Genomic DNA, 288358 nt, shown 5'->3' on the forward strand with positions numbered 1-288358 from the left:
GGGGAAAAGGTCAGGAAGAAAACCTTGCCAATGCTGTCGGACCCTGAGAAAAAAAGAGCAGAATGTCAGAGGACCAAGAGGGCAGCCATCTTGAAAACTGAAAGAGGAGACCACCTCGAGGAGGAGGGTTTGGAAGGGATGGAACCATATGGATTTGCTCTCAGGGGTTGAAGAGAGTACCTCCAAGCAGAGGGAATACACAAGCAAATGCCAGGGGACTCAGCTTAGACATGGTAGCCCTGGAAACCCTCCCTGACTTCCCTAAACTGCCTCAGTGGTTTTCTCTTGCAGTGTGCCCTTCCCCCTCTCCAATCCCTCCCCTTAGACTGGGGCTTCTTGGCACCTGGGACAATGTTTTGCTCACTGTGACCTCCCCAGTGCCCAGCCCAGTGCCTGATACTTGAAAGGCACACACAAATGATCAATGAATGAAGAGTTGGATGATTAGAAAGAGAAGGTATATCCAGAAACTAGTAAAGACTGAAGCTAAGGGCTCACATGGGGGGAAAAATAGAAAATAAAGAAGCAAAGATAGATGCAATTTGACGTAATTCAATGAATAACATACTCAGCCTCTCTGTGTGGTAGGAGTGGATATAAGATGTGAGATGACATAGGTCCTGTTTTCAAGGTTCACACAGCCCAGATGGCAGGAAGAGTGAGGAAGCTCTAGGAGAAACACACAAAGTGCTATGGATGTTGAAAGTAGGGAGAGATGGAAAAGCAACCTGGATGGTTTGGCATTTGAGATGGGCAGTTAAAAGCACAGATGAGGGGCGCCTGGGTGGCGCAGTCGGTTAAGCGTCCGACTTCAGCCAGGTCACGATCTCGCGGTCTGTGAGTTCGAGCCCCGCGTCAGGCTCTGGGCTGATGGCTCGGAGCCTGGAGCCTGTTTCCGATTCTGTGTCTCCCTCTCTCTCTGCCCCTCCCCCGTTCATGCTCTGTCTCTCTCTGTCCCAAAAATAAATAAAAAATGTTGAAAAAAAAAAAATTAAAAAAAAAAATTATTTAAAAAAAAAAAAAAAAAAAAGCACAGATGATTTTCCAGGTAGATGAAACAGAATGATGAAGGGGACCAGCCCAGGAAACTGCAGCCTCCCCGACATATAAGATGTTAACATCTAGAGTTAGAAGCAGGAATCGCTGGTATGTGAACAGTGGAGAGTGAATTCTTCTTCATAGGAATGATTCTGTGTGAACATGAAAATGTGAGCACATGGGAATGACTCAGACTGAAGGCAGAGTGTCTGCTGTTTGTGTGGTCACTGAGCTGCTGTCACAGAGGAACAAAAATGTTCAAAAGAACAAATGCAAACAGAAGGTGTCAAAATGCACCTTCCTTCCCCTTCACACCCACTTAAGAAGACCTATGCAAAGGAAGTAAAAAACCACTTTACCATTGACCTCAATGGAGCCCTACAAGAAAAACTTCTAGCTAATATTCTTTCAGAGAGTTTGGATGCAATTTTTAGACTTTATATTTTGAAATTAGTGGCTGTGATTTATTTGCCAGTCACCTGTCAGTTGGGGACACTGGGGAATGAACCAGTCACTTGGATTGGCCAGAGGACCTGTCCCTCTCACAAGAACCCCTAAAATTCTTCTAATCAAATTTTGCAGGAGGCTGGGACCCAAGATATGGGAGTCAGGCCTGCCAACTCTTGTGGCTACTTCATGTCAGGGCTGAACAGTTGTGATCACAGCCACGGAACAGGAACAGAGCTAGGAGTGGGACATTAGGGGGCCTCACCGGCAGGTGGGAGACACACCTGCATACAGGCTCTGGTTGTCCCCTAGTAGAGCACAGAACTGGTTCCCAGCTCCCTGTCACCTGGCAGTTCTGTCCCTCAGCATCCAAGAAGGAAAAGGGCCTTCTAGTTTTCAGCATTGCTTTACAAGGCAAACCTCCCCAGTTTCTCCTTATAAAACAGCCTTCTATAGCTGTGGGAAGTGGCAGGATCAAAAAGTATCTGTACCTTCTCCAAAAATAAATCAAAATCCCTCCTTGATCTAAATAAAGTGACTTAACAAGTTTTCACTTAATTTAGAGAGAGGATTTGCATCCAATTCAACAATCTACCTGCCAAAAAGGCGCTTTATGGAAACTAAAGCAGAGTTATGAACCTCTCAGCAAACTTGTTTATAATGGAAATTACATATCAGTGGCAATGATATAATTATGAAGGCTGTTTTACAAAAAAATAATTCTCCTAGCATGTTCACAGATACTTTATGTTCCATTGCATAAAAACCAATCCTGGGCCATTTGGAAACCATGACATGGTATGTGATAATGACTTGTCTTTTTCCTGGTGGGTCTAAGTATTCATGTGGGCCCTTATCTTGATCTTCTAGGGGAATCAGATTTACAAATCATTAAAATCTAATGCCTTGTACTCAACAGCAGGTCATGGCAGTCTTACCCTAGAGAGGGCACCACAGGGACGCAATGAATAGGAACAACGAAGGGCAGCAGAGTGCAAACTGGGGCACCAAAGCCTGGTGGTCTCTGCTGGTCATCCTGAGATGACCCCAAATAAGTTAAAATTAAACCAAATAAATTTATGTTTTCCATAGGACTGCATCTCAGCCCTTGGGAAGGCAAAGGACAGGGAGAAATCAAATTCCCACATGCCAAGTAAATGGACAGCATATTGGGTGGGAAGGGTGCCGAATGAGAAGTGGTATTTCCCAAAGCATGGTACCCAAGATCACTTTAGGAGATACACAAAGGAATCTTTTTGACGTTAATAAACATTAACATGTATATCTTAATGAATAAAGGCAAGTGATACTGGCTTTTCTACTTAGGATATTGATATAAAATTTCTGTTTTGACTCCATTTAAGTAAAATAGCAGTTCATTTAAATAAAACTTTTTCACAAATAATAGTACAGCTCAGCCAATGATAAGACAGTAATACCCCATTGTAAAGTCTGGGAAACACTGAGCAGAGATAAGTGTCCTGGGCTGACTGGGCACTTTTTTCTGTCCCAGGGTGTGAAGAGGTTCATTCATTGATTCCTTCATTTGACTATTAGCAAATATTTGTTGGGTCTCTCTAATGTGCCAGACACTGTCCAAGGCCCTGACATTGACATGGTTTGTGCTCTTGAAAAGCTACATGTTAGGAGGCAATACAAACAGAGACAGAGAACATAGGCCATGGTAAGTGGAAAAAAAAAAAAAGGATCAGGACATGAAGTAAAAAAAGTAATAGATACTTTGAGGGGTGCCTGGATGACTGAGTTGGTTAAGTGTCTGACTCTTGATTTCAGCTCAGGTCATGATCTCATGGTTCATGAGATCAAGCCCTATGTTGAGCTCTGCACTGACATCATGGAGCCTGCTTGGGATTCTCTCTCTCTCTTTGCCCCTTCTCTCCCATCAAAATAAATAAATAAACATTTTTTAAAAAAATAGATGCTTTGAAACATTGGATGGTAAATTATACAAATATTTAATCTTCTGAGAAAAGGAAACAAGGGGTGCCTGGCTGGCTCAGCGAAAGAGCATGCAACTCATTTTTCTTTAATGTTTACTTATTTATTTTGAGAGAGAGAGAGAGAGAGTGAGAGTGGGAGAGGGACAGAGAGAGAAGGAGACAGAGATTCCCAAGCAGGCTCCATGCTAAGAACAGAATTCCATGCAGGGTTTGATCTCATGACCTTGAGATCACAATCTGAGCCAATATCGAGAGTCAGACACTTAACCAACTGAGCCACCCAGGTACCCTGAGCATGCAACTCTTGATCTCAGGATTGTGAGTTTGAGTCCCATGTTGGGTATTGAGATTACTTAAAATCAATCAATCAATCAATAACTTTAAAAAAGGAAACAAAGTTGATAATATAGTCATAAGAGAAATGATGTATAATATTATTTTTTAAAAGATTTGATTTTTAAGTAATCTCTATACCCAGTGGGGGACTCAAACTCACAATCCTGAGATCAAGAGTTGCATGTTCCACCAAGTGAGTTAGCCAGGCACCTCAATATTATTTTATTAATGAATAATAGCTTTCAATGATTAGCATTTTCCATGTGCCAATCTTTGTATATATTATTTCATTTAAATCTTCACCATAACATTGCAAGTTAATTCTTATTCAATCTATTTTACAGGTGAGCAAAAAGAAAGTCTTGTCCAAATGCACACATTGGTGGTGGGTTTCAAACTCAGATCTTCTTGGGGCCAAAACTTGAGCATATTCACTAAGTAGCCACATTAGAGCAAATGTCAGAAGAGCAAGGGAGAGAATGGGGAAGTGGAAAGAAAGTGTAGAGCAAAGAGTGGAAAATAGGGAAAAGAGGAAAAGAAGTAAGGGGATGGATGAGGGAATAAGGAAGCAAGTGAGGAAGGAGAAGAAGGGAGATGCAAGAAGTCTATGTCTCTGAGATGGGGGAGGGAAGAAGAATAACCTGATTACATTTAGGCAGTGAGTGGCCTGGATACAGTGATCAGGCCAAATGCATTCTAGAAACACTTAAATTGAAAATATGGAACATTCACAACAGATAATTATATAAAGAAAGAGAATTGGGGTGCCTGGGTAGCTCAGTTGGTTAAGAGTTTGACTCATGATTTTTGACTCAGGTCATGATCTCACAGTTCATGGGTTCAAGCCCTGCATTGGGCTCTGTGCTGAGAGTGCAGAGCCTGCTTGGGAATTCTCTGCCCAATCTCTCAGCCTCTCCTCCACACACATGCTCTTTCTCTCTCAAAAATAAATTAAATAAACATTAAGAGAGAGAGAGAGAGAGAGAGAGAGAATAGATTTGTGGTTGCCCATGGCTGGGGTTTTGGAATAAATGGGAGGTGACTGCTAATGGATACAGGGCTTATTTTCCAGTGATAAAAATATTCTAAAATTAATTGTGATTGTTGCACAACTCAGTAAATACACTAAAACCATTGAATTGTATACTTTGAGTGGGTGAATTATATGGTATATAAATTATATCTGAATACATTTGTTATAAGAAATAATTTTTAAACTTGAAGATAAATCAATTGAGTTATCCGGTTTGAGAAACAGAAAGAAGAGATTGAAGAAAAAGAATAGAACCTCAGAGACCTGTGGAAAACTTTCAAGTATACCATCGTATGCATAATGAGAGTCCCAGAAGGAAAGGAGAGAGAAGGAGCCAGAAAGAATATCTGAAGAAATAATGGCCAAAAACTTACAAATTTTAAGGGAATAAAAAACAATCTACATATCTAAGAACCTCAACAAAATCAAGGTAGGATATATGCAAAGAGACCAAAAACTGGACACATCATAAACAAACTGTTGAAATATAAAGATAAAAAGAAAATCTGGGGGGCACCTGGGTGGCTCAGTTGGTTAAGCAACCGACTTCAGCTCAGGTCATGATCTCATGGTTTGTGAGTTCGAGCCCCACATCAGGCTCTGTGCTGACAGCTCAGAGCCTGGATCCTGCTTCGGATTCTGTGTCTCCCTCTCTCTCTGCCCTTCCCTCATTCACGCTCTGTCTTTCTGTGTCTCTCAAAATGAAAAAACATTAAAAAAAAAAAAAAAGAATCTGGAAAACAGCAAGACAGAAGCAACACATCACATACAAGAGACCCTCAATAAAATTAACAGCTGACTTTTTATCAAAAATCATGGAGGCCAAAAGGCAGGGGGATGACATATTCATAGTCCTGGGGTGGGGGTGGGGGGAGGGGGACATGTCAACTAAGAATTCTATATCCAGTAAAACTACTCTTCAAAAACGGAGAACTCAAAAGATATTTGTATGCCAATATTCATAGCAGCATTATTCACAATAGACAAAAGGTGGAAACAACTTAACTGTTCATTGACAGGTGAATGGATAAACAAAATGCGTTGTATACATGCAAAGGAACATTATTCAGCCTTGGAAAGGAATGCAATTCTGATACATGCTACATGGATGAAAAGTAAAGACGTTATGCTAAGTAAAATAAACTAGACACAAAAGAACAAATTGTATGATTTCACTTATATGAGGCACCTAAAATTGGGCAAATTCATAGAGACATAAGGTTGAATGGTAGTGCTTACCAGGTGCTCACTAGAAGGATATGGGGAGTTGGTATTTAATAGGTACAGAGTTTTAATTGGGGAAGATGAAAAAATTTTGGAGATGGATGGTGGTGATGGTTGCACAACAATTTGAATGTTCTTACTGCCATAAACTTGTACACGCAAAAGCAGTTAAAATGTACTTTTATGTTCTGTACATTTTACCACAATAAGAAAAAATACAATATTAGATAAGAATAGCAAAAGAAAAGGAGAAATTAAGAGATTCCCAGGTAAACAAAAACTGAGAGAATTTGTCAATAGCAAACCTATATACTACAAGAAGTTTAAAGGGAGTTCTTCAAGCTAAAATGAAAGAACATTAGGCAGTAACTCAAATCCACATGAAGAAATAAAGAACATTGGAAGAGCTAACTAAATAGGTAAATACAAACTATAGTACAAAAGAAAGGGTAAAGGAATTGAACTATTTTTGTCTATTTTTTGTGAACTAAGTTTTGTCTATTTTTTGAAATGTCTTTTATAATTTTTTTAATGTTTATTTATTTTTGAGGGAGAGAGACAGAGCATGAGCAGGAGAGAGGTGGAGAGAGACAAACACAGAATCTGAAGCAGGCTCCAGGCTCTAGGCTCCGAGCTATCAGCACAGAAACTGACCTGGGGCTCTATTTCACAAACCATGAGATCATGACCTGAGCCAAAGTCGGACACTTAACTGACTGAACCACCCAGGTGTCCCAAAAATTTTGTATATTTTTGAAATTAAGTTGACATCACTCCTAACTGGATTTTTTAAAGTTAATTAATTAATTAATTTGTTTGTTTGTTTGTTTTAAGTAATCTTGATACCCAGTGTGGGACTCAAACTCACCACCCTGAGATCAAGAGTCATATGCTATACTGACTGAGCTAGGAAGGCGCCCCACCAAACTGGATTGTTTTAAGATGTGAATTGCAATCCCCAGGGGACCACAATGACTTATACATAAGACAATGACTCAAAACACAGTAAAAGAAGAAATGACAATGAAATTAGAATGCTACACTAGAAAACATCTACTTAAAAGAAAGTGGCAATGGAGGAATACAGAAATAAAAAAGACTTAAGACACAGAGCAAACAAATAGCAAAATGACAGATGTAAATTCTATGTTATCAGTAATTAAATTAAATGTAAATAGATTGAACGCTTCAATCAATAGGCAAACATTTTGGAAAAGATAAAAAATAATCCAATTATATTTTGTCTACAAGAAACACTTTTTTTTAATTAAAAAAATATTTTTTTTTAACGTTTATTTATTTTTGAGACAGAGAGAGACAGAGCATGAATGGGGGAGGGTCAGACAGAGGGAGACACAGAATCCGAAACAGGCTCCAGGCTCTGAGCTGTCAGCACAGAGCCCGATGCGGGACTTGAACTCATGGACCGCGAGATCATGACCTGAGCCGAAGTTGGCCGCCCAACCGACTGAGCCACCCAGGCGCCCCTAAAGAAAATATTTTTTAATTTAAGTAATGTCTACATTCAACATGGGGCTCAAACTCGGCCCTGAGATTGAGTCACATGCTGTTAGGGGTGCCTGGGTGGCTCAGTCAGTAAAGCGTTCAACTCTTGGTTTCAGCTCAGGTCATGATCTCATGGTTCGTGAGTCCAAGCCCCTCATCAAGCTCTGTGCTGACAGCTTGAAGTCTGGAGCCTTGAAGCCTCTGTGTCTCCCTCTCTCTCTGTCCTTTCCCTGCTCATGCTGTCTCTCTCTCAAAAATAAACATTTAAAAAAAAAAAAAGAGTCACATGTTGTTCCAACTGAGCCAGCCAGTTGCCCTTATAACAGACATATTTGAGATTCAAAGACACAGATTGGCTTAAAGAAAAGATATGAAAAAATATATACCATGCAAACAGTAACTGAAAGAGAGCTGGAATGTCTATAGAAGTATCAGACAAAATGTACTTTGAAATAAAAATAGCTACTACAAAATGATGATATAATTATAGAATGGCCAATACATTAAGAAGACAAAACAATTATAAAAAGTATCTATGAAGAGATAGATATAGATGACATAGATAATAGGAATAGATATATAACAAAGCCTCAAAATATATGAAGCAAAGACAGTCAGAATTGAAGGGAGAAATAGACAATTCACTAACAATAGTTGAAGACTTAATATCCTATTTCAATAATGGGTGGCATAACAAGATGGAAGATCAACAAGGAAAAAGAAAAATTGAACAGCACTATAAACTAACAGACATCTATAGAATACACTAACAACAGCAGAATATACTTTTGTCTCAAGTGCACAGGGAATATTTTCCAGAGTAGACCATATGTCAGGCCATACAACTTTTTCAATAAATTTAAAAGGATTGAAGTCATACAAAAATGCCTCTGATCACAGTGAAAAGAAAGTACAAATCTATAACAGAAGGCAATTTGGGAAATTCACAAATATGTTGAAATTATACAATATACTCTTAAACAATGAGTGGGTCAAAGAAGTCACAGGGGAAATTACAAAATACTTTGAAATGAATGAAAATGAAAATCAACATACCAAATATTTTGGAATGCAATGAAAGCAATGCTTAGGAGGAAATATATGGCTTTAAGTATTTATATTAAAAAAAGAAAGATCTCAACTTAATAACTTAAACTTTCATCTTAAGAAATGAGAAAAAGAAGAACAAACTAAACTCTAAGCAAACAGAAGAAAAGAAATAATAAAATTCAGAGCAGAAGTAAGTGAAATAGGGAATAGAAAGACAAATAGAGAATATTAATCCAAAAGTTGGTTCTTTGAAAAGATCAACAAAAATTGACAAAATTATAATGAAATTAGCTAGACTGAGAGTGGGAAAAAAAACAATATTCAAATTATTAAAGTCAAGAATGAATTACTAGTTGTACCCCCCAAAAAAGTATTCTATGAACAGTTGTATGCTTACAAATCCGACAAACTAGGTGAAATCAACCAATTCCTAGGAAGAATAAACTACTGAAACTGATGTAAGAAGAAATAGAAAATCTGAATAAATCTATAATAAGTAAAGATACAAAATTAGTCATCAAAAAGTTTCCAACAAAGAAAAGCCCAGGACCAGATGGCTTCACTGGTAAATTCTACCATATCTTTAAGTAATTAACACCAATCCTTCACAAAGTCTTCCAAGAAATAGAAGAGGAGAGATTACTTCCTAACTCATTCTGTAAGACCACTATTACCCCCAGACCAAAACCAACATAAAGAAAACTATAGACCAAAATCCCATAAGAATATAGATACAAAATCCTCAACAACACACTGGAAAACTAAATTTAGTGACATATCAGAATTATCCTCCAAACCAAGTAGGAATTATCCCAGGAATCCAAGGTTGGTTTAACATACAAAACTCAAAGTAACTCACAATATTTATAGAATAAAAGACCAAAACAAATGATGGTCTCAGTAGATGCAGAAAAGTTTTGACAACATCCACCATTCTTTCATGATACAAACACTCACCAAACTGGGAACTTCTCACTCTGATGAAAGGCATCTATGAAAAACTCACAGCTAACATAATACTTAATGGTGACAGATTGAAAGCTTTCCCTCTTATACTAGGAACAAGACAAAGATGTCCATTCTTGCCACTTGTATTCAGCATTGTAATGGAGGTTTTAGCCAAGGCAATTAGGCAAGAAAGAAAATAAAAGGTATCCAGATTTGGAAAAAAAGAAATAAAACTATCTCTTTCATAGGTGATATAATCTTGTATATAGAAAATCCTATGGAATCCACAAAAAAAATTATTATTATTGATAAACAAGCTCAGAAAGATTGCAGGATACAAGATCAATATACCAGAATCGATTATGTTTCTATACACTGGCATTGACCAACCCAAAAATGAAATTAAGGAAACGGATTTGCAACTTAAAATCTTATTCAAAAAAACAAAATACTTAGGATTAAATTTAACAAAGAAGTACAGCATGGTACATTGAAACTATAAAATATTGTTAATTTAATAATAAAAAATAACGTAGTTAAAATGAGCAAAGGTCTGAATAGATATTTCTCCAAAAAAAGATACACAAATGGATGATTAAGCACATATAAAGATGCTTCACATCATTAGCTACCATGGAAATGTGAATCAAAACTACAATGAGATATCACTTCACAGCCAGTATAATGGCTATAATAAAACAAATGAACAAACAAACAAAAACAGATACTAACAAATGTTGGCGAGAATGTGGAGAAGTTAGAACTCTTGTACATTGTTGATGGGAAATGTAAATGATACAGCCACTTTACAAAACAGTCTGGCAGATCACCCAAAGGTTAATCATAGAGCTACCATAAGATACAGATATTCTTAGGAAGAAAGCAAGAAAAATGGGAATATATGTTCACACAAAAAAACTTGCACAGAAACTTTATAAAGTATTCTTCATCATACCTAAAAGCCAGTTTATGTATTTAGTGTAGAAAAATAGTGCTCTTTATGTGAATGTTTCATTAGCATTGCCTATAGCATGAGTCTGTAAGCCCCACAAATGCAAGTACCACGTCTGATTTTGTTCATCATTGTATGTCACCCATTTAGCAGAGGGCTCAATTCAAGAGAGGCAGTCTTACAAATAGTTGTTGAATTAGTGAATGAATAACTTGCACAGAGGGGTCCTGGCTGGCTCAGGGTATAGAGTGTAGTGATTCTTGACCTCAGGGGTCATGAGTTCAAGCCCCATGCTGTGTGTGGAACCTACTTAAAAAAAGTCAGTCAGAGAAAGACAAATACCATATGATTTCACTCATATGTGGAATTTATGAAACAAAGCAGATGAACATAGGGGAAGGGGAAAACAGAGAGAAGGAAGCAAACCATAAGACACTCTTAACTATAGAGAACAAACTGAGGGTTGGTGAAGGGGAGGTGGGCAGGGGATGGGCTAAATGGGTGATGTGTATTAAGGAGGGTCTCAACACAGGGCTTGATCTCATGAACCATGATATCATGTCCTGAGCTGAAATCAGGAGTCCAACACTTAACTGACCGAACTACCCAGGAGCCCCTGTATCTGGCTTTTTTGGGTCAACATTTACCTATGGTGCTGTATGTAGTTGTAATTAATCTTCATTGTTGTATAGTACTCCAGTAGGAATACACTGCAGTTTATGTATCTGTTCTCTTGATGGGCATTTGGGTTGTTTCCAGTTTGCAGCTATTATGAATAACGCTGCTATGAATATTGTTGTCTTTTGCGGTCTTGGATATGTATTTCTGTTCATTATATCCTTGAGAGTGAAATTGCTGCATCATAGGACATGATCTGTTCAGTTTTAATGACACTGACAGTTTTCCAGTGGGTATGCAAGTGCCAATCACTCCACGTTGCCAGCAGTCAGTAGCCTTTAATGGCTCAATATTTCATAGCTGATAGCTTCCTTTCAGAATAGGATGGTCTTAGCTAAAGGAGCTTCAATGATTTCCTGGTGGGACAGCTTCTCTCCAAGCTCTTGTCCTTGTATAGATTAGTTGAGCTAACTTAACTTTTTAAAAATTCATTTATTATTTTTTCCTCTAATGTTATGGAATATTTCAAGGCTATACAAAGAAGAGAAAACACTAGGAACTATTTCCTCAGCCTTGCCAAGTCTCAAGATTTTGTCATATTTGTTTCAGATCAATTTTTTAAGATAAAACATTACAAATCAATTGCAATCCATGCCCCTCACTCTCAAAATGAGAGATGATCACAATCCTAAATTTATCATTCCCTTAAGCTTTTATACTTTTACTATAGGTACACATATATATGAGTAGTATTGTTTTACATATCTTAAAACTTTATATAGTATGATATCATACCATAAATATCCTTTTGCATCATGATTTTATTGCTTAATATGATTTTGAGATTTAGCCATGTTCATTCATTCTTGGTGTTTGGGCTATAGCAGTAAACAAAGCTGACAAAGATCTCTGCCCTCATGCAACTTACATTCTACCAAGGGAAGACTTAAAGTAAATATTAAATATTATATGTGAATTATATTTTATATTTGAAAGGAGATCATGCTAGAGAGAAAGGAAAAGCTGAACAGAGCAGGTGGGCTTCAGCACCCAAGGGAGAGGCATTTTTTTACTGTAATTTGTAACTGTAGGTTGTTAAGTTGAGTGGTTGGGTTGTTCCTCACATTAAAGGTGACATCTGAGCCAAGACTTGACAGCAGGAAGGAGGGAGCTATGGAACACATTCCAGGTAACGCCAGAAAAATGGGATAGCATGGAGGATGCCAATCATGGAGAACCTTGTAGGCCATTGTGGGGATTTTCCTTTTCTTATGATGTGGGGAGGCACTGAAGTGTCTGGAGCAGAGGAGGGATGTGATCTGACTTACATTTTATTAATAATGTATTTTTTTTAACATTTATTCATTTTTGAGATACATAGCATGAGTGGGGGAGGGGCAGAGAGAGAGAAGGAGACACAGAATCTGAAGCAGGCTCTGGGCTCTGAGCTGTCAGCACAGAGCTCGAAATCAGGGACCGTGAGATCATGACCTGAGCCAAAGTCAGAAGCTTAACTGACTGAGCCACCCAGGTGCCCCATCTGACTTACATTTTAAAATGTTGACTCATAGGGGCACCTGGGTGGTTAAATTAGCTCAGGTTACGATCTCAAGGTTTGTGGGTTTGAGACCTGAATTGGCTCTCTGCTGTATGCATGGAGCCTGCTTTGGACCCTCTGTCACCTCCTCTCCCTGTGCCTCCACCCCGCCACGCGCATACGTTCACGCATGCTCACTCTCTCTCTCTCTCTCCCTCTCAAAAATAAATAAATAAAAATAAATAAAATGTTGACTAATATATTTGATATTTATTGTTACACCTGGTTCATCTTAATTTTTGCATGGTGTTCTACTGTAGGATATACTTATTTATTCACTCTCCTACTAGGTTAAATTGTCTCCATTTTTATTATACACAATGCTACAGTGGACATTTTTTTTTAATTTGTCCCTTGGAACACATGTGGGAGAATTTTTCTAGAAGAAATTAGTGGATTGTGGGGTATTTGCCTCTTAAATGTTATTAGCTCTTGCCAAATTGCTCTGCAAAGAGCATGTCCCACTTTACATGGCCATCAGTGTATGTGAAGTTTCATTTGCTGCCTAGCCTCCCCAGCCCTTAAAATATCTCTCTGTGGTTTTAATTTGCATTTCTCTATCCTCGGTAAAATTGAACACCTTTTCACACATTTATTTGTGGTTTGGGCTTTTCTTCTAATCACCTGATCATGTCCTTTGATCAATATTCTAAGAAGATATTTCTCCCTTTTTTAAAAAATTGATTTTTAAAAGATCAATATCTAGAATATATATACTAGTATTGATCTTTTGTCAATGATACACAATCTGTTGTTGATTATATGTAATGTAAATATCTTCTCCCCTCTCTGTCATCACTTTTTTTAAGACATCTTTTGTTGTACAGAAGTTTTTAATTTGTATACAGTTGAATATTTGAATCCTTTTCTTTTAAGGTTTGTACTTTTTGTGACTATGCCAAAGTCATAATATTTTCTCCTATCTGTCCATCCCTTATATTTGTTAACACAATCAATCTGATTAGTATTAAGAGGGGAGGGGAAGACTGATCTGTCCCTTTAGAGGTGACTCTGTATCTTGCCTGGATTCTTTAATGCTGATTTCATGGTTTAACTCTCAGTGGGCAATTCCCCTCATTTCTAGGCTCCAGGGAAAGCTTTACTGAAATATCCAAATCCTAGGTGGATTTTTATTTAGTGGGCCGAAGGTGGGGGTCCTGGGGTCTGTGTTTTGATATGCAACCCAGGTGATTCTGATGCAAGAGGTCTCCTGTTAAGCCATTAGATAGTGTTTAATCACCCTTCCAGGTGTCTGGCAACTGGGGAATAAACCCACTTTTTCCTAGCTGATGATTTAGATTCTCTCTGCCTCTGGTTCCTCTTTGGTGAAAGTCCCTCCCTTAAGAATTCTTCCACGAATGATGAGCCCCATGATGAATCCCATGTGTCAAGGCTTAGTCTAGGCCTGGCTTGTAGAAAGGCTCAGTAAAAGGCGGATATTCATTAACCCGAAGGTCTCAAGCTCTGGGGTGAGCTGGCCCTGCCTCCTTCCTAAACTTATCTCCTACCATGCTCCCCATCTTGAGCAAGTCACTTAACCCCACAGAGTCTAGATTTCATCATCTGTGCACTGGTATTAATCTCTGCTTTAGAAGGTTATGGTAAGGATTAGAAATGGAATGTAAAGTGCCCAGGACAATGCCCAGCACGTGCTGTTCTTACAGAGTCTGTGCAAGCTGAACATTCGTGCTTTTAGTTCAGGGGAAGCTGAACTTGAAGTTCAGAAGCTGTTCTCATTGGCGTGCCACAGACCCTGAGCGGTGCTGGGCCATCTCCTGTATCCCCTTCCAGTGCCTCTAACAATCCTGGACATACAGGCTTTCAGTAAAGCTTTGGTAAATGAATGTTTCTTTCCAGTGTAACACACAATTCTTACATTCTATCAATACCTCCAGAGAAGCCACAAAACTGGAAAAACATTTTTTTTTTTATTTTTTTAAAATTTTTTTTTTAATGTTTATTTATTTTTGAGACAGAGAGAGACAGAGCATGAACGGGGGAGGGTCACAGAGAGAAGGAGACACAGAATCTGAAACAGGCTCCAGGCTCTGAGCTGTCAGCACAGAGCCCGATGCGGGGCTCGAACCCACGAACCGTGAGATCATGACCTGAGCCGAAGTCGGACGCTTAACCGACTGAGCCACCCAGGCGCCCCTGGAAAAACATTTTTATTATTTTAACAGGTGCTTATACAGAATTTATGCTAGGTTAGGCCCTATTCTAAGTGCTTTATATGAATTAACTTAAACTTAAACTGATCTAAAGGGCAGTACTCTATGGAGTGCGTTGACTCCCCACCCCCGCAGTGTGCTGCATTCAGTGTGGTGGGGTCAGGCACCTGGAAAGAAGGTGACTCAATTGCTGGTCCTTTCCCCAAGCTTTCTGCCTCTGATTGAGGTGCTTTATTACAAGGGGAAAGAACCTTTTGAATTGAAAATCATATATCCTTGAGCAATATTAGTTGTAAATCAGATGTTATATTTTAAAATCTATCCTGCCACTTCACACCCTCTAGGATGGCTGCTATAAAAACAAACAAGCCAACAACATAGGAAGTGTGTCAGGCTTTGGAGAAATTAGAACCCTTGTGGTTCACTGTCAGTGAGAATGTAAAATAGTGCTGTTCCTATGGAAAACAGTACGGTGGTTCCAAAAAAAAAAAAAAAAAAAAAAAAGAATTCCCATATGATCCAGCAATTCCACCTCTGGGTATGTACCTGAAGACTTGAAAGCAGAGATTCAAAGAAATATTTGTACACCCATGTTCATAGAAGCATTATCACAACACCCAAAAGGTGGAAGCAAGCTAAGAAAACATGGTATATGCCTACAACAGAATGTTCATTCAGCCTGAAAAACGGAAAGAATTCTGACTCGTGCTAAAACATGGATGAATCTAAAGGACCATATGCTAAGTGAAGACACAAAGACAAATACCATATAACTTATCTGAGGTACCTATCTTATCAGAGACAGAAATAGAATAGAGACAGAAAGTAGACTGGTGGTTGCCGGGGGCAGGAAGGACTGGAATAGGAAGTTATTATTGAACAGGTACAGAGTTTTAGTCTTGTGAAGAATGAATGTAAGGAATACCTAATGTATACTTAAAAATGGTTAGGATGGTAAATTTTATATGCATTTTACCACAACAACAATAACTTTTTCTAAAGAGAAAAACAAAACTAATTATGTGATGGTGGGAAAATGGATGGTAGTCTCTAGAAGAGCAGTGACTTGTCTATTCTATTCATCATTGTGGGTACTCAAACAATGTCTGGGCTTCTTGTGGGCATTTAAAGACACTAGATGAACAGGGGAACTTGGGTGGCTCAGTCAGCTGAGCATCTGACTTTGGCTCAGGTCAGGATCTCACAGTTCATGAGTTTGAGCCCGGCATCGGGCTCTGTGCTGACAGTTCAGAGCCTGGAGCCTGCTTCGGATTCTGTGTCTCCCTCTCTCTCTGCCCCTCCCCTGCTCATGCTCTGCTTCTCTCTCTTTCCCTCTCAAAAATAAACATTAAAAAATTAAAGAAAAAAGACACTAGATGAATAAATGAATATTAAAACACAAGACAACACACACACACACACACACACACACACACACACACACATAACTCTCTGGCTAACTCCTATAGCCAAATAGGGAATCCTACAAAAAATGAAAAATGGTGCTGGGAGGAATATAGAAGAAAAAGTGGAATGAAGGTAGTGGTCAGTTGTTCAAACTCCACTTAATCCAGGTAAGAGCCAGCTGAAAGGTAGCTGGAGATGCTGGGACGTTTTCCTGGGTGGGTGATGAGGGGAAAGTGGATGGAACATGGCATTAAAAAAACTTATGTGTATCTGGGTCCGTTGATGGCCCCACCAGCCTCCCAGGTCCTTTGGAGTAGGACTGAGATGTTACTTGGGACTCCTCTCTCACCTCACTGTCCCCCAACAGTCACCATGACTTTTTTTTTAGTTGTTGTTTTTTTTTTTTTAACTAATTTCTGCACCCAACATGGGCCTTGAACTCACAACCCCAAGTCATGGTCACATGCTCTTCTGACTTAGCCAGCCAGGAGCCATGGCTTTTCCATGTGACTCCATCCTACCTCTGACTGACCCTTCCTTTCTAACCTTTTTGCCTATAGCAGACTGATTTATAGTCAGCCTCCTCACCCCTAATCCTTCTCTTCAACCTGAAGTAACTCTTAAAAGTAGACTTTCTAAAAATCAGTTTTCATACTTTTAAAAAGTCAGTAATAAACCTCATTCTCTACCTACTAAAATCTAAACTTAGATGTTTAAAGAACTCTGTAGAACTCTGCCCTTTTGCAGCTGACATATAGGCTGTGCTTGCTCTTCTCCCACCAGCCCCAGGTTTTATTGTGTGTGGGCTTTTATTTATTTATTTTTTTACTTTTTATTATGAAATATTCCAACATATATAAAATTAGAGAATACAAGGAATGTCTATGTACCTACCCCTCCCATAGCTTTAGTAGTTGTCAGCATATGCCAGTCTTGGTGCGTCTGGAACCTCACCAATTCCCTGACCCCATGCACTACCATTTTTTTTTACTCATGGGTTTTTTCTCCCCTGGTTTTCAAATAATATTTCTTTTCTTCCTTCCTTCCTTCCTTCCTTCCTTCCTTCCTTCCTTTTCCTTTCTTTCTTTCTTTCTTTCTTTCTTTCTTTCTTTCTTTCTTTCTTTCTTTCTTTTAATCTCTATCCCCATTGTGGGGCTTTAGCTCACGACCCCGAGATCAAGAGTTGCATGCTTTAGTGACTGAGCCAGATAGGCGCCCCTCAAATAATATTTCTTTTTTTTTCAAGTTTTTTTTAATGTTTATTTATTTTTGAGAGAGAGACACACACACAGTACAAGCTGGGGAGAGGCAGAGAGAGAGGGAGGCACAGAATCCAAAGCAGGCTCCAGGCTCAGCACAGAGCCTGACGTGGGGCTCAAACTCACTGAATACAAGATCATGATCTGAGCCAGAGTTGGACACCCAACTGACTGAGCCACCCAAGCACCCCTCAAATAATGTTTCTTATAAAAGTTTTAAACATCACAAATGTGCAGAACAAAGACTGTGAAAGCCTCCCATAATCCCACATTCCTGAGATAATCATTGTTTGTAATTTAATGTAGGTTTTCCAGATTTTTTTGCTATGCATATATTAAAATATAAACTAATGAATATTCTCACAATATTAATAACCATATCTAATCTGTTTTGCAAATTTTTTTTCCATTTAACAATATATATTGGACATGTTCCATACATATTAGATCATGCAGATCTACCTCATTCTTTCAAAGCCAATTGACAACCAATTGTATCATCCTATATGGTGTGCCATAGCCTGTTTAATCAGCCCTTATTGGTGAACAGTTGAGTGAGCAGTTTCCATCTTTTCATTATTACAAAAAAGTTTCAGAAAGCATGTTTTTTTCTGCACTCGTGCAAGTATTTTTTATAGGAAAGAGACCCAGTGTGGAATTGCTTGGTCCACAGGTAAAGACATCTTAAATCTATTTATTTATTTTTTTAATGTTTACTTACTTATTTTGAGAGAGAGAGAGTGAGAGAGAGAGAGAGGGCATGCAGAGAGAAAATCCCAAGCAGGCTCTGTGCTGTCAACACAGAGCCCAATGCAGAGCTCAATCTCATGACTGTGAGATCATGATCTGAGCCAAAATCAAGAGTCAGACACTTAACCCACTAAGCCATCCAGGTGCCCCAAAGACATCTTAAGTTTAAACAGATGCCATAAATGTGTATGAAAGTGTATAAAAGTATTTTTTGCCACATTCCTGGGATATAATTAATCTATCTAATCTTTGCAGGTCTGATCAATTTAAACTGATATTTCATTATAGTTTAAATTTGTTTAATTTTCTGTGAATTTGAGCCTCTTTTCATCTATGAATCAAACATCAGAACTTGAGGGAGGAGTGGAGAAAAGGAATAATGGAAACAGGCTGGGCTTGGAGAGGTAGACCAACTCTAGCAGGCTAAGTGCCTTGAGCTTTAGGCAGACGTGACTATGAACCATACTACAAGTTAGAAGGTTCAAACTAAGGAGTGACTGAGGTCACATTCTCTGCATTCAGATTTGGTGTCTTTCAGTAGAGCCTGAAAGCCTCCAGCCTGTCTCTGCCTGTATTTCTGGTTTCCTCAGAGAAACTCTGCTGCTGACCAGCCAACTCCCCACCCCCATCAGCAGCCTTCCCTTTTCAAATACACTAGTGCTTAAGTAGGGTTTCAGTCAAAGATGGTGGGCTTTGGGCTCATTGGAAGATTGAAATACTTAAATCGTTAGTAGAAGAAATTTTTGTAAAATTGTAATACATGAATTCCTATATTTCTCCATGTGTACAGTTAATAGACAAAACCATTTCCTGCTTGGGACCTGAATTCAGAAAATTCAGTGTTTAGCCTCAGAATTAATTCACTGAGTCAACCAGTGTTTCCAAAAGGCTTCCTGAGTGTTACCAGGTATTGTTGCTAGACACAGGGATGCAAAGGAGAACAAAAGAGACCTGGTCTGGGGAAAACAACTTTTTTATTTTAATATAAACTGTCAATATCCAAATATTATAAACAGATGCAAAAAATGACTGACAAAAAAAGAGTGAGCTAGCAAGAGAGACACCCTGACATGTGTTTAAATGAATAAACACAAGGATCACAAGGATCACCTGGCTGACTCAGTTGGTGGAACATGTGACTCTTGATCATGGGGTGGTGAGTTCAAGCCCCACGTTGAGCATAAAGGTTACTAAAAAAAAACAAATCCAAAACCAACAAGAAAGAATACACACTAAGTGAAAAAAATTTATTTTACCGTGTTTATTTTTTTTAATTTTTAAAAATGTTTATTTATTTTTGAGAGGAAGAGAGTGTGAGCAGAGAAGGGGCAGAGAGAGGAGACACAGAACCCGAAGCAGGATCCAGGCTCTGAACTGTCAGCACAGAGCCCAATGTGGGGCTCGAACTCACTGTGAGATCATGATCTGAGCAGAAGACAGATGCTTAACGAACTGAGCTACCCAGGAACCCCTATCATGTTTAAAATTTACCAAGTTTGGGGTGCCTGGGTGGCTCAGTCAGGTGAGCGGCCGACTCTTGGTTTCGACTCAGGTCATGATCTCACGGTTTGTGGGTTCGAGCCCTGCATTGGGCTCTGCATTGACAGTGTGGAGCCTGCTTGGAATTCTCTCTCTCCCATGCTCTCTGCCCCTCCCCCACTCTCTCTCTCTCTAAATAAATAAACTTAAAAAAATAAAATTTGCAAGATAGTACAAATATATAGAAAATAGTGTATTAGAAAGTTGCAAGTGAATATGAACTATAATGAAAAAATTCATTTCAAAATGTGACTCACTTGATTTTGGTTACAAATGCATGCTGGGTGCCTAGATGGCTCAGTAGATTAAGCATTCAACTCTTGATTTCAGCTCAGGTCATGATCTCACGGTCGTGAGATAGAGCCCTGAGTGGAGCCCTGCAATGACAGTGCAGAGCCTGCTTGGGATTCTTTCTCTCTCCCTCTCTCTCTGTTCCTCCCCTGCTCGCGCTCTTGCTCTCTAAGTAAATAAATAAACCTTTATAAAAACAAAAAGAAGAAGAAGCATGAGCAATCAAAGGTATGTTTATCAAAAATGCATAATCTGAATCTAATCATGGGAAAACATCAGAAAACCCAAACTAAAGGAAATTCTACATAACAACTGGCCAGTAACCTTTAAAAACATCAAGATCATAAAGACTAAATTGAGGAACTCTTCCAGTTTAAAGGAAATTAAGAAGACAAAACAACTAAATGCAGCCACGATTAGATCCTGGTCTGGGAACAAAAAAAACTATTAAGGGCTTTATTGGGACAATTAGTGAAATTTGAATACGAACTGTAATTTAACAATGTTAGATTTTCTGAATTTGATAATTGTACTATAATTATTTAAAAGGCTGTCCTTAATGTTAGCAGCAAAGATAGAACTATTTAGGGGTAAAAGTCCAAATTTGCTCTCATAGTTCATTAAAAGGATCAATAGTATATATTGCATATACAGAGACAAAGCAAATGTAGCAAATATAATGGGTGAATCTAGGTGAGGAGTGTATTTGTTGAATTGTTTTTGCAACTTTTCTGTAAATTTGACATACTTTTCAAAAGAAAAACCTTGAAATAAGGCTTTAATATGTGCAAAAATATAAAAATAATCTCTGATATCTCTGGTCTGGTTGGAGTCATAGTTTAGAGGGGTTCTTTCTGGGAAGAGGGGGCTAAACCACGTGAGTAGAGCAGATTGGACGCCTGAACACAGCCCTCCTTGTGTCACATGGGTGTCCCTTGCTCATGAAATGTGGGTCTTACAAAAACGGTACTGATGGCTAAGCTCCAAAATTCAGTCAGCTGCGAGGACAAGTTTTAATTTCGTACGTCTGCCCAATTTTGCTCCTGATCAGCAAGCAATATATGAGACCTTGGCAGCAATACCTAGCCTGGCTCACCTCTGCTAAAGCCTGAAAATTGTTCTGTACTCTCTTCCTCTTCCTTTTTTTAAGTTTGAATTTTCTTAGTTCTTCCTGGTGGGGCCAGGAATGCTCCAAAATCTCCATAGATTAGGGTTAATCATTTGCATGACACAATCTGAGCCACCCTGTTCTCAGTTGTTTTAGAAAGGGACTTTCCTTTTTCTCCCAGGCCTCTGAGAAGACAAGTTGAAGAAGGTCTTCTGAAGCTCACCCAGGCTCTGTGGGTGGGAGTGTGCCTGTCAGCCTGCTCAGTGGGGACCCAGAGCACAGTGAGTCTACAAGGGGCTGAGCTGGGGGTGAGGTGGGTGGGAGGCTGGGGGTGGATTTGTCAACTCGTGTGTCCTTGAATGTTGAGGCTGCTGACTCTCTGAGGCTGGGATAATACTGTGAAAATTCGCTACATTTTGGTCACAATTTTGTCACGTGATTATTTCATGGCAGTGGCAGAAGTTGATAAAAATCGAGAATGTTTTCTTTGTGTTCTATGTAAATTTACCTGCAAGACCACAAGTTCTTGGCACTTAACTCAAGGTGGGACTAGTGTCACTGAACAAGTATCTTGTGGGTGCCCACTGGGGCTTCACAGGGTGAACTAGATGGTAGTTATTGTCCCTGCCCTGAAGGAGCTCCGAGAGAAGTCAGTGGGTGCGGTCAGTCGAGAGTGTTACAGCACAGAAAAAGCAATTGTTTAGGACCTAGACAATGTGCATTTTTAAAAAACAAGGTGAATGGCAAAATCGCCAAAAAAAGTTTTAAAATAAGTGATTTTTAAACTGGAGGAAAATCACATTTGTTTAAGTGTCAGCCAAAGTGGTAAAACAATGCAAAATAAATAAATAAGACCCACTACCCGATAGAAACTGAGGCCAATGGTACTTGAGCCAACAATTCAGTGAAAAGGAAATACAAATGGCTCTTAAACATATGAAAAGGTGTTCAACTTCACTCATGATAAGAGAAATGCAAATTGAAATTTCAATAGGATGCCACTTTCACCTTGACCAAGAATCAAAGGTTGATAATATTGTTGTGGAGAGCTGGGGAAATACCGAGAGTGTGCATTGGAGCCCCCTCCCTGTGGGGCAAGTTGGCCATAGCTTTCGAAATTTAAAATGTACATCCTTTGACCCAACAATTCCAATGCTAGACACTTACCCTGCAGACACGCTTAAAACTTGCAAAATGTCATACTATTAAGTGAAAAAAAAAGCAAGATACAGAACAGTGCATATCATATGCTATCAACAGAGTTTATATATAAAACCATGTAGCTATACCATAATTTTCTTAACTTTTCCCCTAATGCTGGGTACATGGTTGGTTTCCATGATCTTATGATTATAAGCAATGCTAGATAGACATCTTTTGTGCATGAATCTTTCTTACATCTCATATTATTTCCTTGGGACAGTCCAGATTACTGGGCTAAAGAGAATTTATAACAACCATTGCAGCAACCATCACTATTTGTTAAGCAGCCTTTATTTTTTCTCTTCATCCTGACGACAGCCCTGTGAGGTAGGGAGGAGCAGCCCCACTTTCCTCATATTTGAGGAAAGGGATTTAAAAGAGGCAAAGTGACTTGTCCTAGAGCACACAGCAGTAAGGGTGGGTGGTGAGAACTCATATCTTGCTTGACTCCCAAGCCCCTGACTTAGAGCCCACTCCTCTGAGTGGAGTATTTTTAAGGCTCTCGATAAACATTGTCAAATTACTTTCCGGAAGTCTCACACCAGCTCCCAACTATCACTCCCAACTGAGTGCTAAATTTTGTCACACTTGGGCCAGTGTTAGGGATTCCATATTTTCATTTTGCTATTTTGGAAGGAAAAAAATATCGTCTCACAGGTCTTCGATAACTAGTGAATCTGAACATTTTTCATATATTTATTAGCTATTTGTGCTTTTTCTCTTTTGTTAAGTGTACACAGCTGACTATATATATTTTTAAATATATAAAACTTTATTACAAATGTAACATGTCAATGGGGCACCTGGGTGACTCAACTCTTGCTTTCAGCTGAGCTCATGGTTTCACGGTTTGTGAGTTTGAGCCCAGGGTCCAGCTCTGCGCTGACAGTGTAGGGCCTGCTTGGCATTTGGTCTCTCTCTGCTCCTCCCGTGCTAGTTCTCTCTGTCTCTCAAAATAAATAAATAAACTTAAAAAAATGTAACATGTCAATTCTTATCTAGTCTCAGTTAAGACACCTGCTCAAATGGGCAAAAGCAGCAGGGAAGGCAACCAGATGGGTTCTGGCTCTGGAGATTCAAGTCCAGGAGGCTTGCGGCCACTGTGGGAGAAATCGGGCACATTCAGATTGAGACAGGTGGCAGCAAGGACTTGGGTGTGGTGTTTAAATAAACCCAACACTAGGATGTACCATCTATGTATTGCTTTCTGCTAAAGCAACAGATGATGGTGGTCTGGGGCCATCATCCCTGGAACGGCCTTTCTTTCTGATTGTTGATGTCAGGCTGGTGATGGCCTCACGACCCGCTGGCTGGAGCGTCCGGAAACAGACGCACATTTTCAGCGCAGAGTAAGCTCTTCCAGGAGCCAAACTGTCAGTTTCCAGAACCTTCTGCCTGATTTCCCCAGCCACTAGGGTCATGACCGGCCAGGAGAAGGAAGGCTGCCTGAGGGCTCCAGGACTGTGGAGGGTGCAGAGGCCACGCCAGGCTCAGACTCAGGCTCTGGTTCACTCTTTGCGCCAGGAAGGGAGCAGGTGCTTTGCTCAGGGAGGCAGGGGAGACGGTGGCCTGGAGGTGCGGGGTTCCGGGAGGCAGGCCCGCGGGGAAGTGAGGCCAAGACACCAGAAGTGGGGAGGGCTAGCAGGAGGCTTCTGTCAAAGCCCGCTTCTCACTGTGAGTTTTGTGCGCCTGACAGCGGCCCTTCAGCAAGGTGAATTCTTTCGGAAAGGGTCTCATTCACACACTGCCAAGACAGCCGCGACCTATTCTTGAATTCACACAAAAATTAAAAGCAAGACAACAGCCCGGCTAATTTAGCAACTTGCGGGATGCAGCTGGTGCTCCTTTGCAAGCCGAAAAGGCTCGGCCTTCCGGCCCCCACCCCCGCCCCGGGGAGGTCTTGCTGGAGTTATTTCGTATCCTGCAGTTCCAGGCCGGATTGTGACAGCTGAGTGACTTAGCTGGCACCATGGGATGCGGAATGACAAAGGCTCAGAGCATCGCCCGGTGGCGGGGGCTGGTGAGGGCTGGCGGGGGAGGGCACGGCGGGCACCCGGCTCTCGATGCTGCCTGGGGGAAGCCTTGGTGTCTTCCCCCCTTCCATCTGTCTCTGTAAAATGATTCTTGTAGGAATTAAGTGAGAGACTTTTCCAAACCAAAACGTGGTTACTACGGTGTCCTTACAGCCTGGAAGTGGTTGGGCCTCAGGCTTCTTGAAGGCTTGGCCTTGGACGGTTCTTTTCTCTGCAGCTGCCAGCAGCGCCTCCCCTTTCTCTTTTCCATCCAGTGCCAGGGTTCCTTCCTTCTGCCCCAGAGACCATATTGCTCTCCCTGGCCTCCCTCCGTCATGCCTGGAGGTCTGGCCGGTCTGGCCAAGGGCCTCGGGCCTAGGTGACTGGGAGAGGGCGTGGGTTCTCAGGGTTGCTCCTGGTCCACAGGCGCCCCCTGGACAGTATGAGGAGGGCAGGTTGCTCAGTACTTCCCCGGATCCTGAACAGCCCCAAGCACCCTCATGGGGCAGTGGCCTCAGGGGGCCAGGCTGAGTGTAAGGTTGAGCCAGGTGGGAATTCTGATCTCTTGCCAACTGCTGACTCAACACCTGGGGAGCCACAGTTTCTTTGTTTGTAAAATAGAAGTTAATAGTATTTGAAAAGGAATTTTGTGATGATGAAATGAGCCAATTCAGGGAAATCAGTGCTCTAAGTACTGCCCAAGTGCTAGCTATTATTAATAATATAGTTACACTGAGCACCCTAAAACCATGTTCAGCAAACATGCTCTGTCAGTCCACTTGAACATCCTAAGTTCCCACACTGTTTATCCTTAGAGGTTTCGCGTGGAACCACAGAATTATACAACCCAACAACCAACATGAGCCCCCTTACTCCTTTAATTAACAGGAATAGCATGTGCTTCTAGCCACATTGCAAATCAGCTCCTAGGTCATTTGTCATTTTTTAGAGCTCCAAGACTAGGTTGAAGGGCTACAAAAAGGGTACTGAATGGATTGGGACAGAATTTCTTTCTCTTAATGTTTTATTTATTTTGGGGAGATAGAGAGACAGAGTGGGGGAGGGGCAGAGAGAGAGGGAGGCACAGAATCTGAAGCAGGCTCCAGATTCTGAGCTGTCAGCTCAGAGCCCAATGTGGGACTCGAACCCACAAAGCGCAGGATCATGACCTGGGCCGAAGTCAGACACTCAACCGATTGAGCCACCCAGGTCCCGCTTTTAATAACTTTTTTAATGTTTTATTCATTTTGGGGGGCAGAATTTCTTTCTCTTAAGAAGCAGCTGTATTCCCAAGGAATGTCCGTATTTCCAAAATCTCAACTTAAACCCTGGTAAGAAAGTTAATTATTTGGAAGCCAACAAAGTCACACTGAAGAGCTAAGGTTATTCTGACTTGCTTTTCTCCCCTGTTGGGGCAAAGCAGTAGATTCTAGCCTGAGAATGACATCATTGCTTCAGGCTTCTTCAGCTTTTATTCAGATGGAGAAACAAATCCACTTTTTAATTCTTTTGGTCTCAGCAATAGTTTTGCTAACTTACTATAGGGAGGTTCCAACATAACTTGATATATCTGGTGTTTCTGCCACAACCGTGGCTGGTGGGCAGTCAGCTGGGGTGTTTGGAGGAAAGGATAATTAGTGGGAAGGGAAGTGTTTTTACCTCGATGGCACAGTCACTGAGATGTATGTAAGAAAGGTATTTGTAAAGTATTGTGTTTTACGAATATATTAATTTAGGTTATGCAACCCTACTACCTGCTGTGGTAGACAAACTTCAACATCTCTTTGGCTTCACACAACAAAATTTGTTTCTCCTATTACATGTCAAAGCAAGTGGTGTGGGTAGGAAGAAGATTGGGGAGAATCTGCTCCATTCAGTCACTCAAGGGTCCAGGCTAATAGTGGCTCTGTCAGCTTGTAGCTCCTTATCTGGGACACATGACTTCTCGGATGCTTTGGAAGGGAAAGAGGGAGATGGAGAATTAACACCCTGATTCTTAACTTTCTTGACCCAGAAGAAATGCATACCACTTCTGCTCATTATCCATTGGCCGAAACTAGCCACATGGTTCTAACCTAATTGAAAGGAAGGCTGTGAAATGTAGGGGAGCACAGGGAATATCTGGTGAACATTAATCTCTCTGCCAGAGACTGGGATACTACAAACTACAAATCAACTGAACATGGAGTTACTTCAGGTCATTTGCTATGATTCAGGAAACAAAATCAGGAGCCGTTATAGACTGTTTACTAAAGGTTATCACTCAGTGTGTGGCATTACAATTGAAAGAAAACAAGAACTCAGTCCCAGCCAATAGATATGTGTCAAGTGACATCAGCCACTGAAGTGAGGCACATAAAGCGGATTAATAGGCCACAAACTCTAGAAGGGGGCAGTTAAAACTTTTGTGGGAATAGAGAGGAGTGCCTCAAAGTATGGAACTCTTGATCTTAGAAAATTAGAAGGAACTGGTTTCAATCTATGTATGTATGTATATATACAGTAGCAAAAAAAAATTAGCAAATGTAGTATATGATAAATAAAACACACCCATTGGTCAAATGCTAAAATGTTAAAATGTTCAAAGATATTCCTCAACAAACATACATAAACTTAGAAAAAGTGGTTTTAGATTTGGTAACAGAAAGTACTGTTTTACAGTGGTTAGGAAATTATCCAAACTTCATATATTTAATGAATGTGTAAAACACTGTATAAGAAATCTTTAAGCTTATGAAGTATATAGCCCAATTTATGAATTTTAGAAGACAGGCTTTAGATAAGCAGATAGATAACAGATTATTTTTTTAATGTTTATTTATTTAATTTTTTAAGGTTTATTCATTTTTCAGAGACAGAGACAGAGTGTGAGTGGGAAGGGGCAGAGAGAGAGGGAGACACAGAATCTGGAGTAGGCTCCAGGCTCTGAGCTGTCAGCCACAGAGCCCGATGTGGGACTCACAGACCTTGAGATCATGACCTGAGCTAAAGTTGGACACTTAACCAACTGAGCCACTCACGCATCCCAATGTTTATTTATTTTTGAGAGAGAGAGACAGGATGAGTGGGGAAGAGACAGAGAGAGAAGGGGACAGTTTCCAAAGTAGGCTCTGCTGCTGATAGCAGAGAGCCCAACGAGGGGCTGAAGTCTGATGCTTAACTGACTGAGCCACCCAGGAGCCCCAGATAACAGATTCTTAACCTCTATTTTACTCAGTATCATTTATTACCACCATGTTCAAGGCCAGTTGGGGAATATAAAGGTGAACCAAACCCAATCCCAACCTTTAAGGAGTTTATGGCTAAGTTTGTTATGATCAAGCTCAATCATGTTCTCCCACAAGCGGTTTGTTACTAATACCAGGAAGGGCATCAAGCTGGTAAAATGGCTCACCAGACTGATCTCCTTAGCCTTTTTTGGGGTGTTTTATGTTTGTTAACTGGAATGAGGGGAGGTTGACTGCTGGAAAGACTATGTTAGGCTCTTTGTAATTCCATTGAAAATTGGAATTTTTCTAGACATGGAATTATTATGATATATGCCTACCGTCTGATAGTCTCAACATTCTAGTATGTTCTAGTAAGTTACTTTTTACTACTCTAGTTTCCTTAGCGGAAAAAAAAATTTTTTAACGTTTATTTATTTATTTATTTATTTATTTATTTATTTAGAGAGGGTGGGGGAAGAGAGAAGGAAAGAGAACTGCAAGTAAGCAGGCTCTGCACTGTCAGTGAAGAACCTGATGCAGGGCTTAATCTCAAGAACCTGTTGAGATTCTTAATCTCAAGAACTAACAGAGTTGCCAGTTTCCCCCAAATTTCAAAATTGAAACAACTGGAGATCATTAAATTAACAGTTGGGTAGTTCAAATTTTCTTTGGGATAGCCTGATGCTAAAAACTGAATCCTTATTAAGACTCTCTTATGATTAGTGAAAAAAGGCCACCACACCTTTGAGTCTCAACAAAAAAAGATCCCTGAGAACTCTGTCCTCTCTAAAATTAGCAACATTTAGCTAATTTTGATATCTTTTACCACCCTCATTTCTTCAGAATTTCTCACTTGATGTTGAGGCATCCTGCTGGTTTGTATAAATCAATGGTTTTTTACTCTGATGGCACAGGGTACTTAAAAAAAACCTGAGGGGTGCTTGGCTGACTCAGTAGAGCAGGTGACTCTTAATCTCCAAGTCATGAGTTCAAGCCCCATGTTGGGTGTGGAGCCTGGAGTCATGAGTTCAAGCTCTATGTTGGGCGTGGAGCCTAATGCAACAAAAACAACACATATGAAAGAGACACCCCCCCACCCCCCCATGAATGGGCCACACCTCCAGGTATATTTATTTAAGCAGCCTCAGGTGGTTAAGGCTGCTTAAGGTGGTTAAGCGCTAGGCTGGTTGAAAAATTCCTCAGGTGATTCTAATGTACACCCAGTCCTGGGAACCACAGGTATGTATGGATGGTGTTTCTTTATTAAGTACCGTTTATTGTCAGGTACAGGGCAGTTACACAAATGATCAAGCTGGTCTATGAAGTAGAAAAGCTAATTGAGGAAAACAGGAAGGCAAAATGTGACAAGAGAGTGTGATAAGCACTTTTATTTATTCCGTAGTTCAACAAATAATAACAGTGTACTTAACAAATGCCAGGGCTGGAGTAAAGGGTATGCTCAAAGTCCTATGGGCTACCTGCAAAGACCAGGAAAACTTCATAGAAGAGGCAGTAGCCAAGGAGGGATTGGGAGTAATCCTTCTTCAAGGTTTCCATCAGGTAAAGTAGGGAGGGCGGGTATGGCTGTAGAGGGAACAGTGTGTGCTGTGTATGGAGGAGTGTGTTGGGCTGGGAGAAGCTAGAGATGAGTGATAGGTTGTGTGCAGATGTACAAGCCTTAGAGGCAGATTAAAGAGTTTAGACCCAATCCAGAATGCATTTTAAAGACATTAAAGGCTTTTAAAGGATGCACAAATGGGGTATAGATACAGAACATCAGTATTTAGGCTATTCATACACAAAACTGTAGATTGAATTTGTTAGCCTATTTAAAACGATGATGTGACCTATCATCCCCAACCCCCTCTGCCCTTGACTGATATAGACATTGTGACCTTGTGGGGACAGTTTCTGGTCAATGATGAGAGAGGATTCCATGTGGCAGTGGGAAGTGGGATGCAGACCAATGCTTTTTAAGTGACTTACTGAAGTAAGTAGAATTCGCCATGTACTGAAGTCTGGACAAATCAGTTCGGGTTCCCTGTTTGCTGCTTGCTTACCTAATTTCCTTCAGAAGGACTTGTTAGTACATCTGTAGATGTGATACCTCTTATCAGGCTGTTTGTCTGACTTGCCTCAGAGCTAGTAAACAAACCCAATAGATCAAACCCTCCAGGTTTCCTTCAGCTCCTGAAGCTCTTCTGCATTCTTTTTTTACCCTTACTTAGGACTCAAGGACAAATAGGCCAAACCATGGAATCATCCCAGTACTAGAGATATACTTAACCTGGTTAAGACATTCACGGAATAAACATTCCTTTTCAGCTGGGGAAGAAGAGGATTCAGCCTAGCCAGTGGTTCTCCAATTCAGTGATCATAAGCTTGAAGTCAAGTCATGGGCTAAAAATGTAGAGCTGGGAGCCCCACTTGACACCTACTGAATCAGAATCTCTGGGTAGGCCAAGGAAACTGTGTTTTAAGCACTCATTCCCAGATCATTTTGGTGCCAGTGATCTGTGAACCACACTGAGCAGTATAAATGTAGTTGTCAGTAATTCTGGCCTGAGGTGGCCACTGGCAGCTGTTTTGGGGGAGGGAATAGTGGTTAAATGAGCCCCTGGATTCATAATCGTCCAGCACAGTCAGCTTGCGAATTTTGCAGGATGCTTGGTTTTCAGTTCAAGTTATTTCTAGGTTAACTTCTTAATTGAGCTGTTTAGCTCAGCAGAGGACTTGAGATACCACAGATAAGAGACAGGTTTAGGAGTAAGCATTAAGTATCTCTGGCTGTGTTTCTGTTATCCTTTCCAGTCCCACTTAACTGAAGAGCCAGGATTTCTCAAAGGACAAGTAACTTTAGAGGGAAGTATCAAGGGGAAAGCAACACATTCCCTTTCCTTGCCATGCCCGTTAGAGAACTATGTTTGTTAAGAAAAGAATCTCAAAAAACACATCAAGATGTTGGCTAAAGATGTTTCTTCTGTGTTTGCCAGCTCCTGGGTTTACAGGAGTACAAGTTTAGGCAAATAAGGCCCATTTCTCTCTAAAGGTGTCTCTTCTTGATGCACTGGAAATCCATGTGGCTAACTCATTAGTGATAGCAAGTGTTAGATGCTCATAAATCTCCCACAATTCATTGGCTGAAGACATCTTAAATGTGGACTTTTTGGCTTTTAGTGTCTTTGGTTGCTTCTTTAGCGAACTTCAGTTTGAGTGTACAGATTTGGGGTCTTGAAACTTGTTTTCAATTAAGACATGGTTTATTTTTATTGCTTGAGATAAAATGCAGTCTGGGGGACTCAAATCTAAGTTACAAAATAATGTGCATCTGGGCAGACCATAGGGGGAAAAAAAAGAACATAAAGGCTAACTTGTCTGCCAGGATTCTTAAGTTTACTTAGTAACTTCATGGAGAATAAAAACCCCAGCACCTGCATTATAAAAAGAGCACACCTTATAAATGTCCTACTCTTTGAAATACCTAAATGAACTAGGCTGAATTATGAACTAATGGCTTGTAAAAAATTCACCTTGAGCCAGCTACTGAAGATACTAAATAAGAGATAAAGGCTGAGGAAACCCAACACGCTGTTTGTTTGTTTTATCAGTAATGTAGCTCAAAAGTAGCCAAGCCAGTGGTGGATGGGGAACTTTCCCTGTGTTTTGTTTCCCTGAGCTGAGCCTGCAAATGCCAAGATTTAATCTAAAGAGGTTTGTGTTTTAAAAACTAACAACCAAGTAATAAAACACCTATAAAAGGGGTTTATAATGGAACTGGTGACAGTTTTGAGTGTAGTATTACAACTCTTCTGCTCCCCTCTCCCTTTTTCTATTCTTTCATCCAACTCTGTGCCCTTTGTCTTAGCTCCTTTCTCACCTTGTTGTCAAGAAGCATGTAAGTAGGGGCAGCTCACACCCCAGAGGTGCAAGCATCTTTAAAAAGTGAAGTCTGTATTGTGCTCTGCATTTGATGACAGGGTTGTGCTGCTTGTTTTGTCTGAGATAAGTTGCTCTAACAAAGTACCTACCTAGTTTGCACAGTGGTTTTGAATGGGAAGTTGGAGATGCTGCTGCGGTGTCAGTGGCATGAGGATGTTGGGAGTCAACCAGGGCAGGAGGCCCGGGGCCTCTCCCTGGCACCCTGCCTCACCCTGCCAGAGCCCAAGATCTGCCTGACTCAAGGGACAGACTTCAGTCAACAGGTGGTTTTCCACCCAGGCCATCAAGCCTGAAACTTGGTTCTTTTACAAAGCCAAAGTTCTCCCCCTCCGGAAGAAATGGCGCCTCAGAAGGGAAACTTCATACTCAAACTCTGTAGGAGCCATTTCTCGAGGCTACTTTTCCTATTTTCCGAAGTCGCCCCTGCCAGCATCCCATCCATCCTCAGGAATAGCGAGGGACGGTCTTTTCAGTCTGGAGGGCGCTGGGAGGCACGAGGGCAGCGTGAGAGTGGCCTCGCCTGGGCGGCCAGAGGAGCCCCGGCCTCCCTCGTGTGGGCCTCAGGAACTCGGGGGGCCCAGGGGAAGCCTGGAAAACCGAACTTAGCCATCAGCCTTCGTTCGAACGCTGGCTAGAGGGGGAAGGGCCCCCCAGCGGTCTTTCCCCGACTCCCCCCCGCCCCCAGCACCTCTGCCATCCCTCTGCACCGCCTAAGAAAGCACTCAAAACGCAGCTGAGCTCCACAGCTCATCTCAGGCTGGGAGAGGGCATCTTGAGGGGGCAGTTTCCCCCTCCAGCCCACGTCTGACATCCCCACTCCCACCCAAGGATGCTGCCGCCGTGCCCTGTCCGCGGTCGCTGAATGTCACTGCTCCCTCTTCCTCCTGATCAGGGTAGACACAGCTCCCGAGGCATCTCCCACCCCAAAACTGCCGCGATCACCCGAGGGTGTAAGGCCCGGGCGGAGGACGAAGTTTGGGGCCCACAGCAGCGGGAGGGGGGACGCGTTGGCGAGGACCGCACCTCTTAGTCCCAGCCCTGGCGGGCACACTCCCCGCCCCAAACGGCCCAGGCTTCCCCATCCTCCCGCGGACACCGGCATCCCCGCCCTCCCCCGAGGGCGGCGAGCGGAGCCCCCCAGGGCGGAGGCAGGTACCCCCGGGGCGGGGACTGGGGCGGGCGGGGTCCAGGCTGCGCCCCCGGCCGGGCCGGGCGGGCTAGCTGGCGGCGCGGGGGGAGCGGGGCTGGGCGGCGCTGCCTCGGGCTCTGTGCGCTGCAGCCCGGAGCCGAGGAGGAGGAGGCGGAGGAGGAGAAGGAGGCGGCGGCGGTGGGTCCCGGGCGGGGGGAGCGCGGCGCTGCGGACCCGGGCGGCTGGCAAAGGACGAGGCGGAGGCTGAGGAAGGCAGCGGGGAGACCCGGGCTGCAGCAACAAAGGGCAGCAAGCGATTGGCCGGGCTGCAGGCGAGGTTAGCCGGGGACCGGGGTGGCTGGAGGCAGCGGCGAACGGTGCACGTGCTTGCAGACACGGGCTAGTGTGGAGCCGGGGGGTGCACGGCCGGCGGGTAGGGGCTTGCTCCCCCTCGGCATGGGATGGCGAGTAGGCTGCAGCGACATCGCTCTGCCTGCACCCGGCCTTGGGCTTGCAGGGTAGGGGTGTGTGGGGGGTAAGGATGCGAGCCAGGGGGCGGGCGAGTAGTCGCCCGGGACGGGACGGGAGAGGGTGGAGGAGGGGGCGGGATGGAACGCTCCGGGCGGCGCGCCCGTCCGCGCGCTCCACCGCGGGAGCTGGTGACTGAGAACCTCGAATTTTAACTTCGCGTGCCCGCCCGCGCGCGCCCGCCCGCTCCCACCCCTAAATCCTGCGGCCGCCGCCAGCGATCAGCTCTCACACAAACTTTAGCTGCGGGCTAGGGGATTTGGGGTTGAGTGGGGGAGGGGAGAGGGAAAAGGCCCTCTGATTGGCGTTGTATGCAGCCAATAAGGCCAAGCGCCTCTTCTGCCAGTAGACCCAATCCATTTCTAGAGGTTGAGGGGGTGGGTAGGTGGAAGTAGAGGTGGCGCGGTGTCTGGGAGAGAGAAAAAGGGCTAGACCAATAGGTGCCCAGAAGAGGCGGGCCCAGCAGTCTGTTGATTGGTACTGGCAGTGGACCCACCCCCGGGGTGGTTCCGGAGGGGGGGGAAATGATGGGTCGAGGGGTGTGTCTATGCGGAGGCGAGATGACCGGCAGGAACCTGCCCCAATGGGCTGCAGGGTGGTTAGTGTGTGGGTGACGGACAGACCCGCAGGCCAACGGGTGGCCATAAGTGTCTGTGGTCTCCTCCAATGGAGCAGCGCCGGGGCGGGGCCGCGGCTCGGGTTTAATGAGACTCCATTGGGCTGTAATCAGTGTCATGTCGGATTCATGTCAACGACAACAACAGGGGGACACAAAATGGCGGCGGCTTAGCTCCTACCCCTGGCGGCGGAGGCAACGGTGGCGGAGGCGACGGCACCTCCTCCAGGCGGCAGCCGCGGCTTCTTTCTCAGGCAGCGGCAGCGCCCCCGGCAGGCGCGGTGGCGGTGGCGCGCGGCCAGGTCTGTCACCCACCCCGCGCATTCCCAGGGGGAGGAGACTGGGCGGGAGGGGGGGCGGAAGGTGGGGGAGATCGGGAGCTTGTGACGCCCCTCCCACAGGCCTCTGCGCGAGGGTCACCGCGGGGCCGCTCGGGGTCAGGCTGCCCCTGAGCGTGACGGTAGGGGGCGGGGGGAAAAGGGAGGAGGGACAGGCCCCGCCCCTCAGCGGGGCCTCCAGGGCAATGGGCGGGGCTCGAGGGTGGAGGGGGCGGGGTCATATCTGGGTGGGGGCGGGGCTCGGGTGGTCGGAAGGCGGGGGTTTGGAGGGGTTTTCTGAGTGGGAGTGACCTGGTAGGAATGGGGGGTGGGGGGGGCAGTGAGTGTCTGGGCAGGACTGGTGAGGGGGTGGCGGGTGGGAGGAGAAACTGGAGGTGTGCAAGCAGGTGTAAAGTGAGAGTAGGGAGTGGTGCAACATTGGAGATGTGGAAGGGGGACCGAGGGCTATGTGAGGGCAGGTGAAATGATGCAAAAGGATGGGATTGCAGTTATCTGAGGACAGTAAGAATAGATTTGGGTGTGGTGGATGTGGAGTGGAGTTGAGAGAGCAGTAAAGAGTAGATATCGGATTGGGGGAAATATTGGGGAAAAGTGAGGAGCAAGTACAGTCGCTGTAGTGAAGCAGGTATCTGGGTATATTGGCATATTGGAATTGTAAAGGAGGTTTGGGGTCTATGAAGCATTAAAAAACATGGAAGAATGGTATGGATATGCTTGTGAGAGTCTTGAACGATAAGACAGCAGAGCAGAACTTGCATAATATATCTGTAGTAGATCTTAGGAAGATGGGGGGATTCAGGGGGTTGAGAAAACGCGGCAGGTGTGAAAAAAAATGGGTGGGGCTGGGCAGTGGATCTAGGTGAATGTGATTTGGTGGACTAAACCAGGATTGGAGATAGGGCAAAGAAAGGTGTTAGTTTGGGAGACCAGGTTGTTGACAGGCTGAATTTCTTGGGTGAAACTTGAGCTGGAGTCTTGAGGTAGGGCAGGGTGTCTATTTCAGGGGGACACCTTAGTACTACCTTGGGAAAGACATTGTGTCTTTTGAATGTACAAGTACTAAAGTACTTGGTATGGCAAGAGTATGGGCAGAGTGCAGGAAATTAGTTGTGGGAGACAAGGGGCAAAGGCAGAGGGACTAGATTGTAAGTGGTTTCCTATGCTCCATGAAGGTGTTTAAGCTCTGCAATCGGGAGAAGGTGTTAGGATGTGATAGAGTATTGCACAGAAGTTGTGAGAGAATAGTGATAAAGAATGAAAGATGTGGAAAATAGGTAACGAGAACCAGTGAACCAAGTATTAAGTATGTTTGGGGTGGAGGTACTAAGAAATTCAAAGTAAAGAGTATAGAAAGACTCTTCGGAATATGGACAGGAGGTGAAAGTAGCAAATGGGAATTAATTATGCTAGGATAATGTTAGTTTTGTGGTGCTCCAAAAAAGTTATCATTATTGTTTTGGTATAAATGTGAGTAAAGTACATTCTTCCTGTCTTACTTGTGTACCCTAGATTTTCTGGGATAGCCCTGAAATAACACACTCCCATTTTTACATAAATTCTTCACACATGTATCAAAATGAATTGGGGCAATCTTTTTATGTTTTTAAGAAGGATAGGAAAATATTGCATATTTCAGTAAGCGATAAGATTTTTACCTGAGAACTTCTACTTAGGGTTGAAGGTTGGGGAGCTGAAATGATGATTTAAAAAAAAGAAAAGGGAAGATAAAGGAAGGTTGTAACGTTAAAGGAGGAACTTAAGGGAATGACTGGTCAGTGCTGATGACATGGTCAGTTGAAGTTTTGCCTACGAGCTATACTCAGGCCTCTGAGTAAAGTGGGTGTTATGTCATTGCCGTTATGCCAGATGTTTATCTCATGTACTTTTTGTGAAGATAAGATGGAAACTGTCAGATGTAAGGCATAATGTGAATGAAAAGTAAAATAGGGTGAGTGTTGGAAGGTAGCTGAGGAATTTTAATAAGTAATTTTAATGGACTTCAAAAAACTTCATGGGTTTTTACATACCAGTTAGAAGAATCCTTAACCAACTGGTCTGGCTTTATTAAATGCCAGGATTCTTAACAGGTGACTTTTCAGTCTCTTAGATCGTTTTCCTCAAAATACCTTCAGTTTTCCACATGCGTATAATTGCTTGTATTTGTATAAAGTGAGCAGGAAGGAAATTGTTTTATGAAAGTGGGGATGTGTGAGCTATAGTGATCAGTCTTTGGTTGCAGAATGGTAATGATGCATGGATGGGAGAAGTGTGATGAAGGGATGTTTTTCTTCTCTTATAATGCTTGAATCTGCATTTCCAAAGCACCTTACAGCACCTTTTTGTAGGACTCACAATCTTGCACAATTTGTTTTTTTTTTTTTTAATCATCCATTCTACTGTTGCTGGATATTTGAGTTTTTTTTAAAAATGTAGTTTATTGTCAAATTGGTTTCATATGACACCCAGTGCTCATTCCAACAAGTGCCCTTCTCAATGCCCATCACCCACTTTCCCCTCTCCCCCGCCTCCCATCAACCCTCAGTTTGTTCTCAGTATTTAAGAGTCTCTTATGGTTTGCCTCCCTGCCTCTCTGTAACTTTTTCCCCCTTCCCCTCCCCCATGGTCTTATGTTAAGTTTCTCAAGATCCACATATGAGTGAAAACAATATGGTATCTGTCTTTCTCTGACTGACTTATTTCACTTAGCATAATACCCTCCAGTTCCATCCACATTGTTGCAAATGGCAAGATTTCATTCTTTCTCATTGTCAAGTAGTATTCCATTGTATATATAAACCACATTTTCTTTATCCGTTCATCAGTTGATGGACTTTAGGCTCTTTCCATAATTTGGCTATTGTTGAAAGTGCTGCTATAAACATTGGGGTACATGGGTCCCTATGCATTAGCACTCCTGTATCCCTTGGGTAAATTCCTAGCAATGCTATTGCTGGGTCATAGGGTAGTTCTATTTTTAATTTTTTGAGGAACCTCCATACTGTTTTCCAGAGCGGCTGCACCAGTTTGCATTCCCACCAACAGTGCAAGAGGGTTCCCGTTTTTCCACATCCTCATCAGCATCTATAGTCTCCTGACTTGTTCATGTTAGCCACTCTGACTGGCGTGAGGTGGACTGGCGTCAGAGTGGACTCACAATCTTGCACAATTTTTTTTTTTTTTAATCATCCATTCTGTTGCTGGGTATTTGAGTTTTTTCCACTTTGGGGAAATTGTGTACAAAGCTGCTATGAGTGTTCTTGTACTGTCACGTGGGTACACGTGTGCATATGTTTCTCTAAGGTGTACACCTGGGAATGGAATTGCTGGTACATAGACAGGGTGACCATTTATCCTAGCTTATGCCTGTTGTCACAGTGTATAACCCGTTTAATTCACAAAAGTGTCTGGATGATGAGTTGTATGATCACTCTAGTCATGAGGTATGCTTGTCTTCAACTTGACTAGGTACCAGACTGTTTTACAAAGTGGTGTACCAGACCACAGTCCTTCCTATGGTATGTGAGAATTCCCATTGCTTCTTGTCCTCTCCAGAACTCCAATTCATAGCTTTTCAAATTAGCCAATCTGAATTGCATTTGACTGGTTAGTAATCAGGTTGAGTGGCTTTTCATATATTTATTGGCTACTTGGATTTCCTTGTTTGTAAAATTCCTGTTCAGTTCTGCCCCGTATTTATTTATTTTTTAAACTGGACCTTGTGTCTTTTACTGGTATTTCAAAGTTCTTTATTTACTCTAGATACCGATCCTTTGCATATGTATGTTGCAAACGTCTACTTCCATATTGTGGTTTGCCTTTTCACTCTCTTTATGGTGTCTTTTAATGAACAGAAGTTCTTCATTTTAATGGAGTCAAATTTATTGGTGTTTTCTTTATGGTTAGTGCTTTTTGTGTCCTGTTTTAAGACTCTTTTCCCACACTTAGGTCAAGAAGATATTCTTGTATTATTTTCTAAGATCTTGATTGACCTTAAAAGATCTATGATTATGAGTAAAATACACTGTTCTTGACCCCATCCTTGCCATTACAAATCTATTCTTGGTTTGGCCACTTTCTTCTGCTCTGTCTTGAATTTTTACTTGTGCTGACTTCCCCTGTCTCTTAGGAGAAAATGGTCATATAGACAGAAATTCAGCTAGATTAGATTTCACAGGTCTCCAGCTGACTTGTATTGCCCTTTTTCCTTTTATGAGCTTGCATTTTATTGTGTTCCTACTATATGTCTGCCACCATCCTTGGTTCTTTCATATTTGTTATCTCAACTATTCCTCTTAACAGTTCTGCAAAACAGAGATGTATAATCTTTTTCATGGAGGAGAAAACGGAGACTTAGATTGATTGACATGTCCGATATCCCACAGTTTAGGTAGCTGGCAAAGTGGGGACTTGATCCCTGAACTCTCTAGGTATGTCTCATCCCAGCATACCTCCTTGTTGAATAAGATTTCAGATGCCTATTTGATAATATCCAAAATCAAGGAGAGTAACTTTCTTACCTATAATGTAACATGTCCCAATTAAAGCACATGTAGTTACTGTGAAACTCAATAAAATTATTGACAATAAAATTATTGACTCTCTGTGTATATTAAAGTAAGTAAAGTTAGGGGCACCTGGGTGGCTCAGTTGGTTGAATGTCCGACTTCAGCTCAGGTCATGATCTCCTGGTTTGTGGGTTTGAGCCCCATGTTGGGCTTTGCACTAACAGCGCAGAGCCTGTTTTCAATTCTCTCTCTCCCTCTCTCTCTGCCCCTCCCCTGCCCATGCTCGTGCACGCACGCGCTCTCTCTCTCTCTCAAAAATAAATAAATGTTAAAACAAATTTTTAGAAAGTAAGTAAAGCTAGAGTAGTCAGTGAACCTTAGGGGGTCCTGGGATAGGTGATAGAGGTCCTGTAAACCCTTGAAATTGTATGCAAATGTCTGTATGTATATGGGTTCATTTTTAAAAATAGATCTTTAATTTTCTTGAGGTTCTCAAGGGGGAACCCTAATTTGTTTTCAGGCTGTACAGGATATCCTGTTTGAAGACATTTGTAATAAAGTTAATGCAGTGTTCTCCAATGATCTGTATTTTCAAAATAATCTTTTAAAAATTCAGAGTTTTTTTCCCCCAATACATTATTCTTAGTCTTTGTCATTAAAACCTGGTTAAAGCTAATTTACAATTAGGAAGAAATCCAGGATTGAATAGGAATTTTTAAATGCCAAAAAAAGACCTTCTAAATTTAGTTGATTATTTCTTAAATGAGAGTGCTTAGTTATAATATCATCATTACTAATCAGTGTACCCTGGCTCCAAAGGCCTGATGACTTCAAATGACTTTTCATCTTGTCTCTAAAATCCTCTGTTTTACAAGGGATCAAATTTCCTGTGAGGTTCCTAACAGTGTGATTAAAGTTTAGAGACTGAAACTATTGAGCGCTTAAATGTAGGAATGACTATGCAAGCCTAATTCTTGGGCTTCACCAGGAGATTTGGGGCATGTCTCTACTAATTTGTGATGATGATGCTGAAACTAATCTTTGCTAGGGATTAAGGAAGCCATAATAGTTTATTGATGGTTCAGTTATTGTTTGTTGAAGCAGATATACACAATTATAGTTTAATGACATAACAAGGATATTGTCAACTAGGAGAGCATGACATGAAAAATTAAACTTCCAATTAATATAATATGTATTAGTTGAAATGATAATTTTCATGGTGATTTAGCCTCTTAGAAATCCTTGGAAAACATTATTAGCTTGTGAATTGGAAACTCTCTATGTTAATGAGTAGTGAGAAAGAATTTAGTATTATTCCAAAAAAAAGGGGGGAATTTAATATTCATTTCAATTAACAGTTATTGAGTGCCTACTCTGGGCTTGCTGCTGAGTTAGACTCTTAAGTTGAACAAGATTGTTGTTGGGAGAGATGAAATACTGGTTGCTTTTGTTTGTTTAGTCATCCTTCACTCCAGTCTATACTGGATGGATATTATTGCCAGAGTGATTCAAACATTCAACAAATTTGTGCATGTGTGGGTGCACTTCACTATGCTGTACTGTGTCACTACTCCTGCGTTAGCTTCCTATTACTTCATATGTCATGTTCACACACCTCAGCCTGGCTTTTGTTACATCCAGCTTTATTTCTTCTCTTCAACACATACTGGCTCTAGGCATGCATATGGGCTCAGCGTCCCTTTTATTAGGCAGTTCATTCTTAGCTCCTGTGCCTTCTGCTAGATTCCCTTCATTCATTCACTGATGCATTCCTTTAACAAATAGGCACTGAACCCCTCTTATGTTCAAGTTGTGGTCCTGGGAAATCTAGGGGCATACAAAGGTGAAATCAAACATGAATCCTATTTTTTTTTTTTTTTTGATGTTTATTTATTTGGGGGAGAGAGACAGAGACAGAGAGGGAGAGAGAGAGAGAGGCAGAGAGGGGAGGACAGAGAATCTGATGTGGAACTTGAACTCACAAACCTTGAGATCATGACCTGAGCCAAAGTCAGATGCTTAACTGACTGAGCCACCCAGACGCCCCAAACACGAATCCTGTTCTTAAGAATTTCCCAATTCTGGTAAGGGAGAGGAGGTAAGCACATAAATGAGCACAGTACAAAGTAGAAAATGAATGCTAAAATACTAAGATAGCTAAAAGCTTCCTGTTAGACAAAGACATGTAGGGCTTCTGAGAAGGTGTTCATTTTTACTGGACCATGAAGGATTTGAATTTTTACTTCATTTGGGTGAAGAAACTGGGCGGTTATCCAAGTTCCACCTGGTCTTTCAGGGTCCAGTTTATGTCCCATCCATCCAAGGGGTGTTTTACCCACTCAGCAAGGTAAAGTTACAGTTGTTTCCAGACTTTTTCCCTTTTGTAATCAGAGGAACCCTTTCTGTGAAGCAAATCTTATGGAGAGACCTATTATAAATGGGACAGTTAAAGTAGAGCTGCTTAGTTGGGTGCAAGGAGTTATGTGACCTTAGTGTTTAAGCCACAGGGGTACCTGCAGGTGATGTCCAAGACACTCACAAGAGATCCAAGGAGTCTAGTTTGAAAGCCAGTGGAGAGACAGGAAAGAGTTTAGGTTTTAGCATTTGGATTAAAATCCTTCATGATTTAGTGGTCTGAAGTCTTGACCAAGTCATGTCTCAGTTTTCCTTTTGCAAAATGGGGCAACAATGCTACCTTACAGGGTTGTTTTAATGTTTACTGATAATCTGTGTAAAGTGCCTGTTCCACAGTACTATAATGGTTAGCATTATAGTTTAGTGCTTTCTTTTTTTTAAGTGATATATTGAGGTGAAATTTACATAATATAAATGTAACCATTTAAAGTGAACAATTCATTGGCACCTGGGTGGCTTAGTTGGTTAAGCCTCCTACTCTTGATTTTGACTCAAGTCATGAGATCTAGTCCCATATCCAACTTGGGATTCTCTTTCTCCCGTACTTTCTCTCTCTTTTAAAAGAAAGAAATTGAACAATTCAGTGACAGTACATTCACAGTGTTGTGTGACCACCACCTTTGTCTCGTTCCAAAATATTTTTATCAATCTAAAATAAAATCCCTTACCCATTAAGCAATTTCTCCTCATTCCTTCACTCCCCGGGCCCTACCAATCTATGTTCTATGTATGGGTTTACCTATTCTGGATGTTCCATATAAATGGAATTATACTATATGACTTTTTGTGTCTGGCTTCTTTTCTAACAAATATCACCATATGGATGCTGTTCGATGTTGTCAGACAGCAGATATTTGTTAACTGAGGACACTATTTTGAGCAACTGTGCCAATAGTCTGTGCTGGATGGTTACAGAAGAAAAGAATTAAGGTCTCTTTAAGCAGTGTATGTTCTGTTTCAGAAGATACTGTTAAGATTTTTGGGTCCTCACTCAGTTACATAACAGCCTATGAAAAAATCCAGGAGCATATAAAAGTGAGAGAGCTAAAAATAACTTAGCAAGTAAGACCCAGGATGACAAAAGAGTAAACTCTATTGTTAATCTTTACTTTAAGCACTGTTTTTGGCTCATCTGTAATCTCATGACTCAAGTATTATGACATTGATTTTGAAACAACACACAGCTTTATTGAAAGCTGTGAGGAGGTTTCACATAATATTTATGATCCAGGGTATTTTGACTCTTCTTATGCTGACATGAATATTTCTGAATAGTGTTGATATTTATATGATACTAATGAAGCCAAAAGCTCGTGTTGGACTAAGCATTTCTCTAGATCTGTTTAGAATAGTTTGTAATGAATGATGTAAATACATCCATACAACCATATAATTTACTGATATTATTTTCTAGTTAAAAATAAAGTGATTGAAGCCCTTAGAAAATAGAATAATTTAATTTGATGTAGCGTGAGTCCTCAGAATTAATTTGGAATAATTCACTCCCTTTTTGGTAGCCTTTTAGTCCAACTTTCATTTTATAGAAAAAAATGAAAAGAGAATAATGATTTTTTAGGGTTGTTCTTGTGATAGAATGTCCTATCTACATGTGAAACAAATCTGGGTGCTCTGAAAAAGAGAAGTGGTGTGGATAATTGCAAATTGGGGAAAAAAGCATTTCTGTTGGACTTTTGAATGAATTATGCTTTTTTTTTTTTTTTTTTGCTATAGATTTGTCTTTCTAGTTAGATACTGCTTAGACTAAAATTAGTTTTCAATCTATTCTCTTAGTGTATACCAATTTACAGCGTGGCCATTGGGATGTCAGAAACAAACTTGCCTAAGATTAAAAAATTTGCTGTGGATAATATACAAAGTGGATGTGTTTAGTTGACAATTGGCTACAGATAAGAGACTACTGATTCTGTTCCTCTCCTAGCTGTGTGTGTGTGTGTGTATGCTTTAACACAGATTCCGCTTGTAGCATAGAGCTGCTGAGTTACATCTGCTTCTGCCTAATTAACTCTGTTGGTTGGTGTCAGATGAGAGCTAATTTTAAGATTAAATTGAAGAGTGTGGTGTGTGTCTAGTTGGGGGAGGGGAGAAGGAGGATGTAAGGTTGCTTGGTTGTTTTGTATAAGATAAAAATGAAATTATTCACGGTATTGCTTTAAATTTATTTTTTGCCTTTGAAGTGAACATGATCACTGTTGTCCACTGTTGTCCTAAAGTATGATCTGTGTTAATACATATTTAGTATCGTGAAAGCTGGTACATCCTTCTCTTAGGTACAATTATTGGCCATATCTTGATTATCCAGTCAGTACATTGATGCCAGGTGACCTTTGGGTGAAATAGTGAAAGTTTCCTGGGAAAGTTAATACTGAGCTTCAAACAATAATTGACTTTTTTTCCCAGACAAAATGTTATACCTGCCTGGCTATTTGAGTAATACCATTTTTTTTTCCCTCATGATGAGATTCTTGCTTAGACTCTATCACAATCTGGAGGACAGATCTGGTTATCTTAAAGAAAAACAAAATTTCTTTCTTTTTTTTTGAGAGAAAGAGAGAGAGAGAGAGAGAGAGAGTGTGTGTGTGTGTGTGTGTGTGTGTGTGCAAATGAGCAGGGGAGGGGCAGAGAGAGGAGAGAGAATTTAAGCAGGCTCTGCTGAGCACAGAGCCCTATGCAGGGCTTGATTTCACAACTCTGAGATCATGACCTGAGCCAAAATCAGAGTTAGATGCTTAACTGACTGAGCCACCCAGGCACCCCCCAATTTTTTTTTTTTTAAGTTTGTTTATTTTGAGAGAGAGAGAATGTGCACATGCAAGCAGAGGAGAGCAGAGAGAGAGAATCCCAAGCAGGCTCTGTGCTGTCAGTGCAAAGCACCGCACAGGGCTTGATCTCACTAACCTGGAGATCACGACCTGAGCCGAAATCAAGAGTTGGACGTTTAACCAACTGAGCCACCCAGACACCCCCAAAATTTCTTTTTTTTTTTTTTAACGTTTATTTATTATTGAGAGACAGACATAGAGCGTGAGCAGGGGAGGGGTAGAGAGAGGGGGAGACACAGAATCTGAAGTAGCTCCAGGCTCTGAGCTGTCAGCACAGAGCCCGATGTGGGGCTTGAACTCACAAACTACAAGATCATGACCTGAGTCGAGGTCGGTTGCCTAACCAACTGAGCCACCTAGGCACCCCCAAAATTTATTTCTTTAAGCACTGCTTTGGGGCTTCCATTTCCTGTTCTGAATTCCATGTTCTTAAAAACCCTTTAGTGGTAGGAAAGAGTTAATACAACACCAAAAGTAAAGTGCTAATAAACTCATAGTAGTTGTTTGTATTGGATAGTTGTGAAGATCCATAGATGGTTCCTGAATTTGAGGGATGTCCTTATGCCCAAATTAACATTTACTTTTTTTTCCTTTGGCAGATTTGCTTGAAGATCTGGACAATCTTCTTTTTTGTCATGGACTGTTAAAACATTTGGAGTTCCAATTCTGGTATTTTCCTTTATTTTATTATATTTTTAAGATATAAAATGTCAGTCTTATTGAAATGTGTTGATAATGGATATAAACAATTCTTTTGATTGTATGTAAAGATTGTGGTATTAGCTTGTCATGAAGGTATATTATGCGTATTTATTAGTTTTTGTTTTAATGTGTGTTCATTTACCTGTGTAACCAGAGTGCCTGAGAGCACTGTTGGATACTTTTCTGTGACCTCTTCTTCTGCTTCCTGCAGTTGTATTTTGTGCAATCAAATTAAATTAGTTGATTTATCCTAAATAATTACTTGGACATAGTGAAATGTCTTCTAATGAAATTTTGCCCCAAACCATTTTACTTTGGAAAGATGTGTCCTATTCTAAACTTACTAACACAGAATGATTCCATGTTCCATCTTGAAAGTAGCTGCACAATGAAAGCCAGTGATTTCATTCCTAAACACACCATATTCCAAGTCTAACATTTTTTCAATGATTTATATAATGACACAAGGGGAGCGTTTATTAGATTTGCAGATGACATAGATGACAGAACCAGGATCCAAAATGATCTAACAAGTTGGAAGATAGACCCAAACCAACAAAATGAACTTGAACTGTAATAAATTTTAAATCCCGGCATTTATATTTGCACAAGGAAGGGAATGGAAGGAGTCAGCTTGACAGCATTTTTGAAAGAAGATCTGGGATTTTTTGTTGGACTGCATGCTTAGCATGAGTCAATTGTGTGGCAAGGCTGTTAAGAAAGTTCATGTAACCTTGAGTTCCATTTATACTTGGATAATGCCCGGACTGCCAGATTTTAGGATGGACGTTAGCCAAACTAGTGAGCCAACCAAAAGAAGGAGGTGCTTGGAAACCATGTGGTAGGAAGTGTTAAGGGTGGATATGAGTGGTCTAAATAAAGTAGGTAGAATGGAGTTGACTTTTAGTGATTTTTTTTAAACAGTTCTTATTTTCAAATATTTGAAGGCTTGTCATATTTAGAATTAATAAGAGTTTCTTGAGATTGTTCTATGGAAGCCAGGACTAGAGGGTAGAAGTTAGGGGAGGACAGATTTTGGCTTTTGTGAACAAGAAATATATTATTACAGTTAGAGCTCTCCAACAGTGGAGAGAACTCCCTCAAAAAGCGACAAATTCTCCATCACTGGAAGTATTTTGAGACTTGATGGCCCATCTGTTGAGGTTATTGAACAAGGGATCTTTTACTGGATAACTAGGGATTAGATGGGATGACCTGTACAGTCCCTTTAGCCACACATTTCTGAATCTGAAAAAATGGAGTGAACCTACAGTTTACTGATTGCAAAGAGGACAATCCTTTTTAAACTGCCTCTTTCAAGCTGACTGAGCAAGTACGGTTCAGTGGCCCAGTTTTTCAGCAGCAGAGGAAATGTTATGTTTTTCATTATATCTGGCTAAAGTTTTGTGTTTTTTTTTAAATTTTTTTAAAGTTTATTTTTGAGAGTGAGAGAGACATTGCAAGTGGGGGAGGGGCAGAGAGAGAGAAACATAGAATCTGAAGCCAGGTCCAGGCTCTGAGCTGTCAGCACAGAGCCCGACGTGGGCTCAAACCCACAAGCCATGAGAATCATGACCTGAGCTGAAGTTGGACGCTTAACTGACTGAGCCACCCAGGCACCCCGTATCTGGCTAAAGTTTTGAAGAAAGACACTTATTTTCCCTTTTAGATACATTAAATAAATAACCAGAGATAAATTTAATTTTGTATTTTATGAGACATGTTTCAAAGCATGTAGATATTCTATTAATGGAAGTGATGATAACTACTGTATATTGTATATTAGATATCATATTCACTTAATTCTCTTAATACTCCTGTGAGGGACATATTATTACCCTACAGGTAAGGTGACTGACACTCATCCAGGGTTTCTCCACTAGATGTTGGTAGAGCTGGTATTCATACCATTAGTCCGATTGCAGAGGCAGATCTAGCTGGAACAGACAGTTGTGGCTCAGGTGAAGATAGCACTGGACTTCGATTTTAGAATAATGGCATTTGAGCCTTAAGTTTTACTATTGACTGTAACCTTGAGTTCTGTCTTTTCCTGAACCTTAGCTGACCCACAGAATTGACTTGCAGATTAAATGACAAGTTAGGTGTGTGCATACTCTGTAAACTTTAAACTCTAAAAAGAGTTAAGATGTGTATATTACTAGTGGAAGGCAAGATTAGAACCCAGATCTGATCCATCTCCCAGGCGAGGGCACTTTGTTCTGGTGTTCTTTGCAAGTGTACCCAATATATAGATTGGCGATATAAGGTGGTTTTGTTGTACGCCAGAGGCTCTCAGAGAGCAATACCACTGTTTACCTGGAATCAGATTTGCATGAACCTTCCTTGTATTGAGCCAGGTATTAAGATACCTAGAATGGTATATTATTTAAAAGGCGAAGGGTTAAAGGGGTGCCTGGGTGGCTCAGTCGGTTGAGCGTCTGACTTCGGCTCAGGTCATGATCTCGCAGTTGACAAGTTCGAGCCCTGCGTCGGGCTCTGTGCTGACAGCCCAGAGCCTGGAGCCTGCTTCAGATTCTGTGTCTCCTTCTCTCTCTGCCCCTTCTCTGCTCATGCTCTGTCTCTCTCTGTCTCAAAAATAAATAAACATTAAAAACAAAAAATTAAAAAAAAAGGTGAAGGGTTATGTTACCGTATTAGTTTCAGTTTTCCAACCTGTGGGTTAGAGAGTGTCACAGACCCTTTGCAAAGGGATGGGAGGATATGATTCCATAGAAGTGGCTAGATGACAAATTTTCTTATGTGTGACTTGGGTAATATCTAGCTGAAATAGAAGAATCAGGATTATTGGATTATTGCCTGTTTTAAGTTGAAGATTTTTTTTTTTAAGTATTTATTTTGAACAAGCATGCATGTCAGCAGGGGAGGAGCAGAGACAGAGAGAATCCCAAGTAGGTTCAGTGCTGTCAGCACAGAGCCTGACATGGGGCTCAATCCCACAAACTGTGAGATCATGATCTGAGCTGAAATCAAGAGTCAGACACTTAACTGACTGAGCCACCCAAGCACCCCTCTCATCCTTATGATTTTCTTAATAACATTTTCTTTTCTCTAGCTAACTTTATTTTAAAAATACAGTATGTAATAAATATAACTTACAAAATGTGTTAATCAACTGTTTATGTTATTGGAAAGGCTTCCAGTTAACAGTAGGCTATCAGTAGTTAAGTTTTTGGGGAGTCAAAAGTTATAGGTAGATTTTTGACTATGTGGGGGTTGATGCCCCAATCCCTCATATTGTTCGAGTCAGCTATACTTTCATCAGATTTTTTGTGTCATAGACTTACTCTTTGAGGTTGATTTTATGTTTAGAATAGACATATATCTTGAGCTACTCATGTAATGTTATTAATTTCAATAAAGGTTAATCCATTAAATAAGTACGTAGGTGTTATCTTTTCAGTGCCCCATAATGACTTCATAATAAATAACAAGTGAGAGTCCTAAAAAAATTCCCTTCTCAGACCGTGACCCAATTTCTGGTTAGGAAATATAGTCACTGTGGCTTTGTTACATAACACTTGCCTGTCATTACTTCTGTGGGCCTTTTGCATCTGAAAAGTAATACTAAAGAGTCTTTTATTTTTCAAAGTTCCGTTATTAAGGACCTTTTCCCCCTTTTTATCCTTTAAGGTCTTGATTTCCTTGTTAAAGATGTTCTTCACCTGAATGCAGTCTTTCCCGTTGGTCAAATAAGACAACTATCAACATTGCCTGTGTGTCCTGTTTTTAATCTCTTAAGGATGGATGTTTGTGAGGTTTTGTTTAATACGGTCTGGAATATTTTGCCCATTTGTTGAATTGTAAATGACTTTTAAATGTTCAAGTTCTGTTAAATACAAGGAGAACCTCTATGGGTAACTTTGGTATTGAAGAAGTCATTTGTCAACCATGGTAAAACTTGCAAACCCACTTTATACAGAGTGGATTCTTGAAGCTATACAGAAAATAAAAAAGCAAAAGCAAAGGCCCTCTGAAGAGAGAATCTGCCATGCAGTCAGCACTTCCCATGGGTTGGATAAGAAGACAGTCTCTGAACAGCTGGAACTCAGTGTTCAGGATGGCTCAGTTCTTAAAGTCACCAACAAAGGCCTTGCCTCCTATAAGGACCCAGACAACCCTGGGCGCTTTTCATCAGTTAAACCAGGCACTTTTCCTAAGTCAACCAAGGGGTCTAGGGGATCATGTAATGATCTCCGCAATGTGGATTGGAATAAACTTTTAAGGAGAGCAATTGAAGGACTCGAGGAGCCAAATGGCTCCTCCCTGAAGAACATCGAGAAGTATCTCAGAAGTCAAAGTGATCTCATAAGCACCACTAACAACCCATCCTTTCAGCAGCGGCTGCGACTAGGGGCCAAACGTGCAGTGAACAATGGGAGGTTACTGAAAGATGGACCGCAGTACAGGGTCAATTATGGAAGCTTAGACTGCAAAGGGGCTCCCAAGTATCCCAGTGCTTTTCCATCCTCGCTACCACCTGTCAGCCTTCTACCCCATGAGAAAGATCAGGTAAGTAAAGACAATATATTCTAAGTATTGCCCATCTGCCTTGTACAGTTTCAGTTAAATTCTATATGTACAAAAGTTCTGAGTGAAGTTGAAGAAAATCAAATCTTTTGCTTTAGAGCAGGCTTTTGTATTTTAAAATGTATATATTGTTTTTTAATATAAATTGTTCTATACTGTTTTACTATGTATTAGGGGTTTCCTTATTAGGAAGAATTTAATGTGATGATTATGCAATTTGTTTTTTAAACACTAGTTGCTAATTGGTGAGTGCTTGAAGGGACCTGGATAGTAACTTTAATCCTCCTTCATCAAGGCAGGACCATATATATTTCAAAAGTCTAAGAAAGGCCATTGTATATTTTTCTCTTTAAAAAATATTAAATTATTTGTAATTTATCTTTTCAGCTTTATTGAGGTATAATTGATACATTTTTCTCTTTATTATTTTCAGAGAAGACAGCTCTATAGACTAGTTAATTATATTAATACTGATAACCTGTGCATTCCTGGAATTGTTTTAATGTGTGACCTAAATCCTGCGTATTTCAATTTGAAGTAATTTATTATTGTCTGATTCTCAGTGGGTGAAAGTGAATGTTTATTTTATGTCATGCCATATCTTTTACTGTTTAGTTTCTCTGGGTCTTATGTTATTTCTGGAGTATTTATACATATATGACAGTTTTCTCACTTATACATATAAATGACTTCTGCAATTTAAATCTTTGATCGAGTAGGATTTTTCTTTCATTTCAAAGCTACTGAAGGTGTCTCCCAAACTAAAACCTAAGTAGAGCAATAGCATATTGTTTATAATAATTTAGGCCTTTCATTGTTGGCAGAAAGAGTAGTTGTAGGCATTGACTACATTTCTAGGAGTGATGGAAACACAAGTGTTAAGGAAAGTTGTGCACCTGATAGCTTGTTTTTCTTCTTTGGGTACTGCCAGCTCTTGAGATGGACTCTACTTCCCTCAGTGGTTTAAGCTGATAGAGACCCAGCTCTAGAAACTGGGTAGGACCAGGTGATTTGCCTTTCTAGCACTCCTTCCTTCCTTCCCTCCCTCCCTCCGTCTTTCTTTTTCTCTTTTCTTTCTTTCTTTTTCTTCTTTCTTTCTTTCTTTCTTGAATTTATTTATTTATTTATTTAGAGAAAGCATGAGTTGGGGAGGGGGCAAGAGGGTGAGAGAGAGAATCTTAAGCAGGCTCCATGCTCAGAGCCGAGCCCAATGCGGGGCTTGATTCCACAACTCTGGGATCATGACCTGTACTGAAATCAAGAGTGCTCACCGACTGAACCAACAAAGAGCCTAAATCATGATGATCAACAGACTGAACCACCTAGGTTTAATTTTTTTTAAGTACTCTCCATACCCAAAGTGGGGCTTGAACCTACAAACTCTAGGTTGAGGGTTGCATGCTGTACTGACTGAGCCAGCCAGGTACCCCCTAGTATTTCTTCCTTTCTTTTTTTTTTTAACATTTGTTTATTTTAGAGAGGGAGAGAGAGAGAGAGGGAAAGCACACATGAGTGCAAACAGAGGAGAGGCAGAGAGAGAGAGGGGACAAAGTATCTGAAGTGGGCTCTGTGCTGACAGCATTGAGCCCCACCCAGGGCTCGAACGCATGAACTGTGAGATCATGACCTGAGCTGAAGTCGGATGTTCAACCAACTGAGCCACCCAGGCACCCCTGCATTTATTTCTTAATTTTATTTTTATTAGTTTTCCTCACATTTATTTTATCTTTTGGTGGTATTTGTGTTAACAACCCTCAATTCTTTGGGAGAAAATGTGTTCTTAAAGAAGTAAGTTACCTATAAAAAATTTTATTTTAATAATATTTGTTTCAAAAAAGTGTACTGAGTGACTCAAATCCTAATTCTTATGTCTGACAAAGCCACGTTAAGCACTTAGGTTTCTCATTAAATATTTTTTTATAAAAGCTTATATATACCATGAGGAAATTCCTTAAAGGAATGTAGATCCATTTCTTGATGGATTTGGATATCTTTGTTTTCAAAACCTGTACATTACCCTGAGGTATATTAAGATTTTATAATTACCAGGTACCTGGACTAATTCAGGCAGCTTTAGGTAATTTAATAGTATTTTTCAATAAATTTGTGATCCAGGTAGAAGTCACTACAAATTCCCCAGTCCCTTTTTTATCCTTTCTTTAACCTTGCCCATCATTTCTTGCTAACCTTATCATTTTTTTTTTTTTCATGCGGCATCTCTTTAGAAGTATTTTTAGTCTAAAGGAAAATTCATGTCTGGAAGTGTCTAGGATTGAGAACAGAGTAATTTATTGCTTAGCATGCAATTGTTACTGCTCCTTCTATGATGCTGATCTTTTCATATTGTCCAATTAGCATCATCATAGAACAAGGAAAACAGAGGAAATGAGTCCTAGAATTTTTACTTTATGATTTTACCTGATCTAATTCTTAAAAAAGAACAAATAAAAATAAAAATCTTATCAAGTCAGTTTGGCCACAAGGTATTGGATTGTTTGTGTGGTATATTTGCAATAGTATTTTACCTTGGTGAAAATATAATATTGCCCTTTGAGATTACAAGTGGTAAATAGTTTAAAAACCATGTAAAATTGGTAAGTAATTGTAATAGAAATTCTTAACCTGGGTCTATGAATGAGCTTGGGAAAGATAGGTCACAAATCCCCAGAAATCTGATATAAAGTTATCAGTATCCATGCGTTTTTCTAGGGTTAGGGCCTATTGCTTTTTGTTGTTGTTTTTGTTTTAATCAGATTCTCAAAGGGATCCAAAATGTCAAATAGCCAATGTAAGTATGTTAGTACTGTAGAAAATATTTGTTGTTTCTTATACTAAAACCATAATGTATTAATGGTTGGTTTTTTATTTTTCTTACTTTAGCTTCTGTACTTGGATCTGAATGTAGACTGGTTGTACTATGGTTTCGTGTATATAGGACTTTCTCTAATATATTCGAAGGGCAGATTATCATTGTTCTTGATGTGCTAGAAATTTATAGATTTTGCATTGTGGGAAGACATTTATTATATAAAAGACAACTGTACAGAGATGGAGTTATCTCACAATTTAGTCAACTAATGTCTCAGAGAAGTGTTTTTGCTGTGCAGTTCCATTTAATTGTGAAAATGAAACAAAAATAGTAAAAATAATAACTAACATTTCTTAAGTGTTAAATGCTGGCAGTATTCCAAGTGCTTTTACATTTATTATCTCCTTGACTTGTCACAGTAACTGTGAGGGCCATAAGATTATTATCCTTGTTTTGCACATGAAAAAGTGGGACTCAAAGCCTAAGTAATTTGTCATATCACTTATAGAGCTAGTGAGTGGTGAAGCCAACATTCTAAGAAGATAGTGTGACTCCAGACCTCTTTACTGCTGGGCTGTATACTGGTTAACATTGCTGGCTTTTCATTAATAGTAAAAGTATTTCTTACATTTCCTCAACTGTTTAGAAGCTGTTTTCCCCCAACAAATAGATTTCTGGTATTTTAAATTTGATAGTTGCAGTGAGCTTATTACAGTTTTTAAAGCAGGTGCTATTTATAATATTAGCAATATGGAAAAATAGTAGGGAAAGTAGTAAATCTGTGTCTAATTAGATTTAACATCATCATCATTCCTATGCATGGCTGCTAGGAAGAATACAATGCAAGTTAAAATAGAAGGGCTTCTTCCTTTCTGAAATGTAATTGCACATCTTCTGATAGTCTAGAATTCAAATTGGATATTACCACACTGGCTCCTTAGCATAACTTCTTTGTATTTATTTAAGAAAGCTCTCTTTGGTGAGGTGATATGGAAATGAATTAAACCACTGAAGATAAAACTTTATCTTTGACTTGGTGAGGGAACTCCTAAAGGATAGTATTAGTGTTTCTCATTAAAAGTGGTAAAGCTCAATTAGGTCAGATTATGAGGACTTTGGAAAGTCAAATATTCTAAGAGAGACTTCAGTTATCACCACACACTTTGTAGCATTAAGATTCCATTTGAATATTTGAGCTTTAGCATTTTTATGAAATCAGTTCAATTTTAAACAGAGTCCTTGGTATTTCACTTTATTGGGAGTATTTTGCTATAATTTATTAAGTATCAAATATTGGTATGTTTCCAGTACAGTACAAAATAGGGGAATTCTCATTTTAGGTTGCTATAGTTGGAAAGGGAGATGCTTCTAATATCAGGTAGGTCTTTTGATGTTTTTTGTTGGAGAAATGAAATCTTACAGAAGCCTTCAAACAGAATTACAAAAACAATGATACTGTCCCTAAGAAAAAAAGTGAAGATGAGTTTATGGTCCAAAATGGGGCTGAGAGACAAAATTGTGTTAAAAATCACTTGTGGTCTTGGCTTGTTCAGTTTGTTATTCTGTTTGTCCCCCACTCCCTTCTAGGGAGATATTTTATTAGGGCTTTGGCAATGTTATTAGTATGAAATATTTCCATAAATATAATATTAACGTATGTCCTACATCACTTTTGTGTAAATGTCATAAATAAAAGAACTTTACTTTTAGATTCCTTTCTTTGGTTTTCACCACTTTGTCTTCGCCACTCCAGTCCCATTATCCCTGCCCTAGAGAGACCCTCCTTGTCTTTTTCTGGGACTTTTCCAATTGCCTGTACTTTGTGAAGGACCATTCACTAGTCCATATTGTTCTTTGATGTGGCAGGCTTCCAGAAGTCTCTCGGCCCTAGGGGAATCGTTCATAGTCTCAGACTCTGGATCTTTTTGGCAGAAATGTGTGTATTTTTTTTATCTGCTAATTATAGAGAGTCCAAGTGTCCTCCTCTCTGTTGACCTTCTTAGTTTTCCTTTGAATTGGTGTCCTTTGTATTGCAGATGTCACATTTCTCAAAGAGTGCTTAGCTATGTGTATTCAGCTGAAAGTTGGATAAAGCCCTAAACATTGCAAAATACACTCTTTGTATATATAACCTGAATTTTGGAATTGGTATGGATGAAAGTCAGTTTTAGAATGACTAAAGTCAGACAGAAACCTATTACAATGTGGAAGACTAGATAGATCAAATACCTGCTGTTTCAGGGTCAGGAAAGAAAAAAATATTGTAGTTTATGTTGTTCCTATAATTAAGCTTCAGTAGTTCTTCCAAATAGCAGACTATCTAAGCACTGCTTTTGTGAGCAGATAATACCAGTTGTTGAGACATTATTGAGAGAGCACTTGGATTGTCTCAAACTAGTTAGTTGGGTCAAGGGAAAGATAAAATGAGGAGTGAATGAGTCTTTTCTGTTGTACTCAGAGGCATGACAGCTTGTTCCACTTTTGAGCTTTTATCAAGATGAGACTTGTCTAGACTTCTAATGAAATAGCCTTCAGGTAAAGTAGCAACATTAGGTCAGGATTTTTGACTGTGAAAATGAGTCTTAAACATTCTTTTTAACTCTTTGGATCTTAAACAGTTTTGATACTTGCAGCTGCCTTTTCGGCAACACGTCATCTTGTCCTGAATGACACACACACACACACACACACACACACACACACACAGAGATACATGCATATACACACACATACATACATACACACATACATATGTATACATACACGCATATGTATACACACACACACACACACACATATATATAGTCTAATTTCTTATTTCCTAATGGTATTTTCCAAGCATTAGGGATGCCAAGGGTGTGGTGTTTTGACTAATTCTGGATATTTTCAGCAGCTTTCAGGGACTTACTGTTGTATTCCATATACCTGTTTGGCTTACATAACAGCTACATTTGTTATACTCACAGTGCCAAGAAAATCAATGTTTTATCGCTTTGAAGTTACTTAACAGGTGATGTTTGCTAATTTATTATGATGGTATCTGGGATGGCAAAGGTTTTTATTCATTCTTTCTCTTCAAACCTTATGTAGTAAGTAGTATATTTTAATGTTTCTCAGAATGAAGGTCTATATTTTATGTATTTTCTTTGTACCTTAATGTACAAAGGGTACATGAGAAAATGCCATTGTTTTATCTTTGCAATGGCAAATTTTGACTGTAAATCCATGACTTCTTGTTTTGTTTACAAACAATTTTCTTGGCTGGTACATTAAACCACAGTAGATTTGATGAAACTGTTCATCTTTAGTTATGCCAACATTCAAATGTGAATCTGCATCTTAGGTACTTTGATCTTTCTGATCTATTAATATTTCTTAGTACATAAACATCAATTAGCTTACTAAATTAAAGTTAGCAAATGAGTCAGCCATGTAATTTGTTTGTGACATTTTGAGTTAGCAGGGCCATGAGAAAAAAATATTTTTATTTGTGTGGAGGTGCTCTTATCTCCCTGTCTTCAGGTGGTGATGGGAGTTTATACATGTAAGAAATGGAGGTATGGTGGTGCACTTTGTGAAATGCTAATCCCTATTATTGGGCTTCTGCTTGGGGCTGGACTGCTTTCCCTGAGATGTCTTCAGGAGTTGCAAACTGCATACTGTTGTTTTCCTTTTATAAATGAGCCTTTTAATTAGCAGAATATTAATGTAGAGTCTAACTTTTTTGTTTTATGAAAGGTAGTATTTTGAAAAATCTGCAAAATGAACTATATGGGCAAAAGTTCTAGAGTGGATGGTATTAGATTTAAACTGTGAATCTGGCCTTTACAAAGCTACAAAATAAATACTAATCAGTGGTGTAAGTAAAATCCAGGAAGGATTTGTGTTAATTTGACAAGTAGGTTTAGAGTTCTTTAGCCATTATTTTTTAGAAACCAGCTTTGTTCATACATCCTTTCTCTAATTTGCTTCACTTTTGATCTTTGATAAAACCAGCTGCAATTTTGTTTCATTAACAAACTTAACTGTTTAACAGATGTTTGTTTTGGCTTGATTGTGTCCTTTCTATTAGAAACAGCATAACATACATAGAAACCATGCTGAGCCTTTTCCTGTCTGTAGCTAGACAGGCGTTTCAGAAGAACAACTTAATTTTATTTACAAGTTCAATTTTTGTTCTTCTGTACTATTATTGTAGGTATACAAACATTTTAGCTCTTGTTCCCCCTGTCAGGGAGGTCTTTTGTTCTTAATCCTCCATCTGTTAGTCTGGTACCCTCCCCCTCCCCCTTTTTTTAGCTTTACAAAATCTTAGCATGCAGGGAAAAAGGTATTGCAGAAGAGGTAATTGAGATATCAATGACTCTTCTACAGTTCAAGGGAGGGAATGGGACTAGCCTGGTGAATTTAGATAATTTCTTCCATCTTCTTTGATGTCAGTAAGCTGCCATATGGACAGCAATGAGGCCTACAGGAAGGAGGTGAGCTTTGGTCTGGGCTGCCTGTGATACTCAAAGAGATGTGGGCTGGGAGCCAGAGGCAGGCAGTCCTTGAATGTTTCTGTAGTTGTTTCTGATGCGGCCAGTCCTGATTTTTGTCTGTGGTTTATTGCCATGCTTGTGACTCTCTTAGATCATACATGGGAATGATAAAATTCAAGAGAGGTAAAGTTTACATGCAGTAAGAGAAATAATAATAAGAGAAGCAAGGAATACTCAAACTAAAATAAAGTATTAAAGGACATCAAATGATGATTCCTATTTGATATTTGATCTTGTTTCCAAAACTGGTATTTTAATAATCATATAGGAGCTTCTACCTTCTATCAAAACCCAACCCTAGGAGCATCTGGGTGACTGGCTTAGTCAAGAGTGTCCCACTCTTGATTTCTGCTCAGGTCATGATCTTGGGGTTGTGAGATTGAGGCCCCCCCCCCCGCATCCCCCTTGGGCTCTGCACTGGGTGGGGGGGCCTTCTTGAGATTCTCTTTCTCTCTCTCTCCTTCCCTCCCTCTTGCTCTCCCTCTCCCCCTCTCTTCCTCCCTCTGCCCCTCCCCTGTTTATGTGCACACAAGCTTGCCAGCCTCTCTCACAAACAACCCAACCCAGAGCCTTGAGATGTGAGTAATGCTGCAGAAAACAGGATCGGCTAGTGGAAGAATGTGGGATCTTTGAAGAACATTAGCTATTCCAGTTAGATTGCTGGCAGGTTGTGAGGAAACTAGAAAAGATAGGCAGTGGAGGGAACCAGAAAGGTATTTCCCCCTTAACTTTGTAATTTGTGAAATTGCAATATTTCAGAAAAGTTGAAAGAGTAATACAGTAAGTGCTGTATTTCTTTTACTTGGATTTACCGATTGTTAAGCATTTTGTTACATTTGTTCTTTCTCCCTCTTTTAAGTGTGTATGTATACACAAATACGTACACTTACTCATAATTTTTGGTTGAACTGAAAATAAGTGGTAGACACTATGATACTAAGATGTTATGACATTAAGTCATAATAATTATATACTGAGGAACATTTTCCTATTACTATTTTATGTAAGAAATTTAGTAGTGGAACAAGAGTGTTATCCAATAGACAGTCCATATTTTCCCAAATGGCTTCTTTTGTTTTTAATGTTTATTTATTTTTGAGAGAGAGAGTGAGCGAGCTTGAGAGGAGGAGGTGCAGAGAAAGATGGAGACACAGAATCCAAAGCAGGCTCCAGGTTCTGAGCTGTCATCACAGAGCCTCATGTGGGGCTCAAACTCATGGACCATGAGATTGTGACCTGAGCTGAAGTTGGGCACTTAACCACTGAGCCACCCAGGTGCCTCATAACTTTTGTTTTTAATCTGGGATCCAGTTAAGGATTGTACATTGCATTTGGTTGTTAAATCTTTTTTTTGTTTTATTTTAACTTTATTTATTTATTTTGAGAGCGATAAACTGTGCAGAGAGGGAGAAAAGAATTCTAAGCAGGCTCCACAGTGTCAGCACAGAGCCTGATGCGGGCTTGAACTCACGATCTGCGAGAACATGACCTGAGCAGAAACCAAGAGTCAGATGCTTAACCAACTGAACTACCCAGGCGCCCTTCTTTTTTTTTTTTTTTTTTTTTTTTTAAAGACAGTGAGAGAGTAAGCATGAGTGGGGAAGAGAAGGGGGGGTGGGTGGAGAGAGAGAGAGAGAACGAGAGAGAGAACATGAATCCCAAGCAGGCTCCATGCTTAGCATGGAGCTTGACATGACACTTGGGCTTGATCTCATATGACTGAGATCATGACCTAGGCTGAAATCAAGAGTCAGCTAAGCCACCCAGGCACCCTGATTATTGTATCTTTAGTAGAGAACAGTTTTCCCTCTTTTTTTTGCTTTTCACATCAGTGACTTTTTTTGTTGTTTATTTTTAAATTATTTTTTAAGATTATTTTAAAAAATATACTTTTGAGTATAGTTGACAATAATACATCAGTGACATTTTTGACAAGTCTAGGCCATTGTCTTATAGGATGTCCCACAGTTAGTGTTTATCTGATTGTGTTCTCATGATCAAAATCAAGTAAACATTTTTGGCAAGAATATTGTGGGAGTGATGTGTATTTCCTCTTGTCCTGTCAGGAGATAATATCCTTTTAGGTTGTGTCATTACTGGTGGTGCTTATTTGGCCATTTGGTTAAGGTGCTTATCTGTTAGATCTATGTTTATAATGGCATGTTTTCTTTTTTGTAGTTAGTAAGTAAGTAATTTGTAGAGTGATACTTAGACCATGTGAATAACTTTTCATTTGTGCGTATTATTTCCTATTAGTGCTACAACAAATTACCACAGACTTAGTGTCTTAAAACAATGCAGATTTATTGTCTTATGGTTCTATAGGTCAGAAATCCAACATGGGTCCCATTGGGTTAAAATCAAAGTGTGGGCAGGGGAGTCTCTAGGAGAAGAATGTGTTTTATCACCTTTTCCAGCTTCTGTGTGCTGCCTAAATTCCTTGGCTCTGGCTCCCTCCCGCATCTTTAAAACCAGCAGTACTGCATCTCTCAGACCATTTTTCCGTAATCACATCTGACTCTGACCACAGCCTGGACAGCTTTTAAAGGATTCATGTGATTAGATTGGAGCCACTTAGATAATCCTGGATAATCTCCCCATCTCAAAGTCCTTAACTTAATCACACCTATAGGGTCACTTTGCCATATAAGGTGACAGATTCATAGGTTCTTAGCATTAGGAAGTGGACACTGGTGGTGTTGGTGGGGATGCATTATTCTGCCTGTCACACAGTGGTTTCAGTATCCTCACCTCAATTAGTTTTTACAGTGGAGGTTGCAAATCTTGGAAGGTTTGGGGGCTATGATATAACACGGTCTAAGTCTGCTTAGCAAAGAATGAATCACAGTTTATGAGGGTAATGCTAGCTGAAGGCTGGGAGTCAAGAGGCCTGAGCTCTAGGTCTGACGGTACATCCTAAATCATTTCCATGAGAGCAGGAACAGGGACTTGCCTCCTGCTTCCACTTAGCGTTTCTTTACTCACAAGTTGAATTGAAGGATGGATTTGGCACTAATAGCTTGAGAGTTTTTAACAATAGGAGTTTGGATATCCAAATGTTCCCTGAGAAGTGCATTTAAAGTTGTAGAGAGAAAGGTCTGTCTTTAAATGCCCACAGAATGCATAGGACAACTTAATAAGATAGGCTCTTTTGTGACATTTTAAATACTAAGTAACAACTGAAGAATTTTATGTCTATTATTTAAATTTGAATCCTCAATTAGAAAAATCTAAATAGGCTGAAAAAGAAACTTATTTTAAAATGAATGATTATCATGCTTACAATGTTATGTCAATTATATCTCAATAAAGGTGGAAAAAAAGAAAAATATGCAGGTAGATGGATGTTGTATTTTCAGTTCTTAGCAAAAACTCAGGAAAGATAAATATCAAATCAAGATTCACAAAGGCAGTTAACCCCAAGGATTCTTTTCCTTTCATTTCATAGTGTTTTAGTAGAATCTTCTGCAGTAGCTGTACTTAGTTGGAATGTTTTAGAAATACTGTTCCAACTGTTAAAGAATAACAGTTTAGTTATCAGCCTATAAATGTGCTTTCTAGAGCTGATAAAAAAAAGATGATCTTCTCATCTAATGAGCTCTGACCCTCTGTAAACCTTCCAACTTACCTCATTTTCCACCAGCTATTGAAATATAACAAGATGCCAACAATTACATCCTCACAAAGCATTTATACCAACTTATAAAATTACCTCCTTATTGGAAAATTGTGTAATATCTTGATTTCAATTTAGCATGGCATGTTGGTTAGCAATAAATCTTACTGGGGTATGAACACAATCCTGCAGGCAGTTCACAGAGCATTGATCAGGTGCAAATTGTGTGTATTTTTCTAGCTTCTGAAAATTTCAGAGCAAAATGAAATAAATAGGCATCACTGAGACCAATGCTTTTTAGGTCCTATTTTAATCTGACATAGAAGAACATCGCCATGTATCTTGCAAGAAATGCCTTGACTCTCCTGAAATTCATTATTTGTGTTTTTGACTTTTGCATTTCCCCATTTTGTCTGTGATATACAACAGAAACAAAAGAATATGGTTAAAACATGTACCTTGTAAAGTGTGCATAATAAACAGTTCATACTAGATTTGAAGGCTCTATATAGAGTACATAAGAAGATGTTAATATTAAACTCTTACTGCTTACTATGGACCAGGCAAAGTTCTAAATATTTATTATATACAAAATACTATTCTATGGACTCTGAGAAATAAGTACTGTTATTAACGGAATTTTACAGATGAAGAAACAGACCAGAGAAATCAGTGATGAGGGTGGGAGCTAGACATTAGAAGTTCTTGAAAAGCTGGGTAATGTCAGTGTGCAGCAGAAGTTTGGGAATCACTGCCCAAGGCTAACTTTCCTTTATAGATGTGCAATAGAGTCTACTCAGGTGGTTGAGGAAATAGTCTAGATGTGTTCATTGGACAAGGCCCTTGTTCCTCCTGAAAGGGATTTTGAGATGATTCTAAAGAAGGAGGCTCTGGAGCCAGAATGCTTAGTTCAAATCCTGACTTTTTCCATTGCCCAAGTCAAGTCTCTCTCAGTTTCCTCAGCTGACAACTGGAGATAGTAATAGCCCAGACGGGATAGGGATAGTTTGCTCCAACTGCCTAGCCCTCAGATAGCGAGGTAGTGAGCTTTTCCTGGGCCATGCTAGAAAGGGCACCTGAGCAGGGTCCAGGGTGTGGAAGGGGCAGTGGCCCTTCTGCTCTTGAGGGAAAAGTGTAAATTGATGTCCTTATCATCTTCTAAAGAAGATCTCCTTTCCTACTGGACACTTGCTCTAGTCACACAGGCCATGAGTGGCTAAAATCCACATTTCTGTGTTGTTGTTTCCCTACTTCTTGTTATTTAAAAATCAGAAAAAGCATATGTTTTTAGAGGAATACATGCTCATTGTACAAAACTTTGAAAAATACAGAAAGGTTCAAGGGATGATGCACCATGACTGCAAATTTATTCCAAAGGTAATTACTGATAAAAACTGTTTTTTCTTCCACTCTTTTTTCCCCTACATGTATATATTTGTTATATTTAAATAAAAAGAGGAATATATTAACTATATATATTTATATGTTCCTTTCTACATTTAAAATCTATTGTGAGCCTTTCCCCATATTCCTTATTTTTTGCAGTGTGACTTTTTTTTTTAAGTTTATTTATTTATTTTGAGAGAAGAGAGTGAGAGCAGGGGACGGAGAAAGAGAGAATCCCAAGCAGGTCCCCCACAGCACAGAGCCCCATAGTAACAGTGGAACCCAGAGCCTGCTGAATCTCACAAAGTATACCTGAGCTGAAATCAAGAGTTGGTTGCTTAACTGACTGGGCCAAGCCAAGTGCCTCACAGTGTGACTTTATTTTTTTTCAACGTTTTTTTTTTTTTTATTTATTTTTGGGACAGAGAGAGACAGAGCATGAACGGGGGAGGGGCAGAGAGAGAGGGAGACACAGAATCAGAAACAGGCTCCAGGCTCCGAGCCATCAGCCCAGAGCCCGACGCGGGGCTCGAACTCACGGACCGCGAGATCGTGACCTGGCTGAAGTCGGACGCTTAACCGACTGCGCCACCCAGGCGCCCCAACACAGTGTGACTTTAAATGGCTGGTAGTGTTTCCTATGTCTTTGTGTTTTAACATTTTTTAAAATGTTTTTTATTTTATTTTTGACAGAGAGAGAGATACAGAGCACGAGCGGGGAGGGGCAGAGCGAGAGAGGGGGAGACACAGGATCCGAAGCAGGCTTCAGGCTCTGAGCTGTCAACACAGAGCCTGACAAGGGGCTCGAACTCATGAACTCTGAGATTATGACCTGGGCCAAAGTCAGCGCTGAACTGACTGAGCCACCCAGGTGTCCCTGTGTTTCAACATCTAGGACATTCCTAACTGTTTTGCTATTACAGATAATACTGCTACTAAAAATTTGCATATACATAGGTAATTATTTCCCATAGGATAGATTATCGAAGGGCATATACTGGGGCATAAACATGAATTCTTTTTCTAAGGCTTTTGGAACATATTGTCAAAAAGTAAGCCGAGCATGAGAGGCCTTAGGCATCTACTTGCTTCCTAGCCCTTTTTATCTTGCTAATGTGGTAGAGGGAAGAGTGGATTCCTGTTACTTTCCTTTGCAGTTCTTTGATTATGAATAACTTGAACATGTTTTATGTTTAATGGTCATTGTTCAATAACTGTAGTGTGATTCTCTCCTCATCCTTCATCCTGTACCCCAGAGGCAACTGTCTTTAACACTTTTCCCCCCCATCTTCAACTCTTTATGCCACATTTAGTCATTTCTTCTGGAAGTTAGAGTTCTGTATTTTTTTTTTTTAAGTTTTTTTTTTTTTAAGTTTTTATTTATTTTTGAGACAGAGAGAGACAGAGCATGAACGGGGGAGGGTCAGAGAGAGAGGGAGACACAGAATTGGAAGCAGGCTCCAGGCTCTGAGCCATCAGCCCAGAGCCCGACGCGGGGCTCGAACCCACAGACCGTGAGATCGTGACCTGAGCTGAAGTCGGATGCTTAACCGACTGAGCCACCCAGGCGCCCCTAGAGTTATGTATTTTTAAATAACATTCTTATAATGCTGTTTCTTGAATTTCAACTTTAGCCATTTTCTATTGACCTCTTGCCGAGGGAAAATAAGGATAAAGTTCTCTTATATGCATATTCCCTTCCCATTGTCTTTCATCTCAGTGTTAAGCCTTCATTTTTGCCTAGGTCATTATTTGTATTCCGTGTTTATATTTTTATGAGATTTTTATGAGTATGCAAATAGTATTCTATTGGAGCCGTGGAATATACTACATACTATTATCAATTTTTGTGATTTTTATTGGTTATTTTTAGAATACTCTTCCCCATCCTGAATTCAGAGAAGTCATTTACTAATATTTCCTTCTAGTTTTTTGTTGTCTTTAGTGGTGTCATACTTAAGTCATTAAAATCATCTATATTTTTATTTTGGTAAATGGTGTAAGGATCTGCTTTTTGTTTGCTTGCTTTAATAGCAAACTGATTGTTTCAGTAGAATCTATTACAATTCTTACTTTCCCCACTAATTTATGATGCCTTTAGGAAATTATATAGCAACTTTATATCAATCAGAAATCTAGATCTCTCTTAAACAGTTTCACTTTTTGCCTTTGAAAATTTTAATTAAATTAACTTTCCAACTTTTATTTCACTTAACCTCATTTAACCTGTGGTGCTGTCTGTCTCCAGTTTTACTTTGGAATGTAGGGGAGGAGGTGGGGGGAGCAAAATGCAATTGGCCTCCTTGGTGCAGTATTCCCATTTCCAAGGATTGCTGGAATACATAGATTCCTTGAAATCACTTGCCCCTTAAATTGTGCCGGACTCCAGAGGGTCTTAGCTGTGTCAGCCAGCCTGTGTTTCACTAACTTCCTGTCATCATTTTGTGAAACTGAGTGTTCCAAAAAAGGTTTATTTTAGCTGATTAGCTGTTGGCTTTAATGATGTAAATGCGTTTGTCAGAGATCCTTGCTGTATTAAATCTGACACAGTTGGAAGAGAGTGGGTTTCTTTTTGGGCACGCCTTGAGCTGTTGCTTATCAGACTCTGGCCCCTACCCTGCCGCCTGACTTTTCCAGCCACCTCATCCTCATTTACCATTGTTCAAAGGTTTACACTGGGCTGTAAATTTCCTAAACTTACCTTTTTTTTTTTTTTTAAACTGGTTTCTAATTTCATTCCATTGTGGTTAGAGAACGTAGTTTGTGTGATTTCAACCCTTTTTCATTTATTGAGGCTTGCTTTATGGCTTAACCTATGTTGTATCCTGAAAAATGTTCCATGTGCACTTAAGAAGGTGTACTCTGCTGTTGCTGGTTGGAGACATCTATAGATGTCTATTAGATCTAGTTGATTTGTAGTGCTGTTCAAGACTTCTGTTTCTTTGTTGATCTTATGTTTGATTATTCTGTTATTTAAAGTATAATATTCAAGAGTCAATAATTGTTAGATTGTCTGTGTTTTCAATACTGTCATTTTTTTCTTAAACTATTTTGAGGCCTGTTGTCAGGTGCATATATATTTGTTATTGCTATATTTTTGATTTATTGACCCTTTCATCATTATACAATGTCCTTTTTTTCTTCTAGTAAGGACTTTTATCTTGTCCTTTTTCTGTTATTAATGTAGCCAATTCACTTTTCTTTGGTTACTGTTTGCATGGTATGACTTTTTCCATGATGTTAATGAATACTAGTGATAGTGAATATGTTTTGGGGGTAATACTTCAATATGTCCCCTAAAACTTGATGCTGGTTTATGTACTTATTATGTTAATGAGGTTTTATCAGGTGTGGATTTTAAATTTTATTAAATGTCTTTTCAGGATTTGTGGAGATGATTTTTCTCCTTTAATCTTTTTTTAAAATTATTATTTTTTTTGATGTTTATTTATTATTGAGAGACAGAGAGACACAGAGTGTGAGTAGGGGAGAGGCAGAGAGGGGGGAGACACAGAATCTGAAGCAGGCTTCAGGCTCTGAGCTGTCAGCACAGAGCCTGGCACAGGGCTTGAACCCAGAAACTGCAAGATCATGACCTGACCTGAAGTCGGATGCTTAACCAACTGAGCCACCCAGGCCCCCCTTCTCTTTTAATCTTTAATATCATTAATTATACTAACCAGTTTCTTAATATTTAACATCCCACATGTTCACGGTATGTTCTTTGTTTAATGAGTGACAAGTGCTTTGAATAGTACATTTTCCTGGCATATTTTAAAATTTCAGTCTTGGGATGCCTGGGTGGCTCAGTCGGTTGAGTGTCCAACTTTGGCTCAGGTCATGATCTCACAGTTTGTAAGTTTGAGCCCCACATCGTGCTCTGTGCTGACAGCTTCAGATTCTGTGTCTCCCTCTCTGCCCTTCCCCTGCTTACACTCCTTCTCTCTCTCAAAAATAAATAAACATTAAAAACATTTTTTTAATTTCAGTCTTAGTAAATATACCCCCAATATTTTATAAACATGTCTGTTTAGTAAAGAAATGTTCTTATTAGTAAGCTTATTCCCTATTGCCAGTCCTTTTGTTATGCTTATATTAGGGGACCAGATTTTGTGTGTGTGTGTGTGTGTGTGTGTGTGTGTGTGTGTGTGTGTGCGCGCGCGCACGCGCGCGCACGAGAGGGGCAGAGAAGGACGGGGAGAGAGCCCTGCATGTTCTTCCCCTAAAACAGCTTTCCAAAGACAGCCACAATTAGTGATTTGTATGTATTCTTCCAAGCCTCCTTTTGTGAATTAAAAAAAAATTTTTTAATTGCTTTGGAGATAGTTTTCTTAAAAAAAATTTTTTAGTGGTCGTTTATTTTTAAGAGAGAGAGAGAGAGAGAGACAGAGCATGAGTGGGGGAGGGGGCAGAGAGCAACAGAGACAGAATTCAAAGTAGGCTCCAGACTGAGGTGTCAGCACAGAGCCTGATGCTGGGCTCGAACTCATGAACTGCAAGATCATGACCTGAGCCAAAGTCAGACACTTAACCTACTGAGCCACCCAGGTGCACCCCCACTTTTTAAAAATTTTTCCTGAAGCCCTTTTAAAGCAGTTGTAAATAAATATTTTGTGTGTGTGTATAACAAAAAATAGATCCATACTTTGGTGTTTTTTTGTTATTTTGAAATTTTTTTTTTAAGATACATAAGAAATGTATGAGGGGCACCTGGCTGGCAATAGAGCATGTGACTCTTGATCTTGGGGTTGTGAGTTGGGTGTAGAGATTACTTATAAATAAAATCTTAAAAAGGTTTTTTTTTTTTTAATTAAAATAGTATGAGTGCATTCTTCTTGGGAAAGTTCTAATGCTAGAAAGAAAACAATGGCCCATACAAACTCCCTGAATTTCAGTCATCTTATCTGTAACATAGGAATAAAAAAATATTCTTCATGGGACCATCAATTAGGATTTGATGAGATAATGTGTTTAAGCACATAGCACAGTGTTCAATAAAAGAGACGAGTTAGTTATTTTGAACACGTATCAGCTCTGGAGTTTCTAATGAAACGCATTTTGGCACGTAACTGTATGACCTGACAGTGATCTTTTGACTTTTGTCTTTGTTCAAGATCCTCTAAAAAAGAGAAGGTCTTAAAATATTTTCCTTCATAGCTTTGTGTGCTATAAATATAAGTTTAGTTTAATAGCAGAGGTCTTTTTTTCTTCCTTAATAATTATTTACATTATTTTCCCCCTCATTCCCCTCCAGCCATTACTCAATTCATTGTTTTTGAAGTAAAATGTGCCTCCTTCACAATTTTTGCCAGTTTTATATATTGTCCGTATTAATGATTTTCTTAGTATTTTCTTTTAGATTACCCCACTAAGAGAGCTATAACAAACCAAATGCCATGAGTAACTTTGGTTTCTGGACCAGATATTGGGGGATAATTAGATAATTTGAATTTGAATCAGATATTAGAGGAAATTAAAGCATTAATGGGGCTCCTGGCTGGCTCAGTCAGTAGGGCATGTGACTCTTGATCTCGAGTTTGTAAGTTTGAGCCCCACATTAGGTGTAGAGATTACTTAAAAATAAAATCCTAAAAAAAAAAAGACATTAATGTTAATGTGCTTCATGTGCTAATGGCATTTGGTTCTCTATGATCATGTCTTTGTAAGTTAGGATGCACTTTCTGAAATATTAACGGTGAAGTGTTATGCTGCTGCAACTTGTTTTTAAATGGTTCAACAACAATTATAACAAAAGTGTGTGTGTGTGTAAATACGTGTGTATAAGTATAGATACAGGTGTAAATAAAAATATGAGGCAAAAATGTTAATTGGTGACTCTTGGTGAAGGGAATATAAGCATTGAGTGTACTACTTTAGTTTTTCTGTAGGCTTGAAATTTTTTAAAAATGTAAACTTGGAAAAAGAAATGTAATTAGAATACTAATTAAAAATTAAATCACCTCACTTTCTTTAATAGATCTGCTGAAAAAGGAAATTTTATTATTACCATAAGTGGAAAACAAGCATCCGTTGTCATAAATAGAAGGTAACCGTAAAAGTTACTTTCAAAGTTTTATTAAAATGTGGCTGGATCTTTTTATCTGCCAGGACTCTGAGCCTGAGGCTTGCTCTCTCAAAGGAACACTAGCAAACATTACAGAGGTGTTAAAGACATATTAGCACCAAACTGAAACTTTCTCCTTGACTTAATGAGAGAATATGAAAGAAAATTAAAAAGGGAATAGTTTTATGATTTTGTGTGATTCAGGTCACCTCAAAGCGTCACCATACTTGGGAAACACTGACTCCATTGATGTAAGTGTTAGAAAGAAAATAAACTTCTGTACTGAATTCTGCTTATAATGCTCTTCTATGTTGAATTGCCATCTTTATTATTTGGTAGTTTTGATCACTACAGATGCATGTAGAGCTGGATGGTATCCTGGCCTAAGGCAGATGTCAGATTTCGCAGTCTAAATTGTCGCTGGGTTTTTGCTCTGATGTTGCTCTTGTGGCTGAGGTTTTGCTGAGGTTTTGTTTTTTTTTTTTTTCTTTCTTTTCTTTCCTGCTATATTGTTCCTGCTGTTATTTGGAAGCCACTAGGTTGCTTTGCCTCTTGAACAATGAAAGGATCCAGATCGAGTCTGCCTCACATTTTGTTATCCCAGTACAAGACTCAATTGAATAAAACATATTACCCATCTGGCCTGGAAATCTCAGTGGCACTCAAAATAACTTACTAACAAGTTGTTGGATCATGATATCTTGATTTTCTGAAAGTTCAGCTTCTTTTTAGCTGTTGCTAAGAGAGAAATTTCATTGACATGAGGGACACGAGGACATGTCTGCACGCTGCCAGTTGTTTTATAGGCATTTGGCTCTGCCGCCTTGCAGATGGTTAGACTCTGGGTGGTGGGTAAATGAAATGTGTGCTGATTATCTTATTGAATTAAGGTAACCTTTTGTCGTTCATTGAATTCTGTAGACCAGTTGGTCAGTGAGCAGCTGCTCTGTGTGGCTTGGTTTGAGTTTTGAAGCACACAAAGACTATCTTAAAGGGTGGTCAGTCTAATCCAGGTATTCAACAAAGCAATAGTGAAAGCCTTCTTCTCTTTTGACACTGTTTTCTGTTCTGATGGAAATGATTGAACAAAAACGTTTTTGCTTTTTGCTCAATTAACTAAGTGATTAAAGCAATGGTTTTTTGAGTGTTTGGCTGAATGCTTCAGAATTTTTTTGACCTAATGTTTTAAGTGGAAGAAAATATCTTATCCCAACATTTGATGTTAGAAGCGTTCTAATTTAATGGCAGAGTCTATGTTTGAAGATGCGTGATAGACTAATGGAATTGTTTTTTAAGATTATCTTCACAAATATTCTGGAAATTAAAGCATGCTTCAGTGGTGCCGTTTCTTGGCAAATTCTAGCTGTGAAAGTCTACCATATTTAAAAATTTTTTCTTAATGTTTATTTATTTTTGACAGAGAGAGAGACAGAGCATGAGCAGGGGAGGGGCAGAGAGAGAGGGAGACACAGAATCTGAAGCAGGCTCCAGGCTCTGAGCTGTCAGCACAGAGCCCGACACGGGGCTCGAACAGACTGTGAGATCATGACCTGAGGCAAAGTTGGACGCTCGACCGACTGAGCCACACAGGCGCCCCTAAAATCTACCATATTTTTTATATGGATTCTATCTCAATGTCTGCAAACTGTTTCAGGTGGCTTCTTCTTCTTCTTCTTCTTCTTCTTCTTCTTCTTTTTTTTTTTTTTTTTGAGTAAACTCTACCTCCGTTGGGGGGCTTGAGCTCACAACCCCAAGATCAAGAGTCACCTGCTCTACCAGTTGATCTAGCTGGGCGCCCCAGGACTGCGAGTGGGGGCAGAGGGGGAGAGAGAGAGAGAGAAAGAGAAAGAATCTTAAGCAGACTGTACACTTAGCCCATGACCCTGGGATCATGATCCAAACTGAAATCAAGAGTTGGATACTCAACCAGTTGAGCCACCCAGGTGCCCCAAATATTTAACATTCTAAAAGTAATTCTTTAAAAAGGCTTTTCCAGAACTCTTTGAACTTCCCATCTAAATGAAGTCCATTTAGTAATTCCAATGAAATGCTCTATACTTTTTCTTATTAGCCCTTCTTATAGTCTATATATTTATTGGTCTGGTTACTTTTTAACTTCAGTTGTCCCCTCCAGTTGGGAAAGCTTCACAAACACAGAGACCTTACTTCTTTGCTCACCTCTGTTGAATGAGTGAATGTGAATCATGTTTTCTGATCCTGTGTTAAAGGTAACATAAAGACATTTTATTTTATTTTATTTGTTTTGTTTTGTTTTGTTTTTTAAATGTTTTATTTATTTTTGAGAGAGAGAGAGCAGGAGTGGGGGAGGGACAGAGAGAGAGGGGAACAGAAGATCTGAAGCAGGCTTTGTGCTGACAGTAGGGAGCCTGATGCTGGGCTCCAACTCACAAACCTTGAGATCATGACCTGAGCTGAAGTCGGACGCTTAACCAACTGAGCCACCCAGGCACCCCAACATATAGACATTTTAAATGTGAGATTGAAATGGAAAGTCCTAAGGGCAGGTTAGTTAATTGGAATTTCAGACTTTGGTTTGCATTTTACACTTGAAAGCTGCTCACTTGGGCTACTCTGTATCTTGATCTAGGATGAGGGAAGTCAAGAATCTATTTAATGATGACCAGTGAGTCTCCCAATCAGATACCTGCTAATTTCAAATAGATCCATTTTATCTCTTCATTTTCATTTTACTTGTTTGAACTTTAAATTGTCTATTGAAAGAGATTATTTTAGTTGCTTCTTTTCTCCTGTGAAACACTTTTATGAGCTAATGAAGCAAATTAAACAATATGAATGTTTGTAGTATAAAAGACATTAGGATTTATAACTATTTGAGACTTGAATTTGGTTGAAAGAAGAGATTGTATTATACCTAACCCTGTGGGATATACAGTGATTATTAGGAAGGTCTAAAATAAATCAGATACTTCAGGTGTGTAAGAAAGCGAACTGCCTGATACTATAACAATCTTACTAGGATAATCTGTAGATATCTGCAGATGGAAAAAAAAAATAGAGTCAAATAGAAACAAAAGTCTTTTTTTTTTTAAGTTTATTTATTTTGAGATGGAGATAGCATGAGTTGGGGAGGGGCAGAGAGAGGGAGAATCCGAAGGAGGCTTCATGCTGTCAGCGCAGAGCCCAAACCCATGAAATGTTAGATCATGACCTGAGCCGATACCAGGAGTCAGAGGCTTAACTGACTGAGCCACCCAGGTGCCCCCAAAAGTCATTTTTAATGTCTGACATTCTAAAAACTGGTTTTGAACTTAGGGGTGAAGATCAGCCTTTGAGTCATTGGAAAGCAAATGGAAACAGGAGTTCATCTCAAACACCCTTCTCTTTAATTCTTCAGGCTTTGTCCATGTATCCTCTGCTGCCAGAGCCTGCTTGTTTCTTCTGTAAGCTCATCCTTCTCATGTTCCTGTGGATTCTTCCACAGCCCTTCCTCTCTCCTTTGTACTGTCCTATGTCATGATCCATGTAGCAGAGTGTTTGCTAAGTAACCACATACTCCAGAACTTGTGCTGCACATTCAACTGGAAGTTAGATGTGCCTCCTGTACTGGCAGTGTCGGTGCATGGATGTGCGTGTCAGGCCGAGACTAGAACCAGCAGCACTAGAAGAAAACTACCACTAGTATTAATTAGCAGAGATACACCCCTCATGTGGCCACATGTTACACGGCCATAACATTCTAGCAGCCTTTTTGCTTCTTCTGCTGCTTTTTTTCTTTTAACAGAGGTGTAATTGACATACAACATTATATTAGTTTCAGGAGTACAACATAATGGTGCGATATTTGTGTATATTGTGAAATGGTCACCCCAGCAAGTCTGGTTAACATTTGTTACCGTATGTAGTTACGGAATTTTTTTTTCCTGTTGTGAGAACTTGTTCACTTCTTCTTTGACAGCCTCCTCACCTCTAGTAATTTCTCCTCTGAACTATTGTAGCATTACTGTTTGTCTGTCTCATTGGTGCTACCTATAACTCCTCAGTTCTGTGGGCCTTGACATTATGGGCAATAGAGATGGAGACTATGTCGTTTTTAAAATTTAAATTAAAGTTTTTTTAAGTTTTATTTTAATTACCTGGTGCTCGTCGTCGTGACAAGTGGCACTCCTTAATCCCTATCACTTATTTCACCACCCCCTCCTCTGGTAACCAGCAATTTGTTTTCTGTAGTTAAGAGTCTGTTTCTTGGTTTCTTCATCTCTCTCTTTTTTCCTCCTTTGCTCATCTGTTTTGTTTCTGAAATTCCACATGAGTGAAATTATGTGGTATGTGTCCTGCTCTGACTTATTTCACTTAGAATTATATTCTCCAGCTCCATCCATGTTGTTGCAAATGGCAAGATATCATTCTTTTTACAGATGAATAATATTTTATTTGTGTGTGTGTGTGTGTGTGTGTGTGTGTGTGTGTGTGTACACACCACTTCTTTATTTATCAGTCCCTGGACATTTGGGCTGCTTCCATATCTTGCCTATTGTAATAATGCTGCTGTGAACATAAGGGTGCATACATTCCTTTGAAATAGTGTTTTTGTATTCTTTGGATAAATACCCAGTAGTGTGATTGCTGGGTGATAGGGTATTTCTATTTTTAACTTTTTGAGGAACCTCCATACTGTTTTCCATAGTGGCTATACCAATTTGCATTCCCACCAACAGTGCAAGAAGATTCCTTTTTCTCCACATCCTTGCCAACACTTTTTGTTTCTTGAGTTTTTTATTTTAGCTGTTCTGACAGGTGTGAGGTGATAATCTCACTGTAGCTTTGATTTGCATTCCTTGATAAGTGATGATGAGCATCTTTTCATGTGTCTGCTGGCCATTCATGTGTCTTTTTTGGAGAAATGTCTGTTCATGTCTTCTGCCCATTTTTTTTTTAAATTGGATTATTTGGTTTTTGGGTGTTGAGGTGTATCAGTTCTTCATATGTTTTGGATACTCTTTATCAAATATGTCATTTGTAAATATCTTCTCCCATTTTGCAAGTTGCCTTTTAGTTTTGTTGATTGTTTCCTTCAATGTGCAGAACCTTTTTATTTTGATGTAGTTCCAGTGTAATTTTGTGTTTATTTCCCTTGTCTCAGGGGACCTATCTAGAAAAAAGTTGCTATGGCCAGTGTCAGAGCAGGTACTGCCTATATTCTCTTCTAGGATTTTTATGGTTTTATGTCTCACATTTAGATCTTTAATCATTTGGCTTTGGCTATTTGGGGTCTTTTGTGGTTCCATACAAATTTTAGGATTTTTTTTGTTCTAGTTCTGTGAAAAAATACTGTTGGTATTTTGATAGGGATTGCAATAAATTTACATTTTGCTTTGGTTAGTATGGACATTTTAACCATATTTGTTCTTCCAGTCCATGAGCATGGGATGTGTTTCCATTTGTGTTGTCTTCAATTTCTTTCATTAGTGTTTTATAGTTTTCAGAGTATAAGTCTTATACCCATTTGGTTAGATTTATTCCTAGGTATCTTATTATTTTTGTGCAGTTGTCAATGGGATTGTTTTGTTAATTTTTCTTTCCACTGCTTCATTATTGGTAGAGAGAAATGCAGCAGATTTCTGTAGATTGATTTTGTGTCCTGTGACTTTACTGAATTTGTTTATCAGCTCTAGCAGTTTTTTGGTGGAGTCTTTTGGGTTTTCTGTATCATGGTATCTGTAAATAGAGGAAGTTTTACTTCTTCCTTACTGGTTTGGGTGCCTTGTATTTCTTTTCATCGTCTGATTGCTGGGGCTAGAATTTCCAGTGCTCTGTTGAATAAATGTGTTGAGAGTAGACATTCTTGTCTTATTCTTGACCTTAAGGGAAAAGGTCTCAGTTTTTCCCCATTAAGGATGATGTTAGCTGTGAGTTTTTCATATATGGCCTTTATTATGTTGAAATATGTTCCTTCTAAACCTACTTTGTTGAGGGTTTTTATCATGAATGGATGTTTTACTTTGTCAAATGGTTTTTCTGAGGATAGAGAATATGTCTTAACCTTATTTTTATCATCCGCTCTGTGGTCTCTCTCTGCCTCTCCCCCCTTTTCTCCCCCCCCCATTAAACAAACAAATTTTAATAAAGGATAATTTACTGTTGCCCAGTTGTGTGCCATAATTTACGTCCTCCTCATTTCTGTTCAGGAGCCTATTTTCCTTTTAGGTTTAAAGGGCCTGCACTCACTCTCTTGTTTCCCTGTTCTCTCAGATGGGCTAAGGAATAGACATTATCCTCACTAAACAGGAAATTGAGGCCCAGAGAGGTAGGGTCACACATACAGGAGTCAGACCCCATCTTCTGACTGCAAAACCAGTCCTTTTTTTTTTTTTTTTTTAATTATTATTATAATTTTTTTATACCACTGCAGGCTTCCCTTTCAGGCTGAGGATGTGTATCTTTCCAGCACTATAAACCACCTGGTTCTGGTGCGTGTTCTTGGGCTTTTTTTTTTTTTTTCTTTTTTTAATGTTTGTTTATTTTTGAGACAGAGGATGTGCGAGTGTGAGCGGGGCAGAGAGAGACGGGGACAGAGGATCCAAAGTGGGCTCTGTGCTGTGACAGCAGCAAGCCTGATGCAGGCAGGGCTCGAACTCATGAACTGTGGGGTCATGTCCTGAGCCGAAGTCAGATGCTCAACCAACTGAGCCATCCAGGTGCCCCTAATCCATCTTGGTCTTATTCACCTTGGTAACCTTCACAGTGCTCACCTTCGGGCAATTGTTAATGTTGAATCCCTCCCAGTTGTGACTATATACTATCTACTGTCCTTCCTGTGGAAGAGAAGGGGTCTTATTGACTTTTATCTATCAGTGTGCAGTCTTACCCAGGGATGTCATTGACATGACCACTTTGGTTTTTTAGCAGTTTATTTATTAATTCTTTCATTTAGTCATTCAAAAATATTTATTGAGTGCATACTCTGAGCCAAGCATTGTTCTCAGAGTTCTCACCCTGCTTTCATGGAATTTAGATTTTCCTTGGACAGTTGATGATAAACAAATAAACCAACAAGGTAATTATAGACTGTAAGTGACATGAAAGAAATCAAGAGCAAAGTGAGAGAGAAATACCAAGGAGTGAGGCTGTAGACATCATGCTCTGGAAAGTTCCTGAGGAGAGATGAAAGGATGAGAAGGGGTCACCTGTGGGGAGAGCTTAAGGAGAGAACGCTTCAGTGCTTGTGTTTGAGGAAGAAAAAGGCATCTCATGTGGCTATAGCAGAGAGACCCAGAGAAGGGCAGCAGAGTTTAAAGCTGGGGAACAATATAGTCCGATTTGTGTTTTTAACATCACTGAGAGACATGATAATTAAATGAAATGTGTGTCCCTGGACTGGATTTTTTTTTTTTTTTTTTTTTTTTTGGCTTCCAAGGGCGTTATGAAGACAAATGGCAGAATTTGACTATACATCAAATATTAGATAACAGTGTTATATCAATGTTAAGTGTCCTGAATTTGATAATCCAGTGTCTTTATGAGGAGAATGTCCTTGTTCTTAAGAGGGGTGAAGGGTTGTGATCTTTACAGCTTATTCTCAAATTGTTCAATAAAAAAAGAGGGATCAGAGATGGCAAATTGTTAAGAGGATATGTGTGTTTATTGTAATATTCTTGTAACTTTACTGTAGAGTTGAAAAATTTTCAAAATAAAACTTTAAAGGTCACTGAGGCTGAGGTATGGAAGAAGTTATGGAGGGGAAAGAGGCAGGCGGGCTCGCAGGAGGCTGTTGGGATGATGGCTGCACACACTGGGGTGTAACTGGAGAGGGAGAGAGGGGGACAGATCAGGAAATATGTTTTGGAGATGGAACAGACAGCTTGTTAATGGATTGGATGTGGTGGCCAAGGGGACAAGCAGGAGGTAGAAGTTGTTCCCTGGGGCTCCTTGATAGTTATGGACTGAATTCCAATAGAATCTTACCCTTCCTAAAGTGTGTTCACTCCCAGTCTGCCTTACTCAAGTCAGCCCCTCTATGGGTAGTTACCACAGGAATTTATTTCACAGGTGAGGGGAGGCCCAGGGAGGTGAAGTGACTAATTCGAAGTTAGCACATATAGGCAGAAAATTTATTTTCTTTCTCCCTTTCTTCCTCCCTTCTTCCCTCCCTCCCTCCCTCTTCTTGCTTTCTCTTTCTTTTCTTTTCTTTTCTTTCTTTCTTTCTTTCTTTCTTTCTTTCTTTCTTTCTTTCTTTCTTTCAGAAAATTTACTTTCTTTACCCAGAAAACCAAAATGCAGGCATGGGATTAGTGCTCTTCAAACTGAATTCTCTCCCATTAGATTGTTGTGTAATCAATGAAATAAAGGGCTACTATCATCAAACAAACAAACAAACTGAATAAATAGCATGTACTTACCCATGTAGAAAGGGTAAATAATGTCTCATGGAACTTCTGTTTCAGTTAAATAGGTATATACTAGGTCATGATATAAAACATATTTTTTACTTTGAATTACAATCAAAAGTTGGAAAGCCATGCAGAGGATTGTTGTAAACAGAAATCTTGCAGTTCCCATGGGAGTAAGAAAGCAAAAGACAAACTCACTTGGGTGGCTACTGTTGGCTGTCTTGTGTTGTTTATTTCTTTAATGATTGATGGGCTATAAGTCAGTGTTTTCTTAGTTGACTTCATAGTCATCCCCTACTTTCAGTCTTAAAGTGCTTGCTTTGTGCCAGGCATTGTTCTAGGCAGTAGGAGTGAGGAGGACAGACATGACTCTCAAGCAGCTTACATTAAATGTGTTACCAAGTACAAACATAAGATTCCTTCAGTATTAAGTGATAGGTGCTCCAAAGATCCAGTAGGACTGGTCTGGGAAGGTGATGTTTGAGTTCAGACCAGGGTGAAACTGAAGATGCAGCTTTGCCTCAGGGAAGAGTGTCGCAAGCAGAAGCAGTAGCTGTGGCAAAAGCCATGAGTTGAAGACAAGCTAAGGGTGTCAGAGGGACAGAAAGATGGCCCTTGAAACTGTAGTGTGGGGATCCAGGCAGAGTGGAAGGAGAGGAGATCAGATTTAATATATTTTTTGAAGATAAAACCAACAGGACTTAATAATGAATTGGATGTAGGATGTAGAGGGAGGATGCATCTGGGTGGATAATGATGCTGTTTACTGGTAGGGAAGGCTGGAAGCTGATGCAGAAATGTGACTTGGGAGCCAAAGAAATCTATAGTTCTGTATCTGGCCATGAAGTTGAGAGGCCTGTTGGACATCCAGATAGAGACCCACGGTGGTCAGTTTGATAGTCAGGATCTTGGGTAGGAGGTCTGAACTAGAGATAGAAGTTTGAGACCCATGAGTGTATAGCTGGAATGGGGCTGATAAGCTTATCTGGGCAAGGATGTAGATCGGAAGAGCAGAGGTCTGAGGCCAGATTCCCAGGACAGGTAAGAGAAAGGAGCATCAGTGACAAAGGAGGAAAGCCATGGAGGAGCTTAGAGGAGAGGGGAGGACTTACTACCAATTTATGTAGCATTGACTCCCCACTTTTGAGCCCTGGACTTATTAGCAGTAAGGGAAGTTACTTATCTTGAGAACTTAATCCTCTGTGTGAGATATATATGCTTTAAACTTCTAAAATGTTTTATTTAATACATTGGTGATAATAGTACTCATTTCACAGAGCTGTTTGGTAAATTAAATTAGTTAATACACACAGAGTGCTTCAAACAGTCTCTGGCACATAGTAAGAACTTAATAACTGTGAGTTGTTTGTGGCAGTGGTGCTTATTATAAGAAATCAATTTGGGCTTAAGGTCTAGATTCCAGATTAGTAAAGAAGAAAGAGAATAGTAGTGTTGGCTTTTCATCTGAATGTGTTATGTGATTATCAATTTTGTTTAGCTGGTTCCCTGAGTTGCATATTAAAGCAGTCTTGAAAAATGAGGGGCCTTGTTACTAGAGTGCCATTAAATGGTGATATCAAGTGACCCTAAAAATCAAAGTAATGGAAAATTGTCTTTTTTTTTTCCTAAAATATTTAATTTGCTGTTTTTTCATAACATCTCAACCTTCCTTTCAAGGTCAGGAGGAGATACTAATTTTTACTATACTGCTACATCTTCACACAAATTATCATCTGAAGGAGCTTCTTAGAATTGACAAATGAACTTTGTTTTCCTTCCCAGGAGGAACTTGTTAAACCAATAAAGTTCAAAATTCTAATTCCCATTCCTTACTAGTGTGTACCATTTTATTCATCTCGAATAAACATACAACCTCAAGCACCCTACTAGGCAAATAGATTCCTTTTTAATTAGTGGTTCTATATACAGAATTTTATCATAGTGAAATTTATAAACCAAAAGGGAACAAATATTTACACTTGCAACTTCATGTCAACATTGCCCTGAAAATGTAAATGTATCTCCCATGTTTCTACTACAGCAGTAGAAAAATAAGCTTCAACTTCTTAGGAGCATGTCTGCTCTGTTATGTAGGGAATGTGGAAGATACATAGAAGTGTTCTTTCTTCGTGACTGGCATTAGTTTTTTTCACACAAAGACTTGTTTTATTAAAAGCTAATCTATATTTCTTTTTCTTTCTTTCTTTCTTTCTTTCTTTCTTTCTTTCTTTCTTTCTTTCTTTCTTTTTGTAGTACTATTTCTTAGGCATCTTTAAGTACCAAGGCAGAGTTTTATTTTGAGGAGTTATTGCTTTTGTAGTTACCATAAAGAATTATTTCTCAATTTAAGTAGACCTTTTTTATTCCAAGGCAAAATTAAGCCAACCACAAGGGTTTCTGGGAACAGAATAATGCCGAGGTTTCGTGTGTCAATATGAGCAGCCTAATACTTTACAAAGGAAGATTTTATTTATTTACTTAGTTATTTATGTTTTTTATTTTGAGAGAGAGAGCGCGCGTGCATGAACTGGGGAGGGGTGGAGAGAGAGAATCCCAAGCAGGCTCTGCACTGTCAGCATGGGGCTCCATCTCATGAACCACAAGATTATGACCTGAGCTAAAATCAGGAGTTGGATGCTTTACCGACTGAATTACCCAGGCACCCCTACAAAGGAACATTTTAAGTGATGCTTAAATAATAATGGTTTAAAGATCTCAACTGAAATGAAAAAGCTTATTAAAATGTATTGAAATAATTTAGAAAAGGGGGGATGATTTTGCCAAGATTTCGGAGAGGACTAATTTTTTTTCAAGGTTTTACTACAGTTTTGATTGAGCTGCATTAAATGATTCAGTCTAATTTCATCTATTACATGTAGTTATACTATTCCTGCATCCCAAAATGATTTTAGGTCACTTAGGTCATTAAAATATTTTTTATATAATAATCTGTTTTTCAGAGCATCAAAAATAATTAAGATGAAAGAACAAGATCAACCCTGTGTCTAGAATGAATAATTTAGTTCTAAATATCCTAGAAGCTAAGGAGAAAGTTGGGGTTTTTAAGATTTTCCTTGTCAGATAGGGAAGCATAGAAGTTTGAGAAGAAAGAATTTTTTCCCTGCTTTTTCTGAATTTAAGGACAATTTATTTTGGATTCTAATCCTATATAGTCAACAATGAGTAATACCATTGACAGTCTTTCTTCCCACTCCTCTCTCCTCTTCCCCCAAAGGGAAACACCTGATTGTAAAAATAATGCATGCATACTGTTTATATTAAAAGAAAAATTTCAGACAAGTCAGAAATACATGTATTGAAATTTTCTTGAATGATACTATTTCTCAATTCACAGAAATGGGTGGCATTACATCATAACTAAATGGAGATGCTTTGTGTGTGTGTGTGTGTGTTTTTAAGACTTTTTAATATTTATTTTTTGAGAGAGAGAGCATGAACCGAGCATGAGCCGGGGAGGGGCAGAGAGAGTGCGAGAGAGAGGGAGACATAGGATCTGAAGCAGGCTCCAGGCTCTGAGCTGTCAGTAGAGAGCCTGACGCGGGGCTCGAACTCACAGGCCATGAGATCATAACCTGAGCCAAAGTTGGACACTAAACTAAGTGAACCACTCAGGTGCCCGTGTTTTTTGTTTTTAATTTTAACTAGGCCCCACACCCAACATGGAGCTCAACTCATACCCTTAAATGAAGAGTCCCATGCTCTACTGACTAAGCCAGCCAGGTGCCCTGGTGGAAACATTCTTGTGAGGCACTTTGATGATAATAAGTTTAGCATTTATTGGGCACCTCAGATTTGCCTGTACTAGGAATATAGAAATGAGTAAGACACCACTCTTTACCTTAAGAAACTCCAGGATTAGTGGGGTTCACTTAACTCATCAGGTAAGTGACTCATCAGATATTTCATATTCGCTGAGTACCTAATATGGATATAGTACATAGTGGTCAACAGGGTCTAGTAAGGTTTATCAGTAACTAACCATACAACTTATGCTAATGTTGTGTCTTGAGTGCCTGGGTTTGTAGGGAACAAATTACCTTGAGAGCAGAAAAAGAATTTTGTTTTGTTGGGGAAGACTTTCCCCAGAGGGAGGAACTTTTAGGTTGCAAGTTAGTATCACAGGGTACCAGATAGCCCAGAAATGGGGAGGGCGTTCTAGGCAGAGGGAATAGCAAGCCGAGTTTTGGAGGTGTGATCAGACCGTGTCTATGACCAGTGCTAAGTAGCAGATGGCCAAACACAGTGTATGGCTCAGGAAGTGTGTTGGGAAATGAAGCTGTGAAAAGATGGTAGAGTTGTGTCCAGCAAAAAGAAAAAAAATTGGATCTTAATTTGTAAATAGACTTAAAAAATTTTTTTGTGTGTGTATTTATTTTTGAGAGAGAGACACACACAGAGTATGAGCAGGGGAAGGGCAGAGAGAGAGAGAGGGAGACACAGAGTCTAAAGCGGGCTCCAGGCTCTGTCAGCACCGGATTCCTATGTGGGGCTGGAATTCACTAACCATGAGATCATGACCTGAGCCCAAGTTGGACGGAGACTTAACCGACTGAGCCACCCAGGCACCCCTGTAAATAGGCTTTTAAGGCAGAGGAGGAAGGATTTATATTTTAGGTACAACACAGGTGGAAGAGCGGAACATTGATTGTGGGGTGGAAAGATTAGAGGCATGGATTGAGATGCTAAGTGAGGTAAGAACAGCATCTGTGTGGGTTGAGAGGATGAATCAAAATGCAGAGACATTTCTAATCTAAGTCATGTGCTCTGAGAGCCAGGAGTCTGTGAAGGATGATGGTTGCAGAGGAGAGAACAGGGAATACAGACCTTCAAGGATTAGCCTAGGAAGTGGGCCTGTTCATTATTACTGTGTATTCTGAGCAGTTTTACTTTTCATTTTGTTTCCTTTAAGTAATAATTGTATGAGTAAATATCTTTTTTTTTTTTTTTTAATACAAAAACTGCTCCCTCTTAGCTTATTCTGGGGATCGAGCCCACGATGTTGGTGTTCCTGCCACATCCTACCTAACTGAGCTAACTAGCCACCAAGCATCTAGCCCTCTATATTAGTAAGTATCTTTTTTTAAAATTTTTTAAATGTTTATTTATTTTTGAGAGAGAGAGTGGAGAGAGAGGAAGACACAGAATCTGAAGCAGGCTCCAGGCTCTGGTCTGTCTCCACAGACCCCGACATGGGGCTCAAACCCACGAACTGTGAGATTATGACCTGAGCCAAAGTTGGATACCCAACTGACTGAGCCACCCAGGTGCCCCTATATTAGTAAATATATTAACAGAAAGGTTACCTTTTGGGGGTACCTGGGTGGCTCTGTCGGTTAAGTGTCTGTCTCTTGGTTTCAGCTCAGGTCATGATCTCACAACTCGAGTTTGAGTCCTGCGTGGGGCTGTGTGATATCAGCACAGAGCCTGCCTGGGATTCTCTGTCTCCCTTTCTCTCTGCCCCTCCCCTGTTCACATTCTCTCTCTAAATAAAATAAATAAATAAATATTTAAAAAATAAAATAATTAACATTAAGAAATTTCACTTTTATCCACAGGATACCTGATTATCTAATACATATAAATTTTTAAGTCTTTAAGAGTAAAGCCTCTTTATAATAAAATCAAACTTGTTTGAAAAATATTTTTTTAAAAGAAACCATCATAAAGATGCATGTGCCACTGTGTGGCCTCGAATTACCCTCTCCTCATTTAGGCAGATGTTGCAAGTTTTAGGACATCCTAGCCCATTCCCCATAGCCCTGGGGCAGAGGCAGGGGCAGTCTTCAGGCTGATACTGGATTTGGATACTGGCTCCTCCACCTTCAAACTACGTGACTTTGGGTCTTTCACTTTATCTTGGAGCCATAGTCTTCTCATCTGCCAAGTGGAAAGATTAGTATCTTTTGAAGCTTTAAAAGAAAAAGCATTTGTTGGTTCAAATTGGAACATATCTAAGAAAACTGGCTGACACTTTGAAGAGGCCAGTTTGAGGTTGTAGACTTGACATTCACACCTATTTCATGACCATGGAAAACAAACTATTCACATTTCAGCTTTTTAAAAATGACCCAGCTGTATACCCAGCAAACACCCCTAACCCATGTCTGGCCCAAGCCTTATTCATCCCTGAGCTCTTTTTTTTTTTTAAACCTCCTTGGTAAAATATACATACCTGCTGTAAAAAAAAAAAAAAAAAAAAAAAAAAAAAAGAGAGAGAGAGAACTGTTTGCTCTTTTAAGTTCTTTTCCATGACTATCTTTAGGTCTGGAATAGCCAGACCTCTTAAGAGGTAGCTGCCTCTTAAGAAGTCTCACAGATAATGTAAGTTAGGGATATGCCCACCTCAAATAATGGAGAGCTTCAGTGGAGACTGAACATGTGGGAGTTCTTTGTCTCTTGCAGCAGTCGTGGGGAGTAACTCCGAGGCTGGCACAGCCAGCTGCCTGTACTGCCACAGTGTCATCCAGACCCAGGGCCCGTGCATGTCTCCCCTTCACCATCTTTAGCATAGAGGTTTTCCTCATGTTCTTAGAAGTAATTTCGTGTCTAGGCATCACTTCTCTATTCTAGCAGGAAACAGAGGGAATGGGCCAAGGGTAACAGCAAAAGATTTCTCTTGGTGAGGCTTTTCCTTCTTATCAGGAAATGAGGGAACCCCTTTCCCACCAGGGGCTTCTGCTTATATTCCATTAACCTGAGCTGAGTCACATGGCTATCCGTAGTGCAGGTAGTCACGGAGGTCAAGAAGTTAGCTTTCCAGTCTTCTTGGTTAGAAATGCAAAGGAGAAGGTGGTGGGAATGGGTTTGTTTGTATCAGTCTACACAGTAGCTGCTCTTCTTAGGGCAACATTATCTTACAGTTACCCATGTCTGGGTCTTATCTAGGATGACCAGTGTCCTGGTTTGCCTGGGACTGAGATTTCCTGGAATGCAGGACTTTGTGTGCTATAACCTGGACAGTCCTAGGAAAACCAGGATGATTGTTACCCCAGTCCTTTCATATTCTCTTTGGCAAATGTATCATCTCTTGAGGATGGAGCCACCTTGACTAGGCTTACAAAGACTGAAAAGCAGCTTAATAATTTAATTTAAAAAATTTAATAACATAGGATAGTAACTTAATTATAAATTATACAAAATAATGACTAAACTATTAAATAATAATTCACAATGAGAAATAAGTGATATTGAATCAGTGGAGCATATTGGAAGAAGAACTTCATGGAGCTGCCTAATGCATGTGAGATTTTGACCAGGTATCTTAGAGCTGCAGTGTTGCCCAACTCTAGCGGGGCTCTGATCACAGCAGCCTGGGATTAATTCTGTAATATTTTTTAGTAATTGACAGATTACACCAAAAAGAATTGTATGTTATCTCAGGCAGGGTGTATGTGTGAAACTCTGTTACAGGCATGCACTAGCTAGCACACATGTAGGGGTGGAGTATTAGACATCAGAGGGTCTCCTGACACTGAGCTTTCTGCTGAGGTTGACCTTGAAAGCAGTCTTAATGGGGCACATGGGTGGCTCACTCAGTTAAGCATCTGACTTCGGCTCAGGTCATGATCTCATGGTTCGTGGGTTCAAGTCCCACATCGGGCTCTATCCTGACAGCTCAGAGCCTGGAGCCTGCTTTGGATTCTGTTCTCCCTCTCTCTCTGCCCCTCTCCTGCTTGCACTCTGTCTCTCGCTCTCAAAAATAAATATTAAAAAAAAAAAAAAAGAGAAAAAAGCAGTCTTAATGTAGACCCTTGGTGGGTGACACGGTTGGGAGAATAGGATCAGAAAGAACCTTTTTTCCCCCTCCTCTACCCCTCTGCCTGAAGCTGAGATCTGGTCTGGATGGATGTATCTGCCGGCTGCAGGAATCCGGATCCTCCTCCTCTTCACTTCATTTAGAACTGGAGCCCTGCCCCTTCTTCAAGATTTCCTCTGCTCTCCTCCCTTCCCTGTTTGAACAGATTCCTCTTATTTCTCCTCTTACTAGGAGAAATAGGAATCTGGCTCACTGCCTCTTTTCCTTCACTTCATTATAAAACTGTGTGATGCATATTTTATATTTTCTTGCATGTTTGACTTTCAGTTAATATTTAACGATAATTTCATTCTGTAGACATCCTCTTATCTGATATCTTGGAACTCGTCCCTGTACCTCTTAATTCTAGCCTCTGATGATAAAGTTTTGTGGGGGTTGGGGGGGGGGGAAGTGTGCTATTTAGACATATTCTCTTATTAGTGAGGTATTACTTAGTATGTGACTAATGCTATGCGTCTGTAACCAGTTGTTGTTCCACCCCGTGAGTCCTGACGTAATTTAGAAAGAATTCTTTCTTTGTTAAAGACCTTTTCTACGTGGGCCACATGTTTACAGACCTATTTCGTAGTAATTTGTGGTTTTTTAGGTATGTCAATAGAGATGCTGTAGCAGTATGCCTGGATTCTGTTAGATAAACATTTTGTAAGATTGCTTACTTTAAAAAACTGTCTTTGTTTAAAAAGTTAATTTCTTCTCTAATGTCTTAGTAAAGAAATTTTTTAGTAAATCTGATAAATTCTAGTTAAAACATTTTGTTTTTAGTATTTTAAGCCTTTTAACATTTTGTTTTTTAATATTGTAAACCTTGAAACCTCTTGAAGGTTGATATATTACTACTTTTTTTTGTCTGCATACTTTCTTTTGAATTTTAAGAAATCTGTACTAGAATCTGTAACATGCTTAAAATATACTTTTGATGATCATATGGGTTTTTATTACAAACAGCTAAATAAAATTTTCAATGAATGATAGTGTACATATGGTAATATATTTCTCATAATTTATATGCTATTGGGAGAGTGACTCACGAACTGTTTTCTCTTGAGTTCCTGAGAGTTTATAAAAAGATTACAAACAATTGGCGACGGAATTGAAATAGTGAATGTGTAAGGTGGAAGGGAAAAATATTTCTCATTTGTTCCTCTCTTACCTTGATGAAATTTTTACCACTTAAAATTTTCCAGTAAATTCAAGGTCAGTACATGAGTCTAATATGGTTGTACCCATCATGGTCTAAGGATTTCCTGTCTTGTCACACGACATGTGTGTTCCCAGAGGAGAAAATACAGTTTGATTCCATGATGATAAATAGCAGTTCAAGGACACTGGAGTCAGGTAGAAAAGGATGATCACTGTTTGAGGACTATGAGGTAGTATGAAGGGGAAAGGAAGGGATGAAAGGGATGACATCACTAAGCTCCCAATTGTTGGTCACCGCTAATAACTCTAGCTGCCCTTCTGGCAATATTTGAGGCATATATTTCCTTTGACCTTTACATTAGTAGGATGTCATAGGCCTTAGGATCCAGCATAAACCTGAGCTGAAAACAAATTGGAGTTGTTTGTGACTTGCTAGAGTTGTCCTTAAGGTAGAGCACATCTCTGTGAGAACTAGCGAATGACCCTGGCCAATTAAAGCTCAGTTTATTAGACAGTGTCATGGACAACCCAATGAGAACACACAAATACTTAGAAACATGTGTAAAATTCAGACTCCTAATGCACTGTTTTATACCTTGACACTCCTGGATAAGTTATCTTGGTTTTTACCCCCAGGCTTCCCCTTCTGTACATCGTTATCCACCTGGGTTTTGATTTATTTTTCATTGTGCACTTATTATCCCTCTCATTGCCTCACTCTGGGGGAGAAACTTTTTCATTGCAGTGTGATGTAACTTTGCTGCCTGGGACTTTTAACTTGAAAGTCTTAATGTCCTAGAAGTCTACAAAAGAAATAGATCCTTTTTCTTTTACTCCCTATATGTGTGTTTTATCTTTTAAGGAATGTTGGCATTTACTGAGGAGTGGGGTGGGGGATGCCCCAGGTAGAGGCTTTGTTTTCATTCACAGTTTCTTAACATACTCATGGCAACCTTGCTCCTAACTTCAGATTTTGAGTTCTTAGAGGACTTGGATGTTTTGGGTTTGTATGCATACATTTTGAAATCCCTGGGTTGAAAATTTCCTAGATGTTTGCACCCTCTACTCAACCTAGGACATTAAGGGTTATATACAAATTAGCCCCCTAAATGACCATTAACTAGAAATGTTATCTGTCCAAAGAAAGGATTCATGTGACTCCAAGTATGCGTTACCCTCTACATAGCATATTAATTTTGGCAACAGAGATAGATGAGAATTTTGCTGCGTTTAAATTTTTCATTGTGATGAGACAAATCTATTATAATAAAAGCTCTACTCATCAGTGAGAGTGTTTCCTTCTGTTGTTTTAATTAAAGGAGCAGTGTATTTTTAAATTTAATTATGGCACTTTGATGATCTGATACTGGCTTCAAGCTAAGAGTTCTTTAGGTTTCCAAGATTTATGATGCATCTAGAGCAGAGCTGATCAAAAGAATGACAGAAATCTTCAATGTCTGCACTGTTCAACAAGATAGCCACATGTGGCTGTTGGGCACTTAAAATGTGGCTAGTGAGACTGAGGAATTAAATTTCAAATTTTCTTTAAAATTAGAATTTAAGGGGTGCCTGGGTGGCTCAGTCAGTTAAGTTTCTGGCTCTTGATTTCCACTCAGGTCATGATCTCACAGTTGTGAGATCGAGCCCTGTGTTGGGCTCTGTGCTGACAGGGCAGAGCCTGCTTCAGAGTCTCTCTCTGCCCCTTTTCCTGCTATCTCTCTCTCTCAAAATAAATAAACACTAAAAAATAAAATTAGAATTTAGTCACACATGGTTAGTGGTTACCATATTAGATAGCACAGATCTAGAGCATGTAGAAAATGTCCATTTAGTATAATGGCATCTTGGGCTTTCAAGTTTCCTTATTTTTGGTTGGGAAGTTGAGGCAGGTTAAATTTGAAATTGATAATGGATAGTATTGCTCTTAGCCATAGGGAAAGACTTCTTTAATGAAGATGTGAGTTTATCAGACTTAAATATATTAGAAGTGAACTTTTTTAAGAAGGTAAATATTCATTCCAAAAATAATTCCAGTATAATTAATTGAACAAATATTTCCTGTGTATAAAGAATCATACTAACTCTGGAGGTCAGAGGTGAGTGGAACTTAGGTGGTCCCCTCAAGGAGCTTTCTATTTGAGTTTCCGAGAGGCTTTGATAGGCCAAAGGGTGAGCTCTATCCTTGAGCACAGAATGCCTCGTGGGGCATTATCATCAGGATTTGTCCTCAGTGCTTTGCAGGAGGACAGGATCCATAACAGTACGAAGAGGAACTGTTTATATCTGGGAATATAGAGTTTCGTATCAACTCTGACATACAAGATTAATTTTGTTTGAGAGAGGGTTGAGGTAGGATTGGGATTTCTTCAGGTGTGCAAGAAGTCCTGCTGAGTTCCAGATGTGTTTGAGCAGGCCCTTCGGGTCTTCTCCACTTCTGGGAGATGGACTTTCCCAGGACTCTGGAATGCTGGAGGAAGGGACATTGGACATGGACCCTTCCCCACCCATGCGCCCCCTTACCTAGGTGAGGAGGAATTCTTGATAATGCTGAGTTTGGCTCAACAACCAAGAGTGTCTAATGGAGGTAAATATTCCCTTAAACAGAAATACAGAGATTGTTAGACAAGCCAGATTTTTAAAAGTCACAGTAAGAATCCAGTTTTTTTCCCCCTCCCAACTGGCAAGACCCTACCTGAGTTCACTTTGCTGTGCTCTTAGTTGCAAACCCAAGGGCGAAGGAAAAGCCACAGAAAAACAGGTTGCATCTACTGCTACTGAACAGCCACCTTACATGCTCTGTGTTTTTAGCTAAATAAATCATGAACTTATAGCAGAGAAGTGTATGTTCCCACCAGTCTATGACCCATCTACAACCCTGTGCTTCCCACTGAGCCACTAACCAGAGCTCACTGAACACTGCTTGGAGTCAGGGAACTCGGAACCCAACTGTCCTGGGCCCTCTTTCTGGCAGTTGGGTGAGTTGTGAGGGCCTGAAGGGTGAAGCTCAGACAGGCTGGAGCAGTAGGTTATAGATTAAGAAAGGGAGACTGTGTAAACAGTGGTGAGCTGGACACAGAGGAATTATTGATCTGATCTTATGGTGCAGATGGAGAAGGAGAAGAGCCCTCCTTTTCCCCTCTGCTCCCTGGAACAGGGGACTTGTGTCACGTGGACTGTGTCTTGGCGGCTGGGCCTGTCAGGATCAAGTCAGCAGAGTTACCCAATGCTCTGGGGTTTGTTTTTGCCAGGTCAGGGATACAGTAGTTCTGCAGGCAGTCTCTTATATCTGAGACTGAGAGAAAATGGGGAGATGGGTTAACAGTCTTCACACGAGTGACCAGACACTATTGGCTCAGGATCTCAGCCATGAATAGTGGGATGCTTGCCTCTCTGTGTGCTTGGTCCTTGGTGTCTGGCCTTGAGCCATGATGTCAGCCTGGCTAGGCTGGCACATGTAGCCTGGAATGGGTTGGCGCACATTGCCTGGAATGGGTTAGGCTTCTGCTTCAGACAGTAAGGAAGGGAACTGGCTAGTCCTTCCTGAAATAGTGCCCACAGGCTGGCAGAGCACTGACTGGCACCTGCCCCTTTCAGAGGTGGGCTGGGGATAATTGTAGAAATTTTCCAGTGTATGGGTTGTGAGAGTACCCCAAGCACTGTCAGGCCAGAACATCAGTGGAGCTTGCAAAGAATGGGTTAACTATTAGAAGAAAATATTTCCAAAAGTAAGGTAATCCCAAGTACAGATGAGAAAAGATGGGTAAATTTGACTTTTTAAAGATTTGGAATGTCTGTATCACTAAAGACAAAAATGCAAATATAATTAAAAGATAAATGGGAGACTGGGAGAAAATAGGCCATGTGTAATAGACAAAGGATAAATACAGAGAATATAAGGAGCCTTCTGCAAAACAATGCGATATTATTTTCTCCCATTAGATTGGCAGAAATTAAAAAGATTAATAATCTGTTTTGATAACTGAGGAAAATGGGTATCATTTATATATGGTGAATGTATTTGTTCAGACCTTTTTGGGAGGGCAGCTTGGCACTATTTATGTAAATAAGGCCAGGTATCTTTGATTCAGTAATTCTGTGTCTAGCAATATACACATGTGTACACTCTCATCCCATCATTGTTAGTAATAGTTAAAATATGGAATAATTAAATACATGGTGGTATAGCCAGCATATGGAATATTATGCAACACCTAAAAAAAATGTAGATTGGTAGGCAGCTGATGTGGGAAACTCCCCCTGATATATTTTTACTGAGAAAAATAAATTATAGAAATACCACATTCATGTAAAAAAAAAACTTGCAAAACTAGATATATTTCTATATGTATTGTATTTTATAGATTCTGTATGTGTTGTGCATATGAAATCTCTGTATAAAATCATTTCAATTCAATCCATGCTTTTCATGGATTCTAAAGCATGTTTTTCACATGTCAACATTTCTAAAATCAGTATATCTAACAAGTGGTGGCATGGTTTAATAGTTAACTTTTTTTCTTTCTTGGTGAAGCATAATGTATATTCTAAGTGATAAGATTAGATTTAGTGGCCAACGATACATAAATGCATTGATAAAGGACTCTTAGGAAGGACTGAGATGGGATTGAGGAGATGTCAATAGACACTTGACTTCACCTGTATCATATGTATTATTTGAAAAAAAATTTTTTAACAGTGAAAATGAATTCCCTTCTCTGAGCCATATCTCTCTACCTCTGACCTTATACTTGATACTGAGCTTCCTCTGAGAACTTTAAGGCCCAGACAGCTAAGAGATTGTTCAGCTCCATTAAAAAGCTAAGTAGCTTTAAGATTCAATGAGAGAGAATTGTGTGCTGAGGTCCAAGGGGGAACAAGACTCTAGAGCCCAGGGCCAGTGCTCCATCTTAACCTCCACTGTCTATGTGAAGAGGCTGAAGGTTTCAATCTACAAGGTGGTGCCTGGTTAGCCAGGGGTAATTACTGCAGGGTTCCCCATCTACCTATTGGGGCTTCCCTCTGGCAAACCCAGTCGGTGGTATCCCATCCACTGTTTGGATGAGGAAATTGTATGGTGAGGCAGAAGATAGGCCAAACGAAGGAGCATTACCAACGACATTGAAAGGAGAATGGATTGTCTTGGTAGAGAACTGAACCTTAGTGGGGAAGAGCCAAAGTAGTTAAATGGGTTTTTATATCTGCGAGGTGTAACAAAGCAGGTAGAAGATGACCTGCCATAGGTGAGGGGTTTGGTGTGTTGTGCCCTGAAGGCTGGACCCTGGGATCCTTCTGTGTAAACAGGGTATTGTATGGGTGTCTCCCCATAAGTGAGAGCTGTGTTGTGAAGATACACACTGAAAGTTTAGTAGTGATGTTATAAACAAAGGTGCCTATTATAATAGACTACACTCTGTACCTTTTTAAGAGAACAGCCAGAGCTGTGGGAGCCAGAGGAAGGAAAGAACAGTCGCTGGAAAATCCAGGAAGACTTCTTGGCCAAGGTGTCATTTGGGGTAGTAGAATTTGGATTTTTAAGGAGGGATGCAAAGGAAAGGAAGGAGGGCTCACCACTGTGAACGGAGGCACAAAGGAGAATATGAGCAACTGTGTGAGCAGTACAGTTTCCTTGGTACAGGCACACAAACAGGCATATAGAACAGGTATATAAAAGGGAAGCAGTAGGAAGTAAGATTTAAACAGGTAGCTTATGACCAGATCACAGAGAGCTGAGAATGTCAGGTTTAGGAGTTTGACCTTGACTCAGTAGGCTCATGTTTTACATTTAATCTTTGGGTTACCAGGTATTTTTGTAACATCACTGGTTTAGCTTTTATTTAATTCAGTCACTTCAAGTTCATTTTCTAAGGGTTTATGATATAGGTTTGAATTTTATGTTAACAGTATATGGAACATAGGAGTTTCTTGCACGTACTACAAACTTTGGTTTTTCTCTCTGCCTGCCTGCATTTGCAAATAACCACTTCACTTTCAAAGGAGATGCTAGTATTTACCCCTGCCTAAATGAAAGTGAAGAACGGACTCCTGCATGAAGAGGTGACATTGAACATGAAAGATGTACAGAGTAAAGTTAGTGAGAGATAAAAATGGGTGAACATTGTTTAAGCAAAGCTGTGATCCATATTCCCTTTGCTCTACCATGATCTGGAAAATCTTTTGTCCTGGCAATTCCTTACAGCCTTCTTTTAAACCTGGCCACCTTTCCATTGCCAGCTCAACCTCCATGTTAGCTGATGCTACTACTTCAAGCGCTGCTTTGGGTAGGGAGCCTCCTTTCTGGATTCTGGCTTGGGCTCCCCAGGTGCCTTGCTGAGCTGAGCTGACCTTAGGAATCTGAAATGTAGAGGGTCAGTTTGCAGTAGGGAAATGTGGTAGCAACTTGCTTTTTTTTGCCATGATGTAACTTAATCAGATCCTCTTGTTTTTCCCTGAATGGTATGAGCAGTTGCACTGAAATGCTTACTCATCTGTGCCTGTGATGCTTTAAAAAATAGTAATTTTACTAATATGTTACAACATGCATTATTTATTATTTTAACAAATGGATTTTTAAACAAGCAACAATTTACAAATTTAAACATGACAATTAACATGATATGACATAAAAAATTAAATAATCTCCTCGCGTCTTTGTTATCAGGATTGCATTAATGATCTTAGCCCTTCTGGGAGCTTTCATTTTTTAACTCTGACTGATGATGGCAGACTGTGGTGGTAATATGCTTTTATAAATTATTTTTTAGACAAAATGATATTGGCATGTAATGTGGACTGCCAGAAATAACATTGTTTATCATTGCCAGTATTGTTTTGTTTTGACTTATATTCTGAGTTCTTTAAAGATGTCCACTATAGGTTGCATACTGGTGGGCTGTGGTAGGGTTTACCTTCTGCTTGGAAGCCGGTGTAAGTCAAATTGATGGGGCTTTGGGGTGATGGTGGGGTTTGGATCTGACAGCCAAGAAAGAATTCTTGAAGACATCTTTGGTGCAAAAGTGATTTTATTAAAGCACGGGGACAGGACCCACGGGCAGAAAGACCTGCACTGGGGTTGTGAAGAGGGGCTGCTTATATACCTTAAGGTTGGGGGGGGGCGGTGGTTAAGGGCAGCATAAGTCTCTAAGGAATTTTGGAAGCAAGGTTTCCAGGACCTTGAGAGACTAGCTGTTGTTAGAAAAACACCATTTATTACTGTTTAGTAAAACCTCAGTCATGAGACCCTTCAGATGTATTACCAGGCCATATGCTTGGAGTATAATTACCAACATATAATTGGGGGTTAAAGATAAAGGAGGCTTGCAAAGGAATTTTTATGTGTTTAAGGAGACTCACAGGATCCTGGGGGGTCAGGATAATGTTAAGCCAAGATCCCCTTTTGCCCCTAGCAAAAGCGAAGTGTCATCATTGAGGCAGCTGAGCTCCTAGAGGAAGGTCACTGCCTGTTTCAAGGACTTGTCGATGAGCTGTAGGCAGTAAGGGAATTTAATTTTTCATTTGCCTGTGTTTCCCACATAAGCACTTAAACCCCCTTACATCTTGATGAGGGTGATATTAGGGCTCCAGGAAACAGAGTCTATAGGTTTCTGGAGATTAGGCTATGGATAAGATAGCCTTTTTGTTGCCGTTTACTAAGTTATGTTTACTAAGTTATCCGTAAACTGAAGGAGACTCCTGTCTTGCATGACTGTGATCTCTATCAGTCAACCATCTGCTTACTTCCCTTTCCCCTACTCTTGGGCAGCCAGCCAGGAGTGTCCGAGGAATATCACACATATCCCGCCTGGGCGGGGGGAGGTGCTGTTACCCTGTACTTCGCCCTCAGCTTGTCCCGCACTACCTCATTAAAATGAGGGTTTCCTGTTCTCGCCTCCTAGGAGTTATGGCGTGGGTTCACTACTTAGGCCCAGCCCTCTGACTGCTCTTACCCTGGAGTTTGAATCGGGAGAGAAAGTTCTAAAATGCAGAGACAGTTAGTGGCAGAGTTATTAGTAAAATTACCAAGATTTCCTTCCTGCATAGTCTTACTTGAACATGGGCCTAGCCTTTACTTTTGTATATTTTGCACTGATACCTCTAACCACCTTTGTGCACATAATCAGAACTTTTCAGCATTGGGTGGCAGACAGTCCAAGCTTTTGCGTGGTGACACAGCCTTCCAATCAACGGTTTGTGTTCAGTAGTGTTGATATCTTCTTCTGTGCTTGTTTGTGCTGTTATTTGACTTTAATAGAGTTGAATTTCACATTGTCCTCTGAGGAATTTTAGGCCTCATGGAGGTACCTTGGGCACCTGATAACAAAGTACCTCAGTTTGATGGAGTCCTTATGGTTTTTCTCTCCTATTATTATACAGATATATTACAGCAGGTTAAATGGGAGTTTTCCTGTTGTCTAAAATTTTGATCCAGGTCCCAAAGCTGTTGCCAGTAGGTGTTAAGTACGCACATTGTCTGAAGAGAGACTCTAGAATCATCCATTGCAGGGTTTGTCAAGCGGTGGCCAAATGGGTTTAACAACTATTATGCCCTCCACCCTATAACCCAGGCTGTGTCAGGGAGACTAGAAATGGATTCCATGCAAGGAACTCCTAGGAGTAGAGAGTGTTCTTCCCTGGGGGAAGTGAGAGTCCCCTCTCTCTATCCTCCTCCCAGTCATTTGAGAGAGGCCTGAGCTGGTATGTATGGGATTAAAATGGAATCCTACGGAAGAGTTGTTGAGACTGTAGTGTGTCTCTCCTGGAGTTTGGAGATGTTTGTGAGCACAGATACTGAAAGCAACGTTGTGGCTGGAGCTACCCTGGGGGGTGGGAGGTTAGTGTGTGGAGAGGGGACAGCAAATGCTTGACATTTCCTGCTGGCCAGGAGGTCTGCCTGGAGGGCAGCTGTGAATCATCTTGAAAGACTTTACCTGGTACAAAGACAGCCTGCCAGGACCAGCTGTGTAGGACCCCAGCAGAAAGAAGCTGTGGGTGAACTACAGGGGCAGGAGCTGAGAGGAGGTGGTGAGAGATAAGCCAAGGGCCCCCATTGCCTGCATTTGAACTCCTGCAACTGGCAGCTGTTTTACAGGCCAGGGGACCACAGACGATTGGATAGACTTCTCTGTTTCCTTTTCTTCACACTTGCCTCCTGTCACTCTCTGACCCCTGCCCTGTCCTTACACTGGTATCAGGGGAAAAGCTTCACATTGGATGAAATTGGTTTTGATTTAGACTAGATTGGACCTGAAAGTTTGGCTATATTCATTTAAGGTCATGATTTCTTTTTTAAACTCTAGCTAACCCTCAGTAGTTCTAGGTTACTGAACCCTGAAAACTCCATCCATGATGGAACAATCAACAATCTCAGCACCAGTAGACTAGAGCTGTATTTTGTAATTCTGTGCAGTTTCATTTATTTTGTGCCCTGCAGATTTCAGGCATTCAGCTTACCAGTAATTACTGTGTCATCAGAAAAAGTTGAAACTTCACTCTAAACAGAACACTGTAAATTTGGTAACTCACTGTACAGCTAATACGTGTTGTTTTCCCATATTGACATTAGGAACTCTTTATGAATTAGCCTGGAACTTTGTAACCTTTAATTGTAACTTTTTGTTTTTGTTATTGGTTTGTTTGTTTTATTGTGAAAAAGATAACATAAAATTTACCATTCTAACCATTTTTAAAGTGTAAAACATATAGTACAGTATGTTAAAAAAAGTATAGGATAGTAGTGTTATGTGTGTATTGTTGTGTAACAGTTCTCTACAACTTTTTTATCTTGTAAAACTGAAACTCATTACCCATTAAACACTAATCCCTTCTCCCCCAACCCTCCTCCACACCCTTAACTACCATTCTACTTTTAAAAAAGTTTTTTTTTTAGTTTATTTTTTTATTTTGGGAGAGAGCACAAGTGGGGGAGGGGCAGAGAGAGACAGAGAGAGAGAGAGGCCAAGAAAGAGAGAATCCCAGGCAGGTTCTGCACTGACAGTGGGGGCTGGAACTCATGAGCTGTGAGATCATGACTTGAGCTGAAGTCAGATGCTTAATCAACTGAGCCACCTGGGCACCTCTAAATATTTTTAATATTTTATTTAAGTAAAGGGATTTAAGTGTAAAGACACCAAATGTGGGCCTTGAATTTATAATCCTGAGATTAAGATTATGCTCTGCCAACTGAGCCAGCCAGGCGCCCCTAACTATTCTACTTTTATGGGTTTGATTACCATAGATACAGTAAAGCCTTGGTTTGTGAGCGTAATTCATTCCAGAAATATGCTTGTAATCCAAAGCACTTGTATATCAAAGCGAATTTCCCCATAAGAAATAATGGAAACTCAGATGATTTGTTCCACAACCCAAAAATATTCATATAAAAATGATTACAATACTGTAATGTAATACAAAATAATAAAGAAAATACAATAGATAAAAAAATAAATTAACCAACCCTTACCTTTGAAAGCCTTTGTGGCTGGTGTGAGGGAGAAAAGAGAGAGGAGGGTTATTCTGTAGGACGGCTTTCACTATCACTAACCAAATCACTGCTATCTCTTGGCTCAATGGAATCTTCTTCTGCATGGGGGCCATTGTATACTCTCACATGGGTGTTGACTACAGTACAGTATTAAACTCTTGTCAAATATTGTATTTAATGTAACTGGCAATAAGGCAGCAGTGGAAAGGGTCTATATCTGTAGACACCCTGGTCTTGAATGAAGCAAAGCATTTCTCAGCTTACTCTTGTAGGGAAAAGCAAAGGACTGTCCATAGGCGCTTTGAAGTGACAAAACATACACTAGTGCCAGTTGTGGGCACCTCCCAACATTCTGAAAAATCACTGATTTCTGCCAAACACCACTGCTTGAGACTGAGCATCTGAGCATGGGAGATGATCACCCACAGTCCCACAGCGAGTGAGTGAGTGAGTGAGAGAGAGAGAGAGAGAGAGAGAGAGAAGAACCTTTGGCTCAGTTGTGATCATGTGACATTTGGCGTCATATACTACTCATATTGCAATTCATTGCTTGTTTGTCAAGTTAAAATTTATTAGAAATGTATGCTCATCTTGGGCAACAGTCACAGAACAAGTTACCTGCAATCCAAGGTTTTACTGTATTTCACATAAGTGGAATCATGCAATATTTGTTTTTTTTGTGACTGGCTTATTTAAGTTAGCATAATATCCCCAAAGTTTATCCATATTGTAGCATATGACAGGATTTCCTTCTTCTTTTAAGGCTGAGTAATATTCCAGTGTGTGTATATATGACAGTTTCTTTACTCATTCATCTGTTGATGGGCATTTGGGTTGCTTCCACCTCTTGGCTATTGTGAATAATGCTGCAATGAACATGTTGCGAATACCTCTTTAGGATACTGTTTTCATTTCTTTTGGATATATTCCCAGAAGTAGGATTGCTAGATCATATGGTGATTCTATTTTTAATTGTTTGAGAAGCCTCTATATTGTTTTCCATAATGGCCACAGGAAATTACATTCCCAGCAATAACACGCAAGGGTTCGAATTTCTCCACATCCTCACTAACACTTGTAATTTTCTGTTCTTTTGATAGAGGCCATCCTGATGAATGTGAGGGCTTCTCTCATTGTGGTTTTGGTTTGCGTTATTATTATGATTAGTGATGTCGAATTACTTTTCATGTACATGCTGGCCATTTTCAAGTCTTTTGCCCATTTTAAAAATCGTATTTTTGGTTGTTGAGTTGTAGCAGTTCTTTTTATATTCTGGATATTAACTCTTATCAGATACATGGTTTGAAAATATTTTCTTCCATTTCTTAAGTTGCCTTTTCATTTTGTCTTTTAATCATATATATACACACACACACACACACACACACACATACACACACACACTTGTGTGTGTGTGTGTGTGTGTGTGTGTGTGTGTATTGCAGTTAAAACAGTATAATTGTTAAATACTTTGGAATACTGAAAAGTTTAGGAGATAATAGGACAGATTTTGATCAGGTCTTAAGTATCTTCCCAGCAAGCCCCGTTGAGTAAGGCATAAAGCTTGAACTAATTCCATAGTTTGACTGAAAGAAATACTCTTCCATAATCCTGTTCCCATCAATTTCTCCAGCTTTGCGCATCCCACCTTCATGCCTCCTTATTATCCCCCACTCCTCCTCTGCCCAAAGATTCCCTAAAATACTCTGTTTCATCCTTGGTACTGTTGTTTCTTTTACTTGGACTATGGAATGCCTTCCTTCCCCTCTTGTTTCTTTCTTCCCCTCTTGTTTTACCTTGTTTTTCAGACTCCTTCTCCTTCTGTAAGACATGGCTCAAAGGCATCCTGGGTAGCTCAGTCGGTTGAGCATCTGACTCTTGGTTTTGGCTCAGGATGAGATCATCATCTCACAGTTTGTGGGTTCAAGCTCCCCATCGGGCTCTGCAGCTGGCAGCATGGAACCTGCTTGGGATTCTCTCTCTCTCTCTCTCTCTCTCTCTCTCTCTGTTCCTCCCCCACTCGAGCTATCTCTGTCTCTCTCAAAATAAATGAATGTAAACAAACAAAACAAAACATGGCTCAAATGTGGAGATTCTCCACTCAACCAGTCAGTCACAGCTTCCTTCTCTCCATAACTTCTTAGATGTCGCTTGTGTTAGAACACTCGTCTGGAGGTAATATGAGGATCTTTATAACCCTCTTCCCTTCTTCCCCAGCACTATAAGCTTCTGGAGCATCCAGCTTGGTGTTCTCTTATTTTTCCTTCATTCCTGAGGATCTACCATAATATCTGGCACATGATGTATCTCTACTTTTAATGATTATGGGTGGAAAGAAAGGGCAAGTGCTTTTTTTTAAAGAAACAACAGAACTTTTACCAATTGTGCTTCTAAATATCCTTTCTCTTTTAATTTTATCTGGTAAGATTTTGGCAGCTAATTGTGGATTTTATGAACTTACACTGGGTTGCTTTTGTCCTCTGTTATAAAAGCAATAATTAGAGGAAATGATCCTTTTGAGAGGTTGCTTAATGAATTCTGCTTCATTTAAATGTGCTGCTTTAAATCTTATTTCAAATAAACTGTACTAATGCCCAAATTATTTCACTGTAGCTCAGTATTGAACTAAAGTATTATGATGATTAATTTCCTTCTGTTAAATTCCTCGTAGTCTTCTCTGGTGGTTGTGGTGGGGCTGAACAATCAAAAAAGAATTTATTGACTTTACATTTAGTATGGTTTACTCTGCTTGATTATATCATTCCAAGTATGAATTTGTGTGTGGTATAAGATTTTGCTGTATTGGAGTTCTGTTAAACAAATTACTTTGTATTTTATTAACTTGGTGTTTAATGGTTTAAGATTTCAAAAAGCCTTTTCCTAAGTATTTGAATGCTTTTATTACAATACCATGGCCTAACCTGGTCTCACTGCATCCTTCTCCACCCTTGAAACAAGCCCAGGCACAGACAACACACTCAGGCACACATCCCAGGGAGCCCTTCCTGCTCCCCTCCTCCTCACCTTAGCATGACATGAAATGTCTGTTCCGGAAATAATCTGATTGTATACCTAGAACAGTGCACATAGAGTGGTGGCCCATGTCTAGTAGCCATTGTTTTGCAGCTCGCCTCCCCGCTGTGGCAGCCCGCGGGCATGTGTAGCTTCCTGTTGGTCCATTAGGTTGATTAGTTCCTTTAACTTCCATTAAGCCTTGTGGGCAGGGGACGTCCAGTAAGGCACAACTACCTGGAGACTTTCTTTTTTTCTGTTACCTTGTAACAAGGCATGTTGCTTGCATCCTGCAGAATATAAAAGATGTACTGAGCATCTATTTTATGTGGTAGCAGTGAGCTTCATCTGAGATGGACTTGATTTTTAAATGATTTCAACTTGCGTCATGATTTAAATCACTAGTCAGGAAATGTCAGCTTTTCTATAAAAAATACATCTTATTAAAAATTTAAATGTATTCATCACAGTTCACTTTCAGTAAATGAACACTATGAACCTAAAAGTAGGAATCTACGTTGCTTTTTTGATTCCAAAAATTGAAAATTTATGAACTATTCTGTTTCTTAGTACTTGAAAATTTCATAGGAAGTTAGCTAGAATTCAGTTGCAGATATTTTTGCTGTGTTAAATTAGCTTTTTAACCGTTATACCAAGCCTAGCATAGACATTTAAAATTTTTTTATTCTACAAAACACAATAGGCCCTTATATATATTTGCTGGACATTTTCTTTGTCAATAATAAACTGTTTAATAAAAACAGACAATAATAATACCTACTATACAACTTTTTTCAGTACGTGTGAAATGTATTTGTAAACCAGGCAGAGTGACCTAGAATTTGGAGCCTCATGAGTTGAGGTGTGTAGCTTCCTTGTTTTGTAGTCACTGGAGGCAGGGCTTTGATGGGGAACTCTGTAGGCCATAAAAGGACCTGTCTCTTGTACCGGCCCTGTGACTTTGTACAAGTTGGGATTAATCTCTTTGAGCTTCATTTTCTCATAAAATTGGAAGAGGATTAGGATCATAGCACATGATATTAACTACTTTATTTTTTCTAGATTCTAGATTTTTCTACTTCTATTTGTATATTGTTTTTATTTTTGAAACGATGTTTTATTTATTTTGAGAGAGAGAGCAAGAGCACGTGTACAAGTGGGGGAGGGACAGAGAAAGAGGGAGAGAGAATCCCAAGCAGGCTCCGTGCTGTCAGCACAGAGTCTGACATGGGGCTTGATCTCACGTGAAATGTGAGATCACGACCTAAGCAGAAATCAAGTGTGGGATGCTTAACCGACTGAGCCACCCAGGCGTCCCTGTGTGTTGCTTTTAGATGTTGAAATTCAGTGGATTTCATCTCAGTGGGCCTTCTGCCCACTTATATAGTGGGTAAGGTGGGTATTACTCTTGTGAAGCTAAGAAAACAGGGTCAAGAGAAATTTTGTGTATTGTCTGTTTTATCTTCACATGGTCAGTCAGTGGCAGAGCAAGAACTCCTGCTTGGGTCTCCTGACTTCATATCCCGTGGTCTTTCCATTGAAATGCTATTTAATATGCTGTGGCAGAAAAAAAGAAGCAATTCTCTACTAATAGTCACCTTCATTTTCCAATGTAATTATACCTTCGGGGAGAAAAATGAACCTTTGATTTTTCATCTCCCAAATTATTCCTTAAATTAGACAATATATCACCATTCTAAGTGGATTTTAAAAATTCCACGATCCAACAAATGGCTCTTGAATAATTTTTCCTTAGCTTCAAGTTGGATTGTAGAGGTTTTAATGCTAGGAATCTGTACACTGTAACCACTTCTTTGGGGATGAAGTTGATCTCTACTCCTGAAGAGTGATCGTCTGTTTTCTTGTAAAGAAACCTGAACACATGATGTTTGGCAATATTGTAGTGAAACAGAGTCCACAAGTAACACATCAATACCAGCTTCTTTATTTTTGGTCAGTTCTTACATAGCTGGAATGTATAATCCTTGTTCTAGTCTATATTGAACTAACTACCTACATTATTTAAAACACCTTAGGTTTAGGAAGCCTTCATATTTCTTTTTTCTTTTTTTTTTTTTTTAATGTTTATTTCTGAGAGATAGAGACAGAGTACAAGTGGGGGAGGGGCAGAGAGAGAGGGAGACATAGAATCTGAAGCAGGCTCCAGGCTTGGAACTGTCAGCACAGAGCCTGACAAGGAGCTCGAACCCACAAATCATGAGATCATGACCTGAGCAAAAGCTGGATGCTTAACTGACTGAGCCACTTAAGGCGCCGCCTTTATATTCTTTTTAATATACAGCAATAAGAAATTTAAAACTTTAAATCAATTACACATATGAAACAGTAAGAAAGCAGTGCAAAATAAGAATCTCTGGGTAATGTAGAAGCTGAAGTTCTATAGAACTTAAGAGAGAGATCAGTAGGATTTCGTACAGCAAGCATGTGATTTAACTGTGCCTTGGGTCAGAATAGCATGTTAATAGTTACCTAGAGACATCTAATATTCAAAACAGAAAGTGGAGGTGGACTAGACTCAATTGGCTCCTGTTGTCCAGAGGATGTGGTCAGGGCTGTTTCTCTGCATCTTGAGGTCTGCTCCCTCCCTACACGTATTTTGCATTTTGGCTCTCTTCTTGGGATGGGAAAATGGCTGCCCATATGTCCTGCCAGGTGAGCAATTCCAGCCCCCAAAGACTTTTCTATCCTGGCATGCATATAGAAACACCCTGCCTGAGGCATGTGCCCAACCATTAGACCAGCCACCGTCCCCAGAAGCCTGGGGACAAGGGAGTAGGGGTGGGGAGGGCACCGTGAGTGACACCTCTCCAGGACCAGTAATGGAAGTGGCGCTCCCCAGAAGAAAGGGGGTTGTGTATCAATAGAAGGGAAGATAGGAAATGTGCATAGCAGCCACAAATTATAGCAGTTACAGTCTATGGCATATGCAGTTTTTAAATTGTTCACTGGGTTCAGTTATAGGGGACACATACCTGTCACCTGTCAGGTATGGGAGACACCAAAAATACTCTTAAGTAATTCTAGACTGTTTGTCTGGTGTCATTCCCTGTTATAGGAGTTTTTAAAGTAGCAAGTCTTCAACTACTATTTTAACTAATGCACCATGAAAGTTTATACTCTTAGTGTCCCAAATGTTTGTGCTTTAAAATATTTATATGTGCCTTTTATAGTCATGCTTTTGTAAGTTAAAAAAATGTAGTCACCATGGTCATCTATTTGGATGTGGCAACCCTCCATTTTATAAAATAATTACTGTTGAATCAAAATTTTTGCTCAACGTGTGCTATCAAGTTACCTATCAAAGCCAACTGAATGAATGATTAAAAGGTTCAGATCAAAAGCAACTGGCTTAACTTCGTGGAGGTTTTCATCCTTTAATTTAAAATGTGTCTGTGTCTAACTGATTATCTCTCACATTTTGTAAAGAAATATTGACGTCCTGTAAAGTGTGCGGTGACCTCACTTCTGGCTGTGTGGGCAGGTTTCACTGCAGGCCTCCAAAGCATTGATATTCCTGTAACCTTTGAGGCAAGATGTGTGTATAGTGTATTAATGAGCTGGTTGAAGTGATGTACAGTAATTTCATCCTTGGGTAAAAACAGATGTGAAAGATTCTGTTTTAATATTTAATCAGGCTCCAAGCCTCTGTTGGCTTGTTTAAGTTGACCTGACAGCATTATACCTGGAAACACTTTGAATTAAACTCTGAGTGCTTGACCTTGTTCAAACAGTTGTAATTTAATAAGGCTGCTGTCTTGGTGGAGATAGCGTGGCTAATAGGCAAATCCTTTTCTGGCTGGGATTGCTCTGTTTGTGAGTGCTGGGGGTGGGGAGATTCAGAGATTCCCATGTTCCCACCAGCTTTTGGGAGGAACTAGACAAGAAGTAAAAAAAAGAAAAAAAAAAAGAAGGAAGAAAGAGAATAAAAGCAAAATTAAGAAATTGTCTTTTAGAGCACCTTTAAACACTTGTCTTTTATTTTAATTTTTAGCCTTATAGAAATAATATTTTTAATGTCATTTTACTTGGACTCATTTTGGTCAAAAGGAATGAAAAATCGTTTATTAAAAAGTGGGGGCTGGAAAATTCTCAGAAATCAAAGGAAGAGCCTTAAGATGCTAACTCTGGCCGAAGGTCCACCTGTCCATCCATCCCTCTGTCTGCCCATCTGTCTGCCATCCACCCATCCATTCTCCTCTAGTCCCATCTGCTTTCTGTCTTTGCCTTCCTTTGCACAGGGCTTGCTCTATTCCCTGCTCTCCTGTGTTGCTTCCTCCTTCACTCTGTAGCTTTTCTTCTACCTCATAGCATCTGTTTATTCATCATTTCTGTTCCCCATGCTGTCAGTTTGTTGTGGCCCTTATTAGTTTCATCTCTCTTATATCCTTTCAGCTCTAGTTTCTGCTATTAACAAGTTTTTCTTGTTCAGATTTCAGATAATGGGGTCTCTACTAACATGTTGTGTTATATAAAAACTGCCTGTGTTTTCTAGATCAGGGGGCTGTGGCTATGCACAGGACAGGTTTTGGCTTAAAGGAAACATCCGTTGGACTAAATGCCATGACTTCCCCAATATAAATGTGTGTGTGTGTGTGTGTATGTGTGTGTGTATACTATATGTCTATATGTATTTTTTTCCCCTGGTTATAAAAGTGCTACATGCTTATTGAAAAAAATGAGAACATTTAAAAAATTAATAAAAATGTAATTTAATTAAAACCTGCTATAATCCCACTATTGAGCTAGCTAACAACTTTGGTATATTTCTTCTTATATTTTTTCTTGTTTACACATGAAAATTTGTGTATGCATTAAATACTCCCCAAATTAAGATCATATTGGTAATTTTTTCATATTGGTAATATTTTAAAGGTCTACATATATATTAGTCACCAGTGACATTTGTAGGAATACTTCTGGCTATGAGCATTGTGTTAAAAGCCCTGCAGTTTGGTGTGAATATTAATTCTTGTACTTCTGACTATATTAAGTGTGGCATCGTTAGTCATTTTATATTATCTTCTCTTCAAGTTGCATTACTTATCAGTCCCTTTGAGAGGGCTTAACTTGTGTGTATTTTCATTTTGTATGTATTTCCATGCTTAACGTAGCGCCTCATAGTAAGTGGTTGTTCAGTGTTTGGTCTATGCTTTTTGCTTAGTTCTTTTTAAATGTAATTTCTGTGTGTGCTCAAAGTATGTTGATAAAGGAAATACCCTAACTGCTTTAAGATGAATTCAATTTTTGACAGTCCATGTGTTATATGAGATATCTTCTGTAGGGAGCTGACTGGTTCTTCTCTTTCAGGAATGCTCCCAGGGCTAACCTTCATTATCTTACTAGATTTGCCGTGGTCTGGGGTCCCTGGGTAGCTCTGTTGGTTGAGCATCTGACTCTTGATTTTGGCTCAGGTCATGATCCTAGGGTCGTGGGATTGAGCCCTGCGTTGGGTTACACACTGAGTGGGGAGCCTGCTTAAGATTCCCACCCTCTTCTCCCCCTTTCTCCCTCAGCACCTCTCCACATCTCCCAGTCTCTCTCTCTCTCTCTCTCTCTGTCTCTGTCTCTGTCTCTGTCTCTAAAAAAATTTGCCATGGTCTGGTGTGGTAGGCAGAATTCTAAGAATGACCTCTTTAATGACCCTTGCCTTTTGTGTAACCCTTTGAGTTTGAGTGGAACCTGTGAATGTGTTGAGGTAGCACTCCCATGATTACATTACTTCGTATGGCAAAAGTATCCAGGTTGGCTAAACTAATCACACAAAGCCCATTGAAAACAGTTTGTTCTGGTTACTGGGAAGAAAGAGGTTAGAAGCATGAGTAGGATTCAATTAAGTGTGTTGTTGCTGGCTTTGAACATGGCGGGGACATGTACCAAAGAATGTGGTTAGCTTCTAGAAGCTGAATGTGACTCCCCCAGCTGACAACCAGGAAAGAAACAGGGACCTCAGTTCTATAACCACTGGGAACTGAATTCTGTCAAAAACCAAAATTATCTTGGAAGTGGATTCTTCCCAAGAGGCTCCAGATAAGAGCCCATCCTAGCCAGAACCTTTATTTTGGCCCTTTGAGACCTTAAGCAGAGAACCTAGTCAAGGCTGCCTGGACTTGTTTTAAGCCACTGTGCCAGTAGAAAACGAATATATTTCTGGGTCTGGCTGATTCTAAGCTTTGTGAGATTATTCCTGACTTTCTCAGGATATCAAGGGTAGAGCTTTCTTTTAGGGACAGACTTGCATTAGCCTAGCCAAAGAAATAGATATATGAAGTCAGGGGACCAGTAAATTTATTTGTTTGCCTGAGGAGTAATTGTCCCAAGGACCAAGATAGTCAGTTTGTATGGTCAATATATTATCTCCCTGAGGGGAGACCTGTGTAGGAAGCCAAGCTTCTATTAGTGAGCATGGCATTTAACCAGAACAGTTAGATGATTGGAGTTTTTCTGTCTCACAACAGGGATGCCTTACCTCTGTCCTGGACAATTTTTAGATGGTCACTGCCAACTTATCTGGAGACTTGCTGTATTAGTTTTCAGTTGCTGTGTTAACAAGTCACCACAGTTGGCAGCTAAAACCAACACATTTAACATCTGACTCCTCATAGGTCAGGAGTCCAGGCATGGATTAGTTGGGTCCTCTGCTCTGGGTCTCACCAAGCTGAGATCAAAATGTCAGCTCAGGGCTGTGATCTCATCTGAGGGTTAGGGTCTTTTTCCAAGCTCACTGACTATGGGCAGAGATCAGTTCCTTGTGGTTGTAAGACTGAGGCCCTGTGCTCCTAGAGGGTGTCTTGCTACATGGCCCACTCTACTGCATAGCTTTTTGTTTCTTCAAGGTCATTTTGACCATCTCTTATATGCTTCCCATCTTTCTATTCTGTGGTCCTCTAAAAAACCTCGGTTGGATTAAGGCAAGCCCATCCTGGATGATCTCCCTCCTGATGGGCTCAAAATAAGTGGATGTGGGATCTTAATTACATCAGCAACCCCCCCCCCCCCCCCGCCTTGGTCATATAACATAACCTAATCATGGGAGTGAAATCCATCATACTCCTGGTCCTGCTCACACTCACGGGAAGTTGTACATTCTAGAAGGCCATCTTAGAATCCTGCCTACCACTCCATTAGTCTCTGCATCCACTGCTGACTGACCACCTTGCTGTCTGACACTTTCTTTCTATAGCTGCGTTAATGTATCCAGCGCTTAGTGGTCCAGGCTTGGAAACTATTTCGCGTCCCCAAAGTTACTACATAGTTCTACTCTTCTTCAGAATGTGTTGATCTTAAAGTTTATATTTGTGAAGGCAATTTTATTTCTCTTCTCTTTCTCCCTTACTAATTGAGGGATGGGATGACGCATAATGTCTACTGTAATTTCCAAGGTCCTGACAGCAGTGGCCTCTCTTTGTAATTTTATGGTCTAAGGATTTTAGATTGTTAAACAGATTCTACCCTCACTGAACTTTTGAGGATTATAACTTAACTTTCTACTTACTAGATAGAGAAATTGAGAAGAAATGAGTTGCTTGCACAGTTAAATTTTTAACCGTTGAAGAAATGCAAATACATTTTTACTTATTTATTTCCTGCATTCTCTCAATGTGATGACTTCCAGTAAAAGGCATAGTCTAAAACTGAAGCAATTAAGAAAAAAATTTTCTATTATGGGGATTTTGACAGTACATAAACATAGATGTCTTTGCTCATTAAAATGAATGCTAAGGAGTCTAGAATGTTTTCATGAGGTAGATTTTTGCCCATCTGTTGTGAGAGATCATTGCCTCAGGCCACAGTGGCCAGGAATATGGCAGAATTAAACCTGCCTCACTCTCTAGGGAAACTGTCAAGAAATGGGCAATGAATTAATAAGTAAAAAGTGTTCTGTGAGCTATAGGCAGTCAGTTGTTGATTGACTGATAGAAAAGGTAGGAGGAAGGCTAATGGAAGATGACATTCAAACTCAGCTGTTGACTCTCAAGTTGAGTAGAACTTGGGGTATCTGCTGTCTTTTGCTCATTTTTCCTGAGTGGTAGTAGCTTGTAGGTTAAACCTGCAGACCTGGAAATCGTGCTGCACAGAGTAAATCCTCATTCTCCCATTTACCCCAGTCTCCTGAGCCTCTCTTTCCCTATCTGTGAAATGAAGGTTAAAAGAGACATGCTGTAAGACACTTTTACTGGATGCTGAGTGCTGGTACTAATGGTGAACCAAGGAGAGGTGGCTATGTGGGAGCCATCAGCCCCAGCAGAGAGAAGTTAGAATTGTTTAGCATTGCCAGTGCAAAGTGATAATAAAAAGCAGACTGACTTTTAGTCAGTTTATTACTGTTTTTAAATTCTCTACAGACAAGGTATCCCCTTATTCCCTGCACCATGGGTAGACTACTCCTTCTGTCCTCTTGAAATGCCATTCACTGCCTTGCATGTAAGTGTCCAAAATGTATGCTGTTACTGCTCTTCTCGCATTTGAACTCAGCTCAAATGTTTTCATTAATATCTTTTCATTAGAGAGGAAATGCTTGGTAAACATGGTCTAATAGAAGTATGTACAAAAATTGATGGAATAAAAATAATGAGGCATTTTTAGTATAGTTTGTAAACGATTAAGGTTAAAATACAGCAAATCTGACCTGAAAAATAGAAAAATCAAATAACTGATTAATCAAAACATATTTTTGCTTTTTCTCTGTCTGAATCCTAAATTTTGTGATATTTATATTTCAGACATGTACACGAATACATGAAATGTATCTTTTGGTCTTCCATTTTTGTCTATAAACCATGCTTAAAAGACTTTAGTGAACAAACTTATAGTGTAAGCCTGTGCTTGGCAATCAAATGATTTCCAGTCTTGGCCTCAGCCCACTTTCCCTGACTCATTACCCCAGACTCTCTGTTCAGCTAAATTTATTGTCTCTCTGCTCTGCTACTTCTGGAGCTTCAGCCCCTGGAACACTTGCTCTCCACTCCACCTGTCCCAAACTAGCCATCCGCACCCAGCTGCACAAACCTGCCCGGTCCCAGTTCTGCAATTTTTTTTTAAGTTTATTTATTTTTGAGAGAGAGAAAGAGAGAGAGAGAGAGAGAGAGAGAGCGAGAGAGAGCATGCAGGAAGAGCAGAGAGACGGGGAGAATCTCAAGCAGGTTCCCCACTGTCAGCATGGAGCCAAATGCAGGGCTTGAACTCATGAACCATGAGATTTCATGACCTAAGTCGAAATCAAAAGTTGGACACTTAGTCAAATGAACCACCCAGGCGCCCCCACAGTTCTGCAATTTTAAGTCCCTTTAGCTCAGGGAAACCTCTCATTCCAGACCCCTTTACTGCACTTTAGTGGTGCTAAATCCTTACTGTACTTACAGGGCTCATTCTTCCTGCCTACAGATGCTGGTTGAATTTTCTCATGACATTCAAGACTGGGTGGTCTTTAGGTACTGCAGAGGGTGGGCTAAAGCTGGTGGAAATGGTCACTCCTTTACTTGCCTTCCTCAATTTCTCTTGTCCCATTCTCTTTTCAGGACACATTCTTCTCACATCTACCTCTCCTCTCCACTCTCACTACAGACAGCCAAACCCACCAGAATTTGCTTAGACTAAGTAGGCGAGAACCTTCAGAATAATTCAGAAGGGATCTTAGAGATCACTCACTGCAGAAGTCTCTTGAGAAGGGTTATCCTGTTCTGTTTGCACACCTCCAGTTTCCAGGTTGGCTGCCCTGTTTGTCAGGTACAACCTTCATATGGAGCCTAAAACTTCTCTTCCCTCTGGTGCTCTCCAGTGCAGTTGTATCAGATAAGCCTTTCACAGTGTGAAATGTGTTAAAATATTAAGTTATTCATTTGAATCTTGTGAAATTGGTGATGTTGGACTGTTTTTGACCTATAAAAATGACAACTTTATATGGGTCAACCTAATATATTCTTCTTGATTTTCTGCTTTTCCAGTTTTATATTCTTCTAGTTAAATAATGTTCTATCCTTTAAGTCTTTAATAGAAGTTCTTGGTTCCTTTTTACTTTCTATATATTTTTTTTATTATTTTGTGTTTATCCTTACCCCTGTAGACCCCAAGGATTTGACCCACTGCAGCTCAGATTCTACCTTGGCTTCTCTTCCCCGGATGAACTAGAGGAACTGTGAATTGTTCCCCAGATTCTCAGAATTTTAGACTCTGAACCAAGGTTTTCTTTCTTTCTTTCTTTCTTTCTTTCTTTCTTTCTTTCTTTCTTTCTTTCTTTCTTTCTTTCTTTCTTTTTTTTTTTAAATTAGGCTCCACACTCAGCATGGAGCCCAACACAGAGCTTGAACTCACCACCCTGAGATCAAGACCTGAGCTGAGATCAAGAGTCAGACACTTGGGGCGCCTGGGTGGCTCAGTCAGTTAAGTGTCTGACTCTTGATCTCGGCTCAGGTCATGATCTCAGGGTCGTGAGTTCAAGCCCCACATTAGGCTCTTCGCTGGCAGCTTGGTGCCTGCTTGGGATTCTGTCTCTCCCTTTTGCCCCTCCCCCACTGGTGCTCCCTCTCTTTCTGTCTCTTCCCTGCTCACTGTCTCTCGCTTTCTCTCTCTAAATAAATAAATAAACTTAAAAAAAAAAAAAAAAGAGTTGGACAGTTAACTGACTGAACCACCCAGGTGTCCCTGAACCCAGGTTTCTTAATCATAATATCCACAAATATAAAAAATATGATGAGGTTAAGGGTGGTGGGAAGTAAATAATGAGGACATGAAAAACCCGAAAAGTAATGGTAAAACATGGTTATCTCAGCCTTACTGAAGTGTAAATGGGGCCGGGCCTGTTCCCTAAAATCAATTGCAAAATTTATCCTCTTGATTGTGTAGAAGGATGGTTTCTTGTCCAGTTCTTTATTGGCTAGATATTAGTTCTTTACCTTTTCTTTTTCAGATGAACTTTTGTGGAGCAGTTGTAGTATTTATGTGATAAGCAGAGTGCCTAGCTTCCAAGCCCCACCCCTAACAACTTAGATCCCAAACCATTTTCAGGGAGGAAGTTAATATACTTTTGTATTCAGCTGTCTCTTTCCCCTAATGTTCTCACTGGTTTACTCTCCTGCTTTATTGAAGTCGTGGACCTACTGAGTAGGATGGGACATAGGAAAGACCTTCCATTGCCCTTGCTCTATTAATCAGTCTTCGGTTTTCCAATAAATTTGTGAATTCGCCTGTCTTTAAGCTCATTTTTGTCTTTAAACCATTTTTCTCATTTCTCCATAATTATAGCATGAAAAGAATGTATTACTTGGTTTTGTGGGTGGCATTTTCTGTCACTAAGTTCCAACAACCTTAATCAAAGTTGCAGTTTAGTGCTTAGTGACTCTCATGTTGGCTTCATTCATTCATTCATTCATTTAAAGTTTTTGCAGAGAGTAAGTGCAGTGTTTTCCTGTCATTTTCTGAATTTTTGTCCTATGTGTGTGCGTGTGCGTGCGCGTGCAGGCATACATGTGCCATTTGCTCACGTTCAGATTTCTGGCATCTCAGCCACTCCCCTCGACTTTTCAGACTTACTGGACTACAAGTCTGCAACCTCCTTGTATATAAGAGGAAGTTTGTCTAGGCCTGGAAACTTGAACTTCTATAGAGCAGATAGCATCACTCATCTTTTATGGACGAAGGCAAGGAGTATAAATGTATATATATACATATATATATGTTTATATATACATACATACATACACATACATGCACAGAAGCCATGTCCTCTCTTACCATTTCTTCTCCCATCTTGGGCTTGAGTTGTTTATCTTGTCTAGCCTACTCCTTGCCATTTTCAAGATCCTTTCCTTTGACTCTTGAGAGAGGATTTTGTGTGTTTTTCTTCATTCTTGGAAGAACATATTTTTAATATATTTTGAGATTGGGTACTTTATTTTGTAAAAGATCTTCCTTCTGAAATCTTCACAGTAATATTTTTCTTTGATTTCTGTGAGTAGCCTAGCAAAATGTGGTATGTGTGAGAATATTTGGTAAACACTATTTGGATTCCTCTGAGATTCATGCTCTTATGTATACGTGGCTCTATGTGGGAACATTTTTTTTTTAATCAGTTGAACATAATTTTTAACTGTCTTCACTCACTTTAGGTCTTGGTCTACCTGCTATTCATGCCATGCTTATAGAACAATGTCATTGGTTTCTCTTGATGCCTTTTCTTCTCATTATGATTTATTATTATTCTTTTGTAATATTTGAGATTCTTGCATCCATTGCAAATTATCTTTCTTTTAAAATTTTTTGATACATTTTCTAGAATGACTGTGTTATGTCCATAATCTGGAGGAAGAACATAGTGTTTGTGATTATATATATATTTTTATTTTTAAGTAATCTCTGCACCCAACGTGGGGCTCAAACTCAGCCTTGAGATCAAGAGTTGCATGTTCCACCGACTGAGCCAGCCAGGTGCCACTGGGATTACTTTTTAAAAAGCAAATTGTTTTCCAGAATTATATTTCCTTTTATATTACAAAGGATTTCTAGACTGGTTTCCTTCTAAGCATATCTTTAGTAACTATTGAGTTCAGCGTACAAATAATCCTAATTTCTAGGCTGCCTGGGCATGTTCCTCGAATGTCTTGTATATATATGTGTGATAAAGGTTGAAGGGGAGAGGGTTGGAAGAAGAATCCCAACTTGTAATAGATTTTCTCAGCTATATAACTTCCTATATTGTGAATCTGTTTATGCAGAAGTTCAGCCATGTGTCTTGGATTTAGCTCTCTGTATGTATTGTAGAAAGGTTATTTATTCTGTGGGCACTTTGCTTTCCCCTTTTTCTCCATTTCTCCCTTTTTTTTTTTTTTTTTTTTTTTAATTTTTTTTATTTTTGGGACAGAGAGAGACAGAGCATGAACGGGGGAGGGGCAGAGAGAGAGGGAGACACAGAATCGGAAACAGGCTCCAGGCTCCGAGCCATCAGCCCAGAGCCTGACGCGGGGCTCGAACTCACGGACCGCGAGATCGTGACCTGGCTGAAGTCGGACGCTTAACCGACTGCGCCACCCAGGCGCCCCCCCATTTCTCCCTTTTTAACATCAATTATAACACTTGTGAATGCAGTTTGCAATATGGGCAGCCATATTCAATTTTTAGGCTTTCAAAATTGCAAGTGCAAAGGAAGCTATGATGTACTATCCTGTATTTTTTAAAAATTATTTTTAGAGAGAGAGTGTACTAGCGGGGGGAGAGAGGTAGAGAGAGAGAAAGAATCTTAAGCAGGCCCCACACTTAGCAGGGAGCTTGACACGTGGCTCGATACTGTGACCCTGGGATCATGATCTGAGCTGAAATCAGGAGTTGGACACTCAATCAATCAAGCCACTCAGGTGTCCCTGTCCTGTATTTTTACACATATTGGGGCACTTTCCCTCATTTCTTGCTACGTGGTATTGCCTAGTTATGGCCAAGTTCATTATTGACTCATGTAATTTAGTGCTCTCCCTGATGTCCACGTCTCTGTGATGGAGCAAGCAGAGTGATCGTGTCGCAGTGTGCCTGCTTGGCAGGGGCTCTTTAACATGGCTCCCCAACATCGACCCCAGGGGAGTCTGCACCTGGAGCAGCTGTCTGCCCCTGACAGTAGAGTGTCCTTGTTGCTATTGATTGGGTTGTTCAGTCAAGTACAAAAAAGGATCTAACCATAAATGGTAGTTATATGGTGATCCTGAAGATAAATAAGTGTCATGTGAAGTATTACTTGAATTTGGGATATAAAGAGAGGAAAAAGAGTAGGTAGAGTAGTTAGAGGGTTGGTGTAACAAGCTATTCAGTGTAGTTATTTTGTATGTTGGGAAAGTCTGCAGATATCTTTTATTAGGGAAATCTGTAGTTAAGCACCCGCCTGGTAAAACTTTCAAATAGATTTGTAAATACTGTCATAATGTTAATTGCTTCTAGAATTCACAAAGATTGAATTAGACTTGGGTCGTTGTAAAAAAGTGCATTCCCTGACATTGGTAGAGCAAAAACTTGTATTTTAGTAATTTGCCCTTTTGAGAGAGTGCACAATGGTGAAAGAAAACTTGTATGCCCAAGGCCTGCTAATAGATCTGCTTCTGGAGACATGAAAAACCTGACCTGTGGGCATCACCTAGGGCTTCCCTAGCAGACAGCTGTGCCTAGCACCTGTGCCTCCTGCTTCTCCAGCTCTCGCAGGCCTGTACAGCAGACCCGGCCTCTAGCCTAGCATGAGCTCTGTTATTTATTTAGCAAGACTGGTAGCATTTTCTTCTCACAGTGTATCACTGTGCTTTCTCAAAGTATAATTAGTTAATCCAGAAATTAAAAATCCTAGGACAGAAAACAGATGCTGTTCTCACACACACATACAAAAAAATGAGAAATAAAATTCAATCAAATTTATTATTTAAATGAATTCTTTTTAAATTGAATTGTTATGTGGGTAGCCTTCAGCATAATTTTCCTGATATTAGATGCTTAAAACTAATTTGGATTTAGTTAATTCAGTATTTATCATGTTTAATTCTTATTTACTGCAAAGATTAAAGCAATTTATTTCTTCTGGAAAATTTTAGGATCTTATGAGTAAGGGACTTCAGCCAAAATTGGTAACTTTTTCAAGCAGCTGGCTCAAGAAATTAGGAATTTCTTTAATTATAAGCCATCTTTTTTAGAATTCAGCAATTTAAAAGTCCTTCATAGCTATGTTATGATTCCAATGTGCACTCATTACAAATTGATTTGTTTTTCTGTTGACACATTCTACTTTGTATTCAAAGCCCAATTTTATACAGTTTCTTTAAAAGCAAAGAAAACATCTTTGAAAATACAGCTTTTCATTAAAACATTCTCACTTTGGCAAAAGTAGTGGTAAACATAATGATAAATTATTGCTATGTGTAGCTTAAGAGATCCAGCTGTTTAAAGCATCAGCGCAAGTCTGTATGTGTTTTTGAGAGTCATGCTATAGGCTGATAAATACATACCTCATCCATACATTCCATTGTAAGCATTCTGATTTTTCCTTGCTTCCTGGAATAGACTATGCTCCATGTACTTCCACTTCTCTTCATATAAGGTGCCTCATCTGCCAAGAACCCTACCTCACACCTCTACTCCCTTTGTCTAGCTAACTTGTGCTCACCCATTAGATCCCCGGTGTAAATATGCCTGAATTCTGGGAGGCCTTCCCTGCCTAGATCCTGAACTTCCATTGCCTCCTGTTTTTCACTAACATGACACAATCACATTTATTAGTATTGTCTCATTGTAAACCCCAGTAAAGCCAGGGCTTTATCTTTCTGTATCCTCCACTCTACCACAATGCCTGACGCATAGTAAATTTCAGGGAATATCTGTGGAATGAAAGAGTGTTTCCTTTCTTCATCCTAGGTCTTTCAGACAAAGAATTATCTAGTTACCTTTGTCTGAAATCGAAACGGTTTCAAAAGATTACATGTGCTGGTGGATCAGTTCAAATCCACCACTCCAACATTGCCCATTGCCACTGTTACCGGTGTTCCAAAGATGATTTAAAATTCAGTTATATTCCTTGTGATTGGAGCACTTATAATTTTTTTTATACCTATGTTGCCATTGTCGTGACTCTGTGAGACATCATAATGCCTTAATGGTATTGTAGATCACTTTTGCATGTTCACTTCCATCTATAGTTCTAAATGTTTTATTGAATTGGTGCTTTCCTTGATAATTGATATTTTTCCATAAGTTAAACTGACCTCACATTTATATTTTTACAATCTAAACAATTTTACCAGTGACATAGTTTTCTATTCTATTTTGTAGCATGGTGCAGTGCTTTTTCTATAGATATTAGTTTTATGTCAAGTGATGTGTCAGAATGAAATACCTACCCAGTAGTGCTGCATTTCATGTATTATGATCTACATATTCTTCTGTGTATCACCGAATTTCATATTATCTACAGAGTGCTTATGGTGATGGCTCAGAGTCATGTATCTTTATTGACTATATTGGCGGTAGGCATATTTGCAGCTGTATTAAATTCGCTTTGTACTTCTTACATAACTTATTTGCTTGGCCTTGTTTTTTAATTATACTTAATGCATGTGTTCATGAATTTATTCTTGGTGAAAATTCAGACTGTATACATATGGCAGTGGTTTCTTTGACCTGACCCATTATTTATTTACATTGTGCATCTGAGTACTTTGTATGAAACTGAACATTTCCTTGTGACATTTCTATAATTTTGATGAAATAATCCAATTCTTCAAGCATTTTTAAAAAATTATTTTGAAAATAATACAGAAAAGTTACAAAAATAGTAGATTGGTATATACCCCTTACCCAGCTTCCCCCAAAGTTAACTACTTACATAACCATAATACTGTTATTAACCAGAAATTCACCCGTATAATGCTATTACAACTATTTTTTAAAGTTTATTTATTTATTTTGAGAGAGAGCACATATGAGCACATGATGTGAATGAGGGAGGGGCAGAGAGAGAGGGAGAGAGAGAATCCCAAGCAGGTTCATTATTGGTATAATGCTATTAAGTAAACTACAGTCCTTAGTTGAATTTCACCAGTTTTTCACCCACTCTATTTTTTCTGTCCCAGGATCCAGTTCAGGATCCCACATTGCCTTTAGTTGTTGTTTCTTCTTTATCTCTTCCAGCCTGCCACGCTTCCTTGTTCTTTTCATTTTCTTTCATCCCCTTAGCCAATAGTGTGGAATGCTTACTATGGCCTCATCACTAAGATTGGTCTTGGAAGCAGGGAGATAAAAGAATGGGAAAGACATGACCCTCACCTTCTTGCTCCAATGACATAGACAGCATATATACAATGGCAACACAATACCTTAGTACCTTCTATAGAAGGCATTTGTACCATATGAATAGAGAGAAGAGAGTTATAGAGGTAGGTTTTCCAGAAGAAATGACATCTGGTAGAGGTCTTACAGAATGAGAGAACTTTTGTTTTTGGAGAATTGGCATGAAAGAGGAAGACATTGTGAGCAGGCAACAATATTTGGCATGGGTGCATGAATGACTGTGGTGACTTTGCAAACTGGCAAATACTGAAAAGGAATGGAGCATAGGATATATGGCAAGCATAGTGAGAGATGAAACTAGAAATATAGTTAGGAACCACACATTTCATTGTTTTTAAATGATAGATAAATATATTTATTCTCATACTTCTGAGTCAAGTTTTGGCTTTTTTTTTCTTTTTCTTTTTCTTTTTCTTTTTCTTTTTTTTTTTTCTTTTTTTAAGAGAGAAGGAGAAAGGGTGGGGTAGGGCAGAGAGGAAGACTGGGGATCTCTCCCATGTGAGGAGACGATGACATTAGCCGAAGTCTCAGCGATGACCTGATGCCCAATCACTCAATCAGTTGAGCTACTCGGGTGCCCTTTGGCTTTTTTTCTTTTTCTTTTTTCTTTCTTTTTTTTTTTTTAATTTCAAGTTAGCCATACTTGAACTTTTAATTTGTGATTCGTGTTTCTAATTCTAGAAGGCACATTAAGATTTTATTGTCTTTTTGGAGAAACAGAAAACAAATAATTATTTTTAAGTCTTTCAGTAGCACCTAATATTTTAAAAGTTCTCATAATAATGATAATATGAATTCATTGTATAATATCTATTGAGCAGCTATTATGTGATAGGCACTGTCTTAGGTGAGGGACATAGCAGCAAAGAAAACTGAAAAATTCCTGCACATTCCAGTGGTTCTGGTTGTAATATAATTTTACCTTTATTTCACATTCTTGGATTATTTTTGCCAGATATAGATTCTGGGTGGTCAATTTCTTTGGACATATTGAAGATGTTCCATTGTCTTATGACTTTGTTTGTCAGTCTAAGGCAGGTGCCTTTTCTGTTTTTTAAGCTATTTTCTTTGGTTTTTATCTTTAAAGTTTAGCTATGATATGCCTAGATACAGATAAATTTCACTTCGCTGTGGCTCTGAGGATTGGTATCTTTCATTAGTTCAGGAAAATACTCAGCCATTATTTATTTACATATTGTTTCTGCTTCATCCTCTTTCTTCTCTTTCTGGGTTTTCAATTAAACATGTTATAATTTCTCACTATATGCCTTGTGCCTTTTACCCCCTCTTCTGTATTTTTCATTTTTTATCTCTCTGAGCTATAGTCAGAATAATTTCTTCTCAATTGCAATTTACTAATCCTCCCTACAGTCTAATCTGCCATTAAACTCATTCATTGATTTCCTAACTTCAATTATTACATATTTGTATATTTTAGTAACATGATTTTTAATTTTTTAAAAATGCTTATTTATTTTTGAAGGAGAGAGAGAGTGTGTGAGCAGGGGAGGGGCAGAGAGAGAGAGAGACAGAATCTGATGCAGGCTCCAGGCCCTGAGCTGTCAGCACAGAGCCAGATGCAGGGCTTGAACTCATAAGCTGTGAGATCATAAGCTGTGACCTGAGCCAAAGTTGGATGCTTAACTGACTGAGCCACCCAGGAGCCCCTATATGATTTTTATTTAGTTATTTTTCTTTAAAAAAATTTTTTTAAATGTTTATTTATTTTTTGAGAGAGACAGAGGACAAGCTGGGGAGGGGCAGGGAGAGAAGGGGACAGGATCCTAAGCAGGCTCTGCGCTGACAGCAGAGAGCCCCATGTGGGGCTCAAACCCATGAACCATGAAATCATGACCTGAGCCAAAGACAGATGCTTAACCAAGTGAGCCACCTGGGCACCCCAGTTATTTTTCAAACTTGTCACATTTTATAGTTGACAGTTGCCAAATTTTTGAGCTTGGTTTTTATCTCTTTGAATATAGTAAGGGTGATTGTATTTTAATCTTTGCTTGTATTTTCAATATCTGATATTTCTGTGGGTCTGATGCTATTGTTTATTGTTTCTGCTAGTTCTGACTCATGGCATCTTTACTTTTCATGTACTTGATTATATGTTGGATTTTTTTTTTTTTTTTTGGAAAAAATACTTATAATCTGAGGTCTAGAATTTCCATGTGCTTCTGCCTTATGCCTATGTTGAGCAATTCAAGGCCTCAGTCCAGGTTCACAATTCAGGTATTGTGATTTAGGCTGCAAATCCATGTGTAGGCTCATTATGTATAGTTCATGCCCCTGCTCCCCGCCCCCCCCCCCATCTTATGTGTGGCTCAGCTCACATTAGGGGTTAGCCTGCTGGAGACCCCCAACATTTTAGCCATAGAGGCCACCACAATTTCATCTCAGGTTCTCTTCTAGATTGGTAGATAACCTCAGGACCAAAGTGTCTCCGAGGGTTGGGATTATTGCCCCAGCTTCCTTTCCTCACCAATCTTGGACAGATAATTTAACCCTATCTCAGCTCTTTTGGTGCTTATGTGAAGTTATATTTCTTTTCTTCAGCTTTTTACATGTCTTTTTAGCAGGAGGATTGGTGTGAATTGCCTATTCTGCCATCACCAGAACAATGTCTCCAGCATTTACTGCCTGAACTCTATCAATGTTTTAGTTGGATTTTTTTTTTAACATTTGTTAATCTTAGCTTTTCAACCAGATCATAAGCTTTGTGGGTGAGGGCTTTGTTTTATATTTCTTATCTGTATCACATAGCATTTATTATAATGGTAACTGGAAATTGGTTTTTTATAACTATCTCTTGGTTGATTGATTAGATTAAAGCAGCAATTTTCCAACCTCTGGTGTTTTCCCCTCTTTGTTCTTAAAGCTGCTTTTGTCCCTCAAAAAGAGATTTGTTATAACTTAAAAATAGCATGTCCATTTTTTTCCTTTCCTTTAACTGTTTCACCCCAGGGTGAGAAAACCCAAATTAAACTAACCACTAAAAGCCTTACATAAAGTGGTGTGGTACACAGGGAGCTTTTCTGAATATTAATTTGTGTGTGTTCTAAAAGGAAAGATTATTTAGATGTTTGGGAATCTAAGATTTTGGTAATGAAAAATTTATATAATGATTTCTTTTGAGCTTGATTTGCTGTTGATTTTTTTTTTGTTTCTTCCATTTCGCCTTAAATGGTTTCCTAATGTAAATGGATTATTATAATCTAAGTATTTTTAAAGTTTTACTCAGTACAGAGTTTCTTCTTTTTTGTGTGTCTACCCAAGTATGTTCTAACCATAGAGTAAGAAGCTGTAGATGTGCTTCTCTTATTATCTTACATTAACATGCACCGAATACTTGGTATATTAAAATTGAACTTGCCTATTATATTCTTGATCCCCTTCCAAATTTATCCTTGCTTTGGTGGGCAGCGGGGAGATCCCAAAACCAGGACTGCAAGACCCTTATAATTCTTCCTCACCATTGGTTCTTCAGTACTTTTGGCAATTCTCTAATGGCTGCTTGAACTATTGGTTGTCAGACTAACCTGATTTGTTTCACTTGTAGACGAAATGGCTTAAGCCACTGTTGATTTTTGTGGCAGCTCAGTTGCTTGGAGCAAGGTGCTAATGAGACATGGGTCATAGGTCCAGGCTCTGAGTGGGTTGGTAAGCTTTGCTCTGGCCCATGGCCACAGACCCTGACTCCCCCTTGCCAGCTGTCTTGCACATGTATGCCATGGCTCATTATGGGGACAGAGCAGGGGGTGTAGATAAGACAAGGCAAATCTATCATCTCTGCCAGAAAAGACAACTCCTACTGATAGGTCAGTAACCTTTTCGTTGGAAGAACAGCACATTAGTGTTAGCTTCCATAGACATGTCCATCTGAGGCTTTTTCTTAAAATAACTTTTGTGATTGTATGGGCTGTCTGAAGCAAATCTAGAATAGTGCTCAATTAAAAAAAACAAACCTGAGTATAAGGATGCCACTTTAGTTTGTAAAAGATCTTTGTTCTCAAATCAGAGATTTTTTTTTAAGTGTCTCACCCATTATATTATATACCACGGGGAGAGCTTTTAATTTTTTTTTTTTTTACGTTTATTTATTTTTGATAGAGACAGAGCACAAGTAGGGGAGGGGCAGAGAGAGAAGGAGACACAGAATCCAAAGCAGGCTCCAGGCTCAGAGCTGTCAGCACAGAGCCTGATGTGGGGCTCGAACCCACAAACCGCGAGATCATGACCTGAGCCAAAGTCGGACGCCCAACCGACTGAGCCATCCAGGCGCCCTGCAAATCAGAGATTCTTAAGTCAAATTTGATAACGCACTAGAAATGAACTACAAAATTGCTATTATGAAGAAACCTATCAAATTTAGGAACCATCTTCCAGGCAACTTTACCTCCACCCTAAACCAAAAAAAGGCCCTTTTGATCCTCCAAAGAGAAATAAAGGAAGTAGGGAGGAAGGAAAGAAGATAGATACATATATAGATAGATGGAATGGTGCTCAAAGATGGAACTTTTCTAGAAAAGCATCAGAGTTTGGTCTTTTAGAGCATTTTAGCAGGTAATATCTTGAAGGACCCAACAGATAGTTGAACAGATTTTCCCTTTGGGGACTTAGTTTTTGTGGTCTAAATTAATCTGTCTAGGGGCGCCTGGGTGGCTCAGTTGGTTAAGTGGCCAACTTCGGCTCAGGTCATGATCTCACGGTCTGTGAGTTTGAGTCCCGCGTCGGGCTCTGTGCTGACAGCTCAGAGCCTGGAGCCTGTTTCAGATTCTGTGTCTCCCTCTCTCTGACCCTCCCCCGTTCATGCTCTGTCTCTCTCTGTCTCAAAAATAAATAAACGTTAAAAAAAATTTTTTTTAAATAAATTAATTAATCTGTCTAGGGATTTAGACATTTCTCCATGATATATTTCGAGTTCATAGATGATCTGATTCTGTTGCGACTTGAATTCTTACTTGGTATAAAACAAAGGAAGAGGGGAGAGTGTGTGCACACGTGCTTGTGTGTGTGACTTCCTAAAGGTATTGCAGGCTCCATGGTAAACTTTTTGGCTTACGTCAGTGAATCCTAGAGTATGGTGTTGTACCACTGGTGGTGGACTGTGGACAAACACCTCCTTTCTATAGTCCTACTTTTAATACATATTAGAGGTGGGGTGGGGGAATGCTTGCTTCAAACCTGTCATTTCATGGATATTATTGCTTAAGATGAGTTTCTTTTTATATACATTTTTAAAAGAGCAAAAGTGAGTCAAGTTAAAAAGAAGATAGTAGCACAGGTGATATGTGGATGAAGCAAAATCACTGAGGGTAGTCTAGGAATGACAGAATTGGGAAACACTGAATTGTACCTTGTGGCAGAAGAAACCGCAGGCCTTCAGAAGCAGGCAGAGGTTATTGGAAAGATTCAAGTCCTGATATTAACTAGAAGGTAACTAAGTTGTTTTCTTAAGTTCCTGTTTACTGCATGCAGGCTCAAGATCTTAAGAGTTATATTTAATACAGATCTTTGAGAAATAAACTCAAGACAATTTTACTGAGGAATTATGGGCAAACAATCCTATTGTTAGAAGTAATGTGGAGTACGAGAAGTCTCACATTCATTCATTCACTTATTCATTAATTCAACCAATATTTCCTGAGCACTTACTGTATGTCAGGCACTCTTGTAGGCACTGGGTATATAGTAAGGAACAAAACATGCCTCTGCCCTCATGGAATTCATTTACATTCTAATGGAAGAGACAGATAATAAACCAGTAAATGTATAGTATGTCACCTGGTGATAATTACTATGGAGATAAGTAAAGAAGGGTTAGTGAGTGACAGGGTTGGGGAGACAAGATTGCTATTTTAATTAGTTTGATTAGAAAGGCCTCCCTGAGAAAATGATATTTGATTCTGAAAGAAGTGAAGGAGCATGCATGCTTGGGGAAGGAGTATTCTAGAAGGAGGGAAAAGCCACCCCAAAGTACCATGATAATGAAAGTGTGTTCTGACATGTTTGAGAAATAGGAAGGAGGCCAGTGTAGCTGGATTAAGTGAGAAGGGCCAGTAGTAAGGGATGAGGGTAGAGACAGGAAGGAAGGGCTCCAGCCAAGCCTTGGGATCCAGCATAAGGCCTCTGGCTTGGTTTGGGAGCAAGTTGGGAAGCCTTTGCAAGGTTTTGAGCAGATGAGGAAGATAATCTGACTGACTTGTTTTAACAAGGCTGCTGTGTTGAGAATGAATTAACTGTAGGGTAGCACCGAGGAGGCCAGCTTAGGGGAGGGTATTGCTGTAAATCAAGCAAGAGATATGATGGCTTAGACTAGTGTTGACGGTGGAGATGGAGGTCAGATTCTGTATATATTTTGAAGTAGAGCCAACAGAATTTATAGATAGACTTCAGTGTACAGTATTATAAAAAGAGAAGACTTCAAGGTTATTGGCCTGAGTAGTTGGAAGGATGAAATTATCATTTACTGAGATGAACAGAGGTAGTAGTGAGAGTAAAGGGAAAAGACTGCATGTGGTAGAAGGTGGGCTGTACCTTTAAATTTTTTTAAACTTATCTTTATTTAAAATAGTCCTACTGCTTGCTCCAGTACACACAAAGGACCTGTACTTGCTTTTATTCCGAATTTGTTACTGTAGATTTCCTGGAATACTTCTTTAAAAACTATAAATAACATTGTCATAATATAGTTCATTTTGCTCAGAATTTTTTTTTAACTTCCTTCATAAGCTCTTGGCTTCCAAATAGCAATGTATTCTGCCAATTTGGTGACTAATTGGGTTAGAGGTTAAGAGCAAGACATTCTTATAAACATCAATGGGAGTGGTGTATCCAAATGAAAGCTTTTATTAGGCAAAGATTCAAAGAATGGGAATGACTAAAAAATATGTTCCAAGTGAAGTGAATATTAAGAGTTTTAACTTTGAAAGGAAGGTACATTACCCTTGGAAATACCTTAGGTTGGATGTTTCTGACTTAATTCTTCTGGTCAGGTTTCAAAAATGAAGAGGTATTCATTACCAATGAACATCACTTTTTAATCATGAAATTGACATTTAAAACTTGGAAATTCTACTACTTGCTTCTCACTGTGCTGATTGGACATTCCAGTCCTTTTGCCAAAAAAATAGAATGTTGGGTTGCGTGTCTTGCAGCCAAGAGAGCCACTCTTCTGTCTCTCCATAGGCCAGTTAAATGTTTCCTACTGCTCTGTGATGAAATCAGATGATGGAATCTGTCAGTTTGCTCTATTGAAATATTTTTTTTCAACTTTGTTTTAATTGAGCCTTTGGGACATAAACTATTTCTTAACACTTGAAAGCTGAAGGTCTAATACTGGAATTTATGGGATGTTAGAAGAGATCTTTTAGCCTCTATATCCAAACCAAAATGTAAAATCTCTTTTTTTCATTATGGGATAATCATTCTATACTTCCCTCCCCCTAGGCCTCACCCCTACTCCCCCCCTCCCCCCCCAACCCACAAAATTTTCAATGAAGAGGATTTCCTAAGTAGGTCTAGGGTTAGTCTGTTCCAGTCTTTCTTTATAATAGCATTTCTTTTTGATAATCCTCACAAAGGCACTGGTAATCACAGTGGTTGGCAGAGAATAAAGCATTCTGTGAAACCTATACCTGGAAATTGAGTCACTTTTATTGCTAAATTTCTTTCACAGAATAACATAGGTTCTGCTGGACAAGTATTTGTTATAAAAGCAAATTATTAAGGGGCAGAAACTGTCTGTATAGGGTTATGTGTAGGAGGATAGCTGAACTGGATTATTTGTTCCTTTATCTGTGTTTTCAAAGCTCTTTAACAGTAACTTTTATAACACTCATTACATAGTGTTATCATTAGTTTTTAGGTGTCATTCTATTTTGTAGAGTGGGAATTCTTTTATAACACAGTGCCTGATAGACCTTTATTCATTCACTGAAAGAATGTATTGAGTGCTCGTTATGTGCCAGACATGGATATGCCATGTGTGCAGGAGATAGAGCAGTAAGCAGAACAGATGCAGTTTGTACCACAGTGGAGCTTACAACCCACGGCGGGGCGGAGGGCAGGGCAGCCAGGACACAAATCATCACACAGATAGATAACCATGCAGTTGCGATGGCAGTAGGTGCAAGGCACAGTGGCTGTATAACTGGGTATCCAATATGGATACTAATAGGTACATTGTGAACGCAATAAATAATTGTTGAATTTGATCTTGGAATTGGATGGACACTTGAAGTTTTAGACTACTCAGAAATGAAATGTGTTTTTAAAAACAAGACCCCACTGTATGTATATTGCTTAGGAGAGAAGATATAAATGATTTATTTTATGTAGTTTTAAAAATAACCTGACCCAGGTCCTTTCTTGGGCTCATCCTCTGAACATGTTGTACATGCTCTGGTCTTCTTCACCTACCCATGTACACAGCCTACACCTTTCAAGACCCAGCCTACACGCCACCTTCTTCCTTCCATGTCATCTCACAACCACTTTAGGACAAGGACCACTTTATATTTACCTGGAAAATCCTAGAGGTTGGTCCTCCACTTCACATGGAGGCAGACAGAAGTTCAATGAATCAGTGAATCTGTTTCCATACCTTCCTTGGTATATATTGGAGACCTCTGCTTGGCTCTCCCAGGAAGGAGTGACCTCTAGTCAAGTCCCCTGTGTGTCTCATTTGGGGATAGCCATCCTTCCTCTTCTTATACAGGGTTGTGAGGATTAAATGTAATAGTGAAGTGAGAGTTTAGCGTATTCAGTAAATGTAACAAGGCGGTGGAGTCATCATAATCAACATTAATTATTACTACACTACTGTTGTTCTTCAGAATGCACATTCCAGAAATATAATTGAAAATCTTACTGAGGGCACCAGTGTTCTAGGTTTGACCTGGATGTAGACGTAATGAACAGTTCTCTACCAATTAGTGTGTTGGCCCAGCATAGGTGCTTGACAAGGCCCCTTTCAGACTTCTGTACATCACTTCAACCCTCCACCCCGATAGTACAGACTGCTAATGAATTAGGAGTCCTATCTGTCAACTGGCAAGGGACTGCCTAGAGCAGATTCCTGTGGAGTGAGACCTCACTGTTTCTGTGAATATAAAGAAACCTCTCAGGAAAGCCTGAATGATTCAGGAAATCTGAACTGAGGAGCCAGCGGCTCGGCAGGGGGCACCTCTCTTTGGCTGACTAGAGCCTGCTGTAAGAAACATTTTTTTTGACCCTGTCAGACTTGTTGAGGAAATTGAAAATCTCCTTTAAAAAAAAAAAAAAAAAAAAAAGTTCATTTAAAATCCTTTCTGGCTTGGAATATCAGGAAGTCATGATGGGCTAGATTGTTCCCTGGGCGGCCAGGGGATAAGGAAGCCTCAGGAAGCCCTGGGTTCTCTCAGGCACCCATTTCCGCAGCCCCTCACCCCTCACCCTTCCTCAGGTGTCTTTCTCAGGCAGGCTTGCAGCGGAGAACGCTGTTTTTCCTATCCACTTGCCTTTGTGGATACCCCCTGGCCATTTGCAAGCATCCAGTACCACTGCAGTGCATCTGGAGACTGGCAGCTTTACAGTGATCTTTGCCCTTGGACCCTGTGCTCTCAGCCTAGGGACTATGCAGATCACAGTGCTCATAGTGCTGCTTTCCAGTGCTTGTAGATAGAGAAGAGGAGGCTTATGCCAGCTGACCCAGGTCATGAGTCAGATGTCTGAACTCATCAACAAAGAGTGCTCCAGGGGAAAGAAATGGTATATACCAGGCATTTGATTATTTGGAAATTTCTTTTAACTGGAGCTCCTGTATTTCATCAAGGGTAATAATGGATGGGTGTACAATGCAAAACTCGAGGAGAATAAATTGTGTTTTGTATACCTGGTAATATCCTATTCTTTACTCGGCTCAAAACGGGTGAAATTGTTAATCCTACCCTATTAACCAGGATATTGGAATCAAGCAAGTATCCCTTGCCTGTGCCAGATGCAAGAGTTGGTTTTCTCTTTGCCTGGTTAAATTATCACTTAATAGGTAAGCAATATTTTGAAAGTCTGTTATATCCTGATGGTGCATTAGGCCCTGAAGAGGATGTAAAACGTTTAAGACCCTCTTCCAAGAAACTAGTGGTGTGATTGAGGGGATAAGACTTACGCATGTGAAACAGAGAATGCTAGATGGTTTCAGTAGGAATCATTGTGTAATAGTGTATGATTTCAGTTTTAAGTACTATGCGGGAAGGAAAAAAAGATGAAAAGTAAATATTATTTAGTAAAATCTTCCAGTACAGGAGAAATAAATGTTTGCAATATTTTCTATTCTCTCAGTAAGAAAAACTTGAATTACTGATTTAATCACCATGGAGAGCCTGGATTTTATTCTGTACCTTAAAATCCTTAGCTTAACCTTTTTGGAGAAAGACATCTTTAGTTTTTTTCTTACATAATTCTTCAAAAGATTTCATAGTCCTTTTCTTGAAAAATTAAGACATCAAGTCGGCAAGTATTTACTGAGCACTGACCTTGGGCCAATGCATGTACATTTTTTAGCTGTTAGACCACAGTAGAGTAACCCTAGAATAATGCCTTGTATGATGACTTTGATAAGTGCAAGATGGTGAGTTGAGCTTTAAGCCAAGAACCTTGGTTTTCTCTTACTGAATGTTTTTCTCTTCTGTTGTATGGTAGGACTTAGAAAATGTTTGGACTGTTTTTGTCGAAGGTGTGTTCTCACCCTTGTCAGGGTTTGTTTAGTGATTTATAATTAGATAAAAATTTGCAAAGTTTTTCAGCTCTATGATGGGAAATGCTATGTAATATGAGGTAGTGGTGATTTGGGCCTCGTCACAGATCTGCTATGATTCTATGCCTATCTCTACCAGAGATTCTTTCCTCTTAATGGAATTTGAAAGTAATCATTTATCTTGAATGAAATTGGTTTCTTCTACCTAATGCTGGGGAATTTAGTTTTCTAACTGGAATGTCTGATCTATTTTATGTGCCTGCCAAAAAAAATCCCCAAATACTGGCCGCTTGAGCTCTGGCTAATGTTTCCAGGCTCTCTGTTTTGAAAACATTCCGTTTCCACCCTGTGTTACAGATGCTCTTGCATACAGTGAAATCCTGTGATAAATATTTTTCAGTGAACATAAAGTATTTGAAAAATAAACGAATGGCAGTGTTATCATTAGTCATACATTGACTGAGTGCCACCAGTGTGTTCATCGTCATGTGTCGGACATAGTCCAAGACACAGTGCCTGCATTTAGTGGTTTTAGAGTCTAATTATCTGTGAAATGGTCATGTTGAAAAAAACCAAGGAACCATCGGTTGAACAATTTGTTTGCAATTATGATTAATAACCTGCTCTGGGTAATTAATAGGAAAATATATGTGGCTCTTACTGGGCTGCTAGTTTCAGATATATAAGCAGTAAGTGTGTACTCAGAGTAATTCATAGTAAATAAAATAATTTTCTTATACATCCTAGATCTCTTTCTTAACTGTGTTTTAACCCACTCAAGAAAAAAGTGAGTGCAAACAGGTGGTTCTGCCATTCTTTATGGTAATGTTGTTTAGGGCTCAAAAATCCATCAATAACAAATTGTATTATTTGAAAAATGATTGCTTTTCACAGACTCATTATCCTTACAATATTTCTCCTTTCGAGATTATTTCATGATACTGTGAAAATACTTAATATCTATTTAGGCTTCTTTTGTCCTGCACATACAGTATTTATTTTGCATTAGATAAAATGAAAATATATGAAGAATAGGTCTACAGAATGTAAATATCTATTTGCTTTCAGTATTCAGATGGGAGTTTTGTGGGCAAAGTATTTAACAATGTTTGTGTAAATTTACCTGTAAATTTGACTCACATAGACTTAGCTGAAATGAGATGGTGAGTATAGATATAAAAATTTATGGGGGCACCTAGGTGGCTCAGTTGGTTAAGCATCAGACTCTTGATTTGAGCTCAGGTCGTGATCTCATGGTCATGAGATCAAGCCCCATATTGGGCTCTGTGGTGACAGTGCAGAGCCTGCTTGGGAGTCTCTCTCCCCCCTCTCTCTCTGCCCCTCCTGTGCGTGCGCGCGCACACACACACACACAGTCTCTCTCTCTCTCTCTCTCTCTCTCTCTCTCTTTCTTTCTCTAAGTAAGTAAATAAACATTAAAAAATTTTTATGTATTTGAGTAGGATTTCCCCCACTTGTATATAGGTGAAGTTTTTGGTAATTTTTTTTCCCAAGAATGATTATATATGGTCCACTTGATTCCATTATAGAAACTTTTTTTATTGGATGTGATAAGAATTGATTGGTTAATTAAAAAAATTGGTTAAAAGTAAGGAATAGAAAGGAGCGCCTGGGTGGCTCAGTTGGTTCGGCGTCCAACTTCAGTTCAGGTCATGATCTCACGGTTCTTGAGTTTGAGCCCCACATCGGGCTCTGTGCTAACAGCTCAGAGCCTGGAGCCTACTTTAGATTCTGTGTCTCCCTCTCTCTCTGTTCCTCCCCTGCTTGCACTCTGTTTCTCTTTCTCAAAAATAAATAAAGATTTAAAAAAAATTTTTTTAAACTAAGGAATAGAAAATGATATATAAAAACATTTAGTTAATATTTTAACTTAATAAGATACATATATTTGCCAGTTATATAATGGAGGCTCCAGGCTTTTCTTTGAGCATGGGTTGGATTTCCCCATCTTTTTTGTCAAGAATTTTCAGTCTCAGTTTCCTTAGAGGTACTTGTGAAGCAGTCTGAATACAGAGTTCTTCTAGATTATGATTTTCTCCAAATCTTATAATAATTTTTTTCACTGTTATTCACACTGATCTAAAAACATTCAACTAAATGTCTATAGAGACTATAACTCTTTTTGTATGCATAGGTTATTGATGTTGGAGAACAGTGTTGGTGAAGGTATTTAATTACAGTAACAGGCATAACTCACATAAACAGATTTGAAAACACACAATTAAGGACAGAACTCAACAGGTGGAAGCAGAAGTGCACAGGTGTCCTGGACAATAGTTTATTAGCCAATAGCGTTGAGCATTTTGTGGGGAAATAAAGAACTCTGTATTGCTGAGGCTGTCACATGGTGGACAGAGAGCTTTGGGCTTTTTGTTTGTTTTTTTATTTTGAGAGAGTGAGAGCAAGCAGGGGAGGGGCAGAGAGAGAAGGAAGGAGAGAATCTCAAGCAGGCTCCTTGCTGAGCATGGAGCCGGAAGTGGGACTTGATCTTATGACTATGAGATCCTGACCTGGGCCAAAATCAAGAGTAAGACGTTAAACCGACTGAACCACCCAGGCTCCCCTGCTTGTTTGTTTTTTAATATGAGGCTTTTGCCAGTTTGGTTCTCCATCTGAAGGATCTCCCTTTTTTCCCTGTTCCTTCCTGGATCCTTGCTCAAGTCCAAGTCCATATATTTTAATTGCAATAGCCACCACCCCTCCCTTTGTATCCATGTCCTTAACCTCTGCTGTTTGTTTCCAACTAAAATCTCTCCCACCTTCCATTTAAAAATTTGCATCAATGGGGTGCCTGGGTGGCTCAGTCGGTTAAGCGGCTGACTTCAGCTCAGGTCATGATCTCGCGGTCCGTGAGTTCAAGCCCCGCGTCGGGCTCTGTGCTGACAGCTCAGAGCCTGGAGCCTGTTTCAGATTCTGTGTCTCCCTCTCTCTGATCCTCCCCCGTTCATGCTTTGTCTCTCTCTGTCTCAAAAATAAATAAACGTTAAAAAATAATTAAAAATAAATAAATAAAATAAAAATTTGCATCAAAATTCACCTCTTTATAGAAGCCCTATGTATTGACTCAACTCAACTTTATACTTCCATTGATAATTTATGTTCTATCTGTACAACTTTAATGAGACAAACTTCAAAAACCTGAATTTTAGTATCAAGTAAGTCCTGTATGTAAAAAGTGTGCAAATATTTCTTTGGCCATATGAACTTCTAAAAGAAAATAGGACAAGTTTTCTTCCCTAGTTTTATTGAGATACAATAGAATGTAACAATTTTTGGGATGTTTAATTGTCAAAACTGTTCCCACTACCTTCATTAAAAGAAATTTTTTTTTATTTTATTTTATTTTTTAACGTTTATTTATTTTTGAGACAGGGAGAGACAGAGCATGAACAGGGGAGGGTCAGAGAGAGGGAGACACAGAATATGAAGCAGGCTCCAGGCTCTGAACTGTCAGCACAGAGCCCGACGCGGGGCTAGAACTCACGGACCGTGAGATCATGACCTGAGCCGAAGTCGGCCACCCAACCGACTGAGCCACCCAGGTGCCCCTAAAAGAAATTTTTTTTAATGTTTATTTATTTTTTGAGAGAGAGAGAGAGAGAGAGAGTGAGCAGAGGAGAGGCAGAGAGAGAGGGAGACACAGAATCCGAAGCAGGCTACAGGCTCTCAGCTCTCAGCACAGAGCCTGACATGGGGCTTGAACTCATGAACGGAGCTCAAACTCATGAACGGCAATATCATGACCTGAGCTGAAGTTGGATGCTCACCCCACCCTGCCTTCATTTTAAAAGGGATAGAGGTAGGGAAAAAAACTGTGACCAAGGAACTGGCCTTTGAGAATGTGACTTGCTAACTTTCCACAGTATATACTATTGAAGAATGCAAGAAACATGTGTTTGTGGGATTTTGTTGTCTGACAGCATGTCCTTGAATTGCATATGTATATTCATTCCCCATGTAATTTGTAAGCTCTTAAAGGCACGGGTCATATGTTCTCAGTCTTTGAGTTTTCTATGGCATAATGGGTAGAGAGTCGGTGCTCTTGTAGCATGTGAAATAAGTAGCAGGTACTGAAAAAAATGTTGGCCCAAAAAAAAAAAATCTATATTAAATACAAAACAGCTCATAGCTGCTAACATTTTTTAAATTTAATTAACACATGCTATACACTGTCTAAAGTACTTTATATATGTGATCTCGTGTAATTTACACAACTGTTGTTACTCCCATTTTACAGATACAGAAACTAAAGAAAGAGTCAAATACTTGGCTGAGGTCATACTAGAAAATAGTAAAGCTAGGAATCAAACCTTAATAAGTCTGATTTCAGATTCTATGCCCTTAATTCCTTTCCTACACAACCTTTCAGAAACTTTCTTTAAGAAGTTCTGAAAACTTAGATGAAATATAAATTTTCTCTTAACCAGACTAAATGAAAAGCTAAAAAGTAATCCTTAGTAGAAGTAGATTTATGCTAAATAGGAAGCCTTGGAAAGACCTCATTAGCAAATGAGAGACTGGGAGACCAATCATGGTATTGTCTGCTACCCAATGAGAACAATATCTGCTTATGCTGTGAACCCTTTCATTTATACATACAACACCTGAATGAGGAATGTATATTTATCAGCTCTCACATCTCATTGCTGGGCGACATCAGGGAGCTCTTTTTTTAGGATAGCTGTCCATCTGTTCTCCTCTAGGAACTCCTGGATCTGTGCCACTGCCACTTGGCTGCTGGCTTCAAGAGAGCCTAAATCAGTGAGTTGCTCACACCAGGGAGAACAAACAGGCTCTTCTCCTTAAAGTGTCTGTAATTATATGACCATAATTAGAAATAAAACCTTCTTTATATAATTTGCAGCTCATGAGGAAAGACTTTCTGCTTACACACCATTTTCCCCTCTATTGTCTCACATGCAGATCAGGAAATAGGTTACTTGGCCTAACAATAGACCATTGAATCTAGTGGAGAGATCCAGATTCCCTACACCCCCTCATTTTGCCTTGTGGCCTTGGGGTTATCCCTGACCCTTCCTCAGCCTTTGGTGTGTAGTGTTACAGGATTTGCTAATATAGCAATATAGGAGGTATTGCATGTGGTAACCTTAATTTCTTGCTCTTAGTTCTTTGGGGAAAAAAGAGATAACCCAAAAATAAATAATTCATGAGTAAAGATACTAGTTTTGTTGCTTGTTTTTGCGGGTTGAGTTTGTTGTCATTATTGTAAACATTAACATTGTTGGGGTGGTTCTACAGTGTTCAAAGAGATTTAGGTCACTGTTGATTTTTGCCTGATGCTTTGGGATTGAGTAGATGCTGATTAATTCATGAGCCCCAACTGCAAGGTAGATGTTCAGTATCGATTAGATATGCCCCTGGTTGTATGCTGTTAAAAAGGAGGACTCAGTTGTGAAATACTCCTAAAGCTAAATCAATAAACTACTAAAGTTGTTTCTCTCCATAAATGTTTATATTTTATCCCTTCAATGAAATGAGAAAGACTGGTAGGAATTCTGTGATCTGGACTGTTAAGAAAACTGGTCATATCTTAGGAACAGTATGCTTGTATGTTAACCATTCCAGATGAGTATAAATTATTCATATGCACATCTTAGCTGAGGATAACTGACTTAATGGAGGAGACAACATAACAGTTTTCTTTGGAAAATTATCATCTTTATTCTGGTGACATGGGTAGAGAACTTTGCTCAGAGCATGCCCAAATACCACTAAAAATTTCAAGGGATTTGAGATATAGTTCCTCATAGTGTAAGAGTTTTAAAATGTCTATGACTTCTGTTATGATCATGGCCAGTAACTGCTAAGCAATTAGCTGTACCAGCAAAGGCATTAGGAAATTTTCTGCCTTGGCAATATTTTCTGAAGACTATTGAATTTAGAGCAATTTCTTGCTTTTGCCCCTCAACATACAGACTTGTCCAGAATAACAGCAGTCTTTAGAAATCATCATGAAATCCACTAAATTCAGTAGTTTCTAGGCCTGTCCATCTCCTCTCCTTGCCTTGTCTTCCAAGTTCCTAGAGTGGGAAATTACTCCCGCTGTGAGGACTTCCTGACCATGCCTACCCCTTCCTTGAATCTTTACAGTGGTTTCTCATTTCCTTTTGGATCTACTATAGCTGTTCACCCCATGCATCAAAGCCAGTCACCAGCAGGCTCTGGATTATCTCATTACTCTCATCTGCTGCTTAGGTCCCCAGCTTTCTCTCTCCCTCTCCTGTCTCTCTCTCTCTCTCTCTCTCTCTCTCTCTCTCTCTCTCTCTCCCCCTCCCTCCCTCCGTGTCTCTCTCTCTCCCTCCCTCCCTCCCTCCGCCTCCGTCTCTCTATCTCTCTCTCTCCCTCTGTGTGTGTCTCTCTCTCTTTCCCTCCATCTCCCCCCCCCCCCCCCCCACACACACACACTCATTTCAAGTTGCTCTAGAGAGCACCATGCTTGTGGAACTCATTACATTAGTCTTTTGAGCCATCTCCCAAGTATTGTCATTTTCTTAGACTCTTGTTCTTTTTTCTTCTGGTCTGAATAACTCCTGAAATCCCATCTTCTGTAAAAGTCAGTTTGAATTAAGTGGAGAATTGCTGATGGTCTCCTCTTCATCTCCTTTCACAATAATAGACATCCCATAGCTTCGTCCTCTAATATTCACTCCCATTATAAACTCCCCTCCTCTTCCCACTTCCCAAATGACCCTTGCCCTTGACTTATGTGTAATAACAGTGTATCCCATTCCTGTTCCGGTTACTGTTCTTCATTTAGAGACTCACATGGGGGTGAACTAAGCAGGTTCTAAGGTCAACTGCCTGACTTGGAATCTGAGCTCTACCATTTGCAGCTGTGCTCTTTTGGGCCCATTATGTGAGCTGTCTGTGCCACAGTTTCCTCTTAATAAAAGTGGGACAATAATAACACCCACCTGAGATTTTGAAATAATTGAAGCACTTCACACAGTACCTGGTGCAAAATAAGTATGCAATAAATATTAGCTGTTATTATTATTATTATTAACAGGGTGGAGATAATGAAGGGTACACCGCCATATTTTATATACACACACATCTACACATACACATTCATAGTTACATAGTTTGGAAAAACATTCAGAATTGCGATATAACTTTTTTTAAAAAAAGAAATGAAAAAATACATATTTGTAAACACAAAACACACAAAGTAAAGTTGAACAAAATCCTGGCTGAGGCAAGGGTTCAGGAAGCACTGTACCAGTTGTTTCTGCACATCCACTAAAGATCTGACATTAGTGGTTTGGTCTTTGCTTAAAAGCACCAGAGCCCCGCGTCCAACTTTTGATTTTGGCTCAGGTCATGATCTCACGGTTCGTGGGTTTGAGCCCTGTGTCAGGCTCTGCGCTGTGCAGAGCCTGCTTGGAATTCTCTCTCTCTCTCTCTCTCTCTCTCTCCCTCTCTCCCTCCCTCCCTCCCTCCCTCCCTCCCTCCCTCTCTCTCTCTTTCTCTGCCCCTCCCCCATGCACTCTCTCTCAAAATAAATAAATAAATATTAAAAAAAATAACTAAAAACTAAAAGCACCAGAGCCCCCATATGTATGTATGGGCACTTGCGTGCTGTTGTGTGTAATGATTAGGGTGACAGGGTTTCTTTAAGAAAATATCAAAAGCAGACACTAGTCTACCTAATTCAAGTAAACAAAAGAGGAATTACTTAAAATTTAAAAAGGGGATAGTGTAAGGGACAATACCTTCTTTAAAAATGACTTGGGGCGGGAACTGTTCACATAAATCTGGATCTTTTTATGCATACCCCTTTAAAGTCAGATATATCTTCAGTGCAGCTTGTATTTGGCATGAGAATAATGAATTGCTTTTGTTTTCCTGATTTTGTTGCTTGTAAATATTCTGTTAAGGAATTTTATAAACATGGTGAAGGTAATCCCGGGCTGATGTGTATATTTTCTTTCTTTCCTTTTTTTTCTTTCTTTCTTTCTTTCTTTCTTTCTTTCTTTCTTTCGTGTATTTTCTAAGTAGAAAACCTACAAGCTTATATTGATTACTTACATTTAAAATATTGACTAGATATTAGTGGATTGCTTTTAAATTAATGTGTTATTCCTGATTTACCAGGAGTGTATCAGTGAAACATTTATTTAGAAAACAGAAATAATTTTAAGTAGGAAAATGGAATCTTCTAAAAATAACAATAAATGATTTAATGTACTGATGTTGTTTGTGTGATATTGGTGGACCCAGAAGTATGAAGTGTGCATATGACTAGTAAAGCCATAATAAATATATATGTTTTTATTGACATTACTCATATCTGAGAGGTTGCTACTCTTGTTGGTATAAAAATTTCTTGGATTTCCTTATTTTTATTTATTTAGGTCATTTCACAACTTCTATCATTTTAGGTTTATTAATGCCTGTTTTGTAAAATTATTAGAGAAATTATGAGGGAGTGTAACATGAAAGAGGTGACCAGAGCTACCCTATTTCATGTTTATAATTTTCATTTCTTTTCAAATGTAGATTTATTCCTAGTGATACAAATTGCTGTTTTCTTTGGCAGGCACTAGAAGCAAGTCTATGTGAAATTATGTAATGTCTGAAAAGTTATATTCATGATTAATTGGCCTATCCGAGAATGGTATTTGTGTGGAATAAGGCGATCATGCTTTTTATTTGGCATTGAGTTAAAGCGCCCCTGTTCAGATCAGGTTACTCTACAGGGCTTTTTGACTGAGAACTGTATGTTTAGCTTGATCTCTAAAAAGCATAAAATGTAGCTTCGAAGCCAAATATGCTGGAATTCATATTGTAACCAAAGTTAGTCTTCGGATAACTTCAAAAGCAACCTCTTTCACTCTGTCACACTTTAGTTAACAAATAAAGCCAAGAGATTTAAAAGCAACATTATCAACTCTGTGGCCTTTGAACACATAGCCAGTCTTGATTATCCTGGGATGGATTAGTCATAGTGTCAAATAATAGTTTAAAATTCCTCCTGACCTTGATCCAAACTGATCAGTTAAAACGAACTATTTATTTATCTGAACTGGGCTTTACGGGAACTAGAAAGTAAGGCCTGGAAATAATTGTCTTCTCCTATGTGTCAACTTGAGAAATGATGACATCCATTACTACAGAGTGATGTTCAACTTGATAACCGGAGACAGGGCTCTGCAGTGGTCCTGGAGCCTAATTGTCTTGGGAAAATCAACTTCATTTTTCTCATCTATAATGTGGAAATAATAGTATTTACCTTCTGATACTTTAATGATTAATTAAGTGCTTACACAAATATCTGTTCAGAGTGAGTACTCTTCAAATGTTTGCCGCTACCAATCCCTGTCACTACCACTGCTGCTGCCACTACTGCTACTAACTACAAGTGCTCCCCTGTCAGCTACTACTGTGACTATTATAATAGCTCCTCCTTCAAGGCCTTAATGCCAGGGTTTTGCTCTTTGGTGAATCCTCATCCTGAAATGGGAAATCCTATCCCAAAGTTGAATATTAGTAATTTGGAGGTTACTGTTTAAAAGCGTCTTTATTCTTACTACTTAAAGGTATGGACCACAGATCAGCAGCATCAGGATCACCAGGGAGCTTGTTAGAAATGTAGAATCCTTGGCCCCATCCCAGAACTGCTGGATCAGAATCTGCATTTTACCAAGATCTCTAGGTGTTTTGTTTGCATTTTAAGGTTTGAAAAGTACTAATCTACGTAATTTCCCGTCAGCCCCCTCCTCCTAAACTATCCTCAAAATCATCTGAATAATTTAGAGATCACTACCACCAGTGGACTACCAACAGTATCACGTGAGCCAGGCCTTCACAGTAGACATATGGCAGGTAATTGGAAAGAGAAGGAGGTAGGGAGAGAGGAATAAAAGCCATGCCTGACAATACTAATGTTAATAATTCTCTAGATGGGTCTGTGCTTGCTGACTTCAGATTGTTCTTTGTTGGGACACTGATTATGGAGAAGAATACTGAAATTTTATGAGTTGATGTCTGTCAAATTTACTTTGGAGAGTTTCCTTTTAACTCACAGTCTCAGCAATTATTACACACTCCCCCCTTTTTTTTCTCTTATACACACACACACACACAGCAGTTCTCTTATGATCATACTTTAATTAACTCTTTGGTTTAAAGATGTCCTTTATGTGCTGATCCTGCAAGATCATTGAATAAGAGAGTAGCAGTTCATTTACTGTTCTTCTCTCTGTTGTTTGGCTAGTGTTTTTACCGCTGTGTGGCTTGTTTCCTTCAATGTAAATGTTGTGAGGATATACAAAAACATTGATGAACCGCGAATTATGAATGGTTGTGGAAGCAGAGCTTTATTTGTATTATCATATAATAGGGGAGAAGGAAAAGTACTCATTTTTGTTTTAAAATATGAACTTTGAATCCATTGTTTGTAAATTGATTAGAAAAATTTAAGTTAAATTGACAAGAAAAAATTGATAAAATGTTAGCAATATACAATAGCACAACTTCATGCAGTTACAAATGTCTGTGTTGTGTGACTTGGCAATCTCACATCTAGGAATTTATCCTACAGGTATATTTGCACATTCAAATGCACACATGTACATTTTTGTAGAAGCAAGAGAGGTAATAACCCCAATATCTATTAGAATGAGAGTGGTTTAGTTGTACCTCACTTTTGTTTTTTCCTTTTTAAAGATGTTACATGTTTGTATATGCTAGGCCTGTCAACAAAACTTTGGAAAGGGGATTTGAGTGCCCAGGGATTAGACATAACAGGGAGACTTCTTTTCTACTCTGTATATCTTTGTACTTTTTTTTGTAACCAGGTATATATGTAATTTTTAAAACAACAAAATAACCCTAGCATTGAAGATATTTAAGCCATGTCTTTTTAAGTAAACTCTCAATGTAGGTCTCAAACTTGTGACCCCAATATCCAGAGTAGTATGTTCCACTGACTGAGACGGCCAGGTGCCCCTTAAGCCATATCTTTTAACACTTAAGTATTTTTTTGTTGTTGTTACTTTTAAAGCATGTTCACGTATATAAACTCATGTCTCTGGGGCTCTTAGACCTACAGTTATTAAGAGTAGGCAATGAATCTCAGTAGTCTCATTGCTTTGTACTTAGTGTCCCACTCTTTAGACTCTCCTGAGCATAAACTGCTAGATATCCTAATCACTGGGAGCAGTGATTCTTAACCTGGGGTACCATTGGAATCTTCTTGAAGCTTTTAAAAAATTAAGATTCCTAATCCAACCCTAGATATATAAATATAAATTATAAATATAAATATTAATATTAATATGTGTGTGTATGTATATGTATATATGTTAGGGGAGGGGCAGGAAGAGAATCTCAAGTAGACCCCACACTCAGTGCAGAACCACACAGAGCCCGACCTGGGGCTCGATCTCAGGACTGCGAGATCATGACCTGAGCCAAAATGAAGAGTCAGATGCTTAACTAACTGAGCCACCCAGGTGCCCCTAGGCACACATATTTTTAAAAAGCTACATAGGTGATTCTGCTGTTCACACCTGGTTAAGAACCACTGTCTAGAGAACAATTCCTGGTAGGATTACTCTTGTACTAAAATACTAGCTGATATCCCCTCCCTCTCAAAGCCTCCAAGGAGTGAATGAGTGAATACTCTACATCCAAGGGAAAGGGAGTCTCACTCTGAATAGCCACATGGCTCTCTCTGTTGTATTAGGATAATTATGAAAATGACAGTGATGATAACAAACCAGGTTTCTGCATTGGAATCAACATTTTCTGCGAATTAAGAACATTGACAGTAAATACGGTAGATCAAAAGCTGGTTCTTTGAAAATCTCCAGATAGATTGATCCAAAAAAGGAGGAAAACACAAATTAACAGTATCAGAATAGAAGAGGGGACATCACTAAAGATGTAAAAAAGAATAATAAAGCAATATTATGAGCAATTTTATGCCAGTAAATAAACTTGGATGAAATGGGAAAATTCCTTGAATGTTCAAATCACCACAACAAACCCACAAATGTGCCAGTGCACGCATGTGCACGTGCACACACACACACACAAATCTGAATAGCTCTATATTTATTAAAGAAATTGAGTTCATAATTTAAAACTGGGCTACAAAGAAAACTCCAGGTGCAGACAACAGAGGTAAATCGTGAAGTCTATCATACATTCAATAAGGCAAATATTAGAGAATTCTTTCAGAAAGTAGGGGGAAACACATTCCAATTCATTTTATGAGACCAGCATTACTTGGATACCAAAACTAACAAAAGACATTGCAAAAAAGAGAAAATACGGAACAGTATTCCTCATGACATAAACACAAATCTTTCAAAAAAATATATATTGGCAAGTTAACCAGAAACATATAAAAACGATAATATATTGAGGTTTATCCAGAATGGGATTTATCCAGAAATGCAAGGATGGTTTAATACTTTAAAATGAAGACAACATTTGATTATCTCAATAGACACAGGAAAAGCAATTGACAAAACTAAAAATCTATTTATGACTTAAAAAAAAAAAAAAACCTCTCAGCCAACAAGGAATAGAAGGAACTTCATCAGCCTGATACAAAGCATCTTAAAACAAAGCACATAGCTAACATCATTACTAATGGTAAAAGACCAACCACTTTCTTCCTAAAGTGAGGAATAAGACAAGTATGCCTCCTTTCATCATTCCTATTTAGCAGTGTACTGGGGTTCCTAGCCAATGTAATAAGACACGATAAAGAAATGAGAAGCATACAGATTGGGAGAAAGAACTAAACTTGTCTCTAGATTTAGATCATAATTGTCTATACAGAAGATTTTTTTTTTTTTTTTAATGTTTACTTTTGAGAGAGAGAAAGAGACAGAGTATGAGCAAGGGAGGGGCAGAAGGAGAGGGAGACACAGAATCCAAAGCAGGCTCCAGGCTCTGAGCTGTCAGCACAACTGACAGTCGGACACTCAACCAAGTGAGCCTCCCAGGTGCCCTATGTCTACATAGAAGATCTTAAGGAATCTTCTATAGTGGAAAGCTACTAAAACCAGGGTGAACTTAAGTAAAGATATAAGATTAATATACGAAACCTGGTTGTATTTCTATATAGTAGCAACAAACATTCAAAAATTGAAATATCATTTACAATAGCATCAAATAATATGAAAGGATATAGGGATAAATTTAGCAAAATATAAACAAAAGTTTAAAACTAAAAACTGTAAAGCATTTTTGAAAGAAATTAAAGAAGATGTAAGTAAATGGAGAAATATCCATGTTCACCAATTGGAAAACTCAGTAAAGTTTCAAAGTCAATACTCCCCAAACTTATCTACATAGTCAACACAATCCCAGTAAAGATCCCAGCAGACTTTTTTCTAGACAAGCCAATTTTAAAAGTTATATGGTGATGCAAAGAACCTAGAATAGCTAAAACAAATTTGTAAACAAAAGAGGAAAGTTGAAGAAGTAATACAGTGGAAAGAAGAAAATTCTCTCAATAAGTATTTCTGGAATAACTGGATATATATATATATATATATATATATATATATATATACAGAAAAAAGTGAATTTTGATTCTTATCTGACTCCATATGCAAAAATTAATTAACCAAAAATGGGTCATAGACAATATAAGAACTAAAACCACACAATCAGAAGAAAATACAGGACAAAGCCCTTGTACTTGGGAATAGGCAAAGATTTCTTAGGTTTGACATAAAGATTAGAATTGATAAATGGGATCAAAATTAAAAACTGATATTTTTCAAAAGAAATTGTTAGGGAAATGAAGAGACAAGCCATAGTATGAGAGAAAATATTCACAATACATGTATTTTATTATATGTATACATATGTACAAAGGACTTGTATTCAGTAGACATATCTGAGAGACTCTTACAACTCAGTAAGACAACCCAATTTAAAAAATCGGTGTTGTTGGGGCACCTGGGTGGCTCAATCCAACTCTTGGTTGTTCAACTCTTGGTTTTGGCTCAGCTCATGGTCCTAGGGTCGTGGGATTGAGCTCTGTGTCCAGCTCCACCCTGAGCCCACGCTCAAGCCTGCTTGAGATATTCATTCTCTCTCTCTCTCTCTCTCTCTGCCCCTCTCCCCCACTTGTGCCCTCTCTCAAATTAAAAATTAAACATTTTTTTTTTAGAAAAGGTGTTACAGGTTGTGTTCTTCAGCAAGCAGTTTCTGAGAGAAAAGTTTTGTGTGTAGGATATTTATTAAGGGATGCCCTTAGTATTATCACCTGCAGTGAGAGGAAGGGCAACAAAGCTGCATCAGGTAGAGAGAGGAGTTGAGCAGTGATACAGCTTCATAATAACCTTGGCTGACTTCATATGTAGTTCTGGAGCTAGATTGGTTCTTCAGAGTTGGGAGAGAATCTAGACAAGAGTTGGGTCACGTTGAGCATGCCTTTATATTACTTTATCAGTCAGTAATGAGGACTTGTACTACTTGGATGTGGGCCACCCCAGAAAGGGGCATGTCCCATGACCTTGGGTGACATGACTCTACAGCTGAAGCAATCCCTGAAGAGAGTGACAACTGAAAACTACCGGTAGCATTCTCACTAGCTGGGGCAACAGATTTTTCACCATAAAAGGGTCTGGCAGTATGTTGCAGTAGACCTTGATGACAAGCTGAAGAGTCTAACAGAAAATGCACAAAAGAAGGTATATGAATGGCCATTAAGCACATGAAAACATATCCAACATCATTAGCTATCAAGGATATACCAGTTGATAAGCACAATGAGACAGGCCTATGCACTGTCTAGAATGGTTAAATTAAAAAGACTGGCAATGCCAAGTGCAAGTACTGGGAGTATAGAATGGTACTATCACTATGGAAAAACTGACACTTTCTATAAAGTCCAACATGTACTTACCATTATGACCCAGGAATTCCACTCCTGAGTATTTACCAAAGAGAAATGAAAACATACATACAGAAAGGCTTTGACACAAATGTTCATATAAGCTTTATTCCTACAGCACAAAACTGTAGGGTGCGAGGTGCTTGGGTGGCTCATTCTGTGGAGCAGCCAGCTCTTGTTTTCAGCTCAGGTCATGATTCCAGGGTTGTGGGATCAAGCCCCACATTGGGCTCCCTGTTGAGCATGGAGCCCGCTTAAGATTCTCTCTCTTCCTCTGCCCCTCTTCCATGATCGCTCTCTATCTAAAATAAATTTAAAAAACACAACACTACAGTGTGCAAATGTCCATCAATAGGTGAATGGATAAACTAATTTAGATATATGGATACATTGAAGAATAAACTATTCACATGCAACAATATGGATCGATATAAAAGAACATGCTGTGTATAAGGATATAACAAAATTGAGTACATACTGTATGATTTCATATATAAAATTCTAGAACAGCCAAAGTAACATAGTGTTAGAAAGCAGATCAACAGTTGCCTGCGTCTACAGAGGAATGGGACTGCAGAAAGGTTTAAGAGAACTTTTTTTATTTTTAATTCCAGTATAGTTAACATACAGTGTTATATTAGTGTCAGATGTACAATAAAGTGATTCATCAATTCTGTGCATTACCCAGTGCTCATCATAAGTGTACTTTTAATCCCCTTCACCTATTTCACTCCTGAGGCAACTTTCTGAGGTGATAAAAGGGTTTTATTTCTTAATTGTTGTGATAATTATATGACTATATGTATTTGTCCAAACTTTAAAAGGGTGCATTTTGTTATATTTTTTTATACCTTAGTAAAGTTGATTGTTTTTTTTAAGTAAAATTTAAGAAGAAAAACAAATGAGGGTTTACGTTAATGAGGGATATTAGTTGTTCTTTTAACTTTGTTTTCTGGTAATGTTTTCATCTGATTTGGTATCAGAATTATGCTGGCCTAGTAAAATTAGTTGAGAAATATTTCCTCTTTCTCTGTCTTTTGAAATAGATCATGTAAGATTGGTATTGTATTCTTTTTTAAGTTTATTTATTTTGTGTGTGTGAGAGAGAGAGAGAGAGAGTGTGTGTGTGTGTGTGTGTGTGTGTGTGAGAGAGAGAGAGAGAGAGAGAGAGAGAGAACAGGAGGAGGAGGGGCAGAGAGAGAGGGACAGAGAGAATCCCAAGCAGGCTTCACACTGTCAGCATAGAACCTGACGTGGAGCTTGATCCCACAAACCTTGAGATCATGACCTGAGCCAAGATCAAGAGCTTAACCAACTGAGCCATTCAGGTGCACCTGGTATCTCATTCTTAAATCTTTGAAAGATTTAGCCAGCAAAGCTGTCTGGACCTGGAGTTCTTCATAGGGGTTTTTAAGTTATGAATCCTTTTTTTTAATGGATTTAGAGTTATTCAGAGGTTCTATTTCCTCTTGTGTTGGTTTTGTTAATTCAGTCTGTCAATAAAGTTATCATTTTATCTCCGTTGTCTAATTTATTGGCATAAAGCTGTTCACAATATTTCCCATCATTTTAATATCTTCAAGATCTGTAGTGATATCTCCTTCTTATTTTGGTAATTAACTTTTTTCCTTTTCTTGATTAATCTAGTTACAGGATTTTAATAAAGTTAAGCATCTTCTTACCTTATGACACAGCAGTTCCATTCCTAGGTATTTACTCAAGAGATGAAAACACAGGTCCACAAAAGTACTTATGTAAGAATGTTCATAATAGTTTTATTCATTTTAACTCTAAGCTGAAAACAAATGCTGGTCAACCAAAGAGAGAATACACAAGTTTTTGTGTATTTTATAATAAAATACTAGTCAGTAGTAAATAGAAATGTATTATTGATATGTAGCAGTATGAATGAATATGATAATACAGTGAGTTGAAAGAAATCCCACTAAAAGAATTTGGTCTTTGGCTCCATTTACATGCAGTTCTAGAGCAGACCAAATCACACTATGGTGGGAGAAATCAGAGCAGTAGCTGCTTGGGAAGGAGAGTAGAAAGGAATTGACTGGGAGGAGTCAGGAGAGAACTTCTGGGGTTACGGAGTGTTCTGTATCTTGATAGAGATGTATGGGTTACAAGTGTATGCGTTTATTCAAAACTCTGATCTGTCCATTTCATTATATGTGAAATACACATTAACTTGGTTGTACAATAATGTGAATGTACTTAGTGCCACTGAACTTTACAGTTAAAAATAGGTGAAGTGGTACATATTATGTATCTTTTACAATTAAAAAAATGTAAGAGGGTCATTGTGAAGGTTGTAAATGGGCAAACAATTAAAAATTCTTTATTGTCCCCCATAACCTTGTGCTGTTATATTCTTATTTCTTTATTTACCATTTATATACTAAAGTAAAAATGTAGTTTAGAAGATGATGAGAAAGTACCAAGTATGAGAAGTAATGTTATATTTATATATTCAACACATTTATCAAATATCTACAGTGTGTATAATTCTTCATTACGTGTGGCAATTTAGATAAACAAACCAGGATCTCCTTCAAAGAGCTCACTGTGTACTAAGTTTTGACTTAAAATATTTTTAAAAAAGATTTCACAGAAATAAAGAGCTTTCCTCTACCTAATGAATACCCTTTAGTAGATTTTTGTAAGACTCGAAAAATTCTAGGAAATTGAGCTTAAAAATCTTTGCCCCACGGGAAAAGCCTATGACATCTGGTGTTTCTCTTCCTGGCCTTGCTGTAACTTGCATTGGTAGGGGTGAGGCTTATGTTTTGTGCAATGATGTGCAGCCTGCAGTGATGCTGGAGCACCAAAGAGCAGAGTGTCACCAATAATGTTCATATAAGTGTTTGGGTGGTGCCTGACCTAAAGCATTAGTAGATCTAGAATCCCCACCACAAAAAGGTTTAGGGCAGACTCCAAAAAAACAAGGTCAGAGCTCTTGACATTCAGATAGTGATTATCCAAACAATCCTCATTTCCTACCGCTTATGACTCCTGTAATTGAAAGGGTCAAAGATAGTCTGAAAGTGAGGAAAAAACAAAAGCAGGAAAGTCAAGGGCATGGAAATTCTGTACACCAGATGGTTTATGTGCCCACAGGGCAATTGAGAATTAAGTATGTTAAAGGAACTACACTACTTCTGTTGGTTCTGTGACAACAAGCACTTGGAGTACCAATTATATTCTGTTTGGCATAGTTGGATGCCGAGTAAACATTAGTAACTTATTGAATAGTACATAGCATCTCAGCTGACATATAAAACTCTGTGAATGCAGAACATTGCCAGGGGCGGTGGTGGTGGTGGTGATGGTGATAATATTGACAAAGTGACTAACGTGGTTTTTCTAGCTTGTTAATATCCACCTACCTGTGTCTCCTCTCTTCACTCTACTTCCCTATTTGGATCTAATTACAATATATTCAGTAGCTTGTGTGTCCCCTGAGCCGTTAATGTAGCAATTCTTGGTGGAATTGGTAATGAGAATGACTGTGATTCACATTGTGCCTAGGTGGACTAGTAGGCACTACATCTAGATTAAAATGGATGCCTTGGGGCAACTGAGGAAGCCAGCTATAGGATTCAAACTATAAGACATTCTGGAAAAAGTAAAACAATGGATACAGTAAAGAAAGATAAGAAAGGGAGACAAAGGATCCAAAGCAGCCTCCATTCTTATAGCAGAGAGCCCGATGTGGGGCTCAAACTCACAAGGTCATGACCTGAGCTAAAATCCAGAGTTGGATGCTTGGGGTGTCTGGGTGGCTCAGTTGGTTAAGTGTCCGACTCTTGGTTTTGGCTCAGGTCATGATCTCACGGTTCATGAGTTCTAGTCCCACATCAGGCTCTGTGCTGGCAGTGCAGATCCTGCTTGGGATTCTCAATCTCTCTCTCTCTCTCAATAAATAAACTTAAAAAAAAAAAATGAGTTGGATGCTTAATGTACTAAGCCACCCAGGTGTCCAGAATAGGCAGATTTTTTAGGGCAGTGAAAATACTCTGTATGGTACCATGATGGTAGGTACATGTCATCATAAATTTGTCCAAACCCATAGAATGTACAACACCAAGAGAGAACCCTGATGTAGTCTGTGGGCGATAATGATGTGTCAGTGTAGGTTCTTCACTTATAACAAAGGTACCACTCTGGTGGAAAATGTTAATAATAGCGGGGGTGGGGGGCAGGGGGGGTCTATGCATGTGTGGGGCAGGGGAATATGGGAAATTTCTGTACCTTCAATTTTGCTGTGAACCTAAAACTGCTCTAAAAAATAATGAAGTTTGAAAAAATACATTAAAGATTTGTGACACTTGAATATGAATTGATTTTAAAATTCCATTTTTCAAAACCTAGAATAGAGTTTATATTATATTGCTAATATTGTGACATGCTTGCCAAACAGAATAGTTTGTAAATCCTAAACAGACTTCCTGTAACCATGTGTTGAATTTCCAGCTGTGTTGAATCAGACTTTGATCCCTCTTAAGAAGATAAATGCAGTATCTGCAGTTTCTAATGGTAAGGGTGGAGGAGAGATGTTCAGATGAAATCTTAAAAGCCAAGTCCCTGTCCAGATAAGAAATTAAAGATGCTGGGTAAGCCAATATTATTTCATTGGCTTCCCCACCCCCATTCAAATTTGTAGGCTTTACCCCCAAAAGCAAAAACAAACAAATAACAACAACAACAACAAAATATGAGATGTTATTGTTAAATGCAGTGTACCAGATTAGATTTGATTCCTTCCAATAGAATCACTTTCCTTAATCAGCACTCTTATAAATGGCATACCTGCCTAATTAGAACAAGTTCTAGACTACAGATACAGTGTGAGCATTTCAATTAGCTCCACACAATTGATAACTGTTGGGGCTGAGGTTCTTAGAAAGTCTTCCCCTCCTTCCTTTTCTTATTTCTTTTTGGCCATGCTTTTAATGTTTTATACTTTTGAATCAGCCTTTTGATTGTGTGCATTTCCCAGTATTGGTCATTGATACTGTTTTTGTTTCTAAGTGATTCTTTAAATGAAAAAGGAAGTGACATATTTATGGATATGTATAGTGATGCTTTTAAATATTTTTATTTTATTAGATTTAATTTACTTGTCACTCTTAAAATACAGAGAACCCTCTTCATGGTGACAAGAAGGTAAAATACAGCAGTCACATTTAAGATCTCCATACATTAGCAATAATAAATCCTTTTGCCCAGAGTAATGCAGAAACTCAATCCAGAGCCAGTGGGATAATGTAGTGCTCCTTCACAGAACCAATTACCCACAGAGAAGTATAATAAGCAGGGGAGGCGATATAATAAAAATCTATATGGTAAGTGTAAAATTATGGTAAAATTGTTGCCTGTGAAAAGTCTTACACTAAGTATATCTCCAATTATCTTCTGGAAAAAATTATTTAGACATATATTGAGGTCAAAATTCATAATAGAACTTCAAGAACAGCCTTAGAGTAAAACAAAAGGGTCCATTTGTGTAGAGAAAATGGCAATAGACATGTTACAAACAAGGTTCTGTTGTGACGCTGAAGGATCTGAAGTAGTCCTGATACTGCCATGAAAGTGAGCTGGTCACCAAACCTTCCTGCAGAGGCATGGCTGTACTGACCACAGTGTAGCACATGCCGATGGGAACAAGATAATCCTCTTAAAATTCAAGACATTTTAGATCATCACAGGAAGTCTCTACTTTTAGAGTTAGTGTATTTCCATAGACTACATCTTACGGCAGATTGCCCTAGAGGGAAATCCTGAGTGTTCATGATCTATATCCTAATTAGAAGTGGGCTTGATCAGTTGAATAAGTGGGTTAAGTGGCAGGAAATGAAATCTAGTTCTTTATTTGGTAGGTATCAAGCAGAGTACCTAAGTGGCCAAAAAAAAGAAAGAAAAAAAAAAGAGTTACCCTAAAAACAATGTAAACATTTTTCAACCTCTCTTGTCCCACTGCTATCAGTTGTGAAGTTTGTGGGAAATTATTCACTACCAATAATAAAGCACCAGAGTTTGTAAAATACTAGGGTGGCTCAATTGGTTAAGTGGCCACCCATTGATTTTGGCTCAGGTCATGATCTCATAGCTGTGGGATCGAGCCCTGCATCAGCCTCCATGCTTAGCGTGGAGCCTGCTTGAGATTCTCTCTCTCCCCCTCTCTCTGCCCCTCCCCCAGTTGCTCTCTCTCTTTCTCTCTCTCAAAATAGATAAACGTTAAAAAATCTAAAAAAAATTGTAAAATGTTTTTAATAAATTGAACAGATTTAATGCTCTTGTTATAATTTTGTTATTCTCACTGCAATGTATTCATCTTCCTTGACTATTACTACTTTTTTTTGTATTCTTTCTTTTCTTTTTTTTTTAATGTTTATTTATTTTTGAGAGACAGAGCACAAGTTGGGGAGGGGCAGAGAGCCAGGGAGACACAGAATCCAAAGCAGGCTCCAGGTTCCCAGCTGTCAGCGGAGAGCCTGACGCGGGGCTCCAACCCACAAACTGTGAGATCATGACCTGAGCGGAAGAGGGTCGCTTAACCGACTGAGCCAACCAGGCACCCCTTTTGTATTCTTTCTTAAGAGGGAACAAAGGCAAGGAGGCTCACAATTAGGTACTGGCACGGCCTCAGATCTATTTTATATATAACCTATAGTGAGTGACTTATCGCTGAGCAAGCCCCAACCCATTGTGGTGAGATAATTTCCTTCCACCTGATATTTAAATTTTGGTTCTGTCTTGTCAGGTTATACCCAGAAAAGTACAATTGTGCCCGAATGGTCATTCATTATAAATGATGAGAGTAGAAAAAAAACCTTCAGATTAGACAGTGATGGAAGCCATCTTGCCACTGATGACTGCTTTACATGTCATATTATAGTTATTAAGGATATATGTTAAAGGACAATACTCTTTGGAACCTGTTGAACCAGAGGATCCACTTCCTAACCTAGAAGCAGTTTGTTCATCTATTCAACAAATGTACTTTGAAGCTGGAGCTACATCCGTGAACAAGGTCTCTGGCCTCAGAATGGAGCTTTGATAGTTCAGTAAGTGAAACAAAATAGGCAAATGATAGAATTTGTCAATATGTCTAGTAGTAAGGAATGCTATGAAGAAAAATAAAGCAAGGCCTGGGGGATCCAGAGTGGTGCTGGTGGAAAGCAGTTTCAGAGAGAGAATGGGCAGGGATCAGCCTTTCCAATAAGGTGATATCTGAATCAAGCTCCAAAGGAAATGAGGGACCAGCCTCGGGAAAGTGGAAGAGCAAAGGGCTTGCAGTCAGCCGAATGGGTCTTTCTGTCTTGATAGTTATGTGACCTTAGGGAGGCCTTGAATTTACCACAGCCCTGTCTCACAGGCTGTGTTTGTCACTAGTGAGACACTTGAGGAAAGTATTTTGGTAAACAGCAAAGCATTACCTAAACATCAGGTTTCAGTACAAGATGATAAAAGGGTGCAATTTAAAGACATGCATACGGAAGAGCCTTTTTATACAACTCATTCTGAGTTACTGAATTAAATTGTCTGAGCTAAAGTGTTGAGAACACTCTCCAAAGATGAACTGCTTGACACTTAGGTATAAAGGATTTATGTTCGTCTTTGTTTACTGTTGTGGTAGTATTCATTTACAATTTTGTATTTGTGCCTTACTTCCTTTGGCATCTTTTTCTTTTCTCTTTCTTTGAGCTTTCCTTTTATTAGATCAGGCCTCTTGGCTCTCAGTTGAGACATTTTCTATCCTATTCTTTTATTCCCTGATTAATTCATTTAAAAAAAACACACATAACAACCCTCTAAAATTAATATTTATCATGGAGACTCACAGAGTCAAAGTCTATTATATAATAATTCTAAACTCCACAACAATTCATTTGTGCTGATATTTATTAAGGACTTGAAGTTGTTTGTTCTTTTTATTTTTATCAACAAAGTGAATTTTGCAGTAATCATAATATTTGAATAGAGCTTTATAGTTTACAAAGTACTTTCACACATTCACATTTGGACTTTAGTGACCCCAGAGCCAGACAACGCAGACACTATTGTGCTGCCCTATTTTACCGATGAGGAAACCTGAGGTTCAAAGATCAATATTTAAATCCAGGTTTTATAATGATGTAAGTATGAATAGATGAATGAAAAATGCTGAGTTTTTAACATTTGGAACTACTTAAACGGTGTGTATTATAAGTAGATTTAAGAAGGTTCTAGAAGACTCGAGATGAATCATTCCATAGGGGATGATGGAAAGAGAGAGCTGTGTCCCTGATCGTTGTGATCGGACGTCATGGAGACAGAGCCTCTTTTTGTGTCATTGTCAAAGAGGATGTGTACCTGGCTTCAATCTAGCATGAACTTTTATTTTTCTTTACTTACTTAGACTGATGTAATTTACAAACATGTTGTTTCCTTTAGGGCAGAAACAAAAGTAGCCATAAGCAAATATAAAGCTAAAAATTATCTGAATTAATTAATCCAATTATTTAATTGGAATTAAACCCTGTTTTCTCAGAAAAGGTTATTTTATTTTGTGGTCAAGGGTGCTGAGGACTTTTAAAATATCTTTTTAAGTAAAATAGAATCAATAAAAAAAATTAGAGCAGAGCTGGGAAGAGCCTTAGATATTATCCATTCATGGAACCATTTAAATATCTGATCTCGAAGGGACCTTTGAAAAGTCCCAGATCTCCAATTGGTGTGAGGTTGCTTTGTCTACTGTGGTACCCTCACTGTCCTGATGGAGCCCATCCAGCCTCTCCATGGTCTCTACAGATTACAGGGGCCATCCCAAAATAATCCATTCCATGAAGACTGTATGATACCACTTGTATGAGGTACCTAGAATAGTCAAACCCATGGAGACAGAAAGTAGAAGGGGGGAAATAGGGAGTTAGAATCTAATGGGGACAGTTTTATTTAGTTTGGGAAGATGAAAAACTTCTGGTGATGGGTGTGGTATTGGTTGCATGAATATACTTAATGCCACTGAACAGTATACTTAAAAATGGTTAATGTGCCGGGGCGCCTGGGTGGCTCAGTCGGTTAAGCGGCCAACTTCAGCTCAGGTCACGATCTCACCATCCATGGGTTCGAGCCCCGCGTCAGGCTCTGGGCTGACGGCTCAGAGCCTGGAGCCTGCTTCCAATTCTGTGTCTCCCTCTCTCTCTGCCCCTCCCCCGTTCATGCTGTGTCTCTCTCTGTCTCAAAAATAAATAAGTGTTAAAAAAAAATTTTTTTTTTTAAATGGTTAATGTGCTAAATTTTGTGTTGTGTATAATTTACCAAAATTTTTAAAAATAAAGAAAGAAAGCAATTAAAAACAATCCATTCGATTTCTGGACATTTCTGTTGGAAAGTTTAACTCCTTCTACCAGAAGCCCTGTTCAAGTTTATATTCCGGAGCCATGGCAAGTTTCCCTGGATGAAGACTTCTAGCTTGTCCCTTCCGAGCAATCTGTTCGAGGCTGACTAGCCCCAGTTCCTTCAAAAGGTCATCCTATTTTGTTTTATTTTATAATTTACCTGAATCATTATCAGGATAATCTTTTGGTTCTTATTCCATATGTATTGCTCTCTTTTCCTTGCTTGTTCAGTGTGTCTCCCTTTTAATTTATTTGTTGAAGGAAACTGGGTCATTTGTCCTCGAGAGTGTTGGTACTTGCACCAACACTATAATGAGTTGACAGTTCCTCTGTCCTCTATACTGCCTGTGAATCATTAATTGGATTGAGATTCTTTATTTTATAAATGCTTGTAATCCAATTACATAAGAATCCATTGTTGATCTTTTTTTAATAGTGGAAGGGGTACTGTTTTAGCCCCTACCCCCATCCTCAGTAATTTGTTTGGAAAATTGTACACATGCAGAAAAATTGAAAGAACAATATGTTGAACACCCATGTACCCTTTACATAGACTCACCAACCTTTATCACCTTTAATACATGTACAAATACACAATTTCCCCCCCTGCATCTTTTGAGCCAAAGTTATCAGGACACTTTACTCCAAAATATTTTAGCACATGATTGCTAAGAATAAGGACATTCTCCCATAGAAACACAATTGTATTGATGTAGGAAATTTATGTTCTACCTAATTTATATATTGTCTATGCTTTATGTATTTCCCACATTATCCAAATAATGTCCTTAATGGCTGTGGGTATTATTATTATTTTTAATCCAGAATCTATGCAAGGATCACAAACTGTATTTAGTTTTCAGGCCATCTTAGTCGCCTAAATTGGTTCTGTGCTTTATTGGGTCTTATGTGACATTGACATTTCCCAAAGATTCCAGGCCAGTTGTTTTACAGAATGTCTCTAAATTTGGATTTGCCTGATTGGTTCCTTATGATTAGATTCAGGGTAAATAATTCCAGCAAAAATACTACGTAGGCTGTGCTGAATCCTTTAGTGCAACACTTGGGAGGCACATGATGTTAGTTTGTCATGTACTGGTGATAGTGTTGATCACTTGGTTAAGCAGGTATCTCTATTGTAAAGCTACCTTTTTGCTTTGGTGAACACAGAGTTGTGTTTCAATTCCAGTTCCACAGTTGAACTCATGCAATTTTAGAAAAGCTACCTAACTTCTCAGATCCTCAATTGCCTCCCTAAAATGGGTGTTGTATAAATATTTCTGGCAGAAGTGTTAAGATAATTAAATGAGATAGTGTATAAAGTGACCTCTAATCTATCAGCTACACCAGGACCTTTGCACGGGAGATGAGGAGGAATTGCTTCCTGAGCAGGTTGCAGAGTCAGAACCTATCCATGGATGTTAATTCTCCAGATTAGTTTGAAATTTTCAGTAATGTTGATAAGAAAATGTGATCAACACGTTAGGTACCTTTAGGAAATTTCAAAGAAAGTGATTAAGAATTAGGAGATGTTTGGTTTCATTTTCAGACCTCTTAAATATGATTTGTCTGCAGTGGTCTTACGTAGAATCGAATTGCCATTTATTCAGACCTCTTTCTGACTGCAATCCATTTTAATCTATTACCAGGGATTATTTTTTGAAACAGTTTATATGAAGTCTGATTGAGAATAGTGAATCATAATAATTTTGTGACCCATTTACATGCATTACTGTAAAAGTTTCATTTCTTACAAGTGACAATTTTTTAAAGTTAATTAGACTCGGCTACACTGAGGTTAGCAAAAAGTGCTTTGAATTATCAATAATTCAGCAGGGCAGACATTTCTGTATAATGCAGTGGTTTTATAGAGTATTGTGAGATAGTTATCCCTAAAATAAATGGTTGTGAGCATACATCAGCGTGGTGGGGTTCACTTGAATGTAGCGTGAAGTGATAGCATCTATGCTTTCTATTATTGGGCAGAGTGTGGGACATCAGTCTTTCTGGCCATGAACTACTAGCAACCTTTGTCCTTTGTGTTACCTTTAGTTAAAAACGAAAAATGAGCACGAGTGCTGGCTGATGGCCATGTCTTTCTCACAGCTAAAAATTCATCAGGGAAAGAAAAATGGGATTGCAGATTTGGATTTGTTTCATTGCATGAATGATATGTGACATTTTGTAAATTATTTATCACCGCAAGGATGGCAGCAATGGCTTGAGCATTGTTATATCAAATGAAAGCAGGAATCCCATTAGTACAAGGACTGGGTTTTAGCTAGAATCTATCAGGGGAATGTTGTCACTTTAAAACCAGATTGTTCTTTTAATTGCTATTTAAAGGAACAAAAGTGTTCCCAAGGTACTACAGTTGAGCAGTTGCAAGTAATAACTATGGATCCATAATTATGCAGTGCTGATTATCTGGCATTTAAAAAATTGTGGCTGGAGTCAGTGACCAATTTGTTGTTGCTTGTCTTTTTTGGTTTTTCTGGTACAAAGTGTTTTATACTCTGCTTTTTAACTGTGGCTACAAAAATACATTTGCATAGCTACTTCAGAAATTAAAGCCTGTGCATATTAAGAGAACAAATTAAACTGAAAATAAGGGGAAGATAACGAATACTCACATTGTAGGATGAAATTAATAATCATATTGAACAATTTTGCACATCCTCAGTCATAAGATGAATTGTGTTTTTTGATGACATGTTTTCACAGTGAACCAAGACATTTGTTGGAATCATTATAACCATTTGAAATCGTATCTTAGAGATGAGGGTTTCTTCTTTTAACTAGCATATGTTCCTTCCGTTTATTCAGCTAACATATATTTTGAGTGCCTACTATGTATCAGGCAATGTATTAATTAGGCATTTGGGACAGAGTAGCTGAACAACTAAGGGTTTATTTTGTGCTGATACATACTTAAAAAGTTAGACCTTGCAAAATATTATTCTTAATTTACATTAAAAAGATTTATGATTATGCTAACTTTTCTTGCCCTGAATTTTTGATTCTTGAGATTCAAATATAAATACATATAGCTACATTCAGATGGCTAGAGACAACATGTGTGAAGCCTTGGAATATGCAATAAAATTTTAATTTTCATACAGTTTTGGCTGTTCAAAATAAATGTGACCAGATCTGTAGACACAGTCAACTTATTCATATGAATGGGAATATTAGCATCACTGGTAGTCATAAATAACAATGCAGACACTGAGATGTATATGCAGACTTATACATTGTTAAAAGCAGTTTCCTCAGAGGCAAGGGGTACTAGGGGATTAGACAAATGTTTTGTTTTTTATTTTATTAATGTGGGGATGTCAGAGATTGAGACTTTATCTCCTTTGTGTGGCATGGTGTGGTTTACTTTGGAAGACCTTGGTGCCAGAAAGACCTTGTTAGTGATCCTTTGAGCTTCCCAAGTGATCTCACAGCATTTTAAAGTTCTTGTTTATTATGTCACCTAACAACATGCCAATATTGTATATCAAAAATTTAAGAGATGAATAATAGTGGCTTGCACTAGAACATTTGACAAAGTTTAGTTAAACAATCTGAACTAATTAGATGGTATTCATAAATTATAATGCTGAATAGATGAATCAATTTATTATAAGCGTATGGATTATGGGAACAATTGATATTTCAAGTGAATCTGTTTGTTTAATCTCTGTACCCAATGTGGGACTTGAACTCATGACCCCAAAATCAAGAGTCACATCCTCTACCGACTGAGCCAGCCAGGCACCCCTGAAAAGAGTCTTTAGTAATATTCATTTCAGGAAGGTTATATAATATATAAAGGTCTTAGATTTCATTGGCTTAATATAAATTACTTCTGAATCTTACTATTAGACTTCAATGCATTATTCAGGTAATACTTTAGCATCAAATGACTGAAGAGATTTTTTTTTAATTAGGAAATGTTGTTTTGTATCCCTTACTCAGCATTTTCTCTTTGTTAAGGAAATACATAAGAAGCTTTGAGTTTAATATTTTGTCGTTAATTTTGAGATGGAAAACTGAGTATTTTTTCATTTTAATTTTGTCACAGCCCCGTGCCGACCCCATTCCGATATGTAGCTTCTGTTTGGGGACTAAAGAATCAAATCGTGAAAAGAAACCAGAAGAACTCCTCTCTTGTGCAGATTGTGGCAGTAGTGGTAAGTTGGTATTTTTTTGTATAGTTGCTCCTCTATAACTTGTATGCTATTTATATCTCTATCAAAACTGCATTTGTTTTTTAAAGCAATTATTTGGTAATAGCATAGGCTTTAAATTTAATAAGTAAGTGCAACTAGAGAGGAAACGTGTGTTTATATTAGCACTGACATAAAGGTACCATGTATGTTTATATAGTAGTAGTAGTAGTATTAATATTTATAATTAAGCTTTGATTTCATACCAGCATTGGTAACTCAGTGTGGAGTATTTTGCAGGAAAATTCAGTGTAGAGAATTCTATGTTTTCAGGCTGAATACAACTAGAATCGCTTGTTTTATATAATAGGCAGTCTCAACTTAAGAGATCCTGGAGTTGGAATATATAGTGTTTCAGGTCATGACACCTACTGGTGAGATACAATATTACAACCCAGCTCTGTGTGACTCTGAATGAAAGGGACAGTGTTCTGGAAACTGCAGGACAGAGTCAAGAAATCATCAGGCATGAAAAAATTCAGATTGCCTAGAATAAGATAGGAAAAGAGTGGTCTATAAAGAAGGCGATGTTGAAATCAAGGAATTGCTGGGTAAGGACACTGGACCAATCGTTGGCAAATTGTAGTATTCAGGATGCTGTCAAGTAGCTGTCACCTGTGCTTTTTTCCTCAATCTGAGTTTTTAAGACCACATCTCCAGTTCTAAAATGGAAAATAAAAGTCAAATTGTGCTTACCAAGCCGGTCTTCCTTCTTGCTAATTAGATGATAGTTGCCTACATTCTCTCTTTCTCTCTCTCTCTCTCTCTCTCTCTCTCTCTCTCTCTCTCTCTCTAGTTGTATGTATGCATATACACACACAGACCCTCCAGCCGACTGAGTGGCAGTTAATTGGATTAAAAAAATAATCTCTGTTAATCTTTAAATTTCCTTCTCTCTGTTCTTCTCTCTTCTATCACTTTTCCCCCACAGTGTTATTTTAACATTCATAAGCAAGTATTTCTGTAGTTATAATTATCTTTAAGAACAACAACAAGACTGCAAAAAGCCACAGAATACCGTCATTTAGGAAATCAGTATAGTGTAGTGGTTAAGAACAAACTCAAGAGCCAGCCTTGCCCCAGTTCCTGTACATTGAGTTAGTTACTTAACTATTTTGTGCCTTGATTTCATCACTAGAAAATTAGATATTGGTAGCACCTACCTCTTGGATTTTGTGGGAGTTCAATGAAAGAACACAGGTAAATAGCCTAGCACAGGGTCTACAGTAACTATGGTAAGTGTGCTGTAAATGTCAGCCATTGTCATTATTTGCCATGTTTGCTGTTGTCCTTGATTGCTCCAAGTAATTTCAAATCTTATCACCATTTTTGACAGCTGTTTGATGGTTGGATAGAGGAAATGTTTCATGCTGAGGAATGACAGTGTTGTGTAATGATTCTCCCTCCTCCTATAAAGGTTTAACTTGGTAGGCTGTATGTGGTTCTGCAGTTTTCAGGACCCTTCTAGGAAGGGAGAGCCTTGGAAATAAGACATTTCAAACTCTGCCTGAGAAATGCATTCTGACAGTCTTTTTGATGGGCTTTACAGATTCATTAAAATTCTTTACCTGCCCATGGTATCATGGATAGTGACAAAAGGGCATGGAAACATTATCTGTATGTTCAGTTTAATAAATTTCAACCCTCCAATCTCCCTGTTTTATCCTGGTAAAGTAGTCCCTCACTCATCACTTCTGACTCTGGAGTTTCTTTTGGGTTTTCTTTTGGGTTTTCTCACGAGGCTCATTCTGAATGAATTATTCTTTTTCTTTTGGGTTTCTTTTGGGTTTTCTCACGAGGCTCATTCTGAATGAATTATTCTTTTGTTTAACTGCCTGATCAGTTTAGTGGTGTTCACTTGTCTAGGGTTTACCCTTTGTTATTTTTAAGGTGGTACTTTAAAAACTACCTTCACTGGTTTTTTTTTTTTTTTTAGTGTATCTATTTGTCTGGATGCCGAGACAGATTAAAAGTGCACTTAAATGTGGGAAGAAAAGTTCCCTTCATATATTTCCTTACCTCTGCTGATACACTTACTTGAGTTGATAAGGAATTTGAGATCATTATCTACCAGATCATAACTTCAAGGCCTCCTTCACAAGGTATAAAGGTGTAATTCTAAACAGGTAGATCTTAGATTTTCTGATGTAATCAATCTCCTTCGTCTTTCCCAGATTGAAGACCTGCCAAAGGAGAGGTTTGATCTCCTTTATACTTTGAGGTCACCGAAATTTTTTCCCCCTAAAGTTTCTTATTTTACCAGGGTATGTAGGTGTAATGTTAGGTTTTCTCTTCAAAAACACTTTTGTTTTCTCTTTTAACAAATGGAGAATGGACTAAGGGTACTGTCTGGAAGGCTTATATAACTAGGGTCATTTTGTGAGCCGGCCTTTCCTCCTCCTTTCAGGTAGAAAAAGCCAGAGGCTTTGGAGTCAAGGTATGGGTCATGGCAGAAATTCAAGCCCTTGGGGGCATCGTGTCCCTTTGTTTAGGATAGAGGATCTCCAAGAGCTGCTCTGGACTCCACCATGGGGACTGGCTCAGTGTTGAGGTTCACCTAATATTCCCTTCAATGTGCTTTGCCAGTCTGGATTTAGCTACTTTAGTCAAAACAACAACAACAACACTGTTCCTAGCTCAGGGCGATGCATTGTAGACATTTACTTCATCTGGTACATCAGAGGAGTAGACTTTGTTATTTGCTACTCTTTAAATAGAAGAATCAAAATAAAATATGGGTCTTCTTTGGAGAGCTTGGGGGGATTCTTGTAGTTATAATGTTCTGTTGTGACACTTGATAATTATAGAGGAAAAAACAATAACATAGGCTGGCATGGCTCAACAGTACCCTCTAATAATGGTAGAAACCCCATTGTCACAGTCCAGTCCAGTTTCTCCAATGGGAATTACAGAGTGGTTGGTACCCCTAGTTGGCCTTATGGAAATGGCCACTATCTTACACTCAGAAGAGTCCCCTGGTTCTAGGATTGAATTGAAACTGTTTGTAATGATCAAAGGACTCCCTAATGTAAAATGCTCATGTGAAAAAAATACCCAAAGCAGTATAAAACCAGAAAAAGGAAATATAGATGGCAGCCTATAAGGAGGATCATTCTTAAATGTGTTTCCCATATGTGCCTTTTGGTTTGTAGTGCCTCTGTCTGAAGTACCATTTGTATGATGTCACACTTAAGCTCTGCTTAGATTTCATAGATGAGAGTAATAAATGTTTCCTTCTCCTTACATCATAAAGTAAGCCAATTAGAAATGTCTCTATTTTTAAAGTGGCTTAGTGCTGCAAATGGGCAGTACTTTATTTAACTATGTTTTTCCTGCTGAAAGTTCCTTTGAGAAAATAATTCAGGTTTACAGACAGTAAAAATAAGAGGTGAGGTGCCGAGTGCACGGAGCCCCAAATGTGGTTTTCCAGTTTTCTGCTTGCTGGCTGTGTAAGTGCAGTTTTCATATCTGTAAAATGTGGAGGGTGATGTCTGCAGCCCTGCACCCATAGCGCTGTTGTGAGCATCCAGTGAGATAATGATATGAAGATTATCGGTAACTATAAAACATTACACAAGCATGAAGGATTATTCTAACCACTAATACGAATGAGGGAATCATCAGATAGTCTTCAGGTCTTTAGAAATGTTGGGACTAGGAAGTGATTTTACTTGACTTTCATGGATCAGCCTACTTTGAAATTAACACTGTTATATTCTCTTTGCCTCATTAAGACCAAATTATCTTTAATTAGCTTCACATAAGTATTAGATATTATACCAAATGAAATTTTGTGTCTGCTGCTCAGATTGCTGGGTGGTTAAATCTTACTTACAGATGAGTTGTGTGCATGTGTGTTTTCAAATTAGCAAATCTAAGATAAGTGTACAGTTCCAAATTACAGCTTTATTCTAAGTGGAAGCTCATGGAAACTGGAGACAGAGGCCGCTGTGATGCAGCTGGGAAGGCAAGAACCACACCTTTGTACAGTAAAGGGAGCACAAGCTGTGGCATCAGATGTCATTCTGCCCTCAGACCTGAAGTCTCTGCTGGGTTTCTTTAATTGTGTGTTAACCCTGAACAAAACTTGCCTGCCTTCTTCTCCCAGACTGAACTGGTAGGTGCAGTATGCAGATAAGTAGGTATATAAAGAAAGATCACTCGTTTCTTTGGGTCACTGTGAGAAAATTCCCAGGGATTGGTTGGTTAGTTATCCAGTTTCACACCAAGTCGATACTGATTGAATGATTAGGTTGGGAAGGAGACCCTTGACTACAGAGAAACCTAAAGATGGACTCCAAAGAGGAATACATAGATTGGAGGAGGAAGGACTGATGAACCCCACCTTCTCCAAGCCCGCAGCTGGATTGATTATCTAAGTGCAGAAACTTTGCTCATGGCCTTTTATTTCACTGAAATTGTGCTTGTTAGGATTAACAGTGACTTCCATGTAGCAAAATCTGAAGGTCACGTTTCAATCTGTATCAGATTCTAGTGCACATCTCTCAGTTGACACCAAGTAGTCCTCAGCCCCGTGTGGCCTGTTGAGAATCTTTTTCCTTAAGTGTTCTTTTCCTTTGGCTTCTGTGATCTCATATTCTCTGTGTTTTCTGTCACCACTTCCTTCTCTCTATATTTTTTGTTAGCTTCTTTGTCTCTATCCATCCCCTAAATGTTTCTTCAGGCTTCTGTCCTTAGCCCTGTGCTTCTTTGCTTCATAGCTTCAGATACTTAGATATAAATGCCTCCAGAATTTCTCCACTTGGATGCCCTGTAGGCTTTGCAGAGTTAAGTATCCCAAACAGGCTATCAACCTTGCAGTGCCCCTGCCACCCCAAAACAATAAACACTACGATAACAACAGAAATCTCAGCAAACTGACTTCTTTCTTCTCCTCAGGGATTTCCCATTTCAGCGAATGGCTATTCAGTCAGTTCCACAAGCCATCCTGTGTTCTATTCTCACACGAAGGAATCGCTGAAAATACATGGATTCTGTGTCCTAATTTATATTACACATCCTCAGTAAATCCACACACTCCCACCAAACCCGCTCAGATCTGCTATTATAATAACCTAAATATAATCTTGACTCTCTTTCCCCTCCTCATCTATTTTCCATGCTGCAAGGCTAAGTGAAAGTTTTAAACTTTAAATCTATTCACAGATTTAGTGGCTACCAATTACCCTTAGGAAAAATCCAAATTCTTTAATATAGTCCCCAAATCCTCTTCAGATTGGGCTCCTGTTCGACCTATTTTGCATCACTACCCCCACCCTGTATATTGTGCACACTAGTTCTGTTGAACCTTTCTTTTGTGAGTGTGCCGTGTTCCCCTGTCCCTCAGCACATTCTAGCTTCTCCCACCTTGCCCCTCAACTGGTCCCATCTAATCCCATTCATCCTATGGGTCTCTTCTGTAGGAAGGTGTTCTTCTAACCTGCTAGATTCGCCCATATCTCTGAGCTGCCCATTGTCACATATTAGTTCTAATTCTTATTTAATGTGTCTCTTTCCTGCTACACTATGCCTGTCTTGTCCTCACCCTGTCTCAGATGGACAGATGGTTGATCAGATAGCCAGTCCGAGGGTCCCAGTGTCAGAGTGTTTATTAGTTTTCCATTGGTGCTGTAACAAATTACCACAAAGTTGTTGACGGAATTCATTTCCTTGGGTTTGTTTCTAGGACCAAGACCCCCATTTTCTTTTTCTTCCTTCCTTCCTTTCTTTCTTTTTAAATTTTTTTTAATGTTTATTTATTTTTGAGAGAAAGAGACAGTGTGAGGGGGAGAGGGACAGAGAAAGAGGAAGACACACAATTAGAAGCAGGCTCCAGGCTCTGAGCTGTCAGCACAGAACCCGATGCGGGGCTCAAACCCCTGAACCGTGAGATCATGACCTGAAGCTGAAGTCGGATGCTCAACCAACTGAGCCACCCAGGCGCCCCGTCTGTCTGTTCATTTTCTTTCTTTCTTTCTTTCTTTCTTTCTTTCTTTCTTTCTTTCTTTCTTTCTTTCTTTCTTTCTTTTTCTTCCTTCCTTCCTTCCTTCCTTCCTCTCCCTCCCTCCTTTTCTTTTCTTTTCTTTTCTTTTCTTTTCTTTTCTTTTCTTTTCTTTCCCTTTCTTTCTTTCTTTCAACAAATACTTGTCTATATGTGTGTATATGTGTGTGTGTGCATATATATAATATATTATTTTAATTCCAGTTTAGTTAATGTACAGTGTTATATTAGTTTCAGGTGTACAATATAGTGATTCAACAACTTTAAATATTACTCAGTGCTCTATCAAGGTAAGTGTACTCTTAATCCCCTTCACCCATCCCCCCACTCACCTCCCTTCTGATAACCTTCTGTTTGTTCTCTAGATAGTTAAGAGTCTGATTCTTGGTTTGTCTTTTTTCCCCCTTTGTTTTGTTTCTTAAATTCCACATATGAATGAAATCATAGTATTTGTCTTTCTCCGACTGACTTATTTCACTTAACATTATAATCTCTAGATTCATTCATGTCATTGCAAATGCCAAGATTTAATTCTTTTTTATGGCTGAATAATATTCTCTCATACACACACACACACACACACACACCACATCTTTATCCATTCATCTATCAATGGTCGCTTGGGCTGCCTCCATAATTTGGCTATTGTAAATAATGCTGCTATAAACATTGGGGTGCATATATCCTTTCAAATTAGTGTTTTTGATTCTTTGGGTAAATACCCAGTATTGCGATGACTGGATCATATGATAATTCTATTTTTAACTTTTTTGGGAACCTCCATGTTTTCCACAGTGGCTGCACCAGTTTGCATTCCCACCAACAATGCACAAGAATTCCTTTTTGTCCACATCTTTGCCAACATTTGTTGTTTCTTGTGTTTTTCATTTTAGCCATTCTGACAGGTGTGAAGTGGTAACTCATCATAGTTTAGATTTGCATTTCTCTGATAAGTGATGATGAGCATTTTTTCATGTGTCTGCTGACCATCTCTATGTCTTCTTTAGAGAATTGTCTATTGGTGTCTTCTGCCCATTTTTTATTGGATTATCTGTTTGTTGAGTGTTCAGTTGTATCAGCTCTTTATATATTTTGGACACTAACCCTTAATCGGTTATGTCATTTGCAAATATCTTTTTCCATTCAGTAAGTTGCCTTTTAGTTTTATTGATTATTTCCTTCACTATGCAGAATCTTTTTATTTTGATGTAGTTCCACTAGTTTAATTTTGCAATTATTTTCCTTGCCTCAGGACACATATCTAGAAAAATATTGCTACAGACAGTGTCAGAGAAAGTACTGTCTGTGCTTTATTCTAGGATTTTTATGATTTCAGGTCTCACATTTAGGTCCTTAGTCCATTTTGAGTTTATTTTTGTCAATGATGTAATAGAAAGTGGTTCAGCTACATTCTTTTGCATGTAGCTGTCTAGTTTTCCCAGCACCATTTGTTGAAGAGACTATCTTTTTTCCTATTGCATGTTCTTGCCTTCTTTGTCAAAGATTAATTGACCATATAATCATGAGTTTGTTTCAGGCTTTTTATTCTGTTCCATTGATCTATGTCCATTTTTGTGCCAGTACCATATTGTTTTGATTACTACAGCTTTGTAGTATAATGTGAAATCTGAAATTTTCATACCTCCTGCTTTGTTTTTCTTTTTCAAGATTGCTTTCACTATTCAGAGTCTTTTTTGTTTTCATACAAATTTTAGGGTTGTTTATTCTAGTTCTGTGAAAAATACTACTGGTATTTTGTTAGGGATTAGGATTAGGTTAAATCTGTAGATTACTTTGGGGAGTATGGACATTTTAACAATATTTGTTCATCCAACCTGTGGGCATGAACGTCTTTCCATTTCTCTGCATCATCTTAAATTTCTTTCATCAGTGTTTTATAGTATGCAGCGTAAAGTCTTTCACTTTTCTTGGTTAAGTTTATTCCTAGGTATTTTATTATTTTTGATGCAATTGTAAATGAGATTGTTTTCTCAGTTTCTCTTTATTCTGCTTCATTATTAGTGGATAGAAATGCAGCAGATTTCGGGGGCACCTGGGTGGCTCAGTTGGTGAAGTGTTCGACTCTTGATTTCCGTTCAGGTCATGATCTCATGGTTTGTGGGTTCAAGCCCCACATGTCTGCACTGACCGTGTGGAGCCAGCTTGGGATTCTGTCTGTCTGTCTCTCTCAAAATAAGTAAATAAACATTAACAAAAAAAGAAATGCAACGGATTTCTGTACACTGATTTTGTATCTTTCGACCTTACTGAATTCATTTATCAGAACTAGTTGTTTTTTCATAGAATCTTTTGAGGCTTCTATATGTAGTACCATGTCATCTACAAATAGTGAAAGTTTTACTGTTTCCTTACCAATTTGGATGCCTTTTATTCCTTTTTCTTATCTGATTGCTATGGCTAGGACTTCCAGGACTCTGTTGAATAAAAGGGGTGAGAGTGGACATTCTTGGCTTCTTCCTGACCTTCGGGGGGAAAGCTCTCAGGGTTTTCTTGTTGTTTTGTTTTGTTTTAAGATTTTATTATTTTTTTAGTAAACTTTCTGTCCAACATGGGGCTTGAACTCACAACCCCATGACCTAGAGTCATATACTCTACCAACTGAGCTAGCCAGGCACACTCAAAACTCTGTTTTTCACCATTGTGTACGTTAGCTGTACCAAGATCCCCATTGTGTTGTTGGCTGTTAGGTGAATGACATTCCCTGCTTCAAAAGGCCACCCATATTTCTTGGCTTCTGGTCTCCCCTTTCTTCCATCTTCAAAGCTAGCAAAACTGGGTGGAGTCTTTCACATCTTCCTTTTATCATCTCATTTTACTAACCCGTCTGGGTTAGTCTGGAAAAGATGCTTCTGTTTTTAAGTACTTCTTATTAGATTGGGCCTACACATATAACCCAGAATAATTTCCTCATCTCCAGACCTGTACCCTTAGTCATATCTGCAAAGTCCTGTTTACTGTGTCAGGGAATATAGTTACAGGTTATATAGGGATTACAGCATAGACATCTTTGGGGGGCATTATTCTGTCTACTACAAAGCCCATAGTTTTTTTTCTCCCACAGAGAAAAAGTTTTTACTTCCTCCAAAAATTATTTTTACTGGTTTGCGGTTTCATTGGTATTTTTTTAATTTTAAACAGTATTCCTTTGGTTTTGCTAGATAAAACTGCTGTAAGCGACTATGCTTCATATGTATTCATAATAAGAAAGAATGAGTGAATAAATACACATTATTCTTTCAAATCTGGTTGACCGCACATCACAAAACAAACTCCAAAAAGACAAACAACTATGAATTGTGTGAGCAGAGGGAACTTACATTTTAGAGGGAATTGTTGAGTTTTTGGAATGGGTAAATAGGAGGTAAGGAATTTCATTATCAATAGCATTTTTTGTCCTTTATCTAATTACTATAATTGTGTAGTGGTGTTTCAAGCTCAGTTACAGTCTTTTGTGTTAATTTAAAGTGGCCGTGAGAAAATAAAATGGAAATGTTTCTTCATCCCTCAGCATCCTTTACAGAATCATAGAAATTTAGAGCTGGAAGGGATCTATGGCCAATTCTCTTGAGCTAAATAAAGGTAAGATTGCTGCCTAAAGGGAAGATAGGCTGAAGATTTTAGAATTTGACAGGGTAGCTTAAATGGTAGTTTTGAGATATAATAGTGCTTAAAGTGAGAGAAAGCAATAAGAGGAGGAATATTCCTTGCTCTTGATTGACAGTGGCTGAAATCCTTTAATTTTTAAAATGTGTAATTATTAAAAAGTATTTTCCATAGGATCTTGGTGAGAATAAGTAGTAAACTAAAATAAGATGTGAATTACCTTAGTTACTGGATATTAAGCTAAGGTACAAAAGCAGATTTAAATGTAGAGAAATTCAGTGCATGAAATTGAGGTCATATGTGCTGGTGATGTATGACTTACAGGAAGTAATAAAAAGGGGGGGAAAAGAAGTAAATGGTATACTTTTAAGCTGATGGGACCCATTTTAAGTGTGGAATTTAAATTGCTGTTCTTTAAAACTTGAGTTCTTACCCCCATAACTATATGGGGGGGGGGGGTGAGGGAGAACCCTGATCACAGTAGATCTCTCCCCTCTCCTTTCAGAATACACTTCTTAAAGTAGGCAAGCAAGCTGTCTTTGTTTGCTATTCCTGAGCAGAAAGAGGTGATTGATACCATTTTTATATATTTAAACTTCCTCCCCCTGTACTCATTTGAATGAGAGGAACCCTTCTAAAAGAATGGTGTCATAGGTTAAATGCATCTGCCTGGGTGTCTCTGAAGCCTGAGTTTGTAATCCTATGACAACATTTTATTTGCTCAACATCTTAAATACAGATGTTTAGAATTTTTTTTTTTTTTTTTTTTTTTTTTTTTTTAGCTCAGGAATAGTGTGCTTTTATTAACGGTATTGATGATTGATTTTGAATGTTTTTACTTCAAAAAGCCAAATCTCCTAGTGGGTGGAATTTTATGAAGCACCTGTTAAGCTTTAGGGAGGAGGACCTTTTTGGCAGCAACCCAAAAAACATATTTAAACAATGAGCCTGCCAAAGTCAGGAAATTATAAAACAGTTTTGAAATTGCAGAATCTGCTTTTTTTATTACCCTCAGGTTTCTTTTGCAGCTTGGTTATAAGTTCTTTCACATGGGATTTACTAATGTTCTTACTATTTTAAGACCAGATTTAGAAAAAATAAAACCAGGTTTAGGGATCTCAGGTTTATGTGATAAAAGACCATCACATTTTAAACTGAACTGCCTTCCAAAGAGACTAGGCTCACACTCCCAAGCCTTTTGGAGGAATCTATTACTCAGTGTAGGTTGGGTGGCTTCCTCGAATGGTGTTGCTGCTTAGGGTCTCAAGTTTTGCTCTGTGAAGTGAGTGCTGCTAGATAAAGTGTGCCCAAAACTGTGTGGAAAAGGTGAGCACTCAGAAAAATGGGGGAAACCTGCTGAGGGTGTTCTTCTTGGCATATTCCATTTGACGTGGATCTTCCAACTTCTTAACTCTCAGATTCACAATTTCTGCTTCTACTTTCAGAATTTAAGTTCAAGGACCAGGGGCAAGATGGCAATAGTATCTTCTTTCTATATCCCAGCAATGGGGTATTCTCTGTATACTGTTGGTTTATTATTATTTTTTTTTTCTGGCATTTATAGTTGTATTATTAAGCTGCCCATTTTACTTAGCTGTCATTTTAAGTTTTATGATTCCAGTATACAGAGCAGGAATTATTTGAACTTCCGTAACTCCTCTCACCATCCAGCACACCAGCAAACTTTGGGTCATTGGTGGCTGATGAGGAGGGCCAGGGCAAGAGGTTAACAGAAGGCACGGGAATGAGAACATGATTTGAGCATGTTATCTTCAAGTTCTCCAAGACTTTTGATTGGAACCTGGTATAAATTTGCCAAATTTCTCTTAAAGAATCATTTGTATAATCACTCAGTTACATACAGGGGAAAAAAGGCAGAGAGGGAAGTATCATTTGGATTCTCTGATCTTTTTGTATTTTCCAGTTCTTTAGGTCTTTAACTGGCATTATCACTATCTATGAACAATGAGGGAATGGGAGTTTAAAAAAATCTAAAGCACCATTCCCATAAAGCAATTTGCTTTTTATTCTTGTAGGACACCCATCCTGTTTGAAATTTTGTCCTGAATTAACAACAAATGTAAAGGCCTTAAGGTGGCAGTGCATCGAGTGCAAGACATGCAGTGCATGTAGAATCCAAGGCAAAAATGCAGTAAGTATGGCTTTCAGTAGTCCATCTCCAGGTAAATTGCTAGTTCTCAGTGTTAAGGTTTGTCATTCTTGTAGACAGTTGCTGTTTTCTATTTGAAGATTTAAATACACGTGATTTCAAGTTTCAGCAGGGATCATGGTACCCCTTCGTTATATTTAATTACTGTTAAGCAGATAATAAGAGAATTTGTGGCCTTTTACAGTTAGTTGGTTTCAGTCTCAACGACTCTCTAATATGTTATCTTACAGGATAATATGCTTTTTTGTGACTCCTGTGATAGAGGATTCCATATGGAGTGCTGTGACCCCCCACTTTCCAGAATGCCAAAAGGTGAACTTTTAAAACATAGTAAAAATGTGTTTTATTACATACTCATTAGCCTTGTCCAGCTCAGAGGGATACAGATTCCTTAAGCACTTTTTCATCCCTTCCACCTTCTTATACTTGTGGGTTTGGCACATGTTGTGAGCAGAGAAGTGTAAAAGCATTTAGTTTATGGGTAATGTAATAAAGACTCTAATTCAAGCACAAGGGTAAGAAAGAGACCATTCCTTTCCCAAAACCATTCCCTTATTAGGATCAATTTAGATTAGGTAGGTCAGAAGTTTCGAACACTCTCCATGTTATTCAGTACCATGCTCAGAGGTGAGAAATCACCTATTTTCCATAATGGTTGTAATGATGTCTCCAAATTCCTACGAAATGAGCTACCCCCATTTTCTTGGCCATTAGTTGATAATTTGAACATGAGCATCGGAACTATTTTATATGGGTATATCCATATGGAATATGGACTTTTGTCTCTGTCTCAGTCTCCTTTCATCATTTTATAATATATTAAACATTAAAAATAACTGCCATATTACAAAATTTATTCATTTTTATTGTGAAAGATTTAGTAAATACAGAGTGGCAGAGCAGAATAAAAAGAACAGTCCATTAGGAATTCCCTCTCAGCTCGCTACACACCTTTAAAAAGAAACAGAACATTTTATACATGTTTTTGTAATCTTTTGTTTTTTCCATCTTTATAAGATTCTAACATCCTGACATCATTAAATGTTCTCCTAAACACAGTTTTCAATGAGTGCATAGAACTCCATAGTATAGATCTGGGGTAGCAAACCTGTTGACTATGGGCCACAGTTATACTTTGTTGGTACATATACATATACATATACATATACATATACATATACATATACATATATTTTGAAGTCTTCTTTAAAGGCATTACAGGTGAGCTGATACAATATTTTTAAAATTTTGAATTTGCTTCCTTTAGGTGGAGTATGCATGTTGCCCCAATCTCACTACTCCCTCTTGTCTTGAATTCCAGCTTGCTTCAGTTGGGTGGCTCCTGAACATATTTGATTTTGCAACACCATGTATAAACAAATCATAAGTTACTTAACCCCCAATGGTGGATATTACAAATGTTTTCAATTTTTTCTATCCACAATTATTTCCTTAAGATAAATTCCTAGGGGAGGAATTGCTGGATCAAAAGCTGTGTACATGAAAGGTTCTATCAGTTTTCAGACAGACCACCAGTGTGTGAGAATATCTGTTTCCCTGTATTGTAACCAACACTTACCATTACTCTATTTCATTGAGTCTGAGACACATTTTATAAAAAATCAGATGCATTTTATAGTCCATAGTGTCTCATTCTTGATGAAATACAGTGGTATTATTTACAATTTGTACCAATTTGATACAATAGAAAAAAGGTCTGATTCTTTTTTTAAGTAATGACATTGAACATATTTTATGTTTGATTATTAGCTATTTGTATATCATTGTAAAATGCTTGTTTTTACCCATTAATCATTTTTCTGTTGGGGTTTTAACCTTTTCTTACTGATTTCTAGAAGTTCATTATATTTTTATATAGTCCAGTCCATGAATCTTTTTCTTTATGGCTTCAGTCTTAAACGCCAGTCATGCTTAAATTAAATAAATAACCACATATTTTTCCTGGTACTTGGTAACATTTAATTTTGTCATAATATTCATCTGCCTAGAATTTATTTTTATAAAGGATAAGAAATAATTCTTTTCCTTCCATATAGATGGTTATTTGTTCTGTCACCACTTCACTGAGTCATTTCATCCTTTCCTCACTGACTTGAAATATGACCTTTTTGATAGGCTAAACTTCTATAGGTTTCAGTTGTTTTGGTATAAAAATTCTTATCCAGTGACCTGTTTCTCTATACCAGATGTATAGTTTTAATTCTTGTAGCTTCAGAGTCCTTAAAAATTTTTTTTTAATTAAAAGTTATATTTTATACTGATTTTTTTTTTAAGCGTGGAAGATTTCCAGAAAGAAATAAAATAAATTCCTTTTTCCCAGAGATTCTAAAAACCAATTAACTTAAAAACATCTCCCTCTAATCAAAAGATATCTAATATCCGGCAGGATCGGGTTTTCATGTGTGTTTATGTGGTGGAGGGAGGTTTGGTGACATGTTGCAGAAAGCCTCATAGAAGGGTTCTGAGATAGGGACAGCCCTCTGTTCTCACCACCTTGACCCTGGTTGGGGCAGGGGCGGGGGTGGGGGGAGTGGGGTGGGGGGAGTGACCTTTAATGAAGGCTTCCTGAGGAGAATGACAAAAGGGAATATCTACGTTCTAGAGTAAAGTTCTGCATACAGGCATATATCCTTGGACAGCTTATTTCCACTGCAGTTTATATTTAATATCTCTCCTAAAATGAAACATTAAAATACTTTTCTCATATATATATTAATTCAGGGATGTGGATTTGCCAAGTCTGCAGACCAAAGAAAAAGGGAAGAAAACTACTTCATGAGAAAGCTGCACAAATAAAACGACGATATGCAAAACCCATTGGACGACCGAAAAATAAATTAAAGCAACGATTGTTGTAGGTTGAGATCTTATCAAAAGAAATCTTTTATCTTATGCTTTAAAATACAGGCGATTGTAACCCCCTTAGATTCTATTATCTTTTTAGCATCGTTTTAGAAACTCAAGGGACAAGGAATAGTGCTCTTTTTGCATAGCTGTGGAAATTTTTTGAAAATAACATTTTTAATTACAATTGGCATTTGGGGATCTTCTGTTGGCAGTATCTGTGATGATAAGTGACATTTTTCAAGCAGCAAGATGGAAGCAGAATGTAAGAATTGGAAAGAATCATTCTGCCTACTTTATTACTGGCTGAGCATTAGAAGAGCTTAATCACATAAATATTTTTGTGGGGATTTTAAAACAAGAGAGGGATTTGTTCACATCTATAGTGAATCTCTTGTCACTCCAGATAGCTTTTTAGAAACACGACTTCTCTTTTCTGGTGCTAATTTAGTATTACAACATTTAAGATCCCTTGTATGAAATAGGAGTTTCCAAGAAACCTATAAATGACTCTCCTCGTGTTTGCACACAAAGAGTTAGAACCATTCAGTATGTGCACATGTGTTCAGATATACAGATGAAATAATATGTTCGCAGTGGCCTGCACATCTACTATGATAATCTACTAACCTGTTGCCATGTAGTTGCCATTAAAGCCCAGTGGAACATTCAACCAGAGTTACTTAGAGAAGTAGAGAAAAGATAAGGGGAGAAGTGGATGTGTTTTTTTAACCTTCGAATATAGAATTGGCTTTCAACATCAAATAAGGTGTTAATAAATGAAATCAGCAGAGTTGCATATCTGAAGTAGTTCTATCAATAAGACCCTCTCCAGTCTCTTTAGGCTTTAGTGAAAGGGTCATTGTGATGTAGAAATGAATAGATGCTCTGCACACACTGTGAGCAAACACCAGTTATCTTACTTGTTACTCTTCCCCCTAATTTGATCTGAAGCACTTCACTACCTTACCTGCTCTCAGAAAAACAATATTCTCCTGCACCTCTGTCTCCCAGAGGAGAAATAGAACAATGAATAGAGTTTTCTGTGAAAGCCCTTTTAACTGGTGGACATATTTAAATGGAATTTTTGTTAATTTCTAGAGGCACACATGAAACATTTATGAATAAAATCTTTCATATTAGCATCATTTGAAGTAGAATTTATATGTTTTTGCATTCATCCTGTGTAAGCATTGTTCTCAAAATGGGACTGTATCCTTAGGGCCCAATTAAAAAAACCAAATTAGGATATAAACTTTCTAAACAAAGGACACAGCTGAAAATTGCATCTGGCACCAGTCCTAACTTTTTGTTTGTCCAAAATTGTCCTTTGAGCTTAGGAATTTTTAAGACAGTCTAGGGAGTTTTCCTTTTTACATGCTTTATAAGCATATTATCCTTTCTGGGCAATCGATTCCAGATACAGTCCAAATGCGGTATTGTAATGTGAAACATTTTAGCTTGGATGACTGTTTATTGGTAACCCTTCCTGTGACACAAGATCTCCAGTGAGATCTCCAGCGTTAACCCGATTTGGCTCTATCAATGGTGTCGGGCAAAGCTCCTGGCCGCAGAGCTGCCTCAGATGAGCCCGGTGGCTCACCCTGTCGTTCTGCACCAGAATCCACTTGAGCCGACTGCTGAAATTCATGATTAATGTGCAAGATGACCACTAAAATGTGCTCTTCTGTTTGTAATTAAGATATTTTTATAATTTGATATCATATCATTTTCAGGCTTCCATTTCTTCATTATGAGCCTTCAGCTAAATTGATAATTTTGAAAGTGCATTCTTGGGCCCCAGCACTACCATAATTCACATGCAAATGTTTCTATTGTATAAAATTCTGCTGCAAAATGGGTAGCTTTCCAAGCCCTAGCCTGAGGTGAAGGCAGGCAGCTGCTGTTCCTCTAAGCAGCTGTGGTAGTGGAGTGACCTCTGGTCCATGTTGACCACACAGCTGTATGGCAGAACCAGCGTCAAATGAACTGAAATAGCGTACAGAGATTCTGATGCCAAGTATCTGATAATGACCATGGTAAATGTGCTGCTTCTTCACCAGACTTTCCATGCCATGTCTGACCCGCTGTAGCTTTTCTTTAATCATTTCTTCAGTTTTTGCTATTGTTGTCCTTTTCTCAGCAATATTTTATGCTGTAATTAATCGTCTCCTCTACTTAGAGAGTATTATTGGTTATGTTATCATCCTAAGCATAAACTGCCCAGAGGAAGAAGCTTTCTTTAACATTTTCTAAAAAAAAAAAAAAAGTTACTAATTTATAGACCTACCCAAATTCTATTTATATATAAATTTTCCAATTGAGTTAAAATTGCTTCTGATTAGATAAGCTTATTCTTTCACTTCTAGATAATACGACTTATTAAAAGACGTAGGAAACCATAATTATTTGTGACTACACAAGGGGTAACTTTTTTATTTAAGTATAATGAAGGCATTTGTGTTATTTTAGTCTCTTCAAAACTTTTCTTACTCCTATTGCCCTTGGGTCCACATGGCTTCTTCCAGTGCCTCTTGGATGGGTCCTGGGAGAATCATGACATGCAAATGTGGCGGCTGCTACTTGTTTCTACAAACATCTCGGTGGAGGCACACACACAAAAATAGTTCTTAGGGTTGCAGTCCAGCTTCTTAAGTTTAAGCACAATGAATGCATCTAGTTGCTATAAATTTGTTTTCGATACCTTTATAATTCTATTATTAAATGCTGATACTATTCTCTAAATTTTTGCCTAGGTCTGTAACCAGTGATGAAGGATCCATGAATGCATTCACAGGAAGGGGGTCACCTGGTAGGGGTCAAAAGACTAAAGTCTGTACCACACCTTCATCTGGTCATGCTGCATCTGGGAAGGACTCAAGCAGCAGATTGGCTGTTACAGACCTCACTCGGCCTGGTGCCACCACCAAAATCACCACCACCTCCACCTACATTTCTGCCTCTACACTTAAAGTTAACAAGAAAACCAAAGGGCTCATTGATGGCCTTACTAAGTTTTTTACACCATCACCTGATGGTCGCAGATCACGAGGTGAAATAATAGACTTTTCAAAGCACTACCGTCCAAGGAAAAAGGTCTCTCAGAAACAGTCATGCACTTCTCATGTGTTGGCTACAGGTACCACACAAAAGCTAAAACCTCCACCTTCTTCACTTCCACCCCCAACCCCCATCTCCGGTCAGAGCCCCAGTTCACAAAAGTCCAGCACTTCCGCCTCTTCTACCTCTCCCCAGAGTTCTTCCAGCCAGTCCAGTGTGCCCTCCTTTAGCAGTCTTACTAATAACAGCCAGCTGAAGGCACTCTTTGATGGACTTTCTCATATCTATACCACTCAGGGACAGTCTCGAAAAAAGGGACACCCAAGTTATGCACCACCCAAACGTATGCGTCGTAAATCTGAATTATCTTCCACGGCAAAATCTAAAGCCCATTTCTTTGGAAAACGAGATATTAGAAGTAGGTTTCTTGCTCACTCCTCCTCCTCTAGCTGGGGGATGGCTAGAGGACGTATTTTTAAAGCAATTGCTCACTTCAAGCGAACAACTTTCCTTAAAAAGCACAGGATGCTAGGCAGATTAAAATATAAAGTGACCCCTCAGATGGGGACCCCCTCACCAGGGAAGGGGAGCTTGACAGACGGAAGGATTAAACCTGATCAGGATGATGGTAAGCAAAAGGTCAAAGCTCCAACCAAACCTGCGTCCCGTCCCTTTCTCCCCAACCCCGAAAACAATAAATCAATCAATTCCTATTTGTCACATAGGTCTTAGCTATTTCTCTTGTTCTCACTTCACTTTCATACAGAAGCAGTGAAACTTTGACCTTTTTCTAATGCTGACTAAACCTCCAAAATCTTGGTTTTTTTCCAACTAATACTCTCCCACCTTTTATTATTTATTTCCATCTGTAGTGACACTAGGACCCCCAGATGCCTTCATAGTGTTGCTTATGGCTTTGTAGTCCCGCATGAGTAGCCACTGTCATGCTTCTGCCACGCACTTTGCTATGCCCACCTCCTCAGCCCCAGCGCTGCCTGCACACGCTGTCAGCGCTTCCCACGGCAGGGGGGTGGGGGGGGTGGGGTGGGTTCAGCTGCTCATTTCAGCTCCCTCTGCTCCATTGCTTTCTCATGACAAAGTTCATCCTGCTTCCTTCTCAACAACGCCTGATCTGTGATCCTGTGAAGTGTGCTTTTGGGTGAGAGTGTGTCTGTGTGTGTAGTCACAGTAGGGAGAAAACTGATTTCATGATTTCCTTGAACAAATTGGCCCGTTACATTTGCTACCCTTTATAAAACAAAAAACAAAAATGTGTCATTTCGACAACGTGGTTGATATATTTTTTTTTTTTTAATCTCAAAAGGGGTAATGGGAATTCTATAATGAGACATTGATGTAATTTCTGATCTCAGTTGAAAAATATGATTTTGCTTTGTGTTACTTTTACTTTCCCTCATTTATTTATTGAAACTATAAACAGATGACAGTGGTAATTCAGATAAAAATTTGGGTCCAGCAGGGAAAGGGCACTGCTGGATCTTTGAGCAGTGCTTGGATATGAAAGCTTCTAAAGCTTAAAAACAATCCCTATTTGCCCGCTATGCTAATTTGGTGCCATTTTGGTAATATATGGTGGTTATTCATGATTCAAGTCAGTGAATACGCTTTCTGCTGGTTTTACATGACAGATACTGAAATCAAAATAAGCATCAAACAAGAAAGTACAGATATAAATGTGCTTGGAAACAAGGATACCGTTACTGAAGAGGACTTGGATGTTTTTAAGCAGGCCCAGGAACTTTCTTGGGAGGTAAGGCCAGGATACCACATTATAGCAACAAGGATAATATGTGAGTTTTACATAGATGACCATTATGAAATTACTGCTTTGATTTGATAGAAAATCCCCCTCAAAATCCTTTGTGGTCCTTTAACTATTATCATGATGGTTTTTGTGGAAGAAGATATAGGTTCAAAAGCAGTGGCTCTGTAGAGTTTTCTGTACTCTCAAAAGTTGATAAGGGCTCAGCTGGTCTCACAAAAGGTAACAGCAGCTGAGGCAGATTTGGGAAGGTGCTTCTAGGTGTGAAGGACTAGATTTCTGATTATTTTTGCTGAAATTTAGAAAATAGTTTTAAATGGTTAAAAAGAAGAACATCACGTTTAAATTTACCAGTCCATCTTCCAACACAGATGGTCAGCCATATGAAAAATGTCTTGTAATTTTAACACTTTGGCATTGATTAAGGCAATATTTTGTTGCATGATCAGCTATAATCACTTTTAGTTTCATTGTCCAATAATTTATTTAAATGTTCCCACTTAAAAGAGTAACTCTAGTTAGTTTATTGTCACCAAAACATTGAAAGGTAAGGCTTTGGGACTTCCCAAAAACAGATTTATAATGAAGTATGAATTTTTTATGTCAGTAGACCACATTTAGTTTCTTTGGCAAACTATTCACAAAGCGACTCCCTATCCTACCTAACCCACCTCACTTTCTTTTTTCTGGGGGGAGGGGGATAGCAGTAGTCTCTTAAGCTTTATTTTTCGTAGCAGCCACTTGGGCTAAATACTTCTGATGGTTTCTTATTTAAGGGGCTATTGGATACTTCCATTCCTCATTCTGCTCCTTCAGTATGCTTTGTAATTGTTTTCATTTGGCTAGGATAAATGTCAAAAATTCTCCCAGTCTTTGAGATGTGAAGTCCTTAAATATTATCAAATTTCCAGCCTACTCCTGGCATTCATAGGTAGACATGATGAACAACAACAGGCCATTATCTGAAACATGTAAACATTTAAGCCCTTCCTTTCTTTCCAACACAGTAACACCGGCATTTCATTCAAGAACATTTCTTGTCTGTATCAGGCACTGTGCTAGACACTGGGAATAACACAGTGAATCAGGAAGGCAAAGTTCTTAACCTCGTGCTTGGAGTGAGGGGAGTAAAGGAGATGGATATTAAAATGCAGACTTTCACAATCTTAGGATTGTGATTTCACAATTTTGGGATCACTGGTAGTTCATGGAGGAACAGTGCTCATGGAGGAACTGTAAGAGTGTGTAACAGCCATGTCATCTTATAATTTACTCAGTTATAATACATTGTACCAGATCATGAAATTCAGTTCAATAGACATTTTTATGTATTTACCTTTGTACTCATTTCCTGTCTTGGTAATACTGTTTCTTAGGGTATTTGTTTGTTTGTATATGAATCTTACACTGAATTTATTATTTTACAAGGCCCTATGATGTGTTTTCAACAACCTGAAAATTCACAATTAAGATTAGTGTTCTGTTCTTGATAGGTTTTCATATCCACTAGTGAAAGAACCAAAATGTAAGTGAATAAATTCTCTTCTAATACATGTATTTTATTTCCTTCCTTTTCTTTTTCTCTGACAGAAAATAGAGTGTGAAAGTGGGGTGGAAGACTGTGGCCGGTACCCTTCTGTAATAGAATTCGGGAAATATGAAATCCAAACCTGGTACTCCTCGCCTTACCCACAGGAATATGCAAGGTAATGGAATATCCTGGAAGGTCTATAACTTTAATGTCATGTATGTGAGGAATGGGAATACTCAGTTCTAAAGCAAGAATTAGATGATTTTTTTAGGACATAAATTTAGATCGTCGAATCCAAGTGCTTCCAAGTCCAAGACTATTACTTTGTGCCAGCATCGTTTTATACTAGTATTCACTGTTCTATGTAAACTCCTTCCACTCCTTTGTTACACAGGCATTGTAAATTTTTCCTTTTAGCTTTTAAGACCATGCTTTCTCTCTGGTTAATTGGACAACTGTTCTTTGTGTTTGAAACCAAATAAGGAGGAAAAAACCTAGCCATTGTAAAATACTTGGTAGTTTCTTCTCAGTTGCCCTTTTCATTTTCCTAATTAGGCTTGTTAGTTTTCTCTCTGATTTCTGACATTTTGTTTTCAAGTTTTTTACAGAAATGTAGCAGAAGAATGAAAAATCAAAGAAAGTAGGTGGTCGTGGGTAGCCTTAAGAGACCTTTCCCCAGATCTTTTAGAACTATTTGTGACTAACTTGTTAAAAATGAAGAGAAAATAGTGATATTAGAGTCTTCTTTTGTCTTGATTTAAGATTAGCTGTGAAATTGTCTTGAACTAATATATCTAAAAGTGGGTATCTTGTGAACAGATTTCTTCCTTCTGATACATCAGGATACACTTTAATAGTATCAAATGTTTTAGCCTGCAAAGTTTCTGGTAATCTCAAACTTGCTTTTCTTCTAGAATAGATCTTGTCCTTTTCTCTACCTGATGGGTGGCTAACCCGTCATCTACTAGAGAAAATGAGGAGGGTGTTTTTAGAAGTTCAGTGGCAGAGTAAGATTCAGGAGTCTTGGTTTCTCTTTCCAGCTTATATCACTTGCCTAGGTGTTCTTGAACAATTTTTTTAAAAAATACTTAGGAGCTTTAATTTCTATGGATAATCATAAGTCATATGTTCTGAGAGCTTTGAGTAAAATTTGTATATAACTCCAAGATTTGAAGTTACTATTATCTGAGTCTGTAGCTAATTTTCCCCCAAATCATTCTATCCTTTCCTATACCCCAAAGACCTAGAAAGTGCTTCTAAACATTTTCTTACAATACTAGCAATGTGTTTAAATGTGATCGGGCACACATTAAAAATGTTACAATTTTAAAGGTGGAGAAAAAGTCATCATGGGTGAGAAATCTGTGTAATGTTATTCAGAGTCAGTGGAATTGGTAGAAACTAAAATCTTTTTGATTTTTCTACATTTATTGTCATATATATTTATGATAATAACTATATCCATAAATGGAAATTTTAACAATTAAATTCCAGGACTTCTCTGCCTTATAAATCATTTTTTAAAATAATGAATTCACTTTCCTCCGGGTAAAAGACTATTACAGTTACACCACTGACCATATATACTGTTGAAACTATGACATGAAATCTGAAATTTGAAAAATGTGCATGGTTATCTGACAAGAGGCCATCTTTATTGTCACTTTTCCGAGTAGTGGTTCCAAGTCTAAAAACCTGTCTGTTTGTATGACATTTCTAAGGAAACAAATTATTTGTTCACAAAATAATGGCAGCAAATATTATTTTACTGAAAAAAAATGTAAGGTTTGTACATTCTCTTTACTACTGGCTTTCTTTTTTTTTTCTTCTTTTGAAACGATTTCTTTCAAATACTGTTGTAGAGTCTTATTATGATTTGGAGAAAATTGAACGATGTTTAATATTTTTTTCCCTGAACAGTATAATCAACCTGATAGATTCTTTGATTTTAAAATTTTAACAGATTACCAAAGCTTTACCTGTGTGAATTCTGTCTTAAATATATGAAAAGTAAAAATATTTTGTTAAGACATTCAAAGAAATGTGGATGGTTTCATCCTCCAGCAAATGAAATTTACCGAAGGAAAGACCTTTCAGTATTTGAGGTAAGCATGTGTAAATAAAAAACTCAGCTTGTGAAACCTAGTACTTACAGTTGTTGATTATGTACTGATTTGTTTCTAGAAGGTACACAGTATATTCGATTTCAGCATTCAAATTCAGACTGCTCTGTAAAATATCTCCATGTTTTGGAATGTTTAACCATATTGAGCAACCATTTAGATTGATGATGAATTCCTACTTCATCACATTAACTTTTTTGTCTTCTCCCAAATCCCTGTCTGCACCAGATATATTCACCAGTGAATTTATGATCTTCTCAGCTCTTTGTAAATTCTACTTTCTTTGGCAGGAGAAATTAGCTTTGTTCAGCAGCTCCAGCCAATGTCTGGCAGGTGCTCACTCTTCTAGGGAATTGAGCAGCTGTACATATCTCCTCAGTACACAACCACCTGTGTTTCCATCCATTTCTTGGCAGAGTGGATAATCCTTTTGGTGAGACCCCAGCAGATGTTGGGACTGCCCCCCTTATCTGGAGAGATGGCCACCCCTGGAGAAATCTGCTGTTCACAGGAATCCCTTGTGGCCACGTGTCTGTCATTGTGGGTTCTTAAAGACATTTTGTGTTTTCAGAATTGATTTAGTAGCAAAGGTCTTTGCCTGTATACCATTTCATTGTTTAATCATATTCTGTTGTCAGTTTCAAGGATCCAGTTGAGCTGTGTCACTTGTGCCTTGAGGAGACCATGCCTCTCTTTTGTGTTATTACCTGTTCTCAGGGATCCTTAATTCTCTCCTTTATTCTCGTTACTCCAGTTGAGCACTTCCATTGCCCTGTCTTATTTTCTTCTGTTACCCATCTTGGTGCATTGTTTTCATGCATGGGTGCTCAGAACAAGCCTTCCTTACATAGACGTGATGTCTTTTTTTTCTCTGAAATACACTTTTTCCTTAGGTTTCTCTATTTTTGAGTTGTTCCGACTGAAATTTATTATCCTGCCCCACATTTCACTTTAGTTCTGGTCTGTAATGTCTTGCATATATTTAATATTGGGAAGAGTCACACATAGGTTTCTCTTATTGTCTAAACTACCTCTCGCAGACAAGACAGGGCCCACTACTTGTTCCAAAGGCTGATCAGAGAACACAGTAACTCGAGCTGCACCTTAGCGTTTTTTAAAGACCCTCTTCCTTGTTATATCAGGCTCTTTTGATAAGCCTAAAGGAAGGAAGGGTATTGTTGCTGGGAAGATTTAATAATATAGTAGTTCTTAATAAAGGGTAGGCAGAGGGTTTCTCAGCCTGGGCACAATACACTTTTCAGCCTAAATAATTCTTTGATGTAGGGGCACCCTGTGCATTGTTGGGTGTTTAGTAGCATCCCTGGCCTCTATACTAAATGCCAGTAGCAGCACATTGCTTCCAGTTGTAACAAGCAAAATTTCCTCCAGACATAGCCTCTGTCCCTTGGGAGTCAAAATCACTCCCATTGAGGACCCCTGGGCTAAAGGGAGATCTGAATGCAAGTTGCGTAGTCTTGGGATGCTACTTAGTCAGCCCCACCTAATTGAGTCAACAGAGCTATGTTCATTTTAAGTAACTGTTAAGTAAATTAGTATGAATCTGCTTGTGGGGTTGAAGCTCTCATAAATCCTAGGAGAGTCTTCCAGTCTCGTTAGGCTGTTAAGAATGGTCTGCTATTTCAGGGCAGGTGCTTTTGAACCATAGCCAAGATGAGAGGGGAAAAATGAAAAGCCAATTAGTAAAATTTATACATAAAAATATTTGAAGGAATTGGATTATCTGTGCCAAGATCCCTAGTGTAGAATCCGAGTTAATACTTAGAGAACAGCATGTAGGAAACTTTTCTCTTAGCAGTTTCCTAAGTAACTTATAAAATAAATGAAGAGTAATCATAAATTCCTATTTTCTTGTCTTTATCCCTCTTTAAAGCATGGATATTAGACCTTACACAGCTGATAAGAATTTGCTTCAGCATCGTCCTCTCTCTGTTTTTCTGCTTCATGGACACATACATCTCTGTCTTTCCTTTTTGTAATGTCCTATCATTTCCAAAAGGACCATACTCTCAAATACATAAAAACTTCCTTTAATTAAAGAGAGAATTGTATCCTCTGTATCTGTTGCCCATATTTGATTATGTTGCTATGTGTGGGACCTAGGTTTCATCCAAGGGAAATAGTTATATGAAGTCTAAAAATAATTTGTGCAATATGAGAACCTGTATGGTCCACAGGAGACTGGAGAATGGTCAAGTTCATTGTTACAGAGCTCTGGTTAGCAAATATCCATTTCCCCTAAGAATAGTGCTAGGGAAATTCTTGAATCTGCTGTGCTTTTGGTTTTCAACATGTAACTACATTTGATCAAAGAAATTGGCATCTGTGCCTAGCCTCCTGTCTATAACTATCAGTATCACAGCTTGATTCTTTTATTTTGAAGACAAGTAGACTGTAATCATGGTACTTATTGTAGGTTGAAATTCATCTCACTTTCTCAGTAAGTATTCCCAACATAGAAATTTGATCTCTTCCAATTATATTTAAAATGATGCTTGGGATAAAACCAAAATGGAATCCTCTTTTGCTAATCTACACTTCTGAGGAATCAGAATAATACTGTTCATTTATTTCATTTTTACATGAAGTCCTTTTGAAAACAATGTAAAGTTTAACTTCCTTGAGCAGTATTTTGATGTGTTGACATTTCTTTAATTCAGATTTACTTCTTTCAAACAGAGAAGACATGCCTGATCATTTTTTACTTGCAATACATTACAATTAAAAATGACTCTTTCACTGGTGCTTTTGGCTCTCTTCAGGTAGCTTAAAGAGAAATTTAAGCTAACTTAAATTAAATTAAAGCTAACTTAAATTCACCCTAATTTAAGAGAAAAAATGGAATTTTTATTTGCCAAGTGACAGCTGTTTTCTGGTTGACTTTATATGTGCTTAATGGAGTATTTTAATCTCTCAGTTTGGGATTTGGAAATAAAATTATATACTTTCCCAAATATCATATAAAAATGATTTTATATTGAGCAATATTTTTATGTTAAATAATGTTGTCTGTTTCTCTTTGCTAGGTTGATGGGAATATGAGCAAAATTTATTGCCAAAACCTTTGCTTGTTAGCCAAGCTCTTCCTGGACCACAAAACGTTGTATTATGATGTCGAGCCATTCCTTTTTTATGTCCTTACAAAAAATGATGAAAAGGGCTGTCATCTGGTTGGATACTTCTCTAAGGTAAAACAAGAGCCAGTATGACCTTCATTTTCGTATTCAAAATGTTTTTGGGAGAGCCCAGTTCTTTGAACAAGGCCTTTTTTTATGACTATAATTTGAATAAGTGACACATTCTGCAAAGCTCGGGTTCTTGTTCAGAGCTTATTAAGACAAACAAACAGTAAAAGTTGTGCCTAGAAAGTGTGTAGAGGACCTCAGCACAGTTTGCTGCTGTCTTGACTGTCAGCAACCATGTAATGTTATAATTGCTGCCTTGCAGACCACCTAGCATCTTTGATTTTTTTTTTTTTTTTTTTTTTTTTTTTAATGTTAAGCTTATTTTCCTTTCCCTCCCTAAGTGGTGTCAACCTGAAGGTTTCAGAGTAGTGTAGCATTTAAGAGATGGTTCTCATTTCTCCTCACTGTATTCCCTCTGTGGTCATCAGTATCGCAGTGAGTTGGAACGTTGGCATTTGGACAGTCAAGGTGATATAATGACTGGGTTTACTCATTTGTCTTTTACACTCTATGCTATTGTTTTAAGATCTAAAGCAGCCTCGCCTTTAGAAAGCCTGAGTATCTCCAGCTGTTAATACAGGGAAGCCCTTGACATATTGAGTGGTTACAGTTTGTCTTTTTTACTCACATTCCTCTGTTCAAAGGCTTCTGAAAATAACTCATAGGCAATAAGGAAAAACTGAGTCAGGTAATAAGCTTAACTTTTCTTAGGCACCTACAAGATAGTTTAATGTGCCAGGGTGGTAAATTATAAGATTTCTATGCACACGGTAAATGATCTGAACCCTGTATTTTATTTATTTTATGATACATTTTTGCATGTTGAGTAATAAATGAATTTTAATGAATCTTACATAATGTAAATGGAATGCTTTACGGAAGTGTCATTTTCATGGAATATCAAAAGATAGAATATATATGAAGGTCCTTTACAAACTGCAATTCTTCTAAATTTGAGATTCAATCCAGAAGTCGTAAATGAAACTGTGAATGAGTGACAGCATTCATGAGAAATAGCCTCAGTATTTTAATCCACACATTTGGTAAAGCTCCAAAACAACAAAAAAGACAAAGTTAATTTGCACATAACAGATTCAAAAGATGACAGAGCATTAACACAAGATAAAACAATAAATAGGAAATCTGCTTATATAATGTGTAAAATATCTTACCTTTGTATAGGTTTATAAAAATCGTTTTCTCCAATCACTCAAAAAGAATAGTGGTCATGGGGTGCCTGGCTGCCTCAGTCAGTGGAACATGTGACTCTTGGTCTTGGGGTTTACATTCAAGCCCCACATGGGGTGTAGAGATTACTTAAAAATAAAATCTTAAAAAAAAGGAGACAAGAATAGTGGTCATGATTTTCCTTCCTGTTAGAAAATGGCATTTCTTTAAATGTGTCTGTATTTTAATGTAGATGCTTAATGGTGCCTGCTGTTTTTGGTCCTGCCTTGTCTCAAGTTGGCCTCTGGGTCTAGAGTTGATGGTGTCTGTTAAGGTTTTAGTCTCTGCCTCTCTTCTCCCAGGGGACCCACCATCATACTTAGAACAAGCTAAACTTTTCTCATTTTGTCACAGCTTCTTTTACAGCATGGCAGCAACTACTGTTATCTCTTACTGTACATGGAAAACTCATTCTTTGGCAGTGATGTAAAACAAAAATCTAAAAAACAAGCATTTAAAAAGTCTAGGTGCATGCACATTAAACCATATTGTAATGTGCCATTTGGAGTGTGAAGGACTATGGCCCTTTGGGGTTATACTTAAACCAAATTCTAGAGGTTATAGCCAGAGGAATGTCCAAGATGTCCTAGAAGAGTTCAGTGTAAATCATTCCATGCTTTTGACTTCCCAAACAGATAGTAGTAGATGATTTTAAGCAGGAGAGAAAGAAGAAACAGTTATTTTATCCATAGATTAGAATTTAGCTATAGTAACACATGTTAAAGGGTGGGGTGGGGTGGAGGGGAGGGTTGGACTGTATTACAATGTCTAAAGGAAGGAATGGTTTGGGACCAAAAAAAATGACATAAAGGAGGAATCCTTTCAATCCACAATACTTGTCTTTTTAGATAGAGTGACTCATTTGTCTGACTTTGCAAAGAATACTAATTACTTGAACCCTTGGCACAATGTGCACATCCAGTGATGGACAGTCCAGTTTCTTAGGGAAACTGACACATGATTTCTTCCTCCTCATTTCTTAGAGACTCCCAAGGACAGCTACAAATGTGCAAGTGTTGGGAGCACATCTTTTTCACAAAGAAGTCTCTAATTCTGCCCTGTAGGGTTTTTTCCACAACAATTTCCTGTGATCTTTCAAATAGGTTCATTAAAGATCTGGGTGTTCTGAAGTTATTCTTTCATGTGGTTAGTACCATTTGTGGTCAGTCTTATTTGTGGTTTATATTTGGCCAGAGCGTTCACAACCTTAAAAGCCTTTTCCAGATCTTCTCGGTGCAGGCTCTGGCTGCTTCTGTGTACTCTCAGTTAAATATTGCTGCTCTGATGCCACATCCTATGAAGATTGCAAATTTTTCCTTAACTATAAGAACTGCTTCCCTCCATATTCTTCTCATTCTTCCTCCTGGTTTTATACTGTTGGTAACATTTTGGCCTCATTTTTGTGTGGAGGCTTTGGGGTTTCTTGTTGCTCTTGTCTTTTTTGTTTTGATTTGTTTTCCTGGTTTGAAACGCAGATTGATTATTTCTCGAGCTTTTTACTTTGAATGTTTATCCATGAGACAGATGTATTTGTGCCGCTCTACCTACACATACACTATTTTAGTTTTCACTGGTCAAGGCAGAAGACAGATGTTACAAATTTGTAAGTTATTTAGCAAGGTAGCCAGCTAAATCCTACCTTAACCCCGTGGGTGACTCTCTGGATGGTTTGTTGTTGTTGTTGTTGTTGTTGTTGTTGTTGTTGTTGTTGTCATCGTCATTGTTTCCCCACCTCCCAAGTTGTCTGAGCAAAGAAGTCATTTCTTGCATAATGTCTGTGTTCGGTTTCATTTGGCTCATATTTACTTGGATTCTTTATTCATATTTTATGGTACCAACTTTCAAGTATAAAAATGCAAATTGAGAGGCATGCCTGGAGTCGATGGTTTGTTGTTAGCTGATAGTTTGATTGATCAACACAGTAGGATTATTCTGCTTGATCCTGACCTAACACATTGGCTCACCTTAGTGGTCTATTGTACAAGGACACTGGCAGGTGCAGGGAATTGCCCACTTCAGCAGAGCTCTGACATACTTGATCTGTTTCTCCTTCCCTCAGGAAAAGCTTTGCCAGCAGAAGTATAATGTCTCCTGCATAATGATCATGCCCCAGCACCAAAGGCAAGGATTTGGACGGTTTCTCATTGATTTCAGTAAGTGAAGTGCTTTACTCACTTTCATGATCCAGGGAACTGATGGCTGTTAAAGGAAAGAGTAACACATAAAACTTTATTTAACATACTTTGTTGTTTTTATCAACAGATAACAGGTTTTCTTTTTATATTTGCATAGGTTAGAAAATCTTCCTCAAGTGAAAAATGTACTGCTGCTCACTTATTGTGCTCTAGGAAATTGAGACTAGATTTCTCAGCAGTGTCACTAGCTCACAAAGCCATTACCCTGAATGAACCGGCAGAATTACATTCCAGTCCATGGTGCTCATGCTCATTAGCACCAGAAGAGGCAATTATTTGTGATTAAAGCTAAAGGAAGTATTATTTAAAAGGATTTTCAGCTTTCTAAAATTTTACCTATAATCTTATCAGTACAGAGCAAGAAAGGGATATCTGTATTTAGAAAAACAATTCTTTAGGTGGCTTATCCAATGAGCCTTTGTACTAGAAATAACTACCTTGTTTTGTTAATTTCCCTTTTTTATTATAGAAATTATTACAATGTTTTATCTAGAGGTTGCCCAAGAAATTATTTTTTATACACAATTGTATCTTCAGAGTCTCTTCGATTAAAATTGGAATCCTCTATAAAAATATGCACAGGATAATGTAAAAAATATTGGTAGTTTTTCCTCCTTGTTTATATTATGTAGGGTATGTAAATGTAGTGCTAAGGCGACGTATGAAGAATTGATTCAAAATATCCAAGTAACACAAAGGCCAGGTATCTCATGATAATAGTAATTTCTGACCATGTAAAAATCTGTCACTAGGAACGGTGCACTCCTTCATTAGCAGATTGTAGTTTATCTGATTTTAAACGGAAAGAAGGAAAATGTAGGAAATGACTTCATCTTCATAAGGTGCATATCACATGCAAAAACCACAGTGTAAATATGCTCGAGGAAAATCATCAAGAAGTAATGTTGAGTTCAAATCTATATTATAAGATACTGAAATATTAAAGCTGGGGTATGAAATGACCATATAGTAGTTTTGGACTGATTTGCACACTTTATTGACATTGAAGGATATTGTTCTTTTTTTTTTAAGTATTTTTTATTGACTATTTTTATATATTCAGATAACATTTCTAGTTATTAATTAATTATCTTAGTCTTATTTTTTGTTTCCTGATCTAGTTATCCTATGGAGGGCCATCTTACTAGGAGTTTACCATTTTTATCTTACAGAGTTCTAGGTGCAATCACTTCTATGGGCAAGTCCCTTTTTTTGTGTGGCCACAATTTAGAAGCTGTTCATCAACATTATAGTTTCTAATGTGCATAGCAACCATCTGAGCCTTAACCTTTTGATACTTTGAGTATCTGCATGCCCACAGAATAAGGCAAGCTCCTTGGCTCAGTGTTCAAGGTCTCCCAACACCTAGTTCCAGCCAGTTTTTTGAAGTGTTTTCATGGGCTAATCTCTTTTTCTGTAGATTTTCTGAGCATGTTTCCATATTTCCGTTCTCTGTGCAATCCCTTCCCTGAAATGACCACTTTTTCCTTCTCCAGCCTCAGTCTGTTCAGAATCCTACCCATTATTAAGAGCCACCTCAAGAGCCTCTTCTGCTTGATCCCACCTCTTGGAGATTCATCTCATTCCCTTCTTGGCTCCATATCTCTCTGGCATAGCACTTAGACTCAATTCCTGCTTTTGTGGTGATAACTGATGTTGAATGTCATATTTCCAACTCACTGTAAACTCCTTGGGTAACTTCTTTGCTTTCAGTAGGACAGTACAGTCAATAATCTGCATTGGATGTATTTTTTTCTTGTTTTGAATTGAATCTCCAACGTGATATATGGTCACTGCCCACAATAACTTTCCACCTAAAATTAAAAAGGCACTAGTACTGACTGGATAAAAGTGCAAGTCTCTAAATATGGTAGCATCTTATTTGTACAACACAATCTGGTAATGAGGCGTTTTATTTTACATAAGAGAATAACCCAAGAACAAAGACATTCCCTTCAAGTACTAAATCTTTATGTTAGCCACTTTAGTGAAAACTGTATTTGAATCTGCCCTGTAATTTTAAACAGGAACTATGGAGCCCATTGGAACTTTTCTGGATTGCTCAGGGCCATCATGACAAATGCCATCCATTAGGGTGTGCCCGGGTAGTACAGTGCGGAGGGTATATTTTTAGATTTTCTCTTTCCTGTACCCTTGACATTGCCCCTAACATGAGATTGGGTTAAGGAGTGTGGGTGAATGATTTGAATGAAGTTGGAAAGGAGTTGGTGTTATTCCTTCAGAGGACTGGAAACTAGGGGACGGATTTTATAATACTCAAAAAATGGGAACTGGTGTAAGCCCAATAGAAATTAAATTTAAAGCCAAAAAAATTCCTTGGTCACAAAGGTTTTAAAGAAGATAGAGTAGGCTGCTGAAAAAATTGCATCTCCTTCTTTGGAGTTACTTAAAATAATGGTAGATAAATATCTTCCCAGAATGATTTAGATCCAATCTTACAGAGTAAGGAGATAAACCCCATGACCTCTCATAATCCTTGTCAACCTCATAATTAATTCAGAACTCAGGGCAAAACAGATAACCAAGGTTACTGCTTTTCTAAAATGTGCTATGTTTTTAAGTTCCTTTGAATGGTTAGATTTATTTTATTTCTATTTTGTACGTGAGCCTGAGGGACTTTTGGTCAGGGGATATATTTTCAGTAATTCAAATAAAGTTGTAAGGCAGGAAAATGTTTTGTCTATAGTAACTGCTAGTTTAGGAAGCCAAAACGAGATAGCAGTAGGAAGAAAGCTGTCGCTGCCCACTTACACAAAGGATTAGAGATACAGGTGCAATGCATTGTGTAGTGTGTATGTAAAGAACTGCAAATCCAGAGCTTTGAACACTATTCTCCAGGATAGTCCAAATAGGAGGAATGGTCATGTATGGGATCAGATGCTGCCCTTGGAATAAGTTGTTTTCTCACTCTTCCCGGGATAGCCTGTCTCCAGTTTGTCAGAGCATGGCTCCCCAGTACGTCATTTGCAGAACTTGGCCAGAGTGATTGAAGGGTACCAGCTCCCAGCCTGCTTATAAACCACCTCATGGGTTTTGTGACTCTTTGCTCAGAACTTAAGTGGGAAGTGAAAGGAGTGACAAGGTTGAAGCTGGTAGCACATCTCTTTCTCCTGGAATCTGAGATTCCTTCTCTTAGTCAGGAAATTTTTAAGTCCTCCCCATCTCTGTCCACACGCACATACACACACACCTCAATCATGAGTTCATACTGTAACCTTGCATTCCAGATCAACACCACCACACGGTTTTATTCTATCTTTCCACATTTCCATATTTGTAAGTCTCTTCTCTGACAGTGAGAAACTGGACTTGCAATTATCCACAACATATTTCCTTATGTGCTCAGCCCTAGACTACACATTAAGTAGTTGCAGAATTGCTTACTCATACCATCTAGAAATCCAAACCTCCTAACTAGAGGTCAATATTTGTATATGGGTTTTTCTTTTTTTTTCAACTTTATGTTGAGTGTATTTAGTCAAAATACTGTGTTCAAATGTTACTTGACTTCATTCTTTTTAATTTTTCCACCTTCAGTGTATTCATTTGAAATATAGTTAGGCTTATTTGTTTGTTATCCACATTTCAGTTTTTTTCTCTGTCTTTGTTGCCTTTTGTTTTGAAAACATAAAACATGATTTTCAAAGTTAAAACTGTATTAAAGGGTACACTCAGAGAAGTGTCACTTCCCTTCTTCATTCCCTCTACCCACCCCCAGCCCTCAGTTCTTTCCTGCAAAACACCAGCCTCATTGGTTTCTCTTTTATCCTTCCCATGTTTCTTTTTGTACAAATGAGAAGATGTGTGTTTTCTAATTTCTCCTCCTTTCTTACACAAAAGTGATCATACTATAGATAGTCTTTTACAGTTTGCTTTTTTCCACTTAACTGAAAACGCTGGCTCACTCCATTACTACTTCCTAGGGATTTTCTTTCTGTCTTCTTTAGCTGCATGGTACTCCAATCATGTGGATGTCCATAGTTTATGCACCTGCTCCCCTGAGCATGGGCATAGAGGGTGTTTCCAGTATTTCACAGTTTTAAAAGGGTGCAATGAGTAGCCTTGGGCACATCCTAATGTAGCAGTTTTAGTTTGTTATGTATACTGTTGTTTAGGACTCTGCTTGGCTGGGCAGTAGATAAGCTGATAATGAGTTGTCTTTTACTCAGGCCTGCAGAGCCAGAACCCTGCCTGGGGAGCAGGATGCAAAACCCATCCTCCTCAACTGACCCAGTGAAAGCAAACTGATTCAGCAGTAGGTTGCAGAATGTTGTGCCAGGTAGTAGTGAAAGAAGTTGGCATCATTAACTTACTGGTGTGTTTGTTGTAAATGCACTTATCTGATTCTAAACTGGATAATGGAGGAGAACGAAAAGAGTGACTTCATTTATTTTTTACCTCTTCGTGAAACGTTTGGTGACTAGGGGCACCCTGGTCTACACTCTACTAAACACCAGTGACAAAAATGAAGAAGACATAGTTCTTTCTGGGTGGTCAAGTTCACTAACAAGTCAACAGTTGCTGGATAGTATGTTCGTATAGTATATATTGGGAGCTCATAAGAAGTTGAATGAAAACATTCCTGACTAAGGGGATCTAAATCATGACCGTGTGAGGAAACACATCAGATGTTTGGGCAACTACGAAAGAAACTCCAGGTAGATGAAATACTTAGATAATTAACAAAAAATGAAAACACAAAAACTTTTAAAAAGTGAAAAAAGGATATAAAATTATATGGTCTTTGGATGGTCAAAGACATCCTAAGCAATAAGCATTAAACCAATGAAAGAAATCACAAAAGAATATACACATGGGATTGACTATATAAAATGGTAAAATGTATTAATATTTAAAAGCAACCATAATGGGAAAGACGTTGGCAACGCACATGCCAAACAACTCTTTGATGGCTATAGTATTTAAACAAATATTTAAAAGGAAAGGTTTGATAGTGTTAAAGCATAAACCTTAATAGAAAAACGAGCAGACAACATAGAGGACATGAATGCAGAACGCACAGAAAAGGAGCATCCTTGGTGACAGCCACACTGCTGACATGTACTGAGAGTCTCCTATGTGCCAGCCACTTTCCTAAGATTCCTGACCCATCCAACCCTCACAACGCCAATTGAGACATTTTATTCTTGGTATATGTGTAAGGAAACCAAGGCACAGTTAACACAAACAATAAATAGCGCACCTGCAATTTAAGTCCGAGCACTTGGACTCTTAGCCTCTTTGCTCCAAAGTCTGTCAAGTACAAATGGCGAATTAAAATGTGGGGGGAAATGGTTGGTGATTTAAAAATATAAATTCAAATAACTGAAAGATTATAATTTTTTGCCTACCAAATTAGCAAAGCCTTTAAAATATACCCATATTTAAGTTGACATAGATGGACACTGTTACATTTACACTGGAAAAAGTATAAATTGTTAGACATTTTCCAGAACTTTGACAGTATATATCAAAAACATCTGAAAGGGATTTATTCTAAGAAAATCAACATACTTTAATCAGTATGCATTAATTTCATATTTAATGTAACAACATGTTTTGTGTTATTTTTTTAAATACTGGACATCCCTCCTCACTTCACCCTCTTCCCCAATTATAGCAATATAAACTCATAGTAGAAAGTTAGAAAAACATAGATAAATTACCAAGAGAAAATTAAACCCCTCAGACTTGTGGTACTCAGAGAGTTAATGTTTTAGTATATTGTCTGTCACAGTGTCATTATTTATTAATAGAAACAAAAACTGAAATAGCCTTGATAATTCAAAGATAAGAGAGAACCATTCCCCTGAGAAAATTGTGGTACATCCATATAATGGAGTATTATTAGCTACTTAGAATTAAGAATTATGTTCTAAAGAATTGTTAATAAAATAACAAGATGCTTATAATAAGCAAATTTCAAAATTGTGCGCACACACACACACACACATATATATATGTTCTCAATTGTGTAAAAAGTATACGCAAAGAAAGTAAAGAAACACAGTTCTAGATCATCTCTAGAATTAGAATTACAGGCAATTTTTCTTTTCTTACTCATACTTTTTACTGTAACTAAAAAGAAAACTAAGAAAAATCTGTGAAGGCCTGACCTAGGGGAGTGTGGCAATGAGGCTACATGGAAACAAGGCAGGTATTTTCCTGTTTATTCTGCAGCAGGTAGATCATGTTGCCTTCACTTTGATTTTGAAGATTCACATGCAGCTTTCCTTGGAGTTTGGAGCTCAGCAGGGGTATGCATTAAAAGGAGCTACTGGCATACTGGCATAGTGGGCATACTGTGGTAGTTGAAACCATAGTTGTGGGTGAGGACAACCCGGGGAGAGTGTAGGGAAACAGCGCTGAGGGTGGAGTGCTTGAAGTTCCAACATTTTAGGGACTAGAAAGGGTTTTGAGGATGAGGAGGTTATCAAGGAAATTGAGAAGGGTCCAGAAGTAGGAAGAGGATTGAAGAGAATGGTTTCAGGGAAGCCAAGAGGTCAGCCTTGCAACAACAGTAGTCAAAATCATAGCTGATCTTTGTGGACCACTTAAGTGTGTCAGGCACTTGTCACCTACCTGAATTACACAGGTTAATTTGCTCAATCCTTGCAGAGACCTAAGGAGGTTGGTTACTGTTATCATCTCTCTTTTGGAGGCACAGGGACACTAAGAAACTTGTCCAAGATCACTCCCCAGCCAGTGTTTAGTGCCCCAGAGAAGATTAATACACAGTGTAAGAAATATACTTTCGAGGACTGTGGTTTGAGTGGAATTTTAAAAAGTGAATTCAGAAAGCTTGACCATCAAGGGCTGGGGGCACAGGAGCCTGGCTTTTGTTTTTAAACTCCAGAGATTGGAGCACTGGTGGAAAGAAGACCGGGGAGTAGTGATGGGAAAAAACAAAAAGTGATATCTAGATGGGTTGTTTAATACAGATTCAGAAGATGGGGCGCCTGGGTGGCTCAGTCAGTTAAGTGTCCAACTTCGGCTCAGGTCATGATATCACGGGCCGTGAGTTCGAGCCCTGCATCGGGCTCTGTGCTGACAGCTCAGAGCCTGGAGCCTGCTTCGGCTTCTGTGTCTCCCTCTCTCTCTGACCCTCCCCCGTTCATGCTCTGTCTCTCTCTGTCTCAAAAATAAATGAACATTAAAAAAATTTTTTTTTTAAATACAGATTCAGAAGAGGCATTTGACGAAATTCAATCTTCTTTCCTTATTTTAAATAATCATACATACTAACTAGAATTACAAGAATTCTAAATCTTATTATTAACTCTTTTTCTTGTTTGTTTTAGCCTTGGCATAATCTTGGGGAAGCTATAAAGGGTAGATGATAGTGGGTCCAAAAGTCTACAAACTTACACCTTTGGTTTTTTTGAGACTAGTATATAGGCAACATGTTTATCAGTTACATAAATTATCTGCTAACTGTACATTTAGGCTTTTTTTTTTTTAATTAGTGTCTGTTTATTTGTAGACTAATCATGTAAGTTTATAAGCAGATTCAATTCTTGGCTTTCTTTATCCAATATTAAAATATCCTGTAATGTCTCAGGGTTTATCCTTCATGGAATAGGACTCAAGAGGAAGTAGGAGTGATTGAATTAGGTACTCATTTCAGAAGTCTCCTTTACTGACCTTTTCTGTGATTTAAATAGAGGGGTTTCACTGTGGGTTTCATGAGGAGTATCTACTATTTAAAAACTAAGTCTGTATTTAGTGAGTGCTGCTGGAAGGTGGGTGCAGATGACCCAGTTTTGTGCCTACAAATAATGACTTCGGTCACATTTTAAGTATAGTTAGCAATGTTCTATGTACTTCTCTTTTCTTAAAAATGGCGCACGCACACATGCGCATAAGAAAATAAAAATGTAAGAAAAATAAAAAATATAAGAAACCTTGAGTACAGCTTAATATCTAGTTTTTTTTCTCACTGAGAATTAGCAGGTTAATCTTCTACACCTTATTCTTTAGCCCTTTTGGTTCTAATGACAGGCATCTATCTCTTAGTTAGGTACCTAGAAAGTCCCAGGCTTATCTTTTCTTAGTCTCCTTTTTAAAACTCTTGGCTGGTTTCCTAAGGAAGTGCTCCTTAGAAAAAGAAAGCATTTTCTACCTGGTTTCCTGCTTCCTACTTCTCTGCCCTTCTAGGTCCATCAAGGAGAATTAGAAAGAAAGCTACATACCTCATCTCTACCTAGTGATCTTGAGAGGGTAACCATATCCTCTCTCAAAGAGAAAACTTCTTCCTCCACATCTTAGATCCTACTGGCTTAAATGTTGTAATGTACGATACCTAAATTCAGGAATACATGTCATAGTAGTTGAGATTGTCAGCTAGCAACTTCCAGTTTTAACAGTCTGCCTTCTAAATACAATTTGAGTTAAACTTAAGAATACTTTTATTTTTTAAAAAATAGAACTACCCTACGACCCAGCAATTGCACTACTAGGTATTTATCAAAGGGATACAGGTATGCCGTTTCAAAGGGACACATGCACCCCAGTGTTTAGAGCAGCACTATTAACAATAGCCAAAATATGGAAAGAGCCCAAATGACCATCGATGGATGAATGAATAAAGATGTGATACACACACACACACACAATGGAGTATTACTTGGCAATCAAAAAGAATGAAATCTTGCTATTCACAACTATGTGGATGGAACTAGAGGGTATTATGCCAAAGGAAATTAGTCAGAGAAAGACAAATATCATATGACTTCACCCATAAGAGGACTTTAAGACACAGAACAGATGAACACAGGGAAGGGAAGCAAAAATAACTTAAAAACAGGGAGGGGGACAAAATAGAAGAGACTCTTAAATATGGAGAACAAACAGGGTTACTAGAGGGGTTCTTTGAGGGGGGATACTAAATGGGTAAGGGGCATCAAGGAATCTACCCCTGAAATCATTGTTGCACTATATGCTAACTAACTTGGATGTAAGTGTAAAAAAAAAAAAAAAAAAAGAATACTTTTATTCTTTTATTTTTTATTTTTTAAGAAATTAAGTTGAATACCAACCAAGCTATGACAAACTTTGATTTTGTTTGTTTGTTTTATTTTGAGAGAGAGAGAGCATGAGCATGAGCCAGTAGGAGCAGAGAAGGAGAGAAAGAGAATCCCAAGCAGGCTGTGCACTGTCAGTGCAGAGCCCGGTGCAGGGCTCAAACTCACAAACCATGAGATCATGAACTTAGATCAAGAGATGGATGCTCAACTGACTGAGCCACCCAGGCACCCCTAAGTAGGAGTGTTAATTTAGGAATCCAGTTGGTTGGATTCTAGTAAGCCATGTTTTACCTGACTGCTGGTAAACTCTAAGGAGCTGAGACTGTATATACAGAGGTCACTAACTTCTCTCTGAAGACAAGTCAAGTATAATTTCAGGATAGGCAGGTTCTTCCCAGAAACTGGGTCCTAGCCTGACAAGCCCTGGTGACATATCCCATTTCTAGCAAGAGTTTCTGGGCGTCGCTGCACTTTCCTTTAGGTGATCCAAGAATGGTTATAGGTAAGCTCAGATCGTAATACCTTCAGCCCCATGGTGGCCAGAACTCAGATGCCTCTCACCTCATCCTTAGCAGCCTTTTCCTTTTACCCCAGCGAGACATGTGAATTTTGTCTCATCCATGATGGGGTAGAGGTCATGAAGCACACAATTGGGGCATCGTTTCTCCCTTTAGGTTGCAATATAAATATTTCACTCTCCCCCATTTCTGAGCCCCATAAGCCAAGCATCAAAGGTGCGTTTGAGGGACTGTAACAATGGCTCTTGGGGACATGTTATATGACTTAAACCCTCTTATTCCCTGTAAACAAATTGAATAAAGGAGCTATAAATTTGACATGTGGTATTTATTTGCTTATGCAACTTCTGCTTAATCGTTTTGTCTTTTTTCAGTGGCACTGACCATAAAAAATGCTAAAGGCTGAGCAAGTGCAAAGTCATTTAGAAAGTTGCATGGGTCTTTCATATATTTGTTGTTTATTGCCCATTTCCTTCACCAAAAGTAAGATTCCCAGGGGTAGAGACTGTTCTCTAGTCCCACCTCCTAGAAGAGCCTGACACGTAGTAGGTCCTTACTATTTGTTTAACTAAATGTTAAATGAATTACCATGAGGGGAGCTTTCTTGATATGCTTTCTCTCCCCATATGTGATTCTTATGAAGAAGAATTTTGTTTTATTAGAACATCATCAGTCAGCTGTTGGTTCACTTCCTTCCAAATGCTGTCCGGTGTGCCCTGCTCCTTTCGAGGTCTGGTGCTTTTGTTTCAGTGCAGCCTCTTCAAAAGAAAGAAGATTGCCATTATCCACTATAAACCTCAGGCAGAGATGAGGGCTATGACAGAATTCACAGTTACACACAGTTGGTGGGAGAAAAACTTCTCTTTTCCTGACTTTTATCAGATAATTCATTTCTTTATGCATTTATTTTGGAAGGAAAACTCCAACTTTACTGTTCAGGAACTGTCAGGAAAGCTTTTTGCTTTGCGTAACTTTCCCCAGCAGCTCACCTCCCCGGGTGAGCGCAGTCAAAGCGATCACTAATGAATAGTAAGTTAGGCTTTTGAAATGGGGCTCAAGTCTTTTCCAGCCTTTTCTGAGAGAGTAACCCGTCTCCACACCTCCACCACGACACTTGATCAGACCAGCAGCTGTGTCTTCAGAGTTTTGCTGGCTTTTGTTAGACATGTTTTGACTTCTAGAATCAAGTATAATTTTATATTATAATATTTTAATAGGATTCTAGTTTATAATATGATAAGGAAAATGACTACTTTTCCTTATTTTCTCATTATGTTGCGCTAAAAGCCTTTGCCATGACTGTTTATTACACTGGGCTGAAATGCAATATATTTTAATATGTTAAAGATAACATCAAGGTTGAAAATTGAGCTCTCCGTGATTTATTCAGAGATTGACTGTTACCGAATGCATTGAAATGAGTTGCATGAGGCAGTGTAGCTAACGATTTATTTATGTATCTTTTTTTTTAACAAAGCTTGTCATAAATAAGAGCAAATAAATATAGCTCTTATGCAATAGTTTGTATTCATTGTTTCAATGAAAACATTGTAAATATGAAGCATACAGTCTGTAGCTACCATTTCGCCTTACATAGTTCCGAATTTTTTCAAGATTTGGCACGCAGGTGGATTTTTACTAATCTTTTGTCTGTTTGGATTTCTAACATTGACTGGCATTTGTAGTGAGTCATTTCGAAATGCTGCTACCAGGGAAATTCTGTTCACATAATTAATATCGACAAACCTGTGTTCAACAGTAAATGGAACCTTAACAGCACCATCACGAGAGCCAGGCTGATTCACTGCTGAACTCCAAGCCATGAGCACAGTGGGATACACATAGTAGGCGTGCCAAAGAAAAATTTGTTGTGGGAGTGAGTGAATAAAGGCATGCCCAGATCTTATCTGTGCTCTTCTCTGTGTCCCTGACAACACCTGCCTCATTCACCTGGCTGCCTTATGGCAATTGGTGCTTAACCTGAGATCTCTACCCAGTCTCTGTGTTTTCCACTTCTTTATACCCTCCTCACTTCCTTCAGTAAACATGCTTTACGTGGGCTGTACCAGGGTTGGCCTAGGTGATAAGGATAAAGGATAAAGGTGAGGATGAAGGATGCCAGCCTTGCCCACAGAGCCATGGGTGGTCAGACACACAGGATTCATCCCAGGTGTGTGATGCTCCGTGTTTGGGTGGCTCATGGGGTTGTGCCAGTACTGAAGGGGAAATGCCTCCAACTCCCTTTTCATTTTCCCAGTTAAGCACATGCATCATCAAAACAAGATCAAGAAAGATTTTGTTCTGATTGGTTGAGATTAGTACTATACCTGGTTTTAGTTTCGAGGGAACCATTCCCCTTGAACGTATTTTCCAGCTTGTAGAATTATGTTTGAAACACAATATTCTAAGGTAAGAGTTGGATGATGTCCTCTCATAATGGTATTTCTATCCAGCACATCTATAATTTCAGCTGCCTGTAGGGTAGTATTTTTTTTTTCCACATCAATTTGTTTTGGGTGAAGCAAAAGATTTTCTCTCATTTGTTTAGAATTCTGGTAGGAAAATACGAGTTAGGAATCTGAGTTTTTTCCTCCACCATCAATTTGTGGTTAGTTTGTTTTTACTGTAGTATTAGTCCTACATTTTTACATGTACTAATACAAAAACCTCTGTTTTGTAATTTTTTTCTATGGAGTCCTGCTTTGGGTTAACATCGTAGAGGAGCTCCTTTTTTCAACAAAATTGTTTTAAATTAAAATTTTAAATGCTTTCAAATAGCTGAGTGGATTAAGAGCAATTCAGTTATGCATGTAACTATTTGTCCACATTGAAAAATATATATATAATGTGATTATATAGCAGAAGGAATTGAGAAAGTGTTGGTGACATCTTGAGAAAATATAGGCAGACCTTACTGTATACGGTATATTTGCATATATCCTTTTGGGGGGCAAACTGAATCATTTAAAGTGAAGTAGAGTTCTTAATGTAAAAAGGAGCATTTCTTCATTCATACTAGACAACAAGGAAGAAAAAATTACTAGGGTCTTGTCAAAAGGATTCAGGATTTAACTTGAAGAGGTTCCCACTGGACAACGAATATAACAGTAAGGACAACAATTGCGATTAAAACTCATTAAACTCACACATTTGTAATGACATTTAAAAACAAATTAAGGGGCTCCTTGGGTGGCTTAGTTGGTTAAGTGTCCAACTTCGGCTCAGGTCATGATCTCACGGTTCGTGAGTTCGAGCCCCACATGGGGCTCTCTCCTGTCAGTGCAGAGCCCGCTTTGGGCCTCTGTCCCCCTTCTCTCTGACCCTCCCCCATTTGCTGTCTCTCTCTCTCAGAAATAAACATTAAAAAAAAATTAGAGGATGATAAGAATCAGTTCATTATCTTAAAAACTGGCAAAAAAGCATTGAACTTGCCTTTCCTATATGAATGATACCACTGAGTAACCAAATAGTAAATGAGGGAAGACATCTTTTTTTTTAATAAAAAAAAAAAAAAATGATTACTATTTTTTTTTTGAGAGAGAAAAAGACAGAGTACAAGTGGGGGAAGGGCAGAGACAAGGAGACACAGAATCCAAAGCAGGCTCCAGGCTCTGAGCTGTCAGCACACAGTGCACAGTCCAATGCAGGGCTCAAACTCACAAACCACAAGATCGTGACCTGAGCCAAAGTCGGACACTTAACAGATTGAGCCACCCAGGCGCCCAAAGGGAAAACATCTTTTTATAAACATATTCCAACTAACAAGTGAAATGACAGAATTAAGATATGACCATTTTGCAATTCTGTCAATGAATTAACTGATCTACCTAGACATCGAACTTCAACAGCAGCACACATTGTGAAAAGGGGGACAACCAGAAATTACGTGTCTCCTGATCAAGGGACATACCGTCACCTATGGTTTTGCCAGAGGATCAAGCCTAAAGTCTGATCAAGCCTCTGGCATTTTTCAGAACACAGAGGAAAGAGAAATAAATTGAACCGCATCACGTGAATGAAATCAGCAAAAACCAGACTGTGGAAACTCTGTAGGTCAAATGGCCCTAGTTCATCAATAGATTAATAATAAGGAAAAGAAAGGGGGTGGTGAGGGGAACCCATAGACTAAAAGAGACTTGAAAGATATGTTTTTTTTAATGGACAATACTATATTGTAGTACCTGGGGACATTTGAGTGATAAAAGTATAAAGAAACACAAAGGATTGTTATGAAAGTTGGGATAGTGGTTACTTGTGAGGGGAAAAGGAGGGATGATTGGGATGGGACAAATGAAACGGTTTTCAGGACGGCTGGCAAACTTCTATTTCTTGGTCCTGGGTGATGATTACAAAGGTAATCAGTAAATGTTATTTGTTTAATGGCATTTTCTAGATCTGTGTTTTATTTTTGCCTTTTTTGTTTTTTAACAAAAGTGAAGGTCTTAAAATGGGAGTTCACACCCAATGGTATCTATTTTGGAGCTTAGATTTTTGTAACTCTTAAAATGAAAACTTTGGTTTATTGGTGGCATTATGTTAATGATGTTTTTAAAAGAGATACAGTTTTTCATCTTTACTGCTTTAAAATCAAAATGCAAGTACATGGGTATTTGGATATTGGGATCTTCTCCACTTCAGACTTTGCAGAGCCAGGTTTTTTTTTGAAGGAAATGTACTGAAATTTACCAGAATCATATCCTCTAAAGTGCTGAGTTGAGTCCATTAGAAAACTGCATTCCTGTAAATTGTGCTTCCACTCTTAAACCTGGAGAAGCATAATTCAAGGGTGGTGTGTTAACAGATAGTGATAAAATGGTGTATTTAGACAAAGAATGGCCGGGCAGGTGTGGATGGGGGAGAAAATAGGGAACAGAGAGGCCATAGAGATGGAGAACAGACACTGTAGCATTCGAACATCTCTTGTTGCCTTTCTCTCCATCCCTCCATCTGTCTCTCCCCTTTTGCCCTCCCCTCTCTCACCCTGTCTCACTTCCTTTCTCGCTCTTTTTTTCTTTTTTTGATATAAAATGAGGGAAAGCAACACTGGCAGACACCATAACTATATAAAATTGCCCTTCCTTCCTCCTGGAATGCTGGGTGTTCAGCAGTTCCGATGTTTGGGACAGATCTTGAAGCACCAGGAACCATGCTTTACAAAAGAGAAAAGATGTTAAAATTTAGATTTTAAGAAAGGGAAGGTAAAAGCCTGGAATGTCTTAAAATATGCTGAGATGAAGTTTTGCTGATTATTTATTGCAAAACAGGCTTCCTTCTTCTTAAGATGATGGTTCTCTGTTCATAGATTAGAAGCTCTGCCCTGTGGTTTGCCCAGTGTTGGAGCTATTCCCCATGAATTTCAGGAAGTTAATGAGATTTTTTTCCTACCAAAGCAGAAGATATGTCTGAGGACTCTGACAGCCTTCTACCCCTGCAGCTTTTCCCTTGCATCCTGTTAAAAACTTGGAAACCATAATGAATGTTTTTAGAGAGAAAATAAAATGAATGACGCCTGTGAATTTGTTTTAAATGTTGTTTATTTTAACAAATAATTTAGATAAGTCTTTCCTGAAAAGGAAGAGAAATCATCAAGTTTCATCAATAATCTGGAGCTTTTCAGAGGATTACTTTGAAATATCTCCCTGCCAACTTTTCATAAATTGAGTATAACCTTTCTTTGACCTTATCACACATAATTAAATAGCTGTTGAAGGGTTAAAACCAACTAAAAAGCAATTCTGTATCTTGATCTCTATTCTCCTGCAAAATTATACAGGAAGTTTCTTTTGGTTCTCAAGCGGGGTAATTACAAGAGACAGTTACATAATTTACAGTTTCAATCTGCTCGTCCATAATCACACACTTCCACCTAGTTGTATATACCCCCATGAGTATCTGCCTTGTACTTTGATTTGTAAATGATGATTGCAGTGTGATTGATTGCTTGCCTGTAGCATATTGAATTGATTCTTAAAAATGAACTTTAGCTGTTAACATGTCTATTTGAGTTCCTGTTATTTATGTAGTTTGTGGTTCTTGCGTTCAAGCAGATGCATAGTAGTTAAGAAATTAAACTCCCAGAGCTTTTTTCCTTATTAAATTTAGAAAAGGGAGTGTCTGTATACAACCTAACTAGAAGAGTGCCCGGAACACAGTAGGCACTCAACTGTGGAACACACTACTAAACCATTCCAGTCCTTTGAAAGTTGAATGGAGATTCTTTGATTGACAGTGACCCCACAGTAAAAGGCTTACAGGGATAATATTGGTATATCGTGGCCAAAGCTGGGCTAATATTAATACATTGTTACTGAAATCTCAACTCTTAAGTGCTGCTGGCACTTAAGGGAGGCAATCTCAACAGTGGACTTGGAGAAAGCTATCGCCTACTAACTGAAGGGGTAGTAACTGACGTCTTTAAGTACTGCTGGTGATATTTCATACGGTTTTGTGTTTCCCAACAGCTAACGTCTAATTTAGCCCATTTGGACTTTAAGATTCCTGTAGGATCAAAGGCTAGATGCCTACATGACACCAAATCTGCTGGCAAACCAGCCAGTCTCTTGGTTGAACACCTCATGCCACCCCAGCTTCCACCCTACCCTGTATGTGCCGCATGTGTGTCAGAATGGGCTCGGTGGTAAGCCTGTGGGGACACCACCATTTATTGCCAGAGGCTTTTTACCTCAAATCCTGTTTGAAAGAGAATGGGAGATAAATAAAAAATCAGCTTAAAAGAGAAGTTTTCGATTTCTGTAGACCAGTGGGATAGGACTGTTTGTCTGGATGACCTGAGGAGAACCGAAGATAGTTTCTCTACCTTTACATTTTCAGCATTAATTGATCGATCAGATTGGGTGATGGTCTGTGCTTTGATTTTAGAATGTTATCTCAAAAACTGACAGATTCCCTTTGAAATGTAATTCATAAACAAAGAAAACTTGTAGAGAGATTTGTATTCTCCACTTTTTCCTTTCTTCAATCTTGCTGTATATCGGTGTTTGCTGTGTGAAAGCTTATCACTTAGAATTACAACATTCTTCTGTTTTAGAAAATTATAGCTGGTACACACACACACACACACACACGATTTGGGGCGGGTTGTGGGAGAACAAATGGAAAGGAGAGTCGCTTAGGGCTTGGTTCTGAAATCACTGGCAGTGTCCACGCTTCCCCCTTAGTCTACGGGTAGGATTAGACCTTACAACGAGATGTGAACTTTCACAGCTACACCCACAGAACCTCAGACCTATAATAGTGAGCAAAAGAAACTCTAGTTTTTGCTTTTATTAGCTTACTTAAGGAACATTTCCATTGTAATGTTTTAGCAACAGGAGAATGGTCTTACAGGTGAAGCATTACAAGTTATATGCAATTATTCTCTTGGAGCAGTTGTGTTTTTTGAAGTATGCATGTTTTTAATGCAGTGTTTAAAAACTTACAATTTCTCAGTGGTAAATTTTTGTTAGCAGGATTTTGTTTCTTAGAAATTGTGAAAATTTTAACTGAGTTTTAACTTGGAAAAATTAAATTAATTTCTGAAACAGTTTTTCAGAATGAATCTCTCACGTGGACTTTTACCTATTTATAAGAATGGAAATAATTTTATTTTATTTTATTTTTTTTTAATTTTTTTTTTTTCAACGTTTATTTATTTTTGGGACAGAGAGAGACAGAGCATGAACGGGGGAGGGACAGAGAGAGAGGGAGACACAGAATCGGAAACAGGCTCCAGGCTCTGAGCCATCAGCCCAGAGCCTGACGCGGGGCTCGAACTCACGGACCGTGAGATCGTGACCTGGCTGAAGTCGGACGCTTAACCGACTGCGCCACCCAGGCGCCCCTTGAGTGGAAATAATTTTAAAATGCCAAATAGTTTCATCTTAAGAATTTTGTGTGTGTGTGTAAATTTGTTTTTCCTAAAACGTGCCAGGATTTAAAAGTGATTTGAGCTGCGGAAAATCAAAAGAGGTCAAAGAGGAGGGCATTATTCTGACATGTCTTTCAAATTTGTATTCAAAGGCCATGATAGTGCTTTATCATTACCTAACTAGATGTGCCTCTGGGGGTGAATCAGAGCTTTAGTTAGATTTGTAATAGGCAGTGGGCTTCATGAAGAATGTGGTTACTTCCCAGTTATATTTAAAGTTATTTTTAAAAATTCCTCCCCAAACAGTTTAGTTTGGGAATAAGTGATATTGACGAGACCTCTTGTTCTCTTATCATTTAAACCTTTGTCAGCGATGCAAGGAAATTGAGAGACTGAATCTATTTCATATATGGTCATTTTCTTGGAACAGAAAATTATATTCTCCTAATCCACCAGGCCAGAACCTTGCTGGTGTGGTGACTCAATGCCATATATAAACAAATATTCCTTAAACGTCTAAATAAATAAAACTCCTGTGAAGTCTGTCACAGAGCTTTCTTTCCCCAGTGACCATCTCCTCCCTAGCCTCAACTCTTAGATGTGTCCATTTCCAGGATTCACCATCTACTTGGATTTGTCATTAGTCACCACTGCTACTAGCATAGCCCTTTGGGGTGGCAGAGGTGGAGAAGGGGGATTGGTGTTTACCATTCTGGCCATGGTGTCATCCTCAGGACCCTTTGCTTAATATAACCCGTAATGCATCTGTGACCAGACTGGCCTGAAAGAAGCAAGAGTTGAGATTGGGGTAAGGCACAGACATCTGTAGTTTGTAAAAGCCCCTACGAGATCCTAATGTACAGTCAGGGTTGAGAACCATTGGGCTAGCCTAGAGGATAAAGAAAGGAGAAATAGAGACATTCTTGGTGATTTAGATTATCAGTTACACAATTACCATTAATTCACTTTTGGCCTCTGACTGTGTCATAGAGGTCTGTCTCTGGCCCTGGTCATCCTCAATTCAGAAGCGTGTTCACAGGTGTTTCACCCTCCTCAAAGGGCACCACAGAGGGAGGAGCATCCTCTTTCCTGCTGCCTGATGCCCTATTTGTGAGTTCATATAATAGGTGAGTTCCTATATTCCCTGGGTGACTGACACACAGAATGACCACCTCCTTCAAGGGAATCCACACCCGGTCACAGAATCATGGAACTCATCTGTTAAGTTCCAGCATGATCTGTAGGTTGTGCACAAACACACAGCGGCAGGGGAGTCATGCCCCTACCATATACACCTTCCACTGGGTAGGGTTGAAGAAGCATCATTCCTCTTGCAGTGGACTTGGCCAGGAAGCTGGGGGGGTGGGGGGGGGGGGTAGTACTCAATTCAATAAGAAAGTCTAGAGGTACCTCCACATAACTGAGCCAGAGCCCAGTATCCTAAGCAGTCTATGAGGAGCTTGTAAGAAGAGAGATCTTAAAAGGGCACTTAGAGAGACAGTCTAGTTTGTGACCCAGAGTAACCAGCCTTTCTTCCCCAGAGACCCGCTTTCTCCTTCCTCTGGGTTTCACAGGCTCAGACCATTTTCCCAGGGACACACTTGGGTCTTCGAGAACATTTGGGTCTTTGTTTCATCTGTCCTGGGACTGTCTCAGGGTTCTTCTGACGCCCTCAAGCAGTCATTGTTATTGTGGTTTGAAGGGCTTGCTGTTTCCTAAGGATAGTCCTTGAAGTTAAGGACTTAAGGGCCAAAGGGAATTTGGGGGGCACAGAACTATTCTTGCTGTGAACTGCAGTCGCCACTTTCTTAAGATCATTACTGAGGCAGAATATGTGGGGTTTTTTTCATGGCTTCTTTCTTTAATTAAATTTATATTTGGGTGGTTAGCTGGGGGGTAGGGGGAGGAGAACTTTTGTCTGAGGCACTGGAGTAAATGGAATGATTTTCAGATGCCTAAGGGAAAAGTAAGAAAAGCTCTTCTTAATCTGACCCTATAGAGCAGTCGGTCTTCTTCTTTTTGTCCACATTTCCTTTCCCCTACATGAAGTATACCTGGTCACCCAAACGATCACCTTGAAATTTCATTCATTTACTATGTTGAACAATGATAATAGCTAACACCTATGTTGTGTTTCAGTAACATGCCAAGCATGGTTCTGCATCCTTTGTGCTTATTCATTTAATTCTTACTACAACCCTAAGAGATAGGTATGATTATTCTCCAAATTTTATTGGTGAGGGACCTGAAACACAGAGAGATTAAATAACTTGCCCAGCCAACGTCACGTAGTTGGTACATAGTAGACCCTGGATTCCATTCCAGGCAGTCTGGCTCTAGCACCCTTGCTCTTAACCAACCTGTAGTGCCTCTTATGACCTGCCATACTTTATTTAGTAAATGCCATATTGTTTTAAAATACCTGTGGCCTTGGTGCCCAACTTTTAAAAATTCTTGTCAGTTTTTATGTAAAGCGGATAGTCTCAAAGTATGATCCAGGGACTCCTGGGGATCCCTAAGGCCGTTTTAGGGACTCTACAAGGTCATAACTATTTTCAAAGTAATACTAAAGTACTATTTGTCCATTTCACTCTTATGAATGTACATTGGCATTTTCAAGAACTTTCATGACCTGTGATAATCACAACAGATTGAGTACCAAAGCAGATATGAGAATGTAGCTTCTCTCTTAAGCCAGACATTGAAGAGATTTGGAAAAATATGAAACAGTGCCAGTCTCCTCACTATTTTTTTTAATTTTAGACAATATTTTTTCGTAAAAAATATGTTAACCCTTAATGGGTTTATTGATTCTTAATTAATAAGTATTTGTCAAATTTCTCTAAAAAATTAATAGATAATGGCTCTTATAAACAGAAGCTCTTAAATAATTTTTTTTTTTTTTTAATGTAAAGAGGTCTAGAAACCAAAAACTTTGAGAACCACTGATTTAACGTATAAACCCTTGGAATGCAAGTGTGGCCCATAGTATAGGAACTTGTTAGAAATGTAGGGTCTCCGGCCTACTGAATCAGAATCGAGTTGTAATGAGAGGTGACTGTATAATGAAGGTTGAGAAGCACAGGCATAGAATTTATGAAAAAAGCCACTCAGCAACTCAGTGATCTCTTGCTAAATATCAGTCTGGTGGGGCTTTGGAGATTCCTGGACCCACTTCTCTACCACCAAGTTGCTGGGTGAGGGAGGTCTCCTCGCCAAGCTGAGATTGTTTAGTCCTCCTATCCAGTGGCTCTCCTATTGCATACGATGGTTTTAACATCCTCATCAAAACCAGCAGTTCCATAGCAGAATTTATAGCAGTGGTCCTCAAATTTGTGTGCATCATAACCACCTGGAGGGCTTATTGAAACAGAAGTGCTGGGGCCTTCCCACAGTGTTTCTGGTTCATAGGTCTAAGAATTTGTGATTTTAACAAGTTACCAGGTGATGCTGATACTGCCAGTCTGGGGGACTTCTATAAGAAGTAGACTGAGAAGTCTGTGGAAAAGTCAAGCAATATTTACTCTAAGTTGTTACGTAATTAGTTACTTCAAGCCCATAGAATTGTGAGAGAAATGTCTTAAACATTCACATTTTCTTTTTAAAAAAAAAATTTTTTTTTTAACGTTTATTCATTTTTGAGACAGAGAGAGACAGAGCATGAATGGGGGAAGGTCAGAGAGCGAGGGAGACACAGAATCTGAAACAGGCTCTAGGCTCTGAGCTGTCAGCACAGAGCCCGACGCGGGGCTCGAACTCACGGACCGCGAGATCATGACCTGAGCCGAAGTCGGACGCCCAACCGACTGAGCCACCCAGGCACCCCAAACATTCACATTTTCAAAACCAACCTCTTAAAGTATAAAATATCTCAAAAATTCAAAATTCCATTTTTGCTAGGGAGGCATCTATATCTTTTAATAAATGGATGGGGTGCCTGGGTGGCTCAGTCGGTTAAGCAGCCGACTTCGGCTCAGGTCATGATCTCACGGTCCGTGAGTTCGAGCCCCGCGTCGGGCTCTGTGCTGACAGCTTAGAGCCTGGAGCCTGTTTCAGATTCTGTGTCTCCCTCTCTCTGACCCTCCCCCGTTCATGCTCTGTCTCTCTCTGTCTCAAAAATAAATAAACGTTAAAAAAATTTTTTTTAAATAAAAAATAAAAAAATAAATGGAAAGTAGTAAGAAATCAGGCAGGTCACAGGTCATCTGGAGCACTCTAGTTCTCTGAAAACAGTAGGAAGAGTAAGGTTCAGCTTCCTTTTTTACTAATTGCAAAATCATCACAAAATTTCAGCAGGTTCTTTATCACTATTTAAACTGATAACACGGGGGCGCCTGGGTGGCTCAGTCGGTTAAGCGGCCGACTTCGGCTCAGGTCATGATCTCGCGGTCCGTGAGTTCGAGCCCCACGTCGGGCTCTGGGCTGACAGCTCAGAGCCTGGAGCCTGTTTCAGATTCTGTGTCTCCCTCTCTCTGACCCTCCCCCGTTCATGCTCTGTCTCTCTCTGTCTCAAAAATAAATAAACGTTAAAAAAAAAAAAATTTTAAACTGATAACACGCCGATCATCCACTTGGTCACAGGGCTGCTTAACCCTAGAAACCAGTAACAGATGACACAGACCAGTGAATTTCCATCCTTAATCATGAGATACATGGTTAGAGCCATCTGATTTCCTCTGCTCAAGACCTGCCATAAATCCCTGGCCTGGTGTCAGTTCCCAGGCTTGCAAACCCAGTGCTGTCTACTGATAATGAACCTTTCAGCAAGGTTTGCTGAGCTAAACAGGTGTCTGATGAAAGGTGTGTAATCCTTGAAGATTATCTTCTCCTAAAAGCAGCCAGTAACCCCAGACTCACACAATCCAGACAGATGGGAATTGGGAGTAGCTTGCCAGAGTTCACACTTTGTATTTGAGGAGGTTCATATGGTTTGGTTCCAGATGGTAGAAGATGAAGGTGTGCAGGAGTGAAGAGTGGCTGCCTTTGTGGGGGGAAATCCTTATCCATGAAAATTATTCCACTTCTGGTCCAGCCTACAATCTTGAAATATTACTAGTTTAAAAGGAAGGAATGTTTCACATTAAACAAGGGTTAGCCTTGCAGTTAATACGCTGGGAGCTCAATTAATTTGGGAATTTAGGTCTGCAAAAACAAATCTTGACCTTGTCCAGATAGTTCCTTCCTTATCCTAAAAGATCTGTTTACACAAAGGCAACTTTCTACCACTTTAACCATTTCAAACACAAGCAATCATGATTCTCTTACTACAAGTAGGTCAGCCTGAACAGAGGTGAGGTAAATTTGGGTCCTACGTAATCAGTACAGCTTAGACATGCTTACCTTTTGCAGACACAACATTGGTCTTAACTTTCCCTTTAAGCAAACACCTTGATAATCTTTTGAATTAGTGTGTGGTCCATACACCAAAACTGAGACCTCACCTTCCATTGGGTAAGTAGTTCCAGTGAAGCAAAAGAGAAAGCCACCTTTCTGTAGTATCAAGATAGTTGATGTGGGTGAAGAGTTGATGGGCCATTTTCCAATTACAAGTCTCCTGATCACAGAATAAGTGCTGTTCACCTGCACCTCTAGCTCACAGACAATTTAAAGGTAATAATTTCACCAGCAATTAATTATACTGCAGCTACTGGGATTTGTCCTCCAAACACCACTTTGTTTTTAGTCTGAACAGCCAGGTTTCCCCAGAGATAGTTCTGGTTTTCTGATTCAGAGTGTCCTCCGTTAAGGAAAGGTGTGAGAGGGGCACCTGGCTGGCTCAGTCATTTGAGCGTCTGACTTCGGCTCAGGTTATGATCTCACGGCTCATGAGTTCGAGCTGCGTATCGGACTCTGTGCTGACAGCTCAGAGCCTGGGGCCTGCCTTGGATTCTGTGTCTCCCTCTCTCTGCCCCTCCCCTGCTTGTGCTCTGTCTCTCTCTCAAAATAAATAGACATTAAAAAGAAAAGGAAAGGTGTGAGAGCACCATGGGAATCTGTTCACCAGGGGTGTAGTGTACTTGTTTCAGATCTTCAGGATAATACACCAGCTTCCAAGATAAGTGCTTTTTATTTCCCTGCATCTTACATCAATTATTTGGAATCTTTTTGGTAAGTTAAATTTAAGAGCTGTAACATTAAATCACCACATCACTATAATTACTCAACAACTAAATGAACTAAATGTTCTTACCAAAAATTGTTCTGTCAATTGGCTATATAGTAATTCTGATTTGAGGAGCCTAAAAAAAGTAGAAGGAAACAAAAGATGGCTAGAAATTCATTATTTAAATCATTCCGTGTTAAAAGGTCAGAGTAGTGAAGTGCTACCAGCTACAGCCTTTTTTTTTTTTTTTTTTATGTTTATTTATTTATTTTTGAGGGAGAGGGAGAGAGAAAGAGACAGCATGAGCAAGCAAGGGGCAGAGAGACGGGGAGAGAGAGAATCCCATGCAGGCTCCACACTATGATTGCAGAGCCTGATGCAGGGCTCAGACTCACACACTGTGAGATCGTGACCTGAGCCAAAATCAAGAGTCGGATGCTTAAACGACTGAGCAACCCAGACGCCTTCCCAGTTACAACTTTTTTGAGGGAAAGTGCTGCAGGTAAAATTTAAATTCTGTATTACAGCAACCTAGTCCACCTATGGAGTAGACGTGGACATTTTTTCTTCTAAGCTATCCATTTTAACACATTACAAGTGATTTCACTTAACTGGTAAGGAATCAGAAATTTACCTTTGGTCATTCTTATTTTGGAGATGAATTGCATTTACTCTAAACATTTCTCCTTTCGGAGGAGACTTCATGGACTCATAAATGGCTCTCAGCTTAATGCAAGTTCTTTCCATTGCTATAAGCCCCTCGAGGGTCTCATGAGTCAGAGAAGGAAAAACTAATATCAGGCAATGCAGTGATGCCTTTGGACCATGGCATTGTGTGGTCTGAAATGCTGGTGCACATCATCCCTGAAGACCTACTTGATGTTTTCTAGTTGGAGTTTTGGTTTGCAGTTTTTCTTCCCCAGCACCCAGGAAATTACCACTTGCTGGCAGGTGTTGGTAACCTTCCTGCTTTTTTTTTTTTTTTTTTAATTTTTTTTTTTTTTAACGTTTATTTTTGAGACAGAGAGAGACAGAGCATGAACGGGGGAGGGGCAGAGAGAGAGGGAGACACAGAATCAGAAGCAGGCTCCAGGCTCTGAGCCATCAGCCCAGAGCCTGATGCAGGGCTCGAACTCACGGACCGTGAGATCTTGACCTGAGCTGAAGTCGGAGGCTTAACCGACTGAGCCACCCAGGCGCCCCAACCTTCCTGCTTTGTAGCCTTCACTAGTGCCATACAGAGGTGTTTGCTGTGAAAATCCAGTGGGCTTCCCGGGCTCAGTGTACACATGCTCCCTGCCACCACCTCCCCAACCCCCTTCAAGTCCCAGGACTCTCCCGTGGCAGTGTCAGTCACAGACTGCGGATTGTGTCCGAGAGTGTCCCAAGAGACAGCCACTTAGCGAGGTGGGAATTGCAGGTGCTGAAAAGTTTATGCCTAAAGGCTCTCCACAGACCCCAGGTTGCCTGAGAGTTCCAGTGGCCTGACCAATGTAGGCCGAGGCCATGATAAGCTATATTTGTACTGCCTCGGGGTGTGAAAACATGAGCAGCTGTATAAAGTATGTTTTGGGGGGAATTTTGGCCGAGCCCAGGGTAGAGACTGAGGGAAGAGAAGACAGAACAAAGAAATTCATGTGCTTCCTGGGTAAGACTGCTCATAGTAGAACCTAAGGTAGGAAGGGCACATACCGCCTTCTGACCACTTAAGTTGTATAGAAAGCTTTCTGTTGAGCTGAGAGACTGAGGCTTTCTGTCCCTAACTGGGAGGTTCAGATAAGAACCAGTGAGGGACTGGGGATCAAGAGGATAGTTCCACAGCCATGACACTATGGTCCTCTCCTCTCGCAGTAGTACAGAGCCGGGTCCTCCAGCCAACTGAGTAGATTTCTCAGCATGTGCCAAGCACTTAGGAGGCAGGTGATGGATGTGCCAATTATCTGTGCTCTGGGGTTTGGGCACCCTTTGTACTTGAGCGACAGAGAGCTCTTCTCCATATTGACAGGGCATGATCTGGGCTGGATTCAGCACCGTGGTCATCACTGTTAGCATTCCGGACACACTGCTCTTGAAAGCCTCTGGATGCAGCTGAATGACGTGTCGACAGTGGTTTGACTGTAAAATTTTGTGGTGCTTGTTTACATTCAATCAAATACATTACTCTTAAGCATGAGTTAAAGAGACAAATAAGTCAAAAGACTGCAGGAAAGCCTAAAGTTAAATGTATGCTTATTCTTTATCATGGCATTCAGATTAAAACCATCAAAATGCAAAATGCTGTGGTTACACCCCTATAGGGTGTAGGTCAGTTTGGGTTTCTTGTTCTATATTTCTGCATTATTTACAGTGATTTTGAGAGGCAGGAAAATGCATCAGAGGCTTGATTTTGTCCTTCTAAGAAAAAATCCAAAATTGAGAAAATTCTTGAGAATGCAGCCATTTTGGAAATGTAGATAAAGAAGAAAAATGCTGAAGATTTGGGTGGTTTACAGAGCAGCATGATTTTGTAATTGCTGCCACCTACTGTATGTGGTTGATGTTTGTTTAAATTTAGGAAGTTCATGAAGGTGAGGCTATTGAAATTGATAATTAGAGCAAGGTAGACATCATTAGTTTACAGCATTCCTTCTCTACTCCATAAGTGGCTCTTAATTACCAAGACAGCCGCCAGCTTTCATTCATTACCTTCAAGTGGATTTAAAGTTTTAAATCATTTAAAAAATCCCTTTGCCAAGAACCTTCACAGTAATGCTGCAGAACGCATATTCAGAAGCTTACCATGCTCGGGGATTTCCTGAGTATACATAAAACAGTTTGTTTTAAGGAGGTTGTTTTGTTTTAATTTGTGGGAGCAACATTCTGGGGTTGGATTATAAATTAATTTACATGAAAGAGGTGAAAATAGAGCTAGTAGAGCTGATGTGAGTTGCAGCAGTCGACTTAAAAGACATTCTTTTATTAGTCCTAAAACAAAGCTTCAGATCAGCCGGCTAGTTAAATGTAACAAGCAATATAGAATCTGAGTCAACAGAGACCCTTCTCTTTTATTAAGATCCAGCTGTCAAAGGGTCATTAGGTCCTTCCTGTGGAAAACAACTTGCCCATTAATGTTTAGGGTGGTCCCTTGACAGGATTTCTAAGTGCCTGACATTTCGATTTTGAGAAAATCTAAAGCTGGTGGGAAACTTGGATGTTGAAATTTATCAGAAGTAACGTCCTCAACCTTAGCTTTGTTAAATATGCCATGACGTATATTTGAAATGCAGCCTCTAGCAATGTGAATTGACTTACAGTGCTACTGTAAAGGATTCATAAGCATAAACTTCATGGAGATCAAATCACTATAACTGGGAAGAGACTGCATACATAAAGTTTGATGTGATGTTTTTACCTTATTGCTACTTATATTATTTTGAGGGGCCCCTATCCCAATGTCTAAAAACACCACAGTGAAGTCATCTTTGGCTTTTTCTGCCCTAGGCTATTTGCTTTCTAGAAGAGAAGGCCAAGCAGGGTCTCCTGAAAAGCCACTCTCCGATCTGGGCCGTCTCTCCTACCTGGCCTATTGGAAAAGTGTCATCTTAGAATATCTCTACCACCACCAGGAGAGGCACATCAGCATCAAGGCGATCAGCAGAGCTACAGGCATGTGCCCACATGACATCGCCACCACTCTGCAGCACCTCCATATGATTGACAAGAGGGATGGCAGGTGAGTACCGATGCCGGGGCATCACTGGCTGCCTCTCAAGCGTCTTATACCAGAAAGTGTCCCAGGAGTTAGGTGGCCTCATTCCAGTTTAAGATAAGAGGTTCCCCCAAAGGTGTTATCAAAACCTTTCTCCTAAACAGAAAACAGGAAATGATACTGTTTGCTGGTCAGATTTCAATTTGCTATATTTTTTCATTGATGAGCTCTCTGATTTTTCCTAACCTAGTAGCATTTGTCAACGTGTGTAGGTGAAATGAAATTTCAGCTTTTGATTGCACTTTGTTCTGCCTCATCACATTACAGATTTGTCATCATTAGAAGGGAAAAGTTGATACTGGGCCACATGGAAAAGCTGAAAACCTGTTCCCGGACCAATGAACTTGATCCAGAGAGTCTAAGATGGACCCCAATTTTAATTTCTAATGCTGCAGTTTCTGAAGAAGAGCGAGAAGCTGAGAAAGAGGTAATGATTGACTTCGTCTGCCTAAGTTGTGTGACTTCACTCCTGCAGCATTCTTAGGCTGAGAAAGTCATTAACATCATTGTCAAAGGCTTGGTTATGTAGAAAGAGCTTGTGAAATGATATGGCACTAATTTATCCTAACTGAGGTTGCATGGTAAGACATGATAATTTTATTGAATTGAGTATGAAAAATGAAACATTTATCATTGATCACAAAGCAGCATTTTTCACTACTGACAGCATGTAATCAGATCACATTTGGTGCTGAGCTCCAAGGCTGCAATGTCAATCGATTCTTTGTGTTTATGAACTTGCTTAAAGTGCTCCATGCCAGTGAGCATGTAATGTAGTGATAAAGGACTCAAATCAATTCGCTGCATCATTAATACTGCTAAATATCCCATGAAACCCAATCTTCTTTGATTTGTTATCCTAACTGATGCAAAAGAGTCCTGAGATGATGCAGCTGGAATGTTGCTTGGCTGGCTGACTGTTCTGTTCAGAAACAACTTAAGAGATCCTTTGCCTTTGATCCTTAGAGGCTGTGTCTTAACTGCCCTTTCACTGGCCCACCATTTTTACCCTCCCCCCCCCCCCCCCCCTTAGGCCGAGCGGCTAATGGAACAAGCTAGCTGCTGGGAAAAGGAGGAGCAAGAAATCCTGTCCTCTAGAGCGAACAGTAGGCAATCACCTGCAAAAGTACAATCGAAAAATAAATATTTGCATTCCCCGGAGAGCCGGCCAGTGGCAGGGGAGCGAGGGCAGCTTATGGAGCTGTCTAAAGAGAGCAGTGAAGAGGAAGAGGAGGAGGAGGAGGAGGAGGAGGAAGAGGAAGAGGAAGAGGAGGAGGAAGAGGAAGAGGAGGAGGAAGAAGAGGAAGAGGAGGAGGAAGAAGAGGAAGAGGAGGAAGAGGAGGAGGAAGAAGAAAATATTCAGAGTTCTCCTCCAAGATTGACTAAACCACAATCAGTTGCTATAAAGAGAAAGGTATGTGTGTTTAGATTTTCAGTGAGTCAGTTTCAATCAAATCTTATTTGTCATTGCAAACATTCTATTAGTATTTGTTTCACTCTCTATTCTTTAGAAGTAGTCTGTTTGTATTCAGTCCTGCTGATCATATATCATCATCCTTTATCTTACAGTCATGATTGTGTTTACTTTTTGAGGTTAGTGCTGTTTTGTTAAAGTGGGGACAGGCGGGCTTCCTAGTCTAGTAGTTACTGCCACCTGCTGGTTTGTGGGACTAGAGAAGTCAGGCTATGCGAACAGAAAAGGACCCTGGAGAGCACTTCAACCACCCTTCAGTGTGTTTTGATGAAAACACCAAAGCCTAGGAAGGCTAGGAGACTTGTCCAAGGTCATACAGCTCCACAGAGATGGAGCTAGGACCAGTTGAGTGCTCAAACTCCAACCCCCGCACTCCTGATAATATTATTTATCGTAATATTCTATATTATATAGATTGTATTATTTTATATTATATAGATGTAAATAAATTTATTCTATATTATGTAGATAAATAACATTATATTATAATATTCTAACAATTCTATGCGAAGAACAAGAAAAATATTATCAGAAAAATATTAATATTTTTCTTGTTCTTCGCATAGAATTGTTAGAAGGTACTTCAGGCTCTCCATACTGATGCTGATGTTTTGCATTGGTGGCCAAGTACACAATTTCTCATAGCCTGGTGGTCACTGTAGATATACCTTGTGCACAAGGTAAAAAATTGATCTTGTCTTTAGGTGATTGTTTAACCCAGATCTGATATTTTTGTCTTCAGTATCTATCTGTGACATAGTAAGGAACCAGATATTATTAGTTAGCTAAGACTTACAGAAATAACACAAGTGGCAGCTCTGCCCCAAGGCCATCCTATGTACTGTGCGTCAAAGAACCTGCTGTTGTAAATCCCAGCTTGGTGCGCTTTCTTCTAAGCCTGATAGCCTTTTAATGGAAGGGCAGCTGTGGGGAAGGGGTAGAAAAGAGCTCTCCATAAAGTAAACTTTAGACTTGTGAGTAATCTTGGATTTCTTACCAGACAAATGTATTCAGGTATTATGTATACTACAAAAGAAATCTGTTTTAAAAACAACAAAACCAGGATTATCCAAGGTACGATATGGACTCCCATCATATAAATTGATTCAATTTAAAGAAAACTAGTTCTTTGGGGTGCCTGGGTGGCTCAGTCAGTTAAGCGTCTGACTTTTCGGCTTGGGTCATGATCTTGCAGTTCATGTGTTCAAGCCCCGCATCAGGCTCTGTGCTGACAGCTCAGAGCCTGGAGCCAGCTTCAGATTCTGTGTCTCCCTGTCTCTCTCTGTCCCTCCCCTGCTCACGCTCTGTGTCTGTCTCAAAAATAAACAAACATTAAAAAACTAAATAAAACTAGTTCTTTACATTGGTTGTACTCACGTTTGGGAAAATTAGTGAGTTAGGGAGGGCAGGCCAACTGGGAGTGTTAATAACCATAAATGTTAATTACAGAATATGATTATCAGGTTTATACGTGAACATTCAGAGAGTTAATGTGAGCAACAGTAATTCTTGGATACAGTTTACTTAGACTTTGAGTTTTTGTCGTTGTTGTTGTTGTTCTTGAGAGAGACAGAATATGTGAGCAAGGGAGGGGCATAGAGAGAAGGAAAGAATCTCAAGTAGGCTCCATGCCCAGTGCATGGGGCTCAATCTCATGAACCGTGCGTGAGATCATGACCTGAGCCGAAATCAAGAGTCGGGACACTTAACTGACTGAGCCACCCAGGCACCGTAAGAGTTTGAGTTTTAACCAAGCATATTGAACCTTCTTTGCAATATATTTTAAATAATTTTTCAGGCCCACTATTGACACATTCCATTTAAGCAGCAAATCTGTTATTCCTATATTTTAATTTTGTTTCATTAAATGCTTTTTTGCATGGGCAAAAGTATTTTATAATTGCTACCAACCTGTAGTACAATCAGAAAAAAATTTTTCGTATCTTCTATAAATAGGACAGATTTCACATGTCTTTTAATTTTTTAGATGCCTTGTATAATAAAATACTTTATAAAGTTGTCAGTTGCTGACATCCCTGTAGTCACCAATACATGACTCTCTTAACATTTTAAACATTAAATAATCCTTTCTTCTAGTACCCTATCTTCTTCCCTTTTCATTGTTCCTGAAGTCTTATGAAATAGGGAACAATTAGGTTAACCTTGTATGCCATCAAACTTCCTGTAGCATTTTGCATAGAGAAGGTGCTCCTTGAACAGTTATCAAGTATTAAATGAGTGACCCAGTGGCTAGTTGGTTATTGCAACATTTATGGAAACATCTGTGTCCATGAGGACTTAATAGCTATAATGTAGAATATTGAAGTCTGCAAGTACCATAGGAAAATATATTCTAGAAAAGCAAACCTTAGCTTTTTAAAGTCTACAGTTCAGCTGTAGTGATGTTCCCTCTCAAAGCATCTTCTTGAGTAAACAACTGTTTTACTTGGAAAACACTTGCCTGCGTAGTTGGAGCCCAAGAGGGATGTTAAACATCAAATGGAAGGTTAAGTACAAAGGCATTACAGAAGTCTTTACGTGTAAGATTCTGAGACATGCCTTCAGTACATGTTTGCTGCATATCAACTCAACCATTTAATTTCTCATGAGCTCTTATGTATTGTTTGGAATTAATTTCAGCGGCCTTTTGTACTAAAGAAGAAAAGGGGTCGTAAACGCAGGAGGATCAACAGCAGTGTAACAACTGAGACCATTTCCGAGACGACAGAAGTACTGAATGAGCCCTTTGACAACTCAGATGAAGAGAGGCCAATGCCGCACCTGGAGCCTACCTGTGAGATTGAAGTGGAGGAAGATGGAGGGAAGCCAGTCCTGAGAAAAGCATTCCAACATCAGCCTGGGAAGAAAAGAAAAACAGAGGAAGAGGAAGAAAAAGACAATCATTGTTTTAAGAATGCTGACCCCTGTAGAAGTAAGTGGAAGAATTATAAAAATCTTATCCTTGTGAATATCTTGTGTGTTACTGCCAAAAGGCAGGCACCTGAAGTTACACCCAAAGGCATCTCTGAGGTTGTGTCGACCCACCAGGAATAAGTGCTCATCTGTCTATTCTCATTCATAAAAGGTTCTATCCCTTCTTCCTGGAATTGAATTTTATTTTAAACAACTTCTAAGGCCAGAACATTCCTCTAGGTGGGTTCATCTTAGAAATTGGCTTGTCCTCAAAAACTTTGAAGTCTCTCAGTAAGAAATACACTGCGTCTCCTTGATTCTACTAAGTACTTTTTTTCACATTAAATATTTCCAGAATCAGGGTTTATATTACTGTGAGCACTGAATACAATAATTTCTTTTTTCCTATAAAAAATCGATGGCACATCTTATAATTAGTGGTGTCTTAGGATATATTATTATCAAGAATCATTTCAACTCACCCACACCATCAGTATTAGCTTTGATAATATAGGATAATGTAGAAATCAGGAAATTGTCCTTCCTTTTAAATTACTAATTCAAAATTTGCTGTTGGCAGAGATACCCCACCCCATCCTCTAAAAACAAATACTAACACCAGTGAATCAACTTTGATATCCAGTTTAAAAGCAACCATTCCTTGCCTTTTGGGCTGGGAACTTAAGCTCCCAGCTGAATCATGAGGATTTGTGGGGCAATCTATCCACTCTACAGCTGAAATGACTGTATTTAAAAACTTATTCCAACATCTCTTCCATCTAGGAAGAGGCCATCTCATTTCTTTGGGAACTGCAGGTATCTCTCTTGCTTTTGAAAAGTCACAACTTTAAGGGCATGAGCAAGCATCTTCCTGACTTTTATAATTGATAGGTATACTATTACTACATACAGTAGTGTCCTGAGGGAATAACATCTTGCCCGGGGTATAAAGAATCTCAAGCCTTCCCCCCCGCCACCCATTTCTTTAAACAAACAAACAACAACAACAACAAACTATAGCAAGGCACCATTTTTTGTGTGGACATTGAGCCTTATTTCCAGTTCTTAACTCCCTTCTCAGGAGCCTGTAAATGAATCATCACTACCTTTTATTCTCCACTTTGTGCCATTTGTCTTTAAAATCCTAAGTGGCCATATTACTTCTGATTCCTTTCAAGATCTTCTTTCTTAAAAAATTAATCATCAGAAAACTCATCTTCTGATTTAGAGAGGTGTTCCTACAAAAGCTGTAGGTCCAGTAACATGTGGACTCCAGGGGCAGTGGCATGGTTATTACTGTGAATAGAAATGAAATCATTTGAGCATCTTGCGGTGACTGTTAATTGGGTGTTGTACTTTGAACTTCTGAAGGAATCCCTCTACATCACTTACGTGTTCTCAGCTAGCCAATTTGAATGTAGTACTTACAGGTAAGTTTATGGGTAATCCTTTTATTACCTAAATGAGCTAAGGCTTACCCTGCTCTGCACTGACTGGATTAGAAATCCCTCCATTCTGACAAAAAAAGATCTCTGTTCCATATTGAATGTAAAATCTTCTGTTTGTTCTCCACAGTAATGTTTGTAATAAGGCTGTTTTTCTTTGTAAAGCTTTTCCTTTACATTGACTCCTCCAGGAGATGAGTTTGAGCTTTAACTTTCTAAAGGTCTCATGAAGACTTAGGTATTTTATATTTGCATTTATTCATCTATTTATTTGTTTGCTTGCTTATATTTCTACAAATATACTTACAAATTGGTTTATATTCATATGTGTGTAAAGGTACAGTAAAAATAATATTAGCTGAGTTAAAATGAACATGACAAAAAAAAAAAAAATGAACATGACAGTTTTGGTTTGTTTCTTATTTACTTTAATATTCAAACCTTACATTTGAGCAACAAATTGATCAAAATACAATGTGGACAGAATTAGTGATAAAAAGAATGCCAGTTGTTTAAATATCCAATTGTTTCATGGTAACTACATCATAGTTTGTATCATGCAAAAATGATGATCCTCTAGTATAGATAACAGATGCATTTGTATTTTGGAGTTATGTCTTCATTTGTTTCGGAGGTACACAGTTTATTATGTCAGAGAGAACATTCAAATCAAAGTAAATAATGTCATCCGAGATCATTTAAATCTAGTAAATGTCCACAAACAGAAATTTACTTTCTCAGGACAGATATGTGAGTTAGGCTTCTATTCATTTTACATTGTGGAATGAATTCCAGGCTTTTACATCAGAGAATGTCTTATTTGTTAAACTCAAATAAGAGTATTATAGTTGTCTGTATCCGTGTGCTTTCTATAAAAAGCACAACTTTCTGTCGGAGGTCGGGAGGGAAGGGGAGAGAGGGAATATACAAGACATATTACTTTCCCAGACCTGGACTGTTTACTCGGTTTATAGCACAATATGATTCTGTATTCGTTTTGATTATGTCTTTATTATCAACTCTTGAAATCAAAAGCAGTGTTTACTGATTAATTGAAAAGAATGAATTCAAGTTGTTCAAGGTTATGCTTTCTAAGACTTTGTTTTTCTTCCTCTCGTTTCTCTCTGTCTCCTCGCTAAGACAATATGGATGATGATACAGATAACTTGAAAGAAGGCAGTAGAGACAATCTTGAACCTCTAAAGTGCAAACAAGTGTGGCCAAAAGGAACAAAACGTAGTCTATCTAAGTGGAGGCCAAACAAAGAGAGGAAGACCGGATTTAAACTGAACTTGTACACCCCGCCAGAAACACCCATGGAACCTGATGACCAGATAACAGTAGAAGAACAGAAGGAGACTCCAGAAGGCAAAACCAGCCCCACTCCCACCAGGATTGAGGAGGAAGTCAAGGAAGCCGTGGAACCCCTGCTGCCTCGGGATGAAAACACAAGGGATGAAACATGTGCACCGATAAGTCCAAATAAATCACCAGGTGAAAAACCAGAAGATGATCTAATCAAACCCGAGGAGGAAGAAGAGGAGGAGGAAGAAGAGGAAGAGGAGGAGGAAGAAGAAAATGTAGAAAAAGACCCAGGTGGTGCTAAAAATCAGGAAAAAGAGGAACCAGAAGTCTTCACGGACAAAGAAGACCCTGTTCCTCTGGATGATCATGAAGAGGAGGAGGAAGAGGATGAAGAGCCATCTCACAATGAGGGTCATGATGCAGATGATGAAGATGACAGTCACATGGAGTGTGGAGAAGCAGAGAAGGAAGAACGCCCAAGAGAATCCTTTAAAGAAGTACTAGAAAACCAGGAGGCTTTTTTAGACCTTAGTGTCCAGCCTAGTCATTCGAACTCAGAGGTCCTAATGGAGTGTGGCGTTGACCTTGCAGCTGCGTGTAACAGTGAACCTAAGGAGCTTTCTGGAGACACTGAAGCTGCACCTGAATCTGATGAGGAACCCCCAGAAGAACAGGCACAGAAGCAGGACCAAAAGAGTGGCGAAGAAGTGGATTCTGAGTTCAAAGAGAGAAACACGACGGCCATGGAAATTGACTCTGAGACCGTTCAGGCAGTTCAATCTTTGACCCAGGAGAATAGTGAACAGGACGACACTTTTCAGGATTGTGCTGAGACTCAAGAGGCCTGCAGAAGCCTACAAAACTACACCCATGCAGACCAAAGCCCACAGATAGCCGCCACTCTAGATGATTGCCAGCAGTCAGACCACAGTAGCCCAGTTTCATCCGTCCATTCCCATCCTGGCCAGTCAGTACGTTCTGTCAACAGCCCAAGTGTCCCTGCCCTGGAAAACAGCTATGCCCAAATCAGCCCGGATCAAAGTGCCATCTCCGTGCCGTCTTTGCAAAACATGGAAACCAGTCCGATGATGGATGTCCCGTCAGTTTCAGATCATTCCCAGCAAGTCGTGGACAGTGGATTTAGTGACCTGGGCAGTATCGAGAGCACAACCGAGAACTACGAGAACCCTAGTAGCTATGATTCTACTATGGGCGGCAGCATTTGCGGAAATGGCTCTTCACAGAACAGCTGCTCCTATAGCAACCTCACCTCTAGCAATCTGACACAGAGCAGCTGTGCTGTCACCCAGCAGATGTCCAACATCAGCGGGAGCTGCAGCATGCTGCAGCAAACCAGCATCAGTTCTCCCCCAACCTGCAGCGTCAAGTCTCCTCAAGGCTGTGTGGTGGAGAGGCCTCCGAGCAGCAGCCAGCAGCTGGCTCAGTGTAGCATGGCCGCTAACTTCACCCCACCGATGCAGCTGGCCGACATCCCTGAGACTGGCAACGCCAACATTGGCTTATATGAACGAATGGGTCAGAGTGATTTTGGGGCTGGGCATTACCCACAGCCATCAGCCACCTTCAGCCTTGCCAAACTACAGCAGTTAACTAATACACTTATTGATCATTCATTGCCTTACAGCCATTCCGCTGCTGTAACTTCCTATGCAAACAGTGCCTCTTTGTCCACACCATTAAGTAACACAGGGCTTGTCCAGCTTTCTCAGTCTCCGCACTCTGTCCCTGGGGGACCCCAAGCACAAGCTACAATGACCCCACCCCCCAACCTGACTCCTCCTCCGATGAATCTGCCACCGCCTCTTTTGCAACGGAACATGGCTGCATCAAACATTGGCATCTCTCACAGCCAAAGACTGCAAACCCAGATTGCCAGCAAGGGCCACGTCTCCATGAGAACCAAATCGGCATCTCTGTCACCAGCCGCTGCCACCCATCAGTCTCAGATCTATGGGCGCTCCCAGACTGTAGCCATGCAGGGTCCTGCACGGACTTTAACGATGCAGAGAGGCATGAACATGAGTGTGAACCTGATGCCAGCCCCAGCCTACAATGTCAACTCTGTGAACATGAACATGAATACTCTCAATGCCATGAATGGGTACAGCATGTCCCAGCCGATGATGAACAGCGGCTACCACAGCAATCATGGCTACATGAATCAAACACCCCAATACCCTATGCAGATGCAGATGGGCATGATGGGAACCCAGCCATATGCCCAGCAGCCAATGCAGACCCCGCCCCATGGTAACATGATGTACACGGCCCCCGGACATCACGGCTACATGAACACGGGCATGTCCAAACAGTCTCTCAATGGGTCCTACATGAGAAGGTAGGCAACATGGGCAGTCACAAGATCCCCCTGGGCATCACTATTGGATTGAATCTGCACAAATACCTTCGAAGAGTACGATTTCAAAACCAGCAATTGGTGTGAATGCAAAAACATTTGTTGGCACCATTTATTTAAAAAAAAAAAAAAAAAGCTGTATGCAGCAGAAAGCCTTATACAAGTTGTTTTTCTTTTTTTCCTTTTTCTTTTTTTGGTATCTTTGTTTCTGTTACTTTTATATGAAATTCTCTGCAAAGGAAGGCCTCTCTGGACTACAATTTGAAGGCAGCCACTTGTTGTGCCTGCTTCCATGAAATGATGTGGATATCAAGCCCCGCCCCACCAAATTACCTGTTTTAATACTGAACCTAGAACTTTTTTTTTTTCTTCCCTGTCCACTCCATGTAAATGCCTTTAGCATTTCAGTTATTGTATATTTTGTTTAAGGTGACACTTCAGCATGCCGCTAATGTCTTTGTTAGTGACAGTGCATTTTGTAGTACTGTACAAGTGTTGTGCTAACAGTAAGCCATTTCTTAAGTTTTTTGCCTTGATTAGGGTGCCCTAATTTGAGGGTTTAAAAAAAATTATATTTTTGTTAATTATAAAACTGTAAAGAGCTATAAAAGCTATTCCCATTTGGTTAGTCAAAAGGGGTTTTATTGCTAAATGTTTGGTGTAAAGTTGAGACCCTTTTCCATTTTGGTGACAGATTTCTTTGGGGAAAAAAGGCAGCTTTCTGTTTTATAAATGCAGACTTCTGTTTATTGAATGAAGCATATCTCAGTGTTTATCTGTCAGGTTTTGAAACATTTCATATATGTCCAAATACTTGGCAGGATTTAAAAAAAAATAGTGAATTTGGTGTAAAGTTGCTATTTTATGGAAATGCCTCTAACTTTACATTTTCATTCCATCTGTAGATTTTTCTATCTTTATAAAATATTGGAGTTATTTTTTAAGGAAAAATAGAGAAGTAGCTTGTGAATAGCTCAAACTAAGCTTACAAATCGCATGTAAAAAAGCAAAAAAAAGTTATTTGTGTCTGTTTATATTGCTTCCTTTTTTGTAGCCTTTGTACCTGTACAGGGTGACTGTAAGGGCCAAGCAGGAGAGGCGTAATCCTTGTATAAAATAGGAGCCAGCGACACTCTTGTATTTATCTGTTCTCTTTTTAGTCAGTCACTTCAAAAAAAAGAAGAAAAAAAACAAACAAAAAAAAGCTGTACATTTTAACATAAAATAAATTATGATGAGCCATTTTTAGCCTCTTGTGTCCTGTCATATTATGATTGATAGAGAATGACCAATGGAACTGTATCATGTGTCACATCTCAGAACACATACACATTTTGGGAAAATAAATTATTTAGTGTAAATTGGAGTTATGAGATTTTCTGATTTGTTTTGACTTTGGGGGAGGGGGTTGGCAATAAATAAGAGTAATATCTAATAAAACCATCACATATACCAAATACCTATTTAATAAATTAATTTATAATGGATTTTAATGCTTTTCATGAAAGTTTATTTTATGCTGGTGCATACCTTCTGTATGCCAATCATTGTCTTTAAAATAAAGTGAATTTGTTTTTTTCTTTTTGACTTTGATCTTCATTTGCAAAGGGATCCTATACAAATATTCAGTTGCCTCATCTGTACAGTCTGTGTAAACACCCCTCAGGGCCTTAGCACAGTGGTAGCAAACTTCATTTTTATAAAAGTTAATACCAAAACACCCCATTTGGGATTGTACGTTTGAAAAATCATCTCAAAAAAAAAAAAAGGTGTGAAAGTTTTGCTCTTGTGAATGAATGATTGGATGTTTTCTTTAGAGTCTAAAGTTTAGACCAAAACCAAAAAGTCATTAACTGACTGTTAAAACAGTTTATTATTTGAGCTTCTAGCCTAGAAATAAATGCCTCACTTGGCATCCATGGGAACTGGCCCATTAAGCTCCCAATGTGTCTAAATGTGGGTGCTCACGACTCTCCCGTCACTTCTTTTATATCGCGCAGAGGGAGAACGTTTTTCCATCAGTGGTTCAACACAGATCAAGTGTTGTACTGACATAGACACAAACTTTCAGGTAGACTCAGAATAAAACCGAAAAGGCAGGCTAGTGCACATGCCCCAGGATCACAGGACACTGTAGAGGGAGGAGGCCCGATGGGGTTTTGCTTTGCGCTCTCACCCTTACTAGGTTTCCTTCACAGTTACAAAGCGTTCTGGGTTTAGCGTCTGGCAAGACGTTGTCTTTAGGTCCTTTCTTTCCACAAATGCCCAGTCCATGAGGGAATTCTCTGTAGTGGCTGAGGGAGAGCTCATGAAAAGACACTTCTGCAAGGGCTTTAGTCACAAAGGGAAGAAGTGAAACTAATGGGAAGGAAAACCTAATCCAGCTTCAGAGAGAGAGGTGATGGTGTGCTGCTAGTTCGGGAGTAGCCATGAATCTTAGCAGCCCAGTGGGTGCACCTGTCAGGCAAGAGGCTGCCTGAGCCTAAGAGCTGGGGTGGAGGCCTGCTAACAATCTCATATGGAAGCTTCCACAGGCCCCATCTTGAAACCTTCACGTATGTAGTCTCTTTCCTCTTCTGTTGAGGTCCTTTGGGACTGAGATTCCCTTGTGTTTTCCTTTTGCCATGGCCTGCTAATCACACCCTGTGGTTTGTGTGAAACTGGGGTTCCATCACCCCCACACCCTGCCTTCCTCACAGTCCTCCAGGGAGCTTGTGGGCAAGTTCTAGTCACTGCTCCAGACCTACCAGATCAGAATCCAAGAACACTACTGGGGACTCCTTGTGTCATAGGCTCCCAAGGGACTGCAGCATATCCAGGTACAGGACCCCCTCTGCTGGCCCCTATCTCCAGCATTCATGGGCAGAACAGAAAGGCTTGGGGGAGAGAAACTGCTGATCTGAGGTGGCCTCAGAACACTGCACACTCTTCCTTACTCACCCATTCTCACTAGAGAAAGCAATTCAGACCAAAATGTGACACCAAGGATCCTGGAAAACAGGAACTTGGATTCATCAGAACTGAAATGGAGTCACCATTAGGTTGAGATTCATTAACAAGCCATGTTTTTTAAGCCCAGTAATCTGTTCTTTCATTTACCTTATAAGAGTCTTGAGTGGTCATCAGCTGTCGACCTTTTCTTTTGAATCGCTCAAACGGTGCCTACCCAGGTGTGAAGGCATCGGCCTTCCTTGCCGACACTCTGTTTCAGAAATGACTCACAATACTGTTACCAAGCTTTCATAAACAGCCTTCCCACGTGATCCACATGCCTACCCTGTGCAGGAAATGGGGCCATTGTCTCTGGTGTCGATGAGGAGATTGGGCTCAAAGAACCTATCTTAATTGCCCAAACTCACTCAGCTAACATTTGGAAGCTGAAACAAACCCGGTTCTCCAAATGGCAGCTCTTCTTCCTACACGTAACTCTGAAAAGACCGTAAGTTGTCATCTCTGATTTCAAGGCTCAGCTAAAAAATTCACGATGCTACTGGAACTATTAAGTGCCATACAAATAAACTTTACTTTGTTTTAAGCAAGCATTGTCTCCAGCGTACAGTCAACATTCAGACTACCAGTACTGTTAAATTATGAAACTGTGCCCAGGTGTCCATAATTCCACACTCCTGGTTTTTCTTCTTCCTTCTCTGTACTCTTTCCTGGTTTTCCCTCTGCCACCCAGGCCCAGCTCTAAACACTGATGTTGAAGCACTCAGGCCGGGGACTTCCTTTTCTCATTATCTCACCCAGGGTAATGAGTTCCAACACCACCTACGCACAGATAACACCCAGAATTACACCTCCAGTTGTGAACATTCCTCTGAGCTCCTAGATTCAAGGTCCAATGACACGGGATACTTTATGTATGTCTTACAGACGTAACTGGTGATCTCCAGCCCTCTCCCCCCATTTCTGCCCTGGTCAACCTCATCTCCGTACTCAGGCAAGAAACCGAATCAATAGCTTTCATTTTTCTTTGCCCTCTCATCAGGTTCTGTCGACTCTCCAGGATAATTCCAAAATAATCTTGAGTAGTAGTCCCCTGGGGCTGTCTCAGTCCAGGCCACCATCCTCTCCTGTCTAGGGTTCCAACAGCTTCCTGTCTGGTCTTCTTGCCTCCCTTCTTAATTCCCAACAATCCATTCTCCATACTTCAGCCAGAGTGATCTCCTTAAAACATAGGTCATGCCATTCCCCTGCTTAAAACCATTCGGTGGCTTTTCTCTGCACTTGAAATAGAATCTAGCTTCTATAACCCACGTCTTCCAATTTCCCCCTACCTATGGGCTCCAGCTTCACTGAGGGGCGTTTCCTCAAAGATATACCTCTTTACCACCCTGGGGCTTTCACCAGGGCTGTTCTGTTCCTCAGCCTAGAATGACTCCCCCTTTGGAGGGTGTGCTCCTTCAAGTCTCAGCTCACCCCATCTCCTCAGGTCTTCGCCCCATCCCCAATTGTCCTTCACCTCAGTACCTGTTTGCCTCATTGCACTTTATCACAACATGCCTTTTTGTTTTTACTTTTGGCTTCCTAACCCAATTTTTGGCATGCGGTAGGTTCTCAATGAATACTTATTGGCCAAATAAATAATTTACTTCTGAAGACTTGAAATGCTTTTGCAAAAATTTCTGTTCCTCCTTTCTCCCACCTCTGGCCCCCAGGAGCCATCTTGCAGAGACCAGAATTCCAACTTTAAAGTTCTCTGCTCCTGCTGTCCTCAGTAAGACTCACAGCCCCACAAAGAGATGGGCCCATGTAGGAAAGTATAGAGAAGCTCAAGAGAACACCAGCATTTCACCCTACCGTACATCCCACAATGGATTCATTTAAATGTAAGTATGTCATTATGATGTATTAAATGTAATATTTCATTAAAATGGAAATACTAATTTCTTTCTAGACAAGGAATATATTAGACCTAGGAGATAAATGAGTTTTGAGTGGGTTATTGGAATCCTGTGATGGGAAAGTCCAGGTAGGTGCCTCTGGGACCCTAGAGCTCCTTTTGGTCTATATCTCTTTCCCATAAGCCTGTGTATGGCTCCCCTCACACTCAGATCCAAGTCCTTATGAGGACCTGACTACTCTTGGACCACGATGACTCTCTCAGAGCAGTCCCAGGAAGCCAGGCCCAGCCACCAAGGGCCCAGGCCACAAGTCCTCTCCTGTGGCACAAAATCAGGGCAGCCCACCTAAACTCACAGGGAAGTTTTACAAGGCTGCTGGGCCCCCCGACACTATCCTTCCTCCATCAAGAACTTCCTCTTTCATTCTGCTGAAAACCATAACCAAATCGAAGGACCAAGCCCCTTTTCATATTTTCTTCCACAGGCATTTATCGCACTCTTTTTGCTTTCTCCAGGCAGTTTTCGTTTCTGGTCCTTGACCTCTGGCATCTCCATCAGCATTTCTCTTTGGGTTCTGTCTAGTTTAGGGTTCCTGGTTCCAGAAGCCATCTCTATCTGCTTGATGTCTCCTGCTGTTTTCTCCTCGAGAATGAAAATCACACAGGCAGGGTGCCTGGCTTAGCTCTCAGGGGCAGGGAAATTCCACACCTGAGCTCACATGGCTGCCTTGTTCTCCCATTCCACAGCAAACACATTTGCAAATGCTTTCTGGTATGACTGAAAACAAGCCTGTGTTGCTTTGACTAGAATCAAAATGAAAGGAGTTTCTCCAAGTGCCAGTTCCCTAAAGAATATCCCCCTTTTTTCCAAAATTGTAAAGTTAAACTTGTCCACAATTCGTTGAATTTTTCTGGGTGGTGGCAGCTCTGGCTAGGATTCTGCGAGCCCTGGCTCCCGAGGAAGGTAGAAGAGCACAAGGCAGGGGCCAGTGTACGGGACTCAGGACAGCACCACCGCCCCCCACCCCCACCCCCGCCCTATCCCTAATAAATGAGTTGCTCTCTGCAGGTTGCAGACAGCGGCATCTATGAGTGGTGATCCAAGCCTGGGGATTCCGTGGAAAAGAGGATGCAGGAGATGGTAAGGAAATACAGATGCCCCAGAGAAGGGGCCTGCTAATAAGCTATGCAGACTCTTCTGTAACACAGCTCTCCCGGGCACTTTTCTGCAGCTAAAAAATAAATTTATATTTTACAATTATTTTTTAAGAATGTGACTTTCGGGGCACCTGAATGACTCAGTTGGTTAAGCGTCTGACTCTTGATTTTGGCTCAGGTCATGGTCTCACGGTTCATGGGATTGAGCCCTGTGTCAGGCTCTGTGCTGAAAGCCTGAAGGCTGCTTGGGATTCTCTCTCTCCCTCTCTCTCTCTCTGCCACTCCCCTGCATGTGTGAACTCTCTCTCTCTCTCTCTCTCAAAATAAATAAACATAAAAAAAAAAAAAAGAATGTGACTTTCAGACAAAGCCAAACATTTAATCACAGCACAATGGCTACGTATTTTCCAATCCTTTTCTGCTTCCATCTTACCAGAAAATAATAATAATAATGACAATAATAATAAAATACAGGCACCTTTGTGCAGAACTGTGTGCTCATCTGTAACCAATTCTGCTGAGAAGGCAGTCTGCCCCATTCTGCTATGAAGCCAAGTCCTCATCCAGGAGGCAGATTTGAATCCCCCCCCCCCATTCATCAGCATACACCTGAGAAGTTTAAGATTGAAGGAAGTCAAGCTTTGGTTCACTGTCCCAGGTCACAGGGCAGGGCTATTTCAGCCTCCCTCTCCGTTCCCGAGTCTCTCTGTGTGCCCTGCTAGGGGTGCTATGGCTCCTTCTCACCAGCCTTCTCACTGTTGTCACTGTGCTTGGCCTGTCGCCTCTGCTGCACCAGCTGCTTGTCCAGTTCCCGGAGCTGCTTCAGAAAGCCCCGGTTGGGTAGGACACAGCGGTTCTTGGCCACTTGTTGAATGGCGTCCACCAGGGTCATGTTCTTGTGAATCATCAGGTAGGCCAGGACCAGGGTTGCTGAACGGCTGCGGCCCATGACACAGTGAACCAGGATCTTACCTGAAATGCAGTGGGAAGAAGAGGTACCACACTATACTGGTAATCATTGCATTCTTCACCACCGTGTGCTCTTGGGGGGAGGGGGGAACACAGATTTCCCTTAAGAATATCCTTGATGAAGCAATACAAATTAATTTTTATCAAATTTCAGCCTTTGGTTACACTTCTGCTTAATATTTTGCATGATGAAATGGTATGTACACTTAAAGCACTTGGGCTGAGTGCCAAAGTAAGATGGTTATCTCAAGAACAAGCACATAGGAGGTAGAGTTGCAAGCTGAATTAGCCACTGTTTCATGAAACACTGTTTTTAGTTAAAAGAGCAAATGACAGAAAAACCATGATAATTCACACTTGGATATTTGGCAGACTTTGTCTCAGAAGTGAACAAAGTAGGGAGCCTGGCTGGCTCAGTTGGAAGAGCATGCAACTCTTGATCTCAGGGTTGTGAGTTTGAGCCCCACGTTGAGCGTACTGATTGCTCAAAAATAAAATCTTAAAAAAAAAAAAAAAAGTGAACAAAATAGACCTTTCATGTCAAAGGAAATAACCAATGGTGTTTGTTGCCAGTGAAAAAATTCAGGCTTTTGAGGAAAATAGAATTTTGGAAAACTTGTATCTATTACTGTGGGGTTGACAGTTTCCCAATACTTTTAGATTTTTCTGTTAAGATTGGTGGTGATATTAACAAATGTGTTCTTTTGATAACATACAATGAAAAGTGTCAACATTTGGAAGATCTACATAACTTAGTGAACCAATATTTTCCAAATGACCAATGTGGGATATTACAAAGTCATGCGTGAGCAAAAAAATCCATTCAAAGTGCAAGACAGACCAATGGATTTTCATATAACAGAGTACGTATGAAGTTTATGTATATGGTTTCCGATTGCAAGGCATCATAGCTAGCCTTTAAGAAACTATTACTTGACAAGTTTTGGTGTAGTATTAAAGAAAAATATCCATAATTACCAGAAAAGGCTATTAAAATATCCTTCCCTTCTCCATCTACATGTCTGAATGAAGCTGGATTTTCTTTATATACTTCAACCAAAACAACACCACCATGGCATCAGCTAGGCCTGGCTTCACAGTGTGAAGCAGCCTCTGCACCCTTCAGGTCTGCATTTGGTAGTGCTCTCGAGCTCACACAGTAGTACATCAATGTGCGTTATCTCATTTTATCCTTAACAGAAACTTCAAGGTTTCATTATCATCATTCCTGCCTCACAGATGGGAAACAGGCTCAGAGTGGTGAAATGACATGCCAGAGGTCACCCAAAAAGCAGGTGCCATGGCTAGAAATAGTTAAAAGCAACTTGTTACTGAGGCCCTTCTGTGTGCTAGCCGCTGGCCACTGTGCTCAGGGGACAGAGAAAGTAATGAGATTAGGCTCTCCGGCTGTCCCCACCAATGCCATCCCAGTGGCTGCCCTCTCCTGTGTTTGTGGGATAGGGGCAGCTTGAGCTATGTGACTTGTGACCCCAGTGATGTCTCTTCCTGAGTCTCAGGCCTGTGGCTCAGAAGGATGACCAAAAAGACACTTATGAACATCACTGAGCTTATGGAACATCAGGATATGAGAACAGCTTGTTGAAGAATACTTCTGAACAGACATGGCTCCCCCGTGTCCTTCTCACCGCCACCCCCTCACCTGTGCCAGGGGACCATGCCCAGGACCATGCCCAGGCAGAGTGAGAAATCCAAGAGGGCCTGACCATCAGGCACAGGATTCTCTCTCCCCTCCTCCCAGCTGGCAAGGCCTGCACATCTTGCCCATCAGGAAGAACTCCATGATGGCCTCTCCACGCACACAGGGCTGGCACAGAAAGGTGCTTCATAAGGAACTGTTCATTTTGTCACAATTCATTTTCACGAATCTCCACAAGCTTACCAGGCGGCCCTGCAATCCCACCTGCCATGATGCTGAGCTACAAGAGTGTGACCGCACCACATTTCCCTTGGGCACATTTGCTAGAAAGGAAGGCAAGAAGCAGGGCCTGCTTCTTTTTTGCTGGGTCGGGTTTGGAGGAGGCTGGCCCTGGCTCTTGCATGGCATGGTTGTGCTCCTGGACTGGAATGTCTACCTCTGGCATTCTAATCCCCACAGACTGTTCCAGAGGCTGGCTGGCTTCTTGCCAGCTGTGCTGATAACTAAAGCGTTTCTTCCTCTCCTGGCAAAAAGGGTAATTCTTTCTGTCACGACTAAATGCTTGAAACAGACGAAAGCTGTAGTTCATTAAGTCTTTTGGGAGCCTGAAGTCTGTTAAGTGGGAGGAGGGGAGGGGAGAAAAATGGCAAAGGGAGATGGAGGGGGTTGGAAGAGAAAGGGGGAAGGGAGAGAAGGGCGTGCTCAGCTCCAGCAGAAGCTCCTGGAGCTGAATTTTGGTTTTACAAAAGCGGCGTGAATGCTCTCAGCCGTGTGAGCTTGGTAGGTAGGTCTTCCTCCCTTGGTAAAGGGCCTGTCTCAGCACCCTCCAGGCGCTGCTGTCTCTTTGCTCTGTGGCTCTGCTAAGCACCACCCTTTGGGGCCCAGCATTGGGTGGTAAGAAAGCTCTCAGAGGGTTCAGGAGACAAGGGCAAGGAGACCTGCACGGGGCCTGCTCCCGGCATGGCCCATACTGGAGAAACTAGGAGGCTCTCTGTTAGACACCAGCCAGAGTTAGGGCCCTAAGTGAAGGCAGCTTTGTCAGGGCACACATTTCCTAGATCAGTGGCTTTCACTTCTTTGTGTGCCCCCTGAAAATACAACACACAGTTCACAGTTTACGTGTACATAGCCCTACCTCGCCCCCAGATCATCCAAGTACATTTTTACATAGCTTACCATACTCGATCAGCACGACAGACTGATGATGAAATTATCATCTCCATTTTACAGAAGAGATAATGTGCAAAGAAGTGAGCGGCCCTGTTTGCACAGCTGGGAAGTGACAGAACCATGCATGATTTGAGACCAGGCTCCCTGACACCAGATTCAGAGCTCTGTGTGATATCACAAGTGTGTGTGTATCAGACAAAAGTTCCACAAGGTAATATGAACTTTTACTACGTGCAATGCATGCTGCTATATTCAATTATTGTCTAATCAATTCATTTTTTTTAAGGCAATGCTGGGTGCACTCACTAATCTCATTTTATGACACACCAATAGGTCACAATCTATGTTTGAGAAATGGTGATTTCAATTTAATAATTCCCCTTAGCCTTTACCAAAAGGTGAATTCCCACAGTCTTATAAAGAAAACCCACATCCAGAATCTCTGCTGCTCCCCAATTGCGTATTTTCAACTGGTGACCAAAAGATAGGCCTCTGTCACTCAAATCGTATATACAGGCCAAGCCTGTTACCCACCGACCCCACCAACCCCCACCCTCAACTCAATCCCACCCCTGCCAGCTGTGCCCTCTCATAAACAGCCTCCTTCCTTGGTTTTGGGGGATGCCCTTTGCCTGTCTCTTGCTCACTCACCTCCCTCAGCAGCCTGCAAAGGCAGCATTCATACTTCTCCCAAAACACTTCTGGGGGTGTGGAAGTCATCAGAAGAAGGGTCCACGTTGTGTTTTGAACTGCTGGGGGCCAGGCCTGTGTGTGCTGCAGTAGGGCAGGGGATCCTTAAAATACCCTGAATATCTTGTCTGGTTAAAGCTTGGAGGCACCAGAGGACCATGCTCCTGCTCAAAAGCAGACTCGCTTTGTTTATTCATACCTGCCTTAGCCATAATAGATTTTAAGATGCCTTCAGAAGCAGGCTGTGGACTGTTTAAGAAAAAGAAAGAAAGAACAAACAGAGAGTGGTGATACTAAAATCTGATCTTTAGAGCCTTACAGTATCTGCCCTGGGATTTCCTAGAAGATTTCATTAAATTAAGCCCACACTACTTCACCTCTGAGGATGCCATGGCAGGAGGAGTGTAGGCAGTCCAAATGGGGTTCCCATGGCAGTATTTTGTCAGTACTTCTTTCTCTGCTGAAGAATGACAAGTTGTTTCAGATGTCATAACCAGCAGGAGTGCCTCACCTTTCATGATTTTTGGTGACCTCTTATACAGTTAGGTCACCGAGTGCTCAAAATAAGAGCAAAGGACTCTCCTGAGAGGTCCGAATGACAGAAGGAATTCCCGCTGGCCTCTGATCAGCTCTGTGACCCTGGGCACATCACTTGGCTTCTCCAGGCCTCTGTTTCCCCAGCTCTTGGGGAAAAACACTGGACTAGATTATTTCTGAGATTTCCCAAGAGTGACTGCGGTTGCCTGGGGAGTTCTTTCGGAAGAGATGCATCAGGGTAGGATAGGGGTGGGAGTGGGCCCCATGGGGCTCACTACAAGCCCTGGGCACAGCTCTACAGCACCACGAGAAAGGTTTTTTCAACAAGAATAAACAAGACTGGATGTGAGGGGCAGCAGTGAGAAACAGTGTACGCTTGGCTGAAACTAGCCAAGGAAGAACAGGAAAGACAAGAGAGGGGAGAGAGAGAGAGATGCCTTGCCTTTGGGCCAGACTGTCCATCAACACCTCTTACATCAAGAGTATAATAAGAAACATACGAGTGATCCTGGCTCTAAAATGCTACAGTAGTGTCCCCTAGATCTCCAATGAACGACTAGACACACCACATGGCATGAAGGCTGAGCACATGCCATCCCCACTGGATGGAGTCTATGACAATGTCATTGCTGGGCTAATGAGTATTTTTATTTTGTTACTCTGACTACTTAGCACAGGTTACAAACTGATAGTCACTGGATATCTTTTGTTTGGCCTTTGCAGTATTGTAAGAAGTTTTCAATTTGTTGCCAACACTTAAAAATTGGGCAATTTCACATTAAAATCCAGATTGGAAACTTTTCCTGAAAAATCAGATCTACCACATTTGCACTGATTCTCACAAGATGCTGCCTGAGACTGAATAGCAGCTGCCCCCTTTGGAAAATGTATGGGGCTCTCCACTTAGCTAAAAGCACCCTCTACCCACACTCCTCTGCTTTCCACACAGCTAGCTTCATTTTTTTTTTTTTTTTTTTTTTTACATTCCCTGCCAGGCTCTGCAGAGTTCACATTTGATTTGAGCCCCAGACTTGAGGATATTCAATTGTGAAGGGCACTGAGAAGGGACCCCAGCCTCCCTCCTGGCAATGAGGTCATGTCCTGCTCGCTTCACTAGCCAACTATTCTAGTCCCACACTCCTGCCCACTGATTCTAATCCCTGCATGTTCTCTGATCTGGGCATATACTTTTCTCTCTTGACCCTTTCTTTGCTAGGTGCTTTTGACCATATGGTCCATTAGGACCCACACGGGCCTGACATTGCCACATCAATGCTCTGTGATCTGCCCAGGCCTAAGTATGACTTGAGAGCCCCATTCTTTCCTAATTTAGCAGGGGTGGGGGGTGGGGGGTGAAAGACTCTAAAATGTTGTGCCAGGAACTGAAAACAAGCTGTCATACGAGTCTATTGTACTAGTTCAAAGTTGGAATGTCTTTTTTCCTTTTGGGATTGGAAACTTTATTATTATGATGCACACATGCTAGTGTGGTTATGTGCTTCATGGTGCACAACCTCTCTTTATCAAACACATCTGAGAACCTGCTGTGCACCAGGTTCTCTGCTAAGTGTTCTATGTGGATTACTCCTGATCCTCATTATAACCTTTCAGGGTAAATATTTTCATCACCAGATTGAGAAACCAAGGCTTAGAGAAATCACATTGTTAGTAAGTTGTGAATTTGATCCCCCCCCCCCCCCGTCTTCTCTAAAGCCTGCCAGACCCCTTCCATTAAGAGAAAGTTTGAAGATACAGTAATGGCAAAAGAGTACATTAAACAGAAACTGAAGGATTGGGTTGTTGTAGCTTTTTGTTTTTTCTTGTCAAATATGTTTTCAGTTAACTTCAAATAATCTGAGGCAAATTTTACCTCATGTTGATGAGTCAGAGTCCAGTTGCTTTTTGATACTGCTTGGAAACCCAGAATGTGCATAATACAAAAGATGGTCCATAAATAGACTCATAAAAGCAAGACTTTGAAATGAAGCATCCTTTAATATAAGCACTTAGGCTCTGTAGGTTTTTCTTCTTTTCATTGTGACATTGCTTTCTGAACCAAAATAATGGCAAATCCTTGGTGCCTATGGCTACCTGTGGGGCCAGGACCACTTTGGGATGGCCATCAAGGTCTGGGACTTGGCCTGCGCCCAACCTGCAGATTGCAAATTCCTGAAGCAGGCCAGCTGGTCAGGCAGTGAGCCTCATAATCCCAGACTCTTGTGGCAAGAAAGGGTTTCAGTAGCTGGATATCCTGAATTATGTGATGGTCCTATAAAGGAGTATGACGCGTGTGTCTGAAATCAGAGCACAGAGGAGGGAGTTGAAGTCCCTCTGGCCTCTATAAAATGCCCTGAGTTACACCCTGCAGCAATAACTGCATATTATTTTACCCCCAATGCATACCTAAGCCATGCCTTTCTCTCTAAAATAGCCTTGTAGACTTAACCTGGATTAGACCAGCTAAAACTGTATTTTGAGTGCAAGGACTAGCACTGTGATTTTAAAAAATGGATAATTGGGGCACCTGAGTGGCTCAGTCAGTTGAGCAACCGAGTTTTGGTTTCAGCTCAGGCCATGATCTCCCAGTTCATGGAATCTGAGCTGAAATCAAGAGTCGGACACCTGACGGACTGAGCCACCCAGGCACCTCCACATGGTTTGTGGGATTGAGCCCCTGCACTGGAGTCTATGCTGACAGCTTAGAGACTCCTCGGGATTCTCTCTCCCCCTCACTCTTTGTCCTTTCCCTGCTCTCTCTCTCTCTCTCTCTCAAAATAAATAAATAAACTTAAAAAAAAAAAAAAAAGAATGGATAATTAACCTTGGGAAACTTGGACACCATGAGTGCAAAACTCAGATTCTCAAATATATTTTGCCATATATAAAGGCTAGATTGTCAGCTTTCTATAGGAGGCCTAACTAGACGGAGTATGTGGGAAGGAGGGGATTGGGGGAGGCTGCCAGCTTGGTTGGTTGGCAGGAAAATCTGAAGTCTCTCCATAGATTCCCAGTCAAGTCAGCTTCCTGAAGGTTTTCTGGCATTGAAGCCCCTAGCTATTAGTCAGGTTTGGGCGCAGGCACAATTAGTGTCTGGGCTGTAGTCCCAGGTTTGAGGGCATCCAGACGTCCCTGCTGCTCCAAGGATTGCTGATGAGCCTTAGGGGATTGGGATTCAGGCCAAAGGCCTTTCCTCTGAACCCTCCCGATCCCGATTCCCCACAGAGGCGATCAAGGCCCAAACCCCACCAGCCGCATGCTCAGTGTGGTTCTTGTGTTCCTGGGCCTCAGACATTCCCAGCTTAATCACACACAACCCCCGCAGAACCGGCTTCAACAGTGTGCAGATCCCGCCTCCAGCCAAGGTGAGGGGCGGGGCTCGTGGGGCGGGGCTTCGTGGGGCGGGGCTTCGTGGGGGCGGGGCGGGGCTTCGTGGGGCGGGGCGGGGCCTCGGGCGGGTTTGTTGGGGTTGGACCACCAAGGGTCACAGGTCTCTTACTGTGGTCGTGGCTGAGCGCTGCGTCGATGAAAGCGGCCGCCGGGTAGAAGAAGACGCTGAGGTCGAAGGTGGGCAGGTCGTCCGCCTCAACACCGTGGTATTCGATGGCCATGTCGCTGTAGTAGTCGGGCCCAGTGTCCACGTTCCAGCGGCCGTGGGCTGCATTCAGCACGTGCGTGAAGCCCGCCTTCTGCAGCCCGTAGCGGTCCAGTGCCGTAGCTCTGGGCACGAGCGGAGAGGCTGGTTGGCTAAGTGGTGTCGTAGCCTGGATCTAGGGTGAAACTCGGGGCCCGCCAATGGGTTTATGCCATCAGTTCCAAAATAAAACCTAGTCACTGCAGTGAAGGACTTCCCTGGTCCAAAACCCTGATTACTGACCCCTTGACCGCTTGTTTCTGGATAGGCTGGTTCGAGAAGGGAGAGAGTGGAGGGTGGGGTAGGTGAGCTAATCGATTGTCCATTCATTCTTTCATCATTCACCATAAACAGAAGAGCTTAGTGCTAGACACTATGGTGGTTGCAGGAGTGCACTTGTTACCTGCCAACTCCCCTAGAAGACCGCCAGAATAATCTGTTCATCCAGCAAAGCTGAATGTAAGGGAGGGGGTCACCTTCACAGAGCCTCAGGAAACCCTTTAAAGCAGGTCACTCCTCTGAACCTTCCAGACGTTTATAGGGTTTGGTGGGCTGGGGCTGGAACGACTGATTTAAGATGGTGTTACAGTGCAAAGATTTTATTGAGATTGGGCAAAATTCTTGACATTGATGTTCACAGGGTTGGTGAACACGGTGCAGAACCCTTGCTTTGATAAGTGAATCATTGCCTAGTTTGGCAAAACGTTTTTCTAAGGAGAGGTATTTGAGCTGTCTATTGTTTGAGTTGATTTCAGGAGCCAACAGTGAAGTTATTTTCTGATTTATAGCCTTACCTTTCTAGACAGGAATTTCCAGGAAGAAAGAATAAAGTCATGTTGAAGTAGGTGGCCTTGGAATATGCGGCAGAGGTAGGTTGTCAGAGGAACCAGGAGTTATTTCTGTCTAGAAGGGCCAAGGGAGGCTTTATGGGAGAGGGCTGTTTGAGTTTGTCTTACTACAAATGTTAACATGGTGATGGAGGGGAAGAGGGAAGCAAGGGCAGGGAATTAGCACTACTTACAGTGTGGAGGCTGGAGATAATGAAGCCCTTTTAGGAAATGCTTATTATTTCCTGCAGTCAGTCATTTATCACAAATAATGATTTAAAATCTATTGTGTGCCTGTCACTGTCCTGGGTGCCGATGGTGCAACAGTGAACAGGTTAGTCAAGGTCTCTCGGGACCTCACTCTCAGACACTGCACTCCCTTCTACCTCAAACCCACTATGACTGAAGGATGAAATAGCAAAAAAGTGGGGCAACTGGGTGGCTCAGTCTGTTGAGCATCCGACTTCGGCTCAGGTCATGATCTCACGATTTGTGGGTTCAAGCCCTGCATCAGGCTCTGTGCTGCCAGCTCAGAGTCTGGAGCCTGCTTCAGATTCTGTGTCTCCCTCTCTGCCCCTCCCCTGCTCATGCCCTGTCTCTCTCTGTCTCTCAAAAATAAATAAATGTTAAAAAAATTTTTTTTAAGTTCAGATGGCAGTAAAAGCTGTGCTGATGACTGTGGTCCTGCTTTATGTAAGGTGGTCAGGCAAGGCCTTGCCAGGAGGTAGTATTTGAGCTAAGACTGAGGGATGAGAAGGAGTTAGGCAGGGGTAGAGTTGGAGGAAAAGTGTTTCATCCAGGCCTAGGGAACAGCAAGTGCCAAGAACAGAATGGAAACAAGCATGGCTGCAGTAGCAAGGGGGATAGTGGTACAAGAGGAAGTTGGAGAGATAGGCAGGGGCTGGGTCATGGTAGACCTTGTAGGCCAAGGAAAGAGTTTGCATTTTACTCTAAGTGTGGTGGAACATCACATGCTACAGAGGGTTTAAGGAAGAGGTGAACATTGTTTACTTTTTTAAAGACCAGTCTGGGGATGTGTGGAGATGGATTGGAGAGGGGGAAAATGGAAGCAGGGAACTCTGTTGGAGACTGTTGCAGTTGTACAGCCAGGAGAGGAAGGTGGTTGGACCAAGGTGGGATCACAGCAGGGCTTGCTGAGGGACTGGGAGAGGGGCAGGGAGGAGGAGGCTGGTATGGCCAGAGCATAGGATGTGAAAGGAGAGGAGAGGAAAGTCTGGAGGAGTGTGAGGTTGGAACACGGAAGTGCTTGGATCTGTATTTGGGGCGGGGGGGGGGGGGGGGTAGGGGCGGGTGTCAAGGAGAGTGGTTGAGGAGGGGTGATCCCAGCTAGAATTTAACAGCACAAAGAGCAGTCTACAGCTCAGGAAAGATGACAAGGGCCTGGAACCATAATAATAAGAGGCCAGAAGTGACATTTTGCTCCAGCTGAGGACTCATCTCAAGGTCACTGGTAAAAGGTAGACAGAAGGGACCATATTGGGTACCAACAGTGATCAATACCCTGGGCCAAGAGGAGCCTTGCAGCAGGAAACATGCCACGGCCCCTTGGCCAAGGGCCCCCCATCTGTTGCTGGTTTCCTGGAGCTTTTTCTTGGTCGTGAGAGGAACCATGATGGAGTCCAGTGTTTGGGAAAGAGTGATCCAAACACAGGCATCGAGCTTTTAAAAACATTTGCAAACAGCCCATTGGAATTGAGCTGTGGAATGGTGGAGAGTTCCACCAACCCCCTCAGCTAGACTTTGGTGCTGCCATCCTGACTATGGACTACATTCTGCTTTCAGTTTTTCCTCAGAAAGACCTGTTTTTCATTTTTCTTCTTGTCCCAAAGTATGCATACAACAAACATTATGCTTTTGGGACATAGATCTGTGCTCAATTAATGCCTCCACTAATGCAGTCCATCTTGCTGAGCAGCAATCCACCTCACTTTGAGGTTGAGCTCAGTGGAAAAATTAAAATGAACTGTCCTTGACAGGAAGTTCCTACCCACCATAAAGACTGTTATCTCTGAGTTCAGCAGCTGGGTTTCAACATAATCAAATAGTAGTTTGAATAAATAGCAATTTGCACTTTGTCGCTTTTGGGGTCAAGGATCAGGGTAAATATGTGACAAGACTCGTTGCATGACACCTCCACAGTCAGACCACAGAGCTGGTTTTAGCTGTCCAAGGGAGAGAAAAGGGCTCCTGGGGAGGATCAGACCTGGTGGGTGTCTGAGGCCCACTGCAGGTTTTGGGGCGTCATATGGCTACGTGAGCCAGGAAGGGAGGCGGTGTCCTTACACACCACTCTGGGATTTCCCCCAGTTTCCTCATTCAGAGTCCTCCTCTCCTTTCCTCCTTATTTACTCAGAGTCGAGTTGAGAGCTCAGAAGAGTATCCATGGCAAAATGAGGATCTGCAAAGAGCAAGTCTTAGTAGTCTTGGTATATAGTGGCTGTGATGGAGGCAGATCCCCAATTGGTCCAAATGCCTGGCTCAGCAATTATTGGGAGTAGGATGGGTCAGAGGGTTCTCCCTAGCACTGTATTGTTGTTTTCTTAAATTTTAGGGCCATCTGCTTATGTATGTTATGTGGGGAAGAGACTAAGAAATACGCTTCTGCTTTGGAGAAAAGCTCAGGAGAAAAACAGACTTGCCAACTTACCTCTAGAATCTAGATGATGCAGGAGCCTTAGTTTCTGGTTGAGTTAAAAATCCTTATGTAAGCAATTTGTTTATTTAAGAAATTATGTCATAAAAATGTGTCATCTGATTACAAAAATAACACTTGCTCAGTGCAGATTATGAAAAACAGGGGCGCCTGGGTGGCTCAGTCAGTTAAGCATCCAACTTTGGCTCAGGTCATGATCTCACAGTTTGTGGGTTCGAGCCCTGTGTCGGGCTCTGCTCTGACAGCGTGGAGCCTGGAGCCTGGAGCCTGCTTCCTATTCTGTGTCTCCCTCTTTCTCTCTCTCTCTGCCCCTCCCTGCTCATGGTCTCTCTCTCTCTCTCTCTCTCTCTCTCAAAAATAAGTAAACATTAAAAATTTTTTTAAAAATATGAAAAACATATTCCTTCCCACATGCAAAAAAATCACCTGCATTTCTACCACCTAGAAATAAAGTCTCTTTGCTTTTTGATATAAGATTCCTCAGTTGCTTTTCTATGCATAGATTTAGATATTTTATATAGAGATTTGTTTGGGGGGTACAATACTACATGTAAGTTTCAAAACCTTTGACATGGTGATAAATTGTAAACATCTGCCTCTGTCGACATACAGCCTTCAATAGCGGCCTGCTGTTCCATTCTGTAGGGCAATCTCAATTTTACCTCACCAAGCCCCTACCTCTGGATATTTGTCTCCTCTCTCCCCCTCTTGCTCTTGCTCTCTCTCTATCTTTATCTCTTTCATGAAGAGAGAGTGGCAGGCATTATAAGAAACACTATAAATGAACAACTTTGCTTTATTTCTTTGGGCACATCTCTGATTATGTCCTTAGAAGAAATTTTAAGTAGAATTTTGGGGTCAATGGGTATGAGCATTTTTAACACATGTGCTGTGTTGCTAAATTACCCTCCTTAAAGCTTGCTCATTTTGCATTCTTTGCTAATTTCACTGGCAAAAAAAAAAAAAAGGAAGAAGAAGAGGAAAAGATATCTCATTTTCATTCATTGTAGCAATAAGGCTGGACATTTTATCACACATTTGTTGGACTCATGCAGTTTACTTTTGAAGAACATTGCCGTATCTCTGTTTCTGACCCAATTCCCTTTATCTCCTCTCACTGTGAACCTCTGGCCTGGCCCTGGATTCTTACTGCAGATTGGAGGGCCAGAGAAGTGACTCCCCTCTTGCATGGCCCAGTTTCCTCATTCGGAGTCCTCCCCTCCTTCCTCCTTATCTGGCCTGACCCAGCCTCCTTTCAGCTCCTCTGAAGTTCCTTCAGGAAGCTTGTTTCAACCCACTACCCTTGAGGAATGGCGAATAAGAGCACTCTTGGTGAAGCAGTCTCCTTGGGCAGCACTCCTGACATTCCACTTTTCCAGGCCTCTTGCCGCCCTGCTGATCCCCAGCCGAAATACCTCAGCATCCACCCCAAAGCCCATTCCGTCCCACTCCCCGGGGTGTATGCTCTGCCGCAGAGGGGAGGAGGGACATGCATGTATACATCTATTCAAGCCCTCCCTCATCTCCCTTGTGGTGGGAAACCAGCTGCTCCCACATTGTCAGGATTCTACATTGGGCACTGAAGAAAGTCCACCAGTGACTGGGCGTTCTCCATATCCTTGTGTCTGTGAGGACCCACCTATTTCCTGCACCTGACTGTGGACTCTTGTTTGCCAATAGCCCGTATCCTGTACTCTGGCACCCTGTTCATTCTGGTGCATATGACACTTTGGTGTTCGCGTGTTATTTCATGGGCATGACCCTGATGGAGACCTTCTCCTTTGGAGTCTCGACCACATCTACTGCTTACAGGTGGATTTTAAAAGCAGGCATATTTCTAGCTTTTGATCTCCATCAATTCTCCATCAATTTCATCAATGAAAGTGAAATTCCCTGGCTTTCTAGTTTCTTGGGTGTTCTTGTTACTTGCTGACGATGAAACTGTTTGGTTTTGAGGCCCTTCAGAACACACAGGGCTGGCAGGTGCAGTTTATACACTTACACTGCTGCACGAGCTAAAACAACTGAACCTCTGGGACCTTCAGCTTTCTTTCTTTGTCAAACTGAACCAATTACACTGGCAGTACTTTTCCTTACAGGATTCTTGTAAATTGAATGATGCCATACTCGAGTTTCTTTGAAAGGTTAAAAGATAAATTTAAGAGAAGAAAGCAGTAGAAAGATGTACAGCAAAATGTTATCAGTGGCTATCTCTGGGTAAAGGGATTATAGAGAATTTTAATTTTCTTCTTTTTGTCTGTGTTTTGTAAATATCCGTGATGAGTAGGTCATATATTCACTTAACATGCAAGTGTTTACCATGATTTTTATTGATGTTTTCTTAGTTCTTGGGAGACACTGGCTATTCAAAGATATAAGGTGACTCCAGCATTTTTAATTCTTGTTAGATATCCCTTCATCATCTGCCCCAAGAAGGGTGGCTAAGAGGGGAAAGAGAATACTCGGAGGCTTGGATTTGAGAAGTGATATTGTATTAATAATTACACTAGGCATTTTGCTAACCATGAAAGTTGATGTTGCTTCAGGCCTTCACTGAGAAGCCCACTGGAAAAGCCCAGCCAGGTCTCCCCATTCACTTTGCCCATGACTGGTGCCCAGTTGTATCTAAGTCACCTTTGGTACTTGGAGGTTCAGAATCCAGGCTTTCCAACTCTTTCCACTAACATTCAGCACGTTAAATTGGCAACCGTGGCTGTTTTCACTGCATCCTAAACCACGGTCCACCCTGGAGAAGCAGGTCAAGTTTGAGCTCTGCTTGGTGCCTGAAGGTTGAGTTAATTCCTTCTTTTTGTGGGGAAAGGTTGCAGCTGTCCAGGTGTCCGGGAAGCCCTCTCAAAGGCTGAGGGCCAGCTAAGCTGACTGACTTGCTTTCTCCTCACTTTCCAGCCTCCTCAACTACAGGCCAGGCCTGGAGATGCCTCTGCTTTCAAGGCTGTTGGTCTGGTTGGGAGGAGAAAAGCAGAAAGGGCAAGATAGCAAGACCACTTGAAAGTGAGCTCAGGCTGAGTAGGGCTGACCACAGGGAGGAATCAGGCTTTAAGGGGAAGGGCAGCTGTCTGTTGATGACCTCGAAAGCCAGACCTTGGAGGCAACTATAGTTTTAATAAAAATGGAGAGCTGCTCAGCACCCCTGCCATTCAAGCAGCCGAGCAAGTTAGCGCCGTGGCGTTGGCTCACGGGGATGCTGACATCAGGAGGGAGAAGAGAGATTTCTCAATTTTCCTGTTCCAGCCAAGCCTATGGGAGGCTGTCCTGCCTGGGAATTTGCAATCACTTTGACAGTAACCAGGATATTTCCCCTCCTGCTGACTACAAGGGAAAAAAAGAAAAATGAAAAAAGATTTCTCTAAGCAAATGAAAAATGTGAATGAGATTAAAGAGAGAATATTTAAATTACAGAAACTCAGTGCTTTCAAGCATACTCAAGCACTTTTGAAGCACCCATTTAGGGACTGCTGATTGATAAGAGGCGATGAATTATTCTTATCTCATCATTGACGCAAGTCCCTGGCTCTCTGGAGGGCAACACTTGGTTAACCTAATTTGAATCTAATTTGAATGACTTAAAAGTAATAAAACAAGTATGTGCTTGAACCTAATGAAGCCTAATTTATTTAATAGCACATTTCTTAAGGAATTTTATTTTAGAGCTGGAAGAGACCTTTGAAATCATCCTTGTATTTTACAAATAAAGAAACTGAGTCCCAGAACAGTAAAATGTTTTGCCAAAGGCCACACATAATGACCACCAGCACGGGGGCTTGAACTCTGTGCCCTGAATCCCATTTGAGGCCTTTTGCCCTACTCCATCCATGCTGACCCTACAATTCCCACTTGTAGCAGATTCAGACCCCCTACCTAGCTGTGGGAAATGGGTGGGAAGAGGGTGGCTGTGCCTGGAGCCAGGATGACATTCTGGTGAAAATCTCTGATCATCGGCCCGTTTTCTTGTCCCAGTGCCTCCACTGATCCAGCACACTCGACACCACCCAGATCCTCACAGGGCTGCAGTGGTGGTGTCAACTCTGCCCTCCCCGGGCTGGTAAGCAATAGGGACTTCGAGTCATCAGGCACTCCACGTGGTGAATCCTCTCGGGATAATCTTGGATTGAGAAAATGCTGTAGAAGTTCTGAAATCCACAGGCCCATTGGGTTTTGGTGTGGCACTGCCTCCTTAGGCCTCAGGCCACCTGGGTTCCTGGAAGGCCAGGACAGTATCTGTGGGGGCAATTGAGGCACGAGCCTGAAAAAGCCCATTAGGAGGTAACTTCCTTGCAGCCTGAACTTGAGTTCATGATAGCATCTCATGGGAGAAATTTGACCAGGAGTGTTTCCCGTTTCAAGGCTGCTCTTAACACAGAAGGACCTTAATGGCAAAGCACAATGACAGTTCTTTATCTTTTACACTGTGAGCTGAGTTTCCAGAACCTGCCTGATCTGTAATAGTTCACACTTATTGGGTGTGCCACACACGGTGCTAAGTGGCATATGTATTAACTCATTGAATCCACATCTTATAGGTAAAGAAATTGAATCTCAGAAAGCATGAGGGACTTGCCCAAGGCCACATGGAGACCAGTGTTTGACTAGGCACTGTGGCTTCGGAGCAGATGCTCAGCCCTTCTGCCTCTCTCCATGAAGAAGCCCTTGAGGGAAGAGGAGGGAGAAAAAGTGACCTGCTTCTTTGGGCTAAGTCTGGTCCCCAGAGGGTCCCAGGCATCACCAGCTACCCCAGGACATCCATCCTCACTCCTGGATCCTAACCACCCTCACTTCCAGAGCCTTGATACTTACCTTTCAAAAATTGTAGGTGCTTTTAAGGAAAGGAAGAAAAAATCAAGCTAAATGCAACTTTCAAATTAAAACTGAGACTTTGTGCATGAGGAGCCAGCCGTGAGCTTTTTGCTGCTTTGGGCAACACCTACAGAGAGACCAAGAAACAAAGGCAACCTTGCCTGCTCTCAGCAGGGTTTTAACCTCCATGTGGCTGCATTGGCAGTGGAATTAATTGCTCTCTCAATAAGCATTTGTGAGTCTCATTAGCCTTGTAAGCTGGTGTCTAGGAGGGACCCTGAGCAGAGATGAGGACAAGCACCATGAAGCATCATGCCATGCTGACTTGTGCCCCCCGTCCCCACTGTGCACGCAGGTCACACACACTGACCGTGGAGCCTGCCTAGACTGTATATGTGTGTGTTTGTTTTGGGGCTCTACCAGGCAGAGCTGGAATGAATCGAAAAGGCAGTAACATTTTCTTGGTTGAAGGAACAAGGTTGCGGTCAGATGTCAAGGAGGCAAGCATATCTTACTGCATCACACCCTGTTGTCTGGCACTCTGTTAACTAGAACTTGACTGTTTTGCTCAGACACTCAGTGGCTTCCTGAAGAGAGTCGCTCAGTGGGCATTCAGTCTTCCACAAGCTGGCCCTGACCTACCTTCCCGTGTTTCTTTCTCACTAGGTAACAATAATGATAACATTTGTATTTGTCTTACAAAACGTTCTTATATTCCATATTTCTTTGAATCTTCATACTGATCATTTTTGGAGATGAGGGCATAGGCCCAGAAAGGTAAAAGGACCCGCCCAAAGCCACTACACCTGCAGTAGATTGTGGCTGTGGTCGATTATGCATTACCACTTGGAATATTTGACAGGTTACACTTTCCTGTCCTATTAACATGAGGGTTTGGCTTGAACTTGCTTTAGCCACTAAAACGTGGGCAAAAGTGGCATGTGTCACTTCTGAGTCAGCTCGTGACTTTCCATGGCCCTTCTCTCCAAGAAACTGGCAATATCCCAGATAGGGGCTGCTCCGTCAGCCTGGGTCCTGAGGCCTAGAGTGACGTGGATGTGGAGCAGTAAGAATTGGCCCCCCATGGACGTGGCATGTGCATGAGAAATAACCCTCTGCTGTGGTAAGCCACCAAGACGTTGGGGTCATCTGTTACTGCAGCACAGCTAAGTCTGAGCTGACCACATGGCGGTCAAACATAGCTCAGTTCTAGACACCCTGAAAGTGTACATCTACCACATCTATCCCTGGTGTTCTAGATACACCATCCTGCTTATTCTCACCTCCGTGCATTTCTTCATCTTGCTCCCTCTGCCCAGAACTCTGTTGAAATCCTACCCATCTTCCAGAGTCATGCTTGGAATTCACCTCTTCTGTGCCACTTTCTCAGAATCATAATAGTACCAAACACTTAGTGGCATTTACTTACTATGTGCCAAGCACTTTACTTGTTTTAATTCATTTCATATTCACCCCACGGAATGAGCCGTATCTCTGTTGCCACATAAAGTGAAGAGAGGTAAAATAAGTTGTCCAAGATCACATAAGTGGTGGCTGGCAGAGCCAAGACTCGAACCCCACACTCCTTCTATTCCACTACCCCTTCTCCTTCTGTTCCCTGTTACATTTCTACACATCTCTTCTCCGTAGCTATAAAACAGCTTCTTTATCTGATTGACCACATTTCTTTTTCTTTTCTTTTTTTTTTTTTAAGTGTTTTATTTATATTTGAGAGAGAGAGAGAGAGAGAGAGACAGAGTTCGAGCAGGGGAGGGGCAGAGAGGGAGGGAGACAGAATCCGAAGCAGGCTCCAGGCTCCCGAGCTGTCAGCACAGAGCCTGACGTGGCGCTTGAACCCGTGAACTGTGAGATCATGACCTGAGCCAGTCAGACGCTTAACTGACTGAGCCACCCAGGCACCCCTTTTCTTTTCTTTTTTTAAAGGTTTTAAGTAATCTATCACTTCTCGGCCTTTTGGCAAAGATCAAGTGACGATTTTAAATAATCTCTACACCCACATGCAGGGCTTGAACTCAGAACCCCGAGATCAAGAGTCACATGCCCCACCGTCTGAGCAAGCCAGGTGCCCCTTGACCACATTTTCTTGATCTGAGTTTAGGTATAAGTTATACCACTTACTGGTGGTATGACCTTGGGCTGGTCACTTAATTTCTCTGAGCCTCAGTTTCCTCTTTGTATTCCCTACAGCTCCTAGCAAGGTTCCCAGTAAATACTAACTGAGCAAATGGATAAACTTTCTGAGCCCTGGTTTGCCCATTTGTAGAATAAGAGTAATAATGGTACTTCCTTCATAGGAAGGCAGGTTGTTGAGTTTAAATGATGCCTAGCAACAGGGCACAACACACAGTAAGATATATACAATACGACAAGCTATTGTTATTAATTATTATAAGCTATAGGAAATGTAAATATAGTGTATCAAATACAGAGAAAAAACTTCTCACTATGCAGATTGAGGAAAGCTAGCTTTATGGCAGAAGTGACTTGAGTGCTTTTTGCAGAATGTATAGAATCTGGACACTGAAAGGAGGTAGGGGGCAGGGCATTTTAGGCAAAGAGAACGGCATAGATAAAGAGCCAGAGACAGTGTAGATCTTAAAATCGTAATCTCTCTTCCCTCAGGTATACCACTATTAGGGTCATATCTAAGGAAATAATCCTAAATATGAAAAGATTTTATGCATAAAGATGTCCATTGCAGCATTAATTATAAAAGTGAGAACATAGAAATAGTGATATGTCCAACAATAGGGAAGTGGTTAAATAAATGACCTTACATCCACCTGATATATTATTATCTGATAGATAATATTATATTATAATTAAAAGTATGAGAAATATGTCATAAGGGAAAAGTTTATGAATGATGCTATGTGGGGAAAAAAGATAAAATGAATAATCAATATGATTACAACTACATAAAAATAAGTTTTAAAACCAAAATAATACACAAATTCCAGCTGGAAATCCTGTCCCTTGATTTCTTATCCTTAAGAGTAAGGAGTAGCTTCAGAGTAATGGGGTTTGGTGATTGCTCTGAGAAATTTAAGTTTTCTTCCTTACATTAATCACTACTTTATTATTAGAGCTAACCTTTATTGAGTGCTCACTACGTACTAGGCACTGCACAGATACTTTACATAATTATCTCACTTAATCCATACAACCCAATGAGGAAGATTCTCTTGTTAACCTACTACAAATAGAGAAATTAAGACATATATTTATACAATAAACATATATTACTTTTATAATAGGAAAACCATATATTTACTGAATTTAATATTTTATAATTAAAAGATAAGAGATTCAGATCCTCGCCCCCCCCCCATTTTGCTACTTCAATGATAAAATACACATTGTTGTGCATATTTCCTTACATATTGATACTATTATTTCTAGAAATCACATTTCTTAAAGTGATATTTGGGGTCAAAATGTATGTGTACCTTTTTAAATTTTGAACTAATTTTGGAGTTAATCTTAGGGAAGTTGCAAAACCAGTACAGAGATTGTTTGGCAATAAAAAAGAATAAAATACTCGTCCATGCTATAACTTGGATGAACCTTGAAAACATTATGCTAAGTGAAAGAAACCAGACACAAAAAGTCATATATTATGATTCCATTTATATAGGAAATGCCCAGAATAGGTAAATCTATAGAAACAGAAAGCAGATGGGTGGTTGCCTAAGACTGAAAAGATGGAGAATGGACAGTTTTCAGGTGGTTTCCTTTGGAGGAGATGAAAATGCTTTGAAATGAGTGGTGCTGGTTGTACAACTTTTTAACTATAATAAAAAAAAAATCACTGAATCTGCACTTTAAAAGGGTGATTTTATGGAATGTGAGCTATATCTGAATTAAGCTGTTATTTAAAAAAAAGAAAACAGGGGTGCCTGGCTGGCTCAGTTGATTAAGTGTCCAACTTTGGCTCAGGTCATTATCTCATGGCTTTGTTGGTTCGAGCCCCGCATCAGGCTCTATGCTGACAGTGTGGGGTCTGCTTAGGATTCTCTGTCTCCTTCTGTCTGTGACCCTCCTCTACTCCCTCTCTCTCTCTATCTCTCTCAAAAATAAACTTTTAAAAAATTAAAAAAAAAAAAAAAAACAGTACAGAGAGTCCCATAAACCCCTCACTGATGTTCCCCTAATGTTCACAACTGGGAAACGATTGGATAAATCAGAGTACAGCTCTCCTATGAGACAGTAAAAGTACCCATAGCATGATTCCTTTTTTTCTCCTAAAAATTATTTGAAAGAAGCAAAAACCCTTTATATGTGTGTGTGTGTTACCTTACATTTGCAGCAGCACACATAAAGTAGTGGGAGTATGAAAGTGAGCTTAATACTGGTTACTTGGTGGCAGAATTAAGGCGGACAGAGGGAGATTAGCAGTTTGTTTTTATAACCCTCTATTTAGTTTAATTTAGTATAAAAAGACATGTAATTTTTCTAACTTTTTCAATTTAGAAATATTAAGGAGGGGCACCTGAGTGGCTCAGTGGGTTAAGCATCTGACTTCAGCTCAGGTCATGACCTCGTGGTTCGTGAGCTCAAGGCCCACCTGGGCTCTCTGCTGTCAGCATGGAGCCAGCTTTGGATCCTCTGTCTCCCTCTCACTGCCCCTCCCCCACTCGTGCATGCAATCCCTCTCTCTTAAAAATAAACAAACATTGAAAACACTTTTAAATATTAAGGGGAAAAAAAGGCAAGGGATGCTGCCCCTGGATTTCCCATGACTAGGCAGTCATCTCCAGGTTTTATGCAGCATGGTGTTTATTAACATCACACACGCAGGGGTCCTACACCATCAGCTCCTGGGAGAGATGGAACCTGAGCAGGAATCCTGGGGAATAGATGGAGGAGTAGGAGTACTGGTTAAGATAAAAGCTTCTGGGTTAGTCAGAACTGCGTTTGAATCCCAGATTCTGCCACCTACTGAGCTGTGGACCTTGGACCAGTTGCTTAACTGCCCTGTCCCTTGATTTCTTATCCTTAAAATGGGAGTAATTGGATGACTTTCATTGGGCTATAATGAAAACAAAATGAGCTCACTCATGCAAGATGCTTAACACTGTGACTAGAACATGGTATTCAGTAAGTGAAAGGAATTATTATTATTAATATTATTTATAGTAGACATTTTCCAGTTGTTGGAGGAATGGGAAATGGTGGCTATAAAAATCTAGAGGAGGGGACGGTGACCTCAACTTTGCTCGACCTACCATGTTCCCAACACATAAGTTGATGTGCTCCTGTGTCATCAATCTGAGAACTGACTTTGTTCTTGCCACTCTTATACCCAGCTAAAACAAAAGGCTCCGGTTCCCAGCCTCCCTTGCAGCTAGAGGCAGGGGAGGTCTTGGGAGACACTTTCTTCTGGAAAGATGCACTTACTTTCTCTTTATGTTTCTGTGGCCTGGATCCCACAGATGGTGGCTGGAGCTCTATCAGCACTATTGGCTCATGCAACAGCTTTGAGGAGGGAAACCATACCCTTGAGATGGTGGAGCAGAGCACAGGAGCCTGAGACGCTGATGACCCTGGAGTCACCATGCCAGCCCCAGCTTACCTTCCTCTGCACCTCTTTTATATAAAAGAGAAATAAACCTCTATGTTGCATAAGCCCTTTCTCTGGGTTTTCTACAATGTGAAGATAAACCCAGCCCTAATTGAGTTCTCACAATACAACTAATCCAAAAAGCAAAAGCTCATCTAGGAGGGAGTGAGGGGTGTGAGCTGGGGAGGGGCTGGCTGCCTTCTCCTGGGTGAGGCCAGAGGTGAGGCTTGGCCTGCACACTTACTCATCGCCGATGTAGAGCTGGGGCCAGACCTCGTTGACATGAGTGTACTGGGGACTGCCCTTCCAGAAGAGACGCTCCAGCTCAAAGGCTCCGGGGGTACAGTAGTCCTCTGCTTCTACCTCCCCCTCCACCTTCGGCAGCAGCCTCTTGGCAGATGGGTAGGCATTTTTGAGACTTGTCTTTGGTTCTCTGGATGTCATTCTGAAGCCAAGGGATTTTCTTTCGTTTCTGCAATTGGTCATGAGAGAGGGTCAGGATTTGAGTTAGCAGGAGGCAGAGGTAGGGAAAGGCCTTTACAAAAAGAGGTGGGAATAAACTGATCTTAAGATTCAACAGGCATTTCCCCTGCCTGCTGTGCTTCTGCTTCCTTTTCTCAGGCCACAGAAGTAACCAAGGAGGGCCATGATGGCAGTTAAACACTTCACCAACATTCCATTCTCCTTTAGCGCAGTAGTGCTGGGGGCCCTCTGACGTGGGCCGAGGAGGATTTGCAGCAGAGTCAAGACAGGCTTCAAGCCTCAGAAATCCCTGTGGGCAGCCAGTCCCTTGCCTCCTTTCTTTTAGCTTTTACCCCTTCTTTGTTCCTAGTTTTTCCTTTATCTGACTAAAATCTGCTGGTTCTGACCATTTTGAATCCTAATAGGAAGGGCCAGAAGATTCCTACCATTCCAGGCCTGGGATACTCAACACCTGCAGGGAGCCATTAGCCACGGGACAGGGCACACCTGTAAATCCAGAGCCCATTTGAGCCAAGCAGCCATGCACATTCTGGAATCTCCAGGAGCCCTCGGGTAGAAGGAGGCTTGGCTGCATGAGGGTTCCTCAATGCATTAGGACAGTTGAAGGCAATGTTGTTGGCTGCTCTCACGCTAGGGGCTGGCAGTTGTGCTAACTTACCAGGGGTCAGAAGAGATGTTCCAAGCTGTAAAGCTGTGTTTGCAGATTGAAATGCATATTTGGAGACCTTGTCAGGCTCTGCAAATGGAATGTGGGAGAAGAGTTTCCACTGTCCCCAAAGAAAGGAATTTGCTGTGGAATTGGGCAGTGTTTGTTCCCTGAGCTGAGTGACTGATGCATCTACACTCAGACAGCCTGAGGGGAGGTTATGCTCTGAGACTAGAGGCAAGGAGAAAAAAGGCAGAGTGACTGAGAAACGTGCAGGTGAGTGATGGGGAGTGAGTGTTATTCATTTAACAAATACTTAGCTGGCACTTACTTTGCACCAGGCACTGTTCCAGTGCTTTACAATTACTAACTCATTTAATCTTCTTAACAACCCTATGAGGTAGGCATTATTGTTATCTCTATTTTACAGATGAGGAACATTGTAAATTGAGGCTGTTTATAACACATGGTCTTAGTCTTCTGAGAAGCAAATAACTGCTGAGAGGGTGGGGTGAGGGTAGGGATGCATTGTGAGGGGGGAGGACTAGGGATTTGAAGAATGTAAAAAAAAGTTTGCTAGCTTCAAAGACCGCTAGGATCATGCCAGGGACTGAGAACACAACACAGAGAGGCTCCCGCTTGTCAAAAACAGGACAATTTGAGCATGATTAATAAAAATAACTGCAATGGGTTAAAACAAATCAGACATTTAAATCGTAACGACACTTAAAACAATTACTCACTGTTGGAAGATGTGAGGGACTAGCTCATTATTTTGAAGACAGACAAGTAAAGGGAAAGAATCTAGCATTTACTGTTCCTTTCTGATACAAACTGTACTACTGGGTAGATGAGGAAGATTTGCTCTTTTATATAAGTATCCCAGATAATAAAGATGGAAGAAAGCCCCTTTTTATAACACTTGATGAACTAATGGATATAGGCATTCAACTCTGACCGCTACAGAAGAGACAATCAGACATTATGGGTCTTCTGTTGGGAGGACATGCCATCACCAGAAGAGTCTTCTCTTCTGGAAAGAAAAACCTGTCTTAGCAGAGTCCTCAGAGTCTGAACCTAACAATTAATTTGCAGGAGATTCAAAGAACAGCTAAATTATACCATAGGTTTTTACCTTTTATTTTTTTATTTTTTTAAATTAATTTATTTTTTTTGTTTTGTTAAGGTAACTTTTTTCATTTCTAAATTTTTTTAAATTATTTTTTAATTGTGTGCACACTGTGTACAGTGTGCTAGGTTTTTACCTTTTAGAATTATGTATTGAAATATTCACAGATGAAATGATATGATATCTGGGATCTGCTTCAAAAATAATATACTTGGGGGGTGCCTGGGTGACTCAGTCGGTTAAGCATCCAACTTAGGCTCAAGTCATGATCTTGCGGTTCATGAGTTTGAGCCCTGCATTGGGCTCAGTGCTGCCAGCTCAGAGCCTGGAGCCTACTTCCGATTCTGTGTCTCCCTCTCTCTCTGCCCCTCTCCCACTCGTGGTCTGTCTCTCTCAAAAATAAGTAAAAAACATTAAAAAATGATAATAATATACCTGGAAAATTCTAACAATATATTGTGTATGGGGTGGGGGGTAAAATGGAGGTATGTATGATAGGCAGGATTGGCCATGGATGGTGGTGGTTGGGGTTGGATGATGGTTGCAAGGTAGAGTTACTGTTTTTCTCTTTGTGTGTCTTTGAAATTTTTCATTAAAAAATGTTAAGAAGAGGGGCACCTGGGTGCCTCAGTCAGTTGAGTGTCTGACTTTGGCTCAGGTCATGATCTTGTGGTTTGTGAGTTGGAGCCCTACATCGGGCTCTGTGCTGACAGCTCAGAGCCTGGAGCCTGCTTTGGATTCTGTGTCTCCCTCTGTCTCTTTATCCCTCCCCTGCTCACACTCTGTCTCTCTCTCTCTCTCTCAAAAATAAATAAACATTAAAAGAATGTTTTTTTAAATGTTAGGGAGAAAAGGAGAGAGCTGAAACTGCTCTGGGGAACTGGATTCTCCCAAGTTTACAGCAGATGAATTAAAGGATCACTAGCCAGCAGTGTGTCTTTGGGGATCCTGGGAAGCCAGGATCCGTGACTTTCTCCTGCAGTGTCCTGAGTTGGGGGTTGGGGCAACAGAGGTGGTCCTTCTGTGGATTCTCTCAAAGTGTGATCTAAAGACCACCTCTGTCTGAATAATCTGGCACTTGCTAGAAATACAGATTCCTGGGTGGCACCCTCGACCAGAGCCAAGGACCTAGGAGTCTGTAGTTTTTTTTTTTTCAAAAATTTTTTACATTCATTTATTTTTGAGAGGCAGAGCACAAGTGGGAAGGGGCAGAGAGAGAAGGAGACAGAATCCAAAGCAGGCTCCAGGCCCTGAGCTGTCAGCATAGAGCCTGACGTAGGGCTCAAACTCACAACCCATGAGATCATGACCTGAGCCAAAGTCGGACGCTTAACCAACCAAGCCACCCAGGTGCCCCTAGGAGTCTGTATTTTAACAAGCTCCCAAGTAAGTCTGATGCTCATTGAGGACTGATAATGATTGCCCAAGCATGTGGCTAGAGAGTCAAGGAGCTGGTGAGTCAAGAGAAGGATAGCAAGGGTGTTCAAAATATGTTCTATCTTCTCATTGAAGTAGAGGCCATATCTTTAGCCCAGAATAAGGTGCAGGGCTGGGAGGAGGGAAGAGTTGGATGACCTTACCTGGAGATTCCCTGCCCTGTGTTGATTTCTCTAGGCCCAGTGTCTGACGTGTAGTGAATGAATGGAGGGTGTGAATGAATGACTGAAGGGTGGATGAATGAGGGATTGCGAGGCCTGTGCTAGGGACTCAGCCAGAGCTGATGAGGCAGGACTGAGCCTTTTAGCCAATGGAGGAGGGACAAAGGTGAGCAAAGTGCACAATGCAGGACGGATAGTCTCCTGTGGTTGCTTAGGCCCAAACTCTGCTCTAGGGCCTGGCTGCTGGTGTTTCCAGTCACAAAGGGAGGAGTTGTTTTCAGGGATGGCCAGAAACTTCTGCTGCAGGAAACAGCCCACAAAACCCTGTCTGCCACTAAGGAGGCCTCAGAAGAGGTGATTTTAGGGTGATGCTGGAGTAAACTGCATTCTGAAACCTCTGCCTGCCTCCTTTGATCACTGAAGCTGACCTCACCCTTGCTGAGGCTGTTGCTCCTTCATTACACTGTGGAAGGAGCCATCCCCAACCCCATCTCCGTGCTGAAAGCCTCGGCTGGATTTCCAGACAGAAGAGGAAGTGGTGCGGTCTACCCAGAGCGGCTTGGCACGCAGAGGGAGCTCTGGGATCCATTATCCTCCAGTGTGCAGATTTGATGGGGGAAGAGAACAAAGCGCAGAACAGTCCAGAAACCACAGACCTGTAATCTTTCCAAATCCTGAAGACGGCTTGTGTGCATCCCTCTCTGCATGGCTCCCAAATTTCTGAATCTCAGAGAAGCCGAGAGCGTCTGTTTCCCAGACCACAGCCAAAATGGAAGGGGAAGACAAATCTGTTCTGTTTGGTTTCCATAGATTCGACCCAGAGATTAACTGCCAAGGTCTTGATGACACACACAATATCAATCACAGGCTAAATGTCATAATGAGAACTGGGCAGGTTGTCAAGAGAGGCCTCCAGGTTTCTGTTACAGCTTCATATTTAAAGGTTCGGTCCCAGGAAACCAAATGCCAACTTGAAGGCTACTCGGCGTATGTATGGCATCAGCCTGTCTCCTCCTCAAAGGATAGCAGACTCAGGCTCCTTCCTGGAGGGGCCAGGAAGGTAACATAGAAGGGAGGTAGGGTGCATGTTAAAGAATAAAACAAACAAAAAAACCCTAACAGTTGGCCTCAGGTAGGAGACAACAGGGAGTGGTAGGGACTGTGGTAGTATAGAAAACAAATGCTCCCCTGAAGGGTGCGGCTGCTTGCCCTTCCCTGTGGGAATGTAAGCCAGATTGTCTGATATTTTTATAAGAAGTCAGAAAGCCAGAATTTTGTGAGAAATCCACTGGTTTTTAAATGTAGGCAGCTGAAGGAGATGCTGTTCTTGCCCTGTTCCATTCCTCAGCTCAGATTGCTGGGGTAGAAGTGGGCAGTTCCCTCCTACACAAAAGGCATCCTCCCTCAAGCCCCTGTATTTCCTTGCTCGAGGGTATTTTCTGGTCTTTGTGCTGGTCGGGCCTAAAATAAGAGGAGTTACCCTCGGAAAGTTATTTGCAAATGAGGGGCAGGAGTTGGTGGAGGATTACCCCAGCTTCACCGCCCCCCACCCCTTGCTCAGTGGGATCTCAGTGGGAAGTCTGTTCTCCACGGTCTCCCGGAGGCTCCGCCCTGTGCTCCAGCCCCAGTTGCCCTGATTGGTGACCTCACGCAAGTCCCATGCTGGCTCTCTTCCCTCAGACTTGCTTCACTCTGCGCCACACTCCTGGAGCACCTTGCAAATAAACAACTTGAATCCAAACCCTCGTCTCAGGGTCAGCTGTTGAGGGAAACTAACCTAAGATACTTACTACTAATTTTAAAACATTTGAAGATACTTTGATGACAGAGAATTCAGGGGCCAAGTGACACTTGACCACTAAGGCCTAGAGTGGCATTTCTCTCTGTGAAATGGTGGCCCTGACTTTCAGGTACTATTTCCAGGAATAATTAACACAGGGACCCCTTTTTAATTCTGACTCCGTTTCAGAATTTTCAATGGTACAGCTTAACGTTTGGTTAAAGATTTCCCCTGCCCAATGAGGGAAGGCTTTGAATGAATTCAAAACTATAATTGCAACACCATGATTTGACTTTATGTAAAAACAAAACAAAACACCTTATATAGTTTTGTTTTGTTTTTTAAACTGGAAGAAAAACATCAAAATGTCAATGCTGTGAGCAAGTGGCAGGACTCAGGGAGATTTTTTTTTCTGTTTTCTATTTTGGGAGTCTTTGAATAAATAATCATTTTATAATAAATAACCATGTCTATATTTTTAAACTGTGCTGACCAAACAGAACAGCTGGGCAGGAAGCTGCCTGTGACTTCTAATTTGTGATTTCCACTCTATCTTACTTGCTCCCAGGACCTGGCCCTTTCCTGGGGCCCCTCTCCCTCCCTGTCCCTCTCTCCCTGTATTCACTGGCTTGAGGCCCTTCTCTGTTCTCACAGCTCCAACAATTACTCAAGACTCTCAGATCTACATAATTCATGTTCCCTAAGCTTCACTTTCTTCTTTGATAACATAGAGTTATAGGGGCGCCTGAGTGGCTCAGTCCATTAAGTGACTGACTCTTGGTTTCAGCTGAGCTCATGATCTCATAGTTTGTGAGATCGAGCCCGTGTCAGGCTCTGTGCTGACAGCATGTAGCCTGCTTGGGATTCTCTCCCACCCTGTCTCTCTCTGCCCCTCTCCCTGCTCCTCAGAGTATGCTCTCACTCTCAAAATAAATACACATTTTGGGGCGCCTGGGTGGCTCAGTCGGTTAAGCGTCCGACTTCAGCTCAGGTCACGATCTCGCGGTCCATGAGTTCGAGCCCCGTGTCGGGCTCTGGGCTGATGGCTCAGAGCCTGGAGCCTGCTTCCCATTCCGTGTCTCCCTCTCTCTCTGCCCCTCCCCCATTCATGCTCTGTCTCTGTCTCAAAAATAAATAAACTTTAGAAAATAAATAAATAAATAAATAAATACGCATTTTAAAAAAAGGAGCTGTAACAAGAAGGGAAAGACGGTTTTAAAAACAAACAAAAGGGGCACCTGGGTGGCTCAGTCTGTTGAGCATCTGACTTCGGCTCAGGTCATGATCTCACGGTTCATGAGTTCGAGCCCCGCATTGGGCTCTGTGCTGACAGCTCAGAGCCTGGAACCTGCTTCATATTCTGGGTATCCCTCTCTCTCTCTCTGCCCCTCCCCTCCTCATGCTGTTTCTGTCTCTCAAAAATAAATAAACATTTAAAAAAACAAGCAAACAAACAAAAAACCTAACCTAAACTCTTTCTAAGGTGGAGGATGGGAGAAACCAGGTAGAGAGATTCATTACTTATTTCAGTGGGAAAATGAAATCTCTATGTAGACCCCTATGCCTACAAAGACTGGCCAGGTAACCATGGAATGTGAGCCACAGAGCAGGCCTCCTGCTCAACAAAAATTACCATTTGAGGACCCTTTGGATGAGAAAAAGTTAAGTCCCGAAGCATGATTGGGAAGATGGTGATGCCAAACAAAGAGAGCTAAATTGTTCTGTACAGGGGGGAGGGGGGGGTTCTGAGCCTCCTAGAACATTCCAGAAGAGGTGAGGGGCCCTGCTGGTGGGAAGGGCGGGAGGGTCGCAGACAGCCATGTGTGTAGTGTCCAGGGCGTACGGTTCTGGGGAGAGCAAGGATTCCCAGTGCTTCACTGGGCAGTGCCCTAAAGCCATGTCAGCCCTCTTTTTTGTTACCCTAAACCTTGAAACTGTTAGATGCAACAGGCAGCTGTGTTGGTGGTTGTTTTGAGAAATCAAAGGGAAGGAGGCTTGAGCAGGTAGAGAGAAGAGACCAGAAGTATATTCAGTGTTCACCAAAATAATTAACACTGGTTATATACTTATTTTAGGATGATGAAATTATATGTGATTTTTCTTCTTCTTCTTTTTTCTTTTAAGAAAAAATCTATCCTAAGATTTCTGTGTTGAACATGTATTACTTGAGTATATGAAGGGATGGGGGAAGTCTGTGCAAGTTCTATTTTAGGATTGTTCTGGACAAAGGAGATGCTCACCCTAACCTGTGGATTAGGCACAGGAAGGTGACCTTCAGGACAAGGCCTAGCCAGGTGTTCCTTACATCTTGCATGGCACCGAGTGCCCTCCCAGTCAGTGTGAGCTCCCCAAAAGCAGAGCCGTGTCCTGCTTGAGGCCTCTGGTAGCAGAGTAGGTCATGTCAGAAAATCATTCTAATCCCTCAGTGCTTCCTGAGAAACCAGGGGAGAATTAAGTTTTGTGTGTCCTGAAGCTTATACAAATTGTATAAGAAAAGGAAAACCGGGGTGCCTGGGTGGCTCAGTTGGTTGAGTGTCCAACTTCAGCTCAGGTCATGATCTTGCAGTTTGTGAGTTCAAGCCTGCGTCAGGCTCTGTGCTGACAGCTCAGAGCCTGGAGCCTGCTTCAGATTTTGTTGCCCTGTCTCTCTGTCCCTCCCTGACTCGCTCTCTGTCTTTCGCTCTCTCAAAAACAAATAAACATTTAAAAAAGAAAAGAAAAAGGAAAACCAAAGGGCATGTGGGTGGCTCAGTGGGTTAAGCATCTGACTTCAGCTCAGGTCATGATTTCGCAGTTCATGAGTTCGGACCCCGCATCAGGTGGGCACAAAGCCACACTTCTGGTAAAACACAAGTCCCGCTTCAGGTGAGCCCCACTTCTCTCTCTCTTTTCCTCTCTGCTCACTTGTGCCCTCTCCCCCCACCAAAAAATAGAAAAGGAAAACGAAATAGGTGCAGGGCTTGGAAGAGGGCTATTTAAGTGTGGGGTTCTGAAGCTTTGGGGTAAATCTACCTCTGAAACTTCCTTCCCCTCTGACTGCAGACAGACCTCAGGTGAAGAGGGCAGCACCCTTTCCTTGTCCCATGGCGTCAGAGCCAGCATCCTTGACTTGCCTTACCTAGTCTCGGTTTAGTCTGAGTCAGCCAACATTAGCTCTGGTGGGTCAAAAATGAGCATGAGTGGCTTTGTTTTCTTTTTGACTTCACCTCATCCGTTAGACCTGGCCCTGCCCTCCACCTCCAGGCTTTCCTCACACATCCCTCTGTTATGCACCAGGTATGGGCTGGCCCAGAGAGGTCTCTGCCTTCTAGAGGCTTTTGGCCTAATGGAGCAATTTATAAACTAATCTTCAGACAGTCTCCTCTCCCTTTGAAGTCATTCTGTATCTGTGCATGTGTGTACATTGCATATTTACCTTCCTGATGCACTGGGATCATGGGGGAAAGTTAGTCTGTATTTAAATACATGCACACCACACTTCTTCCATGACACTACCCAAGTGGGGCTTGGAATGTGCCTTGAAAGAAGAGAGAGAGTAAAAATGTTACTGTGGTTGGATAAATTTCTCTATTAGGAGAGTGATACCTTCTGCTGAGGTATGTGAAGGGATGGAATTTGGCAGCGATGTATGTATATAAATAAACATTTATAATTTACTGCAAGTCAGTGCTTGTCTTTACGCATCTTAAATCTATAAAAATGATCCCAACTAGAAAATAAAAGTTGTGGATTCTAAAAAAATTAAAACTTGGACGTGAAAACCCAGGAATTTTTTGTTGCCTATAATTTAATTCTTAACATATCTGACACAATCCAAGTTTAACAGATTTTTTTTTTCTTTTGGATTCTGGCAAGTATGTTAACAGGAGGCAATTATGTGAATTAATATAAAGTCCTTTTATTAAAAAAACAGAAATGCTTTCATTTAAAGAGGTAATTTAATATTCCTTCTGTGATGGTGTTGATGTCATAACTTGTTTGATTAACTCTTCAAATGGTTTCAAAGCGCTTCAGGGTGGTAATTTATGAACTCCTAATTGATTTCCCCAATCTTGGTTTGGCAGAGTTGAGCCTCCCGGAAACCATGAGGAGGCTGGACGCCCATACTCTACTTCCTTTTCAGACACGGGAGCAGGCTGGGATGGACTACCTCTGCAGCCTGGCCCCGGGTGAGGAAGAGGAGGCTCTAGTACAGGGACAAGAGACCATGACGTTGTTGTTCCTGACTCCTAAGCGGCTCAGCTTTTTGCCTCCTCTGAAGATGTGTGGAAATACTGTAGGCAGTTTCACAGCTCGTGAATTCAGGAATAGATGGCCTTTTAGACCACAACTTACAAAAGCTATCTCCCACTGTGCATCACCTCAGAACATGAGGCTTCCTTGAGGCCAGAAAAGACGAGGTGGGGTGGACTACGGAAGTGTGGCCCTCACCATGGGCCCGCCACCTTTTCATTTCCCCATCTAGGCCACTATTACTCGTTAGGCCTGTCTCTGAGTACTGTACAGAGGAGGCTCTGGGCCTTGGGAAGGTTTTTGGCCAAGTACTCACATTTGAAGCTGCCATGAAAGTTCACTGAGAAATCAAGGCCTGGCAGGACCCAGGGAAATGATCATACAGTTATTACTTTTATTTGTTTTTATATGTTTTAATGTTTATTTCTTTATTTTGAGAGAGTGAGAGGAAGCGAGCACAAGAGGGGAAGGGGCAGAGAGAGGGAGAGAGAGAATCCCAAGCAGGGTCCGTGCTGATCAGTAAAGACCGCGAGATCATGACCTGAGCTGAAATCAAGAGTTGGACACTTAACGACTGAGCCACCCAGGTGCCCCCGTTGTTACTTTTATTGTGTGCCCAGTGATAATCTGCTCTCAAAACCTCCTAGACAGAATGACTGTCCTTACTTTACAGATGAGCAAAATGAGGGTCAGAGATTAGTAACATGACACCAGGTGGTAAGACTTGGGCTCCACACAGGCAGCCACGTATCCCAACCCATGTCAGTAGACAGTCATTATATTCTTGGCCACAAAGTTTACGCTCCTGAGGGTGGGCTTGGGCCTTGGAGTTTTGTGCTGCCATCCCCAGTGTGTGTCCCAAAGTGTGTGCAGTTGTGGAGAGAGCTCTCTCTGGCCTTGGAGTCTCAATACCTGGGCTTCAGCTTCCTCATCTGAGGATAGGGATAGTATCCACCTAACTGGTTCCTGGATTAAATGAGATGATATAACTCTTTGGTACATTGACACGGGCCCAGAAAATGTTCCACGAAAGGGGACAAGGAAGCAGTGGGGAGGCTGGATAGAGAATTCCCAACTGTGTTGGAAGCTAAGTTCTGAGCCAAAAGTAGGGACTATAGGTAGAACAGTTTGGCCAGGGCCAAGCATCTTTGTGGTATTGTTATGGTAGATGGGATGGGGCATAAATAAGCCTGAACATTTTCCTATGGGTGATGGGGCTCATTTGCTCGTGTGCAAAGTATAAGAAGGCTTTGGGGAGGAGGAGAAAGGACTCTCTCCATCTTGTTGATGTCTGGTGGCCATGCCAGACTGCTCTGAGACTTGACCTCCTATTTACTGTGGACTTGGTAGACCCACTTCCAGTGATCAAGGGTCACTGGAAGCAAAAATTCAAACACCGTCTGCTCTGGAGGCAGACTGCAAAGGACAAATGGAGCTGTGACCCCTGGCCCCACTATCTGGAGTGGCTGTTCCCTGGGACCAGACCCAGGTTGGAGTTCAGGCATCAAGGGAAGCGGGAGAGTGAGATGTTACCCCTGCTCCCACCCCACCAAGGGGCCCCAGAGCACAGTGCCTGTGCCATCAGACTCTAAGATACACTGGATTCTGGCCTTGACTACTGTCTGGGATGTATGATGTGGGCAAACCACTTCACTTCTTTGTGTCTCAACTTCCTCGTCTGAAAATGGAGATGATGAGGCACCTCCCTCATAGGGCTGTTGCAGTTCTGTGGAGTAAGTGAGTTAATACTTATAAGAAAAGCTTTTAGAACCATGCCTGACACATCAGCACCAGGAAACATTCAGATTCACAAGGGTTGTGCAGAGCCAACCTCTGGCTCTATGGAGGGCAGGCTGCCCCCTCCCCAAGTGGACTCAGCCTGGCCTCAGCAGGGTTACAGGAAATGCTAACAGCCAAGCCTCCAGCCTCAGTGCCCCTGCTCTGCTCCTCACCCCTTGTGGGATAGACAGTAGCCACAGGAACCCCACCCTCAGAGAGGACTCAGAGTCCCCTCCAACACAATCCATCCTAGGACAGAAATGTTCCCAGTGAGGGCTTCCAGCTTATCACATGGTGGAGAACCATTGCCTCCCTTGTCACCCTGCACACACATTTGCCCCCTAAAGAGGCCTCTAAGTCTTCAGACCCTCTCCCACGTCCCAATCCCCAACCCCAGGCCCAAGGCTCATTTCCCTGTACAAGACTCAGCTCAGAAGCCCTTCAACTGTTGTTTATAAATGTCCCTTGGTGGGACCAAAGTGATTTTCTCATAAATAGAACAAGGAGGGGCTACAAGCCATAGGTCAGGGCAACTGAACAAATACCAAGTACCAGGGACACTCCGGTGCTGGGGCCATAAGTGAGGAGGCCTCTTTAGACATGCATCTCATGCCCCCTCCCTTCTGACTTGGTAGCTTTTTCCCTTGAACATTTTCAGGCTTTCCTGAACAGTCAGAGCTCGCAATCCCCACAGCTCTCAGGTTCCAGGCTCACAAGGAGCGGTTGGGCCACAGGAAAAGGGCACCAGAGTCTACGAGGTGAACCCTGCTCTGAGACACAGTATGACTTCCCACCTTCTTATCTACACACGCTGCCGTCTTGGTCAAGTGACTCTGTCCCTCCGTGACCCAATCTCCCCACCAACCAGGGCGGTCATCCCCATCCTTATCCTCCCACCAGGACTGGGAAAAGCTTTAAAAATGGCCACTCACTCTTTCCAAATGATGCTTAGCATTATCCAGAACACAGAAAGAATTCTCACCCCTGGGATTTTGAGTGCCGTGTTTGTAATTTGTGCTGCCCTGCACATGATGTGAGTCACTACAGTGTTTCTATCACCCTTCCTGCTGAGATTTTTTTTTCCTCTCCACTAGCTAAGTGGACAAATGTAGAACTTTGCTGGAAACGATACGTGATACAATCCATCCAGTGCCTCACAAGGGCCCAATGAGCTTTAACCCACCCTATTATCCTTTAGAAATGGTCACTGAACTAGAACCTCAGATTTAGAGGGAGGGAAGTGGAGAAAATTCCATGGAGTCCCTAGAGAAAGATGGGGCAACAAGAAGCCTATCATACTAAAAGAATGTCAGCTCTTCTCTGCCACTCTAGAAACAGAGTAGAAAGGGGTCTTCTAAGCCCCACACCCAGACCCCCAAAGAACACTTGACTGGACCCAAGAGGAGTCAGCCTCCCCACCAAAAGTCCTTACCTGTGTGCGCTGGGGCCTGGCCGGGTCAGGAGGTGCTGGTCTGTGGGGTGTGTGGCAGCTGCACACCCGGCCACCTCGACTGGCATCCAAGAGCCTATTTTTAGGGTCAGATCTGCTGACGCTGACCTTGCGTGCTGCCCAGTCTGAGAAGAGACCCATGGCATCTGTTTGCAAAATGATGTGCCAGTGTGACCTGAAACCCTTGACTTTGGGAGACCTGTACCTGGAGCCCACACGCTTGTTCCTGGCCCAGCCACAGAGGCAGGACACATGGCTGTCCAGGGCGGGGACAGACAGGGGGATTTCCCAGCTTTGTGTTCTTGGGATGGACGAGGCCAGGTGTCTGTGGAGCCCTGCCCTGGACTCTGTTCCAGGACAACTGGAACAGGGGAGGTTTGCCAGCTAATGTGGAGCCTGTGGGAAGGTTGGGAGCACCCAGACTGGAGACGGACTCTCCATTGCCATTTTTTCCGGGAGTTTGGGCAGCCATCTCTGGGGGGTCGATGGAATAGATGCTGCAGTATGGGTGGGTTGTGATCAGTGAAACACAGCAGATAGAGACTCTGTAAGCTTGGGTTCATTTGCATTGTGTCATTTCATGTGAGACCTCCAACGAGTGTCCAACCTTCCTGGGCTTCAGTGGGGAAAATAATCATAATGCTGTCCTCTTGTGGTTATGAGGATTAAGTGAGATGAAGTATGGAAAATACTTAGCACAGTGCCTGGTACGTGGTAAACACTTTTAAAATGCTAAATGATAGGGGGCGCCTGCATGGCTTAGTCAGTTAAGCATCTAATTCTTGGTTTTGGCTCAGGTCATGATCTCACGGTTTATGGGTTTAAGCCCCACATCAGGCTCTGCGCTGATGGCGAGGAACCTGCTTGGGATTCTCTCTCTCCCTCTCTCTCTCTGCCCCACTCCCACTCTCTCTCACACATGCACTTTCTCAAAAATAAATAAATGGTTTTTTATTAATGCTCTATGATATTAGGATGCCCAAAATATTTCCAATCCAACACTTACTCCCAGGTCTTTCTTCCTGGTGGTGCCTTCTGTCAACCCCGCCTCCTTGGCTCTAGGTTTCTTTGCTCCAGGAGCCCCCTACCATGCCCTACTACTATGACTCTCCTTTTAAGTGCTGAGGGCCATAGTCCTGTCAAGGCTTCTCTAATATTCTATTAAAATCTTACCAGGGCTGCGGCACCTGGGTGGCTCAGTCGGTTGAGTGCCTGACTTCAGCTCAGATCACGATCTCAGGGTTCATGAGTTTGAGCCCCGCATCAGGCTCACTGCTATCAGTGCACAGCCTGCTTGGGATTCTCTGTCTTCCTCTCTCCCTGCCCCTCCTCCACTGGCATTCTCTATCTCAAAAATAAATAAGCATAAGAAAAAAATCTTTCCAGGGCTTCCTACAGTTCCTTATAATGAATGAGGTGTTTTTCCATCCTTCCCCATCCTTGTCACCACCCCCCACCCCAACTTTGAGCATACTTTAATGTGTGAAAGATTGGGGGGGAGGGGTCACCAGTCTCCCCATATACTTCACTTAACAGAGTCTTCTTGTGTTGGGGTCATTATATTGTCCTCTGCAACTCTGTATTCTGCAAACCAAAAATCCTCCCCACAATTTGCACGTTTAGCTACTGCCAGTGTTATTTAGGGGGATTATTTCTACTAGTATGTTTCATTGTGAAAGACTGCTTTTACTGATTTCTTGGTGCAAAGAATATTCACAAGGCAGAGACTCAGGACCTGAGTGTATAAAAAGGTCAAAATGTCAGGGCCCAAATGTCCTTGCTGTCAAGTGCTGGAGTCAGAGCAGCAGGGTCAAAAGGCCCTTCTGCAATTACCCCAGGAACTAAAGGAGTCAGAGATTCTGTAACTGACAACGGGTGAAGAACGATTTCTGTCTAGCTAGGAGCCCAGGGGGTGGTCCCAGCCCCTGCCCTAACCCCAGCCCAAGTCAAGGTTAAGGAAGCAAAAGGGACCTCTGAAGATGTAGGTTCAGCAGGGGGCAAAAATCAAATATCTAAAGACATCTGAGATAGATGATTAATAAGTGTGGGAGATAATATTTCACACTGTCTAGAGGGATATTGAAATAAAGCCAAGAAAAAAATGGGGTGAGTTGCTGGATTATCATCTGCATTACAGCAGACCCTACATGTAGTTGATGAGAAGACTGGTGCCCCTCTCCCCACACCCCTCATGCCCCCAGTCCTTCACACATTAACATATGCCCAGGGGTGCCTGGGTGGCTCAGTCGGTTCAGTATCCGACTCTTGATTTTGGGTCAGGTCATGATCTCACAGTTCGTGAGATCAAGCCTGGCAATGGGCTCTGTGCTGGCAGCTTGGAGCCTGCTCGGGATTCTCTCTCTCCCCTCTCTCTGCTCCTCCCCCACTCACACTCTTTCTCTTTCTCTCAAAATAAACACTTAAAAAAATAATAAAATATGCCTCAAAAAGTGTGACAAGAATAGGGAAGGGTGGGAAGCCACATCATTAATTATGAGGAATTATAGGAAACCCTGGGAAGATTTTATTAGGAAAGAGTGGTGGTGGTGTCAGGAGACATGCAGCCTGTCTTCTAGCAGCTGGAGGGCTGACCTGTGATGGAAACAATAGCATTCTCTGCACAACTCTCAGGGCAGAACTCAGGCAATGGGTAGTTCCCCCAGGTGCTGTCTTATGTGGACTCAGCAGACACACCATTATGCCAGGATGGGAGTGAGCCAGGTAACCAGCCGGACTTGGAGATGTGTCTGTCTGTTCCAAACTCCAAGGATAGTCTGCCAGGGTTCTGTGCAACAGCAAACTGCACTAGCGCAGGTAAAGTATGATCTGTAGAAACAGCTGTTATTTTCATTGTAGCTTCTTGGGAATTTACCTATGGCAGCATTTGACAAGGGTTTCTCCCTATGCCACTTCTCTGACCCACGTTATTTTCATTAGCAAACTTCTTTTCCCCAGAATCTCCCTGTGCTTTTCTCCACCACTCTTTGCCCCAACTTCTGTGGATCAGAATCCCACTTAGGCCCAGTGGTAAGTGTGGTAGGCAGAATGAACTCCCCAGCCAAAGATGTCCACATCCTAATCCGTGGGATGTATGTATATGTCATGTTACAAGGCAAAGGGGAATTAAAGTTGCAGATGAAATTAAGGTTGCTAATCATTTGACCTTAATATGGGGAGAGTGTCCTGGATCATTCAGGTGGGTCCAGTGTAATTACAAAGGTTCTTAAATGGGGAAGAGAGAGGGACACCTGGCAGGCTCAGTACGAAGAACATGTGACCCTTGATCTTGGGGTCGTGAGTTCGAGCCCCATGCGGAGTGTAGCGGTTAAATAAATAAAACTTTAAAAAGTGGAAGAGAGAAGCAGCAGAGGAAGTTGGCGTGATGCAGTGTGAGATAGACTCAACTCCTCTTATTGGTTTGGAAGATGGAAGGAGGGGCCACAGCCAGGTTGGGAAAGGCAAGGAAACAGATTCTCCCCTAGAACCTGCAGAAAGAGTGCTGTCCTGCCAATACCTTGATTTTAGCCCAGTGAAACTCATGTCAGAATTCTACCCTACAGAACTGTAAGATCATAAATGTGTTATTTTAAGCCACTAAGTTTGAGATAATTTGTTACAGCAGCAGTAGGAAACTAATATGTGATATTTGATTAATACATGACTTTTCTGAGTCCAAAACATCCAGAGGGATCATAGTGCTCTGTGGACACCTGAGTTTATGTGGATGTTGAATCCAGCTAGAGTCCAGGGGTGAGGACCCCCACCCAGAGGGCAGAGGGCATGTTTCCATAGCAGATGTGTGTATTCTGATGACCATAAGTCCTCTGCTCTCCCAGAGGTCTCTCTCTTCTTTCATATTAAAAAAAACAAAACAGGGATGCTTGGGTGGCTCAGTTGGTTAAGCGTCCGACTTCTGCTCAGGTCATGATCTTACAGCTCATGAGTTCAAGCCCCGCGTTGGGCTCTTTGCTGACAGCTCAGAGCCTAGAGCCTGCTTTGGATTCTGTGTCTTCATCTCTCTGCCCCTCCCCTGCTTGTGCTCTTTCTCTCTGTCTCAAAAACAAATAAACATTAAAAAAAAAAAAAAAAAAAAAAAAAAAGCAGGGGCTCCTGGCTGGCTCAGTCAGTAGAGCATGCAACTCGATCTTGGGATTGTGAATTCGAGCCCCACATTGGATGTAGAAATTACACAAAAATAAAAGCTTAAAAACAAAAACAAAAACAAAAACAACAAAACAAAGCAAACAACCCACCCAATGCCATTCTGTGTGGCAGAAGGGACCATGGCACAGAACAGGAGACAACTCCAAATTCAATGTCTGGCCTCCTATTATTAAAAGGTTGTTGGCTGGGCCCCTGCCCCAGGGATTTCTCCCTGGGGACTTCTGTCCACAAACTTCCGTCCCTGTCCCTGACCTGTTCGTAAGGCTCCTCTCTATGTGCTACCACAGGTTTCCTTTTTTTCCATTCTTGGTCTCTCACCTTCCTCTCTAGAACTGACTCTTTTAGGGGGGCTCCAGATCCCTCTTCCCTTATGATCACACAGAGCAGGTGTTCCCTCTCAGTCTCAGTTTCCCAAGCAGGCTAAGCCTGGGGCCTCCCACTGTCATCAAAAAGCCCCCTATAAGGCATTTTCCTAGATATGTCATCAGTCCAAAAGGGGAATTTTTTGCCTCCTCTAGATAATAACATTCATAGACCCCAGAAACAGGAGGCCCTGCCCTAAGCTTGGTTCTTAGAGGTCCCTGCATATCGCAGATCTACAGTGGTTGGGACACTGCTACATACCTTTTAGAATGGCTAAAAACAAATAAACAAAAACCCAACAATACCAAACTCTGGTAAGAATGTTGGGGGGTGCTGGAACTGTTCTGTATCTTGGTCATGGTGATGGTTACACACGTCCGTAAAAGCAAGAGGAGTGAATGTTGCTATATATAAATTTAGAAACAAAAAGGATACACGGGTACCTCTTTCACTTGGGATCTGGCTTTTGACACTGGAAGAACGTGACCCGAAGCTGTATCCACTTTTGTGACAAACACCATTCTTGCTCTGTGTCCTCAAAACAAAAGGTAACTGAGTCTGAATTCCATGCAGGTTGGTGGGTTGTGTTGCTGCTAACCTTGGAGTACAGGGAGGATTCAAGGTGTGGAAGTGCTGAGGTGAGACAGAAGATGTCTTATTCAGCTTACCCAGTTGTCCACTCTGTACAAAAAGCTGAGCGCCCTTGGTGTCTCTGTGTTCAGCTTCAGGGTTTTGGGTAGGATCCAGAATTCGTGTGATATTCACATCTGTTCCACAACAGCTGAAGAATAAGTATGTTGGTGTATTGATTCATAATAGTCTTTCACGTATACATAGGTAGGTCCAGATATAATGAGTGTGAAGCATAATGCCAATTCTTTACATTGGCTAATAGAATTGTCAATGATTTTATTTTTATAACAATATTCTACAAGAACCTTCAAAGAAGTCAGTTAATATTTTCATGTTCATATAGATAATTTTGATTTAAAACCTTGATATTCAATAATTACATATCCCCTTTTATTTTTTAAAGTTTATTTATTTTGAGAGAGAGAGAGAGAGCACACGTGGAGGAAGAGCAGAGAGAGAGAGAATGAGAATCCCAAGCAGGATCCACACTGTCAGCATCAAGCCTGACATGGGGTTCAAACCCAAGAATTGTGAGAACATGACCTGAGCTGAAGTTGGACACTTAACCAACTGAGCCCCCAGGCGCCCCACCCCCCCACTACCTTTTATTTTTAATAGAAACTTTGAATGATTTAGAAAAATAACTCTTCTGAAAATATGCATGGAAATCATTTTAGTTTTTTTATTGTTTTCATTTAATTTACATTTTGATTAAAATAATATTTACCTGTGTTCACTTTGAATTCGAGTACCTTTTATTTTTGATCCTTCAGATCAGCACTGTCCAACAAAAAGATAATGCAAACCATGTATGCAATTCAACATTTTCTAGTAGCCACATTAAAGAGTAAAAAGAAACAGGTGAAATTAATTTTAATAAAATAATTTATTTAACTGACTCTACCCCAAATATTATCATTTCAGCACGTAATCAATATGAAGAATTATTGAGATATTTGACATTCTTTTCTTCCAGATGAAGTCTTTGAAATCTGTGAGTACTTCACACTTAACAGCACACCTCAACTTGGACTAGCCACATTTAAAGTGGTCAATAGCCCCACGGTGCTGATAGCTTGCATACTGGACAGCCCGGGTCTAGGTCACTGAGGATGAGACTAGTGAGTGGGGATGGGAATATAGAATGGGGACTTGCATTTGTCCTTCTGTCCAGGCCCGGCCTACCTCATGACCATAGACCATCCCTCCTCCTAGCCTGAGTTGTGCCCAGTCCCTGAAGCCTGTTGTGTAGGTGCCTTAGGAGTTTCTGTGCCCCCACCCCACCCCCCAGGAATTTGCTGGCACCTGGCTGTGCCATGTCTGTTGTGAAGCTGTCACTCTTGACTCTGATAGCCAAGCAACGTGAGAACATTGTGTTTGGAGAGAATGTCTAAGGGCCAAGGATGTTTCTCTGAAATTGATACCTCTGTTTATCTCTCTGGCTATCAAAATACTGGGAGTGCCTGCTGCCAGCCTCCTGCTGGGGGGCTCTGGAGCCCTTAGGACTGAGGGCATGGGCAGTGGGGCAGTGGCCCCCTGAACTCCTCCCTTTCCCAGGAGGTTAAATGCCACTTGAGCCCTGTTCAAGTCTGTCAGTGATTTTGGCAAGTGGGTAAATTGTGTCTCTATTAGCACCTCTGTCTTCATGCCAGAACTAGTTTATTTTACAGATAGATGGCTGTTTCCTCTTCATGGCCTGTTAGTGCATCAAAATGACATTGATGAGCCTTGACAGTGTGTGATTATTCATGTGTGGGAGGCAGGAAAGCAGAGGAGTGAAGGGCATGTGCTTTTGAAACATAAGGACTTGGGTTCAAATCCTGTCCCTGCCACTTGGCTCTGAGCTAGTGCAAGCCCCTTAACTTCTCTGAGCCTGTCCATTGGAAATAATAATAGGATCTTACCTACAGGGTTATTTTGCAGATTAAATAAGATAATGCATGTGAAGCTCTTGGCTTGGAAGAAGCAACCAATATATGCTAGTCATTGCTATTCTTTTTCTCATTCTCCTTTGACTCTGGTTAATTGTGTTAGTGCTCACTGGATGGATTAAGAAGTCCCTATAAAGATTTAAATTAACAAACTATTTGTTAGGAGCCAAAATCTCCCTGTGGATTTAACAGACATATACTGAGGTAACACCCTACTCTGTGTCCAGGTTTTGTTCTGGAAGCAGGTGGCAGAACAGGGAGGCTGGAAATCAGGCCCTGTCTTGGGTAAACTCACTGTCCAGTAGGGAAGCAGAGCTCCCAGTGAACACTAGCAGCTCAGTGAGTGAAGGCTGTGATGGGTTGCACAAGGGCCAAGGGTTGCCCAGAAGAGCCGAGAGACTCAGTAAAAATGCTCAGAGAAGGCCAACTTTAGCACTGGGAGAAGAAGGCTGGATGGAAGTGTCATATGATAATATGTTGGTCATCCATGAACCCAGTAGGCACTCAGTCAATACTTGTTGCCGTGAGAGTGATATTACCTCAAACTGTCATGGACATTTTTGTTCAATGATAGGCATTAGCCAACCTATAATAGTTTAGTCATGACAGGTACCTTGAGCTAATCCTACCAGCCAGAGTGAGTTCAACTTTTTAAAAAAATGTTTTAATTTAAATCCAAATTAGTTAACATATAGTGTAGTAATGGTTTCAGGAGTAGAACCCAGTGATTCATCACTTACATACACAAGCCAGTGCTCATCCCAAGTGCCCTCCTTAATGCCCATCACCCATTTATCCCATCCCCCCATCCAACTCTTCCAGCAACCCTCAGTTTGTTCTCTGTATTTAAGAATCTCTTATACTTTGCTTCTCTCTCCGTTTTTATCTTATTTTTCCTTCCTTCCCCTATGTTCATCTGTTTTGTTTCTTAAATTCCACATATGAGTGAAATCATGATATCTGTCTTTCTCTGACTGACTTATTTCACTTAGCATAATATACTCTAGTTCCATCCATGTTGTTGCAAATGGCAAGAGTTTATTCTTTTTGATCACTGAGTAATATTCCAGTGTGTGTGTGTGTGTGTGTGTGTGTGTGTGTGTGTGTGTATACCACATCTTCTTTATCCATTCATCAGTCAGTGGACAATTGGGCTCTTTCCATAATTTGGCTGTTGTCTATAGTGCTGCTATAAACATTGGGGTGCATTGCCTCTTCAAATCATCATTTTTGTATCCTTTGGATAAATACCTAGTAGTGCAATACTGGGTCATAGGGTAGTTCTATTTTTAATTTTTTGAGGAACCGCCATACTGTTTTCCAGAGTGGCTGCACCAGTTTGCATTCCCACCAACAGTCCAAAAGGATTCCCCTTTCTCTGCATCCTCACCAACATCTGTTGTTGCCTGAGTTGTTAATTTTAGCCATTCTGACAGGTGTGAGGTGATATCTCATCGTGGTTTTGATTTGTATTTCCCTGATGATGAGTGATGTTGAGCATCTTTTCATGAATCTGTTAGCCATCTGGATGTCTTCTATGGAAAAGTGTCTGTTCTTGTCTTTTGCCCACTTCTTCACTGGATTATTTGATTTTGAGGTATTGAGTTTGATAAGTTCTTTATAGATTTTGGATACTAACCCTTTATCTGATATGTCATTTGCAAATATCTTCTCCCATTTTGTAGGCTGCCCTTTCATTTTCTTGATTGTTTCCTTCACTGTGCATAAGGTTTTTATCTTGATGAGGTCCCAATAGTTCATTTTTGCTTTTGTTTCCCTTGCTTCCAGAGACATATCAAGTAAGAAGTTGCTGCAGCTGAGGTCAAGAGGTTGTTTCCTGTTTTCTCTTATAGGATTTTAATGGTTTCCTGTCTTACATTTAGGTCTTTCATCCATTTTGAATTTGTTTTTGTGTATGGTGTAAGAAAGTGATTCAGGTTCATTCTTCTGCATGTCATTGTCCAATTTTTGGAATGTGCTCAATATTAGGAAGGGATTGACTTTGACACATTGCACCTGATCAGTCAGGGTCCAGCAAAGGACAGAATTCACCAGAGATGGTTTACATGAAAAGATGTTAGGGGCATCTCAGTGGCTCAGTCAGTTAAGTGTCTGGCTTTGGCCCACGTCATGATCTCATGGTCTGTTGGTTCAAACCACACACTGGGCTTTCTGCTGTCAGCTTCGGATTCTCTATCCTCTTCTCTGTCTGCCCCTTCCCCACTTATGTGCACACACTCTCTCTCAAAAATAATAAAAAATAAAAAATAAGTTAAAAAAAGAAAATATGTTAATGAAGGGATTACATACAGAGTATGAGCAGAGTTAAGGGAACAAATAAGTAATGTTGAAGCACCTAGGAGGTAGCAACAGTGGAAAGCCATAGAATACAGATGTGTTCAACCCAGCAGATGAGGACAACACTTTCAGGGATGGCAGAACAATGAGGTGGAAGAAACGTGGGTTCCTACATGACCTCTTGAAGCCAAGTCCTATCTGGACTGCCCATCTATCTCTGTACAGCAATGTGAGAGAGAAATAAACATTTGTCCATTTAAGCCATTATATTTTTAAGTGTCTGTTATAGTAACCTAACCGAAAGCATTCAAAGGCCATTGTGGTTGCAATACAGAGAGTGAGGGAGAGAACATTAGCAGATGAGAACCTATAACCACAGGGCCTTGTAGCCTTGGGAAGGAGTTTGGATTTTATTCTATGGAGGATGCTTACATGATCTAATTTGCATTTTTAACATTTTTAAGTTTATTTAGTTGAGAGAGAGCACGCGCACATACACGAGAGGGGGAGGAGCAGAGAGGAAGAGATAGAATCCCAAGCAGGCTCAGTACTGTTAGTGAAGAACCCAATGCAGGGCTTGATCCCACAAACTGTGTGAGACCATGATCTGAGCCAAAGTCAAGAGTCAGATGCTTAACTGACTGAACCACCCAGCACCCCCTTCGCATTTGTAAGAACATTTTGACTGGTATGTGGAGAATGAAATGTGGTAAACAAAAGGTGAGTCAGTGAGGGGATTATTCTGGTTGTTCAGGAAAGAGATGCTAGTGGCTTCATTAAGGATAGTAGTGGCAGTTTGTGAGAAGTGGCTTCGATTCTGAGTATGTTTTGGTGGTAGATGATAAAGAATCACCTGATAACTTTGACTTTGAGGGGTTTGCATGTTCAGGAATAAATGAACAACATAACAATAGAACTATTATTGTTGTTGTTTTAATACAGTCTTTCTGACCCTGATGATATAACTTTTCCCTGCACAAGGTGCTGATGGATTGAGTTAGGAAAGAAATTCATGTTTTATTAAGCAACTTACTACTTTGGTGTCTGTGCTCACGGTCTCAGATTGCCCCTGAGGCCAGTCTTGGGGAGAGAGTACAGCCCAGACCCAAAGAGGCCCTCATCACTGCGATCAGTTTGGCTTGCAGAGGGGTTGAAAATTCACTCAGTCTGTATACCCCCATATAACACCTACTATGTATGAGGCAGTATTCTAGAAACTGAGGGAAAAGTCACAGCAAGACATATTATGTCACTCCCCTTATGTTGTTGCTCTTCTTTTCACTGAGATGTATAAAGAAAGTGAGGCATCTTTGTTTTCCTTTAGCTCATCTATCTTCCCCACAATCCTGCTGGGAATTCAGGACACTTAATTTGCTAAATAATAATACCACTATCTCTTCCCAGTTAAAAGCTCAAGCTCTCAGAATTCTGCCTTCCCGAGATGGATTATGGATGTACCTCCTGGTTTACTGCAAGAGGCAAGGTGGGGAGGAGGTATTGATGTTATGGGGTCCCTTGAGCCTGGCTGCTGCTGCTCTTGGACAAAATGATTTCCCTCCAGATGCCTAAGTGGGGAAAGAGTAAAGTGCCCCACTTTTCACTTTGTCTTTGGGACACTGTCCTAGACAATGGAGGTCACCATCTGTAGACCTCTCTGCCAGCTCTCCTTCCTCCTTCTTCCTCAACCATCCATTTGCTTTTCCTTTCTTACCAGAACATCCTCTGGGCCTCCTCCTTTCCCATTTGGCCTTCCTTTCCCATTTCTCTGGGGCCATAAGGGAAGAATGACTTCCAGGTAGGTGTGACTGATGTACAAGTAAATTTTTAGTGTAAGTATGTTCTCTGCAATATTTAGGACATGTTTATACTAAAAAATCATTTGTTGCTTACCTGAAATTCAAATCTAATTTCTCCAGTAAATCTACTTCTAGGGAACTAAGTTATGGCAAAGAGCAATGAAAAACACTGCTGTACAATATTTTCAAAGTACTCTATTATGCCCCAAATAAGGCTTACCCCCTGCTGGCCTCTTGGCTGGACAGACTTAGAGGAGCTTCAGAAAGGTTTTCTTCTACCTCCTCCCTAGCAAAGGCTGTTCCAGTTCCTTAGAGGAACTCATCATGTGTGTGTATGACATGTGTGTATGAGATGGAGGGTGGAGGGATGGTGAAGGAAACCACCTTTGGCTTCCTGCCCTTCACCCCTCAATCTCACCAGGCAGCCCTCCTTGGGATGTGGGTAGCCCTATTCTGCTAGCAAAGTGATTGCTTACCTAGAATTTTTATGAGGACATTTTTATTGAGCTGTAATTGAAAAGAAAAAAATTCCAAGACATTCCAGATTTTTCTCATAAGCCTCCTTCAGAAATGTGTGTGTGTGCATGCATGTGTGTGCATGTGTGTGTGTGGTGTGTGAGTGTGTGTGTATGTGTGTGTGTGTGACATTTAATTTTTCTCTCTTCTTCTCTAAATTATGGACCAGAATGAAGATGAGCTGGGAGTCTGGAGAGCCTGTAAAACTCTTTTCATTAAACAAATATTCTACTGTTTGGAGAATTGGGGTTTTATGTAAGAGGGCTGCATTTGTCATTACAGCCTAATATCCTAATGTAAGTTTACAACCCTACTTAAGAAACCTGTAATAGAATGCAGAGCCTGTTATGTATGTAAAACTGCTTGGTAAAAGTTTATAAATCATATAGATTTATTTTAAAGAATGCGAAACTAAATCCAGATGATGGCCTTTTAGAAACAGACTGGTTTTGAATACCACATTGTGCCCCACTGCTGTCCTGAGAAGCTGCAGGAAAAGACTACATCTGTCCTGGGGTCTCTGTGACCAGCCCTCTCACCCTCCCCATTCAGGAAAGATAGAGATCCAGATCTTCTTTCCCAACACCCTGGTTGTTTCAGCAGGAAGGAAAGAAACTCAAGCTTTTTTTGAGCACCTACTATGTGCTAAGTGCTGGGCTCCTTCTCTGTCTTCATCCTCACAACAGACCTATGCAATGCTATTATCCTCTCCATTTTTACTCTTGGGGAATGTAAGGTTCAGAGGGGTCAGCTATCTTTTCAGGCTCACACAGGTTGTTAAACGATGGAGTCTGAGTGAAAACCTAAGTCCACGTATATCCAAGGCTCCTGTTCTTCCCATCTGTTCTTCCCATTATTCCACTCCTACCCCAGGCAGCTCCACATGGTGGTGGTCATGGTGTATGTTATAGTCTCCTTGGCTAGACACATACTGCCACTTCTCAGGAGGGACAAAGCTGGATTGGGGGTGAGAGAGGGCAGGCCGGGCACCTCTGTGCAGTGGCCATTTCTGGAACAGTCCTGAATTCACTGACCCACTGTCCTGCCAGATGGACTCATTCTTGTCAGACCATGGCTGTGGTCTTATTGAAGTTCATGAAATGAATAGATGAGGTTCTTTGGGGCCAAAAGGTAGACTCAGAATCAAGTGACCTCAGAGATTCATTGGAAGAACACACTTGAAAACAAGGATCTCCTGGAGAATGGGAATGTCTCCCAGGATATACCGTGACTCTGGTGCCCAGGTTAACATGGGGTCCCCTCAAGTTCAGGCTGCTCCTCACCCTGTGGCTCTGGCTTTCTTTAGACTCGGCTCTTCTCTGCTTGGCTTCTGCCTTCTGACTCCATCTGCTCCTCTACCATCTGACTTCCTCTCTTCCTCTGCCATCTGACTCCCTCTGTTTCTCTACTTTGAGACTTCTGCTGCCTTACAGCTCCTGCTTCCCGACTTCTCTCGGGGTACCTCTCCACTCATCCTGCTACCGTCTCCCACTCAAATTCTCCAAAAGAGAGGACCTTATTGGGTCAGCAGTCTTGTCTGGGAAAGAGCACCCATCAGTGGCAGCCTCTCATATCAGACCACCCCACAGGCCTCTCACTACCTGTGGGTCAGGAGACTTAACAGTTAAGGCCTGATTTGGCTGCAAGTAACAGAGACTTGAAAAATAGTGGCCTAAACAGGATAAGCCTTTCTTTCTTTAGTAAAGGAAGTGTGGAGGCAGAGGCAGTCAGGACGAGCAGGGAACCCAGCCAGTGCTATTCACATTTAAGGCAGCACTGTGGAGAGGAGAAATCCAAGGACACTCTCCTTCACCCGTTAAAGAGACATATCAGAAGTTCCACACAATAATTCCACTTATATCTTATTGGCCAGAACGTAGTCATTTGGCCACACTTACCAGCAAGGGAAGTTGGGAGAGGTTCTATGTTAGCTGGGTACATTTCCAGCCAGCTAATAACTGAGGTTCTTTACCAAAAGGGGAGGATATTAGAAGCAAGTAGAAGTCTGTGCCCAGGTGCCCATCCTGATTTAACTACTTATAGCTAGGACAGCAGATCTTTATTGTAGACAGTATGTGATGCCAGAAATACCTGAGAAAGGACTACATGCCAGTATTGGCATGATGGGGCCCTTGCACGGCTGGTACAGGGTGAATATCTTTATTTGTGTGGTGTGGTCTAAACGGAACTAGAAGCATCCCCTCATTTCTTCTCCCAAGTTTCCCCTTAGTTGTCCTGTCTGCAAGTTCACCATTCAAGTAAAACAATGTCTTCCCCCAACATCCCTTTTAAAGCCTGCACATGATCCTGGGAAAATCAACCTGTACTCAATTATTTATGTATTTTTTTCATGTCTGCCTAAGCAGCAACCCTCATCCCCAGTCACTGCCAAAGTCAGGATAGCCCTAGGAGGCAACAGCACTAAGCCAGAATCCTGGAAAGCTTGATAGCTAGTCTTTTGGGGTCCCACTTGTAGGTCCCAAGAGTCCCATTTTAGGCCCAGAGGATATAGGAACCAAAGCCCAAATACCTGTAAAGGGATGTGAAAAGGGAAGGGTTTGGAGGGAGGACACACATATGGGCTTATGAAAGGTTCTGAAGTGGCAGCTGAGGTGCAGGAAATCTCAGAGTAGGGGAAATTCTAACAGCCCTCAAGGAGAGAGGACCAGGCGGACCAGATATCAAATGGCTCAGGAAGCATGGATAAGGAAGTTAATGCAGAAGTCTGGGGGAATGAGCTGGGAAGAACAGAGTGATCTGAGGAAAGTGAGAATACTGATAGCTGGTTCCTCTTGCCTGCCAGAGAGGGCAGTACCTGTGGAGGTGGGGGTGGGGTATTATTTTCCTTTGAGTTTTCCTCAAACCAGGTTTCCCCAAGACCCCGATGGCTGCAGAGTCCATACTGTGGCTGCCCCCCTCACCCTCCGTGGGGTTGGAAATGGAGGAGGCAGCTGTCTAGATGAGGCTGAGAGGTAGAGGCCAGTAGATCCACAGGGACCCCTGTTAGCCTGGAAATCCTGGGCTCCTCAGCAGGAGTCTGTTGGCCTGGTAGGTAGGGTGAGTGGAGCTTAGGACAGAGCTTGGGAGAGAGGTGCCCACCCTGCCCATCTCAAGGCCTTTGCCACCAGTATTCCCCTTGAGCCCCTAACTATCTTCCAATCTTGAGCGGGGCTCTGAGCAGATGTAGACAGAAGTCTCTTGTCCTCTGTCTTCCCCTGTAGATATGGGAGCTCATCTTCATGAACTCTGCAGCAGTGGAATGGAATAATGTGGCTGTTCTGTCCCTCCCTCATTCACCCCATTCCTCCAGAGGCTAATTTGGTGTTCAAAAGCCAGGGCTTTTGGTCATAGGTTCTGCTGCTGTGCCGGTTATGTGTTCATGCATAATCAACTATCCCAAAACTTAGTGACTTAAAACAAGAGCATTTTCTTATATCTCATGATTTTATGGGTCCTTAATTCGGGCAGGCTTGGATAGACTATTCTTCTGTTCCATGTGACATTGATGGAGGCCACTCAGTGGTATATAATAGCTGACAGACATGCTGGTCTGGAGAGTCCAAGATGGATTCATTTAAATATCTAGTGCCTTCATGAAAAGATGCTCAACGTCGCTCCTTATCAGGGAAATATAAATCAAAACCACACTCAGACCACCTCACGCCAGTCAGAGTGGCTAAAATGAACAAATCAGGAGACTATAGATGCTGGAGAGGATGTGGAGAAACGGGAACCCTCTTGCACTGTTGGTGGGAATGCAAATTGGTGCAGCCACTCTGGAAAACAGTGTGGAGGTTCCTCAAAAAATTAAAAATAGACCTACCCTATGACCCAGCAATAGCACTGCTAGGAATTTACTCAAGGGATACAGGAGTACTGATGCATAGGAGCACTTGTACCCCAATGTTTATAGCAGCACTCTCAACAATAGCCAAATTATGGAAAGAGCCTAAATGTCCATCAATCGATGAATGGATAAAGAAATTGTGGTTTATATACACAATGGAGTACTACAGGGCAATGAGAAAGAATGAAATATGGCCCTTTGTAGCAACGTGGATGGAACTGGAGAGTGTGATGCTAAGTGAAATAAGCCATACAGAGAAAGACAGATACCATATGTTTTTACTCTTATGTGGATCCTGAGAAACTGAACAGAAACCCATGGGGGAGGGGAAGGAAAAAAAAAAAAAAAGAGGTTAGAGTGGGAGAGAGCCAGCATAAGAGACTTTAAACTGAGAACAAACTGAGGGTTGATGGGGGGTGGGAGGGAGGGGAGGGTGGGTGATGGGTATTGAGGAGGGCACCTTTTGGGATGAGCACTGGGTATTGTATGGAAACCAATTTGACAATAAATTTCATATATTGAAATAAATAAATAAATAAATATCTAGTGCCTTGAAAGGGAGGCTGGAAGGCTAGACTCAACTGAGACTGTTGACCTGTTTGACTACACATGGACTCTCTAGCATGGTAGTCTTAGAGCAGTATGACTTCTTGTATAGTGATTCAGGGCTCCTAGGGTGTTCTCAGAGACCCAGGCAGAGGTTATAAGGCATCTTATGACCCAGCTTCAGCAGTCCCAGAATGCTACTTCTCAAAATTCTATTGGCAGGCAAGTCACTAAGGCCAACCCAGAATAAAAGTTCAGGAAGTATAGTATGACCACTGTCAGCTGAGTGACCTTGAGAAAGGTTACTTAAACCCTTTGAGCCTCAGTTTTCACATCTATAAAATAGGAATACTGTAATAGTATCTACCTCTTATGGCCTATGAGAATTAAATAATTATATGTCTAATCAACAACTGCTGTCTAAAAGCCTGCTTATGATCACCAGCATCTGCAGTTTCCTCTTCTTGGGCACCCTGCTGGACTACATTTCTCAGCCTCCCTTGTAGTTGGATGTGACCATGTGACTGAGTTCTGCTCATGGAACTAGAGGGGACAAGATATATCTGGCCTCTACATCCTCCATGCTTGCTTCCCCTACCCTCCATGCCCCCATTAGCCTGTGTTGCAAGGAAGAAATAAAGTTTTGCTTGTCAGAGCCGTTAGCCTACCCTGACTAGTGCAATGATACATACTAGGCTCTCAATTAAAATTAGGGGTCCTCCTGGGGCACCTGGTGGCTCAGTAGGTTAAGCATCCTACTCTTGATTTCAGCTCAGGTCATGATCTCATGGTTCATGAGATAGAGCCCCACGTCCAGCTCTGTGCTGATAGCCCAGAGCCTGCTGGAGATTCTCTCTCTACTTATCTCTCTGCCCCTTGCCCACTCATTTGTGTGTGCTTGTGCATGCACTCTCTCTCTCTCAAAATAAATAAATAAACATTGAAAAAAAAATAAAGTTAGGGACTCGCAGGCCTAACCTCTATACACCTGTATTCTCATCTGTACAATGGGGGTGATGTTAGGAACCTACCCCATAGGGTGGTGAGGATTGGATGAAATAATATATAGTTTGACTTAATGGCTTAGCTCCTCTTTGATCACAATGAAACGTCATCATTACCTTTCTCTTGAAACAAAATTATGTGAGTTTGCAGTATTTTAGGTCAGAAGCCAATAAAAATGATACCATTTTAATTCAGAATACGTCCTAAAATCCATTTGATATGGGTTTCAGAACCTAAATATATAGAATAGGATGTTTCTAAGTTTAAAAGTTAATTTATTTTTGATGTTTTAAATTAGGAAATATTTTAAGAATACAAAAGAAAAGATGTAATAAGCACCTACATTTCCACAACTCAATATGGTCAAATCTTAACATTTTGTTATATTTGATATGTGTTTTTTTTTCATAAAGAAATAAAACCCTATGGATGAAACTGGAAAAATAAATGATGTCTCATTTATTTAGCATAGTGCTTGACATATGCAAAGCAGTCCATAACAGTCAGCAAGTTTTTTTAACTTTTTATTTTGAAATAATTTTACATGTATAGAGTTATAAAGATAATGGAGATGTTTCTTGTATACCCACCACCCAGCTTCCTCTGTTAACCTCTTACATAACCATGACATATTTATCAAAAAGATTAAAATTGTCATAACACTATTAACTGCAAACTTTTTCCAGATTCTACCAGTTTTCTTACTTATGTCCTTTTGTTCCAAAATACTATGTGGCATTTAGGTCAGCTAATTTTTATTTTTCATTTAAGTTTATTTATTTATTTTCAGAGAGTGTATGTGTGCACGAGTGGGAGAGGGGCAGAGAGAGAAGGAGAGAGAGAGAATCCCAAGCAAGCTTTGCACTGTCAGTGCAGAGCCCAACGTGGGGCTCGATCCCACAATCTGTGAGATCACGACCTGAGCCAAGATCAAGAGCTTAACCAGCTAAGCCACCCAGGCGTCCCTGTTAGCTAATTTTTAATCATTCATTCAACACTGAGAGCACTGCCAACTTTTAGTCCAACATGCTGTTCTGTGTAGCAGATGATGCCAGGGCCCCATGTACTATGTACTATGGCTCTCATTTTGGGGAGCTATCATTTTGGGGAGCATTCCACCTGTTGCACAAAGCACTTTCTATATTCCCCATGTGATCCTTACAATAATCCTGTATGTTGGCTATTATTACTCTTACATCACAGGTGAGGAAAATGAGGTATGGAGAGATTAACTGAGGTCAGACACCTCAGGTAAAGGGCGAAGTAGGATTTGAACCCAGCTCCAAAGTCATGCTCTTAACAAGACCCCCACTGCCCTAGAGAAGAAGGGGAGCAGATGCATCATCATAGACTTCCCAGGGCAAGTGTGGCAGGCAGGAAGTCTTCCTGATGGAGGTGCCAGTCTGGAGCTCCGCCTCTGTTTCCTCAGATGCTCTGGGGAATGTTTGGCCTTCCTACCACATGCCTCGTCAGGGCTTCCCTCCCTCTTTTCCCTGCAGCCCCATTTTCTGAGCCCAAGCCTCAGAGCTCCAAGATGACCTGCTGTAACTCAAGCCCCAGGGTGTGGTTCTGTCCTAGATTCTGGGCACCCCAGCCTAGTTAGCAGGGACAGGCTGCCCACACTCATAGACCCGGATGTTGATTTAGAGACTGACTTCTGGAACCACTATTTTGGGTCCCGCTGACAGTGCATTAGCAAGAAATAGCAACAAGGGCTGAGTTGTCAGGCAGAGGGGGGAATCCACGGGAATTGGGGGTGGGCAGGCTGGTCTACTGAGCAGGGACTAGCTTTGTCTACTCTGGAGAATTATAGGCCCCACCAACCTGAGAATGAATCGAGAAGTTTTCCATCCCCAGATTGGAGAGGTGCCCTGCCTGGTTGGGCACAGCAGCAGCAGCCCTTCTGCAATCCTCCAGCTGGGATGTATGTTTACCCTTTGGAAAAGGCTCAGAGAGCACCTGAGGTAGCCAACCACCAGCCATTAATGGGACCAAGTGCTGTAGGGAGGAGAGCAGGGAGCTGGCAGGGCAGTTCCTGCCCTTTGAGGCCAGAGCCCAGAGGTCCCACATCCCTGCGGCAACATTCCAACCGCGTTTCATCTTCTCTGAGCCTTGGGTTGTTCAATTTTAAAATGGGGGTGTTAATCCCTATGTCTCAGACAAGGCAGCATAGGTTTGCTCAGTTTATGATTTGCAGGAGGAGGAGCAGGGGCTAAAACACAGCCTGTGCTCAGCTCACTCAGACGGGCACCCTGACCTGGAGCTACGTCTGCTTGGGAGAAAGGGACACCTTTTCCTCAACCAAGCCCAGGAGCAATTATGCCTGAAAGGTTGGTTTGCTCCCAAGGGGGCACCTTGCCTGATTTGTACAGAGGAAAAGCACTTGCCATCTGGAAATAGGCAAGATGGCAGAGAAGGGCAAGGACCCCTCTGCCCAGAAGGCAGAGCTGGCCCCAGAGAGTGTTGGTAGGGAGTAAGGAGGCAGGGTCAAGGTGACCAAAGAAGAACAAGATGTGCTGGGAAGAAGGTGTCAGGGTGCCCAAGTGGTGAGCATGCGGGCAGAGCTGGGGGAAGCAAAGGTACCCTCTGGAGGCAGGCCTGCTCCTGGGGCTGGCTGGGACCCACTCCCCCTGGTGACCTCCATAGAGAAGACCTGGTGCCAGCGGTGCCAACCTGTAGTTGTGGTCCACGCAAGCACAGAGCTATGCCTGAGGGCAGGGTCATAACCAGGGTGTGGGAGCCATGGGAGCTTTGAGACCATGGGAAGAAGCCTGGTCAGAAACAGCCAGTTGGAAGAGAATGATAAGGCACCAGTAAATTATGATTCAGAGTGACAGGTGATGTCACAGAAGGTGGGTGGACATTTTGGTGGTTCGAAGAGGAGCACTTCTCTCAGGTTTGGAGGGTCCAGGAGGGTTTCCCAAAAGTAACTGCTAAACTGAGACCTCATAGAGACCCCAGTGAAAGTGGGGGAGGGTGGTACACTCAGGTGGTACAACCTGAAGGATGTTTCAAAGTGCCAGAGGTAAGAGAATGTGGTGCATTCTGGAAACTGCAAGTGGATCTACCATTTCTTAATTACACAGTGTGTATAGAAACAGAATTACAAGAGATAAGGCTAGAGATACAAGAAGGTTCTCAGATAATGAAGCATCTTTATACTTTGTCAAGGTGTTTGTACTTAGGGGGTTGTAAGCAGAGTGGCAATGTGATCAGATTTCCATTTTAGTAAGATTGTGTATGGAGGTTGGAGGGGCAGGGCTTGAGGCAGAGAGACCAATAGTAGGCTGCTGCAAGGATCCAGTGAGAGGTGAGGGTGGCTTGAACTTGGATCCTCACAACAAAGATGAAGCTAAGTGAGCGGGTCCCAAAGGTATTGAGGAAGTAGAATCAATAGGCTAATTGCAGGAGGGGACATGATACCCATCACTGACTTGAGCAATGGTGGCTGTCAGAACTCTTCACGAAAATGAAGAACTAGGAAGAGTTCAGCTGGTGGGGTGAGGCTGCGGAAAAGCTCAGCTGAGTTTGAAATTCAAGTGCAGCATTCAAATAGAGGTGGGCAGTGGGATACAGAGGTTTGAAGCTCAGGAGAGCAAACCGGGCTGACTCAGAGTAGTCATCAGCCTAGAGATGTGAACTGAGGCTGGGGGTGGGGGCAAAGGGACCCCCCCCAGCAGAGTGAGAACTGTGAGGAAGAGAAGAGGCAGTAGCCAGAACCATGAGAAACCTTGAGGCTTAAGGGTCAGCTGGAAGAGACAAGGGCTAAATAGGAGCAGCCTGAGAGGTGGGAGGAGAGCAGCCCGTGACACTTTGCTCCAGTTGAGGAACCTGGGGCTTTTCGTGTTGTGCTATTAGGGCACAAAACGAAGAATCTTGGAACTAAATGTTTTGCTGCTTCATAAAACCATCCTTCACCCAGGACTCTTGGGCTGTCTCTTCCCTAGACCCTCTTCTCTCAGTTGGTGCTTGTTTTAGTCTGTCCTTTTGAAAGTACGCATAAGTGAAAAGATTCAAGAGATGTTATTTGTACAGCAAGTTTTTTTTTTTTTTTTTTAATTTTTTTTTCAACGTTTTTAATTTATTTTTGGGACAGAGAGAGACAGAGCATGAACGGGGGAGGGGCAGAGAGAGAGGGAGACACAGAATCCGAAACAGGCTCCAGGCTCCGAGCCATCAGCCCAGAGCCTGACGCGGGGCTCGAACTCACGGACCGCGAGATCGTGACCTGGCTGAAGTCGGACGCTTAACCGACTGCGCCACCCAGGCGCCCCATGTACAGCAAGTTTTGATGATCGCTTTTTGATGGGGTGGGCATGGAGGAGGATGGTGACGGACTGAACCTTGGTCTTTATTCAGACAACCTCGCTCTTGGGTGATGATATGAGGAGGACAAGATGAGGAAAGGCCAGCTAATTCTCAGCGCTCGTACTCCCACTCCTCCCTTTTGTACCCAAGGCAGATACTACTAATTGATCCTCATGTGCCCTCTTTCTTCACGAAGACTCAACATGGACTCAGACTCTCTCTGTAGGCTGCCAACATGCTGACTCAGAGCTGGCAAGCCTTCTGGACTCTCGTGGCCATCCTGAAAGTAAGCCACCACCCCCACAAACCACCAGAAGATCTCCTGTCTTTATTATGATGAACATTTTATTATAGAGACAGACTGAACTCTCTTTTGTATAAAGAATCTTTGGATTGGGTCAGGGAAATCCACCTGCTAAAGGTCACCACTCAATTCTCCCTGCTTCTGCCTCAGCTAAGCCCCCACTTGCTATTTATACCTCAAGGTCACTGGAAACAGCAGAGGCTGCTGTCCCCAGGGCCAGGCTGGTTGGGTTGGGCCATGCTGGCCAGAAGGTCAGGGCTTCTGGCTGCTCACCAAGTCAGAGCTGCCCCGTCTCCCGCCCCAGTCGGTTGTCCAGAACCTGGAGCTGCTGGAGGAAGCCCGAGTTGGGGCAGATATCACGGTGGGCCTGCACCGTCTGGATGGCCTCCACCAGCGTCATGTTCTCGCAGATCATGAGGAAGGCCAGGACAACTGTAGCAGAGCGGCTCACCCCCATAGCACAGTGTACCAGCACACGGCCTGTTGGAAAGACCCAACCTAGCGTCAGCTACCTGCCCTCACACTGACCACCCACCCCAGCGGGAATTGGAGATGCTTCTGGCCATCCTTCAGCCCACCTATCACAGCACCCTGGAATACTGACAATGTTCTTACAGTCAGATGGGGCAGCTGAGGCCCAGAGAGGGAAAGGGACTGGCTTAAGGTCACGGAGCAAGTTAGTGGCCCAGCTAAGGTTAACAGCTGGGATTCCCTTCTCCAGGTCCAAGGTGCTTCTTCTGGCATCCTTTCCAACTCTGCCATCCTGTTGTAAAGGGTGGGAGAGGGGACAGTATTCCTGGAGTCCCCTGGATTTGTGGTTGATTAGAGGGAGTGTCCCTTACCCCCTTAGTTCTGCCCTCTCCTCTATCCTTGCAGCCCTATGCCAAGGCCTCATCTTAGAGGGGTCTGTTTAGCCTTTGCTAGGTTGTGTACCTTCTGCCCAACGCCAGACCTCTTACTGAGGGATGGTTACCCTGAACCACATCAGACCTTAGCTATGTCTGTGATTGTTGGTCCCCTGAAGGGGACACTCACTAAATGGTAGTAGCTATTTGCTCCATGGGGTGGGAGGGTTGTTGAAGATGTTTGTAGCTCTGGACACCCCACCCACCAGTGCTACTGGGAAAAGTGCCCCAGATCCCATCCCCTCACCACCATCCCTACCCCCACCTCCACCCCAGTGTCTTCCCCAGCAGTTCACCTTTAGGAACACTGAGGGCAGTCCGGATGTATCGAGCAACAGGCAGAAAGTAGACACTGAGGTCGAAGAAGGGGTTGTCATCAGCCTCAATGCCATAGTACTCCAAGGGCATTCCGCGGTAAAACTTGGCACCTGTGTCCACTTGAAACTTGCCCGCAGCAACATTCACGACATGGGTGATGCCCAGCTGGGTCAGCTTGTTCTTGTCCCGGGCTGCATACCTGCAAGGAGGGCATGGGGACGTTGAGAGGTGGGGCAGGTCTCATTGGGTCACCTCTGGCTGGGCTGGAACTTGTCCCCTTCCCTCCTCTGCCACCCCTCCTCCAAGTGTGAGACTGGAAACAGTGAACAGGCCCAGATGATCAAGACTGTTTCATGCAGCCCAACTTTTCTAGAGGGCAGTTTGGCCACATGCATCAGAAGCCTTAAAAATATGCATAATATATTGGGGCACCTGGGTGCCTCAGTTGGTTGGGCGGCCGACTACAGCTCAGGTCATGATCTCGCGGTCTGTGAGTTCGAGCTCTGCATCGGGCTCTGTCCTGAGCGCTCAGAGTCTGGAGCCTGCTTCCGATTCTGTGTCTCCCTCTCTCTCTGCCCCTTCCCTGCTTGCTCTCAGTCTCTCTCTCTCTCTCTCAAAAATAATAAACAAAAAAAAATTTAAAAATATATGCATAATATATACATCCTTTGCCTCAGCAAGTCCCCTTCTAGGAACTTGAAAAAAACCCAAAATGTGCCCACAGACATATATAAATTGGACCTAATGATATTCAAGATAGTGAAAAATTGGAAAAAATCACTATCTTGTAATAGGAGACTTAGTATATCTAAATGAAATACTATGCAACCACTAAAATGTTGTAGATTGTTGCAGGTAAACAAGGAAAGGTGTTTGTGCTATATTGAGCATCTGTGAAAAATGCAGGTTACATTGGGGCACCTGGATGGCTCAGTCAGTTAAGCGTCTGACTCTTGGTTTCAGCTCAGGTCATGATCTCACAGTTTTGCGAGTTCTGGCCCCACATTGGGCTCTTCCCTGGCAGCTCAGAGCTTGCTTAGGATTCTCTCTCTCTCCCTGTGTCTCTGCTCTTCCCTCACTAGCACTGTCTGTGTCTTTCTCAAATAAATAAATAAACTTAAAAAGAATGCAGGGTACAGAACTTTGTTTAAAAACGTTTTCAAAGGATGTGTGGTTCCATTCAAAAAGCTTTAAAAAAAATCTTTCTACATAAAGGAGATTACAAAATGGGACTAGAAAGAGGTATCATTTCTGTAAAAAAAAAAAATGTGACAAAGCGTTTATGTCTGTATATTTTTATTTTTAATGTTTATTTATTTTTGAGAGAGAGAGAGAGAGACAGAGCACAAGCGGAGGAGGGGCAGAGAGAGGGAGACACAGAATCTGAAGCAGGCTCCAGGCTCTGAGCACTCAGCACAGAGCCCGATGCGGGGCTTGAAATCACAGTCTGCGAGATCATGACCTGAGCAAGTAGGATGCTTAACCGACTGAGCCACCTACATGCCCCATGTGTGTGTATTTTTAAAAAGTCAACAAGGATTTTATAACTGGTTATCTGGTGCAGGGAAAGCATATTTGCCATATTATTTATAAGATATTGAACCATATTTTCTAAATATTAAGGAAAATGTCTGAAATCCACGTATATTCATCCATATATTCCAAATTTTAGGAAAACTTTTGGGGAAATGACTCACAATTCTACTTTCTTTATACATATACACCCTATAGAAACTTGGTGTGTGTATTCCCAGGAACCATGCACTAGACTGTTCCTAGGATCACTGTTCATAATAGCCAGAAAGTGAAAACAACTCAAATGCCCACGTACAATAGAATGGATGAACTATGGGATAGTCATACAAACAAATAGTATGCAGCAATGAAAAATGACTGAGCTTCAGCTGCATATAATGCAAGTGAATTTTACAACACCGAGCAAAGGATGCCAGGCACAAAGAATCCACAATAGGATTCCATTCATATGACTTTAAAAGACAAGCAAAACTAACTACATTGTCAGGTATATAGGTGTTAAAACCATAAAGAAAAGCAAGGAAATAATTATTTCAATACTTAGTAGTTATCTACAAGGAAAGGGATTATGATGACTGGGACTTCTAGGGCATAAGTAATGTCCTATTTCTTGTCCTGGATGGCTAAATGGTTCATATGTGCTCTATACACTTCTCTTTTTTTCTTTTTTCTTTTCTTTTTTTCTTTTTCTTTTCTCTCTCTCTCTCTTTTTTTTTTTAATTTTAGAGGGGGAGAGAGAGAGTGCATGTGTGTGAGTGGGGGAGGGGGCAGAAGGAGAGAGAGAGCAGAGCCAGATATAGGGCTCGATCCCAAGACTCTGAGATCGTGATCTGAGCTGAAATCGAGTCGGACACTCAACTGAATGAGCCCCTCTATGCACTTTTCTTATGTGTATTCTGTTTCCACAGCTAAAATTAATAGTAATACAGAAGGAAAGGAACATGTGGAAAGAAATGGTGGGAGGCAAAGAGGGTGCCACCTCTGCCCCTGGAGGACTCTGGGAGAGGCTCTCCTTCTGTCCCCTCTACCTCCCACCGTGGTAGTACTTACGCATCTCCTAGGAAGAGGTTGGGCCAGACCTCATTGATGTGGCTCAGCATG

At 40.6% G+C, this 288358-nt stretch overlaps 3 protein-coding genes and 2 long non-coding RNA genes across 13 annotated transcripts in view; 2 read left to right on the forward strand and 3 right to left on the reverse strand.

The window, feature by feature from the left end:
- Positions 1-21497: 21497 nt before the first annotated feature.
- On the forward strand, positions 21498-222710 carry KAT6B (lysine acetyltransferase 6B). Of its 8 annotated transcripts, none has more exons than XM_042909120.1 (18): positions 21498-21516; positions 44572-44641; positions 48326-49204; positions 154408-154516; positions 166214-166329; positions 166578-166659; positions 169090-169222; positions 171969-172900; positions 173922-174043; positions 175646-175761; positions 177550-177691; positions 180754-180915; positions 184199-184292; positions 211350-211581; positions 211885-212044; positions 212651-213031; positions 215732-216023; positions 218590-222710. In XM_042909120.1, the coding sequence occupies exons 3-18, from the start codon at positions 48584-48586 to the stop codon at positions 221115-221117; spliced, it is 6222 nt and encodes a 2073-aa protein (XP_042765054.1). In that variant the 5' UTR covers positions 21498-21516; positions 44572-44641; positions 48326-48583; the 3' UTR covers positions 221118-222710. The 8 variants fall into 8 exon arrangements, with proteins under 8 accessions (XP_042765054.1, XP_042765053.1, XP_042765052.1 ...); XM_042909119.1 differs by lacking the exon at positions 21498-21516 and adding an exon at positions 32957-33064; XM_042909118.1 differs by lacking the exon at positions 21498-21516 and adding an exon at positions 33812-34173.
- On the reverse strand, positions 59891-88249 carry LOC122202675. Its single transcript, XR_006194789.1, has 3 exons — positions 87677-88249; positions 87505-87579; positions 59891-60601 (listed from the first exon to the last, which is right to left on the reverse strand). It is a non-coding gene; the product is annotated as an uncharacterized LOC122202675 (long non-coding RNA).
- A 5152-nt stretch (positions 222711-227862) lies between the features above and the next one.
- On the reverse strand, positions 227863-250133 carry DUSP29 (dual specificity phosphatase 29). The gene is made up of 3 exons (XM_042908877.1): positions 249934-250133; positions 235655-235875; positions 227863-228107 (listed from the first exon to the last, which is right to left on the reverse strand). Exons 1-3 carry the CDS (start codon positions 250131-250133, stop codon positions 227863-227865), a joined length of 666 nt encoding a protein of 221 aa, XP_042764811.1.
- Positions 250134-282797: 32664 nt separating this feature from the next.
- Positions 282798-284549, forward strand: LOC122202096. Its single transcript, XR_006194459.1, has 2 exons — positions 282798-282911; positions 284246-284549. It is a non-coding gene; the product is annotated as an uncharacterized LOC122202096 (long non-coding RNA).
- The window catches only part of LOC122202094 (dual specificity protein phosphatase 13), a 5300-nt gene continuing 1463 nt past the window's right edge, over positions 284522-288358 (reverse strand). For both annotated transcript variants that reach the window (XM_042908286.1, XM_042908285.1), the window contains exons 2-4: positions 288308-288358; positions 285700-285920; positions 284522-284978 (exon numbers count right to left, since the gene is read on the reverse strand). The exon at positions 288308-288358 is cut by the window's right edge and continues 123 nt beyond it. In XM_042908286.1, the coding sequence (XP_042764220.1) occupies positions 284776-284978; positions 285700-285920; positions 288308-288358 (475 nt within the window). In that variant the 3' untranslated portion in view covers positions 284522-284775. The remainder of the gene's footprint in view (positions 284979-285699; positions 285921-288307) is intronic.

This window comes from Panthera leo, chromosome D2 (assembly GCF_018350215.1).
Source record: "Panthera leo isolate Ple1 chromosome D2, P.leo_Ple1_pat1.1, whole genome shotgun sequence".
Classification (NCBI taxonomy): Eukaryota; Metazoa; Chordata; class Mammalia; order Carnivora; family Felidae; genus Panthera; species Panthera leo.

Bases quoted from the DNA above. Each gene is read 5' to 3' on its own strand.
- KAT6B (XM_042909120.1), top strand. From the start codon at position 48,584: ATGGTAAAACTTGCAAACCCACTTTATACAGAGTGGATTCTTGAAGCT. The intron at 177,692-180,753 runs GTAAGCATGTGT...TCTCTTTGCTAG, and splicing joins AAGACCTTTCAGTATTTGAG to GTTGATGGGAATATGAGCAA. The intron at 180,916-184,198 runs GTAAAACAAGAG...TCCTTCCCTCAG, and splicing joins TGGTTGGATACTTCTCTAAG to GAAAAGCTTTGCCAGCAGAA.
- DUSP29 (XM_042908877.1), bottom strand. From the start codon at position 250,133: ATGACATCCAGAGAACCAAAGACAAGTCTCAAAAATGCCTACCCATCT. The intron at 235,876-249,933 runs GTAAGTGTGCAG...GCTCGTGCCCAG, and splicing joins CAGCTCTACATCGGCGATGA to AGCTACGGCACTGGACCGCT. The intron at 228,108-235,654 runs GTAAGAGACCTG...ACTGCATTTCAG, and splicing joins AGCGCTCAGCCACGACCACA to GTAAGATCCTGGTTCACTGT.